The sequence below is a fragment of the Neomonachus schauinslandi genome, chromosome 4 (assembly GCF_002201575.2).
Source record: "Neomonachus schauinslandi chromosome 4, ASM220157v2, whole genome shotgun sequence".
NCBI lineage: Eukaryota > Metazoa > Chordata > Mammalia > Carnivora > Phocidae > Neomonachus > Neomonachus schauinslandi.
Genome location: NC_058406.1, coordinates 178,129,638 through 178,385,549, shown reverse-complemented (window position 1 = coordinate 178,385,549; position 255,912 = coordinate 178,129,638). Strand labels below are relative to the sequence as shown.

At 43.3% G+C, this 255,912-nt stretch overlaps 4 protein-coding genes and 1 pseudogene across 8 annotated transcripts in view; 4 read left to right on the top strand and 1 right to left on the bottom strand.

The window, feature by feature from the left end:
• Window positions 1-64,172, top strand: part of KCNQ3 (potassium voltage-gated channel subfamily Q member 3) — a 297,016-nt gene extending 232,844 nt beyond the window's left edge. The window contains exons 2-15 of the mRNA XM_021688465.1: window positions 16,048-16,138; window positions 17,511-17,637; window positions 21,484-21,656; window positions 25,938-26,093; window positions 27,331-27,441; window positions 29,010-29,105; window positions 30,390-30,484; window positions 37,016-37,042; window positions 53,005-53,207; window positions 54,085-54,187; window positions 56,724-56,855; window positions 59,524-59,622; window positions 61,299-61,383; window positions 63,026-64,172. Coding sequence (XP_021544140.1) covers window positions 16,048-16,138; window positions 17,511-17,637; window positions 21,484-21,656; window positions 25,938-26,093; window positions 27,331-27,441; window positions 29,010-29,105; window positions 30,390-30,484; window positions 37,016-37,042; window positions 53,005-53,207; window positions 54,085-54,187; window positions 56,724-56,855; window positions 59,524-59,622; window positions 61,299-61,383; window positions 63,026-63,760 — 2,233 coding nt within the window. The 3' untranslated portion in view covers window positions 63,761-64,172. The remainder of the gene's footprint in view (window positions 1-16,047; window positions 16,139-17,510; window positions 17,638-21,483; window positions 21,657-25,937; window positions 26,094-27,330; window positions 27,442-29,009; window positions 29,106-30,389; window positions 30,485-37,015; window positions 37,043-53,004; window positions 53,208-54,084; window positions 54,188-56,723; window positions 56,856-59,523; window positions 59,623-61,298; window positions 61,384-63,025) is intronic.
• Window positions 64,173-85,495: 21,323 nt separating this feature from the next.
• On the top strand, window positions 85,496-119,071 carry HHLA1 (HERV-H LTR-associating 1). Its single transcript, XM_021688714.1, has 15 exons — window positions 85,496-85,574; window positions 86,661-86,720; window positions 90,475-90,531; window positions 91,613-91,696; window positions 92,593-92,673; window positions 92,778-92,861; window positions 98,012-98,095; window positions 100,012-100,068; window positions 100,173-100,265; window positions 102,709-102,954; window positions 109,042-109,110; window positions 109,430-109,504; window positions 114,563-114,719; window positions 117,658-117,740; window positions 119,028-119,071. Exons 1-15 carry the CDS (start codon window positions 85,496-85,498, stop codon window positions 119,069-119,071), a joined length of 1,353 nt encoding a protein of 450 aa, XP_021544389.1.
• A 7,598-nt stretch (window positions 119,072-126,669) lies between these two features.
• OC90 (otoconin 90) lies at window positions 126,670-156,362 on the top strand. Its single transcript, XM_021688713.2, has 13 exons — window positions 126,670-126,715; window positions 131,959-132,024; window positions 133,351-133,407; window positions 135,653-135,827; window positions 138,306-138,418; window positions 140,494-140,622; window positions 140,784-140,825; window positions 142,049-142,099; window positions 145,788-145,841; window positions 150,225-150,341; window positions 151,445-151,616; window positions 154,280-154,386; window positions 155,923-156,362. Exons 1-13 carry the CDS (start codon window positions 126,670-126,672, stop codon window positions 156,360-156,362), a joined length of 1,569 nt encoding a protein of 522 aa, XP_021544388.2.
• A 3,813-nt stretch (window positions 156,363-160,175) lies between these two features.
• EFR3A (EFR3 homolog A) lies at window positions 160,176-232,042 on the bottom strand. 5 transcript variants are annotated; one of them, XM_044914678.1, is made up of 23 exons: window positions 231,971-232,042; window positions 227,846-227,973; window positions 226,566-226,716; window positions 224,205-224,326; window positions 219,596-219,745; window positions 218,889-219,026; window positions 212,620-212,698; window positions 207,552-207,687; window positions 200,082-200,249; window positions 195,372-195,486; window positions 194,379-194,430; window positions 191,834-192,006; window positions 191,296-191,371; window positions 186,868-187,029; window positions 186,063-186,194; window positions 184,834-184,901; window positions 183,757-183,884; window positions 176,335-176,426; window positions 171,881-171,929; window positions 170,423-170,425; window positions 167,599-167,702; window positions 167,039-167,088; window positions 160,176-162,692 (listed from the first exon to the last, which is right to left on the bottom strand). In XM_044914678.1, exons 2-23 carry the CDS (start codon window positions 227,950-227,952, stop codon window positions 162,587-162,589), a joined length of 2,361 nt encoding a protein of 786 aa, XP_044770613.1. In that variant the 5' UTR covers window positions 227,953-227,973; window positions 231,971-232,042; the 3' UTR covers window positions 160,176-162,586. The 5 variants fall into 5 exon arrangements, with proteins under 5 accessions (XP_044770613.1, XP_044770612.1, XP_021544481.1 ...); XM_044914677.1 differs by lacking the exon at window positions 170,423-170,425 and adding an exon at window positions 182,762-182,812 and having other exon boundaries at window positions 231,971-232,041; XM_021688806.2 differs by lacking the exon at window positions 170,423-170,425 and having other exon boundaries at window positions 160,176-162,508; window positions 162,601-162,692; window positions 231,971-232,041.
• Window positions 195,674-195,902, top strand: LOC110578747 (annotated as a pseudogene).
• Window positions 232,043-255,912: the final 23,870 nt, after the last annotated feature.

The window sequence follows — 255,912 nt, the reverse complement described above, 5'->3', positions numbered from 1 at the left end:
TATCTATCTATCTATCTATCTATCTATCTATCTATCTATCTATCTATGTATCTATCTATCATCTATCTATCTCTATCATCTCTATCTCTATCTCCATCTCCCTGTCTGTCTCTCTCTATTACTGAATTTGAAGAAGCAAGCAGCCATCATGAATCCCTACAGCCATAGGAAATAAATTCTGCTCACAACCCAAAGGAGCTTGGCAACAGGTCCTTCCCCAGTCAAGCCTCTGGTGAGAACCCAGCTCTGGCCAACACTTCAATTCCAGCCTTAAGCAGAAGAACTAGCTAACCTGAGCCCAGGCTGTTGAATCACAAAAACTGTGAGATGATAAATGTATGTTTTTTAAGCTGCTAAATTTGTAATAACTTGTTGGAAAATTCATACAAATAGTGAGGCTATAGATACTAAGTAACTTGTCCAATGCCCCTTACTAGAAAGTGTTAGAGCTGTGATTCAGAGCCCTCTCTTTCTGACTGCAGAGATGGCCTTCCCACGGCAGCTGCCCACTGCAGGCTCATGTGCTTCTCTGACTCAGACCAGCTGGGACCAGATTCACTTCCATACAGTCTGACTCCAAAGCCCAGAGTGTTAGCTGGTGATCTATTCTTTCCAGAAAGTGGTTCTCACCCCTGACTGCACAGTACTGTCACCTGGGGGAAGGTTAAAAACCGGGCTAGCATAGGGCTCACTCAGAGCAATTAAATTAGGAGATTCATGGGTTGGGAGCAGTCACTGGCTTTTGGGAATTTTAAGATCCATAGGTGATTTTAATTTGCAACTTTACAAACTCCTGTTCCAGGACACAGGATGCTTAGAAAATCCATTTCAGCACTACATCTGGGGAGAAGGTCCTTGCTAAAACATAATTTTCAGGATAAGGTATGCTCATAACTGGCATCATAGTTTTCTACTGACACAAACATTTTTTTCTATATCCAGCTCTTCTTGCCTAAGGAGGGCAAGGCCCCATTCAGCCTGTGCTTAGCTGCTACCAGCCATTTTCCCCATGTACTCTGATAAATGCTGCTAGACAAGAAAAAGAAAAGATATAGAGGGGTGATGTGAGTTCAGGGAATGAGGAGGATACCTCACAAAGAGGTCAGAAAGTTACTGATGAATGAGAGAGGCAAGGGCCAATGAACATGAAACCCCACTGCCTGTCATCATCAATGAAGATGAGGCCTGATAGCATCACTCCCAGTGTGTCTAGAAGTCTCAGACACCCACAAGTGTTCTCTCTTCCTACACAGGTAAATGGTTCCCAAGAAATGGCCTGCCTGCTTCCTGCCCATCACCACTCCCCCATAATTGAACCCCAGGGGCCTATTCTAAGCCATACTCTGTCTTGTCCACCTCCTCTCCAGTAGCCTGAAGGCCAGAACACAACCTGCTGCACCTTCTAGACCCTGATGCAAGTAAAAATCACAAACATGTTCTAGATCCAAAAGGTGTCTTAGGAGAGAGAGGTGTGGAATGAATGTGAGTTGAAGGCCAGCTGTGTACCAGGCACTGCACTAGAATTTTGCATGCATGCTCTCATTGATTCTCTCAGTCTACCTCTAATAGTTGCTCTAAGCTCTTTGACCCACTTTGCAGATGAGGAAATTGAGGCTCAGAGTCCACTTGCCCAAGATCTCCCAGGTAGTTGGTGGCAAAGACTTGAAATCAGATTTCCTGATTCTTGTATTCCTTTCCCCTCCCATCTCTCTTTTCCTGCATAGAAAAACATAGCAACTAGTGCCTTTTTTTCAGGGCACCCCCAGATAAATATTGTACTCCAATTTACAGTATGGCACTGGTCCTAAGTGCTGGGAACAGTAGAGCCAGGTGAATCCAAGCTTGGCATAATTCTTAACACCCATGGCTAGTAAGTGATCTTCTGTTTTTCCTCTCAAAGCCCCAAGATGCTATGCAGTTTTGAAATTATAGCTAATAGCTGGTAACCCCTGAGAACTTATTAGGGTGCTCTTGACCATCCTCTGTCCCTGCAGAGGGACACTTTAATGCTGATCACTTTCCACTGGAATAATTGGTTTCCTTATAATGCCATAAATATCTTGAAGGCAGACCTGAATCTTGGGTTACCTCGGTACCTTGACAAGGGGCTCAGTACAAAGTAATTACTCAGTAAACATGTATTGAATCAAGGACTGAGTGAGCGAATATAAAATCCAGGAGCATTTAAAGATAAATGCAGAGTCCAAGGAGGGAAGGGAATTGCTAAAACAATCAGCCATGATGACCGTTGTTTCCAGAGCACAGCTGGGCAGACAGATGTGTCTCCACCATGCTAATGCTAACATGGGGCACACTTTTTTTTTTTTTAATCTCTCATTTTGGAAACTTGAAACCACTAAGTGTTTCCATTCTAATGAGATTTCCAAAAGGAGAGGGGAAAAAAATCTAGAATAATCGGGGCTGTATCATGCTGGGGGAAAAACAGCATGGAACCCAGATCTGACTTTGTGTCTATGTGTTTGGCTCTCAAAAGGAACAGTGGAGCCATTTGTAGGAAGGTGCTAATGAGATAAGAAAATATAAGATGTTTACACCTTTTGGTTTGGGTCTGAAAGCACCATTTTTTTCATGTGAATGTGAAAAGTCTCCAGGGCATGGTGAGAAAAGTAAGTAATACACCAATTACACATTGGCATTTTTCCCACTGTCTTCAGCCTGAAGGCAGTTGAAAAGGCTGGAGTCTGATTCGGCCATCATGGAGGCGGAGAAGGTGAATGACTTCTTGGGATAATTTCCAAGCTGCTGGGAAAACTTGCTCCTTTTCTCCTAAAACCTTTGTCCCTCAGCTGGAGGTCCCTTAAGAGGTACCTTGTATTTTGGTGCAGGGCTTTATTCTCTTTTAAAATGCAAATCCCAGGTGCCATTTTATTCCTTTTAAACTAGCAAGTCCATTAGCAAAATGGTAATAACCATCGCTGGTAAAACTGGGTGAAAATAAGGTCCTTATATGTTCCTGGGGACAGTGTAAAGTCATGTATCCTTTTAGAATAATCCGGAAGAATGTATCAAGGTTCCATACAAATGTTCAAAGTCCGGATATACTGGAGATTTTTTCTAGGGAATTGATCCTCAATGAGGAAAAACTATATGCACAAAGATATTTACTCTAGCTTTATTTATAATAACACAGAACTGGAAGCAATATAAACCTAAATATCTAGCAATAAGATACTAGTTATATATATTTCAGTGCATTGATGTCATTGAATGCTGCTCTTTCATTAACCATGATTGTTTTGAATATTTCATAGCTAAGTGGAAGAATATTTATGCTTTAATAAGATAAAATGTAGAACATAATGTTGTGACAAAGCAATATGTAAAAATTGTATATGCCTGTGTCCTTGGGCTGGAGAGGGGACAGCGGGGGGGTGGGGGAGAAAAGAGTTGATTTGTTAGGCTTAGAATGAAATATGATGATTCTTTTATTTCAGTCTGCATCGTTCGCTTCAGAATGTCTTCTGTGAATTGAGTCTTTTAAACTCAAGAGGACTGGAAATGTCCAGGATGAGGGATCTGATTGTAGGCAAGGTGACCAGAAACCGATGAGAGGTGGGAAAATGTTGTTGGGTTGTTGATGGAGAGCTGGAAGCCCCTGGGAGCAGAGATGACAGGGGAAGGAAAGGGGTGTCCTAGAGCACACGCTCTGGACTGTAGACTCTGGACTACATGCTCCAGGTCTTCTCAGAAGGTCCTTATGCCCAGATGGAAGACACGTGAGGCAGGACTAGAGAAACAATGTTGGCGTCTACTGTGAGCCTAGGACAGATATGCCCCTCTCCTTCTGGAAGGAAGGAAGGGGAGAGGGGAACCATGCAGACTGTTTGCCATTCCCCCATCACCTTCTCCCCTTCCACCCTCATAGACCAAAGACTCTCTCCAGGCAGGCTTGAGGAAGGGGAGCTGGGGAGCCTCTACTGGACCTTTCTAGCCCTCTTGGTGAGAGAGCAGTGACCCTACACTGCAACATCTATAGGTGCAGCTACTCTAGACAGTTTCTGCTCTGGCCTCCCTTGAAGCCGGTGCTGTGCCCAGTACCTGCAGTCACAACCACATTACCATTGAGCACACCTGGAACCTCCCACCTACCTGAGTGTGCCTCCAGGGACTTTGCAGCCTTCATCATCAGTCTGTGCTGCAGTCCTGCAAGTTGGACATTGGTGTTACCAATGCACAAATGAGGGAGCTAAGAGAGATGAAATAACTTTGCCCGGGTCACAAAAACTTGAACAGGAAGGGCTGGGGATCTAAGGCAGTCTCTGATGGTCAAGTGCATGCTCTCCCCACTACTGCCTTTAGTGCTTCATTCATATAGGTGCTTCAGAAATGCACATATAAGAGCTCTGCACCCCCATTCTGTTTCATGGTTGGGGGAGGGAGGGTCCTCACAGTACCCAGCAACTCTCTGACACCAGCCGGTGACCTACAGTTTAACTCAATTCTGACACCATCTACCTGAAGACAGCATCAGATTCCATAGTTGAAGGGCTCAGTCCTATAAGACCACCTCCCGGCCCATTTTAGGCACCAATCAAAAATCCAGCTTGTCATCTGTGCTCATGGCTATATAGATTGGAGATTCCAATGACCCCCTCCTTGGGTTCCATTAATTTGCCAGATCAGTTCATAGAAACAGAAACATTTGACTAGATTACCAGCTTATTATAAGAGGATAAAATTTAGGAACAGCCATGGGGAAGAGATGCACAGGGTGAGATATGGGAAAGCCACAGAGTTTCTGTGCCCCCTCCAGGCACACTGCTGCTCCTCCCATGTTGGCCAACCCAGAAGCTCTCCGAACCTAGTCCTTTGGCGTTGTTATGGAGACTTCATTACATAGGCATGATTGATTAAATCATTGGTCATCTGTGATTGAACTCAATTTCCAGCCCTTCTGCCCTACCCAGAGGTTGGGTGTAGGGACTGAAAGTTCCAACCCTCTAACCACGCAGTTCATTCTCCTGGCCACCAGCCCCCACCCATAGATGGGTCCAAAAATCATCTCATTCAACAAAAGACACCTTGATTGCTCTCATCACTTAGGAAATTAAAAGGGGTTTGGGAGCTCTGTGCCAGAAACTAGGACGAAGACCACATGTATTTTTTATCCTCAATCACAATATCACAGCATAGTAGGTGCTCTGCAGGTGTTTGTTAAATTAAACATCTTCTTGAGGTTGTTCAGTATCATTCCTATGGCAGCTTGGATGTCTCCAGAAGGATGGATTCAGACCTCAAAAATACCACCCACAGTGTGAAACAAAGACTGTTTTGTTCACAAAACTGATTGGACTTTTAGTTGAGGCTTATGGATTTTTAATCATGCCTTTGTTTTTCCCACCCTATAATGTCATGCAGACTCCCGCAACAAAGCAAAGTAACCCCCTGCTGTTTCTCTTCTGATTTCTCAAGGTTTACTTTCTTATCTCTTTTGATGGTGAGCACCACCCAGCCCCATCCAGCTCTCTGATACTATGCGTCCTATGATAAGGTCTTGAAGAAATTATGAAAAAGTCAATAAAAATGGTCTTGGTAAAGTGGCGCAAGTGGAAATGTAGCTTTGCATTTTCTCCAACATTCTAGGATCTGCTTTCCTAAATGGGCATAAAAGAAATACTGTATTTTTTTTCCCCTGGGGATGCACTGTGCATGCAGGAAAGCTTTGTAAGATGATAGGATCTAATCAGCATGGTTGAAAGCTGTGAGAGAAAATGAGTGGGGTCTGCACTTCAGGCATGGGAAGGGGTTTGCAAGTGACTGATGTTCACTGGTGTTCACTCTTCACCCGCAAAGGGATCACAGCACCCTGGCACAGGTTCACAGTGGCATTTTATTAGCCTCATTGTATTAATGAGGAAACTGAGGTTTTCAAAGGCAAGACAATGTGACCAAGTACATATGGCTGGAAATGTAATCCAGAATCCAAACACAGCTTAGCCTACCTCCTAAGACCTTTTTCTTTCTAATGAACCAAGTTGTTCAGATGACGCTAGACTGTGTGCATATGGTGGGTGGGGAGTGATGGAAATGAGGCTGGGAAGGAGGCTTGCCCTCCCAGGAGGGATTAGAAGGGAGGCAGTGGAGGGCCATAGGAGTGCTGTCAGGAGACCACCAGAGTGATCAGAGGGAAAAACGATGTGGCTTGACAAGGGCATTGGTCATAGAAACAGAGAAGTAGACCAGATGTCTGATAGTACATCAGAGGAAGAATGGGTATAATTTGCTGAAGGAGTGGGAGAGTGAGAAGGGCACTCTGCACTCTGGCTGCAGATCCCCAGGGCACCTGCACACCTTACCCCAGTGAGTACTCATCACAGCTCTGTGGGAAGCCCTTTGCATCCTCATCTCTAAGTCTTCAAATAAAAGAGCTGAGGCTCAGAAAGTTGGAGCATCTTGCTGAAAGTTCTACAGCTCACAAGAGGAATCCAGATCCAAACCCAGGTCATTATAAACAGGGGTGCCTGTTAGTTTCAAGTCCAAAAAAGGATTAAAGCCTGGCAGACTTCAGAACATGGATGCGATTCCCAAATCTCAGCTCCTGACTCCAGCACTCTGCTAGCTTAGGTGAGCCCCAGGAAGTCTCATTCCATGAAAATATGGGAGCTTTAGTTCCAGCAAAATGTGTGGAGAGTCAGACAAACTCAGAGTTATAACATCGCCAATAAAACTAGGAGGTCTTGGACCAAATAAACCATGGACCCAGACTTGAATTGGTGTGCCCCACGAGTGCTGGGGACAGAGGATCTACCTCCAGCCCTTCCGACACACCTGAGTCATGTGTTAGCACCTTGTCCTGGTCAAAGGGTTTCCGAGGACTTGGTTATAAGGCAATGTTACCTACCTCTGTTTCATCAATTCTGAGTGCATATTTTCCCCCATTTTAACATCTCTGAAATGAGGATGTGAAGTACAATCAGTGGCTGTCATAATTTATTTGGCAGCTTCCTCTTTTTCTTTTTAGTAGTTTATACAATTACGTGTCTTACAATTAATAGTGTCACTTGGTAGTTACCCAAAGATGGCATGTGTTTGAAAAATTCCAAATATATTGTATTAATGACAGTTTCTTCCCATTGAGAACTTACAAATTCCCCAGGCTTTGTGTTTTACAGAATAATAGAAAATAACCATCATATTAATAATAATTGCTAACATTTATTAAGCAAGGCCTAACATTTTATTATCCCATTTTACAGATGGAGAAAGTGAGGCACTTCAGTCCTCACAGCAACTCTGTGAGGTTGAATAATTATCCCCATAATGAATTCAAGGGATTGGAGGGCCCGATAGGTTAAGTTACTTACCAATGTCACACAACGGTAAGTAGTGTAGTAAAAATTTAAACTCATTCCATGCCTGATTCCCAAATGTATGCTCCCAATTATAAATATTTGGTAAATGGGCAAATTGGAAGGAAACTGCTAATTACTGAGTGTCCATGCCTGCCTTTCAGCATTTTATATGTTACGTCATTGAACTCTCGTAGGTAACTAGCACTTCATTCCCTGTAGATGAGGAGCCAGAAGCACAGTGGTAAGGGGAACCCGAGACCCTGACGTGTCCGGCTCCAGGGCCCAGACTGTTCCCCGACAGGAGGTCCTCATGACATTTGGTCAGGTCATGGAGAAGTTTGCCTTGTAGCCCAAAGTCATGCAGTTAGTACCATCCACAGAAATGCTCCTGGGACAGCAATAGTGAGTTCAAACAGGGCTGTTGCCTTGTTTAAAAACCACTAATAAGGGGCGACTGGGTGGCTCCAGGCAGTTAAGCATTGGACTCTTGTTTTTTTGCTCAGGTCATGATCTCAGGGTTGTGGGATCAAGCCCTGCATCAGGCTCCACACTCAGCTTGGAGTCTGGTTGTCCCTCTCCCTCCCCCTCTGCTCCTCCATACATGCATGCTCCCTCTCTCTCTCTCTCTCTCAAATAAATGAATACATCTTTAAAAAAAAAAAAAACATTAATAAGAGGGACACTCAAGAAAAACGCATGGTAGCATACCAAAAAACTTACATAGATGTTTCTAGAGGCAGATTCACCATGAAACTAATGAAGCTTAAGCAGTGGCCTTGTATGAGTTTTTATTCAGTATAAGTATTTATTATTTGTATTCTTTCCCCTAAATTTTTTTCTTTTTCTCCATAAACCTGCATATGTTCTTATTGTATTCCTCTAATCGTGTGAAGTAATCTGGTATCGAACTCAACAAAGGTGTTTTTAAGATTAAATTCCTTTTTGGGGTACCTGGGTGGCTCAGTCGTTAAGCGTCTGCCTTTGGCTCAGGTCATGGTCCCAGGGTCCTGGGATCGAGCCCCGCATCCGGCTCCCTGCTCAGGGGGAAGCCTGCTTCTCCCCCTCCCACTCCCCCTGCTTGTGTTCCCTCTCTCGCTGTGTCTCTCTCTGTCAAATAAATAAATAAATAAAATCTTAAAAAAAAAAAAAAAGATTAAATCCCTTTTAAGTTTTAAAATATTTTTTCTGCCTCATGTTAGATGTGGAATGTATCTTCAGATGATCCTGGTGGGGTTAAATTGCTCTTGGCTCTTAGTGTAGGTCAGGAGTTGGGGAACTTTCTCTTAAAGGGCCGGATAGTAAGTATTTTAGGCTTGTAGGCCAGACAGCCTCTCCTGCAGCTATTCACTACAAAAGCAGCCACCAATAATATATAAACAAGTAAGTGTGGCTGTGGTATAAAAAAAGAAATTATTTACAAAAATAGGCAGCCAGCTGTATTTGGCCCGAGGGCTGTAGTTTGCTAACTCCTGGTTTAAATGGTCAAAACCGGCATCTACTACATTACACACGAATGGATTTATAGGTTGGTGTGGATAGGGTATAGACAGATATAGATATAGATTTGTGTGCGGTTATTTATGTATGATATTTTTGCCTCATTTCAAGAATATGGAAGTTTTTAAAGACAAAGTTTTTCTTTTCCCTATGTATTATTAATGTCAATTTTTCTACTCTTCTCTGTGAGCATAAGAGGAGAAGGAAGGTGGGTAAGAAAGCAGCACCTGCTGAATGCCTGATGTTTGCCAGAATTCTAGGCGTTTCACATAATGTGATTCTCTTCTAACCCCATGCCCATCCCATGAGGCAGATTTAGAGAGTCCCTTTATTCTGCAGTTAATGGGAATTAGTGAAAATCTACTTGAAGAGAATCTGCTGGAAATGGGACCAAACCTCATACCAAACAGCAAAGAAAATATCTCATTAGTACTTTATCACAAAAAAATATTAAAATACAAAAATGTGTTTATTGTATCTCATGATTAACAAAATAGAGGTTATAATTGCAACTATGCTCTAATTTTTAGAATGAACAAAGACTGAATCGAGTGTTAATTTGAGGGTATATTTTCTATGCCCAAATTATATGATATTACAATATGACTTTACATTTTATCTTCTCAGCATTTGGGGGGAAGGATTGTATGAGACTTTTAATCCTTTGAAGTATCAATTGATTTGTCTTTCATTGTTGGAGTAAGATTGTCACTTGTTAATGGCTTTGCTGTATTTAGAACATCTCTCCATCATCATGTCCATCAACTTCATGAAATTTTGCATCTTCTGTAAGTTTTGCCTTTTCACTCTGCAAATAGTTCACATTGTACTACTGGGTGATATACCTGATGGAGAGGCAGGGACGGACCCTCATAGCCATGCACACCAGGTTATAAACTGCTGTGAAATCATCAAGGATGTTTGCATGGAGACTTTATTAGAGAAACGGGTTTTGGTTATGGGGATTTTTGCTGCCCTGTGCAGTCTCTCTTAACCATAAAGACTGGGATAAAGAATAAGATAACAAAAACCCCTTGCATTATAGATGAGAAACTGAGGCTCTGAAAAATAAACCTATCCAAAGTCATCTAGTTTCTAGGTGGCCAAGATCCAGATCCTGCTTCATCAGTATCAGTTGTCTATTACTACATAACAAACTACCACAAAATTTAGCAGCTTAACACAACACACATGTATCATCTCAGTTCCTGTGGGGCAGGTATCCAGGCATGGCTTACCTGAGACTTCTGCTTGGGGTTTCTCACAAAGACCACACAATGAAGGTGTCAACCAGGGCTGAGGTCTCATGAGAAGGTGTGACTGGTGAAGGATCCTCTTCCAAGCTCCCTTTTGTGGGTGTTCCAAGCTCCCTGGGGGCTGTTGGTTTGAGGGTCTCTGTTCCTTACTGGCCATAGGCTGAAGGTCACCCTCAGTTCCACATGGGCCTCTCCTCCAGGTCAGCTTCTGTCATCAAAGCCAGCAGGAGAGAGAATCTACCAGCAAGATAGCAGTCACTGTGATTCAAAGAGGCTGTTGGACTGATTCGTAGGAAATAAGGAAATCCCTGGCACATAGTGGGTGCTTTACGTTTGGGGCATTTCTGTTGAGGGTCAGTAGGATTTTGATATAGACTGAGGGGTTGTATTTCCTGCTCAAGAGCAAGAACCAAGGGTGCTGACTGAGGATCAGGACCTGTGGGCTTACTGTGGCGCCAGCAACACCTGCTCTGTTAGAGGATTCGGTTCTGCCTCCTCCTGGCCAGGGAGAGCGTTTCTACATATCTCCACTCAATGGCACACAGACAGGGATCCCAAGGAGGAGAATCCAGTGGTCAGCTCCTGCCTTCTCCGAAAGCTGCCTGTGAGCAGCTGTAATTGGAGCAGGAACCAGCTGGGATCTTGGGGAACTACCCAGAAAGGGAACTGAGAGTCTCTCTTCCCAACCTGGGAGTCCAGAGGAGAAGGGATGGGCTTGTCCTGCCGAGGCTGAACTGCGAGCCGGCAGCCCCCTCCCCGGTCTCCGGCTGGCTGTGCCCTGCCTGTTCCCGCAGTGTCTCCCTGCGGGCCCCGTGGCCACTCTTGGCACTAACCCCTACTCCTGTTGTGACCCCACCACCTGAGCCTGGAGGCTCGGTTCCTCATCTGTAAAATGGGGATGTAAATATAATGATGACTGAGACCCCACCCCACAGGAGTACATGAGAAAATGATGCACAAATGATTAGATAAATTCTAGAGTTTTCACCGCCTGTTTGTCGCACCCCGAGGGGAGCTGGTAGGTAATCCTTGGCTGTTAGGCACTCATTCCCAGCGGGACCAGCTTTGTTCCTGTAAGGAAGTCCAGGCCTGGCTGAGAAGAAGCTGCAGGGAATCCCGGGTGCCACTGTGCAGAGCTGTGACCCAGCAGAGGTTTGGTGTCAAGGGGCTTGGACATTACACTTGAGACTCCAAGTACAGCTGCGAAGCAGCCTCCCTCCCACCCTCCACAACCCCAGCCTGGGGGGAGGATGCAGAGGTTTCGGGTGGAAGCACATAGGAGGTGGTGTGTGATTTAAGGGCGTGTCTGAGACCCTTGACCCTGACTGACCTCGTTCACTAAGATAGCCAGGACCCCGCAGATAGGAGGACAGTTGTTGGCTCTCCCCCAGACTCACATCCGCCACAGACCCTGGCCATCCTGCAGGCGCTGGGAGGAGGAAGAGTGTGGGCAAGGAGCAGAGGGAGGAAGGAGAGGGGAAAGGAGGAGAAGTCAGGGAAAGTCGAGTGAAGGAGACAGGGACGGCTGCAGAGCAGGAATCTAAGTGACATGGCTAAAATCAACAACACAAGACACAACAGGTGTTGGTGAGGATGCAGAGAAAGGGGAACCCTCCTCCACTGTTGGTGGGAATGCAAGCTGGTGCAGCCACTCTGGAAAACAGTATGGAGGTTCCTCAAGAAGTTAAAAATAGAGCCACCCTATGATCCAGCATTCACGCTGTTGGGTATTTGCCCAAAGAATACAAAAACACTAATTCAAACATGCACCCCTATGTGTATTGCAGCATTATTTACAATAGCCAAACTATGGCAACAGCCCGTGCCCATCGATAGATGAATAAAGAAGATATGGTCTATATATACAACGGAATATTTCTCAGCCATAAGAAGAATGAAATCTTGCCATTTGCAACGACATGGGTGGAGCTAGCGAGTATAATGCTAAGCGAAATAAATCAGGCAGAGAAAGACAAATACTATATGATTTCACTCATATGTAAATTTTTTTTTAAAGATTTTATTTATTTGAGAGAGAGAGAATGAGATAGAGAGCATGAGAAGGGGGAGGGTCAGAGAGAAAGGCAGACTCCCTGCTGAGCAGGGAGCCCGACGCGGGACTCGATCCCGGGACTCCAGGATCATGACCCGAGCCGAAGGCAGTCGCTCAACCAACTGAGCCACCCAGGCGCCCCACTCATATGTAAATTTAAGAAACAAAACAAAAGGGGGAATAAAAGAAAGAGACCCCAAAAAAAGCGCAGAGTCTAAATTCTAGAGGACAAACTGATGGTTATCTAAGGGGAGGTGGGTGGGGTAATGGGGGAAATAGGAGATGGGGATTAGGAGTGCATTGTCCTGATGACCACCGGGTGATGTATGGAAGTGTTGAATCACCATATTGTACACCTGAAATTAATGTCACACTGTATGTTAACTGCACTGGAATTAAAATTAAAAACTTTAAGAAAGTGACAGAGGAAGTAAAAGAATCATTGGTGAAGCACGGGGGAGTGAGAGAGCCAAAAACAGTAGGAGGAGGGAAGACCCTGTCTCCCACACACATCTGGCTTCCATGGTGAGACTGGTCATTTGGTCTGTGTGTCTGAGATCAAGTGCCTATCGTAAGAGTAAATTGAAAAGTGTGAAGGACCAAAGAGCATTTTCCCCTTCCCTGATTAAGGAGGGCTCCTTGATGCTCTTAGCTTTATCAATTAAGGGTTGTTTTCCAGTTTCAGAAAGTAAATTCCCTGAGGTTGCTGGTGCTTTGAATTCCTTGAGGTATGAGAAAATGCGGAGCTCTGCCAGGCATTTGCTGTCCCCTGCTGGCTAAAGCCTGGTTCTGCACACCCTGCTGCTGGGAGTCAGGTTGCAACTGCATTTCATGATTCCTTTTGCTGGCTCTAAAATCATAGACTGTGGATCACCACATCAAAAACCAATGATGTGTTGTATGGTGACTAATATAACATAATAAAATTTAAAAAAATAATGAAAAATAAGTAAATAAAATAAAATCATAGACTGTAAAAGCTGAAAGAAACTTAGATCTCCAGCCCAACCCTCTTCCCTAAGCTTTAGACTTGAATTTTGATCAACCTGCTGGATATTTCCACTTGAACCTCAAACTCAGCAGGTCCACAACATAGTTAAGACAGTATGTTTTAATTAATACACAATGCAAGCGAATGATTACAAAATGACAATGGGTTATGATCAGCACTGGAATAGAAATGCAGTGGGGTGCTCTGTGACCCCAGCGGAGAGGTCACACTGGAGAACACGTAGAGAGCAGCCAAGGTCATGGAAGTCTCCGGAGGCAAAACAAGACTTGTGCTGTTAAGACAGAATGTTAAGGCTGTTAAGGAGAATGGGGGGTGGAGGGAGGTTGGGAGAAGTGGGCAGAGAAGAGCATCGAGACAGGCACAAATAGGCTCAGAGAGTTGGAGGAAATGCTCTCATTCAGGACTGCTGGCCTACGAGTGGGGAAGCAGCGGAAGATAAGGTTGTGAGGACGGCAAGTCCAGATCATCAAAGGCCCGCATCCCTTGCTAAAGGAGAAGATTGAACTGGGTTCTGTGTCCATAAACCTTCGCACTCTCTGCATGTGCGCATGTGATTCACGATGCCTCGGGGGCCATACTCCAGGTCAACACACATAAATTGGGGAATGTCCTGGATAAACTGAGACATAGCAGTCAACTCTTGCTAAGCCTCAAATATACTTCCAACCCCTTGGCCACAGCCTCTTGGAGGCTTTCAATCTTGGACCCTGAAAGCATGCGGTGAACACTCAGATCATAACCTCTGTAATTATCTGTCCTGTGTTTCCGCCACTGCACTAGGAGGTCCTTGAAAATGAGGGCTAGATTTTATTCATGTTTGTATCCTTAAAACCAGTGCTGTGCCTGGGACACAGGAGGCACTCAATACATTGATATTAAATCAGAATAAAATAATAGCTAACATTTAGTGAAGGCACTCCTCTAGGAACCTGACACAGACTATATCATTGAATAATGGAGGTCGTGGGTACTTTTATTGGGTTCGTTTTCTAGATAAGGAAGCCAAGACACCAAGAGGTTGTGTAACTTGCCCAAGATGACACAGCATAAGAGGCAGAAGGGAATTCTAATCTAGGGCTTATTTCCAGAGCCTATGAAGGAATAAAATCCAGTCTTGACAGAACTGGAGTGTGGATTTGCAGAATCATCCAAGAGCCCGTTCCCCAGCAGGCCCAGCCAGTGATGAGTGTGTGAATGGGACAGCACCAGGCATCATTTGCATGATCCTGTACAGTTGACCAAACCACTCCCCATCCGTTGTCTCCTGTGGTCCTCACAATAGCCATGATCTCCAGGTGGATCCATTATTCCCATTCTATGAATGTGATCATTGAGGTCCCCAAGGTCAGTGAGCTACTCAAGATCACATAGAAAGTACTAGAGCCTCCCTTTGAGCCTGTGTCTTTGGACTCCACACTCTGGTCTTTTTAACTGACAACACAATTATCCAGATGGTAATGAATCCATCTGATGAATTTTTTTCATCTCTAAAATGGGAGTTCATGTCTACCCTGGGAGGTGGGTGTAAGGATGAGCTGATAGATGTAAAGTAGTGAGGGGTAGATGCTCACTAACGGGTGGTGTGGGAGTTGATGTTGTTATCATCATCATCATCATGAGATTTGGGGTTCGGGGTAGGCAGATTCCAGGCATGGGTCCCAAGCCGTAAACTGAAGTAAAATGGCCCCAGAGGAGGGAGTTGAAAATCTGGTTTAGGTTCCTAGACAAGGTTGGAAATATAGATTCAGGTCTGCAGATCAGAAGGCTTATTGATCAGAAAATGTGATTAAGATCACCAAGGGTCAGAGCCAGGACTTGGGTCCCCAGGTAAGACCAGGAGCAGACATTTCCAAACCTTACATTGTGGTCCTTACCATCATGGCATGAGATAGCTTTCTATTTGGCTGGACTGTGAGTTCATAAGGACAAATCCAGCTTATTTATCATGGAGTTCCAGTTCTGTGTCCCCAGTGCCTGCCATATAAAAATTGAAGGAATGAATGAATGATCGAGTAAACGAATGCACCAATGGGTCCCCACTTACACAAGCAAGCCCACAGTGCATGGATTGGAACCCAGCAGGGTGGGGAGCCAGATCACATAGAGCAGAAGAACCTGGAGTGTGTAGTACCAAGTGTCACCCATGGACCCTAGGGAGCCTGGTGCTGAGCACTGAACCAGAGACACTTCACCAAGAGGGAGGGAGAGCCATTTTTCTTTGCCGATATGATGAAGCATGTGCACACATGAACACACATGTGCTACATGCTCTCCCTCTCCCCACCCTCCCCGCCAACTGAATTTACGCAGATAATAATCTCAAAGGATTGTTTGCAGTTTGCTCCTGCCTGAGACAGGGGCATGAACCCGATGACCTCTCCGTGACTTTTCCAGGAGCAGCATTCTGCATCCTTCTCTGTGGCGGGTCCTGTTCTTTCTAGTAGGAAGTACATTTTGCAATTTCAGAAACAATTCTGAAGGGCCTCAGATGAAAGAGGTCATTTCCTTCAGTAACCAGGGACTCTAAAAAGAGTAATACTAAGCCGTTATAAGAACGTTTCATATGTTTGAAAACCATTGTCCTATACGTGCAGGACACACTCTTCATTCATTTATATTCCTGTTGCTTTACCAAAGCTTGTGGGAACTTTTCGTCTGAAAGGTGTCTGCAGCCACCCAGCTCATTCCATTAACTAGCTGGTTAAGTAAAAGTATGCACATTGCTTACCCTTCCTCGGATCTGTTTTCTTTAGCTGGAATAATAATTCCTACCTGCCCCATCGGTTTGTGATGAGGTTACGTGGTAAAACAGATCAAGCACATGCCAACGTCTCAGGGAAGTTGTCACTTCATCCTGGTTGACACCATCCTCTGGAGCTAGCCGGGACTAGATGCTTCCTCCTTCCTTCCCTCCAGGTTCCTCATTGTCCTGGGATGCTTGATTCTGGCCGTGCTGACCACGTTCAGGGAGTACGAGACTGTTTCGGGAGACTGGCTGCTATTACTGGTGAGACTGTGCACCCCCCCCCCCCGGGGGGGGCGATTCTGGGGTAGACGCCTCTGGTTGGACTCTCACAGTTGAGAGCAAGGAGGCTGCCCTTGGGCACAACTGGTTTTGGCTTCCTGGCCAAGTCCAGTCCCAAGAGAAAGCAATGACTGGATCAGTTGGGCAGGTATGCATGGGCACAGGTGGAAGGGAATGGTATTTGTTATTCTAGACTAGAGACAGGGGTGCACAAACAAGGTCAAAGCAAAAACCAAGGCACATTAGTTATATGATAAATGGCGGCTTCTCAGTCCTCTGAAAGTTAACACAAAGGCATGCTCTGTTCTAAAACCTGCCTCTGCTTTTTCTCCTTAAAACCCTGAGGATCTCTGACTCTCTTCAAGGCCAAGTACCAAATCCCACTTCTACATTAAACTCTACATCCTTGCTCCTGGGACCTCTGCCTGTTTTATCTCTCCTTTCCCTCATCTATACAGGCAAGGGGTGCCAGCCCCCCAATTAGGGTCTACAAAATAGCAGAACCTTCACCTCTCACTGAGCATGCCATCCATGATGCCGGAGTCAGGGGATTCCTTCTGAAGGCAGGTGTTTCCAGTTCACACAGTCTCACGCTAAGATCTTAGCAGGTGAATCCTGAGAAGCCATCTAGCTCCAGGAACTAGGTTTCAGGGATTATCACGGAGCAGCAACTCCCCAAGGGTCCCAGGAGGTCACCAAGGGCGGGGGGGGGCAGAGGTGTCTGCCTGACCAACAAGAGAGGCAGGAGGGAAGGAGGAAACCCGGGGTCCAGGGAGACAGCACAGCCTGGTGCTCTGAGCCTGATTACCAGCGTGGGAGTCCCTCTTTGCCACGTCCTAGTCTGGAGGATTTTGTGTACCTACTCCTTGCCTTGGTTTCTCGAAACATAAAATGAGAATAATATCATAAAACACTTGAAGCAGAGCCTGGCCCAGGAGCCCTGCTTAGTAACTGTTGACCGTAAGTAGCAATTCCCGGGGCCAGGCAACTGGGTGGGATTAGCAGACTGTGTTTCATTGATAACTTCTCTTTTCAATTTAACTGCACTTGGAGGCTTTTCGTACATGAAAATAGACTTTTTTTTTTTTTAAAGGGATCCATTGGAACCAAAACAGAGAGGAAAAAACAAGGAATCCCTTTGCAAGGCTGCTCTTAGGGACAGTTAGCACATTAGCACGGACACGGGGGCTGTCCAGAAGTGCCCGGAGGTGATAACGTGTTCTTCTTCCCCCTCCACCACCAAAACAGCAACAGCAACGGAAACCCCGCTCTTCAGAACCTCAGAGCAGAAATCTGTACTCCCAGACAACTGGGTCCCGGTTGATCCGTGTCTCTCCATATGTTCTTAATGCAGGAAACATTTGCTATTTTCATCTTTGGAGCCGAGTTTGCTTTGAGGATCTGGGCTGCCGGATGTTGCTGCCGCTATAAAGGCTGGCGGGGAAGGCTCAAGTTTGCCAGGAAGCCCCTGTGCATGCTCGGTAGGTAAGCCCTGACCCCGAGTCAGGGGGCGCCCCGGTCCCCCTGCTTCTGGTGCGCCATTTCCCCGAGGAAATGTGGCTTTATGGAAGCCCGCGCAGCCTCTGACCCTACCTCGGTGAGGAAGAGCCGCTCCAGTGTTCCGGACGCAGAATTCCTTCTTCCGTGGCTTGCCCTCCTGATGGCTCTACAGGACTGTGATTCTTAATGAGCGTGGTGGGGGGCACTCTTGGCATTTGGGCTGTGAAGGAGCAGGCCACTGTAGGACGCTGAGCATCCCCAGTCCCTAGACTGGAAGCCTCCAGGCATTGTGACAACCAAAACTGCCTGCACCCTTCCAGACTGGGTGCTTGTGGGCATGGGAGGGGTGACACCACTGCTGGTTGAGAATTACTTCTATGGGCCCACGTTGTGCCCATTTTACAGAGGGGGACACTGAGGTTCACAGTGCTGAGTCACTTCCTATTCACACAGGTAGTAAGCTGCAGATTCCATCCTAATAACACCAGGTCTGGAAGAATCTAGCACCTGTGCCCTCCGTCCCTCCCACGTTGCTGGGTGTTGACCCCCAAGTTGCTTTGGGGAGATGTCTCTGACACCCTTCCCTTTGGGTGCAGGCATTAGATAGCAGAGAAGGTGGACACTTCCACTTACCCCTGTTGGTGCAGCATGAACCCATATGTTTCCATCTGAAGATCCCACTAAAATCATAGAGCGACAGTGACGGGCAGGAGTTGGAACCTCAAATTCCTAGTGATGATTAAAGTTACAGGATCACAGGGCCTTGAAAGGCTCTCCAAAGGCACTTAGTGCAACACGCCGGCCTGCCTGATATTCCCTTCCCCTTCATAGCAGCCTGCAAGTGGTCACCTGCTTGCATATCTCCAGTTCCGGGGCGCTCACCACCTTCCAACGTATTTATTCCATCTGAAGTCTCTGACTCTCTTCAGATACTAGAGTTCAGTCGTTCTGTTCTTCCTCTCCACTCCAGCAGTGGGAAAGTGTGCTCAGTGGCTCTGGCTGTTCCTTGTACCACAGGTTCTCAGCATCGTTCTTGCTCTTCTCTGAGCATTCTCACCGCCCTTTTAAAAAGTGACCCCCAGGACTGAACACAGCCCTTTGGATGCAGATGGCCAGCCCAGGGAAGGAGAGCTGGAGCCCTCCTCTGTCCTACGTGCCGCACTTCTCTCTGGGCAACCAGGGGGGCCCTGCCTTGCTTGCAGTTTGCTTGGCACAGTGACTGTACCACTTGACTGCCTGTTGAACTCGCTCTTCCTTCTTCCCATCTCCTTCTGAGGTTGGACACCTGAGGGTTTTGTGTATCACTCAGCACGTTTAATGCAAGGAGAGGCTATGTGGGTGTGAGTGTGCAAGTGCACACGATTTTGGAGGATTTTGTAGTTACTGATTTCTTCTCATATTTTTCAACCTTCTGTCTTTCTTTGTCCTCCTTCCCTGTCTGCCCCTGTCTCAGTCCATTCAGGCAACTATAACAGTGCCACAGACTGCGGGCTTATAAACAAGAGAAATGTATTTCTCACAGTTCCAGAGACCAGAAGTCCAAGATCAAGGTGCCAGGTTCCGGTCGAGTCCCTCTTCTAGGTCACAGGCTGCCCATTTCTTGGTCTGCTTGCTGTGTCCTCACGCCGGGGAAGGGGCCACGGAGCTCTCTGGAAACTCTGTTATTAAGGACCTGATCCCATTCGTGAAGGCTTCACCCTCATGACCTCATTACCTCCCAGAGGCTCCGCCTCCTAAGCCCATCCCATTGGGGGCCAGGATCTCAGCAGCTGAATTTTGGGTGGACACAAACATTCAGCCCATAGCAACCCCAGCTTGCCTTCCCCTTCTTCTTCTGTCTTCCTTTCGAGTCTTTTGCAAGGTGTTAGGTGGACTTCTTCTCCTCTGGAGAGTCCTGTCCAGTGCTGACCAGAAGTCCTGCACACCTGCTCCTGTGTGCAAGCCTGCATGCGTTGGCAGGGGGTGGGGGAGGTGACTTTATACCCAAATTCAGAGGTTCTCACCCAGTTCGAGAACATCCTAGTACTGTATGGAGCCTGGACGCTTCCAGGAAAAGAACATTCCCCATGGAACAGTCTTCACTATTCCAAAAGGGGCTGATTTGACCAAGCTCTGGATCACGCTTCACTGCCAACCTCCCCTGGAGAGCTGAGGCCAGCCCTCAGCATCACCATCCTGGCTGGCTTCCTTTCTGGGATGCCTGTGTTTTCTGCTCTCCTCCTCTCGACTTCTCCCATAACATAGCCTTGTGAGAATTGTTGCTTTCCTCTGCATGTTTGACATGAGGGTGGTTATCCGTCAGGGCACATCATGGCCTTCATATTCAAGGCAGCCCCAGACGCTGCCATTTCGGGTGTGAGTGCATCCATCTGGGCCAGAATCTCCCATTCTCTCTGAGCATCATAGACTCAACTCACATTTACCCCATATCCAGGTTTTGTTTCCTCTTGCTTTCTGCAAACATTAAAAGTGGGTAACTTTGCACAGATAAACTGAGAGGCCTGGCCAAGGGTAGACATATTGGTATCCAGATGTTTGACACTGAGCTTTTCCCCAAAGTTAGGCACATCTGGGAGACACCTTGAAAGGGCAGACGTACCCAGGTGTGAATTGAGGGGCCTGTTCCAAGCGGGAAGACCGACACATACAGAGGTATGGAGGTCTGAGAGAGCCCTGTGCTCAGCAAAGAGCACCAGATTCTGAAAGGCTCACAGGTCAGAGGGTTTTCAGGTGCTTGGACTTTACCCAGTGGATAAACATCTCTTCCAGTGTGTTCCTTAGAACCTGATGCTCTTGCAAAAAAAAAAAAAAAATAGTCCTATAGCCAAAATCTTTGGGGAAAGGCTCTGCTTCGTGTGTGTAATTGAGAGCCACAGTGCATATTAGCATTTTGAAGGTTCTAGAAGTCCTACAGTAGCAAAACGTGCTTCATCAATTTTTCCCCAAATTTACTTGGCTACGGGGTCCCTTTTACCTGTGGACCCTCTGTAGTGTGGTGGGGAGATGGTTGGTATGGGTGTTGGGGGCCACTGAAGGGAATAGGGATGGACCAGGGCATACTCCTCTGTCTTTGGCTATTGGCTTCAGGAGCCAGCTTGGCCCTTCCAGAAGCCCCTCATCCCCTCTGCCTTCTCTGCTTTCAGTCACAGCTGTGGTGGACGTTTTCACGTCACCTCTGTGGAGACCAGCCTCCCACTTCATGGGTGGGCTTCATGTTTTACTGCAGTCTAGCTCAGGGCCTTCCCTGAAGCTGAGGGAGACCACCAGGCCATGCAGCTCAGAAGTGTGGGGCCATCAGCAACCCCAGGGGTGACCGTCCACCACCAGGGGACGGGAGCCAACGGACAGAGGTCCCAGCTCCCATCTTCCAGAGCGACCACCTTGGGAGGCTGCTTATAACTCCCCTTACCTTGCCTCTCTCCTTTCCTGTGTCCCTCTCCCCTCTCTCATGCCTCCTGAGATGATCTCCCTGTGCATCACCCACGGCCAAGGCCCTGACTCGGTGCTGCTTTTAGGAGAAACCTGCCTTCAACCACGTCTGAGCTTCAGGCTTCCCCTCCACGACCGGGGCATATCCCTGACCCCTCTGGGCCTGCGAGTGACCCTGTCACCCTGGGGACCTCGGGGAATCCCTTCCCTGGGATGGAGAATTAGGGCTGGAGCCTGACAGGCCCGCATCCAGTCCCCACTCGGCGATGTCCATCCGGCCCTGTAGCCTTGGGAAGACACCCATGCTCAGGCTCTGTGTCCAGTGCCTGTGGTGTTTCCTTCGCGTTCGCCTGACCTTCTTTTCCTTCTCCCCGCCACCCCTCTGTCCTCGTTCCCAGACATCTTCGTGCTGATCGCCTCTGTGCCGGTGGTTGCCGTGGGAAACCAGGGCAATGTGCTGGCCACCTCCCTGCGCAGCCTGCGCTTCCTGCAGATCCTGCGCATGCTGCGGATGGACCGCAGGGGCGGCACGTGGAAGCTCCTGGGCTCGGCCATCTGCGCCCACAGCAAAGTAAGTGCCACGGAGAACCTTCTCCCCCACCTGTGCCTTTCGGGGCATCCCCCTCCCTCACGGCATCCCCAGAGGGTGGTCGCTCGGCCACCGCTGGTGAGGATGATGAAGAGGAGGAGGAGGAAGAGGAGAGGCACCAGCAGGGGTGCCACAGCGAGCACGAGCAGGCAGAGCTGGGTCCAAGTCCTCGGCTCCACCAAGTGCCGACGACCGTGGCCAAGTCTCTCAGCTCTCCCTGAGCCTCGGTTTCCTATTTCTAACCTCGGGAGAATAATGGCTCTGCCTCCAGGTGGTTGAGGGGGTCAGGTGAGCCAACGTAAGGCAGCTCGGGATGGGAGGGAAAGGTTCCGGACTCACCCAGACTCGTGGGAGTCCAAACTCCATTGGTGTGACGCTGGGGGTTTTCTGTAACCTCAGTGGGTCTTGGCTCCTGCATTTATGCGGACGATAATGCGCTCACTTCCTAGAGTGAAAAGACTTAGAACGGGCTCTATTTTTATGAGCTGCCTCAGTAGTTAAAATGAGGATCCTTCTGGCTGCTCGCATGAGAAGAGGTACATTTGAGTGCCTGGTAAATAGTAGGCACTCATTAATGGTAGTGTTTATTATTCCAGATATGCTTTTCTTCACAAATAGTACAAATACCTAAATAAAATGAAGTACAAATGAAAGGCGCCCGGAGTCCACCTCACGATGCCGCACGTTTTAAACCGTCTGTGCTGCCTCTGACCCCAGACTCGGTGAGGTCAGAGCTTTCTTTCGAGGGTTTTCCACCTGACCTTCCACTCTTATCAGAGGACATGCTAGCAACACCTAACGTTTCATCCATGGGTCTGAGCTGATTCACGGCTCCCGTAGAAATCAGGGCTGAAAATGGCTGGTTTCGATTCTCGTCCTGTGTTCCCTCCGATCCGGAATAGAAAACAGTTGCCTACCTACCGGGTAATTCCCGGGAAGAGATATGTCCACGCCACCACCAGACCCTACAACTGAGGTCAGGTGGGCAGAACTTGAGACAAAATGACATCTCTGTTGTAGGAGACCAAAGGCAGAAAAGCAACTGCTGGTCAGGCTCCACCTGCCATTCTTCCCCCTCACATGTCCCCCTGCTTAGCCTGGTGCTTTTCCAGAGCTGCCCAGTGGCTGCCCGGCCAGCCTTCACTTCTGGGGCCTGCAGTGTGGTGAGGAGGTGAGCACACGCCTGGGTTGGAGTCCCGCTTCCCCATTTAGTAACTATAAGAGCTTAGCCCAGTTCCTCCTCTAAGCCTGGTAACGGGCACTTAGCACTTTACTTCCTCAACCATTCGTTCCAAACTTGTGGCCTCTGGGCCGTGTTCCATGATCGACTCCTCAGGAAGGCCCATGCAGCACAAGGTTAGAGTTCCAAAGTTAGGATAAGGCCAGGCTGTGCTACCAGAACAAAGAGGCCCCAGAGACTCTTGGCACCCAAAAAAGGTCGATGTCTTCTCCGATGTCGGACGTGGGCTAGGTGGCCCTCATCTGTGTTGAAGATGAGCATTGAGTCACCGAGGCAGCAAAAAGGGGCCGGGAGCACCCTGCAGAATGGATTTAAGGAACAGGCAGGAAGTTGCTGCCGAATTTCCCCCACATTGGCTCCACCCCAGCCCCCTAGCACCCCCAGCCCCGGTCCGACTTCAGGGCGGCTCAGGCATGTGCAGGATTCTGTGGGTATCGAGGAACAGCCACGGGCTCTGCCACAGAGTTACTGGCAAAAAATCGTGTAAAGTCGGAATTACCTTGAATAGCCTTTTAAATGACTGCAAAACACAGAACTGGGACACATTTTCACTCCTCGTTAATGACCATTATGCTACTTCTTAATCCAACACAACCAGTTTTCCTGTGCACTCATGCACAGACAACAATTTCCATAGCTAAGCACCAGATGAAACTTTTGCCTTGCATTCAGGGGACAGAGGGAATGAAAGAGCATAGGAATGCTAGAAACCGCACTCAACAAGGCGAGAGGCTCGTGCCCAGACAGCCGCAGGGGAAGGACTTACCCAATTCGCCTTTGTCTTCTCCAAGCCTGGGCAGGGCAGACACTCACTGAAGGGAGTGGCTGGCTGGATTGCCTGCACCATCAAAACTAACCTCTCTGGGCTGTAAAGTCAATTCACACAAGTGTATATGACGCTGTGGGGGAAGCCAGACCTAAGCAGTGGGCACAGTAAGTATTAGAGATTTCGAGAAAGCTTACTCAGGAAATAGTGAAAGCGTAAAGGAACTAGAGCTGAACTCGATCTCATGGAGCAATGGAAAACTTCCGTAATGGAGTTGATGCACGTCTCAAGATGACCCGCTGGTCTTCTGTTCATCCCACGGGGAAAGGCAGTGCAGGGACAGAGGCCAATGTGAGCAAAGGCACGGAGAGAGGCAGGAAGCAAGCCCGAGATTCTCCGGACCCAGAGGTTGGCTGCCTGGCTGCTGACGGTCAGATAAAGTATATTGATAAGAACAACTTTGTTCCCTGGGATGACTTAGGAGGAGGGTCAGGCCTCATCTCCAGACTGTGTTTGCCAATAACCTTGACTTTCTTCTGCCAAACATACCATGCTGAACTTTGAAATTGGAATAGAATGAGAGAAATAGAAAGAGCCTTAGGGATTGTCTGGGTCAGGGTGTTTGAAACCTCGGTGATTTGCAGATCTTTGCCATATCCCTGCACCATCCTTACTATTCCTTAGCATTGTTCTCTAAATCAACTCGCTCTTGTGCACCTACTCACATGTCCTAGTCTATCATGTGATAATATCCACGAAATAAAAGATGTTATGCTCATTTTAATTTATGCTGATTTTTAATATCGCTTAAATCAGTATGTGACTCTTTAACATAAAAACTGCCTGCCTTCCTTCCATCAGGAGTACACAGGTCACTTTTAAGAACTGTGATCCAATACCTTCATTTTGAAAATAAAGAAACTGAAGCTGGGGAGGGGGTCCGTTTGCCCAGGGTCACAGAGGAAATCAGTGGCCGGGCTGGGTTCGCTATGCCACGCTAGCTCCCCCTGCTGTCAGTTTCCTGGTAGTGCTGAGCTTTTTCCTGGATCTGCTCAGCCCTGCTTGGAATCAAGTCTCCTGAGTCCTGTGCCTTGACTCAGAGGCGGATGCCCATTTCACCTGCCTTCCTGCCTCCCTGTGAAGCCTCTTGAGCTGTGATATCAAGGTCATCCGAAGACAGAAATCTTCCTCTCCTCGAGCCATACACTCGTTCTGTTAATGATGGAAATAAGGACCATATTATTATCACAAAGACAAGAAACAACTAGTGTTGGTGAGGATGTGGATAAAAGGGACCCCCATGCTCTGTTGGTGGGAATGTAAATTGGTGCAGCCACTGTGGAAAACAGTAGGGAGAGTCCTCAGAAATTGAAACCAAAATAAAATAAAATAAAATAAAATAAAATAAAATAAAGCACTGAAACCAGAAATACTGTATGATCCAATAATTCCAATACTGGGTTTACGCAAAGAAAACGGAAACACTAATTTAAAAAAACACATGCACTCCTATGTTTATTGCAGCATTATTTACAGTAGCCAAGATACGGAGGCCACCTAAGTGCCTATCGATAGACAAATAGATAAGGAAATGTGGTGTGCATACACAATGGAATATTACACAGGCATAAAAAAGGATGAGATCCTGCCATTTGTGAGAACATGGATGGACCTAGAGGATATTATGCTAAGTGAAATCAGTCAGACAGAAATGCAAATACCATATGATTTCACTCATTAGTGGAATCTAAAAACAACAACAACCAGCAAATGAACAAACAAACAAAAGGCAGAAACAGACCTATAAATACAGAGAACAAGCTAATGGTTCCCAGAGGGAAGGGGGTGGAGGGTTGGACAAAATGGGTGAAAGGGAGTGGGAAATGCATGTTTCCAGTTATGGAATGAATAAGTTATGGGAATAAAAGACACAGCAGAAAGAATATGGTCAGTGCTATGGCACTGTATGGGGACAGATGGTGGCTACACTTGTGAGCACAGCATAATGTATAAACTTGTTGAATCACTATGTTGTCCACCTGAAACTAATGTAACATTGTGTGTCAACTATTCTCAAATTTAAAAAAAAAGAAGAAGAAGAAGAAGGTAAGTCTCAGAGGTAAGGCTCAGAGGTGAATAACTTGCCCACAGTCGTGGATCTGGTAAACCTGGACCCCAACCCTGGCGCGTCTGCCTCCAGCATCCATCCGCAGACTTCCCAGTGACCACTTCCCTTGTCCACTGCTTGCTTTCCCAGGAGCTCATCACTGCCTGGTACATTGGGTTCCTGACGCTCATCCTTTCTTCATTTCTTGTCTACTTGGTTGAGAAAGATGTGCCAGAGGTTGATGCACAAGGAGAAGAGGTGAAGGAGGAATTTGAGACCTATGCAGATGCCCTTTGGTGGGGCCTGGTGAGTCACCATCTTGAAGGCCCCCCAAGGGGACTGACTGTTAGAGAGAGGTGGAGGGCATGGCAGGGGAGGGCTCAGGTGGGCAGCTGCATTTGTAGGCACAGGCCAGAGCTCCCTCTGCAGGGAATGCACCTGGAATGGGCTTTTCCTTAGTGCTTACAAGAAGTCAGGGCTGGGCACAGTCTGGTCTCATCATCTCTCAGGGACCTTACTTCATTAGTTGTAGGCTGTTATCAGCTAAGCCATGCATGTGCAGACAGACACAGTCGCAGATGCACACACGTGCACTCAGACCTTCAAACACACCCAGAGACCCACAGCTCATCCCACAGGAACACATGGTACTAAAGCTAGCATTTTTTTTTTTTTTAAGAGAGAGAGAGCATGAGCGGAGAGGCGCAGAGGGAGGAGAGAGAGAATCCTTAAGCAGACTCCCTACTGAGCACGGAGCCCGATGCGAGGCTCAATCTCACGACCCTGAGATCATGACCTGAGCTGAAATCAAGAGTAGGACGCTTAACCAACTGAGCCACCCAGGCGCCCCAAACTAACATTTTTTGAAGGCTTACTTTGCTCCAGAGCATTGTTCGAAACACCTCACATTTATTGACATTTTAAATTCAAAGAACTCCTATTTTTAGCCCCTTTTTTAAGACTGGGAAACTGAGGCAAGAAGTGGTTAAGTAGGTCATTAATCCAAGGAAGATCTCTGAGCCAGTTAGTGGTTGACCTGGGATTTGAACTCAGGCAGTTGGGCTCCAGAGGCCACACGCTGGACTGCTCTGCTGTCCTGTCCTGTGCATTCACGTGTGCACAGTAACCTACACTTGTAAACACACCAAGGACTGTACAACGTGCAGCAGCACAGACATGTGCACAGGTGGGAGACATGCACACATATGCACACAATACATGTAAGTACACGCATCAGTATGCGTGCATTGGAAACATAGCAGTACACAAAATCACAAGCATGTAAATATGCCAAGAATGCACATTCACATGTTTGCAATGATTGAAAAATTTGTCAGCTGATCGACTCTATGTAGGAAATCCTTAACTTAGAAACTGGCGTGGTTGCAAGGCGCCCGTATAATTTACTCGGCACCTGGTACCTTTTCTCCCGTGGGAATCACGTCCCCAAGCAGTACGAAAGACTTACAGGTGGAGCTCGGCTGATGTGTCCCTGACTTCCCTCACCCTGCAAAGACCCACGTCCGACCTCTTCTCTCTCCAGATCACACTGGCCACCATCGGCTATGGAGACAAGACGCCCAAAACGTGGGAAGGCCGCCTGATTGCGGCCACCTTCTCCTTAATTGGTGTCTCCTTTTTTGCCCTCCCAGCCGTAAGTACTTCAACGTTCTCCCTAGTGTGACAGGTGGGACCCCTCCCTGTCCCCCGGACCCAGCTGCACCTTTCAGGCTCATTTTCCACCCTATTGTACCCTTAGCTCCACAGGTTTGGCTGCTCCAAATCCCAGTCTCAAGGCTGCCTTCTTTAAGCTGACTTAACACCCCCCCCCTGCCCCGGGCATAACTCTATAAAGGCATTTCTGATCCCATGCTGCATTCCCCTCGGCCCCCCACCCCCAGACTGTGAGCTCCCTGGGGGTTGTTGGGATTATGTCTCCCCAGCACCTTGCATACGGCGGGTCCTTCATCTACATGAGCTCCCTTCCCTTGTTCTACCGTTTCATTTACTGGCTTATGTTAAAAAAAAAAAAAAAAATGCATCGCCCTCAAGAGTGAGTACTTGACCCATGATAGAATAACCTCCCCAAAGCCCAGTGCCCATAAGTATAATACAACAATCACAGAAAGCATTTGTTGGACTTACTGTGTGCTAGACTCGTGCCAAATGCTTTACCTACATCTCATTCAATCTCATTTAATGACATCATGGTGAGTTTGGTGAGTTTTTAATCACCATTGTCCAGACGAGAACACTGAGGCTCAGGTCAATCAGGTTTCCACGATCACAAGGTTATTGGGTTGTGGGCTCTTAATAATGAAGCTGGAAAGAACCTTCTTTTTTTTTTTTTTAATTTTATTTATTTATTTGACAGAGAGAGACACAGCGAGAGAGAGGGAACACAAGCAGGGGGAGTGGGGGAGGGAGAAGCAGGCTTCCCACTGAGCAGAAAGCCCGATGTGGGGCTTGATCCCAAGACCCTGAGACCATGACCTGAGCCGAAGGCAGACGCTCAACGACTGAGCCACCCAGGCGCCCCTGGAAAGAACCTTCTTATGGAGCAAGCCCGCTTCCACCCCCTTCATCCCCCAGAGCTAGCCTTAGTGATATTCTTCCTCCACTGTCGCCTACCTTGTCTGTTTTTCCTAAGCTCGATGACCTAGGGCATGTGGCCTTTGTGAATCTCAGTTTCCTCATCTGGAACAGGTCAGGGGCTGTGGGGGTGCTGCATGGTCTCGAAGTTCTCTCCCAACTTGAAAAGGGAGAGCTTCTATCCAGGTAATCCGCATGGAAGTCTGACCTGGAAATCAAAACAGGTCACAATTCTGGGAGAGTCCAGTAAGAGTCTTAAGTGACCAGTTAAGCGGCTAAAATATTTTTACATTCCATTAGCATTACTGGGCATCTGTTCTGTGTCATACTTCTTACCAAATGGCTCCGATAGATGGTTTCAGGTTTTGCTTAACAAAATTATGAGGAAGGTACTATTAGCCCAGTTCCCTGGAAGTTGAGGTGCAGGAGATAAGAGGCTTGCCCAGGCTCTCCCCTCTGGAAAGTGGCAGAGTCAGGAACTGAAGCCAGGCCTTCCTGACATCAAGCCTCCACGTAACCCAGCGACCTACTCCCTGGAAGAGAATAAAGGAGTCTTTGTGGCCCTGGGAGTCGGGGTGGGGCCCCCAGAGAGGCCAGCGGGGCTGACCCAGGCCTGACTTCTCCCTCTAGGGCATCCTGGGGTCAGGACTAGCACTCAAGGTACAGGAACAACACCGGCAGAAGCACTTTGAGAAAAGGAGGAAGCCGGCCGCTGAACTCATTCAGGTCTGTCTGCCAGGGGAGGAACCGGATCGGGCGGGAGCTCCCGTGGGGCTGTGTGTGCTTGTACAGCAGTGGGTGTGCCCGGGCTGGGGTTGGGATCCCGGGCCATGCTTGCTTGTACACGGCTATGGGTGTTCCCATGGTGATCTTTCGACCTGTCCTCGTGGCATGAACATGACGACCATCCCAACTCTCTCCCATCCAGATTCTAAGCCAAGTGAGAAAGAGACACAGGACTCTAACAGGGACCAAGCAAGCCATCAGCTGTTTTACTAACAGTGTTGGAGTGGAGAATGTGACTTGGGTCTGAGTCCATACGAGGCTTCTCCTCCTTCCACTTCCCACCTTGTCCTGACCTAGGGACTCACAAGGAAGAACCAGGCTAGAGTCCAGGTGCTTAGCCAGTCAGCTACAAGATGTGGCCCCTCATATCAGCCAGGGACAGAGAACCCATAAGCCAAGAGAGGAGGAGACACCTTGCATGTGCTCAGTATTGGACAGTTGGCCCATTTATCCTGCCCAGTAGACCATCACGCACCAGTGGGTGTTGGACGCCCAGCAGCTCCATAATTCCCGCAGTGTGGGCTGGAAGTGGGGAGGATAGTGCGAGCTGGGGAGAAAGGCAGAAGTGTTCTTGTTCATCGTTTTGTGGGCTGTTGAGAGCACAGAGAAGAGGAGGGTGGAGTACCTTGACTTCAGCTGCGCGGGACCACCCGCCATGAGTTTGCGTCCGGTGTACTGAGGGTCTCTGTGTGTCTGTGGGTCTGACGCTGGATGGTACATGATGTTATCCTACATAATGTAGTGCCATGGCCAGTCCCTGTCTCTGAGGGTATGCTCTATTATCCCCCAAACCCCAGACCATCACAGTAGTCCTGAAGTTCTAGCACATTCGAATCAAACGTCATCTCTGGGGCCGTCTCTTGCACCCAAAGTTGCACAAAAGACAATGTTTATCCTCCTAGCTATTTAAGATGTCTCAGGGAAACTTGCATCAGGAGTAACCCCTGCTCCTTCCGGGGATTTTATACCCAGCACCCTCTTCTCCCTACTGCATTTCTCCACACTCCCACAGTACCAGTTAGGGCTCCAAGATGATGGGTCAAAGAAGGATTCCTTCCCAAAGGAGCTACAAAAGCCAGGAAACCTGGCTTCTCTGCATATCACCTCGATGCATATTTAAACTCTTAGGAGTCAGGAGCTTCCCAAGTGTTTTCATGCTGAGGGATTCTGTGAGAGTGTTGCAGTTCTATCTGGTGGTTCCAGCCCCTCTTTTCTCCTCCTCAGGCTGCCTGGAGGTATTATGCTACCAACCCCAACAGGATTGATCTCGTGGCGACATGGAGGTTCTATGAATCGGTCGTCTCTTTTCCGTTCTTCAGGCAAGTGGCAACCCGTCTGAATGCTCCGGGTGTGACTGGCCGTCCCTTCCGTGGGTCCGTGTTTGTGCCTGTGGATTCATAGTTTCTTGGAGAACAGCGTATGGTTCCCAGTGTATGCCACCTGTTAGAATCACCGGGGAGCTTCAGTAATCCCACTGTGCAGGCCACACCCCGGGCTAATTAAATCAGAACCCGTAAGAGTGGGGTCCAAGCATCTGTACCGTTTTAAGCTCCCCAGGTGACCCCACGAGGGGTTGCCAGGTAGACAGTGTGGAGTGGCTGACAAGGGAAGGTCCGATCATCGTTTGAGCAGGGCCGATGTCTGAGGAAGTGGCGAGCCAGCGCAGTGGGCCTCACGAGCAGTCCCGGATGCTCCCCGCCCCTGGCCATGGCCTGTACCCGCAGACTCTTCTGGATACTGGGAACAGGCAGGCAGAAGAAGCAGCAGAAGGAATCCTCCAATAACCCAGAGATGTTGTTTTGTATTCTTAGAGGTGGAGATTAAATCAAAGGCCTCAGGGGCACCTGGGTGGCTCAGTCAGTTAAGCGTCTGACTCTTGATTTCGGCTCAGGTCATGATCTCAGGGTCGTGGGATCGAGTCCTGCATTGGGCTCTGTGCTCAGCGGGGAGTCTGCTTGTCCCTCTGCCCCTCCCCTGGCTTGTGCTCTCTCTCTCTCAAATAAATAAATAAAATCTAAATAGATAAATAATTTAATTAGTTAGTTAATTGCCTCAGGAAAAAAAATAAGAATCTCTGCCCACAGCCAGCACCTGTGAAAGGGAAAAGGGAAGTTAATATTCACTGGACATCCAGTACGTCCACGGGATCCAAGTTCACACTTCGTTCACTCCTCACAGGCACCCTGTAAGAGAGCCCAGAGGCTCTCAAACGCTAAGGTGCATTAAAATCAGCAGAGGGCTGTGGAAATGCAGGTCGTGCACCTGCCTTCAGCCGCTTCAGTGACGTGGGCGGAGTAAAGCATCTTGGACAGACAGGGCTAGGCTGACAGAGTGGCTCCTGCTCGCTCCTGGAGACAGGTGGAGAGGTCGGGTCACCAGGCTCCTCTCACAGCGGGGCGAGCTGGGGTTCAGAAACTTCGGGCATTTTGGCCAATGTCTGCCACATCAAGAGGCCCCCAAAGCCCTTGGCCTTTTCACTACTTGGGCTACTAAAACAGCCTGTGCCTCACGCCTCCCCAGGTTTTTATTTGTTTGTTTTTAGATTTTATTTACTTATTTGAGAGAGAGAGTGAGTGAGAGAGAGAGGGAACACAAGCAGGGGCAGAGGCAGAGGGAGAAGCAGGCTTCCCGCCGAGCAGGGAGCCCGATGCGGGGCTCGATCCCTGGACCCTGAGATCATGACCTGAGCCCAAGGCAGAGGCTTAACGACTGAGCCACCCAGGCGCCCCCTCTCTAGGTTTTAGACACTGCAGTCCTGAGCTGGGACGTAGAGTGTGTGGATGGAATGTGGAACCGCCGTACCTCCTGGGTTGGGAGGAAGAGTAGAGGGTCACTCAGTCTCACATCAGGAGCTGGGCCGGCTCGGAAGTGTGTGTCTTCCACACCCCTTTGGTTTCATGGACCATAGCGTGACCCAACACTAGCCGAATGGCCCCTCCATCCCGATCCCGCTCTCCCACTCATCTATCATGGGACCTACACCCAGGCCCTTCACCCCCATCACCAGATTGTGGCACAGATTCAAGGAGACTCAAGAGATCGGGGTTCCACTGGCTCATTTCCCTGCATTAAACCTTCCAATGGATGACCAAGACAAAGAGAATAAAATCCACAACCAGACCATGAGTGACAGGGCCCTGAGAGCTTGGGCCCCTGCTTGCCTCTCCCTTCTGGATCCTCCAGTGGCCGGTGCTGCTTCTTACTCAGGACGTCCCATCCACCAACTGCAGGTGATATGCGAAGGAATCTGACCTTGATCCCGAGGGCAAAGAGAAGCTGTTTGAGCCCGAGTATGACACGATCAGATCCGTGTGTCAGGAAGATGACAGGAAGGGTATGGAGGTGGATGGGAGAGGCTCAAGATCCTAGGTGAGGAGATCAGCTAACAAAGGCTTGCAGCATTCAGGGTGAGAGCAAGCCAGGGCTTAGACCAAAGTAGAAGCTTGAGAAGGGTGGTGCAGAGAGGACCAGAAAGGGAATAAGCAGGTGGGGGGGGTGTCAGGGAGTAATGACTGGCAGAAGACTTAGGGAGAAAGAAGAATCGAGGCTTCCATAAATGAGTGATGGAGTTTGGGTTTATGGACTGCATCTCCTCACCTGCAGTTAGACTCACTGGCTCAGAAGATGGTCTCTGTGGTTCCCTTTGATTCTAAAGTTCTGTTTTGCCATCATCATTTCTGGTTAGGGATGACATCAGTCTTCTTTTGGGTCACAAGAGTCTTCGAAGGGGCAGGGGGACTCCCTTGAAAAGGACAGAGTGACCTTGGACTCGGAAGCAAGAACAGGTGCAACCCCTGTGAGTGCATAACCGAGATGATTTCCGCTTGCTGTGCAGCCCAAAGTCTTGGCAAGAGGCCCATTCTTTTGGGGTGATATATTATAAATAAAGCATTGTCCTGGCTGTCAGACACTTGGAGGAATACATTGTACTGCAGACAGCTGCTGTGATACGGGAATGGCTTTTAAACTGAGAGAGAACATTCCTTTCTTCCTTCCTTCCTTTCTTTCTTTCTTTCTTTCTTTCTTTCTTTCTTTCTTTCTTTCTTTCTTTTTCTTTCTTTCTTTTCTTTCTTTCTTCTTTCCTTCAAGGACAAAAGTATAAAGTCAATAGAGAGGTTCACTTAGCAACCATTCTGAAACAAGTCAGTCCCTTGGGAAAAGAATGTCCCTGAATTTCAACCCACTCAATACGTTTCATGGTAAAGCTGTCCTCACCTGCCTCCTACAGACTGTCTTTTGTTCATGTTTTCCTAAAAAAAAAAATAACAACCTTATTATGTTTCACTTACTCTAAAAAGTACTTTTGAAAGTGAACAATTCAGTGGTTTTTAGTATATTCACAAAGTTGGGTCTTGATCACTACTATCTAATTCCAGAACATTTTATTGCCCCAGAAAGAAACCCTGTCCCCATTAGGAGTTACTCCTGGCTCCCCCTTCCCTGAACCCCTGCAACTTCTAATCTATTTTCTATCTCTATTTTATCTATTCTGGACTTTTCATATAAAAATGAAATCTTATAGTATATGGTCATTTAGGTATGGTTTCTTTCACTTAGCATGTTTTCAGATTTCATCCGGGTTGTCTTGTGTATCAGAACTTGATTTCTTTTTATGGATGAGTAATACCTATTATAGATGCCCTGTTTTGTTTATCCATTCAGCAGGTGATGCACATCTGGGGAGGTTTCCACTTTTGGGCTATTATGCTGATGTCCACATTGTGTGGACACAAATTTTCAGTTCTCTTGGGTTTATACCTAGGAGTGGAATGGGTAACTCTATGTTTAATTTTTTGAGGAAGTGCCAGACTGGTTTTCCATGGTGGTGGCATCTTCTGACATTCCTCCCACAGACTTTGCAGGATGAAGTTGTGTAGCCCATCCCAAGGAGTGGTCCCAAAACAGGGTTTCCAGCTCAGTGCAGTCCTTCATGAATTCACAAGGATATATATGTTTAGGGCTAGTGGTGATGGATACCTTTTTTATTTTTATTTTGTTACTACTTAAAATTATTTAAGACCACCTGTTGCTTTCCATCAACAGGGAATGTGCATACCACTTGGTTCCCTAAATGTTGTGGTAGAATTATCTAAGGCACATCTGTGTTGTCTGATATGGTACCACTAGCCAGATGTGGCTTTTGAGCATCTGACTACTACTAGTACCACTGAGGAATTACATTTTAGATTTTATTTAATTTTAACTTAGTCATATGTGACTAGTGGCTACCATACTGGACAAGCATTAGATAGTAGAACTAAAATGGAGGCAAGACTTAGGCCCAAGAGGTAGAAGTTACTTGACCAAGAAGACCCAGTTCATTTTTTGTATAACCTTTTTATGACCAGTATCAAGATTATTGAAGGGCTCAGCAATGGAGAAGGAGATATATGTAGCAACCCTCCTCCATGGCCAAGTAACATGGATCTGCTTTAAGAGATGCTCATTTTATCTTTAGAAGCCCTGGAAGAGAAGAAGAAGAGGTAACTCCATTTTCATAACCCAAATATTATCAGTGAAGAATCAGAGCATCAGTGAGATTAATTAGCTCACCTAATGTCACCCCTGACGGAACAAACATGAAAACAAGGTCTTACACCAAAGCCCATTGTAACTCTGGGAAGAAATAGTTTTTTAGGGAGAAAATTGTGTAAAATTAAGATAAGACAAGGGTTACTGGGATAATCATACCCATTTCTGAAGATTCTCGTCATGAAGGTCAAATTGAATAGAATGTAAGGAAGCACCTGGCCCAGAGCAGGTGTTCAGTCTCTGCTTGTTGAACCTGGGCTGGAAGGAAGTATTGGTGTTATAGCAGGAAGGAAAGACACTAGGCACCCAAATATAGTCCTGAGAAACCACTGTTAGTGAACGACAATAGGGCTTAAACACTCTGTCTGGAATGTAGTTACAAATATTTTATTTATTTACCCCATTCATTCATCAAGTATTTACTGAACCTCTCTTACATGCAAGGCACTGTATTTGGCACTGGGGGCATAACAGTGAACTGTGCTGATCCTGTGACAAGGTTGATGGAGACACAGACAGGGAAGTGCCCACTGGATGTTTATCACTTGGAGTTTCTTGGAGCTTTGCCTGGAGCAATCTCCATGGAGCAATGGGCATAGAAGCTTACAAAGACCAAAGAGAGATGTGGAAATGAACACGTGGGGACAGCAAGTGCAGGTGCCAGATGGAGTGGAATGTGGGGCCAGGACTCTTGCCATGATGGAAAGGGTCTAGAGGAGAGGGATGGATGTGAATGCAGTGGTGAGGGGAGAGACTGGAGGAGAGAGCAGGGCAGAGGGATGGGTTCTGGAGCACGAGTGGAGGATCAGGGGTGTGGACCCTGCATCCGTGTGCACAGAAGGGAAGCAGAGTGGGCAGGGCCAAGTGTTCGAGGTTGCCGACTTGGTGGGGGGACACGGGGTAGATCTGTCTCCGTAAGAAGTGAGTCAAGTTCATAGCCTGGGAGGGAAGGGAGAGGTGGGAAGTGCAATGATAGAGAAGGCATGGAATCCTTGTCTTGGAGAATGAGAAAGGAATGGCAGGGGGGGGCTCTATTCTTTAACACTGCTCTCCATGGCGCCCCTGTGCAGGTCCTGCCCTCCACCCCTCCACCTTTTCCCTCTCCTCTCAGTGCTTTCCCTACTTCCAGAGTCAGACAGCCAGAGAATTCTAGAAAGGCAGAGTGTTTTCTGTGCACATGCTTCAGATAGAGAGATAGGCCCAGAGATGTATGACCCATCCAAGGCCACCTGAGATTAGAGAGGGAGCTGACCCATGAACTTGAACCCCCCAGCTGGCCCCTCTGCTTCTCTACCATGATACCTCTTATTCGCTCCCCATTTCTCCTACCCCCAGACCCCAGTAAGAAGCCACTTATTCATTCAGCATTTATTGTGCATTTCCCCCATGCCAGGCAGGGTATGGGATGCTGAATTTCAGAGCTGAAGGCAACAGAGGCTCTGCTCTAAGCAGCTCATAGACTACTGTGTGATTGTACAAGAGTGTGTTCAGAGTCCAGTCCCACGTGTTAAGAGATTAGCTCAGCCTAGACCCTGGGGATTTGGATAAGAAACTCCAGGACAGGTCCCTCCAGCTGGAACTTGAAGGATGAGCAACACTATCCCGGGCAAAGCCTGGGCAAAGGCTCAGTGTCTGGAATTTGTGCATACCCACTCGTGGTTAGGAGGGTAAGCTCTGGAACCAGATCACCTGGGTTCGAATCCTGACTCTGTTACTTCCTGACTGTGAGAACTTGAGCAATGTTCTTAACCTCTCTGTGCCTCACTTTGTCATCAGGAAAATGGGAATGATATTAATCCTTCCCTCATAGAGTTGTTATGAGGATTAAGTGAGTTAATCCTTCTAAAGAACCAAAAATAGTATCTGCCTAATAATTATTGCCCAATAAATATTAGCAATAATGGGGATGATGTCGACTATGATGACATGGTGGTGACAGAGTGACGGGGGGTGTGGCGCTAAGTGATGAAATTCCTGGTTTTCTGGTCTGTCCCCACTGCTAAACAAATCCCTTGAACCCCGCACGAGGCCTGGGCCAGAGCAGGAGCTCGGCAACCATCCTCTGGGTGAGTAAATGAATGAATGACCTGGAAGAACCCTAAGAGCTTAGGGCCAAGCCTTTGTGGTGGGGCCTGGGGTCTGGCCGGAAAAAGTCGGCTCATTCACTGGTTCCCCTGCAGACTCACCATCTCACCCTAGAGCGCCACTGTGTGCCTTCATCTTCATCAAGGGACGCTTTGGGGCCCATTGTGGGGAGAGGCGAAGCTGTTCATGCAATTTATACTTTCTCTATGTTTTTCTTTCTCATTCCCTCTTAGGAAAGACCAGCTGGAGGCAGCATCCAGGTACGTTTCTGATCGTGAACTCCCTTCTTCCCACCACCATGTCGGGACAGAGGGGCCAGTTCTGTATGGTGTAGGGACCCTAAGCAGCATGCTGGTCATGAGCTTGAGTTTGGCGCTCACTGCTGTTGCTGACTACCTTATTCCTCTGCCATTTTATGTTAATTTACTCAAGGACAACTCAATTGTGATCATAGCTACAGCCACTTGGTGAGCAGGAGCACCTGGAGTTCCGTGCCTGGAGTCCTTACATATATTGTCTCACTTGGTCCTCAAAGCCACAGTGTAAGACCATCCCTAGTACCCCCCATTTGTGGATTGAGATTGAGGCTCAGAGCGTCTGAGTTATCCCCCTTGCGTCACAGAGCTACCAAGTGACAAGACCAATATTCCAACTCAAGTCTGAATATGAAGACCACCTTATTTCATTATATATTGCTTCCTTTCCTTCTCGGGTTCACAGATGGCTCCTCAAAAAGTGAATCAAGACGATCCTTCATGATCCCCAGTAAACCCCACCTCACTCCAGGCTGCTGCAGAGGCAGGGCGGGCTTCTGGATTCTGAGCACTTCTGTGTCCCTCCCTTCCCTCTCCCTCTCAAGATGTCACCATATCAGGGGGACTCTGGCCTCTGCTCGGGATTGTAAAGAAAAACCATCTCTCACCAAATATATATTTATAACTATAAATATAGATTTAGTTTAATCCCTTATATTGAGAAACTACTTGTGAGGCATTGCAATCTGTCTCCTGGACACTAGGCTCCACCGCTGTCCTTCTAGAGCTGACAGAATTCAGGCGGAGGGGGTGGCAGGACACTGGGCCACATTATAAGGGAACAATTTGAGGACAGTGGCCTTTGGGAAGCCTGGTCTAATCCTCTTGAATGGGATCCATGATGCCCCATCCCATCTGTAATCCCTCTTGAAAAAAACAGTTAAAGACACACCAGTTAATTCACATGCAGAAGCACAGTTCAGACTTTCTGCCTCCTTTGTGTGTGTCTTGAAATGGATGGAATGTTTCTTGCCTGGACCCAGTTTGGACTGTAGGGGCGTTTGGGGATCATAGAAGGGGGCTGAATGACTGACAATGACAACATCAGGGGACTTTTGTCATCAGAGAACCTGCAACAGCTCACAGAGGCAGAGCAGGAAGACACCTCAGATAGCCTCCCCTAGATACACCTGTCGAAGCCGAGGTGCCCTTCATAGAAGAGGGCAGGTTCATCCCAAATCCTGAACCCGTGAGCACCAGGGTTACACAGTCCAGGTCTCAGGACTCCCAGAGGGGTACTTTGTCCTCTCTTTCTCTCATGACCAACAGGGTTTTTAATCATGCAGGTGTTGACACTCTAAGTGAACTACCATATCTACCTGAGAGCCTTTTCTATGCAGACATGAACAAAATTCAGCCAAATTGGAATGTACATGCAAAAGACCACGTGTACACTGGCTCATGCACTCCCGCCTTAATTGGAGCCTGGGGAGATGCATTCTGAGGCTTTGCCGGGGATGCTGCTCCCGTTATCACAAAGGGGCTGTCTGGAATCTCAGCAAGTTCCTCACGCCCCTCTCAAGAACTCTCTGCTCTGCCAGGGGTGCAGAGGGAAAACACATTTCATGATTTCTCAGGGTAAGAGTTGCCAGCCATTTGCTGGCTCATCCTCCCCCCTCCCAGGAAGAAGAACAAGGTCAGTTACGTAAGCCATGCGGTCTCCCTCGTCCAGGCTCTGGCGCGGTATTTTGGGTTTGTTCTTCAAACAGGTTGGTTGATGGATTGGCAGGTGAGACACCAGGTGTGATTTTAGCTGCAAAGCTGGGAGGTGGGGCGTGAGACCTGGTGAACGTTCTGGAGGAACCGTCGACCCAGGCATCATCAGTTCCTTTATCCAGGAGGGCAGGGAGCAAGGCGAGAGAATGATGAGCAGTGTACACGTGTGTTAGATGAATCCTTGCAGATGGACATTTTCCACCTTTGTATTAACTTCTTCAACAGCTTGCCAGATAACTGGTGTTTTGGTCTTATTTATTATTTTTTTTAAATAGCCAGAATCAGATTGGAGTTCATCTCACTGCCCCCTCCAAGCGTAGGTGGTCTACCCCGGTGTTCAAGTATCAGACTGAGGAAAGTGTTCTATTCTCTGTGACTTAACATATCTCAGTTCTCTGTGGCTGGGGAGTTGGCTTTGATCATTTTAGGCTTCTCAGGATCTATGATTCTGAGGCTAATCAGAAGGAACAGAACCAGCTTCTCTTGTGCCCTTACCAGGATCTGAGTACTTTTCCTAGGTTGTCTTAATTAATTCTTATAAAAACAGAGGCAGCTGACATACACACACCCTCATCCATTCTTACCCGTCATGGTGCCCTGAGGTAGGACTCAGTACTTCCCTATAAAGCCTTTGTTCTGTGTATAGTCAAAACTTTAAATTCTCTCTTCCTCTCTAGACCATGAGCTAACACTGTACCTGAAGTATAGAGTGTACCCCCCTTCATAAATGACTTAATGAAGGAGGTTCTGTACCATCATTTTACTTGTGTGAGATTGAGCTCAAGCATTTAGTTAACTTATACATTCACCAAGCACGGAAGTAGCCAAGGTGGGGATTTCAATTTCAGGTCTATCTGACTGGACCGGATCCTATCGGGCTGAGTCCCAAGCAGCACAGGTAATTACCATGCCCTCCTTGTCCTCAGGGGTAGAGAGAGAGCTCGGTTAGTCTGAAGACCTATGAACTTGGCACTTGTTCTCTTGACCAGGAACTCTTAGATCACATCTTCATACAGCTCATTCCTTTACTTTGTTCGGAACTCTGCCTAATGTCACCTGCTGAGAGAGACCCTCTTTGACCCTCTGCCCACGCCCCATCAGTCTCTGTGTCCTTGATCTTACTTCATTTTCATTGTTAGCATTGATGATTATCCAATATGTTATGTATTTGTTTTTTGTCTGCCTTCTGTACTAGGTAAAATGCCTCTGAGGGGCTGGGCTCTGTTTTGTTCACTGAGTTATCTCCAGCACCTAAAACTGTGCCTGGAACACAGCCTAACACTTGGTTAGCTTTCAGTAGATATTAACTTACTGACAAAGTGGTGGGTGAGCATGTGGATGGATGGGTGGATGGACAAACTCTTATTCTACAAATGTCATAAACCCATAAACCTTTTCCATAAACTTTGGACTAAGAGAGAGATTAATGGCTCACATAACCCCCACCTGAGAGGGTGAGATCCCCGGAAAACAAGGAATGGGATTCTTCTGGGATTTCTCTTTTCCTCTCTTGTCTCCACTCTCCTTTCCAGTTTCACTCTCTCACTGACTTTCTGCATACTCATGAAGGTGTGGAGGCAAGCAGCCCCATGATCATGTATTTTTCCCTCCTTCTCTATCTGTCCTTCACCCAACACCAATTTGGGAAACCCCAGGGAAGCCCTTAGATTGGCCCAATTTGGGTCACATACTCATGCCTTGGACAATGTGTATGGCTCAGAGAGTAAGAGGCCATGACTAGACAAACTCTGGGTCCTGTGTCCACCTGTTAGAGTGAGCAGTGTGCGTTCAAGATGCCATGAGGGCCAGCCCCCATTAGAATCACTTGGTTGAAGTTGGAGGAATCAGTTCCCTAGTCGAATAGGGTCCCTTTCCCCCAGAGAACAGGGGTTGAAAACATAAAGCAGGCAAAAATGACAGCTACCCATGACAGGCATAAATCCCACCTGAAATTTTTCAGATGCCCAAAAATAATGCTGCATTAAAGAACATCAACAATAAAGCAAACTGAGGCTCATTTAATCCATAGATTATACCAGAAAAGGCTGAAAGTTTATGGTAGGGACATCATTTTAAACCTCATTCACAACTCTTCAGTAGACATGCAGCAGAGCCAATAATTAGAGGCATTTGTTTGAGAGAAAATAGTGTTTTTGTGCATTTTCAAAACAGGTAACTGTTGACAATAACGGCTTGCTTGAGCCGTATTGTTTACTTTGTATTTTCAAACAATTCCATCTTAACAGCAGCATCTGGGACTCTTCTGCTCTGTATCCATCTTGGGAGAGGGAAGATGTTCATCCCAGGCCTCTTCTTTATCTCCTATCTTGTTGTTATGTGCTCCCCTTTAGTAGAGGATCATTCTTTGGGTCAAAGAATTTAAGTATAATAACAATAATTTATAAAGAATGCTTCCTATTTGCCAGGCATAATTCTAAACACATCTAGCCGTCATAGCCACCCTGATGGGGAAGATACTACTTTGAATCCCTATTTTACAGATGAGAAAACTGAGGTTCAAAGAGATAAGTGATTTGCACAGGATCCTGCAACTAGACAGTGGCAAGAACAAAAGTTGATCTGGTTGGGTTACCACCATGGTGTGTGGGTCCAGCACCCTACTGGTCATCATAGTGGTCAGGGACAGTTAGATAACCTGCAGATGTCCCCTTTTGCTTGTTTGGTTTTCTTCTACTTTCCCTTGGCTCACTGTAGCTGGAGTCCCTGCCATGAGAGGAGGCTGTGGAGGGAGGGAAAGGCACAGAGCCAGGATCTCCGACAGAGTGAAGAAGCATTTGGTCAGACACTATAATTCACACTTTACCTTCTCCCTGTGACACTGGCCACCTGAAATTGATCTCACAGGGTGACGGATGATGTTGGCAATAAATCTCCTTCTGTGCCCTAGAATCAGCGCCTGTTAAAGGTGTGCAGGAATTTAGAGATTAATCCAATCCCCCAGTTTTACTGATGAGAAAATTGTTGCCCAGAGCAAAATAAGAGTCTTGGACACAATTCCATAGCTATTAATGTTCTGTCTTGCCAAGCAGACCCTGCAACACTGGTCCAGCCTGCAGAGTAGCTGAGATGTAGGGGTAAGATTTGGACCAATTTCGTTTAAATTCAGGGTGATTGATCCTCAAGATGTCCTGAGGGCTTAGTCTCAATTTTCCTTTTGGAGTATAGGGAGTGCCTATTTATAGCACCACTTTCTCTCTGAATTATGAGCTAACTGAGAAATAGGAGTCAGAAACAGATCAAAATATAGGCCACATTTGCTGTGTGAGGCAGGATTGGCTCTGGGAGCAACAGTAAGTACCCTAACACTTCCCACTAAGTTTGGCCTTAGGACCAGCACACAGAGCAAACACTCTCCCAGCCAGATACCTGGTGCCATGGGGCACTGAGAGCCAGAGAGAGTCCATGTGTGTCCTTGAAGACAGAACTGACCTTTAATATGGAAGCTCACCCAATCAAGAAGATGGGTCAATAAAACATGTTAATCAGATAATTCACCTCCTCCGGTGGGGAAAAGCCAGTTGAGGGCTGGAGGTTTCTTCTCAATTCTTCTAAAAGTATGGAAATTCCATTTTTATGACTTGGCAAAAGTATGTAAAAAGATGGTCCTCCCTTACCTTTCATGTAGCCTCCCATCGACTCACGACACACCGTTCCTTAGCACACAAAGCTGTGTCGCAGCTCTCCGGCGTGGTTCCATCATGCACCCACTATGCCCTCATTATGTGCTGCCTTAGTTTCCTCAGGGCTGCCATAACAAATTACGACAAACTGGGTGACTCAAATCAACAGAAATTCATTCTTTCCCTGTTCTGGAGGCTGGACGTCTGAAATCAAGCTGTTGTCAGAGCCATATCCCTCCAGTGGTTGTAGGGAAGAACACTTCCTTGCCTCCTCCTGGCTTCTGGTAGTTGCTGATAATCCTTGGCATTCCTTGGCCTTGTGGACCCATCGCTCCATTATCTGCCTCCATTTTCACATGGTCTTCTTCCCTCTGTGTGCGTCTGTGTCTCTTTACCCAAGCCTCCCTCTCCTTTCTCTTATAAGGACAGCAGTGATTGGATTAAGAGCTCACCCTACTCCAGTATGAGCACATCTCAACTTGATTACATCCACAAAGGCTCTATTTCCAAATAAGGTCACATTCACAGCTATCAGGTCAGGGCTTGAGCATATTTTTTGGGAAACACATTTTAATTTTCCACATTTGCCAACAGCAAGCATGATTGGTTTGCATATAGGGACACTGAGCAGATCCAGGATACATGATTTTGAGAGGGACGTTTATGAGAGTTCCATTTCAGTATCTCCTACACAGATGAAGACCCGGGGGCTCAGCAAGGTGAAAGAACTCACACAAATCTCAGCCCAAATTGCACAAATAAGATTGGATCCTACATCTGCCTGGCTCCCTCCAGAACTGTGGTCCTCTCTCCTGTTTAACCATGGACTAAAAATAACCAGTTGGTAGAATTAGGAGGTAGTCATAGCAACAGGAGCTGAGAACAGACTCCAGAAGTAGACCATTAGACCTCAATGCGTGACTGCCCTACTTACTAGCTGAGTGTTCTTGGGTGACTCAAGCAGCCTCTCCTGTCCTCATGTCCTCATCTGTGAAATGGGGATGACAATAGAAACAACCTTCTAGGCTGGTTGGAATGATACCTGTGGCCCTAGTACATAGTAAATTCTCATTAGAGATTAGTGCTGGTCAATTGGTATGTTCTTCATACATGAGATTTGGATTCATGGAGAAAGTAATTCTTCTAGGATGGAAAGTAATGTATTTCTCCTCACTCACATTAGTGTGTGTCTGCATGTCCTCTGAGCACCAGCTGTAAATGGCCTGGAATAAGACTCAGAGATTCCCAGATTCGCTGGATCAGAGGAATTTTAAGTAGGCCATTGGCTCAGCTAACTTTGCAAATCTGTTCAGAGGAAGGAGAACCAGATTAACACATCAGAGTTATTTCCAAGTCATGAAGCTGTTTCTGTAGCCCAGCAGCCAATCCAGTCACGATCCTGCCTCCTCGTCCCTGCTTTATCTGCCCTGTCTTTCCTCAACCCAGACAGTCCCTTAGAAACCACCACTTACCTGGGTTAGGTGCCTTGTTGCTAGAAGGCAGAGGTCGGACTAGGGGAGCACTAAGCAACTTCAGGATCTGTGTGCTGAGTCTGTGGTCAGGGCAGCAGAATTGGGCCCATGTTATGTTGCTACATTAGACACTAAGAGTTATGGGTCACTTTTAAGAATTTTGACTGCATGCTCTTAGACACATTGCCAAACCTCCGTGCCTCAGTTTCCCCACAATATAATAGTTATGGTGAGACCACCTACTGCCTGGGGCTGTTGTAAGACTTAGATGCTTAGAACAGAGCCTTACTCATGACAAGTACTACACAGGGTTTGCTTTAATCATGATCACTATTATTTTTGTTGGCACCCACACTTCTGGGTTTTCTACAAAAGCCTAGTCCACAGTCTATTCTACATAACGCAGGTCTGGCTTAGGAGTCACATCAACATAGGTCTGAATCCTAGCTTTGCAATACTTTTCTCCTCCCTCTCACCCTCCCTCTTTCTTTCCTTCCTTCCTTCCTTTCCTTAAGAGCCCTGCTTTGTGTCAGACCTTGGAGATTCCCAGAAAATTGGACCTCATAATCTGGTGGGAGACAGATGTGTCAATGGAAGAACAGTGGAGTGTGGAGGGTGCTGGTTTGGGAATATTACTGACACAGGGGTAGAGAGAACAAAAAAAGAAGGGAACTCTGAGTTCTGCCGATAGCAGCAGATTGGGAAAGGATCCACAGAGGCACTTTGCTTTAGTCTGTCAAGGACTGAGTAGCTTTTCACCAGGCTAAGGGAGGGAGTAAGACCCTAATTTTGTCCCTTCCTCCTTCATGCTTTTGGCCTTCAAACTAACAGTTTGAAGTGATCTTTCCACAGGCTATCTTTTCTATCTGAGAAATCCCTAGGAATGCCAACGCAATAAAGAAGAATAGCATGCAGATGCCCCAAGGAAAATGCACAAAATGCCTAAATAAATTCATCTGCATTTCTGGATAGGGAAATTTATTTTGTAGCTAGAAACAAAGGATATGAGTTATTTGGTTCTCCCAGCTCTACTGTAAACAATGTGAGAGCTAGCTAGAGAAATCATCATTGTCTTCCTCAACATTGATGCCATTAATGGAGGGCCTGTCAAGTTCCGGCCCCTGACGCCTGCTGTATCTTCATTGTCATCTAATCCCCAGTTAAGATTTCCCACTTGATTAAAAAGAAACAGTTGAGATAGCAATTTGCATTCATAGTCTTTTCTCAGAGACGATGGACTCTGAAAAACAAACTGAGGGTTCTAGAGGGGAGGGGGGTGGGAGGTTGGGTTAGCCTGGTGGTGGGTATTGAGGAGGGCACATTCTGCATGGAGCACTGGGTGTTATGCACAAACAATGAATCATGGAACACGTCATCTAAAACTAATGATGTAATGTATGGGGATTAACATAAGAATAAAAAAAAAAGGCAAAAAAATAAAAAATAAATTAAAAAAAAATAGTCTTTTCTCAGAAAGAAAAAATAGGACACCAAAACCTCAAAGGCTTGGCACATGGATGGTGACAGTTTGACAGGTGTTTATTTTGGGGGTTTTTCTTGTTGTTTGTTTGTTTTCTTTATCTCTTTGCCTTCTCGGTCTTTCCTGGGGCAGACTGTGGCGCTAAAGGAAGCTTCTAAAAGAGGGCTGTATGTCTTTTATAAGGCCCCACTCTTTCTATCTGGAAAGATGGAAGGATGAAAGCATGAAGGAGAGTAGAAACAAACTTAAGGCTTTAGCCCCTATAGGTGGGATTGACTGCTTTGTGCTGGTCACTCAGCCTGTGCCCATGGGGCTCTCACAACAAATAACTCAAGACAGATTGACCTCTTCTTCCAAAAGACTCTTCTCTTGGTTGCAGTGACACTGTACTCTTGTTGTGTCCACCATCCATTCATCCCTCACCCACCCATCCAACCATCCATCCATCCTCTTAGTCAGTGATTATTTGTGAAGACCCTCCTGTGTCCCAGATACCATTGTAGGGATTATAGCTACAGATAAGAAAGACAAGGTCTGTAAGTGTTTCCTTGACGGGATGCGTCTCAGTCTTCCTTCCTAACATGTCCCAAGCTGAATTTTGTTTGTCTGTTTGTTTTTTAATTTAAGTTTCACTAGCTTTTCCTGGACACACATGCCCAACAAAGGTGGCATGAGGAGGGTAGAGAATATAGTCAGGTTGGTCCCAAGGGAAGTTGTTCACTAAGCGCAGTTTGCCTTTGACATTCTTTCACTTACCTGCTGGGTTTTCTCCCTTCCCACTTCTCTATGGCATCCCAGCCTAGTTGAGAACCACTCCCTACTACTACCATCTTATTCCATATCCTGAAAGGGAGGGTGGAGCATGAATTACATTTAAAAGTACCACTCCTAGGTCTCTCTTTGTACCTTATTGAGCGCTTTTATGAGTTTTTAATGTGCAAAAAATGGGCGTAGAGCTGAATTTGAAATTAGAGACAAAAGAGAGTTTAATTGAATTGGGAGTGAGAAAAATCTACACTGGAGCAAGAAAGGACTCGACCTAAAGGGGGTGTATTAGAAGGAGACATGGGAGTGTACAGGGGGGTCAGAATCCAGGAGGATGGCTGAGCCACTGAGCAATTCCCAGTGGAGAGTGTCTAAATTACTTTTTAATTTAATTTTTTTAATTTTACTTTTCTGGAAAAAAAACATTTACATGGTTTATAAATCAAAATAATGTAGAGCCATACAGTGAAATGTGGTCCAACTTGTGTCCCCCCGAACTCTTTTCCCACCTCCCCACCCCCCCAACCACAGGTTTTTTTTGTTTTTTTTTTTTTAATTTCTAGGGTAGCTTTCTTTCCAGTTTCCTTATGCAGATACAAAGCAAAATTAACTTATATATTTTTTTCACTTTTCTAACATATTTTAGTAGTGATATCTAATATTCAATTTAAGTTATTTGAGCTGTGAGGCAAATTCTCATAATTTAGTAAAATCTGCATCACACGACAGTCTTGCACAAAGTGTGTATCTGCGTGGTTGCGTATGTGTCATGGAAAGGGGCTGCCAAATTCAAGTTTTGGTTTCCTCTCCAAACCCCATTTTTTGGTCCCATCACGCTCAACTGAAGCAAGGGCATCGCCACCCACCCACTTTTGTGTAGTTAGAAACCTAGCAGTGTTGGGGCGCCTGGGTGGCTCAGTCGGTTAAGCGGCTGCCTTCGGCTCAGGTCATGATCCCAAGGTCCTGGAATCGAGCCCCGCATCGGGCTCCCTGCTCAGCGGGAAGCCTGCTTCTCCCTCTCCCACTCCCCCTACTTGTGTTCCCTCTCTCCTGTCTCTCTCTCTGTCAGATAAATAAATAAAATCTTTAAAAAAAAGAAACCTAGCAGTGCTTCCTTATCCATCTCTTTCCCTCACAACCCACATGGAGTCCATCAGGGAAGACTATTGTGGTTCTACTCTAAAATACAAGTCAAAGTTCTAGTCTGCTCCCACCGTGACCACCCTGGTCCAAACCACCAGCACGTCTTCACTAGAAAACTTCAGTGACTTCTCACTAGTCTCTTTTGGTCCTCATTCCCCTCCAATCCACAACCAAGCAGCCATCGCATTCTTTTTTTTTTTTTTTTTTTACCATTTTGATTATGGTAACATACACATAACAGAAAAATTATCAGCTTAACCACTTTCAAGTATATAGTGTTAATATATATTCAAGTATATATTCAAGTTCAAGTAAATATTCACATTATTGTGCAACCAATCTTCAGAATGTCTTGGTCTGGTAAAACTGAAACTTTGTACCCATTAAAAACACTCCTCGTTTTCTGCTCCCCCCAGCCCCTGGCAAACACTATTCTACTTGCAGTCTCTATGAACTTGACTACCCCAGATACCTCATATAAGCGGAATCATATACTATTTGTCTTTTTGTTACTGGCTTATTTCACTTTACATAATGTTTTCAAGATGAATTGCATCATGGGTCTAAATTTCCTTCCTTTTTAAGGCTGAGTAATATTCCGTGGTGTGGATGGACCACATTTTGTTTATCCATTCATTCTTTAATGGACTTTCATTGTGAATAGCGTTGCTTTGAACATGGGTGTTCTTTTTAAAATGCAAAGTTGGAATACTCTCTCCTTTTTAAAGAGTTTTTAAAACTCTTACTGGCCTCCAGTTGCCCTTAAAATCAAACAGAAATTTCTATTTTCTATTCTTAATTCTGAATCCTATTTTTAGAATCCCTACTGATCTGGCCTCTGACCTCACCTTGTTCCACTCTGCCCTTCATTCATACTGTTCTGGTCATGTACTCCCTTCTGTTACACAAACCCAGCATGTGATTCTTCTGCCCAGGGAGTGCTTGCCCCTTTCCTTTGAAGTCTGGCTTCTTTTCACCCTTCAGGTCTTAGCTTTCCCATCTGGACCTGGCTACTGAGACTGGCCACTTAATGGGGTCTTTCCATCCACCCAAGAGGCCTTTCCTTACAACTCCATCAAAGTCAGCCTCCTGTTACACTCCATAACAGCACTCTCTTTGTTTCCTGGCCAGATTTCTAGCAATCTATGCATCTGTTTGCTTATTGTATGTCTTCTTGACCTCATCATAAGCTCACTGGAGGCTGAAAACCATGTCTGTTTCAGTCACCACTCTATCCTCAGCAAGTTACCAAGAGCCTAGCATTTACAAGGTGTAGAACACATTCTTGTTGAATAAATAAATAACATCAGCTCTACTTTACAGGTGGAAAAACTACATCAGAAAGAGCTAATGACTTAACCAAGTTGAAATATTAACTACAGAGCAGAGGTTTGAATGCAGGTCTCTTGCTCCAAAGTCCACTCTTTCCACCACACAGCACTCCCTCTCTCAGCTGAGGTTGGAAGATCACATATTGTATTCCTTCATTCATTCAACATCCAAATAATACTTTCAGTGCTTACAGCGTGCCAGGTGCTGTGTTAGATGCTGGATAATTGACCAAAGTATGGTTTGCGGAAAAATAGCTTACCTTTTAGTTTCTCAGACTCAACAACATGGGTATTTGGGGTGGGATCATTATTTGTTGTCAGGGGCTGCCTTGTGTGTTTGTAGGATGTCCAGCAGCATCCCTGGCCTTGAGCCACCGGAGGCCAAGAGCACCTGCCAAGTTATGTCAATCAAACATGACTCCAGACATTGCCAGATGTCCACTGGGGGGGGGGGGGGAGGCACATAATTGTCCCTTGCTGAGAACCACTGCTTTGATGCGAGAGAGTCCCAGTAAGTCAAAGATTTCATTATGGTGGCCAAGTGCCATGGTTGTGAAATGCCTACAGAAAACACAGTGAATGGATAGGTAATTGGGCTGCGAGGGGAAGTGAGCCTTGGGGCTGATGCTTGGACCAAGTTTCATATGAAAAGTCAGAGTCGTTTAGATAAAAGAAGGGGATGAAGGCTTTCCTGGGTACAGGTCATGACATACGCAAAGGCGTGGAAGTGTGAGTGTCAAGGAACTGAGTAGAGTTGAGCGTACCTGGGGTGACCCGAGACAGGAGCCCGGGGCAAGGGCTGTCTCTGCCAGGGCAAATTTTTACTTCTTGATTTTATTTTTCTCCAGTCTATTTCCAGTTTTACAATTTATGTTTGAAAATTGTTTGTCTGCACTTGATAAATCAGGGGCCCCGGCTATCCAAGAAAATCTGATGTCAGCTCCAAGGAAGGCTTTGCTTGCAAGACCTGTGGAACCCTCTAAGCACAAGGCCTCATTGATGTGCTAGAAATCCGTACAGAGAAGGGCAGAGATGGGTTTGAGTTTCAGGGGTGAACTTTGGCATCTGATTATCCTTTGGAGTCTTGGATTTCTAGCAACGCAATTAAGAAGTAAGCTGATCACCCACTTTGCTGGAGGAAGAATTCCATAAGTCTCTTAGGTGTGATGCCTGGGAGTAATTCAGATCTGAGGTTTCTGACTTGTTCCTGATGCCTCTGGGTTCCTAACATGCTTGGAATCTCTCTCTCATAAACCGTTATCTGCGACCATGGCGTGTCACGTAAACATAGCTGAAGCAGTTCAGACCCTTAGAGGTTGCAATGAAGCATTGAAATGCCAAACAGACAAATCCTAAATCCCAGCACAGATAGAACCAAGAGGGCCCTGTCCTTAACTTCCTAACTCTCTGCCGGTTATGCTGAGATTTCCAGCCAGAACAGAGCAGCTGCCATTACGTTTGTCTTGCTTAGTTGATCATGGAATGAAGCTCCGCGTATACTTATCTCCTGCTGAGGTCAAGTTCAGTGGCAATGGTGAGTGTGTGCGACTGGCATTAGGAAGCACTGTAAAATAATATATAAATCCCCAGAACTTATCTTCAGTTTATAAAAAAAAAAAACAAACCACTTATTTCGTGGCTCAGGAAATTTTATCCATCCTTAACACACATGTCATTAGCCCTCTTCCTGCTTCTGCAGGAAGAGGATTATTTACCAAGATAATGGTGACAGCCAGCATGTCCTGAAGGCTTCTCCAGTCCTCATTCCAGAAGTGGGCTGAGTGTTTTCCGCACACTCCCTCATTTAACCCTCAGAGAGCCGCGTGCAGCGAGGGCTGTCCTCACTGCGCATGTGAGGAGCTGGGGCCAGAGAGAGTTACTTCTGTGTCCCGGCTCACATGTTCCTTGGGACCTTATGCTTCAGGGCTGGGATTGCCCCAAAGGTCATGATTTTCACTGCCACCCTGAACTTGGGGATGTGCTGAGGAAGGGCGGGTCGTGGGCTCAAAGATAACCAGGCCGAGTCTTTGCTTTGCTGGGACTGCACATTCCAGGGGCGGGGGGGGGGGACTGGAGGGGGGGACAGACGTGGAAATATGGTCTGCGCCAGTGTGTATGAGTGTGACAGAGAAAACTGCAGCATGTCGTTGGAGCACATGGGGAGTCCCTGATTTCCAGGGATGGGGGTGGCGCTCGGGCCGTTTTAAAGGTAGATAGCAGTGAGGTGGGCTGAGAAGGCAGGGCGCATGGCAGCTGGAGGAACTGGGCGTGCCACGGCATGCAGGTGGAGACTCGGGGCAGGCAGAGGCTTGGTGCAGATGGAAGGCCAGATCCTCTTGGTGATCTAGCAAGACACAGGAGGCAGGGGCCAAAAAGAAGCAGACCTGAGGAGAGACTGTCTTAAAGTCCCCCTTGTCCTGAGCTCATGGGTAGGAAAGCCTTCCCTCTGTCAGTCGACGTCCTGCCTTGTCCAGGACTTCTAGCCCATGGACCCTGATATAGTTCTCTGTCCTAACAGTCATTCATCTCGAACTGGTCAGGAAAGCCACTCTGAAAATTTTTGTCTTTGGCGCGGGGAGGATAGAGCCATCCGAGTACTAGAGTTTCCCGGAATGTACTCTGGTCAGGTCATTAGTGTAACGATGCTGGGTGAGAGAGAACAGTCCAGAGGGAGCCGGGAGTAACGGCTGCCCGTCCATATGTTCATTCATTCATTTATTAACCAAATACGTCCTAGTGCTTTCTCTGTGCCAGACTGAAGGCAGGAAACGCTGCAGCTGTTATCACATGTAATGCTCCCCAGACCTCTACGCAGCAGGTGCTCTTAGGCCCACTTACCGTTCAGGACCTGGTGCTCAGAGGGCGTGGGGCACCTGCTCTGCAGGGGGAGTGTTCCACCCTCCTCCACGGCCCCTGCACCCGTGACCTCCCCACTGCACCTCGCCAGAGACACCAACAGCTTCTGGCAGGAAACACATGGCTGCAATCACTCGACACAGTCCTTAGAAAGACTAAATTAGCTCGGGCCAAGGCAGAGCTGCGTCAACAGCCCATATTTATTCCACAAGCACATGGTGCACCTACTGTGTGCCGAACCCTGTGTGGGGGGTAATGAGAGGAAGCCCCCGAGTCGAGTCTCTCGATGTGTGAAAACTCGCCATGTGGCTTTTCTCTGGTATGTACCCCACAGAGAGGGCCTTGTTCCTCCTGCCCACTAGGGAGAGGGTGCAGGTTGAGAAATAGAGGGAAGAGGTTAATATTTATAGAGCACATACTGCATGCCAGGCTCTATGCCAAATCCTTGGCAAACATCCTCTCCTTGCAACCGGGTGAAGCAGAGAGTGGGCACCCCTATTTTAAAGATGAGGTACCTGAGGCTCAGAAAGTGCACAGATTTGCCCAAGGTCACCTGCATGGCCAGGGGTGGGGCTGGACACAAGTTTTGCACCAGGGCTACTTTATGTTGGACTTATTAATTTTTTTGTGTGTGTGTGCCAAGAACACTTTTGGCCCTGTGATGAAGTCCAGAGACCTTTTCTCAGAATCACAATCTTGAATTCATATGTAAAATGCATACGGTTGCAAAAGAAACTGATTGTATTGATAACTATCAAAATATTGAAACATTTGAGATGCAGTCATATATGGGCTTCTCCGTGATGGATTTAAGGACAAGACCCGTGGCCGGTCGGAATACTACCATCATTTGGAAACAGCTATGAGCACAGCAATCCCCGGAGATAACAGGATCTAAAATGCCCTGGGATTTCTGTTGTGGAAGGCACAGGATAAGACCAGGGCATTGAGGGTATTACTAGGGTTTATTATCTACATTCATCATTGAAAGATACGCTCATTTCTGTTAGAGGTTAGTAAATTAAAGATGCAACGTTTTTCCCATCCAAGCTCAGGGACCACCTCCCCCTCCAAGTTCTAACCATCCGGGTTAGGGTGCCTGCTTTCTGTAATTTATGTCATTCGAGTCTGCCCAGAGCTGCTCCCTGGGCACCATGAAGTGGTACAAAGGAAGTTACTGAAGAGACGGGACGGGGGAAGGCATGAAGCTCAGCCACCTGCCACTGGGAGCTAGGCATTTGCTGTCCTCTCGGCCATTTGAGCTCCATGTCAACATTTGAGAAAAGGGAAGTGCAGAGAAGTTAAGAAACGTGCCCACGGTGTCATGGCTAGGAAGCTGCCAAGCCCTGTCCCAGTCCAAGCTGCTAAATCAATTTTAGCGCCGAGGGCTCACCTCCCCCCATCACACGCAGAGGTCAATGTGTGAGTCTTTATGGAGAGGGACGGGTAATTACAAAAGCCTGCACTCAAGGAGGAAAATTGTTCACTTTTGCTTATTTTGTAGCCAAAAGCTGGGTCTCTTGGATCGGGTTCGCCTTTCTAATCCTCGTGGTAGCAATACTAAAGGAAAGCTATTTACCCCTCTGAATGTAGATGCCATAGAAGAAAGTCCTTCTAAAGAACCAAAGCCTGTGGGCTTAAACAATAAAGAACGTTTCCGCACCGCCTTCCGCATGAAAGCCTACGCTTTCTGGCAGAGCTCCGAAGGTGAGGCCTTTCTCGTCCCTCGCTCTGTCCCCTCCACTCCTCCCTCTGCCTCGCTCTCCCCTTCCTCCCCTCCCTTCTTCCCCGATAGAAGACCTGCCCCATCTGTAGAGCAGCCCATCCCCACCTTCCTGAACCAGGTTCGTGCTTCATCTCATGCACGCCCGCTGGGCTGGGGACATCTGTGACACGTCCCCACAGCTCGGGGAGTGGGGGGCTCCCATGTTAGCTGTTCTCCGGGCCGGGATCGTCACACTCATCTGCGCAGATGCCTCCAGGGAGCCTTGGGACTCACAGCCTTGGCTCCTAAGGGTGGCCACATGGAGGTGCACTTCCATGGAGGTCAACAGAGAGGGCCAGGTGCAGGGTGATCTGGAGACCCAGGGGCCTCAGCACCCCCAGGGGGAGGGAAGAATCATAGAAAAGAGCCCTGTGGGGGCAGTGGGAGCAATTCCTCTGTGTGTCTCTTTTACTTGTGACAAGGGAGGACAGGGAGGGCTCAGAAAGTGACCCCACAAGGTCACCAAAGTAGTGACTGACAGCAAGAATCTGGACTCGGGTGTCCAACGGTAACACCCACGTGGATGCCCTTTGCTGCCTCAGAGAGACCACTCAGGAACCCCAAAACTCATGTCCCCGCCTTGCTGGCCTTCTCCCCAGTCAACAGTCCTGAACCACAGGCAACTCTGACTCATGTCTGGAGAATAGAAGGACCTGCTAAGAAGGCCTGAACGGCGTCACAACTGGAGAACACCACATGGTTTCATGGCGTGGGAGCGAAGACTCTGGCGGTTGAGCCTCGAAGGCTCTGACCGAATGGGGTCCCCAAGCCTTTCCAAGTGCTATGGCCTGCTGTTTGATCTGTGTGTCTCCCTCCCAGATGCTGGGACAGGTGATCCCATGGCGGAAGACAGGGCCTACGGGAATGACTTCCTCATCGAAGAGATGATCCCCACCCTGAAGGCCGCCATCCGAGCCGTCAGGTGAGGCCCCCTCCTCCCCCACTGAGGGCCCACGCAGACCCCAGTTCAGCCCCCACAGGATATTGGCTTTGGGAAGGTGGGCAGGAAGCCCCGTCAGGAAACTCCTGAGTCAGGTCCCAGAGTATGTCATTACTCGAACGGGCATGCTGCCTGAAGAAAAATGATTTCTACATTAGCAAGGCATCATGGGTAACTCTTGCTCGCTGGTTTATAATAATGCTCCCACGGGGTCCTGACACTATTTCCGATTGCCATGCTCTTGTTTGGCTTTGGCCACCATTTATTTTACAAGTCTGGTGTGGGGGGTATATTGATGTGGTGTTTTCTTCCTTTATAGGTTTCTTACCCAAAATAGCTCTTCCTATCTGTCTCCATCCATCTAGCTCTTTTTAATTAGCATTTTCAACAAGATAGTCAATTATAGAATTGTGTGTGTGTGTGTGTGTGTGTGTGTGTGTGTATCAGACAAGACTATAATCTACCCTGGCTATTTTTGTTTTACTTCAGAATTCCACTAGAAAATAAAAATAGGCTTACTAACAGAAAACTTGGATCAGGAGAGAGGCTTATAAGCACTCTACAACAGTGGCAGTGAATTCTAGAAACTAAGCTGGATTCTCCAAGAACTAGTTGTGATATTTTTAGCAAGGTTCGTAGTCCAATCAGTCAGGGACGCACAATAGGTTTATAAGATGTGAACCTCAGCAGAGCCGTTGACCTGGTTTCTCATGACACCACACATGCAATGTGACAGAATTATGGCAGGATTAAAGCATTACCTCTTAGATTCATAACTTCTTCAAAGATCTTATTCAGAGAAATAGCGAATGAGGGGCGCCTGGGTAGCTCAGTCGGTTAAGTGTCAGACTCTTGATTTTGGCTCAGGTCATGATCTCAAGGTCGTGGGATCGAACCCCTCATTGGGCTCCATGCTCAGCAGGGAGTCCACTTGAGGTTCTCTCTCTCCCTGTCCCTCTGCCCCTCCCCTTGTTTGTCACACTCTCCCCTGCCACCCCCCCAAATAATAAATAAATAAAATATTAAAAAAAAAAAAGAAAGAAAGAAAGAAAAAGAAAAGGGAGGTCTCTGCTGGGATGATCCATGGTCTGGCTTCTGCCCTGGTCTTTTTAGAATTTTTTATTGACACCTTAGTTCAGGGGTTGGCAAACTTTTTCTGTAAAGAGCCAGATAGTAAGTATTTCAGGCTTTGTGGTCCACAGGTCTCTGTTCGAGTTCTTAGCTCCAACTCTGTGGCACATAGCAGCCACAGACAGCACGTCCATGAAGGGGGGTGGGTGTGTTCCAACATCACTTCCCTTTCAAAAACAGGCAGTAGGCCAGATTTGTGCTACTGATACCTACCTCAGAGGGAGCTGCGTCAAGGGCAGGCTTATAAAATGGCACCCAGTTGGAAAGGACGGCACATGAATTAGATGGCATAATCAATAAGCCAAAATAGTGTTGAGATGCTAGACCTGGGCTGTGACAAACAAAATGAACTCTGAATGCACTACGGCAAGAGACCCTCACAAGTAGAAGGGAGGGCCTGGGGTAGGCTGTGTTTCCCAGCGCTGGCCTATGATTAGGGATTTTAACTGACACCACGCTCAATGGGGGTTGACCCCGTGATGGGGTTTTCAAGGAATATTAGCCATCTGGGGTGCCTTTATTGATTACCAGGAAGATGGAGGCGAGGCTTTGGCATCTATGAGTTCTGGGTGCCCCCCTTTATTTTTTTTATTTTTTTTTTTTTTAAAGATTTTATTTATTTATTTGACAGAGAGAGAATGAGAGAGCACATGAGAGGGGGGAGGGTCAGAGGGAGAAGCAGACTCCCCGCCAAGCAGGGAGCCCGATGCGGGACTCGATCCAGGGACTCCAGGATCATGACCTGAGCCGAAGGCAGTCGCTTAACCAACTGAGCCACCCAGGCGCCCCTGGGTGCCCCCCTTTATTAAGAAGCTGAGAAAACTCAGGGAACAGAAGCTAGTTTCTCTTTTCTAGGCACTCACAAGCCAAATAACTAAAGAGTCTTTTGAGGAAGAACTATGTCAGCTGTCCTCAAATAGAAAGCAGTGTGACACAGTGATTAAGAGCGTGGGCCTTGTCAGCATACAAACCTGGGTTTGAGGACAGCTCTGACATTATTAGCCAGGTGGCCCTGGGAAGATCTGGAGCTCTCTGGGCCACAGTCTTATCATCTACAAGTTGATCTGTTAGCGGATTGTTCATAAAGCACTTAGCTCCATGTCTGACCTGTAATGAATGCCCAATAAGTATTAGCTCTTATTGTTACTATGATTTTATTAGTATTCAAATGATTGAAGGGAGGGAGTCATGAAGAAGAGGTACCAACCAGCCTAACTCTGTGTGGTTCAGAGGGGTGGAACAGGACCACGGGTTGAAACTTCCCCTCCCCCATTAAGTCATTTTCTCTTTGGTTCTTTGCTCTGCCTGCTTCTGAGTTTGCTAGGCTTGAATAGGCTTCCTTTACTCCCTACTCATGAAGCACACATGTCTTTACTTCGCCTTGCAGAATTCTACAATTCCGTCTCTATAAAAAAAAATTTAAGGAGACTTTGAGGCCTTACGACGTGAAGGATGTGATTGAGCAGTATTCTGCAGGACATCTCGACATGCTTTCCAGGATAAAGTACCTTCAGACCAGGTAAGACAGTTGCATCTGGAGGAACTCTGCTCTCCTGACCACGAAGGAACTGAAGCTTGAGGAATCTAGCTAGAGTTCAGGGTAAAAGCCATTCAGAAATGGTCCAGAGTGCTGGGGAGCAAGTTTAAGAACAAAAACGTTCATCAAGCATTGTGGCTGTGAAGGCCAACAGGCAACAAACAGGCTGTGAAGAAGCTCTATGACATTGACCTTAGCCAAGGTCAACACCTTGATCAGTCCTCATGGAGAAAAGGCATATGTTTGACTAGCCCCTGACTATGATGCTTTGAATGTTGCCAATCAGATAGAGCTGATGATCAACTGAGTCCAAATATCCGATTCTAAATATAAATTTTTCACCATATTAAAAAAATGTTCATCGGGTATTATTTATAATAGTGAAAATATGGAAACAGCATCAATACCCACCTAATAATTGCCACCATTTTTGTTGAGCACCTGGGTGCTCTACATATGTATGTCTAATCCTTTATAACCTCATGAGGTATTGCATTGTGGATGTCCTCTTACAGATGACAAAACCCAAGCACAAGGAGCAGTGGACTTACCCAAAATTAATCAGTGGCAGAGTTGGAAGTCACACCAGATCCAATTGGCTGCCCAACTCCTGTTCTGTCTGATGCACCATATTCCACTTCCTCAATTATATAAATAGCGATTAAGAAAAAAATGTTCCTAATCTCATTAAAAAGTTATGCAGCCATCAAATGACAATGTATATAATGAGGGGCATCTGGGTGGCTCATTCAGTTCAGCATCTGACTCTTGATTTCGGCTTAGGTCATGATCTCAAGGTCGTGGGATCAAGCCCTGTGTCAGGCTCTACACTGAACATGGAGCCTGCTTAAGATTCTCTCCCTCGCCCTCTGCTTCTCCCCCACTTCCTTCACACTCTCTCTCTCTCTAAAAAAAATGTATACAATGAGATAAAAAAAACCTATGTGATCATTGAATATATATATGCACAATATGATTAATAATACAGTCAGACATTTATATACATAATTACACCTGTATATATCCATATACTTGAATGTATACAAATGATTATGTTCCTATATAGTTTCTGCATCAATCTTGTGATATTAATAATATATACATACAGTAGGATTACAAAAACATATGCACATGTGTTTACTTAGAAATATACACATGCACTCCCATATAAGGAACCTGCAGAAAAGGAGTAGGTCTTCCCCCAAGGGATTGCCGTGGCTATACTGAAGTGATGAGTCCATGTGTGATTTTTTTTTCCACTTTCTAAATTGATGAAATCTTTAATGAATTGTAAAAATTTCCTTTTAAAACAAAAAACCATTTTAAAAAACCAAAGGGCAATATGGGGTCAAGACACAAAACTGACATCGGGAAACCACAGCCCTACATGGGGTTCATCCTCTGGCCTGTGTGAGATTTCAAGTGGACACAAGTCAAGTCCTATCTGGACCTTGGTTTCCTCCTCTGAATCATGTTTCCCTGCCGGGGTGTCCTGCAGAGTGAACAGGACCATCAGATTGAATGAGTAGGAAGTTAACCATGATGTTGGGTCGGAGGAACACTTATTTGTGACCTTGACTTATCCATAAATGGAATATCAACTGCAGCCGGGCACAGTGGCAGGCACACAGTCGGTGTTCAAAGCCAGCTCCACAAATGGATATGCAAATGAGTTCTGAGCCTAACATGCTGTTATTGATGCAAATATGGCTCTCTTAGCAGTGGAGGGAGCGTGATGTCTAGGACATACTCGATCAAAATTATTGGCCCATCTTAATGCTCACAAAGTGGACCTTCCTGCTGTCGTTGCTTTCAGTGTTTATTAGGCACATGTATTTCAAAGAGTCATGGCTGGAGGTTGACCACCTGGATAGCGAATTGCATATCCCCAGCCATGCTGATAGGGTGGTGGGCCCAAGAGAAAGGAAGGGTGATTGAATATATGGTGGTGTTAGTGGAGGAACAACCAGGTCTGCAGAGAAACAGAGTGACCCATGGCTACTTTTGAGTGCATGGTCTTAGTGGTCCTGGGCCTGTAATGAGCCTTCAAGGTTGCCCCTCACCCCGCCCAGTCCTGCAGGGCAGTGGGGACATCTGTCTCCGGTTGTGCTCAGGGCAAAATGGATGGCGAGCCGGCGCCTCATGCAGAAATGGAAGCAAGGTGCAGGAGTGGGTGCAGAGCCATCCCCTCAATGGCCAGCAAGCCTGAAGAGCAGCAGAGATCTGCACAGCTGAAATGAAGCCTTGGGTTGTACAAGAAAACTGCCTAATTAGATGTTTGGGGAAAGAATAAAAATGCTGGAACACCAGATAGGCTTGCGGCACATGTGACATTTCCTATAAGAACCAACAAGATGTGACCCTCATCCTGTCTCTGGTTTAGCTGCCTCTCTCCCCTGGGATGGGGAGATATGCTCGTTACTACTGCACAATAATAATAATAATAATAATAATAATAATATATGGAGATTATAAATTCTCTGTCTCCTTCACTCCCTCTTTCTCCCTCCTCCTCTCCCCGCCCCCCTTTCCCTTCTCTTATATTATTTCAAACCCTGCCTGGCTAAAGAGAGAAGAGAAGGAATTGCTCTCGTCTCTTTACCTGTAAAGCTCTTTGTAATGTAATCCCCTCCTTGTGTGTCTCTTTCAGAATAGACATGATTTTCACCCCTGGACCTCCATCTACCCCAAAACATAAGAAGTCTCAGAGAGGGGCAGCGTTCACCTACCCATCCCAGCAGTCTCCCAGGTGGGGCGTGGGGACGTGGAATGAGGCTGCATGGCCCGTCCCTATTCCCATATCTCAGCTCGCTTCCTTTATGGTTGGGGGCGGCAGGGTGGGAGGGTGGGGGGAGGTTACCATTCTTCTCAATAAAATGAAGAAAAGAGCTTGAAGATTATTCCAGTTTGGGGATATTTGCAAGGTTTCTGTACTAAAGACTTATTGCCCCTCTTCCCAGATCATGTGAGTTGCACTCCTACTGTGGTTACTGAAAATAAACATAACCCTCAATGTGTTATAAAAGAAGAGGAGCCCCACGAGTTTATTGGAACATAGAGAATAACTCGTGTGAGCAGAGTTGAGGCCATTTGGCCTTTCCTGCATCATTAGCTCTGCACTGTCCGAACCCCCTCACAGAGAAGGAAATCAGGTGTCAGGCCTCCGGCAGCATGGTCACAGGCAGAGAACTCTGTCCCTCACCGGGGCAGTCTTGCTCTCCCCACATAGTGTTTGGAAATGTTCCTTGTACAGGCCCCGATGAACCAGGAGCAGTCCTGGAGAAAGTCCACTGCCCAAATTTATACCTTCTTTATTCCCAGAGGTCTTCAGGGCAGGGAGCATGGATGAGTAAAGGGAGTCAGGCTTAAGAAAGAACTCCCACGAACCTTATAGCAATAAGGTTGCATACTATAAACGAAGCAAGGGCATAAGTGGGATGATGTGAAGGCATCTGACCTTCAGCCTCAGTACGGGAGATGGAATAGGAGTGGTGGACCCTGGGGGTCCTGGAGGCCATGTGTGCCAACTAAAGGAGATCATCGTCCCTCTGCTCTGCTGCTGCTAATTTTAGGAATTGATATCTTCTGGTTCCAGAGAGTCTACTTTTTCAAGAAAAACTGAATATCCAGATGTCATATGAAATTCCTTATTTTTGAAATGTTTTTAAAACTCTGTGCAAGCTAAGGAAAGCACTGGTGGGCTGGAATGAGTGCACGGTCCATGTCTGCTTTAATTCAAGAGCGCTCAGCCGGAGACAGGCCAGGGACGGAGCAGGAGTCAGGAGGCTCTGAAAGAGAAAACCAACTACCCCCAAAGTGCCTGACATGATGGTTTTGAGCAATAGCCAGGCTCCCTGCAGGTTCTCTTCTACTTTGAACATAACCTGCACCACCAAGGAACCATCTCAATCCCATTCCCCACCAGCAGCCTCTTTTGCACCATTTTCCAGATCCTGCATCTATTTCCCTGCCTTAACCAAATGAAACAAATGAGATATACCCACCTTACAGAACTTCAGAGATTAGCCAACCCCCAGCCCCACCCAGCCTACCCCCACACAGAGTAGAAGCTCTCTCTTCTTCTCTCTAAGAAGCAGTCTAAGGAATGTGATTTAAAGGCCCCGAACCCTCTAGACACAGTGAGGTGCTTTATTAACTTTGGCCCAAAGCCTCCTAAAAACAGCTTAATATTTGGCTTCAACTATCGCTGCAGAGAAGAGTAAGTAAGACCCCAGTGCTGAAGGCAGGAGAACGCTACCCTTTCCTGACTTGCTCGTGCCTCCAGAGCTGAGTGGGCCTCTTCCAGACCACATAAGCGTGAGCATGGGGATGATAGATCCAGGGACCATGGCCCCCTCCGCTGAGACGGCCTGACGAAGCACAAATAGGTACGACGATCTTACAGACTCACTGGCTCTTTCCTAGGAATGAACCATATGTAGCCAGAGCATCCACATCTGAAACTGAAGACCAAAGCATGATGGGGAAGTTCGTGAAAGTCGAAAGACAGGTAGGTCTCTCCTTTCCCTCACCGAAAAAACAAGCCATAGAACATTTGCATTCAAAAGTCATTTTTTTTTCCCCTAGGGAGATAACAGAGTTGAGTCTCTACCACTCAGAAAAAGGATGTGGAAATTACATCCCGAGTTAGCACGTACTTGCGACCACATGCAAGTTCATTCATTGTCCTGAGCCTCAGTGTCCTCATCTGTAAAATAGGGATTCGAATACCTCATAAGGTGGCTATGAGGATTGAATGAGTTGGCACCCGTGAATCATGTGGAATAGCTTCTGACACACAACAGACACTCGATAGATATAGCTGCTCTTCGCACGTGCCTCGAGGTGCTGCTCCCTGAAGAAATGTTAGTCTCCTTCACCACACTTTCTGTGTCCCTAGTCCTCCATGCCTCAGAGTCCAGGTCAGTGGGTGGCCCACACGAAGGGGCCTGGAGCAGGGCAGGCTCTGGGTGGCTTCGGTCAGGGCAGAAAGAGAAGCTGTTCCCACCCAGCACCCCATGGAGCTCACGTGTCACTTCCTCCGTTGAAGGGGCTTCTGTGAGAGCAGAGCCCATTCCGCTGTGCACCGGACGGATGGCTCCGTCAGTTTCCACGAGGATCCCTACCAGGCCTCTTATTTTATTCATGACCCCACATTGGTCTGTGCGAGAGAGGCAAGAGGAAATTTGAAGGATTGCTCTTTCTTGGCATATCAAGAATATCATTTTTCATTTTTAAATTTTAATTTGTAATCTCAGCCCTTCCATTTCCCAGCTCTGTGACCTTTGACAAACTATTTTCTCTCTCTGCCTCGGTTTCCTCACCTGTAAAAGAGAGATAATCATAGTCTTCATCTCCCAGGGCTAGTGGGCAATGAAATGAGTCAACATCTTTAAGGGACATCAAGCAGAGCCAGGTACTTACTAAGTGCTCTTAAGTATTAATTACTGTTCAGGCTTGAATACTGTCCCAACCTCTACGTGGTACTGTGCTACCTGGCCTGACCTAGAAGAGGAGGTGCTCTCCCTGCCTGCAGTGCCTTCTGGGGAGTAGTGAATTGTCGTGGAGGGAACACCACACACGCACTCGTGCACACACACACACATGCACACGCACTTGTGTGTATGCGCTCACAAAGATTAAGTCAGCTCCCAGGTTTTGCAGGTTGGAGCAGATACTGCTTACCCAAGTGCAGCTCCCACTCCAGGGCCCCTAGCTAGGACCTCCAGTTCTAAGAGGCACAGTTCCTGCTCCCCTCTGCCCTTGTGTCTAGGAGGCTTACACAGCCCGTGGGAGGGACGGACACTAACCACCCGCAGGCTTCTGTGTAAGCGACTATTTGCAAATTAAGAACTCCCACTCCTTGACCCAAATGGCAGCAGCAAAGCCACCTCCTCCTGGGGTACCACTTGTCTTCAGACCCCTTCTCGGGTCCCAACTTCCGCTTCCCAGAAAGCCCTTTTGCCAGGTTGTTTCTACATTAGCACGAATCCATGTGCAGGGCTCCAAGTTAGGAAGCATGAAATAATCCGTTGTTGTTAAGATGATGATTTGCAGGAACCCTCCTGCTTTCCAGTGGTATTTCCTCCGGAGTGGAAAGAGCCACCCCCACCCTGGAAAAGCAGTGACGCCCACTTCCTTGTATCTCCCAGGTTCACGACATGGGGAAGAAACTGGACTTCCTGGTGGATATGCACCTGCAGCACATGGAAAGGCTGCAGGTGCACGTCACGGAATACTACCTGACCAAGGGGACCTCCTCGCCCGCAGAGGTGGAGAAGCTAGAGGACAACAGAGATTCGGATCTAAAAACCATCATCTGCAACTATTCCGAGACGGGCCCCCCCGAGGCCCCTTACAGCTTCCACCAGCTGCCCCTCGACAAAGTCGGCCCCTATGGGTTTTTTGCCCACGACCCAGTGAACCTGCCCCGAGGAGGACCCAGTTCTGGAAAGGTTCAAGCAACGCTTTCCACCTCAGCAGCGACATACGCGGAAAGGCCCACTGTCCTGCCGATCTTGACTCTTCTCGACTCCCGAGTGAGCTACCACTCCCAGGCTGAACTGCACGGCCCCTGCTCGGACCGGGTCTCCCCCCGTCAGAGACGGAGCATCACGCGGGACAGTGACACGCCTCTGTCCCTGATGTCGGTCAATCATGAGGAGCTGGAGCGGTCTCCAAGTGGCTTCAGCATCTCCCAAGACAGAGACGATTACATGTTTGGCCCGAGTGGGGGGTCGAGCTGGATGAGGGAGAAACGTTACCTCGCCGAGGGTGAGACAGACACGGATACGGACCCCTTCACCCCCAGTGGCTCCATACCTCTGTCATCCACAGGGGACGGGATTTCTGATTCAATATGGACCCCTCCCAACAAGCCCATCTAGAAGGGGTCGTGGGCTGAGTCCTCCTTGTAATGTAGACAGACTTTGTATAGGTCACTTGCTCTCACACCTGACACTTGACCGTGAGATCACCAGTGGCTGCATCAAACACATGCATGTGTGTGGCGGCCCCCCACCCGGGCAGGGGCTTTTCATGGCCTTCCTCCTCCCCAGGTCACCACAGTGAAGCCGCTTCCTTTTAAGCATGGTTTGCATGACTTTACAATATATAAATGGTACCGCTAATCTCTTCTAGGATACACATTTATCTGCTGTTCTTACTTTAAATCATGATTGGACCAGGACGGGGAGAAATTATTGATGAGCTGTGCTATCTGTCCGTTTGGTTGGCTGCTTTGGGTTTTGGTTTGGTAAGCAGGGAATGTAGTTGAAGTTCTTTCTCGAACCACTGCCCCTTTGTGTAAAAAAGACCAGTAATTATTCTAGAGTAAGCAAATAGTTTGTGAACAAAAATGCATTACGTATCAAAGAGGTGGTCAACTGAGCTAAAACACTAGGAAAGGAACAAGACGGTCATCACCTATCCAAAACCACGAATTTTTTTGAATTGTTTTTTTTTTTTCCGGGAAAAACTCTCAAAGCCATCTAAAAGCTCTCGAGGGGACCTCACTTGGTCTGCCATTATCTGTATCCTGCCTGTTCCCTCATCCCTGGTAATCCCAAGTGTAGCATTTCGAGGGAGTTATGACTTGGAGGGGAGAAAATACACACACAACTTCAAAGAGTTTCCAATTTATGTAGCCAAAGATAATGAAATTTATCAGAAGTAGGGTGCCCCTCTGGGCAGGAGCTAAGATCAGTGCCTTCAAGATGACATTTCAATTCACATTCTTCCCCATGGCATTTGTACAAAATATCCATCTCAAATGAAAATTAGAAACCAGAAATTATCTGGTCCAAGTTCTCCTTTGTAAAAATGAGAAACCTTTGGCTCAGGTAGAGACAAGCCCGGGGTCACGTCATCGTCCCCTGGAGAGCTGGGACCCAGTCAGCTGACTCGCTCCATGCCCTGGTCTCCTCCTACTACACCACTCTGCCCTTTATAGAGTGGGACCCAAAAATTGTGCCAAGATACCTGGACTCTGTTGTACACAATTTATCCAGCAGGAGGGGGCTGTTTGCTTTTACTGCAAAACATGCTTGCTAGATGCATTGCATTTGGGATCTAGGGGAATAAAACGAGCACTTCAAGCAAGCAAACTTCAACATTTATTAATATGCAAATGGGAAAAATTTTCAGAACCATCCAGTTTTACTCCTCCAGATTTTTTAAACCACACGTAGCCATAAGATTAACCCAAGTGTAAGCAGAGCCCCTGGAGAGCACTGCCCTAGTGAGTAAGTATTAATATTAAGCACAAGCCATCCTCTGGCCTCTTTTGAGGTGTCACTACTTTCTGAAACACTTCGATGGAAAAGGTTTCTGTTAGGCTTGGGCCAGATTAGCTAAATTACAGCACCACACTATCACTGTCTCGCTCTTATCCCACATCTAAGCACTGGTTGTGGACGGTCGCCATGGTGACCATCAAGATGATCAAAAGGGCCTGACAGTCTACACACAAATGCCGCTGATGTTCTCCTCACAGTCTTGTCAAGCAGTGGTAGCTGGGACAGACATCTGGTTTGTGGTTTCATCATGACGTGATGCAGGAACCTTATACTTTGTTGGAGGGAAGAACTAGTTTCTCAGATCTTGGTTCCTTTCAACCCACAAGTCAACAGGTACTGTGCAAAAGGCTCAGAGTATAATAGTATTGAAGGTGTGGTCCCTGACTTTAGAAATGCACTACCAAAGCCTGCCGTCTCTGGCCCAGGGCAAGCATCGTGAGAGGTAGATGGCATTTTACATGGAGAATCTCACAAATAGAGAGGTGTTGGCATTGAAGTCTAAGGTGGGAAATACACAAGAATGATCACACAATTCAGACCTGAACCCTCCTCCCCTATGGTTTGCCATTTGACCCTCTTGCAATCTGAAGGGCAAAAGGAATGGATCATATGCATGAAAGTGCCATTGGAGTTAATGACCTAAGAAATCCTATGCCGCTTCCTTAGGGCTTGATTCTTGCTTCTGACCCGCCGAGAATCTTTTACTACAAGTGATTGAGCTACCTATCATCTAATATGTTACTATGTTTTCTTTATGTACGTGAGTTATTTGAGACAAAAAAAAAACGGAGAATGAATCAAACTCTCCACATATGCACCAATTATTTTTACCTACCTTATTAATATTCTTGCAGAACTGACTGGCCTCAGTATCTTACCAACAGATACATTTGCCAGGAACTCAGTGGAGTTCTCAGGTGGACAAGTGAGACTTTCTCATCCTCAAGCTAAAAATAGTTACCATGGATCGAAAGTTAGAGGACTGCCTTAGGTTCTTTGAAAAACCTACAAAGGATAAGAGCTTGTATTATTTCTTAAACCATAGGAGGGCAGTCTAGCCTCCCCTGCTGGATCATAAGGCCAGGATGACAGGGATTGACTGGGTTTATGTCGATTACCATCATGTCTCCAACATGTAGTAAGCTGCCATTATCAATGCAGACAAAGACAAAATACGTGATCATGAATAACTAAATGATAAGACTTTTTAAGAGCTGTTCTTTCCCATCTAAGAAAAAAGAGAAAAATGACCTTCTGGAATATTCTGCTTTGATACCCCTTTAAAAGGAAAAAAAAAAAAAAAAAGGCCATTCCAGAAAAGCAAGCCAAAACTGTTCAAGTTGCCTGCTCACAGACAACATCATCACCTGGCTGGCATTGATGAAGCAGGAATTCAAGGTGTGGGATTGAACTTAAGTTATGGGGAAAAACAACATGTGCCTCCACAAAGATCTTTCTGTCGGACAAAAGAACAACATGATGGAAAAATCCAACAGAACTGGTTAATAATGTGGCCCAAGATCATCCTACTTCAGGTATACCAGTGGTCCTGAAGCTGGCCGAGGAAACTACAGTAGTTTTAGCAGAATCCCATGAAATCGTGACAAATTAATTCCATTGTAAAAACTAGGAATGATTTCCTCAAGTAGAAGTGTAAGCCCATTATAGGTGTTCTGTCTCTGTGTGTCACAATATGATATAGGAGAACTTTAAGGGGTCATTTTTTAGGAGGATCAAAATGAATGAGATAAAGCTATCTTCCAAATGTTAGGTGAGAGGTGATCGTGTCGGGCTGAGAAGAAAGTACTTGAGATCAAGTGTGCGTTTTGACAGTAAAACACTAGCACACAGCAAACATGAAAAGTTTAAGAAAAAGAACTGTGGGAGGAAAAGAAAAAAACATCAAATTGAGAAAGTTCTATTCACTGACTATACTTTTTCTGGGAACTGAAAGCTTGGACTTAGTAGATATAACAATGATATAATGAAGCTTTAATTTCAATAAAGGCATCTAGAAAACCCTCAAGATATACCATAGTTCAAGATGAGTTTATTTGTCAATAATGACTGCATTATGCCTTGCCTGTTTTGTGCAGGGCAGTTCCTAGACACTGTAAGTTGAAAGAATAATTACTTGTAGGAAATCCTAATACAATAGGATCTACTCAGAATTTATAAGACCATTCTTCTAAATCCATACCACTCTACTGAGAATGTAATAAAAACATTCATTTGTTTGTTTACAAGATTTACTAAGCACCACTGTCTGCTAGGCACTGTGTAACATACTGGAAATTCAGAGTTAAGAAAACCACAGTTCCTGCCACCAAAAAGCTAGGAATCTGGTGGCCTCAAATATTGGAGGTCCCTTCAAACTATGTCTACCAGGAATGGAAAGTATCTGATTTTATCCCTGAAGACAACTCTACAGATAGGAGCTCTTCCTCACTTAGAATCAATGGGAGATTGAGCATGGAGAAAAGTGAGAGAAAGAATTCTCCATCAAAATGGTAATGACCCCATCAGCTCAGGAAAGACTGAGTTGTTGAATGAGGACTTTGAGTTTGGGTTCAATGCTTTGGGCTCCAAATACACTGTGTACAAAGGAGTTTCTAGAGTATCTGAGAAGGTCCTTGGGAAAAAAACTAGCTTTCTCCTCCTCTCCAAATCCCTATAATGATTGAGTCCAGACAAGAAGCTGGGCTACTTCCATTTCATTGTGTTGACCAAGAGAGGCTTATGGTACAAGCCAAGACACTTCTATTTCAAGAGAAAGGTGTCACTCTGCCTGTGGGACACTGCTAATAAAATTCTCCTGGAGCAAGAGAAGAAATGTGTTCAGTGGTCTAAGAAGTTAACTGCACTTTGGACAGTACTGACAAGCACACCCCTGGCTTCCCCCAGAAGATGCCACACAGCTGGCCTTTGTTTTCTGTGAATATGCTCCCAAGGCACTTAGGACCATACGGATTTTCTTTGCTTTCTGAACCTCAGGCATTCTTAGGAATTTGCCTCATGTCCTCACTCATCCTTGAAGGCTCGCTTATTTGGGGATGAAATTTTTAAATTTTAATTTTAATTAAATTTAATTAAAATTTTAAATTTTAAATTAAATTAAATTTTAAAAGACTAGAAGTCCTTTCTTTGTATCCAAACCATCCAACATTCCGTTGTTACTGATATTACGCTATTCAAAACTGAGCCAACAGTCCCCTCAACAAGTCCCCTAACCTGATGCCCAGGTGAGAACATGCTAGGGACCAGGCTATCTCCATAGCTTTAGTGGTTTGGGAAACCAGCAGTAGGAATCTCAGAGATAGGAAGGATATAGATATGACCTGGATGAAAATTTGAGTTTTAGGACTCTCACAAGTGTTTGACTCTTGGTCTGTTTTGATTTTCAAATGGGACAATTGGTATATGTAAAGACCGCAGTACAGTGGTGGCTGGAGACTGTCACACGTATTCTTTTTTAATACTGTGTGTGGAGTCCACTGCCTCAGTCCTCAGTATTACTTATGAACTCCAAATTTACCCCCAGAAAATCTTTTTCTTGGAAAAAGAGTAGTGGAAATGCCATACCGATTCAGGCACTTTTATGGGGGCTTTTTCTCAAAAAGTCCATCTCTATAAATGAAACAAGGAATGGCAGGAATGTTGGAATGAAGGTGGCAGGGCTGTTGGATTGCAGTGGCTGGGTTGTGGCAGTTCCACTGGACCCACAATACTGCATGTTGCACCATTCTCTCAAAGGATGATCTGTAGGAGGTGAAGTCAAGTAGCAGGAACCATTAAATATGAAGGAACTAGTGGTTGCGATGAGCAAAGTTAAGTATGCCATGATGTCTGTTAGACAACACCCTAGCAATGAATGGAGAACTTCCAGAAGAAAGAGTTCAAGCTCGCTCAAACTCTCCCCAGGGGAATTTGTTCCCAGCTTCTAACAACCTCAGCTTTGTTATCCCTGTAGGAAAATTGTGACTAGTGGCTTGCTTCATTGTCACAGATGCAGGGAGATACAATTTTATAGATTCCTAGATGCTCAGAGCAAGAACAAACCTTGATCACCAAGAACAACCACCTTTCTTCTTAGATCAGGAAGCAGAGGTTCAGCATAAAGGGAATCACACTAGTCACCCAGTGGCTGAAGGGGTGATTGGGTGGCAGAGTGACTCAAGAACCCAGGTCTCCTAACTCCTGGTCCAGATATTGGAGATCAAAAACTGACAGTCACATAGCAACTGAGAAGAAAACATTGTGGGTTGGCCCAGGAGATGGAGAACTTCCTGGCCCACTAGACAAACTGCTAAACCAGACACATCTCTGGAATATGATTGATCTCATGCCTTTAAAGGCAATGTTCCTTCTCCCCAAATCCTGCTGACCTCCAAAGGCCTGGCACAAACCACTGCTTCCCTGTGCAGGTGAAAAAAGGAATGAAGAACAACCTCATGGCCATGCAGGCATTCCCCTCCACTTCTCTGACCTCTGCTACTTTGTCCCCTCCTTGTCCCACCAAGCCTGGACTGGTTCAGCAATTTGGCCCATCACTTAAACTCATTCAGCTCCAGAGCCATGCCTCAGGTGGTATCCTCATCTATAAGCCAATCCTTTTGCAGGATTTTGCCTTGAAAAAAAAGTTAGTGGGTTTGATTTTAGGAAATAGGATGTGATTTCTTTGGGGATCAATATGACCCCAAGGCGTTAGTTCTACTAAGGTGTCCATTCATGGTGGAATCCCTGGGTCTCATGCCTTGTTTCTCCTGCTTTGTCCAAGAGAATGCCCATCTTTGCTGGGTCACAAGTGGTACTCGTGGGTTGTCACCTAAAACTACAGAAAAGCAGACAGGATTCAACTTAAGACATCTTGTGTAACTGGGAAATTATTTTAGAAAGTAAACTGGCCTCCCTGTTGGCTCAAATGAGGATTAACATGGTTTCCACTTATGCTGTGCTGTGCTTGGGACAGATTTGCCAGAATTTGGCAAGGCTCCCCAATAGCCCTTGCTAAACCCCTAGAAGGATGTTCAGGTCTTCGGAATCAGACTGAACCAGAAACTCCTAAGGCAAAGTCAGAAAGGTGGCAGTAATTTTAGACTATCAGTCTACCTGTCTTCTTAGCCTCTAAATAGCCCCATTCTGGGGAAATAAGTCAAACATGGGCTCTATATAAGAATAACCTGAGTGTGACTTATAATTAAGCAGTCAAAAGCCTGGCTTAGTGCTTAGGAATATATGTGTAATTCCTCTTAGATGTGTCAAATTGACTACAACCTGATGCCTGAGAGGAGTGAAAAATGGGAACATGTTTTCTTCCAATGTCTCACTCTGCCCACAAGACAGGTCCGGGAAAGGGAGAGAAACTTACCCTAAGCTGTCTTTGTGAGTTGCATGTGATGTGATGGTTCTCTCTCTTGGACTTCCCCTGGTCCTCACCACAACCCCTTGTGGGCGGTGTTAATGTCTCCATCGTAGAGTTGAAGAAACTGAACCTGAGGGGGGAAATACCTTGCCAAAGGCCACACACTATAGAAGTAGAGCTGCGATTGTAACCAAAGCTCATACACCTTCAAAGATTATTCTCCACCTATCTCATCTCCCAGGCCAATGGAAATGCTCCCACATCATGCCCTGTGGTCGTCCCCCATACCTTGCCCTCCTATGCCCAGTGGACTTTATAGTAAAACAGTCAGACCCATCGGTTCCCCGGAGAGAACCAATGTCAGCTGCTCCACTCAGGTAATCAGTGGGTCCTACCTGTTCCTTTGAGTAGGTTCACAATTCAGCTGTCAGTGGCAGAAAATAATGCTGCATAAATTTTTCACTTTGTTCATAGTGGAATCCATTAGTTCTTGGAGTTTGGCGTGGCTGCAGATAATCCCACAAGCGCCCCTTGTTCTCTGCCCTACACCCCCACCCCCCACCCCGAGGATCTCCTGTCATTGATTTATCCAAACAAATTCAAATGTCCTTCCTGACTTTGGTCTTCTGTCCTGAGGCTGGACCCTTATTTCAGACCTTGGAAATTCTGCAGAGATTGGTGAGTCTGCAGAAACATTCTTAGGAGGCCAAACGCTCACAACAGTTGTGTTTCTCTTACTCAATATTAAAAAGATCACAGTTCCCCAGTGAGAAGTCAACCTGATCTGGTAATTAGGCCCCATTTCCCCTCTGAACACTTTTCCAAGGGAAGGGAGAGCAGCTCCACCTTCCATGTTCCTGGGAGGGTTAAGAATGCACGTGGGGAGGACTACGTCCAAGATTGGTGGCAGCCATGTTCCAAGCATCAGAGATCTTACTGTTGGAGACAGAAGGCAGGCTCTGCCCCATCTTAAAAATCACCTTAGAAAGATGGGCCTACTTCATCAGATCTGTCAATCATTTCCTATTTTAAAGAGAAAAATGCTCTCTACATTGCTTTCAATGGGATATGGCTATTCTTCTTTTTCTTTCTTTCTTTTTTTTTTTTTCTAATGTAGCAGTGATGGAAAACACCAATCTCTGCAGAGCAGATTGAGGTTTCCAGTGACAAGAATCCATTGTATTTGATTTGGGATTGTATTTTCTTTAACCCCCTTTAACGGCATAGAATTCTGGTGCCTTGCTCCCTGAATTTGTCTCCATGCTACAAGTAGGCTTTCTTCACATTCTGGCTTACACGGGAACACGACTATTCCACAAGTGGCCTTTAGTGCTCTTTATAGTATGATTTCCTGTAATTTTTAAACTGTATGTGTAATTTCTATTCTGGCTCTGTCCAATATTTGAACAACTTTACTAGGTTGATTTCCATATATATTATGCAAACACTTCTTACCTGATTTTTTATGTTCTATCTTAAAACAAATACTGCACCACTTATTAATAAATAGACATTTCAATGATCATGGGGCAGAGTGATGTTTGCTTCATTGACAACATGGAGTGACAAGGCAGTCTGTTACCAGTTGTGGGAGGGAGTGAAAGAGGAGACGTGAGCATATTAGTAAATGTGAGAAAAGAAGCAATTGAGTGGGAGAGGAGGGAGAGAATAAAGACACAAGAAAGAAACTGTGATTGATGGAGTAAAGAGTGAAACTCATTATCATGAAAAGTACATGATATGGATTGCATTCTTCCTCAGAAACAGCCCCTATACAGGTTGGAAGTACAGCATTTAGTAAAATATTATCCAATCATCGCAGTTTTAAGACATGATTACTCCCACTTTATAGATGAGGGACTTGAAGCCCAGAAACAAAAAGAGACCTGGCCAGGGTCAGACACTAATAAGGGGAAGAGTCACAATTGGAACCCAGGACCACCAACTTCCAACCCCAAGCCTCATGCTACTGCCTTTGTAGAAGCTTCACCTCCTAAACCATGTGGGAGGAAGAACAAATGAGTGGCTCAGAGAGACGGTGAGGGAGGAAGTCAGGAAAGCTCACATCAGATTGCCTCTCTCTAGTGTCAGTAAGTCGGAAGGGATGTTTTCTCATGAGGAAGGAGTTGGCGTGGGAAACCCTGGGGGGTTACTAAATCTTTTGATGCCTTGGTTCATCATCTGGAAGGTGGAGAATTTGAGTTGATGTCTGTAGAGAAGTCAGCAAAGGATCTAAAACAGCAAATGTTCAGTGAGTGACAGTTTTTGACTCTATCCTGTGTCCACATGCCAGATTGCCTTAATTTGCGTTTCCAAAAGAATAGAGACAAGATGGTGGTTGCAGGGAGTTTATTTTGGAAAGTAATCCCAGAAAACACAACTGAGAGAATGGGGAGAGTGGAACAGGGAGGAAGACAAGCCAATAAAGAATGAGCTAATCCCATGGGTAACTGGGCTCAAATTCCACCAGGAACCTCATGAGAACCTGTGTAAAATGTACCAAAAGGTCGTTCTACCTTGGGACAGGAATCCAGGGCATTCATACACTGACCCCCATTCTTCCTTGGTTGAGGGTTGTTCCCAGGGTGCTAAATCCCCTACGCTGTCAGGTTTCCCTGTGCTACAGCAGAGCAATCCCCAAAATGCCAAAACCCTAAAGCAGAGGAGCAGAGACACATGGCCAGTGGAGCTGCCAGTGACTGCAGCCTGTCTAGCACAACACAGCAGGTGAACTCAGAGGTGGGCAGAGGACACACAGGGTAGAAGTGACAGAAGCATCCAGTGCACAAGCCCACTTAAAAACACTACATACACAAAAGCAAGCTAGGTTGCCACAATTCAATCTGTAAATCAAAGGACAAAGTTGGCCAACATTGGGCAAGCTGTTCATGGTGCCCATGAACGTGACTCATTGTTAACATGGTACCTGTAGCCTCCAGGAACCAGGGAAGGTCATCATCCAGCTCCAAGGTCCACATCTGTCATCAGAAAAGCCTGTGGCTGACTTTGCAGTTATGAGAAGAGCCTCCACTCTGCAATGACATACTCCTATCCCAACAAAACTTACCCACCTCCGGTCTCATGCAACTGTATGACAAAGAGCATGAAAATTATATCCCTGAGAAAATCTCTTTCCATCTGTACAAATGAAGCAATGGCCCATTCATAGCCCAGCATCCCAGATACTCCTGGGAGCCAGGTATCATTCCTACTAATGTCAGCTCCCAACAATGAGCTTGGCCATCAAATTGTTGTGGGACCCAGTGGCTTCCCCTCACTGAAGCCGTGTAAGGTATCCCCCCTGAGAAAAGTCCAATTGTCTTTGGATCCTGCCTGCACATCAAGTATGAAAACATTCCCAGCAGTTCATCATCTGGTTCTGGGCAGGTCAGTGTCAGGCCAGTGAAGGGCAAGGGAATTAGCAGAGGGAACAGGAGTCAGAGATGAAATTAGAGAAGCAGCAAGTCAGGTTGTGAATGGCCTCCTGGGCCATTATAAGGACATTTGCTTTCACTCAGAGTCAGATGGGAAGTCACTGCAAGGCTTTGAGTAGAGGGGCGACTAGACCTGATTTATGCTAAAAAGAGATTTTCTGGCCGCTATATTGAGAATCCACTAACAGAAGAAAGGGCAGAAGCAAGGAGGTTAATCAGAGGCCACACCGCATTAGTAATAATCCAGGTGAGAGCCGAGAGTAGCTTGGACCAGAGCGGCAGTGCCAGAAGTGGTGAGAATGTTTAGAATCTGGATATATTTGAAATCAAAAAGGCAAGGTCTGCTGATGAATTTAATATGAGGTGTGAGAGAAGCAGAAGAATCCAGGGTGATTATAAAATTCTTTATTGAGTACCTGGAAGAATGAAGGTATCATTAACTGAGATAGGAGTAGATTGGGGAAGGGGCCGGTTTTGTAATAAGGACATGAATTTATTTTGCTTTTTTAAGCAGGCTCCACACCCAGCATGGAGCCCAGTGAGGGGCTTGAACTCACGACCCTGAGTTCAAGACCTGAACTGAGATCAAGAGTCGGATGCTTAACCAACTAAGCCACCCAGGTGCCCCGAATTTGGCTTTTTACATGTTAAATTTGAGATGCATGTGGGGCATCTAGTGGAAATATTTTATACATGGTTGAGTGTGTAGTGAAAGAGATTCTTAGGGGCTGAAGCTGCATCTCTGTATCTGTCATCTATTGATTAATCGATCAATCAATCGATTCAACAACATGTAGATGGCATGAGACAAGATGACATCCCCAAGTGAGCAAGTGTAGAGAGAAGAAAGAAGATATCCAAGGACTTGTACCCTGTAATGTCCAGCAGTCAGGGAGATGAGGGGGACCCAGCCAGGGGGGCTGAGCAGAGCAGTTGATGAGAGAGAAGAAAACAAGGAGGGTGTGATGCTGGGGATGCCGAGTGCAGACCTGGTCTCGAGGAGCAAGGGGTCGACTTGTGGCACCAAGTGCTACTGAGAAGTTGAGTGAGAGGAGGAGTTGGCCTTGTGGAGGTCATGGTGACCTTGACAAGGTCAGTCCTGCTGGGATGCTGGTCTCATGCCCAATGGGAGTGGCCTTGAGAGAGAGGAGGTGAACGGGGGCTTCGAGTAGAGACATCCCACAGTGACCATTTCAGGAGTGCAGTTCCATGTGTCCATGGAACACCATTGGGCAGCCATCATCCCATCCACCTCCAGAACTCTTTTCATCTTGTAAAATGGAAACTCTGTCCCCATTAAACACTAACCCCCCATTCCCCCTCCCGCAGTCCAGCAACCCCTATTCTGCTTTTTGTCACTATGATTTTGACTAGTCTAGGGACCTCATGTAAGTGGAATCATGCAATATTTGTCTTTTTGTACTGCATTTTTAAGAATCCGAAAATGAGGCTCAGAGAGGTTAAGCAGCTGACCAAGGCCACAGAGCTTTCCAATCACAGAAGCCAGACCACGGCTATGGCATTTTTTCCCCCACCTCACCCAGAAGTTTCATTGTAAGCACAACAGGCATGTCTCACAGGAATCAGCCAAAAGTGGGGAAATGCGATCTTTCTAGGCAGATAATGGTAACAATGATCAAATGTTTGCCAGCAACCAGGTGTTGTAAGCTCTTTCCTTGTGACCATTCAATCCCGATAACCTTCTGCGGAGGCTACTGTCGTGATCTCCGTTTCACAGATGAAAACAGTGACTTGGAGGTAACTGATGTCCCCAAACTGAAATGTACAAGCCTCGAGAGCAGGAGTTCTCCACCTGCTTATTCAGAGCTGGGTCCCGACACCCCGAACAGGTGAAACAAGTCTCCTATGTTACTCTTGTATGTTTGGCCTCGTCCCTCTCCAACAACACCCCCACCTCTCGGCACCTCCTGAGAGCGTTCCAGCCAGCCTGAACCATCTGCCTTTTCTGCTTGCTCCGAGGCTGTGCTAACGTCCGCGGTCTCTGTGCAGCTTCTGCCTCCGGCCACCACAGCAGCAGTACCTGGGGGCTCGTCACAAATGGCCCCGGTCAGACCAGACCTTGAAACTCTGGGACCACACCCAGCAATCTGGATTTTAACAAGCCCTCCAGAAGATTCTTTTCTTTTTTAAGATTTTATTTCTTTGTTTGTTTGTTTTAGAGATGGGTAGGGGGACGTGTAGAGGGAGAGGGACAAGCAGACTCCACGCTGAGCAAGGGCCCAATGCGGGGCTCGATCCCACAACCCTGAGATCATGACCTGAGCTGAAATCAAGAGTCGGGACACTTAACCGACTGAGCCACCCAGGCGCCCCCTCCAAAAGATTCTAATACACATCAAAGTCTGCGAAATCACTACTCTCCCCCACTCTTTAGCTCTGAAATATTTATCCTGCATGTGTCATTTAAAATCATGGCCCTTCAGGAAGCTTTCCTTGACATACTTTAGATCAAGTGTGGTGGCCCTCTCCAGAGCTGTCACACTCCTGTGTGTCCCTGCTCATGCTGCATTGTAATCATCCATGACTCATAGACAGTGAGCTCTCTGGGGGCAAGGACAGAGAACTGTCCACTCCCGTGTCCATAGTCCTTAGCATGACACCTGCCTTGAGGAGGAGCTCAAGGAACATTGAGTGAAAAAGAGAAACCCAATGAGTCCCTTCCAGCATCTACATTCCAGGAATCATTTAAGATGCAGACTGAATAGGGCAGAGTAATAAATAAAAGGTGATAGGCCCAGAAAATAAAAAGGGCTATTAATAGGAGTTCTCTGAGAGCCAAATGAAAAACCAAGGGCAGAAAACAAACATTCATGCACTCAGTTTGTCATGTGTCTGTCAGACTCCAGGGTGGGGGCTGAGGGTGCAGGACACTTGAAGTACAGGGGGACCTGCCCTGAAGGTGTGTACAACCTCCTGAGGGGGACAGACAAGCAAACAGATCACCCCCGTACAGCAGGCTAGGACGAATATGAATGCAATACCCTTAATGGGATAGGAGGGTATCCGAGAAAGCTTCCTGGTAAAGGGGATATTTGAGGTGAAGATAAAGAGGATGAGGTGAGGCTCAATCCCAGAACCCCAAGATTGCCCAGCAAGAAGTCAGCTTGTCCTTCACTCTCTTCCTCTGCCCCTCCCTCCCCCCTGCTCTTGCTCTCTCTCTCTCAAATAAATAAAATCTTTGGGGAAAAAAAGAAGAAAAAAGAGAAGAGGAAAAAAAGGATGAGGTGAAGCTTGGGGTGTGGGTAGATGCAAGGAGCAAGTAGCAGCCGAAGGCCTATTTTAAAAGCATGAATTAGATCATGTCTCTCTTTTGCTTAAACCCTCCCACAGCTGTTTCCAACAGCTAAATTAAATCCCAATCCCTCACCCTGGCCCACAGGGCTTCCTAATTCTCTACTAACATCTCATGCTGCTTTCTCCCTTGCTCATAGCCTACCAGCAAGAGGAAGGCCCACGGGAAGGGGAGTGGCAAGGACGTGGTTTGAGTAAGAAGCCCAAGCTGTCTGGTGTTGATGGAGAAGAACGTGTGAGTTCAGGGGTGACAGAGATAGGAGGGGGAGGGGGCCGGTGTCTGATCGTGGGGAACTCTGCATGGGTCAGACTAGCACACCCAGGCTTCATCTGAGAGGGGATGAGATGCCAGTGAAGGGGGTTGTGACATGGTCAGTTTTGTGGTCTGGGAAAATCACTTCGGTTTTCGACAGCGGCATTATCCAACATGGTAGCCACCAGTCATGGTGGCTATTGAGCCTTTAAATAAGACTAGTCCAAATTGAGAGAGGCTGTAAGTACAAAATACACACCAGCTTTTGAAGACTTAGTACAGAAAAATCTTATTAATGATCGTTAATATTGATTTTAATGTTGAGATACTATTTTAGAGATATTGTGTTAACTAAAATACATTCTTAAAATTAATTTCACCTGATTCATTTTTACTTTATAAATGTGGCTATTAGAAGATTTTAGATATTATTTTTATTTTTCAACAGAGAGAGAGACAGCGAGAGAGGGAACGCAAGCAGGGGGAGTGGGAGAAGCAGGCTTCCCGCCGAGCAGGGAGCCCAATGTGGAACTTGATCCCAGGACCCTGGGATCGTGACCTGAGCCGAAGGCAGATGCTTAATGACTGAGTCACCCAGGTGCCCCTAGAAGATTTTAAATTGCATGTGTCGTTTGCATTATATTTCTAATGGACAGAAATAGGGAGGATGGATCAAAAAGGAGAAAGAACAGTTAGGAGATTTTATCAAATGTCTAGCTGAATAATAATTGATTTATTCACTCCTTCGATGAATATTTATGTCAAGCATTGCACTAGATCCTGGAACATCGTGGTGAATATGAAAGAGGAGGGCCCTGAGCCCATGAATCTGACATCTCTGGCAGGGAATCAGACCATAATCAAGCCAATAAATAAACAGAATAATTAGAATGTATAATGACAAGCAGAGTAATTACAAGAGCATCCTTTGGTGACACACACTCCATTGTAGGCAGTATTTACACTGATAACTGAAGGCTAGGAAGGGGCCAGGCCTTAGAGAAGGCAGGGGAAGGGCATTCCAATTAGAGGGAACAGCAAGGGAGAAGTATCTGGGGCTGTCACTCCAAGGCTATGAACAAGGGAAAAAGTACTGTGAGATGCAGCTCAAGACTTAGGAAGAGGGGAGCCATGTGAGCCCTTGTGGGCCAGGGCAAAGAGGTGGAATTTTATTCCAGGTACTGGGGAAAGCTATGGGAGAATTTTAAGCAAGATTGTGACCTGATCCGATTCATGCTTTAGAAAGATTTCTCTGATCACATATTTGTTATTCTGTGGATATGAAATGTCCAGGAAGGGCCAATCTACAGGAATGAAAAGTAGATAGTTGCCTGCAGCTGGGGTAGAGGTAGGAGGATTAACCATACATGGGCACAAAGAATCTTACTGGCGTGACAAATATGTTCTAAAACTAGATTGTGGTGATGTTAGGCAACTTGTTAAATTACCTAGAAGCCATTGAATTGTACACTGAAAATGGGTGGATTTAATAGTATGCAAATTGTGCCTCAGCAAAGTTGTTTAAAACAAGATCTCTCTGGCTGATAGAAGGCAAATTTGTTCAGGGAAGCAAGGGTTGGTACAACAGGGTGACAACTTAACAGAAGAGCCAGCAGTCTAGACAAGAAAAATCAACCTTGAACTTGGGTGGTAAGAGTGGGAGGAATCTGACTCTGCAGGTGCTTCCGGGCCTGAGGTCAGCAAACATTTCCTGTAAAGGGCCAGACACTCAATATTTCATGCTGGGTGGGCCATCCGTCTCTGCCACAACTCCTCAACTCTGTCCCTTTTAGCACAAACGCAGCCTCGGACAGCACGTAAATGAGTAAGTGTCGCAATGTGCCAATAAAACTTCATTTGTGGACACCAAAATGTGAATTTCCTATCGTTTTTACAGGTCACGAAATACTGTTCTTTTTATTTTTTTTCAACCAATTTAAAAATGTAAAACTATTTTAGGCCTTATAAAAACACGGAGGGGGTGAGGCTTGCCTGCCCTGCTCCGGGCACCTGCTAAAATTGACCAACAGGACCGAGCCATTTCTTCAGAAGACTTGCACTGGCCTGCATGCCAGGTGATGCCTGGCTAACAGACCTTTACAACAGGAAGGGAAAATCATCACCTAGTGATCCTGTTCTGCTCCTTCAGTACACGTAATTACTGTCAGAAGAGGCTTCCCATCCCACGCTGAATCAGTGCATTGTCGTTCTGCTCACGGAGTCTATTCAGCCCTTAGTAAAGGCATTTTTTTCCGATGGGGTTGATCCTGTTTCACCGCCCTGAGTTCTTGGTAGGATTTTTTTTTCTTTTTTTTTTTTTTCTTTTTTTTTTTTTTCTGAAGGATTTAAAGCAAAGTTATCAAGCTTTTCCCCACCCCCATCCTCTGTGTCTTTCACTAAGAACTCATATAAACCCCACAGCTCTGACTTAGCTGTTAATCTTTCTGACTGCTTAAATTCTTTGAAGTCATTTATCCTGCTCAGGAGACAGGTAAGTCATATATTGTAGATACTTTAAAACCCTTTGGTTTCCTCTCTTCCCCAAAGCATGAAACCAGATAAGGGATGCCTCTGCTCTCATTCCCCAGCTCTGGGTTCCTGGTTGCTGAATGACAGAAGTTTCTATCACCCACTATCTACATTGCACTTAAACTAAGACTCCACCCCTTGATCACTGTCTTTTTCTGGTTTTTTTTCCCTTAAGCTGTTGATTAGAATCTTAATGCAGTCATCTGCTGGGATGGCCTGTCCTCACATCGATGATAAAGGAAACATCATCTTTAATCCAAAAAAATTGGAATGAGGATAAAAGTATGCCCTAAAAACTGTCTGATAGCAAAGCAAGAGCTAAAAATTATCCTTTCTTAGTCAGTGGCCAGCCAATCACAGACTTGGGTGGCAAAACAGATGGGGGTTTCACTCCTGGGTTTTCGGCTGCGTTCTGTTGGGCCAGTCGCTTGTCTGAGCCTTGGTTTCCTCAAACATATCAGACAGTCAACAAATATTAGATTCTTCACTTCTTTTTCTGCATTAACTCTTCTTAAAGAGTTTCTGCATTAACTCTTCTTGCAGAGGCAGTAGCTCGCCTTCTGGGGTTGTCTCCTGGGCCTTAGAGCCGACTGCCTGCCCAAGTGTGAAGCCAGGTGCACTCAGCAGTTTAAGGACCTTGGGCAAGTTGTCTGGCACCCCCCAAGCCTCTGGGTCCTCCGCAGAAGAGGGAGCTGATCCTTGTGTGGAAGATTGCCGAGTGAATGGATCATAAGATACTGAGAACCATGAGGCTCTCCCTGTGGCTGACCCAAATGAGGTGGGACTTCTGTGTGAGTTTTTACCTCACCATGGAACATGGCATTTATTCTGTATCTGATTGGGCATCTTTTGGCTGCAAGTACAGTGGGGAAGGTAGGTTTACTTGGCCAGCCAAACAAACCCTGGTGGATCTGTGATCTTTGTTAATTGGAAGCAACACAATGTTTAATTAAGGCTCCAGCAGGTTTGTTCCCTCCATTCACATTTCGAGCTCCAGGGCTAGTGCCAATAAAATGCAGACATATTATAAATTCACTTGACAAGACTCTTGGGCAGATTCTTGGCTCAGGCATAACAGCACTTCTCATCCCTACTCCCAGGAGCGTGACTGGATTTCTAACCCCTTCCGCCCACCAAAACACTTTGAAATGATCAATTCTGTTTGTTTACAACATCAAGCCTTTCGTGGCACTTAGGGGTGGTATTTAGAAGGAGCAGGTGGTAGAGTGGAACACGGTGAAAAAGGAAACAGACTTTCTTTCATGTCTGAGAGACTTTGGTTCAAAAGAGTGCTCCCACTTAGGAGTCGTCGGACCACGAGCAGGTGATTCCACCTCTGATTCCTGGGTCCTGCTCTCATATGATGGGAATATCATTGTCTTTCCCAAGAGATGCTTGAGAAGGTAAAATACCAGACATGATGCCCCAGAATTGAGGTTCCATAAGTTACACTGTTGGAGAGGAAACAAATGTTTTCTCTATCCTCTAGGTTCATGGACTGGGGCCATGCAAATTGAACTGACAAATGACATATTAACAAGAGAAAAGGTTTATGTCATATGCATATTATGGGCCTCCCAGAAATGAAATGAAAAGATCTGGTCAGGCCCTGAGGCTTACCTATCATTTTAACAGAAGGATGATAAATTTGTGGGGAAGTGACAAGGAGAGGAAAAGGGTTTTGAGCTCCCAGGGTCCTAAATTGTGGGAAGGTAAAGATCTGGGGAAACAAATGGAAGATAGGGATTATTTTGGTGTAAGATAGGGTTTGTGTGTGCAGGCCCCTTTTGGTGTGACTTTCCAGGGAGAGGGGATTTATGACAGTCCTCATTGTCAGAAGTTTCTGGTCTTGGGGCACCTGGGTGGCTCAGGCAGTTAAGCATCTGCCTTTGGCTCAGGTCATGATCTCAGGGTCCTGGGATCGAGCCCCATGTAGGGCACCCTGCTCAGCGGGGAGCCTGCTTCTCCCTCTCCCTCTCCTGCTCCCCCTGCTTGAACGTTTCTCACCCTCTTTCTCTCTCAAATAAAAAAATAAAATCTTAAAAAAAAAATTCTTGTCTTAATCAGATAAGAGAAGCTCTGGGAAGGCTTGTTTCTGCATCTGTTCATTCTCATTGGCCTTCGGTGGCATATTCGGGGGCAGCATATTCTGATCCTTGTCAGCACATTAGTATTGTTGTCAAATTGTCATACGACTAGCTTTTCTGCCAATGTCACTGAAGAAAACAATGATTCATGAATAATTATCCAATAAGAGCCACGGGGAATGCACTGAAATGATAACTTAGTTTGAGGGTAAATTTTTGGACATCTGATCCAGTCTTTGTAAGATATAACTTTAAGGACTGTATTTCTGTCGGAATGAGGAATCCAGTCTGTCTTGCTTGCTACTGGAGTGCCAATGTCTTTTAAGTACCATAACTTTTACTGGTTAAACATATACATGGCACTTGTTCTGTGGCAGACACTGTTTACTATGTTTTAGTCCTCAGGATAGTGTTGGGTAGAAACTGAGGCACAGAGAGGCTCAGTGACTTGCACAGCTATCGAAAGGCAGGGCCAGGAAGCAAACCCAGGCAGTCGGGCTCCAGGGTCGTGCTGGTAATGCCCTGCACTCCACAACTGTTTTTGAGTGAATGAAGGTCAAGTGCCTTAATCCAGACAGCACCAGTCAATGGCCAACTCAAGGTTAAAATCAAGTGTCTCTGACTTAACCCCAGACCCTCCCCCTGCCCTAGAGTGGCCCACGGTGGCCTAGCTCCCCCGGGGGCATCAAGAGAGGCCTGACCTCCTTAGTTTGGCTGAAAGGCAAAATCCAGCCAGTTCTGCTTGTGTAAGCTGCGGGGTGGACAGAGCCTCCCCGGCCCCACGAACCACTGTATGCGGCCTACATCTCTCTCCATCTTCTCACTGCTCTTTCTGGGGTCCAATGGGGCTAAAAGCAAAAGGCAGCAATGTGGAAATGCTAGAACAAGGAGAGAGAGCTATCTGAAGGCTAGAGGGTGTGACACTCACAGTTCTCAGCTCACGTGTTCAATCCACAAATTCTGTTTAGTGCAGCAGAGACCTCCCTGAGCAATACTCCTGGCTCAGTGCCACATCCAGCCTGCGGTAAAAGCAAGTTCTCTTTAATAAAACTCTCCCACTTTCCAAACTAGGGTAGTTCCAAATACCACCTGAGATATATGAAAAAAATTATCCATTGTTTATCTCAAATTCAAATGTAACTAGGTGTCCTGTATTTTCATTTGCTTGATTTGGAAAACCCACTCCAAACACATAGCTTATTGAGCCAATTGAGCTGATTGAGCTGATTGAGCCAGTCTTGGCCAATGGTCAAAAATAAAAAACTAGACAGAAGGAAAAAGACATTTTTCTCCAAGAAAAAAAAAATCAATAAAAAATGCATTCTTAAGGTAACAAATATTAGCGTGTTTATTCGTCGTAAATGGAAGACAGTGGTTAACACAGTGAAGCAGGAGTCAAAAAAGGGAAATGTATCCATTATATAGATACAGATAATTATTTTTCAACTATATATTTGTACCTGTTCACACCTCTGCTATGATGTGGGGCCCCAGGATGGAGATGGAGGAGTGGGAGAGGGAGGAAGAGAAAAGAGAAAAAGACAAGAGAATGAAAAAGGAATTAAGATTCCTAAGTATCTACCCTAGTCCAGAGATTGCACTAAGGGCCATATTTCTTGATCTCGTTTAATCTTCATGAAATATCTTCAAGGTGGCTATGACTCTGTCCAGTTCACACACAAGGCTCAGAAAGGTGAGGTGATGTTTCCATAGCAGTTGAGGTGCCAGAGGAAAGAATCCTCACGTAGTTTGCCATGTTGCCTGCCCACCTCACCCCCGTACCCTTTTGTTGGAGAGTGTGCTAAGTCCTGGACTCAGCAGCCTGTCTGTCTCTCTCTCTCATCCCCATTGTAAATCTCGCTATGGAGAATATAGCTCAGTTGGCCTTGAGTGTGAATTAATCGCTCGTGTGTCCATCTCCTCTAAGTTATAGATCAGCCTGAGGAAAGGGGCATGTCTGATGTGTCCCTGTGTCACCAGCCAGCACACAATGACTGGTATACGTGTTGAACACCTACTATGTGCCTGACACTGGGTAAAATGCTTTGGACTCATTAGCTTAAATCCTCACAAAGACCCAGTGAGCTAGGTTTCTTATCCCCATTTTGCAGATGAGGAAAGCAGATTCAGAGAGTAAACATATTTATGAGAGTAAGAGGACTACAAGAAAGCCCTAATCTCTCGCCCCCTGGTAAGGACTCTTTCTGTCCAGGGTGACATTTAGAAGAAATGCCATTCTAGTATCTACCCATAATTCAAAAGCAATTTAAATGTTTACGAGGATATTTCAAGAAAATTCCAAAGGTGGTTCCATCCTAAACGGACAGCAGAACTTCTTCAAATACATTTTGCTACAAAGATGCTCAGTTCCTGGGACATTTTCCCAACCCCAGGGCACTTTCTCTTGACTTTTCTCCTTCTCTCCAAGGTCTATTCCATTCTCTACCAATGGCAAATTTCTGCTCTCTTCAAAGCAAGTCTGTGCAGTCTGTATATTAAATGGGCATTACATAAATATCTACGCATGCAGATATTGTAATTACTAAGTGATAACCTCACTTGCATTGGGCAGCATTCTGTGTGGTGTCTGGTACACAGAAAGCACTCAATAACTTTTCACCATTATTATTATTAGTCTCAGCTTTGCAGCTTCAACTATCATGCTGATTCTGTATAGCAAATGCCTGGCACACAGTGCTGAAGACAAGGAAGGAATGTGAACACTCCCATGCATTCGTATATTATTTTCCTATTTATAAGCAGCAGTGATGCTGTATTTAGAGGGTATTTCCCAGCTAAACAGCCAGAAAACCCATGGAAGAGACATTGATTGTTTGTGACTATGCATGCATCCCGCTCCCAGATTCTCATATTTCTGCAGTTATGCAGGGCCATGGGAGTAATTCTGGTATGAGCTATAAACAAAAGTGAGCATGGCACTTCCTGCCAGAGCATATGAGTTGGTGCATAATCCTCCAGCTCTGTCCCTTCAACAACCATAATGAACCAATGACTAAGGAGCCCACAGGGACCAGACAGAGAACTACAAGGCAGTGAAGTTCCATTAATCTGGTCCCTGAGTGACTGTGTGGAGCAGAGTTCCCCATCAATTTGCAGCAAGTATTGATATAAACAAGAAATCAACTTCTGTTGTTGAATTAAGCCAATGAGATGATGGAGTTAATTTGTTACCTCAGCATAACCTAACCTATCCTAACTATTGAAAGCCTTCTACAGATTGTATTTCTAATGACTCAAGGATATTCTGCATCCATGTGCCTAGTAATATAACCTGTTTCCTCCAAGGGCTTGTTTGCTTCCTTCCAGGTGGGCCAGAGTTTCACAGACATGCCAGGCTTCCTGGTACCCTGTCCTCCAGTGAGGCTATGCGTGGGTCTTACGTGTGTTCTGTCCCTTTGGAACACAGGTAGGTCCACTCAGATTTCAAAAAGTGCCTGTTCTATATGATGAGTTTGGGTTTTCATTAGGCTTTGGAGAATGGCAGCAGCCAATGTCTCAGGCCAGAATCCTAAATGACTTTGACCAAAATGGCAATGATGAATTCCCCATTTCTGGTTTTATCCTCTGACTTTGTGAACTTGAGTCCCATTTCTGCAACAGAATTATATTCACATCCACTGTTACGACTCTTGTCCAAACCTGTCTTCTCTTTTCTGGGCCACTAAGAGAGCTTTCGAAATCAGCCCCTGCTTCTCCTCTTGCCTCTCCATGACCTATTCTCCCCTCACCAGCCTGGGTGATCTCCCAGGCTTCTCCCTCATTCCACCTACCCCAAATTATGCAGTGACTTCCTACTTCTCTTTGGATACTATCCCAAGTCCTTCACATGCTATACAAGACCCTGTCCACCTTGCCATCAGTATTTCCTACAATACCCTGCCTCGTCGATTCTTTGTGCTGTATCACTGTTGGCCTTTGCTCAGTTCTTTAAAGTAATAATTATGCCCACCTCAGCCCCTGGGCACATACTCTCATCTACACTCTGAATACCCCCTCAGCCAGTTACACCCTATTCAAATACTGTTCATGTTCCAGATCTCAGCCACACATCACCTCCCAGAAAGCTTTCAGACCACTGAGATGAATCAGGCCCCCTGTTACGCACCCTAAAAGTGCCCTTCAAAGTATTCAACATTGTTTGCAATAATATCCTGAGTCTTCTTTTCCTTCATGTCTGCCTTCCTGACTAGACTGTAAGCTCCATAAGGATGGAATCTATGCCCACTTGTTCATCATAGTATCCCCAGCACCTAACACACTCATGCTTATTAAAGTCCAGCTACCAAACAACACTGTCAGTCATTAGTGTTGTTACAGTTGATCAATAAATATTCAGTGACTAAATTGAATGAACAAACTACATGTGGGATTTTGAGCAAGACATGTCACCATTTCAGATCATAATTTTCTCATCTTTAAAATGAGTATTTTGAAATATTTTATGATGTCAAATTTGGGTTATAATTCTCTGATGAATGCCCTCTTATTTTAGTGTCTGCTGTTAAAGGAGAAGCCAAGAAGGAAAAGGTCATGACCCTCCTTCCCACAACAGGTAAAGGGGCAGGTGCTCCTGCCCAGCTCATTCTGTCTTGGACAAACTCTTCGGCTTCTCTCGGTCTCACTTTTTCTTTTTTTTTTTTAATTTAATTTTATTATATTATGTTAGTCACCATACTATGCATCATTAGTTTTTGATGTAGTGATCCATGATTCATTGTTTTCGTATAACACCCAGTGCTCCAAGCAGTACATGCCTTCCTTAATACCTGTCACTGGGCTAACCCATCCCCCCAGCCCCCTCCCCTCTAAAACCCTCAGTTTGTTTCTCAGAGTCCATAGTCTCTCATGGTTCATCTCTCCCTCCGATTTCGCCCCCTTCATTTTTCCCTTCCTTCTCCTAATGTTGCGTCTATAGCTCAAGCTCTGTCATAGGAATAGTTCCTGGGAGTTGCTCTTGCTTTATGGTTCATGGCACACCTGGATTCTCATGATCTTATTAAATCCACAAAGATCATGATATTCTATGAACCATGGAAGATTTCATAATGGGAGGTATTGTCATGTGCCATCATCACCTTTGCAATAATTTCATCTTTCTTTGTCTTTTCTTTTTACTTCTTGATGTTATGAAATTGGCTATACAGCAAGACAGTGAATGCATTGTAACATAAGGAACACGTAGGATGCAGGGGCCTGGTTGCTTTTCCTAACTTGTTGGTAAACAAGCAGGATAATGGGGGGTGGGTTGGGGAGATTACTCTTCATTTTTAAATGTTTTTTAATAGAGGGAGCACATGAGACAGAGAGCGAGCAGTGAGGAGAGGCAGAGGGAGAGAGAAAGAGAATCTTTAGCAGGCTCCAAGACCAGCACAGAGCCCGACTTGAAGCCCAACACAGGGCTCGATCTCACACCCCCAAGATCATGACCTGAGCTGAAATCAGGAGTTGGATGCTCAACCAACTGAGCCACTCAGGCACCCCTAATTTTTATTTATTTTTAATTAGTACACTCATGCGGTTCAAAATGCAGAAGGTACAAAAGTGTATAAGGTTAAAATGGTCCCCAGCCAAACTCTTCCCATCCCCAGAGGACAATAGTTGTACCAATTTCTTGTGTATAAGCAGTGTAATTTTCTTTTTTAAAAAATAGATTTTATTTATTTATTCATGAGAGAGAGAGAGAGGCAGAGGCAGAGGGAGAAGCAGGCTCCCCGCAGAGCAAGAAGCCCGATCTGGGACTGGATCTCAGGACCCCAGGATCACGACCCGAGAGGAAGGCAGACACTTAACTGACTGAGCCACCCAGGCGTCTCCAAGCAGCGTAATTTTCGATCAATATTCAGTCAATATTTCCCCTATTTGAGCCTTTTTCCTCCTCTTTAAATGGGAAAAATTTCTGTTCCACAGGTAATCATAAAGGGTGAAAGGTGATTAAAATAGTAAGCATGAAAAAGTATGAAAAGTAGCAACACCTTCTATCTTATACTACTATGGTGGTCTTTTTATACAAAAAGAGACCAATAGTTTTATATTCTCCGTCTGGCAATTTATTTGAAAACTGCTTCTGTATGGCATCCCATTCAGAAATTTCTGCTTCAGCGCTGTTCAGTTCACACTTCAAATATAGTTAGCAAAATCCACCCACAGGTTTGCAATTATAAAAAGGATTGGTGGAAATGATGTTTCCTTGGTGGAAGGAGGGGTGTCCAAAGACAGTTCTTGGTTAGGAAGATTGCACAGGGCCCACCAACCTGGTTTCACAGGCTCAGGAATCCTGCAAGCCCCATAGCCTAGAGCACCCCTGTAGCCTGGAGCTCGGGAGCCCACATGACCCCAATCCCTCACCTGCACGGAGGTCTCTCCTTCCTGGCCTGGTCACAGGCGAAGTCAGTGTCCACCACAAATGTCACTGGGGATGCATCATGTAGACCGCTCAGGTGGAGGGCCACTCAGAGCACCAGATGGGAGAGCAAGCTGGATGCCAGCTTTGGGCCTGCCTGATGGCAAACGTCTGTCTCAGAGTTCCTGCTGTGGTCACATAACCCACCTCCTCCAGTAACCATGTGTCGGGAAGGAGAACCACAGACCCCACCTACCTCTGATCCCAAAGCTCCAGTATTTAATCAAGAAGTATACCTGCTGGAAGGTCAAACTGGCTTAAGCAGACAGAAGTTAACTGGATCGAAGTTCCCACAAGCTGCTTGAAAAGCCGGGAACACCCTAAACATCCGTCCACAGATGAATGGATAAAGAAAATGTGGTACATACATATTATGAAATACCATTCAGCCTTAAAAAGGAAGATAATTGGGATACCTAGGTGGCTCAGTCGGTTAAGCATCTGCCTTCAGCTCAGGTCATGATCTCAGGGTCCTGGGATCAAGTCCCGCATCAGGCTCCCTGCTCAGCGGGGAGCCTGCTTCTCCCTCTGCTTGCCGCTCCCCCTGCTTGTGCTCTCTCTCTCTCTGACAAAATAAATAAATAAAATCTAAAAAAAAAGGAAGATAATCTTGCCATACACAAGGCATGAATGGAGCTGGAGGACATTAAGCTGAGTGCAACAAGCCAGCCACAGAAGGATGAACACTACATGACACCACTTCTAGGATGTATCCAAAATAGTCAAACTCTTAGAAGCAGAGAGTAGAAAGGTGGTTACCAGGGACTCCGGGGAGGGGAAACAGGGCCACCAGCTAGATATGGGATGTAGGTACATCACTTCGCTTTCCAGGGCCTTAATTTCCTCACCCTTCTAAGGGAATGCTGGACAAGGTGACTTGGAAGGCTGTTATAAATTGTGAGGCTGTGCTTTCACAATCCTATTTCATTCATGAGAACTTTTATTTCAGTGTCTGGAAACAGAGACGTTAAAAAGGAAAAAGAGGCTCCTGTCCTCGGTGTGGCAGGTAACTAGGCCAGCCTTGACTCCTGACTTGCTCTGGAACTCTGGAACACATTTTTCAGCCTGTCTCTGCCTTGGTTTTTCCATCTGTCAAATGGACACCTGGTACCCTGGTATGTAACAGGAAACAGAACCATGGCAACGAGAATAGCAACAAATGCAGGATGCTCATAATGCCACCTAGTCCAAAACAGCTGAGCTTTCTGTCACCTCCGCTGGGAGACCCTCCCCTCCCCGCCAGACCAGGCCAAGCGCCCTGACAGAGGAGCTCAAGCATCCCACCGTGTCCTGTCTACCACGCCTCATATGCAGCTACACATGCGGGTCCTTTCTCCTGCCCGAGGCACAGACTGTAAGCCCCACAGAGGTGGAGACTTGCCCCTTTCCTTCGACCTCTTTAGACCCAACACCCAGCATGATTGCTTGGCCCTCAGTGAGTGTTTGTTGAATGAATAAAGACTGAATGTATGCTTTAAGCATTTCAGGATTTCCCATGACGTTTTCTTTGATAGCACGACCCCACTGAGTGAGCAGGTGACCTGATATTTCCGAACGGCCACTGCTCTGCAGCTTTTAGGAAGCAGGTTCTGGGCTCTCTTGTTCAGGCAAGTTTCTTGTCCACTCTGAGTCTCGGTTTCCTGATCCGGTAAAGGCATCGATGGGATAGATTAGACACCCTGCCTGGTGATCTAAACCCGCCTGTTTATTAAAATGTCGATTTCTAGGCCAAGGTCAGTCCAAGGAGACTACAGTGTCAGGAGAGGATTCTTCCTTTTCATAGGCCCAGTGATTCTGACCTTCACTAGCCCAAGGCCACTGCATAGAGACCCCCAGGGTTTCTCCAGCAACTTGAGGCTGGGGTTGCAGGTTCCTGTGTCTCCCCTGAAGCCTTTTCTCTCCCCAGCTCCTGGCCTTGGAGAAGAGAGGAGGGGAAATGGGGTGGCTTTTCTGGATACCACAGGTGAGTCCCCTCCTCCCTTAGGGCCCTGTGGGTGGCCCCAGCTGCCAAAGGAGCTCCCCCACTTCTCCAGACCCCCACTCTCAGTCCCCACAACCCAGTGTAGCATCTCACCAGTCTTCAGATTGTGTGATGCACAGAACTCTCTGAGCGTTAAGTAAGCGTTGAAAAAGACCATGTTAGTAAAAAATGTAAAGAGGAGCATTAACCACTATTTCTACCTGTCAACTGCTGTGCTGGATGTTCAGGGAATAGCTAGGAGATGGGGGGATTTTAACCTAGCAGGGTCTCTCCACTCGGCTACCTGCTACCAATATCTGGGAGAGTGATTGATTGGTTGATTGATTTTGGTGGGGACGTCTGGGCCACATCCCAGACGTATTCAACCTGAATCTGTGAGAATGGAGCCCAAGCATGAGAATTGCAGAATTTTATTTTATTTATTTTTTTTAAATATTTTTATTTATTCATTTGAGACACAGAGATACAGAGAGAGAGAGAGAGCATGAGGAGGGGAGAGGCAGAGGGAGAGGGAGAAGCCGGCTCCCTGCTGAGCCAGGAGCCTGATGTGGGGCTTGATCCCAGGACCCTGGGATCATGACCTGAGCCGAAGGCAGACGCTTAACCATCTGGGCCACCCAGGCGCCCCCAGAATTGCAGAATTTTAAAAAACCTTTTTCCTAGGGATGCCAGTGCCCAGTGAGGGCATTGTCTGTTAGATAATGTAGTCATTTCCAAATGCAGTGCTGTTGAGGACTCGAGGCCTTTTCCTTGGGCTTCCCATTGTACGTGAACATTTCCCACCCATCCCTACTGTCTCCAAACGCAGAGATAAATTATTCACTAAGTAAGTGTTCCTGTCCTTCACGTGGACTTCTCTTATCTAACTTGTCATGATGTATGCCATCGGCTGTCACCTCCTGAGCGCAGGCACTGCCTTTTATCTTTGAATTCCTTGCACCCAGCTGTGGGTATGAGTTCAGTAAATGTCCAAAGAGGAAGCATGTCTGCCTCAATGTCAGAAACAGGGAACTTCCGTTGTGAGAAAAGCCTGCCAGTGACATTATCCGCGAATCTTTTCCAGAGCTGCCTGCAAGGTCGGTCGATCTGTCTGCCCTGAACCTGACAGAGCTGGTGAATGGAATGCTGAATAGAGCTTATTTAAAAGGTACCTTTTTTTTAAAATTTAAATTCAATTAGCCAACTTACAGTACATCATGAGTTTCAGGTGTAGTGTTCAAGAAATTATCAGTTGGGTATAACACCCAGTGCTCATCATATCACGTGCCCTCCTTAATGCCCATCACCCAGTTACTCCATCCCCCCGCCCACCTCCCCTCTAGCAACCCTCAGTTTGTAAAAAGCACAATCCAGGCCCACTTCTGCCTTGTACCTGCTTCACTTCTGCAACATGGGCAAGACAGGGCACTTCTCTGCGCCCCAGCTTCTCCGTGTTCAGATGGAGAATGCAGTGTCCTGCCTGACACCTGATGAGATTGAAAATATCCAAATGAAGTCAGAGGCTCACCAGCATTTGGAGAGCAAGCTGCATTCCAGACATGACCTATGTGCAGGCATTTCTGATCACAACTACACTGTGGGAGAATTGTCAGGGCTTAGGGACAGATCAGGAAATAGTCAAGTGACATGTACGTATGCAGTTTTTGGTTTGCTTTTAAGTGATTTTATGTATTATTTCCAATGTGTGCTATTTTATTATTTGTTTTTGTTATTTACTTTTATTATTTGTTCATTGTATTTTTTTTTTTAAAGATTTTATTTATTTATTTGACAGAGAGAGGCAGGGAGAGAGGGAATACAAACAAGGGGAGCAGCAGAGGGAGAAGCAGGCCTCCCGCGGAGCAGGGAGCCCGATGCGGGGCTCGATCCCAGGACCCTGGGATCATGACCCGAGCTGAAGGCAGACGCTTAACGACTGAGCCACCCAGGCGCCACCTTGTTCATTGTATTTTTAATTTCTATTATCTGTTTATTAATTGATGGTATTATGATTGTCAGGAGGCATTTGTCTGATGGCTTCTTTTATTTTAATATCCTTGGCAGATACCAAGTTCTTCTCCTTGCTAAGCATCACTTCCTACAGCTCCTTTGCCTTCCACAAGTTTTCTGTGGCCATTTACAACAGTAAGTGCTGCCGGGCTCTTCTTGGTGGTGTTGATGATGACGGGTGGGCCGGCAGGGCCAGGCTTGGTGTTGGGACCGCCCTGTGGATCGTTGTCTCTTCACAGTTTCCAACCTGAAGACTGTGGACACCACCAGATTCCCCACCCGGTACTGCTACTGTCTGAACAACAGGACCAATGACTTATCAGGTAGGTGGAGCTACCCGCCAGGCTTGCGGCCTTCCTGATTTTGCTTGTCCCCTTTCAGATAAGTTTGACTCAATTTTTTTTCTCCTTAGAGTGAAATAAGAAAAGACAGTGGTATCTATAATGCTTAGCTGTGTACACATTCACTGTCACAGAAAGTTCTTTTCTTGGTTTTTATCTTAGACAAATAGTTACGTCTGAACAAAGGGGCAAGAACAAAATGTTCATGCAGTGTTATTTTAACAGAAAACTCTGAGAACAAGGTAAATACCCATCATTAGGAAAATGGTTAAATAGTCTAAACTTTGGGAAGCAGCCACAGGCCATGCATAAGTGAATGGATGTGGCCGGATTTGGCCCATGTCTGGAAACATTTCCATGCCATTATTAATTAGAAAAGCAGAGTTACAAAATAATGTGTAGAATACACTGTCCTTGGTGAAGAGATACATCTCTGGACACGTGTAGGTGTTTACCTCTGAAAGAAGATCATGATGCGTGCTTTGCAGTACACGAGGGTATCCCCAGATCTTATTGTCAATGCTAGGATACTCCTGTATTACTTTTATAGTTAAAAATTAAAATTGTTTGATGTTCCTTCTATTTAGAGAATCCTGAAAAGTAAAACTGAACGTGAGTATCTCACCACTAATCCTCCCGTTCAGTGGTTCTTAACTGAGCACATACCGTTAGCCAAACTCTCTTCTAAGTGTGGGGGCACCACACTGGGCAAAGTGGATACACACACTCTGCTCTCTTGGGCTAGATTCTATAGGAAGGGACAGAGAGTCAAAAATGCCTGGTATGTTGGCTACTAACACGACCATGAGAACAATAAAGCAGGGGAAAGGGTGAAGAGGGAAGTGGTGGCAGGTACAGCTGCTGTATATAGTGGGGGTCAGGGAAGTCTTCTCTCATGAGGCAGGAAGTGGAGAGACAGCCCTGTGGTACCCAGGGACAGAGTGTTCCAGACAAAAGCCCAGGCAGCAGGGTAAGGATGAGAGAGGCCAGCATGGCTGGAGCAGGTGAGCCAGGGCAGATGGTCATGGGAAATGAGCTCAGAGCTGGGGGGGCAAAGCAGGGAGGGTGTTGAGGATCAAGTAGAAGTTTATAGTCCACAGCCAGGATTTTGATTTTCACACTGAATAAGAAGGAAGCCAAGGTGATTGTCCACACAGAGGAGTGATATGATCTAACTTACATTTTAAGAGGATCTCTTTGGCTTTTCATTAAAAAAAAAAAAAAAAAAAAATGGATTGTAAGAGAAGTAAGGCCTGAAAGTGGAAAAGCCTCCTGGTCTTTTTCTCATTTGACCCAACCTTAAAAATATTTTCCAGGCTGCAAACTGCAAACATTTGTAGTGACTACATAACCTGTAACAGTCAGCATTTTCTTAGCCATATACTGTTGACTTTTGGGTGGATTCTAGGTTTTTCTTAACATAAAAAAATCCTGTATTGGACACCTTGGTGCATAAAACTTTTTCCCCTTTTCCAGATTACTCTCAAAGGATAGATTCCTTGAAGTGGAATTTCTGGAACAAATATTGTGAACATTTTAAAGAGAGTAATTAGTAATGTTTAATGAGTACTGTGTGCCAGGCCCTGCAGCAAGTACCTCACAGCCATTATCTTGTTTAACTGGCCCTTCAAATCTTCTCAACAAATTACCCGTGGGAGGACAAATGTTGTCCATTACCACAGTTTCCTCAGCCTCTCATTAGCCCCTGCTGGGGGCCCAGTTTAGTGTGGGCACTGTGTCCCTGCCCTGATTGTAAAAAGTGGAGTCACATCTGCAGGGAAAGAGTTTCTAATTCCCCTCGGTGAGCCAAAGCATATTTCCGCACACTTGAAACGATTATTTGAAAAGAGTTGATCCATAGGTCATCACCACTGATAAAATCGCACGCTGCTCCTCCGGTAAGCCACAGGAATTTTTTTATGAGGTTTCCAATGGACACATCACAATGTGCTGGTGTCCACTCCCCTCAGATCATTGCCATGAGAGGCTCAATGCAGGCTAGCATCTTGCCATTGCTCGGTCCCTGGGGGAAGATGTCTTTGTGGGTACTCTTCAGACCTGGATCATTTTCACTTGAATATTCTCAACTCTGACTTAAAGCCCCCCTTGGGAGGGTTATTTGCATATTTTTTCTTTTTCTGAATGAAAATAGCTTAATTTTTCTTGATTTTAAAAAATAACGTATTACGATGTCAAAATGCCATACAACAGGGACAGTATAATAAAAAATATCTGAAATCCCAACATCCATAGGTAATCACATCACCCAAGGCAGTCTAAGCCACCTCTCTAATCTACCCACCTAAGCCATCTGTCAACTAGTTATCTAACCTACCTGTCTACCATCCCACCTACCCCATCCATCTGCCCATCTATCTACCCATCCCAGTCTGTATTCTCTATATTATTTAAAATACAAACCAGGCTATTATGACAAAGGGCCCCAAAATAAGGTGCCTGGCAGAGGGTGGAAGGTAATAGTTTTCGTATGTGACCATCTTGGTAAACATACCAGGGCTGCTCTAGTTGACGGTTTAGGGAGCCCAGGCTCCTTCTAGGTTGTTGTTCTGCCTCCCATAATGCATTGCCCTTGTTCTCATAATCCAGGATGATTTGCCACCTCATCTGCATTCCAGCCACATGGAAGAGGAGAAAGGAACTGATGATATTCCCACTCACTATATAAACACAGTCTGGAAACCTTCCACATGGCTTCTTCTCACACTTTATCACCCAGAATTTAGTCATATGGCTGCACCCAACTGCAAACAGGCTCAAAAATGTAATTTTATGTTAAACCACCATATGCCCAACTGAAATTTCATGTTCTCTTATTAAAGGAAGGTGGGAGAAGAGTTATTGAGAGACAGCCAGCCATATCTACCACCTTTTCCATACAGCCTCACAATCCACCTTTAAACTAATCAGTACATCTTAAAAGCCATTCTAGTCCAGTGAATATAAATATGTCTCATCCTTCATATGAATTCATAGTATTCGTTGAAAGAATGTACCATAATATATTTAATTTGTCTCTTCTTGATGGAACCTTAGTTTATCCCCGGTGTTGTTATAATTATAAACAATGCTATGATGAATACCTGTGTATTTAGAGTACTTGGAGTACCTGCCTAATTACGCTGTAGGATACAGTCCTTGAAATGGAATTGTCTGACAGGGAAGCAATTTTGTGGTGATTCAAATAGCTAAAATTTCCTCTAAGACATCTTGCATAAGTTTACACTTCTACCGATAATGTTTGAGAGCACATGTTTTTCCACACCCTTGCGAACACAAAATACTACGACACATTCTTAAATCATTACCAGTTGGATAGGCAAAAAGGCTTTTCCCCCCTATTTTCTATGTATATATAAAAGTAGTCAGAAATCACTCATCTATAGGTATTGCTAGTAAATTAGATTCAAATTTTCATCAAAACAAAGAATGTCTCTGAGGTAATGATAGCTGGTTCTCTTCCAAGCCTCATAGAGAGATTGTAAAAGCCATTCTGAAGGGAGAGTTCACACAGTGTGTTGAGTAAGACGTTGCTTGGGCAGCAGTGGGAACATTGGGGAGAGTGGGAGCTTTCGCCCATTGTAGACCTCAGTTCAAATTCAAGCTCCACCACATCCTCTGGGACCTTGGGAAAGTTCCATCATCTCTCAGAAACTTGGGCACAACCTGGACTCCATCTTGGTGTCCTGACTCCAGAGCCATGGTGTTGGCTTCCGTGAGGTGTTAGTAGCAGATTACGGTTTACTGGTCTGCTTACGAGTCTCTCTCCCACTAATCTCAGCTTCTGCTGGGCAGAGATGGTGTCTCACACAATCCTTCGGTACCGAGCAGGTGTCTGGTGCCCTGCAAACACTCAATGAATGTTTATTAGATAAATGAATTAATGAACAAAAAAGACATTTGAGAAGTAGGAAGAAAATAGATGGAAGAAATAATGAAATAATACCCTTCCTCAGTTTCCACAGTGTGACCAAGGACAGACTGGTCTAAACAGACATGGAAAGGAGGACACCCAAGCTGACGTCACTTCTGCATGGCCAGGTGTCCACATCTGCATTGGTGTTCTACCACGCCTCTCCTCCCAGAGATTGACCATGTGTCCGCGCAGTATGATAAAATCGCACCATGGCTCTGGTTCACGTAGAGTGGTGTCCACCTCCTGTTGCCCTCGCATGCTGAACATTCCATTGGTTGTCCCATGACATATTCCTGCCTCTCTGGGCTCTGCATTTCCAGTCCTCTGTGTTCTATATTTTCAAATCAGCTTGCCCCCCCCGCCTGAGCTCATAATCCCATTGAGTAAAAGAAGTGTTTTTACAAAGCGCAAAAGGAGATTATCCAGATGACACCAGAAGCTTCTTCTTACTGTTTGGGGCTCCTAGAATTCATATCCTTGTTCTGTAAGCCAAAAACCTGTTGGATCCTGGAAAACCATGAATGAACAGCAGAGGAGGTAGCGGCTGTTTGCCTGGAGGTACATTGGGAGCTTTCCTTGGTCGATGGTGCCCACCCTGTCAAGCAATGGCCCTTATTCAGACTCTGCTCAGAGGGAGAGTTCACAAAGATTTGATAGCCTGAAATGTGAAATTCTCCCAATCTCCTCCCCTCAGCCTTCTTAACAAGGGAGACAGGAGCAGGGGTTCCTGGTTCTGTTTTGTCTAGTCTCTTTATAACCCATCACTAACGCTGACATCACATTTTGAAAATCCAAAACTATGTAAATTCAGGTTGCATCACTGTGAGGCTGCTTCCTGTCAGATGGACTTGGTATTCTAAAGCAATTAGAGGAGATAACAGGGGACAACAAATGAGAAAAACCATTATTCAGTAATGTGGCTCTTCACAGCCATTTGGAGTTGGCACAGAGGGATTTGGAGGGAGAGGGCAAGGGGAGGAGGAAGGGGACTATGATGGTGGATCCAGAAGTTTTCTCCCTGCCTGGAAATAAGACACCTTTATAATTAGTAATAGTTCTCTGTATGATCGTTAACATTCCTCAAAACACTGGACAAAATTAAACATGTAAAATCTACTCTGAAAAGTCCAAATACACGGTACATTTTTCCCTCAAGTTTCTGGATCAGAAATTTAAATTTCCTCAATCCTTCTTGCAGATTTCACAGCCCTACTGGTGGACGTCATTGGAAATTCTACCAGCTACCTCACAGAGATTTTTAAGTCGACTTCCATCCTCTCAGGTGTGTTCATCTTGAAAATGCATGGGAAATTGGAGATTTTACAAATTTGCAAAATCTAATAAAAAATCAAAATATTTGCAAAATGTAATCAAAATATAATCAAAACGAATTTGCACCTGCCATGGGTATATAATCAAAGCTAGTGGACCCCCCCACCGCCAAGCCTTGCCACAGGTGAGCTGCCAGGAACCTCTGTGTAAGTTTTTTTTAGACAATCAGTGCTGTCCAATTTCAGCCACTAGTATTTGAAGGCACCATCTTCCAATCAGAGCTATTCCTGGTATCTAAAAAGTTGGAGGAAGAATCCAGGGCTCAGAATTAGGGGAATCTAGGCAGAATCAAGAGAACAGCTTCTTCTAGATAGCTATACTCCCATTTTAAAGATGAGAAACTGAGATTTGGAGAGGTTGCCTATTTTGCTCAAGGTCAGTTCAGAATTTACTATCAGATCTATATGCAGCCCAAGCCCATGTCGGACATACTGTTGAGAAAGATCTGCCTCATTCACAAGGTGGCTTCATATAACCCCCAAGCAAGTTGCGTTCCCCCAGTGACCCACTTTGCAAAGCACAGATCTAGTCAATTGCCCACACATGGCCTCATCAGAAGGCCAGTGTGTGGCACCATGGAACAACTACTGTATTAGAAACAGGGAAGGGAGAAAGAGAAATAGTAGTACATATCATCAGCTGCCAGGGACTCTTCCAGGGGCTGTCCATGTATTCCCTCATTGGATCCTCACTATAACCTTGTGGAGTAATTACATATTTATCCCCATGTTACAGGTAAGGAAACCATGGTACAGAGAGGTCAAGTAACTTGCCCAAGGTTATTCTGCAGAAATGGCATTCTAACCCAGGTGATCTGATTCTAAAGTCCATGCTCTTGCTCACTATGCTAATATACATAATGATAGGGCCACATTCATAGTGATAATTATTATTATTATGACTATTTACTGAGTTCTTCTATCTTCCAGGCACCACACACATTATCTCATTGGGTCATCATAACCATCCTTTGAAGGACATGCCAGCAAATGTCCACATTGCTTTTGGCAGCATATTTTTAAAAAAAATTTTTTTTTGGCGGTGGGGAGAGAGAGAGCATGGTGCAAGCAGAGGGGGAAGGACAGAGGGAGAGGGAGAGAGAATCTCAAGTAGGCTCCATGCCCAGCATAGAGCTGGATGTGGAGCTCAATCTCATGACCCTGAGATAGATCATGACCTGAGCCAAAATCAAGAGTCGGAGGCTTAACCCAGCTTTGGGCAGCATCTTAAGGGACAAGTACACTTAGAAATTCATTCATTTTCAGACTTCTGCAGGTCTAACAGGGCATCTATACCATACATGATAAAACATAACCAGCAGCATCCAGGGCAGCATACCGTAATCAAACACACTCACATTCATTTAGCAACATGGCCCTTTACACTAAACAAAACAGATAAAGACTGTCAATAACCTCATATCTCTCAAGTCAGGTTGCCACCAAATAAGTTTTGGTACGAAACTCACACAAAACCTTCCATCTTACAGTGATTTCGGGATTTGGAAATCTCAAATGAGGAACTGTGGAATTCGAAGGTTTGCCATTTTAAAGATAGGTAAACTGAGTCCTAGAGACATCAAGCAGTTCACTCATAGCCACATAGCTAGTAAATGGCAGAGCTGATGTTGTAATACTGGCAGCTGACCCCAGAGGCTGTGCCCTTCGCCATTACATTATACTGTATCCCCCGCCACCACCCCCCCCAAAAAAACCCCAGAAAATCAGGACTGCCTTAAAAGGAAGGAGTTAGCCTTATTTTCCTGTAACATCCTGAGCTAGGGATTTCTAGCTTGATTTTCATTTCAACCAAAGACCTACAGCTTCAGACGCCTTGCTAAGTCTTGTGTACTGGTTTGTCTTACAGTGAGTCAAACGAACGAATCCGACTGCATCTTCATCTGTGTGATGACAGGAAAGTCAGGTGAATCATCAGCCATTCTTTGACAAGCTCTCTGAGCTGAGAATTAAACAGAACCCTCTAGCAGGTGAACCCAAGATTCGATCCTGTTTGTGTGGTTTTTGCAGGAAGGAATCTTTCTGACTTCTGGGAGATGGCGGAGAAATCTCCTGTCATCAACTACACATTCACCAGCAGCATGTCTGGTGTTCTGGGTGAGTGTAAACCCCCCACACTCCTACTATAGTCTCCAACTCAGCTAGCAAACTGAAGACCGAATGCTGCCCTCAGGTGTTTTATTTAGCTACACTGTGCTAAAATCAAAGGATTTCACCACTAGAGAAAATTAATCTCTGGATTCTCTTACAAGTGAAGATCTGGTAACTCAACTGGAGTTGAGTAGGCACTGTCTCCATCCCTCCCACTAGGAGAGACACATTCCTCCTCTTTTCCATAGACCTCTCTGCTCCCTATCGCCTGGCACTTTTTTCTCATATTAACTACTTGGCTTTTGTAGGTAATTGAATTAGTGACCCTGTTGTAGACATTGTCACCCTATAATACCCAGCCCCTACCCAATCATCCTCTACCCCTCTGCACACACTCCTACCCATCTGCTTGCCTTTTCCCTGGCACGAGTGGCATTTTTGGAACCACCTTTGAGCCCACTTTCGCCCCTACACTTAACTGTCAGTTTTAGCTGAATTAATTTCCAGAATCTGGCTGGTCCCCCAAGATTATCTGCTGCTGCTGTGATTAACTTTAGTTCCAGTCCTTGTCATCTATTTTTGACCTGAGATAGCCTCTGAACCAGTCTTCCTTGACCCAGTTTCATATGTCTTTAAAATATCAATCCATTGCTGTAAGAGCGATAGTCTTAAAATACAATTGGGTTTTGTCTCCTCACTGCAGGAGCAGAGGGTCAGGAGCCGAGGGTCCAAAGCCTTTAGCCTGGAGTATACATTGCTCTGTCAGCATGCCAAACCTCATCTACTCTCTTTCCTTGAATCTTCTGCTCAAATGACATTGAAGTTCCTGCCTCTTCTTGCAGATGGCATCTCTCTGCATGCCCATGACACTTTGCTCGCCTGGAACTCCTTCCCTACTTTTCCATATTTCAGAGCCCCAGTTTGTCTGTCAATCACCAGCTCAGCGGCTGCCTCCTCTTTCCTAAAAATCCCCCGATCAAAATATGTCTTCTGTCTTCTACCATTCTATAACACGACACTCGTCCGTCATTTGGACTCAGTGTTACTCCAGGCTGGAACACAGGTGACTTGCCATGTGTCTCCTCACTGAATGGTCTTTGAAGGCAGACACCGAAACTCTTTCAGCCCCACAGTCGTCTTCCCCCTGGTGTCTGCATGGTACCATGTGCATAGTAGGTTCTTCATCAGTGTTTCTTGGAGTAAAATGAAATTTACAATAAATCTCCAATTCCATTTCAGTGGGCTGCCTTGATTTGCGTTTATTGCAGTTATGTTTGTTTATCTTAGTTACGCTGAGGAAGGACCTCAACTTGCATCGAGTGAGGCTTCTTGATAAGGAGATGAAATGGGCATTTGGTGGATTCCCTTCACCTACTTGATTCTAAGGACAGATCCGAGGATTGAGTCAATTTCAATTCTTTAGAGAGTCCTCCCATGACCTTCCCAGGCCAGTCTCAATTGTAGCTCCCATTTGTGCTCCTTTATGAAGTACGAATGCTTGGGAAGAAAGAACATGTTTACAAGTGGACACGTATTTGTAAGGTTGATGTGTTTGATAGCCAGTCACCTGGCTGAGTGACGATTTGATTGGGAGGCACTTAGCCCTATGTCCAATTGATCTGGAAACAAGCACCAGGCCTGTGGTGCATGTGGGTATTACTGATCCCAGAAGTGAAGCAGGAGAGAAGAGATGAGGCTGCAAGACGACGACTTACTGTTGCACAGGATGTGCCCTGCACAGTGACCTGCCAAAGGGGCAAGTGGGGGCTGGAATCCACCTGTCTGCAGGCTGGCCTTAGGTTAACCCAGAAGAAGGGACCCATGGGCTCCTGGGAGCCTGTCATCCTAACATGCAGCCCCCACCACTAAAGGCTGCCCAAAGGGAGTTAGAAAGTCACATGAACACTTGAGCTTCTTCCTCCCTGTCTTCATGGAGCATCCAAGGGCACCGGCTAGATCTCCCTCCAAATTGAACCTTCCTGCTATCTCGGTGGGGACCCGTCTTTCAAGCAGCTTCTGCCCAGCAGCTTCTGATGCCCCCAAATTCCGCCTCTGATCTCTAGTCGCACGCACAGGACACATGGAGCAACCCTGTCCCCCTTCTAGGAAAAAGTGCCATCAAAGGGCTGAGGGCTGTGAGGTGGGTGAAGGACTCGGACGGATTCGGGTTCTGTCAGGAAACATGTCGAATGTCTGATACTTTGCGGTCTGACAGCTTTGCATTCTGTTCACAGTGCTTCTCTGCACAGTGTTTCTGGAAATTGATATTTGAGCTTCCTTTGCCATTCCAAAAGAAACGCTCCTCTTTGGTGACATATGGTATTGTTCCAAGTAAGATTTGAATCTCTGCGTTCAGTACGTTTGCTGTCCAACAGTCTTTCAGTGGCTTGACAATTTTGTGCTCAAAGTGTCAAGCATATAAAAGCTGCTGTTGACCGTCTCCCTGAATGTACAGCTCCCAGGGGCACGGCTGTGACTTCAAAGCTCACACCCACGAGCCAGCAGACACTACAGAGGACAAGCCGCCTGCACGGAGCTCAGAGCACCAGGGCACCTGCTCCTAGAACCTCTCCCTGGACAGACACAACATCCCCTGCAGATGGACAACAGGCTGTGAGCACAGACAGGCTTCCGGAGCTCCACGCCAGGGCCACGGCCATGGCCACGCAGGGCAGCGCCCCCCACACCCTCCCAGCCTTGGGTAAGAGACTTTCTCGCAGTTTCCCCTCCTGTCCTGTACTTCCCTCCTGTTCCCCCTAGGCTCACATAAATAAGTTAAATCCTTATCCCTTCTCCACTGACCCCTTTCTTCTTCAGCATCCCTGAAATAAGAGATCGACATGAGCCAGGGTGAGTTCATTACAGACAAACAAAGGCAGTGAGCATCATTGGCATAAGGCCCTGCCAACATTTATTTGTATGACTTTTTTATTTTGAAATAGTTTAGGACTCACAAGACATGGCATAAGACATCAGAGAGCTCCCTGATTCCCTTCGCCCAGCACCCCCCAATAAGACTGTCTTACATAAGTGAAGTGTACTGTATGTACCAAGATGTATTTTTATTTCGGCAAAGCATTTAGCAATGTCTCTCCTGAAATGAACACCATGTGGCGGAATGAGGGCAATATTTTATGGCAGGGTTAGATGAATTTGTAGTGGGCTGGATAATGATGCCAAGAGTATGTTAATGACTCGCGGGGGTCAGCCCGCGAGTTCCTCCTTCCCCACATCTTCATCATGCTCTTTGGAAATAAGATACAACGGAGACAACGCTTTCATTAAAAGCCAATACTGTCTCAATGAGTTATGACGAGGGACGAGAGTCATAGAATTCATTCATTCATTCATTCATTTATTCATTCACTTATCAAGACATGTATTTAATACCAGACTCCAGGCTAGCTGCTAAAGCACAGCTCTCTCAACGTTCCCTTTCGTTCCTGAGTGTGCAGACCAGGGAGGGAGACACGGGCAAGTCAACTGACAGTTACGGTCTAGCCTACAAAGAGCTATGGTCCTGGAGAGCCCAGCAAGGGGCTTCCTGGAGGAGGTGAGAACTGATGGGAGTCAGGCAGACAGGAAAACAAGAATGAGGAAAAGCAATCAACATCACTAACCAGAAAGTCGTTAGTACACTAGCTGGTATCGTGATACTTCCACATAATTAGAAAGTTTACCAGAATAATATGAAAAAAAAAAAAAAAGATGTGATTGCTAGTGGCAAGAAAAATCATAGAATACTTAGCTGTAAGCCTAGAAGGAAAAGTGCTGGGTTTTATATAAGAAAAACTATAGGGCACCTGGGTGGCTCAGTTGGTTAAGCGACTGCCTTTGGCTCAGGTCATGATCCTGGAGTCCCGGGATCGAGTCCCACATCAGGCTCCCTGCTCAGCAGGGAGTCTGCTTCTCCCTCTGACCCTCCTCCCTCTCATGCTCTCTCTCTCATTGTCTCTCTCGCAAATAAATAAAACCTTAAAAAAAAAAAAGTTAAAGAAAAACTATAAAACTTTAGTGAGAGTAATAAAGGCATATTTAAATCAATAAAGTGATATACCACATTCTGGATGAGAAATTTGAATATTTTAAAGATGGCAATCGTTCCCAACTTAACTTATAGATTTAAAATTTTCCAAGGGGGTTAGTTTTAAAAACTTGAGAAAAAATTATTTTCATGCCTACCATGGAAATGAATGAGAGAACCTATAGAATTGTTTAAAAGACCAGTGAGAGAAGATTGGTCTTTGTCACAACGCTGTGATACTGTATTACTGTTGTTAGCATTATGATCATCCCCATTTTAATGATGAAGCTAAAAAAAGTGAAGTCACTTGCCCCTAAAGTCACAACATGGGGCGAGGAGGGAGCAGTTTCCACCACCCCCCGCCCACCTGCCCCGGTCTTCTCACCTCAAACCCTGTAACCTTTTCACTGGGTCATGCAATGAGAAACCTGCTCTGAACTTTGAGAGAGCCCGCTATTTGGATGTCCAAGGAATTTGGAGGTTTCTTTCTTAAAATTAGTAGTTAGGAAAATAAAGTTCACTTTGGTCCATTTATTCCAGTTCAAGGTAGAGCTTAGGTCCCTGAGTTACCTGTTTTATGCATGCACATTACATTTGCCCTTTGATAACTTTTCAGTGTTTTGGTAATTTTATATCAGAATCAAAACGGTCAAGAATATAAGTGGCCTGTTACTGTCCCATGTGCAGCTACCAGGAGGGTAGCCAGGACCCCATGGGTGACAACCAGCAGTCAGGCGTGGACTCCCACACTACCTATGCCCCGGGCACCTGCAGGACCTCCCTGGGAAACACTGGCCTCCACACCATCATCTCCTTCAAAGGCCACCGCCACAAGGAGCCTGTCCAGGCCTCCAGCTAGGACAGCGGCCACACACAGCAGCTCCTCCCAGGGCCACCCAACCTCAGGTAAGAGAGGATGCTCGCTCCCACCTCCCCCATTTCTAAACTAAATTTAGCACTGTCTGTCTTTAAAACATTTTCTAAATTTTTGAAATATAATGCACAGAAAAGTAATAAAACCTAAGTTAGCATCATAATTAATAATCATAAAGTGAACTCTCTCTTCCTTTTCTTTACTCCAACCCTTTTCTTCCCACCTTGAATGAATGAATGAAAGAATGAGTGAATGAAAACTCCCTCTTTGCAGGAATCTTCCACACCCGTTCTCTTTTATGTGCCCAGTTTAGAAATTTCCGATTTCTTTTTCTTAATATATTTTTTAAAGATTTTATTTACTTTTTAGAGAGAGAGACAGACACAGAGAGCATGAGCAGGGGGAGCGCAGAGGGAGAAGCAGGCTCCCCAGTGAGTATGGAGTCTGACGCGGGGCTCCATCCCAGGACCCTGGGATTAGGACCTGAGCTGAAGGCAGATGCTTAACTGAGTCCCCCAGGCACCCTAGAAATTTCCAATTTCTTCTTTTCCCTTTTTCACTGTCCATGAAACAAGTGACCACTGGGAGCCAATACTGTTTCCTCCAGACTGCCTTTTTGGTGTAGTATTACTATGTATTAATGTTATTACATTAATTACATATACACGAAGTATATGCAATGTAATGTAGCATTCTTGTTAATCACATACAAAAATGATATGTGCATTAATATGTAATCATGTACTATCAGGAAAGCCTGAGTTATAAAAAGCAAGGAAAAAATTGTCAAACATGATCCCAATTCTGTTTCTATGTGTATTTACATGTGTGTAATAAACATACACAGAAAATAGAAAGTAAAATGAAGTAAGACTGAAAAGAGGTTCACAACATATTAACCTTGACTACATCTGGGAAGTAGATATGATTTTATTTTTCTTCACTCCACTGTCATGAATTTTCCATATTTTCTACGCATATAATCAAACAAAAAAGTTTTATTGCATTTGTTTTTAAAATCACTTCCTCCGGTACCTGCAGCTGGAGGCCCTTCTTCCAAGCTCACCAGAGTCGGTAGATCATAAGACTGCTTATTGTCCATTAACTTGACCTTCCTCCCTCTGGGCCATGCTCTCCTCAAGGGCCTGAGTCTTTAGTCTCCTGTTCCAGGAAACATAGCAGGCATTCAGGAAACGTTTGCGGAACCACCTAAATTTCTTAAGAAATAGAGGGTATAAATACAAAGTCTTAACTTTAGGCTCAAAATCAATTCACCAACAGATCTGGGAATGCAATTTTGACAGCTGTAATCAGGGAACGACTTCACATGATTGCATAGGAGAAATAAGAGCTAACACATTTGGGTTTGGCTAACAAGACCTCAGCAGACAGCACAGCCCTGAGGCTATGCGCTGTGGTCTTTCTTCCAGACACAGCAGGGTTGAAATCCTGACTCACCCGATGCTGTCTGTCCTTAGGCAGTTCTCTCTCTCTCTCTCTCTTTTTTTTTTTTTTACTTTTTCAAAACCCAGTTTTTTATTTATTTTGTTTTGGTTTTTTTGTTTTCTATTATACGTTAATCACCATACATTACATCATTAGTTTTTGATGTAGTGTTCCATGGTTCATTGTTTGCGTATAACACCCAGTGCTCCATGCAGAACGTGCCCTCTTTAATACCCATCACGGGGCTAACCCATCCCCCCACCCCCCTCCCCTCTAGAACCCTCAGTTTGTTTCTCAGTGTCCATAGTTTCTCATGGTTCGTCTCCCCCTCCGATTTCCCCCCCTTCATTCTTCCCCTCCTGCTATTTCTTCTTCTTTTTTTTTTTAACATATAATGTATTATTTGTTTCAGAGGTACAGGTCTGTGATTCAACAGTCTTACACAATTCACAGCGCTCACCATAGCACATACCCTCCCCAGTGTCTATCACCAGGCCACCCCATCCCTCCCACCCCTACCCCCACTTAGCAACCCTCAGTTTGTTTCCTGAGATTAAGAATTCCTCATATCAGTGAGGTCATATGATACATGTCTTTCTCTGATTGACTTATTTCGCTCAGCATAACACCCTCCAGTTCCATCCACATCGTTGCAAATGGCAAAATCTCATTCCTTTTGATGGCTGCCTAATATTCCGTTGTATATACATACCACATCTTCTTTATCCATTCATCTGTCGATGGACATCTTGGCTCTTTCCACAGTTTGGCTATTGTGGACATTGCTGCTATAAACATCGGGGTGCACGTACCCTTTCGGATCCCTACATTTGTATCTTTGGGGTAAATACCCAGTAGTGCAATTGCTGGTTCATATGGTAGCTCTATTTTAAACTTTTTGAGGAACCTCCATACTGTTTTCCAGGCAGTTCTCTTGATCTCTCTGAGTCCTGGCTTTTTCATCTTCAAAAATAGGGCAGGTGATACCTACTCTCAGAGTGGCTGTGAGGATTGAATCAGGTGGCTTCGATAAGGTGTTCAGCTCAGCACCTAGCACCTGGGAAACACTCAGACCATGGCAACGCCTACTAACCCGTCCCACCGCGCCCACAGTGCAGCATGGTGGCCAGCTCCCAGAGACACGCTTCGCAAGGGCAGTGGCAAACAGGACACTACCCGAGGAGAGCATGTGTCTGCTTTTGCCCTAGGTCCCTTTCCGCTCTAAGCATCTGTCATTATGCAGTCATTTAGTTAAACTGTAAATAGCAACCACAGACAAGTAAACTCTGTGTTTTGGTTGTGGTTAAAGCTGCTCAGTTTCTAGAACGACATAGAAACACACCCAGGTAGCAAGCATCAGCTGACACCTTCTGTGTACAGGAGGCTTAAGTCCTGTGCCCGAAGAGGAATCCAAAAAAGATGTCGATCCCCTCCCCCCTCCGAAGAAAATGGCAAGATTGCCCTGCAGAGGGATCCTGACCACAGTCGTCTTACATGTGTGATGCTGCCCAGCTCAGGTGTGAACGCAGTGGTCCGCTTGGAGCAGAAGCGGGGTCTAATGTGACGCTGCCACATACATGGCCCTAGCAGGGGAGCATAAGTAACAAGCAGCTGGCTTCCTCCTCCACCTCACCCCTCCACGTCATCCCCAAGAGTCCAGCCATCCAGCCATAGCAAACACCTACCTTGCACTTGTCTGGGGCTTTGCTTATGCTCTTTGCTCTGCCTGGAAGGCCCGTTCTCCTCGCTAACCGCTGTGTTTCTTGTGTCTCAGAGAAGATGTCATCTGTCCCCAGCCTCCATCCTTTGCTCACGTGCAGGTCAGCCTCACCCCTTTTCTCCCACTTCACCACACAAGTGAAACGACCTGTCACATCTCCCTCTCCCTCACCCTATAAGGAGGCTGCTTTGCTGGTTTTGCCAGGGGCCAGGAGCCTGACAGCAAAGGATCGTGTCCTGAAGTGGTCCTTAAACCAGGACTTTATGAACGTGATCAAAAGAATTGCTGAGATGAGCCCATGTTCTATCATGAAGATGACAATTTATAAGGGTGAGAATGGAGTGAGTGTGTTCACTGACTCAGATGAGTGAAAAGCATCATTTTCTTCACCCAGGAGCAGCCATGCTCACACCCTGCCTGCGACACGCCAAGCCTCTCCCATGCATTTCGTCATTTCATGCTAGTGTTAGCTGGTTTCCAGTTGCATCTGACACAATGTATCACAGCTACCCCTGGGACTTGCCCATTTCCTACACTACCCTGGACGAGCCTCCACTGCAGGTTCTATCTCTTACTCAGTTCTGCATCCTCACCTCCCTGCCGGGTACCTGGCTTAATAACCACCAGTGGTTGACTAGAGCAGGACTGGTGGCATGGGGCTTCTTCTCCCCATCGGGCACCCCAAGAAAAAACCCAGGCTCAACCCTCCCTCACTTGATCCCAGGAACTTCCACTCATGGCACACAGACCCCGAGTCCAACCAAGGCACCGGCCCCGAAATATCCACAGACAGGTAAGACCATGCAGCTGGGAAGAGAAACCTGATACCACATTGATTTGGGGTTGGGGCTCGGTGGGGGACAGGGGTACCAGTAGGCTGACTAAGCTGGGCATTGTGCTTCATTGGTTCGAGCAGGAAAAGAGGTAAGAGAACTAGTTTACAAGGCTTGCTGGGTTGTTAAATTTGCATAAAGCTCTCCCTCTTTCTTGGCTACAATTCCCTATAGATTTTTAGAATGTTTTATCCTTAAGATGCTCTTATTCCTTAGTCGTGTGTATCACCCAAGACCGGTTCGTGCTGATTGTTGCATGGCCATTCTTGCCCCTTGCAGGTGACCTTCCTGCGGCATGGCCATTTACCCCTGCAGAAGAGCCAGCCCCGGTCCCAGGACCCCACCAAGTCTCAAGTACGTACTGGCAGCCTGCTAATCTGTTGCTCCTGTTTGTTTGGAATGAGGTTGTGTCATTCAATAAAAAGAGTTTTGTTTGATAAATACAGATTCAGACTGCTGGGATTAAATCCTAGCTCTACCATTTACCGGGGAGGGCGTCTCTGGCACTTGGCTTTGGGAATTCAGCTTCCTCGACTGGGAAGCAAGAATAATAACAATTATTGTGGGCACTAAAACTGTCTTTATTCCCCATGGCCTTGTATTGAGTAAGATAACGTGTGTGGAAGTGATTTGGAACTACAGAGCTCCACATAACAATTCAATCAACTTTTATCGAGTGAACACCTATTGAGCAAGGCACTGTGTGCTTTGCAAACAGAGGCTGTTCTTTTCACGAGCCTGATGTCAGCAAAGGCAGCAGAAGGAGGAACGGATGACTCCAAAATTCAACCCCCATTCGCTGGGTGCAGTTTACTTTTGTTGCATTTTATTTATTATTTTTAAAGATTGTATTTATTTATTTGAAAGAGAAAGAGAGCACACATGCGCATGAGCCGGGGAGAGGGGTGGAGGGAGAGGGAGAAGCAGACTCCCCGCCGAGCAGGGAGCCCATCGCAGGGCTTGATCCCAGGACCCCGGGATCACGACCTGAGCCAGAGGCAGACGCTTAACCGACTGAGCCACCCAGGCGCCCCTACTTCTGTTGCATTTTAAAGGACACCCTGCCTTCCCCATCCCTGACACTTAATTTCTATGGAATTCTAGAGGAAACCATGTCCTGGGTTTATGGCTGGGTTTTCGAGACTCCTCACAGAGGCTCAGCGCTTCAGTTTCTGGAGTTCATGCTACATTATTCTTCTTTTCTGTTCCAGAAGACAGAAATTGATACAAAATGAGTCCTTCAAAGCTGGTTGAATCCTCAGGTCCCTCCCACTCCTGGATGCCTTTCTATGCTCATTTCCTGAATGTTCCTGGACTATCCAGGCATATGTCAGCAGGGCATTATTAAATTCCTGGAGACTACACAGTCTCTTTTTTCATACACTGAAGATCTGCCTCAGCCCCCACTCCCAACCTGCAGTGAATGGGCCTTTCAGACACAAAGCCATGATTATACTGCTGAAAGAAATTATAGCCATTTTTTCCCCCAGAGGTTCCAAAGAAACACACTGGTGGTACACATGGGGGCAGTTGTCAGACTGAGTTTTAGAAAACAAGTTGACTGTATAACTATCTGTATCTATATCTACTTATATAGCTCTATTATCTATTTATCTCTCTCTCTCTTTTCTGTCCATCCATCCATCCATCCGATGAGAAATATAAGTGTAAAATAAAGGGGTTTTGAGGACTTCTGGCAAATGATTCTTCCCATTCACAAAAAAAAAAATCATGCCACAAAGTCCTTTGAGACTGATTCACTCACCCACTCAGTGAATATTTATTGAGCTCCTACTGTTTCCCAGGCACTGTGCTAAGCCTATTCTTACTCTTTCTTTGCAATAATTCTGCAAGGTAATGTAATGTTATCTTCATTAAGCCATTTCAGTGAGCACTACATTTAAAAAGTAACTAAATTTTGAACGTACATTTGTCTAATTCCAAAGCCTGTGCTCATTCCACCCTTCATGTTATCTCTCCCAAGATTCTCCATTTGTACAAAATAATTGCAATTTGAGGAAGAAATTGGTAAGGTTCTTAAGAGAAAAAGAGGTGAGGGCGCCTGGGTGGCTCAGTCGTTAAGCGTCTGCCTTCGGCTCAGGTCATGGTCCCAGGGTCCTGGGATCGAGCCCCGCATCGGGCTCCCTGCTCCGCGGGAAGCCTGCTTCTCCCTCTCCCACTCCCCCTGCTTGTGTTCCCTCTCTTGCTGTCTCTCTCTGTCAAATAAATAAATAAAATCTTTAAAAAAAAAAAAAGAGAGAGAGAAAAAGAGGTGAATGCTATGTGCAGCCAGAGAGGAAGAGATTAGCTCCATCTGGAGGGATTGTTCAAGAGGTTTTCATCAATTAAGAAAGTGGCATCTGAACAGGGTTGTCTCTAAATATGCATCTCAGGCAGAGGCACAGCTTATGCAAAGGCACTGAGGCAGGAAAGGATGGATGTTTCCCAGGGCCTGGGAAACTCCTTGTGGCAGGAATTCTGGTGCTACAGGAAAGACTGATGAGGAACAAGGGGGCATAGGCTGGCAAGATGGGGTGGGGGGGGTGGATCCCCAGGGCCATGGAAGGAGTGTGGACCTTTTCTAAGACAAGTGGGAGTGACATGGCCAGATTTGTGGTGCAGAAAACTTTCTCTGGCTGCAGAGTGGAGACCAAAGAGGGGAAGATAGGAGTAGGAATACTGGCAAGGAGGCTGTTGTACTAACCAGAGCCAGAGATGATGGGGGCTAGAACTAGGAGTTAGCTGTGTGAGACTTGACTCAATAGGGACACTTGAGTGGTGTTCAGGAATCAAGAAATGTGATGGTGTGGAGTGATCACCAGGAGGTAACCAAACATCATGCCCAAGTTTGAACAACTGAGCAACAAAGTGCCATTTCCTGAGATGGAGAAGCATGGGAGAGGTTGGGAAGGGGAAGGGGGCATGGAAATCAAGCCTCAGGAATGTTAAGGATGTTCCAGTATAAAACATGCTAGTATGAGCTGCAGACTCAGGTCTTGCCAGAGTCACTGCCTACTGTATAACTGATCAAACTACAGAATCACTCAGACCCCCAGTATCCTCTTCTATAAAATAGGTATCTACATTACATGATTTTATGAGAATTAAACGAAGTCATGTACGTAAAAAACTGAGAAAAGTACCTGATAAGTAGCAGGTGTGTAATAAATGTTAAAGTAAAAAGTCATAGCATATTTACAAAAATTGACAAATATTCTGGAGGGTTTACTATTCAAAATACATTTCCTTCCTACATTTTTTTACTAAACCTTTCTCTAACATTATGAGCCCTCTCTTCACTTTAATAAATTTATAACTGATAGATGAATGGACAAAGAAGATGTAGTATATATATACAATGAAATATTACTCAGTCATCGAAAAGAATGAGGTCTTGCCATTTGCAATGATGTGGACAGAGCTAGAGAGTATAATGCTGAGCAAAATAAGTCAGTCCGAAAAAGACAAATACCATATGATTTCACTCATATGTGGAATTTAAGAAACAAAACAAAGGGGGAAAAAAAGAGACAAACCAAAAAACATACTCCTAACTATAGAGAATAAGCTGTTGGTTGCCAGAGGGGAGGTGGGTGGGGGCACGGATGAAACAGGTGATGGAGATGAAGAGTGTACTTGTGTTGATGAGCACTGGGTGATGTACAGAAGTGCTGAATCCCTACATGGTACACCTGAAACTAATGTCACGCTGTACGTTAACTACACTGGAATTAAAAATTTTAAAAATAATAATAACAAATATAAAAATAAATAAGTAAATCTAAAACTGCTAAATTATAATTTTCAAAAAGGTAAGAACATGACTCATAAAAATATGGAATGAACACATGCCAGAGATACTATTCAACCATTAATTAATGAATTAGTTAAGATCGGCTCAATGGAGAGTTTGAGGAACAGGGATTTTTATAGTTAGTGCTAGGAATTTGGAAATGAATTTACTAACTGATATCCTACAGCAAAAAATTCTTTTTTTTTTCACTAGACAAAAACCAATTGCACCTTTACCAGACAAAATTCATTTACATTGCTTACGGACAAGAATTACTTGCATTGCTCTCAGACAAGAGTCATTTACACTGCTATCAGTTAACCTCTTCAGAGTTGCAAAATCACCTACTCAATCAATCAAAGATACACACCATTATATAACCAGAAAATCCCCCACAGTGTCGGCTAGACAATACCCAGAACTTATTTCCAGGTTTTAGATCATTTTTATTGGTAGTAACTAGTGATTCTTTGTTGGAAGATCATTATCAACATCCTAATATAATCTTCAAATCACTAGAAGTTGTGCTCTGTAAGAGGAAGCCTCTTTTCCTTTTTTTTAAAGATTTATTTATTTGAGAGAGAGAGAGAGAGCAGGGGGAGGGGTAGAGGGAGAAATCCCAAGCAGACTCCCCACTGAACGGGGGTGGGGGCTCAATCTGAGGACCCTGAGATCATGACCTAAGCTGAAATCAAGAGTCCGCCGCTTAACTGACTGAGCCGCCCAGGCGCTCTGCCTCTTTTCCTCGTGTCTATGAGTTGTTGTATCTCTTGTGTCCGTGAGTGCCCAGCATGTAGTGAGTGCTCAATACATTTTGTTGAGGTGGGGCAGAGGGAGGCAGAGGGAGAGGGAGAGAGGGAATCCCAAGGAGGCTCCACACTGAGCAGGGCTTGATCCCAGACCCTGAGATCATGACCTGAATGGAAATTAAGTCAGACGTTCAACCAATGGAGCCACCCAGGCGTCCTGTTCAATACATTTTTAAATAAATCAGTAATAATAGCTATTATTTATTATTTATTCCATAGCAGGAACTTTGCTTTGTATACATTGTCTCCTTTAATCCTCCCAGTGATCGTCAGGCAACACACACCCATCCACTTGTACAGTCTGCACGCATGTACATACATATGTCTGCATACCCATGCAAAACGCACATATCCATGCGTGCACACACTCACACATATGCATGCACACATATGTCCACACGCACACACACACACACACACACCCTCCGTACCATCCAATTATTCTCCATTTCCCTATCAGCAAACCATCCCCTTGCATGATGATGAGTCCCCACATACTCTATCTCTTCCCCTGGAAATGCCTCCACCTGATCCACTTCTGTTTAATGTTTTAGATCCTTTTTTAATATTTGCTCTTGGTGAAACCATCTCTGATTTCCTCTGGGAACTGGACCCCACCTTTCTCCACCTGTCTCTCAGACTCTCACAGCAGCTTTCTCGGGCACTGATGAAACAACGCTGTCTACCTGTCAGTCTCAGAGCCACCTGAGATCAGGGGCAAGACTCTATTCACCAAGCACAGTACCTAACAGAGGGAAGATGCTTGCTAAATCCTTGTTGATGTCAGTGGTCTGGGATTGCATCTTCCAGGGTGTCCTCAGCTGATCCTCGAAGAGGGGGCCATCACCACTGCTCCCCTCACCCTGGCCATCCAGAAGATCAACCCTTGCCTGATGGAGCTGTGCCGCTTTTTCCAGCAATGCCTCTGCATGAGCCGGAAGAGAGAGGCCAGGACGGAGGCCATAAGGTAACCGGAACCAGGTGTCCCTTCCCACAGTCTGTATTTCGGGGCTGCCTCAAGGAATAGACTCTCCAGTGGGTCTTCTACTAGACCATCACCTCCTTGAGAGCCAGGATAGAACCTCATTCATCTCTGGGTCCCCAGAACCCAGTGCAGGGCCTGACACAGCAAGTGCGGCTGAGTCTAGTGGAGGTGAGCTGAGTTGGTGTGAACTGAGCCGAGCTGAGTCATACCTGTGGAGTGATCACACAGGACTTCCGGTGGTCCTGGAGCCCTCTTAGCCTCCGCCTGGTGAGATTTGCCAGAAGAGAATAATCAGAGGACATGTCCATCTAAATTCCAGCTTTTTCTAAATCCCTAGCAGTCATCTGCTGGCCAAATGAGAAGATTGTAAAACGAAATTTAGAAGGCAGACCCCGCTTCATATTAGAAGTTCTAGGCTTGGACGTTTTCCTGCCCTCGAGCATAGACATTCTACCCTTTCTTCTGGGGTTTAGTCTTGGCTATAAACCCAGAACCAAACAAATATGGATGACCACTTCTGCTCCAGTGGTCTGGGGCCACTCTCCCAGATCTTTAATGTTCCTTTCCAAGTCCTCTCGTGACCCTTCAGCTTCTCAAACCTCCATCATTCACTCTCTCTGAGCCCCCAGTCCAGGTTTGCAGCCTCTTTCCATTGCATCCTTATCTTGTATCCCTCAATCGATGTGAATGTTTCCTCCACCCAGAGAGGGAAATGAGCAAGATCCATAGACCCGAGGTGTGAGCAAGAGATGTGGATGCATTTCCCCACCACCAAAGCTCATCCTAAAGAAGAGAAAACTTTTGCAACTATGTTTTCTTACAGGATCAGCCCACTATCAGACCTTCCCCCAGCAGCTCTTCAAATCAACAATGAGTTGAGTCTCTCCTAGCCACTTGTTATGCACTTTGCTGAACCACGGGAATTAAGAGGTGAATCAGGCATAGACCCAGAAACTGAGGATTTCAAAGTTGGGTGGAAGAAATGGTCATAAACCCAAATTAAAATATGACTAGTAAGGGACAGAACCAAGTCATACCCAGAGGCAGGACCTATTCCTAGCATCCCTTTGGAGAAAAATCACATTTAAAAAGTCTATATTGCAAATACTGCAGAGAAGAGTTTTAAGTTAAAATTTAGAGAAATGAAGCATCTAGGAACCTGAGCTTATCCCTGCTTTTTCCCTGTGTGTTCACTTAATAGTGCACTGTTCTATGATCTCATACTAAACATTGAGTACAGGCTAAGAAGAACAGAGTGGAAGGCTGGCTTTGCGCAGTGTGTGTGTTGAATAACACAGCCCCTGTGATCAAAAAATCATTCTTGAGTGGGGAAGCTGGCCACGTAAAGAGAAATTGCAAAACAGTATGACGAGCATTGTAGCAGATCCCAATATGCACCGTGGGGCTCCAGGGCAACTAATAGGGCTTGATGGAGGAATAGAAGCTTCCTGGGCAGGAAATGGGAGAGGCCACTCCAGGCAAAACGAATAGCAAGCGCAAACATGGACAGCAAGAGGCAGCCCGGAACATCATAGATCCACTGAGATAGGCAATGTGGCTGCAGAAAAGGCAGAGGTCCCTTTTCAGGAAGGCCTTGCTCCTTCAAGCGTCTGGCGAGCTCTTGCAAACAGGTCTGGACTTTTCCCCTAGAGCACCAGCAGCTCTTCCCAGCTGTGCATTTCCTCCTTCATTCAGAACTGATTGAACCCATTCCCCAGGGTCGTTTGATATCCTGTCTGTTTCGGAAACTTTCTAAGCAGTTGGTTTGTGGTTGTTAGAAGAACATCTTGCCAAGCTTGCACACTTCAGGCTAGCTGAGGGAAGATTAGGGATTAGGTCGCAGAACTGGGCTCTCAAAGCTAGTAGGTAGCCTAGTGTACTGTATGGGGGATAGGGTGAAACCAAGCCGACTGGGTTTAAATTTAGGCTCTGGACTTACAAGCTCTGTAGGCTAGTCGTGTAACGTCTCTGAGCCTCAGTTTGTTCTTCTGCAAAATGGGTATAGCCCTATTAGAATGGCAGTGCGTTCTGGCGTGAAGTGGATTACTGGAGAAATAGCCACACTCTCTCCTGAGAGCAGTGAGTCCTCAGGCAAATCAGTCCATCTCTGTGCGCTGGTTTCCTTAAAGTCACAGCATCCTGGAAATGGACGGTGACGGAGCCTGGGGAGTCTTTACAGCCAGCTTTACTCGAGCAGTTAGTTGCTCCCCGGGGTGTGCTAGAATCACAGAGTGGTCGAGATGGGAGAGAAATGGGAAGATGTTTAGCCGGACCTCCTCATGTATCCAGCGAGGGAGGGACAGGGCGGTGAATCCCCGGAGTCCACAGGGAGCCCGTGGTACAGCCTGCACAGAAAGCTCTTCTTCCTAATAATGTGCTCGGTGCTCTCTCACTAAAGCCCTTCGAAGCCATCCCCGCAGCCCCAGCGAAGAGCAGGATATTATTTTGCAAGCATTTTCTGTCTTGTTAACTGTAAGAGCCCTGCATTCTTAGCCTACCTCACGTGAAAAACAAATAATCGGACATCATCATTTGCCGAGCACCTGTTACAAGCCTGGCCCTGTTCGGGAACTTGGCGCATGTTAGCTCACTTAGTCCTGGTGATAACCTGTGAGGGTAGATTCTAGCATTGCCTTTCGACTGCCTATGAAAAATCTAAGGCCCAGAGAAGTGAGCGCTCAGCCTGAAGTCACACATCCTAGTGAGGAATGAGGCCAGGACTAAAAATATATCTTTCTCACTCCAAAGTCTAAGCCTCTCCCCGCTCAGCCTCATCCTCTGCCTCTCCTCCCACACCCTGTAAAGTTGGAGAGGGGGTCCTTGCTGTGAGTAGTTGGCCGTGATGACTTTTTCAATGATGGTTGTCTTCCATTAGCCACAAGGCATGATGATTGCTTTCCACTCTAATTGGAATCTTTAGGTACTGTCTTGAATACTATTCCTGGTTTCTGAAGAATGCAACATACCTCTGTCAGAGGGTGAAAAGGGTGCCCCACTCCCACAGTAAGTATACACTTGACCATGTTGTAACTTGACAATAAATGCCTTCTATGAAAGGTTTCTAGAACTCACTGATTGTCCTGCCGTCGTTGGGGGCCAGTAAGAGTAGGTGCAGCTCATGTAGTCCTCGTTAATTCTAGACAAAAAGAGTGGAGGGTATTTCTGATCACTCTTCACCTAACAGTTCAATGTTTGCAGTTGGGTATAGGAAAAAAGAAAAAAAAAAGAAAAGCAGGAGTCAGCCCGACCAAGCCCTTTTGATCTTGGGCAAGTTTCTTATCCACCCTGACTCCCACATAAGCTAAAAATACAAATGAACAAAGAAAAATCAAATAGAAACACTTAAATTCCTGACCAAAGCAAAATGAGTACAAATAATCCAACAAAAAGCTTGTTCTTGTTTTTGTTTTTTTTTAAGGCTTTATTTTTAAGTCATCTCTATACCCAACGTGAGGCTCAAACTCACAACCCGAGTCATATGCTTGACCGACTGAGCCAGCCAGGTGCCCCCGAATAATGCAAGATAAAGAAGGCATCATGAGGTGCTAGCAGTAGGGAATATGGTACCCTCTTCTGGTCCTGATGGCATCAAAGCCTCATTTACTAGCAGAGAGGCCAGACGTGAACTTTGTTTTCTCTCCCACTCCTGCAGACTAAAGTGGCCGATCTGGCCTAGCTAGTCCCCAAGCTAATGCTCTGGCCGTCTACCTGGACTGTCCAGTCAAAGGACTCTGACCTTCTAAAAATCATGGAGCTACATGGAACTTACATTACTTTCATTCTGCAGCACAAAGCCCAAGCATTTGGAGGTGGAGGCGTGGGGGGCTCAGCAGTCAAAGACAGAAATCCCTTTGCCTGGTATGGGCAGAGGGAGCAGGGAATTTTACAAGCTACTTATGCTTAAATAGCTCTTCTTTTGTCCTTGGCACATTAAAATCTCCACGCAGACAACATATTACATCTCCTGAACAACACATTAATGAGGTTAGATTAGCTTTCTGCAAACTGGGGCGATCAGGTAGATAGAATTGGGTATCGGGAAACCATCACTGGGCAGTGAGTACAGAGCTGAAGGCTGTTCTCCTCTTGACTGGGTTGCTAACCGGGGGGGGTTCTTACCCACATCCTTCCTCCTCTCTGACATGGACTCCTGAGTCCCCTGTCCACTGCCCTGCCCTACCCTTGCCCTCCGGAGGAGCCTGGCCCATCGCTGATGCTGCCTGAGTTTATTCCCTGTAGCATTTCCTTCTTTCTCACTACCTTGAGTTCCTTCTTCTTTTTTCCTTCCAGCCTTAAAACAAAAATGCCTCCAGAATATCTGCCAGTCGGTGTGAGACCTTGAAAAAGCGATGGGATCTAAGGATACATTAGACGACATCTCTTCACCCAGGCCCCTGGCCCCAGTGGTCTGTCCTTGCAGATTTCACCAGGCTCCAGCCAGATCATCAATCAACCGAAAGAGGTTCTTTTTGGAAGTCACATTTCTTTCTTTCCTGTGAATCCTGGGAAGGTGGAAGACCAAGTATTAGAGGCTGCATTGAAACCTAAATCCATGTTCAAGAAACCCCCATGATGCTTGCAGCAATCCTGAGACTGGAGAGATGGGCTGAGGGGTGTCATACTAGCAGGAACAAACTAGTGCAGGCTCCAAGACTCTGACACAGTACCCAAAGTGACTTAAACTTGGTATTTTAGGAAGACAGCAAGATAAATAAGGAAAAGTGAAACCATACTGTGGAGAGATTCACATATGATTTCTCTATACCATTAACTCACACTCAGTTATGTCCAACTAATCAGACTTGAGGATTATAGGATCCAGATAATCTCCCAAGCCCCCTAAGTAGGAGGTGATGGGAACCTTCCCTCAGAAGAAACATAGAGAGTTTGTGGGTTTTTTGTTGTTGGTGTCTTGTCTTGATTCCTCCTCTGTGGGTCCCACTGTATTTGGGGGTCTCCAAGAGCATTCTCGGGTTCAGTGATTCGCTAATCGGACTCATGGAACTCTGAACAGCTGTTATACTCACATTTACTGCTTATTACAGCAAAAGGACAGAGATTAAGGTCAGCAAGGATAAAAGGGGCAGAGGGCAGGGCACCACCTCTGTCTGTCCTCTACAGTGAAGCTGCAGGGGCAGCACTGAATTCTTCCAGCAATGTCACGTGACAACACATATGGAGTATCGTCAACCAGGAAGGCTCATCTGAGCCATGGAGGCCAGGGTTTTGACTGGGGACCAGCATGTAGGTGTGAAGTGCCCACATAGCTGATCTCAGTTACTCAGTCTCCAGGCTCTCCAGAGGTCAAGGCGACATGGCGTCCCAAGGCCCCCACTATAAACCACACTGTTAGCTTAGACTCTAAGTCTGGCGTGGCCCAAAGCCCCAGGTGGACAGACACTTGTCAGGCAGGAGATTCCAAGGGTTCAGAGGTTAGCCCCCAGGTGCTGTTCAAGGGTTAGACTTTTCTTTGGCAGATGCAGGGTTCAAACGCCCTAGACCTGCTGAGTCAACCCTTTCCTGCGCACCCCCAGGCGAAGGTGTCCCCATTATCGGTTCAGGTTCCTTTTAACTTTGTCCAAGTCTGGGGCTGCCCAACACCCCTGTGAATGCCAACTCTCTCCTGAGCCGGTCTGCTCTTTCCATGGCCCTCGGTGGACCCCCTAGTTCCTCACTGCTGTGCCTGGAGCTCTGTCTCCACTTTCTCGTGTTAGTAGGCTGCCTGGCCATCAATCTCCCACCTTTGTGATCTATGCCCCTTGGTGAGAAAACTCACTTCCATTTACAGTCCAAGTTGAACCGATTTCCCCCCAATGGAAGACACTTGAGGGCTCTTGCTCTCACGCCCTGTGAACAACAAGGCTCTTGGAAAGATAGACCTTGAGCTTTGGAGAGAGAAGCAGCCAGACACTTCCCTCTCTGATCACACACAGATATATTTTTAATCTCCAGAACATTCCAGAGACCCTCAAAGTTATGCAAAGGTCAAGCTCATGAATACCTGTTGTCATGATTCTTGGGGGCCTGCAGCGGGCCCTCTAGTTTGCCAAGCTGAGGAGGACACAGTAAATCCACTAGGACAAAGAGACCCATATCTGGCTAGGAATCAAGAAAACAGCACCATTCATCAGGTGTGGTTAATCTAACTAGACCTTCTCTAATGGATAACATTGATATTAATGAAGGATCTTGGGTGGGAAAAGATCCCAGAGGTTCCCCAAAGAGTAATTTATCATCAGGGAAGGTGGGACAAATGACTTGGTCCCAGTACCCTGGCTGTTCACTTGTGGGGAAAGCCTTGGGGATAACGGCTGAGCATGGCTAACTTTGAAAAAGTCACGTGTGGAGGACCTCGGAGGCCCATGCAGGGATCTGACCTTGCCGCAAAGACAAAGGCTCAGAGGACCACACAGGACCAATTTTCTAGGGCCACACCATCTGTCACACCAGCAGCAGCAGTAGGAGGAAAACAGGACCCAAGAGCAAACTGACCAGAGCCTGGAGTTCACAGTCTGCTGGAGGTCAAGGGGAGGTTTGACCCCTCCTGAGCTGAATAAGTCCCGACTTGCAGAGTGCCTAGGGCAATGAGGAGGCCTCAGGGGTCGCTGCCACTCCAGAGTTCTTGGTGATTTGTGCATATGTGGCCATCAGTGGTTCACTGACAAGGTAAAAAAAGGTGGGGCAGTTACTGCATGCCTGCTGATGGAGGAGACTCTGCATTTACACCTGTAACATCACCAAACAGGACTCTCCCCAGAGGCAAAGACACAGGCGCATTCCTGTCTGTTTCATTCATGCTCAAAATACAAGCTAAACTGGAAGGAGCAAGGGAATCAGGGAGGGAGGAGGCAGGAATTTTGGCACCGAGCCATACAGCCTGTTGACCTAACAGGGGTCTTCCGTGCTGGTGGGTGAGGACCGGGGCGGCGTGGCCTCGCTCATCATCACCACTCACGAGACACTGAGCAATAACTAATGATCTATAAACAAAAGCTTCAACGCACAGGGGCAATTATTTGCAGAAGGCTGCTGGTGGATTCTGTAAAGGCTCAGCTCCCCCAGATTTAATCGTCGGATGAACCCCTGTGCTCCAGCAGGTGGGTGGTAGGTGAAGCACTCGGAGCGCTCGCAGCCGGCGAACCTTTCAGCCAGGGAGGACCCCATCCCTGCGAGCGCGGACAAACACCCCCACCTCGGCACCGGCTGTCCTGCTGAGGGTCGTGAGTATAGGATTAGCAGAGCAGCTAGGGGGTGCAGCTGCAGGGACGAGAGGACACAATCCCGTGAAAACACACGTGGCACCTAATGGTGCTCAGTAGACGTTCGCTCTCCTTCTTAAGATCTGGAAAGGAAACCTGAAATTCTGGAGGATCTAGGATCACCAGCCCCTCCACGCACCGCACCCGGCTCACCTTGTTCGCACAGTCCCAGTGGGGTCATCCCCACGAAATGCACACGGGAGCCAAGCCCGAGCAGCGACAGGTCAGCGTCCCACTGCTGAGTGGGCAGGGCTGGCACCCGATCCTCACGTGTCTGATTATCAAGCCCTGTCTCACCTGACCCCACAGCTGGGGCAGGAAACCCCTAAAGGAAAGAGGCATCGAATTCCCAGGCCTGAGGCCAGGAACATATAAGAAGAATCACCCCAGAGATCCTCTTGCTGAAGAATTAACTAGACCAGACAAAGCCAGCCCTTCTCCTTGTGGGAGAGCCCATGTGCCTTTCATCGGTCTTTCATCCCCCAGAGTTCCCCTGATGACCCCGAGACACAATCCCTGGGCCTCCAGGCCTTTGAGGTGAGGTGGGGGGTGGGGAACAGGGGAGCCATTGTTCTCTGATTAGAGCCTGGGTCTCCTCTGAGGCGCAAGATGGGCCTCTTAATATGGGGCCTCACCTGCTCCAAGTCATAGCATTATGATGTCCTCCTCCCCTCAGAGGCCTCCCACCTGCCAACCTGCACAAAAGGCGGTCCTCTCTGTGTGGGGAGGGGGAGGGGGTCACGTGACTAAGGGTCTTCCCTTGGGGTATAAAGGGCTCATTCACCATCTTGTTCAAAGCTGAGCATCGTTCATCCACCTGCTTCCAAGTGGGACCTTCACGGTAGGCACCCCCTTTCTCCTGATGGGTAGGGAGCCAAAGAGGGCAGGAGGGAGGGAAGGAGGGAGGGAGGGAGGGAAGGAGGGAGGGATGAAGGAAGGAAGCTACGGATGGCAGAAGAGAGGGAGGGAGGAGGGCACTCTCAGGGGGTGCCTGAGGCCTGGGTGCTAGCTAGTCCGGGATGGATGTATGAGGAGATGCGATGCCAAAGGGACATCACCTGTTCAATGTACCTGGGGAAAAATCCACTACATCACATCAGTGAGGGTCCTGCAAACCTGTGTGAGCCAATGTCTCTCCCTAGGGCACCTCGTATGAAAATACAGTAATCATCAGTTAATGGGCCAGCCTTCCCGAGCACTTACTACATGCCAGGCACGGTGCCCCCTTTAACCCTCATGACACCATGATGAAGAACCATCATCTGGGCATTTTACTGCCCAGGAAAATGAGTTCCAAATAGCTTTGGTACCTGGCTCAGGGTACTCAGTACGTAAAAGGCCAAGCCCACCCCGGGCCCGTCCGCTAGAAAGCCCTTTGGCTCTTAGGCACTTCCCACACTGCCTCGCAGTCACTCGTCAGGAGACAGCTTGCCCAGCCAGGACCCCAGATAGTGCCTGCAGACCAAGGCAAGGTGCGGGGGCCCTCATTTCCTCAAGGACAGTCAGGCTCACTGTTAGCCCCGGAGGCCTCCTTGGGTCAGTTAAGAGGAGGTGGTCCTTCCTGCAGGTGGACACAGCCCGACAGCCAAGGGCACCTGGCGTGGTCCACAGACGGCTGCTGGATTTCAGCAGCGGCCCGGTGCCCTCCCACCTGGAGACCCTAGTGTGCGTGCCCCGCTGGGCTTGTACCACCATTTCCGGCTGGCACACACACCTCCCTCTCGTGGCGCTCAGCTGGGGATTGTCAACTGCCGCGTCCCACCACACCCCAGCCAGGGGCTGGCCACTTGGAGGGGCCTCCCTAGCAAACATTACCAAAAATCATGAGAGTTGTACAGTGAATGATCGCTAGGCTGCTTGTTGGGGGTTTAACGCTCAGGATGGCCGTTTCGGGCGGGTACCATGCGTGGCCCGAAGACTTACATCGGACCGGCCGGCTCAGTCTGAGCACTGCGCCCGGGGCTGCCGTGGCCCTACTGGACCTCTCTGAGCCTCAGTTCCCCGCACGGAAAGCGAGAGGTGTGCCAGTGAGAGTCCTGACGAGGCAGTCTAAGGTGCATGCTTAGTGGTGCACCCGACATAAAGAATGACCCTGTAAATGCAAGGCAGTGTTTAAAGGCAGAAAGTCCTAGAGTGTATAAATTACATTGCTTTTAAGTGTGGTAAAATATACATACCATAAAATTTACCCTTTGAACTATTTTTAAGTGGGCAGTTCCATAGCATTAAGTATATTCATGTTGTGGTACCACCACCACCATCCAGCTCCAAAACCTCTCATCTTCCCAACTGAAGCTCTGTCCCCATTCAACAATGACCCCCATCCTCCCTCCCCGTAACCTACTTTAAACAAATACATCAGAGCTGAGTCACGACTTTGTCTGCAACAGGTCACTTTTGCTCATTTGCCTTCTAAGAAATACATGCTTGAAAATCCAATCAACATATTTGCAATTCTGACAAGCGTCACCCTAGCGTCTTCTGGACGCGTCAGGACAGCCCGGGGGACTGCCTCCCTGAAATGAGTGTCCCAGGAGCAAAAGAACAGCATCCACTGCATGAAACTGAGCACCCTCCTTCATTTCACCAGACAGAGGCTTCCGCTCAATCAGGGAATGGGGGCCTTTATTGTAACGGCTGGTCTTTCTGGAGCCTTTACTGCGTGCTAGAATCAGTGGCTGTAATTGGGAATGTCTCCAAGCCGCTTCTCTCCATCACGCACTGTGGTCAGTGCCCTGGGTGGAGGAGCTCATTCAGTCCTTACAACAGCCTCGGAAGCAGTACTGTTATAATGAGCTCTGGACATTTGGGAAGTGGGACACTCAGACCATAAATCGCCAGTCTCTAAGGCTCAGTGAACTCATTTGTAAAATGAGTTTGAACAAGATGGTTCTAGCGCCTTCTCGGAGCTCCGGCATCCTAGCATTCTCTCATGGCATGCTGGCGACAATAGCAAATAGGACTTAGTGAGTGCCAGGTGGTGACATGGGCATGACCTCAGTGGGTGTGACCCGCTGGAATGCCTTCAGCCGTTCACCCATGGAGTTGCCAGGGCAGCCACTCTCCATCTGGAGACGTCCCAGGGCTCACCCGGCATTTTCAGTCTGGTTTCATGGCCTTGATCAAGGGTCATTCGGATCCAAATCTCTGCAGAACAATCAGAGAGCCCGTCTAACCTTTAACATGAAACTGCTGTAGGAATTGATGTGGCTACCAAAGGTTAAAGCAGAGCATCATGCCCATCAGATAATAGCCAGAGTATGAGAAGATGATTGAGCCAAGTGAGAATCTCCGAGAACTCACGTTCTGCCCTCCGCACCCATTCAACAAACGTTTACTTTATGGCCACCAGAGGCTGGGCTAGGCCCTGGGGAAGGTTCACAGGGTAGTGATCCTACAACCTACAAATGTCTTCTCCTCTGAGACACTTTCCCCAATATCAATCCCTGCCCACAAGTCAGAGTGGCCCACCATGACCCTGGGACATTTGCCAGAACATGGGGCAGCATTTGCCTCTGGGAGAACAAACTACAGAAAGTGTTCCTTCTTCCAGGCTGATGCAGCCCTGCAGAGAACAAGCTTGGGAGTGGAGCACTGGTAACATTTCAGCCCTTACATGCCCCTCAGTGCCACACCTTTGCACAGTGCACAACATACACAACCGTATCCAGCAGCCCCGTGTGCCCCCTGGGGTAGCAGGATCACACTGTATTATCATTCACACTTGGTTCTCAAAACCTGCTTTACAGCAGAATATGCCCAAGTCAACCATCCATCTGACAGTCTTTATGGAGTTATATTCCCAGGGAGCTAAAATTTTATTCTAAAATCCCTCTGGTCTTTAATGTTTTTCCTTCTTTATTAAATACATGGTTGACCTGCTTGAGTGCACTAAGTGCCTACCGAAGTTAAATATTTGCTGAGCGGCTCAGAATGCAGGGCAGTGATGATTGAAAGGTGGTAGGTCCTTGGACCCTGCCCCCTTGCCCTGCCCCCCAGTCCCGAAAGCCATTATCTCTTGAACGCCTGGACTACAACGAAGTATTCAAATTGCTCTGAAGCTACAGGAAGGGAAGGATGATGGAGTTTGCTAGCAGGCAGCGCCACCATGCGGTCGCCAAATTTATTCCTGGGTCAAGTGATGGTAGGATAGTTCCAAAGTGAGACTGCTAAAGGTGTCTTCGGAAGGCTGCTGTAGCCCAATGTATGGGTTTTTTACAGTTCGGTCTACAAAAGGCAAACTATTGCACTCATTCAACTGCCTCTCAGTTCATTAGTCTGTGAACTACTCACACATAAGGAGTGCTTTTCCCTCACTGTGCATTCCCGCATCCTTGCAGTGTGCCCGAAACACAATAAATGACCGTGGGGAAAACGAATAACCAGATCTGTGTCCTCAAGGGGCACCTGGTTAAGTTTCCACTTTGCAGATGAATCTCGGAGAGAGAACGTGATCTCCTGAATGTCGTTAGTTAGTGCTGGTCAGTGGCAAAGCTGGGGCAGAAACCCTTTCAGGGCTTCTTCCTGTTTCTGCACTCCACCCTGGGATGAAGAGCTCTGGTGGTTCTTATTTCCCGGGATCTCTGAAAACATCCTCATCATATTCCGCTGACTTCTCTCCCAGGAGGCTGTTCCAGTTGATGCCTCGGCCCCGCAGCCTTTGCCCTCCCGCTATGATCCTGCTTCTCCTCCTAAGTATGCTGATGGCCCCGCATGGTGGTGAGTAATGATATTTTACACTGCATTTCTGGCTTGGTCCATAATTAATATGAACACTGGGGAGGACTGTCAAATGTCATCTGATTTGCTTATTACTACTTTTATCCCCTTGCCTAGGAGTGATGGAAATCAAACAGTAACGATAAGCTATGGGTTTAGTTCAGCTGATATTTTAAGCACCCTATCCAGGGCATGAAGCATGGGATGGGCGATGAGGTGGATGTCCAGGCAGAGCCAAAGGCACAAAAAGCACCACTGGGTGGCCTGTTGGCAACCATCCCTCCCCCTGATAGCGCATCCCCTCTTCCCTCTGCCCATGGACCTCTGTCCCGTGTTTCGCTGGTTTCCTCGGAGTGAGTGTGTCAGCCTTCTTGACATGCAGCAGCTCCCTTTCCCCTGTGCCGGTGTGTCTGGCGGAGAGGCAAACACTTCTACCCCACATCATAGTGTCCCCACCCCACCGAAGCCTGAAGACACCTGAGCGAGCTCCTTGGCAGGCAGGGTCGTCATTTTGAGTTTGCATGGAGTCTTGGCTACAAATCTGAGACTTCTCGCTCCTTCCTAATTTCTTTCTTGTGTGCACATTGGTGCAACTCTCAAACAGCCCAACTCACTTCTTTCCTTCCTACAGCTGCTCAGGCTCCATCGTGACTGATATCACCCACTTATCCAGACATTTTCTCCTTTCCTCCTCCTGTTCGGGTCCACACAGCACCAACACGCTGAGCCTCCTTCTACGGTTCCCTTCTGAGCATAATAGTGAGGGTGAGCCACAGTGAATCCACCAATATTGTTGACAATTTATCGTGACTCTGACCTGAGTTAGTGGATTTGCAGAGGTTTACATGTTCCCCAGAAGCCTGTGAGCAGAAATGACAGCACTTCACAGAAGACGCCAAGCCTTTTCTTCAGGCCCCAGTGCTCCCAAACACCGTCCCAGACCTTCCCTGCAGGACAGGTGGACACCCACTTGCAGGAGGTGCTGGTTTTCTCTTGATTATTGAGTTCCTCCATGGATGATGTTTTTCCTCGTCAAAACCATCTTGCTGTGATGTGGTTTCCCAGGGATAGCGTCACTGGGCTGGTGTGCCAGGGCTCCGCCTTCACCAAGACCTCAACTGTCTCCATCAAATTCCAACTGTGGTCTTGACTGGTCTCGTTTTTGATGATAAAACCGTGAAATAGTCTACAGCTTTTCAATTTCTTCCCTATTCTTTAAAATGAGATCTTGGGCACCTGGGTGGCTCAGTCGATGAAGTGTCTGCTTTCGTCTCAGGTCACGATCCCAGGCTCCTGGGATCGAGCCCCGCGCCTGGCTCCCTGCTCAGCAGGGAGCCTGCTTCTCCCTCTCCTCTCTGTTCGTTCTCTCTCTGTCTCTCTCTCTCAAATAAAGAAAATCTTTAAAATAAAATGAGATCTCACCCCCCCAAAGCCCATTCTTCTAATTTTTCAAACTTACTCTCTTCTCTAACTGACCTTTTCCTTTTCCAAAACAATAAATTTCCCTTTGATCGAAATTACCCCTTCAACAACCCCCAGACACCTTTTACACATCTCTTTAAATGTTTTATTTCTCTATAAGGCTGAGGCAATGGGCTCCTGTTATTATAAACTGTCACAAGCATTTAGGCATCTGTCCTGGGAGGTTTTATTCTCAGACACAAACAGCGAGAGTCCAAAAATTATAGCCATAGAAAGTTTAGGTGCAAACATATGCATGTCCATGAGGATTTAAATGTGCCATACCTGCAGCCCCAACTTTGCAGGGCTAAGTGTGTGACTCCCACAGAGATAACACTGCCCACCCAACAAACACACCACATCTTGGTCCAGGCACTACAGGGAGAAAGGGCTGTTTCTGAGGCAATGAGACAGCAACCAGGAAGGGGGAGAGATCAGACACTGTGCCAGTGAAGGTGGGGCATCCATGATCACTGCTGGATCTGAGGAGCCCTTGGCAAGGCCACCAGGGAGGAGTCCATCAGAAGAGTCCCATGTACCCCAGGACCTGGGTGGTCCACGGTGTTACACCCACTGAGCCAGTGCAAACCCTGCCTGGGCCTTCAGAGCACCCCGCTTGCAGAGCTGGAGTTCTGCCGGGCACCTTCTCGCAGCTGTGCCCCCGACTGCTGACTCAGATTTCAAGGCAAGGTTGGGCGTGTTGACAATGCGGAGGGTCTCTGTGCCCTACCAGGCCTCCCTCTGGGATGTTTCTCTGTCCCTGTGGCAGGAGTGGGAGCAGCCTCTTTGTTCGCCTCCCTAGCACACACCCAGGGCAGGGGCTGCCCTCCCTCCTCTCTTCACTGAGAGTTGGCTCATGACTTCGAAGGGCAGACGTTGGCCGGTGGGATGGTGGTCAGGTCTGTCAGGAGAGGGAGATCTCCTTGGACCTTCCACCTACACCACATGCTCCCTTCATTGGAGAGCTCTCCACCGGCCCACATCACACAGCGAAACTGGTTCTCACTCCCCGTTCTCTGCATGTCCATCTTCCAGAACCTCTGGGAACAGGGGCCAGACAAAGGTGGGTTTTGTGCATCCCTGGTTGATCTTCCGGGTAGAATACTTCATAATATGAAACACCACTCGTAACCACCAATAGACCGCATCTTTCCACTCTCTCGAGATGACATCTAATTTCGCTTAAACTTTACAAGGCTAGGACGCTATGATTCTAGTGGGCCATCACTCACTGGCTGAGAAATTGGCCATTTGATGGCGTAGTGCAACCACTGTGTGCACATTTGTTCATTAAAGAGCTATCTACTGAACGTGTGCTTTAATGTGTCAGCGTTCTGACCCTCAATACGTTCCTAATTTAGTGGGGGAAACGGTCACATAAACAGATCATTGCAACATAGGGTCATAAGTGCAGTGAGAGAAGGATGTCCCCACATTACGGGAGCCAGGGAAGGTATCCCTACGCCAGCCCATGTTGGGGTTTTGGTAGGACTTCTCGAACTTTGCATGGAATCCAAAAACGTAAGTCAGTAACGCAAAAGGGAGCAGGTCATGGCTCAGGGCACGGCACAAGCCAAGCCAGGATGGCAAGAAGTAGTTTGGTGTCTGGAAAATGATAAGCATCCCAGAAGCATGGGATTCAAAGAGGGAGATGGTTTGGCAGGGGCAGATGGAGGGAAGCCTTAGGTTCCAGGGCAGAAGAAGCTAGAGCTTCCTCCATGGGTCTCGACTTCACTGTTGATAAAGTGGCAATGGCAAAACGTGCCCCACAGCACTGGGCACAGCACTGGATTTGAGGGGATGCCTGCAAAACTGAGCCTGGAACGGGACGAATGCTAGCTTCCTTCCCCTAGAGCAGCACTCCCATGAAACCAGAACTCTCCCATCCCCAAGGACCTGCCTCCCCTCTGGATTTTATGAGCAAGCCAACTCAGTCCTCTGGGATCAGTAATTTCAAATCCAGGGTGCTTCTTTCGTTGCTAATGAAATGTGTGGGTGTCAACACCCTGAGAGTACGTAGGGGTGGGAGTAGGGGCATGCATCCTTGTTAGCTGTTTCTCAGTGAGCAGACCACCTCCACCTGCCAGGACACCAAGGAGATACCAGAGAAGTAATTATTGAGGACCAGGGGTTATTTCACAGTTGCTGCCTGAGTAGGCAGCAGATATTCTTAGCTGTTGGCTGGTATGCTAATTAAATCGTTTCTGAGGCAATTACACCAAATATGGAATGCACCAGAGCAATTACGTGGGCTCTGTGATAGGGCTCACCTGGAGCTGAAGGAAGTCGTGGGTCTCCCCACCTTCTGAACATCTGCAGGGCACTTCCCTGCGCAGCCCATGGCTCTTGGGCCAGTGGGAATGTCCCTCAGTGGGACCATCCCTCTGTGTTTAATGGTGAGAAATCTGGAGGACCAGAGAGGTTGCTCCTGCCCACAGCCACAGAGCACATCCAGCCGGGAGGGAGGCTGGTGCTGGGCGGACTTCGTCATGTGGACGGGCTAGGGTACGGTGCACAGGAGGGCGGCTGCCTCCCCCTCCAACCCATCCCTGGAGGGCCCGACAGCAGAGGGTCTGGGGGCTGCCTGGACCCAGGGCGAGCCCACAGGGTTTGTAGATTGGAAGACTGCTCTCCTGCAGACAAGCACCTGCTAAAGACGTCTGTGCCCCTGAGATAAGTCCATGGTGTTGATGAGGTGGATGAAGAGGTGAGGTCCAAGCAATGCAAACCATTTGTTAGTGTGGAGGGGACAGGGGGCAGTGAGTGGAAGAAGTTGGTAGTAATAGTCATAATAATGATGAATGGCTGGGGTAACATTTTCGTGTCCTCAGCACACCTCTCAGCGCTACTTAATCCACTCTTGACACACTTCTTTGATCCATGATGTCAGATCTTTTTTTTTTAAGATTTTATTTATTTATTTGAGAGAGTGCATGAGAGAGAGAGAAAGAGAGAGCATGAGCAGGGGGGAGGGGCAAAGGGAGAGGGAGAAGCAGACTCCCCATTGAGCGGGGAGCCCTACAAGGGGTTCGATCCCAGGACCCTAGGACCAAGACCTGAGCAGAAGGCAGACACTTAACACACTGAGCCACGCAGGCGCCCCCATGCGGTCAGATCTTGCAGGCTCAAGTTCATCTAATATCACACCATTGCTCCAGCCCCTCTGGATTCCCTGCAGACCCCCTGCTTCATACTGAGCGCTCAAGGCTCTGGGGACATAGCCCAGCCTAGTGACCAAGTATGGGAAAAGGCCAAGTCCCCCTCGCTCCCTGCCCAAATATTTCACACAATTCAAAACTTGCGTCCCCTCACCATGTCTCCACTGTGGATAAATGAAGGGTAGGGGGCTGAGTCTCAGCATGCATGGATCCCTAACAGCTGTTGATCATTTTGTGTGCTGATAGTGTGGGAAAGCCCTGTCCTTGATGATAAGCTCCCCGGGGGTTGGGGGGGCCTCTCCTTGTCCACACTTATTTCCGCCTATCTTTCATCTTAAGGCACTCCAAACAAACATACAATCTAAATTAAAATGGTTTGCTTCCTATGCAACAACAGGTTCAAGATGAGTTCCCAAATCTCTCTATCTTCCACCAGAAAGCTACTCTTAAGGCCAACCCATCTGAAACACTGCGACCACCTTATTTTCATCAGAGACCCAGCACACAGCAGGTTCTAGAAAAAAATACATAGAATTGAATTTACCTGCATCCCCTCCCCTCCTGGCTGCCCCTCCCAGCAAGTGGAAGTGCTCCTACTAACCCTCCTCTCCTCCTTGATTACAGGGGGCCATCCTCTGGACACGCCACACCTTCCACGGGAGCTGCCTCCGGGACTCTCAAAAAATATCAGTAAGGATTTTTAAACTTTTCTTAGGCGACCTCACCAGGTAGAAAGTTGTCTAGGATATTGGCAGGGAGAATGACCCCTTCTGAATATACCACTCACTGCTGGGGCTCTTGTAGGCAAAGCGATTCAAATAAGACTCAAAAGCCTCCCCCTCCGCAGTCTCCCCTGTGTCTGACCCACCTCTGCTCTCTCCTTGGAGACAAAATATTACAACTTCCATCAAATGAAGGTTAGCTGAAAAGGGAACAGGGGATGGAAATAAATGGGCTGATCGTGAGGGTTATATGGTCACAATATTTTAGCTTCAAATTGAGCTCTGAGCCTTCTAGAAGGTAAGACAAAAAGAGAAAGAAAAGGTATTCCAGAGCTCTACCGATAAGAAAAGAGGACCCATAATTGTTCCTTTGGGAAGGGGAGGTTTTCCCGGTGATAGATTGTGAAGATTTCTCAGGTGGGTTCCTAGCTGGGTACTGCTGAAGACCATGATGCATAGTGAACCAGCTGGTCACGTTGGCCCAGAATTTAAGACTCATTTCCCACCTTGCAGAGAGGTGAGCTGAGTCACCAAGTTCTTTGTGCATGAGCCCATGCAAACAAAGTGATCAGTCCCACCCAGACCCAGATGACCATCTGACCTCTCTCAAAATGCCATCACCCCCATGGGAAGGGCAATGCCCAGGCCAAAGAGAACCTCTAGTAGATGTTAAGACTCACAGGCCACACTTGGCACTTGGAAGGATCAAGGCCAGGAAGCCCCATGCGCCATCAGGCCATGCCAGTCATTCCTTTTCAAGGAGAGTAGCCCCGGGGGTGATCCCCACATCTCCCTGGAGCCCCCAGGGAGCAGCTCAGGTACAAGGGAATGGGACTCACATGAAGCAGCCACAGGACCTGCCATGGCCTAGAAGCTTCAGTCTGCATTAGAACTAGTATCTCTAGTAACAGTTCCATAGGTATAATTTCCGGGATGCCCAGAAAAAACGTGCTTCAGTTGCAAGAGTTATCACACTGAGGGAGCCCCCAGACAATGACTTCCCACCAGGTATTTATAGTTCACCCATGGTCCTTGCCAAGTCCAGATACACCTTATCATCCAGGGTCTTTTGTACCACGAGCAATGTTGCCTGGTAACACAGTTCCCGTCTCATCTTCTTGGGTCTCCATGGTAACCCGTGTTACTAGAAAGTTAGTCCAAGGTCAAATCTATCCTTAGAGAAAGAGAAAGGGTTTTGCTTACTCTTCACAGGGGTGGGGCAGGGCGAGGAGGCAGGGCAGGGGAAGGGGAGAAACCAGAGCTCTCTGATTTGTTTTCTCTACCTTCCACTTAGATATCACATCCTTCCCTGGGGTGTTTAAAAATGTCGAGAGTGTGGCCGACATTTTTGGTAAGTTAAATGCCAAGGTGCTTCTATCCACCAGGTGTCAGGGCATGGGGTGAGTGTGGGAAATCTAAGCAAACTACTGGGCCTGGGGCTCCCCTGCTCTCACCACCCCAGCAAGCTCTGAGCTGTGTGATCCAGAGAGCAGTGGTGTCTTTTACTGCAAGATGAGTCACCAAGCTGCCAGGCGCCTTCATAGTCCTTACTTCCTTAGTCCTGACCACACCACAACCTGGCCAGGAAGGGAAAGGCACCCCTGTTGCCCAGGGGATGGACTGAGGGGAGTTATGTGACATGCCAAGAAGGAGGGAGCTCTCTTCTGTGTCCAGAGCTGAGTGCCCTCCACCAAGGTTGTTGGATTTTCTCTCCCCAACTACTAAATATACATGATAAAACATACCTACATAAAGCCTAAGAATCCCAAAGATTGTCAAGTATTCCATTTCTCAATTAGGTATCTATCATGTGACCAGCGATTGCCAGGCACCATGATGGTTCCCATCATTGTTTTCTAGAAGTAGCCCCAGAATAAGGCTATCACAGGATTGACAGAAGCAAGGAGCGCTGAACTGCTCTTGGATTAGACCATGCTTGCCAGAGGACGGCACTGAAAATATGTAGGTGACTAAGTGTGGGTGCCCCGTATGTTTTTGAGTGAAAATGAATATTTATATAAACACACACAAGCCTTAGAGTGGCTTTTTCCTTCAGTCCAGAATTATTTCTTCATTTTTCTGATTAGGCTATGTGGAAACAAAACACGGGAAAGGAAGTTTGAATGGGGTAGGAAAAACTAGAATAGTCTGGGTGAAACTAGTCCTCGCAGACCACTCTTTGACCTCCCCAAGCTTCCCTGTGGGTGACCCCGTGCATTAGAATCAGGGCTGTGGGGTCACCCTGTTAGCACTTAACAGTCCTCTGATCAGAAAGGCGGAGGAAGGGGAGGGTGAGCATGCAGCTTAAAGTAAAAATCAAAAACAAAACAAAAACTGGAAATCGTTCTCTTGCCAATTTTGTTTACAGGAGCATTCTTGTTTAGGGCAAATCATTACCACTGGTTGATACGTCAGGCAGATCTCTGACCTTCAGTTTCTTTATCTGTGAAATAGAAGTGACAGAATAGCATCTGCCCTGCAGGATTAACATGAAGTTTATGCGGTGATGGACCAAGTGAATGCTTTCTAAAGTGTGACTCACTAGCAAGCTTAACCATTATTCTATTTTAAGCATCTAGCACAATTTCTGGCACATAGTAGGGGCCCCAAATTATTAGTGTCTATATCCCTTCTCTTCCTGCACTGGATTACAGTTCCCCAGTGCTGGGACTGTATCATTTGGGATCCATTCAGCAGACTCATAGTGACTTAAATAACAAAGACATTTAATTATCTCACCAAAGCTGAAAGCACCAGGATTGGTGCAGGAGCTTAGCACAGGTATCAGCGACCCAGCAGCTTCATTCTCTCCCTGCTGCTATAACTAAGCTTACTGGCTCTTCAACTTTAGACTTCAGGCCTCATGGTGGCAAAGTGGTTGCTGCAGTCCTGGCCAGCATATTCTTACCCATATTTAAGGAAGGAGAAAAGTGTAGATCAAAAGGATCTCTTTACATGCCTGCATTCTCTCTTTTTTTTAAGATTTTATTTATTTATTTGGCAGAGACAGACAGCGAGAGAGGGAACACAAGCAGGGGGAGTGGGAGAGGGAGAAGCAGGCTTCCCGTGGAGCAGGGAGCCCGATGCGGGGCTCGATCCCAGGACCCTGGGATCATGACCTGAGCCGAAGGCAGACGCTTAACGACTGAGACACCCAGGCGTCCCTACATGCCTGCATTCTTTATGATGAAAGAAATAATTCCCAGAAACCTCTAACAGACTTCCTCTTAAGTTTTTCTGGCCAGATCTGGATCACGTGCTCAGTCCCAGGCCACTCACTGTCATGGAACCTGGGATTAGCATGACCAGCTGAGAATGAGCAAGTGTCAAACGTCCACAGGGACTTAGGGAGGAGGCTCACCTCCCCTGAGTCCCTTTCAGCTTTGTTGGTAAGGGAGAAGGATTAAATGACTGTTTGTTAGGGGGACAACCAACAGGGGCCGTGGCTTATAAACCTACCTCCCTTCAATTGTTCAGAACAGTTGTGAGTATACAGTAGGGGCTTATTGGTTGCTGAGGTGTGGGAAGTCCCAGGCACAGGGGCTCCTTCCTTGACCCTGGTTCCCAGTCCCCTCCCCGCTGTCCTCTCCCCGCAGACTGCCTGGGCTCCCACTTCACCTGGCTGCAGGCTGTCTTCACCAGCTTCCCTGCGCTGCTCCAGTTCGTGAGTGGTATGAAGTGTGTGGCCAGTCTCTGCCCCCGGGACTTCGAGGACTACGGCTGTGCCTGCAGGTTTGAGATGGAGGGGCCGCCTGTGGACGAGTCTGACAGGTGAGCCACACCCACAGGTGAGCTGTCAGAGGCCTGGCTGGTACCTGGGCAGAGCACAGATGTGGAAAGCTTTCTTGTCTTGTCTTGATTCTCCTTACCTGTGGGGTGACTGGCTGCCTCGCCTTTAAACTGTCACGTATTCTGTGATTGTCTCACATCCTGGGGAGTTGTCAAGATCCTGTATGTGTCTGATATGCAGAATTTCCGTGTAGTGTTTCTCCAAGTTGGGTCTACAGGTATCAGAACCACCTGGATGCCTGCTAAAATGTAGATTCCAGGGACCCATCCCAGACCTACTGACTCAGACCACCTCTATCTAGCTAGACCCTGGAAGTCTGAATTTCAAACAAGCTCCCGGGCGACTCTTAAACATAAGAAAATTATTCTTTATTCAGACAGTCCTGGTCACCAGGGGTAAAGCAACGATGAAGGTTTCTGTTTAATTTTCCACAAACGTGCTCCAATAACATTTGAACACTGTGCTTAATATAAGCAGAATACTATCCCTGCCTCAAAGAGCTAAACAGCTAGCAGGAAATACAGAGAAGGTATGAGGAGTCGGTAAAGATATGTGCCCTCCCTGCACACAGGGAGGGAAATTAACACAAGATATCCACTTTTACACATCAGACTGGCAGTGAAATCTAAAATCTGAGAAGCATCGAGTGTCAGCAAGGATCTGATAAACAGATCCTGACACTGGGAGGGTCAGTTGGGAAAATTGGGTAGAATCTGTGTGCCAAGGCGTGTAACCTATGACCCTGTAATTCCGGCTCTCTGCTCCTTACGGATGGCGTGACCCCTGGGCGAGGGACGTCATTTCTTTGTGTTCCAGTTTCTTCCTCTGTAAAATGGGGGAAGTAATAATACCTTCTTTATAGAATTATTATTTAGGATTAAATGACCAAGTACACGGTACAGTGACTGGGGCTCTCCCTGGCTCATTGAGTTTACTTACTGAGAGTATTAGTGATTGGTTGCACCCGTAACAGGAATGGTAGGGCTATGGTAGGTAGTGATGCCAGCGGTGGTAACAGTACTAGCAGTACTAGTAATCGCAGTAACTGCAGCCACAGCAACAGCAACAGCACCAGTGGCAGGAAAGCAGGAAACGGAACCCACGTGTCTCCCCGTACTCCGGGATCCATGGCCCTACCTCACTGGCGTGGTACTTGTGCCCGGAGCCGGTGTGATGGAGCGTGCGCTCTCACAATCCTGGGAAGGACAGCCCATCGTCTGCCCTGGCATTTCTCCGTGAGGACGCCCTCTTTGGACGCCTTGCCCACGAGGCGCCAGGGTAACCTCCATGCTCCTCAAACACCGGCCACAGGGGACAGCGCATGCCCACGGCCTCCTGCTCCACCCGATGTCCTCTAAGGGGGGCCTGCACCGTGTTATGTCTTGGCACCCTCAGCATGCACCGCAGCACGGGGTAAATGAACTCACACTAGGCAGTGAACCCCCGATTGCTTTTCAAGGTAATTAGTTAATTAAATAAAAAGGGAGATATCCTTGATTGATCAGGGATAATGGCTTTGGAGTCAAGCGATAGATCTCTCCCCTTTCCACATCTCCAAGGGAAGGCGTAAGTTGCCTCTGGATAAGAAGGGTATTTCCCATCTTTGGGACCATGAGCAAACTGCCTCCCGGCACTCAGCTCGTTGACGTTCAGGAAGAGAGAGCAGGATCCTGAATGCAGCAGAGCGTCAGGATGGTTTCTGGGAATTTGTTACCTTTCGGGTCCTCCCTTACCACTTCCTCTAATTATTAGAATACCTTGTCAACCTGGAAGTCAAAGAAATGAAGCAGTAATTCACTGTCTGAATGATGAAACTGCTGATGGCCCCAAACTGGCAGGATAATGAGCCACGCCCAATTTCTATGACGGTACACAGTTCCAGTTGTTGGGGGTGTGGATTTCCAAACACCTGGAGGGCTGGCCATTTCCACCTTGAACCTGCACACCAGATTCAAAGAATAATTGCTATCATTTATTGAGTGCCTACCTCAGGGCAGGATCTATATAGATGTTTTCTTGAATCTCCAAAAATTCTTGAGTTAGGTAATTTGAGAACGTTAGTAGCTTGTCCAAGGCCATCACCTGTCTGTATATTTTTTCTCTTTTACACTGGTCTCCACTGACCTCATGTGTGCACTGCAAGAGCCTCCTGACTCCCATTTTAGCGTCAGCCTCGCTCTGTGATCAACTTTGACCTTGGCGAGTTATTGAGCACTATGCGTCTCAGTCCCCATGGGTGTAAATGCTCATAATGATAATAGCACCTGCTGTGTAGGTAAAATAACTCAAATAGTGTGTGTGTGTGTGTGTGTGTGTGTGTGTGTGTGTGTGTGTGTATGCATGAGAGCTCTATTTGAAACAGGTCACTGCCAGGAATCATCCAGAGACACAATACTCACAGACTCCCCTCTCTTCACCCTCCCCCACGCTCTCACCTTGACCTCCCCTACCTGCCCCAGCTGCTGCTTCCAGCACCGCAGGTGCTTTGAAGAGGCCGCTGAGATGGACTGTCTCCAAGACCCTGCCAAGCTCAGCACAGATGTCAACTGCGTCAGCAAGAGGATCACATGTGGTGAGCATCTCCAGGTGTCCCCGGGGGCTGGGCTGAGAAATGACAGGCAGTTCAAGAATCCCAGGCCTGGACCAGACCCAGGGCTCCAAGGGCCCCCCCCCATCATCACCACCATTGAGGACATCATCATCTATACTCCACGCCCCACGAGGGCTAGATCTCTGGCATCTGTACCTTGCAAGGAGTACATGCACAATAAATGCTTTTTTTTTTTTTTAAGATTTTATTTATTTATTTGACAGAGAGATAGACAGAAGAGCACAAGCAGAGGGAGTGGCAGAGAGGGAGAAGCAGGCTCTGCACTGAGCAGGGAACCCGATGTGGGACTCGATCCCAGGACCCTGAGATCATGACCCGAGCCGAAGGCAGACGCTTAACCATCTGAGCCACCCAGGCGCCCAATAAATGCTTTTTGAAATGAAAGAATAATTGATGGGCAGGTTATTTGATTTACAGTTTTATACTGTAGCAACCCTGGGAGCCTGGGGAGGCAGATGGTTTTCTACTGATACATTGTGTGATACGGGAGCAGTTACTCAACAAGTGGCAGCCTCTACATGGGGAGGAGAAAACCTGCTTCAGAGATTTGTCATAAAAACTAAACAATGCTTAAGTGTAAAACAGTGTTACACTTGTTAAATGGAAACAGTGCTAAATGTAGAACGGCTAACACAGGGACTGGCCTATGTGAAGAAGTCAGGGTTGGAAGTAGAAGAGAGGCAGGGATGGATGAATTAGGTTTGTGGTTGCTGCTGTTTCTAAGAATCAGACATGTGTTGATGCAAATCTCAGCTCTCCACCTTACTCACCAGGGATTTTATCTTGTGTCTCTGGGCAATGCTGGCAGAAGAATTAGAAGACACAAAGGCACAGAGAGAAGAGGTGCATGGCACCTTGGGGGTGCTCTATGAGAGCCGCCCTTTATGAGCACCTACTATGTGCCATAGGCTTTATACCCAGCAGATATAACTGTCCCAACAATCTTATGAGATGGGATCACTATTCCCAGTTTTCGGATAAGGACAGGAAAGCTCAGAGAAATTAAATAACTTGCCCAAAGTCACATAAGCTGCTAAGTGGTAGAGTCAGGATTTGAGCCCAGGTTCAACTGACCCCAAAGACCAGGTAGAGAGGACTGGCTGAAGTATGGTGCATCGGGAAAGAGGGGAGGAGATGCATGGGCATAAATCACTACACAGCGGACAGGGAACGCACCATTCATCCATCCATCCAGCCAGCCAGCCAGCCAGCCAGCAGATGCATACTGAACACCTACACCAAGTGCAAGACAATTGTCTAGATATTGGGGATATCCTGACCTTTTGAAATCTCCTCCTGGCTGCCAGACACTGAAAATATCAAAGTGCTAGAGTACGTTAAACAGTGACAAGAGCCATGGAGGGAAATAAAGCAGGGGAAAGGCATAGGGAGGGCTGGGCAGGGAAGCCTCCCCAAGGAGATGCCCACAGAGCAAAGACTGAGACGTGGGGGAGAAGCAAGCTGGCGGCTATCTGGAAGGTGCGTGCACCCCGAGGCTCAAGGTGCCCGGCATGCTTGGGAGACAGGCCAGTCAGTCAGAAAGGGGTGATGAGGGAGGAAAGAGAACAGGAACAGCAGCTTTTCCATAGATTGGGAAGTCGTCGCAGGGTTCTGAACCCCAAAAAAGACATGGTTTGCCCTGAGTCTTGAACACCTTGTTCTGGCTCCTCCATGAGAGCAGACAGGAGCGGGTGGGGGGGAAGGCCACTGAGATAACTCAGGCACGAGCTGATGGGGGCTAAGCCCAGGGTAGTGGCGTGGAGGTAGGGACATGCGGTCACACTCTAAACAGGTCAAAAGTAGAGCCAATAGGATGGCCCGATGGGTCAGGTGTGAGTGTGAGAAATGGAGCGGGCACCACTCCCAGGTTGGCCTTATGCTGCTGCAGCTCCCAGAGCCAAGGTGGATAACAGGAGGATGCCTGCAGGAGGAGTGGGGCCTCGGTGGGCAGATTGGGGCCAGTTTGGGAGCTTGCATTACCTCTCGGGATTCCAAATGAGATTTTCCAATCTGCTCTGCCCTTGCTCTGTGCACAGAGTCCGGGGACCCTTGTGAGCACCTGCTGTGTACCTGCAACAAGGCTGCCATAGAATGCTTAGCTCAGTCCAGGATCAACTCTTCCCTGAACCATCTGGACACTTCCTTCTGTCTGGCTCAGCCTCCAGGTGGGAAGAACCGGGCCCTGCATCAGCGGTGGGGTTGACCATCTGGGGCGGGAGCTGCTATGGGAGCAGTAGTTGCTGTTTCTTCAGAAGCCAGTCCAGCACCTTCTGACAGTCCCCAGACCCGCTGCTCTAAACAGGCTTTCCAATGTGTCTCTTTGCAGAGACAACCAGCACGGAAGAGCTGACGACGCTTCTGCCCAGAGGTAAGGTCTCCCAGGGAAGCTGCTTTTACTTGGGCCACGGGGGCCAGACTACAGAGGGAGCACCCCCTCCACGGGGCCAGCTGGAGTGACCCACGGCACTGGCTAGACCTCGGCCTTTCTCTGGCCAGGGGACACAATTACTTCTGATAAACCCAGTTCACACATCCAATAGCAAATGGCCCTCCTGCCAACACTGTTCTTTGTTACGTGGACAGGTGAGCATTTAATCCAGTTAAGAGGTAGACCCCAATTCTTTCTCTCTTGCTCTATGGTCAGGGCCCTGGTGTGCAGTGTGACCGGGACCAGGTCTAGTGATATGACAGAGAAAGGCCTCTCTCGGCTGGGTGAGCTCCTGGCCATTGAGGTCACCTGGGAGCAGATGAGCTGCCTCCCTCCTCTACCTTCCAGAACCTACGGCAGAAAGGGCAGCCTGGACCCAGATGGAGGCTCCTTGAAGGGGAGGCTGTTTTCTGTGTGCCTCCTTTCAAGACAGGGTGGGCTCTTAATATCTGTCTACTGAAATAAGCAAGTGATCATCCCTACTCTAAAACATGCATCTTATGGAAAATGCGAGAGTTCAGCTTCTGCCTGTTATTCCTTGCTCACCAGTGTTCGCACAATCTCTCAGTCCCAACGGAAAGTTCCAGGTACGCGTTGGCAGAGCACCCCTCCTTCCCTGGGGCTGAGGTCTCCTTCCCAGTGCTGCAGCCTTTGTTAAAAAGCTGATACCAGTGCGTCCACATGCATGAGTGTGCGTGTGCACAGGGCTGTGGGAGTGTGTACATGTGTGAGTAGGAGTGTGTGTATGTGTCCTATCTCTATGTATCTTCTGAGTCTGGCGCTCTTTTTTCTGTGCCATCTGGTTCCCTTTGGAACAGAGGTCTTCCCAAGTAGGGATGTCCTGTTCCACAGCCACAAACCCTCGGGGCCTGCAGACCTTTCATTGCCACAGCCTGGGTCTGCTAGTGTCACCTCCCTGGCCAGAAGCCGGAACTGGCTGGAGTCCCTCCTGAGCCAAGGTCCTGCTGGGCAGCCTGAGCCCCAGGAGATGTGCGAGGGGCAAGGGAAGCCTAAGACAGAACCAGCAGCCCTCTTCTGGCAACACTGCTCATAGCCCCCTTCCTCCCTTGGTCCAGCAGTCCCCGCTTGTCCTTTGGGACTCGTGGTACTTGGTTTAGACACTCGGTTCCATCAGTCACTGATTTGGGAGCTTTCTTTTTCAGTGGTTCCCGTGGAGCCCACGAACACCAGTGCAATGGCCCTTTCAGGAGAAGGTGAGCACAAGGCGGCCAGTGTGTAATCCAAATACCCACGTTTTGATCGTACCATCTGCCTACAGGCTGGAATTAGCTTCCCCAAAATGCCCCTTGCCCAGGTTTGCACTGAAACTGCCCCAAGATCATTCCAGAGACAATCTCAGTTCCTCCTGACCCCCCTCCGATCTCTCCCCTCTATGCTCTGCTTTCTCCCACACCCCTACTCCCACTTCAGTAGAATTGTCAGATGCAGGACATTCACCCTCAATCATCTGAAGTTTCTTTTCAATGAACAACAAATACTTTTTTTAGTATAAGTGTGTCCCAGAATTTGCATGGGATATACTTACACTAAAAGGTGATTGGTTGTTCATGTGAAATCTAAATTTAACCAGGCATCCTGTATTTTTATTTGCCAAATTTGGCAACCTTATGCCTCAGGGAGATCCCTCTGCACAACCACCTCCCCAGAAGTGTGTGTTATCGCTCTTCTTGGCTCCTGCTATGAGAACAGAAGCAGACGCTCTTGGTGCAGCTCCTTCCTGGCTGTCCTCCGTGTCCAAGGGCATCGCATTCCCGACAGCTCCCGGACAGCCTGTGCCTTGGACAGCAGGTCTAGAAAAAAGAAGAAATGGCACCTACTCCAAGCCGAAGCTTCACCATGTGCCCTGCCCACACAGCAACCATTCCCAGCAGGATTGACAGGGGCCACTTCCATCCTAAACTGAGGACAAATTTATCTCCCAACACATATGCACTCACACCCACGACCTAGCAGTGCCCACAAATGCCCTCCAGAAAAGGAGGCAGCCTGAATGCAGGCACAAACATCAGTTACGAAGGAAAAAGGTATAGGGCTCGTGATTGTTCTTACCATGCTGGAATGAAACAATTATGTTTTGGACTCAGGCAGCTTTGGGATGGAATCCTGGCTCTCCCACTTTTTAGCTGCAGGACTCTGGAAGCATGGTTCGACCTCTCAAAGCTTCAATTTCTTCATTTCGGACAGCAGGGATTGGCAATTTTTTTTTTCTGTACTGGGCCAGGGAGTAATAATTTGGGGCTTTGTGGGCCATACAGTCTCTGTCACAATGACCCAAGTTTGCCATTGTAGTGAGACAGCAGCCATAGACAATCCGTAACTGGGGGGGTGTGCCTGTGTTCATCTGCAGCTTCATTTACAAAAGCAGCTTGAGGTCTAGGCCATGGTGTACCAACCCCTGGAAAGGGATGGTTATATCTGTCCTTCAGGGTGGCAGGGGATTAAATGAGAGAGAACATGGGAAGATTCTGGACCAGCATCTTCTTCAGAAATTCTGGTGTGGTGGTAAAACACAACAATGCACTCTCGAGTCACATGCAGGACACTGGACAACTTGTTTAAAATATGTGATCTCATTTCTTGCTCCCACAATCCTGTGAAATCATTTCCATAACCTCCACACTGAGATGGTACATGGAGTTGGAGAAAGAAATGGCCAAGACTGGGAGCTGGGTGGCAGGGCTGGGGCTTGAGGCGTCCACCGCGTCTGTCTTTACCGCTAGACTGAACTCCCTCCCCCGTTGACTTGCTCCAGCAAGGGGGGACATGATGGCCCTTTCTCCCAGAGAGAGGTCTCTTCACCCAAACATAGGCCTGATGCTAATCTGACTCCTTGTCGCTGAATCAGGACCAATGTGTCAATTAATGTTCCTGATCAGACTGCCATGAGCTTTCTCTCCTGGGCCCCCCAGTCCAAAAGCTGTCTTGTTTGCAGGGGATCCCTGCCTGGCTTATGTGCTGAGTTGGGTGGACAATTGAAGTAGAGTGGTTTCTTTCCACAGTGGCTACTGGGACCAGTGCTGCCCACTGACCAGTCCCTCCAGGACAAGTAAGCAGGGCAGACTCCATAGGAGCACAGCACGGAATCCAGTGGAGACATGCCTTCTCAATACACATGTTCAGTTCTGATGACCACTCTTTGACAGGCTTGGAAGAAATACCAGTAGACCTATTTTTCAGATGATGGAGGACACGGAGGCTCTGGGAGGTTAAAAGTTACAAATGGTCCATCATGAGACCAGCTGGACTGGTCTTGAACCTGTCCTCGGGCTGCAAGACTGGTTTTGTCTCCATGATATGGTAGTGACTTATGGGGAACAGCCTTGCACCTGAAAACATCTAGGCAAGGATGTCATCAGAAGTGACCTAACCATTTACTTTGCTTGTGGTGATGGATAACCATGGATTCTTTATTAATAAGCATAAATCACTCATAATAACCATTTACCAATTACTAAGAATGAAGAGATAAACAAATGGATTCCTCGATTAAGAGGCAGGGACACCAGGGAGGACCTTGGTGGGCTGGCGTGTTCCTAAGCCCCTCCATATAGCCTCTGAATCCTCCCCCTGGTCCTAGGAGGCCCATTTGACAGATAAAGGGGGCACCCTAAGAAGCAGTTGTTTGCCTGGGGTAATAGGGCATAGGATTCTGTTAGTTCTGAACCTGAGCATTTTGCTTTGAAGAGAACCATCTGCTCGGTTTAGAACCTTTGAGGTTCTCTCTCTTTGCTGGAGCACTTTTGTATGTCCACATCATCAGTCAACCTCTGAGCCCGATTTCCACAGAATACCATCATAATCTTGATCTTTGACACATTGAATTTAAGGCAGGTCCTTCCTTCCCCAAGCCTGTTGGAGTTACCTTCGCTAGCTCTCTGTGGTATGGTCAGAAGAGAAGTAGCAGCCCAGCTCAGTGGTTAGGACTGTCAGCTACAGCCCTAGGTTTGCATTCTGCCACTTCCTAGCTCCATGACCTAGAACAAGTGACCTGTGTTCTCTGTGTGTCCCCTTTCTCAGCTCTGAATGAGGGTGAGGTGGTTGTTGAGTTGGTACAAACCAAGCGCTTAATGCTGTATCTGGCATGTAGTATGTCTTTGTCCGTTCTAGCTGCTACAACAAAATATCACAGACTGAGTCATCTGTGAACAACAAAATTTCTCTCTCATGGTTTCTAGAGGCTGGAAGTCCAAGCTCAAGACACCAGCATGGTCAAGTTGGGTGAGGCCCACTTCCTGGTTCATAGATAACCACCATCTTGCTGTGTCCCCACATGGTGGAAGGAGCCAGGGAGCTCTGTGGGGGCTCTTTCATAAGGGCATGAATTCCATTCATGAAGGCTCTACCCTCATGACCTAATCACCCTCCAAAAGCCCCCAAGACCATCCTACTGGGGATTAGGTTTCAACACATGAATTTTGGGGAAACACAGACATTCAGTCTACAGCATAGTAGGAGCCTAATAATGGTTAAACAATAACGGACTCGTTTTACCAAGAACCAGGGCTCAGCAGTCTTTTGGGAGCCACAGAGCAGGGAACTAGAATCCACAGTTCTGCTGCCTTGTTTCTCTTTGTTCAAAAATATATGATTAAAAAATTTTTTTTTTGTTTAAACTCCAGAGAAGTCTGCTTTCCTATGTATTTCAAAGATGCACCTGCTTCTAGCCCAGCAGGCAGCAGCTGCCTTTGCCAGCACGTCTGTGTCTGGGGACGGCAGCCTCTTTGTCTTAGCAGTGACCCTGCCATCACCAGCTCCCCTAGGAGGTGACGAGGCATGGAGCAATGTTGCCTCCTGTGCCCATGGGATGGGAACTGCTCCCGGATACCAAGGTGGGACAGGCTGGGGTCAACACTCACCCTGTCTCTCTTCTGTTGTGGGCAGAAGCGGGCCAAGACCAGAAAGACACGGAAGCCACTAGGACCACATCCCCTCCAGGTAAGCACACTCGGCTTCTCCAGCCTGCAGATAATGGCTGTCCCTATACGTTTATGAGCTCAAGTGTGTTCTAAAACACGGAAGAATCATTGAGACTAATTTACTTTTATGCTGTCCCCACCCCCAAAGTAGACAAACGAAGTTAAAAGGTAGATTCATTAGTAGGAAGAAATGGAACCCTACCTGATAAAGAGACACATTTAGAAAAATCGAGAAAACTGTGTTTTGTTTTCTATTTAAATCCCCTGTACTTCCATGTTATACAGATAGCCACTTTTACTATCTGAAGGTGCTCCCTTCTGACATCTCCCACCTGCCCGAACATATCCATGAATATAATTAAAATGCATTTGAGATCACTTGGCGCCACGGCTTTGTAGTCTGAGCTGTATCACTTAAAAAATGAGATGATATTCCCTGACATTAAATATCTTTCTTTCTTTTTTTTTTTAAAGATTTTATTTATTTATTAGAGACAGAGAGAGAGAGGCAGAGGGAGAAGCAGGCTTCCCGCGGAGCAGGGAGCTGGATGCGGGACTTGATCCCAGGACCCTGAGATCATGACCTGAGCCGAAGGCAGACGCTTAACCATCTGAGCCACCCAGGCGCCCTAAATATCTTTCTATAACATGATTTTTAGTAGTGGCTATACCATAGTTTCGGGTGTGGAATACCATAATGCATTTAACCAATTATTTCTAACATTTGTTCTTATCAATAATAGATATACACCTTATACCCATCCACTTCTGATTAATTTGTCACAGTAAATTCCTAGAAATTGAATTACTGAGGGTGTAATCATTATGTGTATCCATACAATATGTATGTATCCATATGTTGCCAAATTGCCCTAGAGGAAATTCGAAACAACTTACCCTCATACTTGTATCCCATGGCTGATGCTGCCTACTATTATTTAAAAGCAAGTGGACAAAAACCTCTACCAAGTTAATAGAAAAAACCCACAGTAGCTCATTTCTCCCCCTTCTCCTCTCTGATGAAAATGGAAAGTCGTGCTTTTTGTATCCGAGCTGGGCTGGCCTCTCACTCTGGGAGCTTTGGACCAGGCCTGGACAGAATTCCCATATCTTAACCGAATTTAGGGAGATGGGTCACCAGTGTCAGCGCTAAGGGCATTGAGACTTGGGCCAACTTTGCCCTCAGGTGCACAGTGACCTTCTCAGGCTGGGGGTGCGAGGGTAAGAGGAATCTGTTCCCCAAATGGGGCGGCCATTCAGGAAGAGTGATGAATGCTGCATGCCCTCATCTAAGGGGATGAGGTGGGGGGTCTCACATTTGATTAGCACCAAGAATCCAGAGAGTTCTTGCTCAGAGGGTGAGGGCTTCTAGGACACTCAGACTCAGCAGGGAGCACACACGGACTTCTGGGGCTCTTTCTGCTTGTCGAGTTTTCCGCCTGGAGTCTTCACCCCAGATCAGATGTGTCTTCACACTCACTGAGTGATTCTAATGGCTGGTCTTGACTCTTCCCTCCTTGCTAGGAATTTAGCTAGAAGGATTATTCAAACACCAAAACGGTATTATTAATACAGTTTTACAAATGGGGAAATCAAGACTGAGAGAGGCTAGTGATTTGCCCAACATCACATAGCTAGTATGTGGCTGAGCTAAAATGCACACTCAGATTTCCTTACCTCTAAAACTGGGTTCTACCCACTCCACTCCACTGACTAGGTGAGTTTACTCAAAAAGAAACGGAGCCAGGTGTTTGTTAAAGGTGGAAAGAAAGATTTTACTCAGGTTTCCGTAGCGGGGAAGAGAGACTCCAGGGTAACCATGTTCAACTCTGATCTGTATGGAGATGACTGGGCCTTTTAGAGGGAAAATGGGAGGGTGGACAATAAGCCGGAAGTCCGGCAGAATCAGGGGAGGGGAAAATTCCAAAAAGGGGATGGGAGCTGTTTTCTGAAAACTTTAGGCAAGGCAGGTGTTGGGTCAGTGTGGGTCTCAAGCTGTAAGTTCTTTGGGCTGCCTTGAGCTTTCTTGGGCAGGAAGTCAAGAGGAAGCGGGAGGCTGGGTCATCCCAGGGAAACCAGGCTGGGGTTGGTCTAAGTCTCCTAGTGTGGGGGCAAGGCGTTGATGAAATAGTTTGTGCCACGAGTTTGCAGTTCTCATAGGTCAAGTTTGAGGCCTGGTTGAGAAGAGGGCCCAGAGGAGCCTGTCTAAAGTCTGGTCAAGGAAAGAGTCTGTCAGCTCCCAGCAGTCTGGAGCATGGTGAAAATGAACCAGTTCATGGGTTTCTGTTGTGGGATTGGAGAGGGGGTGGGGCATGATGTTAATTAGACCCAGAGGACTGAGGGTGCAACAGGGCCACTAAAGCCCTGCTCCCACCCTCCAGGCAATAGAGCACTGAGCAAAGACATGGAAGCCCGGATGTATGAAGCAAACCAATATGGCAGGTTTGGGGAGAGACTGCCAATCAGGGGGCCCCTGAGATGCCCAGGCTTCTCGCAGCGCTCTGGGTTTGCAGACGGTGGGGCAGAGCCTACAAAGCTCCCTTTGTCTGGACCAGACTGGGTTGGAAGTGTCACTGCCTCTGGTCAAGAGAACAGGTGCGGCTGACACAGAGCGAAGGGAGACCTGGACGGCCTGGCACTTAATTCAGACTATGATGAGAAGGTCTTCCAGGATTCCCAGGAGTTCGAGGCGGGTTGTGCTTGCCTACGTTACTGAGCACCAGGAGTTAGCTTCATTTCTCCACCGTTCTTATCTCTTCACTTGTGAACACCATGCATGGCAGGCTCATGGTAGTAAATATGACATAGTCTGGGACAGTCCTGGTCGCAAGATGTCACGCAGCTGGTCCAGCGTGGGCTCCTGTCCAATGTAACGTTATCACAGAGTATGTGTTTGTTATATTTATGTTCCATTTATTTATTTAATATTTTAGCACAATACATTTCATTTATTTATTTTTGTTTCAAATTTTTATTTAAATTCTACTCAGTTAGCTTGTGTAATATTGGTTTCAGGAGTAGAATTCAGTGACTCATCACTTACATATAACACCCAGTGCTCATCACAAATGCCCTCCTTAGTACCCATCCCCCAACTAGCTCACCCCCCCACCCACCTCCTTCCATCAATCCTCAGTTTTCTTCTCTATAGTTAAGAGTCTCCTATGGTTTTCTCCCCTCCCTTTTCTTTTTCTTTCTTTTCCTTTCTCCTGTGTTCATCTGTTTTGTTTCTTAAATTCCACATGAGTGAAATCATACGGTATTTGTCTTTCTCTGGCTGACTTATTTCACTTAGCATAATACCCTCTAGTTCCGGGGCGCCTGGGTGGCTCAGTCGTTAAGCGGCTGCCTTCGGCTCAGGTCATGATCCCAGGGTCCTGGGATCGAGCCCCGCATCGGGCTCCCTGCTCAGCGGGAAGCCTGCTTCTCCCTCTCCCACTCCCCCTGCTTGTGTTCCTGCTCTCACTGTCTCTGTCTCTGTCAAATAAATAAATAAAATCTTAAAAAAAAAAAATACCCTCTAGTTCCATCCACGTCATTGCAAATGGCAAGATTTCATTCTTTTTTGTGGCTGAGTAATATCCCATTGTATTTATACCACATCTTCTTTATCCATTCATCAGCTGATGGACATTTAGGCTCTTTCCATAGTTTGGCTATCGTTGATAATGCTGCTGTGAACATTGAGGTGCATATACCCCTTTGAATCTGTATTTTTGTATCCTTTGATAGTGCAATTGCTGGGTTATAGGGTAGTTCTATTTTTAACATTTTGAGGAACCTCCATACTATTTTCCAGAGTGGCTGCACCAGCCTGCATCCCTACCAACAGTGTAAGAGGGTTCCCCTTTCTCTGTATCCTTGCCAACTTCTCTTGTTCCTGCCTTGTTAATTTTAGCCATTCTGATGGGTGTGAGGTGATATTGTGGTTTTGATTTGTATTTTCCTCATGATGAGTGATGTTGAGCATCTTTTCATTCCCTCGTGATGAGTGATGTTGAGCATCTTTTCATGTGTCTGTTGGCCATCTGGATGTCTTCTTTGGGAAAATGTCTATTCATGTCTTCTGCCCATTTCTTAACTGGATTGTTTTTTGAGTGTTGAGTTTGGTAAGTTCTTTATAGATTTTGGATATTAGCCCTTAATCAGATATGTCATTTGCAAATATCTTCTCCCATTCCATCGGCTACCGTTTAGTTTTGTTGATTGTTTCTTTCTCTGTATCACAGAGTATTTGGAAATTCTCATGTAACATCTGTGGATCTGCAAGCCCAGATTGAGGATGCTATCCTAACACTTTGTTCTTCTGAAATATCTGCATTTGGGGTTGTTCGTGTGTCCATCTGCAAACCTCCTCCTGAACTGCTTGTTGAATATGAGCCATAATGTTGTGCATTTTCAGGATCTGCAGAGATTGTTGTCTCGACAAAAGGAGTAACCATGGTCCCCGCCGGTTTAAAATCTTTGGGCTTAGCTGTGTCATCCATCAAAAGTGGCCTGGAGGAGACAACTGGAAAAGGTGAGTGGGAGCAGGCAGAGAAGCCTCTGTCCTCTCTCAGACTTGAGATCCTCTGGATGGGTTGGTAACAAAGGCCCTTAGGCCATGGTGTCATACCGTGACCTCTTCATGTCGGTGGGACTAGAGGGGACCACCCCTTGCCAGGTGAGGTCATGGGACACAGAGGGGACCCGACTTGCCTGTGGCCACTCAGCTGCTGAGCTGGGGAAAGGGGCCCGCTGGCCTAATGCTCCCATCCCTCTTGCTGGTGCCCAAGGGAAGAGCTTGGCATGGTGCACACCAGGTTGTTGCCAAGAAGGAAACACCTGGGCTTTCACTCCCTCCCCCTTCTCTCTCCTCTTCCCAGGGGCCCCACTAGTGGCCCTACACCTGCAAGGAGCTATGGCCACAGAGGAGGGCTTTGTTAGTACCAGGCCAGCCCTCCACAGCATGCACTGCAGAGTGATGGAAAAAGCAGCATTTGAGAGGGAGGCTGGGCTGGGAGCTCTTCGCAAGGGCCCTGGCTTCTTGGTTCCCCCCGCCAACCCCGCCACTGAACCTGTGATCATGGGGTCTGCACAGTGGACTGTAGCCAGGCTTGGCCAAAGTTGCGGGCAGAGAAGGAGGGGACAAGGGTGGAGAGGAGGGTGCAGGAGGGCGGAGGCAGGGGCAGAGAAAGAAAAATCAAGGGCTCTGAAGGCGAACCCAGGCAGAGTGTGCTAACCTGCTGGAGTCAGGAGGCCTAGGAGGACAGACAGGATGCCTCCAGGACGCTGGGCGCTGCCCGGGCCTCAGCGGGACATGGTCACTCTACTGAGCAATCACATGTGGCCGAAGAGCACCTCTGGTCCTGACCAGCCCCCCACCCTTCAGGGGGATTTAACCAGGAGTCTGGGCGGAGCTGTAGAGGCCTGGCAAGGAAGACTGGCTCTCTGAAAGCCAACTCATGCCAAACGGGATGCTAGACAGGGGGACTAGCCCGTAGCAGCTTTCCCAGCAGAAGGGCAATGGGAGGTGAGGACACAGCATTTCCTCGGATGTTCAGTACCCATCTGGATCACTGACTGCTGCTGTGAACTCTGTCCCGATGTCCCTGCTTTCCTGACAGCCCTGTTTCTCATCAGCCTGTGACAGGTTCACCTTCCTGCATCTGGGAAGTAGGGACAATGCATGGGTGATGCCTCAGCTCGGAGAGATGCTCTTCTGCCTGACATCCCGATGCCCAGAAGAATTTGAATCTTACGGCTGTTACTGTGGGCAAGAAGGACGAGGCGAGCCAAGGGATGCCCTGGACGGGTAGGGACATGTGAGGGTGGCAGGCCGGTGGTGCCGACGCTGCCCCTCGTGGAAGGTGATAATTCTCCTCTCCAGTGGGCATGGCTTCAGGCTTCACAGAGAGCACTGCCTGACTCAGGACGGCTGCTCACCATCATGGCCAGCTGAGGCTCAGACTTGTCCACGGTCACTCAGCGGTGAAGGGGTGGAGCCACACAGATCCTGACCTGTCTATGTGGTCTTTGGTCCAGGTCTTTGCCCTGCAGGGGGCCACATGAAAGTTAGCTTCTTAATAACTTTTTAAAAAAAGATTTATTTACTTATTTTTAGAGAGAGATTGAGAGAAAGAGAGAGAGAGAGCGAGCAGTGGGGAGGGACAGAGGGCAAGGGAGAGAGAGTCTTAAGCAGACTCCGTGCTGAGCATGGAGCCCGACACGGGGCTCAATCCCGTGACCCTGAGATCATGACCTGAGCCGAAACCCAGAGTTGGACACTTAACCAACTGAGCCACCCAGGTGCCCCAGCTTCTCAATAACTTTTAAGTATAACTGCTCAATTTTATATCTACCACTCTTGGAAAAATTTTCAGGGACCTCGTGCATTGGTGAATCCATTCATTTATGTATGCGTTCAACCCTCCTTTCTTGAGCTTTTGCTCTGTGCCAGGCACTATGCTGGGTGGTGGAGACACACAAATGGTTAAACCTGAAGGAAGCAGAGGGAAAGAAACTCCCAGCATCCCCAGAGGAGCTGCCTGGTGCAGGAGATGGGCACTTCAACCAAAAGACCACCAACATCATAAATGCGGCCGTCAAAACAGGGGGAACAGTGGAGGAGTCAACCTAGACATGAGCTGCAGGAATATTCCAAGAGTGGAGTTGATGAGGCGTAAAGCCTGGCCACATGTGGGGACTGTCCCAGCCCGTGGCCAGTGGGCTCTGCGCTCAAAAGGTGTAGGACCCTTGGGATGGTGGGGTTGCTGAAGGAAAATCCACAGCTGGAGTAGATACTGGAGACAGGGAGAAGACAAGGCTCAGTGTCGTTAATATGCAGCCTGAAGTGATGGCAGGCACATGGAGCACGTCACCTGCAGGTGTCTGGCTGGCTATGTCACTCCCCCAGCCACCCACCTCCCTCCCCTTTCTCCCCTCACCGCTCACGGCCATCTGGCCCTACCATCCGACCAAGCTCTGCAGGGCATCCGGTGGGGAGGAAGGTAGGGGCTCTGCTCCCAGGCCACCTTCAAAACTTACCTCCCACCGGGTGACACGGAAGATGTGTCTACTCGAGCAGAGTGTAGACCACACTGTGGAATCGTAAGCATGTCTACATGAGCAAGTTCAACAATGTGGGCTCCACTCTCCGAGACAGAGTACTCAGTGAGACAAAGCAAGCGGTAAGAGTCTAGGCAGAAGTCACTGTGTCCTGTTAAACCCCATGGAAAGAAACTGGGGTCGCTCCTGACCACTGGCCACATTTCACAAAAACATGAGATTTGATCGGGCAGGCAAGTAAGTTACAATATGGCTTCCCTGACCTCCATTGGGAATAAATTAAAACAAAGCCATCGCCTTGACCAAGGAAGAGTTACTCAAGTTGATCTCATCTTCTGCAAGGGTGTCTTCTCAAAACTATGTATACTTTACATTCTGGGCAATTTGAGTGACTTCTAATGGTATTTTGATCATAGGTGATTTCTGATTTATTCACTGACTTTAGATTTTAACTATGATATGAGCTTTCCACCACCACCTGCCCCAGGCAGGTGCACGCACCAAGAGTGTGTGGCTCAGCCATGAAGACAACTGAGTGGGACTGCCATTTGTAACTGACACAGACCTCCAGCCATTGGCCACTGTGCCAGGCACAGTGGTGGTGCTCCCCCCCATTGCTGGCAACATGGGAAGCTGATACTTGGCTCAGCACAGGCTCTACAGAAAGGCATCCAGCCATGACGGAGCCCTGCTCTGGCTGTGGCCTCTGACGCCATGTAAGAACTATTTGAGGATGGGGTGAGTGAGTGGTGATGGGAAGATTTTGGGAGAGTGGGAGCTCCTCTGGGCTGGAGCCGTCACAAGATTCCTCTGGATGTCCATGTGGCTGGGGGACCTGGAGACTGTGAGGCTTTATCAGGCCCTACTGGGGGGTTGTCTAGACACCAATTCATTCCCATATGGTTACTGAGGTCTTGCTCCATGCTGGACGCTTTGCCAGATGTTGTTCTTTATTTATGCTCAAGATCAATACTCTGCCCTCTTTCAAGGCTGGGGTCCAAAGGGGTGCCCTATGGATGTGAGATTAACTGTTCTATTAGGTAAAATGTTGGAGGGAGTGGGGTCACTGCTAGTCCTGATGGTACCTTTATGTAAACGAAAAATGGCACCCCTTCCTCAAGACTAGTTCCATCTGTTGGAAAATTACTGGCATAAATATACAAATGATTATCTTTGCAGAAAACAAAGTGATTATAAGAATACAAAAAAAGATTTTTTTGTAAATAATAATATATATACAGTGTGACTGACAGTTTTAGATGTGGCATCTTTGTGCAGTGCACAACCTAAACAACCATACATGGTGGTCCGATGTGCACTGGAAAGGAGGGCTTGGCTTCTCTGTAGGGATTGTGGGAGAAGCAGTCCTTGTAGGAATTCCTGACTCAGCTGGGTTTTCCTCGGTCTTAGGTGCTGTTTTTCCCACCACTGCTGCCTGGAGCAGGTGAGGAAACTGGGCTGCCTGCTTGAGAGGCTTCCTCGGTCACCAGTGGAGTGTGCGGACGGTACAGCCAAGTGTAAGTGCTGTGGGCCTGTTCAGTGAGCTATGCCTTCACTCAGGTCAGGCCTCCCGATGCTTTCCCAACCACGTTTTCGTCTATAATGTGATTTAATACTTTTCTTAACCGTGGGGCACACTTACTCCCTGATCCTGCTGAGGGCACGGAAGTTCAAGAGGCTAAGTCAGCTGCCGAAAGTCAGAGCTGGGTAGGAGCAGACCAGGAACAACAGAGCCCATGCTTATGGAGTGCCTGCCACGTGCCGGCCAAAGCTCTCAAGATGGACTAACAGAGTTAATCCTTCCAACCATCCTGTGCGAAGGCCCCCGAGTCCTCCCTTGACGGAGGAGGCGGCCGAGGCCGAGGTCACACTGTAGAAAGAAGTTGGTGGTGGGAGCAGGAGTGGGGCCTGGACTCTGCCCTCGCTCAGCAGCGCAGGGACCTCCCTGCCTCCTTGCGTGCAGGACCACGTGCACCTGTCACGTCCGGGAGCCCCGTGCCACTCCCGCACTCACTCACTCACTCATCTATCCCACACGCCTTTCCTGGGAACTAGGAAGGCACTGAACAGGCACGATCCCTGCCCCAAGTCCCCCACAGCCTGGAGGACAGACAGTCGGGCAGGTGACTGCTCTCATCCCGGGTGGAAGGTGCTCACCGGAGTGCAGAGGCTCCGGGAGCTGCGGAGGGGGTCTGAGCCCCCAGAGCAGGACGCGGCGGCGGGAGAACTGAGCAGAGTCAGAATGATGGTGAGGAGGGATCTTAGAAGAGGTTGTCAGGTTCCCAGATGGCCACGCTGGGTGTGGATGTTCCAACAGAAGTGAAAAGAGGAAAATCGTGGCATTTGGGGAACTCCTGGCAGTGTAAGAACAGAAAGTGGGGGTGGGGGACGGCTGCGGTGCCAGGTGAGGCGGGGAGTATAAGTATGCCCCAAATGGATATACTTATATGAACATATTGATCTGAAATTCACATTTAACCAGGCATCCCATATTTTATCTGGCAATGTTAAAATAGACTGCACCAGAACTACTTCCATCTGACAAAGGGGGAAGGTCTGGCCCAGAGAAGTAAGGAAGTAAGATATTTAACAGTTCTGTCCAAAAAATATTTTCCGAGTGCCAACTCAGGAAATAGGGGTCAAGGACTGACTTAGGTGCTTGAACACATGGGCTCTGCCAGCAAGGTTCTCCATGCAGCGAGAGGGAAAGGTAAACACAGACACAGTTGATTCATGCGCAGTGTCATTAACACACAACCTGCTGGGGCAGAAGGAGCCACAGGTGGGATCTGATGGGAGCCCACGGGGAGCTATTCCCTTTACCCTGGGGGCTCAGGGAAGCTTTTCTGGAGGAGGGGGTGCCAAGGGGAGTCTTGAACAACAGGTATGAGCTCACCAGGAGAAAGTGAGAATATTCCCAGCAGGGAGATCACGGATGCTGGACGTTGCGAGGCTCCAAGATGGTGGGTGGGGGGGCAGGGCTGAAGGGGCAGGCAGGCTGGCCACATGCCACCCTACGTCACACGTCTGCCACTCTGTTCTTGCCCTCTAAGGTGTGGGGCAGAGCCTGTGCGCGAAGCTGCTTTGTGCCTGTGACCAGACGGTGGCAGAGTGCGTGGCCTCTGCCTTCTTTAACCAAAGCCTCAAGTCATCGGGCGCACATGAGTGCCAGGGCCACCAGCTGTCCTGCGAGGACAGCATGCCCGGGGGCCCTGCGGCTTCCTCCCCTGGCTCCAGCTCTGAGGAGGACAGCGAGGAGGCCATGTCCCACACAGAGGGCCGCAGAAGAACCAGAAGATTTCTGGGGAAGTCACTGGGTCCTGTGGGGACTAGGCGACAACATGGCCCCAGAGAGACCCCTGGAGAAAGCAACAAGCGCCCCCCCACAATAGGTTCCTCCCATTGCTGTCCTCTCTTTGCGCCTCCATCTCTGTCCTCCCGTCCTCAGCACAGGCTCAAAGGGAAAAGAGCTGGCGAGCCCCTTGCATTGTGATGCTTGTCAGCTCGCATGGGAATGTGTTCTATACTTCCTTCAGTGCACCCTGGGAGCTCAATAAAAACTCCAATCAGTGTTCGTTTTGGTCTTGTTTTGAAGAAATGCTGTAGATACTAGTGCATGAGTAAATGCCAAACGTAAGATGACAGCGCCATGGAGCCAAAAATTATCTCCACTCCCTCATCACTCAAAGCTACTTTACCTTCTATTAGAGAAAAAAGGGGGGTATATATCTAATCAATCTTAGGGGATTACCTGTGGGACACCAGTAACCCGAGGATATGTGCCAAGGACTAAAACGACAGCTTTTCTGGTATGTGCCCCTAAAAACACACCTGCCATTCAAGTTATTCTGAGTGTCCATATGCCACGGCCACCACCACCACGAAGAAGGTCCCAAAACTTCCAGCCACTGGAATAAACCGTATTAAAAAAAAAAAAAAAAAGTCGAGGACCCAACTTTTTTTTTTTTTTAAATACGGTTTATTCCAGTGGCTGGAAGTTTTGGGGGTTTAAATGCCCATGCTGACAGAGGCAGATTAATATCACGGTAATTGTAGAAACTTGAAATTATATCCATCCTTCTATCACTCACCAACCCTTTAGAGATTCTCCCGTGTTACCAGGCAGAAGGTAGTGTGTTACGAGAACCTCCCTCCATATTCGATAGGAACACGAAGTCCTTGGTTCACATCACATCCTTGGTTCTCAATCCCCATAAATCACGTGTCTGGTAGTGAGATGGTAAGAGTCCCTGCCTGCTCCTCAGACAGGAAAGCAGAACCGCTAGAGTTCAGTGTTGCTGACCTTCTCATGGTAGGAAAATATTCTGAAGTTGGCAACAAGTTAAGAAATTAAAAGGTAGTGGTGCCAAGCCAAGAGCAGACATCCTTCCTTCCTTGCCTTCCAAGGGATTCATGTGATGAGCACCTTTTTTTTTTTTTTAAAGACTTTTTATTTGAGATAGACAGCGAGAGAGAGCGAGCAGGTGGGGAGGGAGAGGGAGAAGCAGACTCCCCGCTGAGCAGGGAACCCGATGCGGGACTCCATCCCAAGACCCTGGGATCATGACCTCAGCCGAAGGCAGACGCTTAACCAATTGAGCCACCTAGGCGTCCCGTGATGAGCACCTTTTGGTGAATCCAACACATTGGTACCTTTTTCACCTGGTGACCTTAACTAACCACCAAAGCTGGGTTCTCCCAGAAGTGACCCCTCTGACAAGAACTCGAGAGCAAGTTTAGTTGGCAAGTGAGGGAAAGCCTGCGTGGAGGCCGAAGAAATAGGGCAGGAAAGGTAGCCAGTGAAGGATGCGTTACCAAGCCAGTTACAACTAGAATACCCTACACACCGAGAGAGGAGAGAGGTGGGGACATCAGCCTCTGTCACATCAGCCTTTACTCCCGGGGAGGGTGACATCTCCTTCTGGCCTGCTGCACACGGGAACAAAGCAGGCTCCATGGCAGAGAAAGCCTTCAGGTGCTTCAGTCAGCCAGCGGGCATCCAGTGGCAGAGGGGGCACTGGCTGCAACTAGCACATGGCTGGCTGGCTCCTCCCTCCTTCAGCCCGAAGCGAGGTCCCAACGGTCCACTCCCACCGGCAGTCCCAGTCGTGAGTTCAAGCCCCGAGCCGAGATCAAGATTTGGCCGCTTAATGGACTGAGCCACCCGGGCGCCTGAAACACATCATCTTTATACAGAACAGTAAGGCCTGCCCTTGGCTCCCAAGGGTGGGCATCCCTACCTTCCTAGAGTCTGTTTGCTAGAATACATTGAGAAGATAGTCCAGAATAAAGGCTGTTGGTGTCTGCATGCTCACATGACATGCACAGACACATGAATTGTCTGGCAACAATGGTCTCAGCTAGTATTCCACTGAGAAAACTGAAGGTTTCCAATGGGAATGCCCTCATCTTCCTGCTGCCAAAGCTACAAAATTACCTGCAGTCTCTCTCTTCCGTCTTGTTACAATGAAGTTAAGTGTTCCTTATTCAGATCAAAGGTCAATCCCTCCAACTAGGCTCTGTGTATAATGAATGCTCTATTGCCTTCTCGGGTTGGATTCCTTTAAGTAATTCCTTTTTCTTTTTTAGAGACAGAAAGCGCACGCGGGTTACGGGGGAGCGGAGGGGACAGAGGGAAAGGGAGAATCTTAAGCAGGCTCTACGCCCAGATGCAGAGCTTGATCTCATGACCTGAGCTGAAATCAAGAGTCGACACTTAAATGATGGAGCCACCCAGGCATCCCAATATTTCCTTCTTTAACCAATTTATTCTCTTCTTCTGTATCAATCTTATCAGCATGGAAACATGTCCTAAAATCTCCCATCTTTAAAAATCCCTCGACTCATTAAGCAAGATGGGGGAAGTCTGGAAATTGTCAATCTGATGCTCCTAGCTTTAGTCTCGTCCTTAAATGCCAAACTAGATGGTGCTCTGCTGGACACTGTTGACCTGACTCAACATCATCCAACACCTACCTCTTACTCCACACACTGCTGTGTGAACCAGCTGCACATGGGCTTCGACCTGCCTTGTTCAGAGAGGTGGGATCTGACAACGTCTGCCTTCGAACTTCCCTTCTTCGTGCGTTGACACAAGACTTCTCTGAGGAGGAAGCATGGGGCACCCTGGGAAACTACTCAGCTCTCAAGCACACACAATCCTGAAATGGGGGGAGGGTTGCTGCCAACAGGCCACCCACGTCCAGCAGGACGGACCTCCAGTCACCTACAGTGATGGACAATTCCCACAAAAATCCTCTTAATGAGCCTTTTCTCCTTGCAATTCACAGTTTCAGGCCCTGGCGGGGTCTGCTGGGATCGCAGCCCAGAACAACCCCTGCGTGCCGGCCTCTGTCTTAGCACAAGTTCTCTTAAAGCAGAGCCTGCGGCTCAAAGAGCAGTTAACTGGCAAATTTTATAGCAGGAGTAGGAGGCGGCGCCTGAAGTTCTACCTTGGCTCTACTTTTTCACTCATGTGAACTTGGTGCTTGAAATCAGTATCTATCAGAACAGCTGACAGGGTCCAACCAGTTAAGGCTGGAAAGAAAGCATGCGACACAGCACGTAACATGGACGCTCCTTCTACACCGCGGCTTCCTGGAGGTGGAATAAGCAAACCAGGGTGGCACAGGGAACCAGAGCCACTATTCTTTTTCTTAGATCCTTTGTGTAAGTTATACAAGGAGAGAGGGTTGAGATGCAAACATTAAAACTGAAGCAGAGAAGGCAACTGCACTTTCCCAGTTCACACTACGCGCTCTGCCTTCACCACATCTCGCCGTGACCAGCAGTTATGGTTCTGATTCTCCTTCCATGGAAGTGAGGATGCATCCACCTGGCAACCTGATTTTTTACCCAAGCTCTTCATTTTTAACTAAAGCAAAATATTAAATAAACTTAATATAGTAAATGTAATAATTATAAATATCCATGTATCCAGAAGTAATTTGATTTTGTTTTATTGCTTATATATGAATTGCAAAGTGAATTTTTACATTTCAAAAAAAACTCACCTTGTTACATTTATTACATATATTGGCATGAATAAGACAAATGAGTTCCATGTTCAGATAGGAGGAAGAGAAATGTTAATTGCTGGTAAAGTGTGGTATTATTCTAAAAGATAATGAGTTCAGAAGCATTAAGGGGTGTTTGTGTTGTGTGCACGGGCGTGTGTGTGTGTATTCAGGTGAATTCCAATGACAGTCGAACTCTTTATAAGCACAAAGTCAACACAAATATAAGGAATGTTTATATGTTAGCTATTCAGTGTAAAGGAAAAAAACAAAGCAAGTGTATGCAGCAAAAAGAGAATGATTAACAGTTTATTAAGAGTTTTAAATATCTACAAAAATATAGCCATATGGTGAACTTCAACAAATCCTAAACTTTCTGTCTCCAAACTGGCTAGAATACGGAACACACACCCATTACCTGGCAGGATGTCCTGCAATCTCCTGGAAAGGACAAACCAAAGAAAAGACCCATTTTTTGGGAATCATTATTAACAAGACCAGTTCAGTTATCTAGGACATATAGAAGTCTACTGTGATTTAAAAACAACAACAAGAAAAAAAACCCTGCAAACCCCACATCAACAGTTTACAAACAGACCAAGAGAAAGGTGTGATCAACATTAATTCAAATGGTTTTCCTTTACATGCAATACATGCATTTCTTGTACCACAGAGAAACATGAAATTCTGTAAAGTTTGTTTGCATGAGTCCAATTGAATATAGATCTCCTTTACTTATACTCATCAATTATATATATTTTTCATACAAAAGCACACAGTGTTAATCTATAAAATGACATCCAAGTGGATGATGATTGTTTTTTTGCATGTCCCCCTGCTGAGATTTTGTTAAATGCACAAAAATTAATACAGTTCTTTAAAAATACAGAAGAAAAAAAGGGAAATAAAAAACAGAAAACTTGGCCTATTATATGACGACACATTTTACCCACTCAAGAGGCAAAGTTACAGTGACAGCTACAAGAAGGCCATTCAACGCCTGCACTATCATTCTGAAACAAGGTCTTGCTTACCTACATTTAACACACTGCCCAGGAGGGCTGAGTATCATTTTATGGGTTTAAATGACTAGGCTATTTTGCAAGATGTTTCAAGATGCTGTACTTCATTTATTAAAAAAATCTGGGGTATGCTTGTTCTTTTGTTACTTCCTGACCTTTCTGTTTCTTGTACAGGTGCCTAATAATCATAATAATCATAAACTCAAACCTGCCATTCTCACTGTAGGTTTTCAAACAAAAACAAAAGATAAAAACTGAATTAGTGTTATTGCTAAGAATTTGTTTCTAGTGCAGTTTTGATTGTTGCTGTGGTCATAAAATAAAATTCAATGAAAATCTTTAAAAAAAAACTGAATTAGTTTTTGAGCTACAATTTTTGATATGTATATTGTTCTTTGTAAAAAGAAACTGAATCTGAAAAGGCAATACAATTATAAAGAGGTTATTCTATAAAAATGTCCTACGAGAATTTTATAAGACTTGCAAAGAAAGTCATTCATTTTTGCTGTGTGATGGAATTCACTAAAATGTACATAATTTTAAGAAAACACTACAGGTCTCTGAGCACATGTGTAGAGTACACATGTAACCTTGGTAACTTAAATCAACAGAAGCTCACAATGACGATCCTTAGCACACTTGATTGCTAAAGCCATAGGCACTCTTTTCAAATGTAATACACCAAATCCTCAACAAATGTATACAACTGAACAGTTCAAATCTTACAAATTAAAAGTCCATTTGGAGAATTTTCTGACTATGAAGATTTTAAACAATGCATAATATAAAAATGTAAGTAATGTGCTTTTGAAAGAACTCAAAATGTACATACTCTTCACAGGTGAACTAGTAGCTGTTTTAAAAGTCTTTTTTTCCTACACTAAATATAGATCTGATTTCATTAATGGAGCCACAGCAAAATACTACTATAATGTCAAAGTATAGTTTGTAAACGAATACATCTTATGATGTAAAAAAATATTGCACAGTTTGGTATGCCAAGAGTAAGCTCTAAGCTTGTCTCAAGTAGAATGGTCAAACTCTTGGCAGAAAACACAGTATTACAAGAACTAGACACTTTTAAGTATGGCGATTTTAGGGTTGGTCATATTCTGGGACTATTACTCAACAGATGTCTTATTACCATAAACAAGTTGAGGAATGCCTATCACATGTTGTTATAGATCACAACATCTAAAACGTGGGGACAATAAGCCACAGAACAGTTTTGCAGCCCCAAGATTAGCAATATATTTGTATGTATTTGCTTTTGCAGATAAACAAACACAAAAGCAATTCTATTTCTAAGCAGTTGTGCAGATGTTTAAGAAATACAGTAGACACTTCATACATCTTCAACCCTCTGGAGGCATAATATGTTTTAAAATTACATGTTTGTGAAAAGTTTAAAATATACTGCTTAACTGTGGAATGGGAGATCGATACATGTCCAACTTCAAAAGCCAACAGGAACTGCAAAAGAAATCCATCTTCTAAAGTATTCTAAATCATGGATGGCTCCACCATTTCTAATGTGGTGTGTGCCAAGCGTTTGGTTGAAGAGAAGTCTCACTGTTATTCTCAAGCATTATGTTAATACACATTAAGTAAACCCTGAAAACTCAGCGTGGCCTTCATTTTTCGGCTTTAGATCCTACGCTGAGGTCTTCATGAGCCACTCAGTACACACACAGATCTGGAAACTTCATCTCATAGACTGGGATGGACTGGTACTGGGCATGCCCAGAAGTAATGGTCAGTGTTCCTGATGGACTGGGAGGAGGGCTGTAAGAGAGAACAAGCACGGTCAACAGGTTCACTGGAAAGCTGTTCATTTCACAGAACACTCTCCTAACTGCATGCAAACAGCTGAGTGAGACACCCAGCGTCGCTGCTGGCTAGCTACAAGGCTATGTGGGGCAAAAGATCACAGTGCTATCAAGCTGTTCTTAAGTCTGAACCAGACATTTTCTTTTGAGTATGTGTGTGTGTAATTTTTTATAATAGGATTACACTATACCATTCTGGTAAGCTTGCTCTGCTTCACTAGCAGAAAAATCTTTCATATGTACACATATTGTCCTTTTTGCTGACAGTATGGTATTTCATTATGTGGATACACTGTAAGGGTATCTGATCTAATCCAGTGGATAAATGCAGTATTTATTTATTCCATTTTCCAGTATTATAAATAATATTCAGAGGTCTACTCTTATACACACATCATTTTATCCTGATTGTCTCTAGGTTTACAGTCTTACAAACACAATTTCTTAATCAAAGCATACTCAAATTTGACTTTGATATATATTGCCAGAATACTAGGAATTTATACATTCAACACTGGAGTATATTTGTTCTCTTTTTCTTCTTTTTTTTTTAAGTCTTTGCCAATCTGGCAGGCAAAAGGGGATTCATTCCTATTTTTATTTTTAATTTTTGGGTTACTACTAGTGCTACATATCACAAAGATATCTACAAAAGATTAAGTACCCATTTTGTTTCTTTTAAAACAAATTGTCTATTTGAGTCCACTGCCTATATTTGTACTCAGATGTTTTTCTCTTATCAATATGGGAAACTAATTTTTTTGTATGATATTAATGCGTTTCCACAATTGTACTATTTGAGTCTCAACCCTGTGTTTTGGGTTTTGTTTTGCCAAATGCTTAAAAATCTTACCAAAAAACCACTTATGATATCTTCTGACTAAAACTATAGATTCATCTGCAGAGAACTGGTGTCTTTAAGATACTAATTTTCTATTCAAAGCAAGGTGTGAGTTTTCATTTATGACGTATTCCTATGCATATTTCAGAGATTTATAGTTATTTTATATAAGTCATATTTAGTTCTTTCAGTCTGTTAGTGTTTTATAGTTATGAATCTATGGGAATACATTTTCATTACCATTCATATAGTAATGACTTTAATGTATGCACAAATATTAACTTCATATTAACTGTCTAACTGTAAACTGTTCTTAAGCTATTCAGTTGTTTCTATTTTCCTAATATATTATTCTATTTCTGGCAACTAATAATTATTTTGCAATCACCATTCCAATAGTTGTAATATCCCCCCCTTTTTTACTGAGGGATAATTTTCAGAGTGAAATGCACAGGTTTTAAGTATACTGTTTGACAAGAATTGACAAACATATACACTCATGTGATCATACCCCAATAAAGATAATGAACATGTTCGTCATTCAAAAAAAGTTCCTTCGGTCCCTAGTCAATTTCTCCCTACTCCCATATCCCCACACCCAACAACCATGTTCTGATCGCTATTGCTGACGATTAGTGTTGCTTGTTCCTGAATTTCATACAGTCTATACATACAGCCTGTAAGAATGGTCCATACAAGCTACACTCTTTTATGTCTGGTTTCTTTTGCTCAAGATGTTTTTTTAATGAAAAAAAAAAAATGTGTTCCTTTTTATTGAATAGTATTTCACTATATTAAGAATATCACTATTTGTCTATTGTCTATCCACTCTCCTATTGATGAACATTTGGTAATTATGAAAAATGCTGCTATGACATTCATGTACGTATCTTTCTGTGAATGTAAGTTTTCATTTCTCTGGGTAAATAAATACTGAGAAATGGGATTACAGGATTAAGAGCAGGTATATGTTTAACTTTGTAAGAAACTGCTAAAATTTTACAAAGTGTTTGTACATTTTATATTCCCGTGAGCACTGGTAGAGCGTTCTTCTATAATGTCCAATATACTGTTAGGCTCATCCTATGAAATTCTTTCATGCACTGTATCACTCTGTTCTTGCATTATGAGCTGGTTCTTTTTTAGTTTCCTCTTCTCTCCTAAAACATGTGTATATTTCCCTTTAAATTCTTTAATGTACGTGTGTGTATTTTTAGGTCCTTGTCTACTAATTCCAATAACTGGATCATCTGTGGGGCTGCTTACTCCCCTTACTGTATTTTCCTGCTTCTTTGGATTCCTTATCATTTTCTTTATTGCACTAAGACCAAAGGGAATGAAAGGACAATGGAGACTGAAGTGTAAGAGTTTGTTCGGTTTCTTTTCTTGAGAAAACAAACCCTTTCGTCTGTCTGGTGGTTAGAGTGTAGGCAAATGAACAAGAGGAAATATATCAAACAAGAACAAAAAGCTCTGTATCATGTAAGCTATCCAGAACTCCTCCTTCCTAACTAGGTGACCTTGGATGAGTTACCTAACTTCTATGTGCCTCTGTTTCTATACTTGCCAAGTAAAATTAATCACTACCCTTTTTAAAGGTCTGTTATAAACATTAAATGAAATAATGTACTTAGTATAGTGCCTAGAAAAGCAGAAGTGTTCAATAAATAATAACTATTAGTAGTAAGTGCTCAATAAATGCTATTAGTAGGCTTTAGAGTACCGATAAAAGAGAATTAGTCATAATCCTTATTCTAAAATATTCAATCCATATAGCCATGACGGTGTGATTAAATGTAACATGGTGGGTCCTAGCAACATTCCTTTTAAGAACAGTTATGGATTTGAATTTTTATTTTTCCACTCAGTAGCTGGATGACCTACAACAAGTTATTTCTCTAAAGCCTCAGTGTTTTTACCTAGAAAGCAAAAAAAAAATAGCATCTACCTATATTTTCAGGACTGTGGTGAGAATTAGCAAAAATAACAGATAGAAAACATGCAGAATAAGATCCATTATAAAATAGACCATAACTATTATAATTAACAGCACCAAGTAAGTAAATGCCCACAGCCATCAATTTTCTCTGAATCTAAGGTATATCACATATTGTGTATTATAGTCTGAATTTCTGTTCTGAAATTTTTTAAATGAGTAATTCTTAGCTTAGTGGGGGTGGCAGGCTTGGTGGGGAAATGCTTAGAATAAGAGGTGTACTGATGAAAACATGCCTTGCACAGGACAGCCGAAAAAAGAATGAACTAAAAAAGCAAGTGGGGGCGCCTGGGTGGCTCAGTTGGTTAAGCGACTGCCTTCAGCTCAGGTCATGATCCCAGGGTCCTGGGATCGAGTCCCGCATCGGGCTCCCTGCTCTGCGGGAAGCCTGCTTCTCCCTCTCCCACTCCCCCTGCTTGTGTTCCCTCTCTTGCTGTGTCTCTGTCAAATAAATTTAAAAAAAGGGCACCTGGGTGGCTCAGTCGTTAAGCATCTGCCTTCAGCTCAGGTCATGATCCCCGGGTCCCGGGATCGAGTCCCGCATCGGGCTCCCTGCTAGGCGGGAAGCCTGCTTCTCCCTCTCCCACTCCCCCTGCTTGTGTTCCCTCTCTCGCTGTGTCTCTCTCTGTCAAATAAATAAATAAAATCTTTAAAAAGAAAAAAAAAAAAGCAAGTGGACGACAACGTGTACCTGTCTCTCCTATTTATAGAATCCTGTGCTTGAAGCAAAACAGACTTAGCTCATCAGGTTAAAAATATAAAACATACAGCTGATGTATAAAAAAAACTCCAAAAGCACAGCTTTGAACTATGCCTCCTCCACTGTGCCACCTCAGACAAAGGCCAGCGTCCACACTGAGGTCACAGAAGGACGTGCATAAACACTTTCCCTAGAGGGAACCTGCTGTTGTCTCTCCCTCGGTCTTGTGCTTCCCTACTTCAGCACCAACAGACGCAAGCATGTAACCACGTGTCCAAGTATGTTAGATGCCGTATGTTTGGGACATAAAGTTACAAAAGGACTGCAATGGGATATGACTGAAGAAAGTTTAATGATTAAGTGAGCCATCTGCATAGGGAGAATCAGTCTTGCCCTGGAAAGAACCATGAGGTTGAACCATATAAAACTGCATTTTTTTGCAAATGAAAATGGTTAAATATGAGAAATTACCTGGTTAAACATATCATTAGAATGTGAGTCTTCTAAATTACCCAGATTTCCTTATCGGACCACGTGGAAGGAAGGAATGATCTAAAAAGGAAAGCTAGGAGACACTCAGAAACGATGCTATCAAGGTCTGTCCAAACAGAATAACCACCAAGACAGAGGCACCTCTGTGATCTTGTGTTTGCCCTAACTGAAAACCACTATTACTTCAACATGATCAGCCACAAATCGACATGGGGGTTTAACAATTTCCATTTTGTTGTTATTCTATCACTGTTGTAGTAATAAAATCTTTACCGTATGGTGAGTTCCAGTATTTGAGCAAGTCTATCATGAAGCAAATTTGCCTACAAGGAGAAAAAAAAACGTTTAAGAATGGATTTATTTCCCAAATATCCATCTGTACTAATGCAAATGCAATTTAAAGGACAAAGCATAAGTGCAACCACGAAGCTGATGGTACAGAGCGCTTCCATGTTTTGGCTTCCTCTGTCCCATCCCCTGGAACTTAATGTCAAGTTTCTCTTCCACTTCCTAGCTCACTGGGAGAAACAAACCAAGAGACACATAAAACCAAATACCCATAGCCAAGTCCCTGAAACCCACTACACAAGAAGTACCACAGCAGCAATGATCCTCAACATTCAGTCCGGGAGCTGCCTTCTCCATCGACTTGTACTACACACACAGATCACCGAGGCCTCCCAGCCAGGCCACCAGGGTTTTCAGTCCCCACCTGATACATTCCCGTGTGTTCTGTGGATCTGCACGAAGCGTGGAACCTACCAACTAATGACCAAGAAGATGTCCACAAAATCAAACTCTTCCCACATCCCCTTTACTATTTGTTCACTTACTTTGGATTCACACTGTGCTGCTATTTCTTCAAAAGGTGCTTTCTGGAATTTCTCTATCACAAGACGCCTCTTTTCCTTCTCCTGTTCTTCCGTTCCACTGGTATCTATATAAATGTTTACAAAGACCCATTAAAGGGATTACAGATTTTCACAGAACCTTGCCATGACCATAAAAGCAAACACTCTATAAATCAAAAATAAAGGTAATTTATAGGACTAGTTTTAAAAGGAAAAAAGCAAAAGACTGAACATCCCTGAAATGTCTATAAGGCTAGAGAGCAGATATACAAAACATTTTTTTAATCTAAGGGTTAAAGCTACATAGTACAAGATCCTTTCTCAAAGACCACCTTTGTCTCTCTTCCCAAAAAAGCAGGAGAATGACAACTTCCTGCAAGCCAAACAACCTCAAGAACCCACCTGAAAGATGATTCTTGTATGAATACTCATACCTTGGTACATGAGATACTAAATTAAAAGTCTGCTGAACTTGATACTGAATGGTACAGCGGAAATACAGAGCAGCCATTTGGAACGTATTGTTTCAGACTTTTGCATTTATTTCCAGTTTGAAAAGACATGTTTTATCTTAAAATGATGTGTGGCCTGACCAAGTTTGTGAGACAGTAAAATAAATAAATGCCTGTTACATCTGCTTAAGAATATGGAAATAGGCCTGATTTATGGCTTGTTAATGGTCTACCGCAACCCCCCAGCAATTCTTCAGGCTGTTTTGTTTTTTTTCCTGGTCAAGAATTTCACAGGATGAAATACACGGTGTTCTACGTTCTTTAACCCAGGCTGCTTTTCAGGTAGACAAACTGTAGGTTACAATTAGCTAGTTTTAAAAAGTGGAAATAGAAATAGCAGGTAGAAAGGAAACAGGCTATTACAGATTTTTCCTTTGAAACTGTGGCAGGTTAAAATAATTGAAGAATTTATACACTTCTGAATGACTAACAGAGAATTATGATCACCTCTCTGTTGTTCACTAGAACAGGGTAAGCAGCTCAAATGGCCAGAGGCCAGGCGGGACACATAAATGTTTACATTAGGTCAGGTAAAAGCAGTAGGAAATAAGGGAACGTGGGCAAGATGAGGTAGATACACCCTGGTCTTATGTCAATTTCTGAAGATACTTCAAACTAAATTTGGCCTGTAAGCAGCAAGTCTGTTTGCCATGCATTAGGCAGTTCTCAAGCTTTTTGGTTTCAAGAGTCCTTTCCTTTACATCCTTGAAAGTTATGAAAAAACCAAATCGTTATATCCATTGATACTTTCCATATTACAACATAAAACTGAGGAACTTTAAAAACATTTAATTCCTTTAAAAATAATTCATTTTAAAATTATGACACCATTATATGTTAACATAAATAACATTTCTTTAATGAAAAAATGACCATACTTTCCAAAGTGAAAAAACTCAGTGAGGAGAATGGCATTGCTTTGTATTTCTACAAATCTCTTTAATGTCTTGGCCTAATAGAAGGCAGCTGGATTCTATCTGCAAATGCATCCAAACCACTGCAGTGTGTTATTCTGGTTGAAGTATATAAAGAGATATGTACTGGGGGAAAGAGTATTTTAATAGCCTTTCACAGAACTGTGGGTATTTTTTTCTTGGACATTACAACACAATTTGAAAAGTGGTAGTTTTGTTAAAAGTTAGCTGCAATACGAAATTTGAAATCTTACTAATAAATTTTTTGTAACTGGTTATGGTAAAATCCATTGGTCTATTTTACACTTTGAATAATCTTTATTTATGCATGATTTTGTAACATCATGCAATAGTCATGTGGAATACTGATCCAGTGATTTATGCAGGTCCTCTAAATGTAGACATGTTTCATTATACAAGATTTTTAAAATCATATTTGGTAGTTACTACCACTGATCTCATTAGAAGCGTCTAAATATTTGGGTGCTGTCAAACTCACAATAGCAGACAAAAGTCAAAATTTTATTTTGTTCAAAGTGCAAATTTTATCATTAGAAGCAAATATCATTAGAAGTGAGGATGGTTTTGTTTTTCCTCTTAAAGTCACAGCTTCGTTTCATTTATTTTCCAGAAAATGCCTACCAAATACCATAGGTTTTCTGTCAGTCTTTTTTTCTTTCTTTTTGAAATAAAAATGGTGTTCCTTATAAAAATCGACCAGTTCAGGGGCACCTGGGTGGCTCATTCGGTTAAGCAGCCCACTCTTGATTTCGGCTCAGGTCATGATCTCAGGGTCATGGGACTGAGACCCGTGTTGGGCTCCGTGCTTGGCAGGGAGTCTGCTTGAGATTCTCTCTCCCTCCCTCCCTCTGCCCCTCCCCCCACCGACTTGTGCACTCTCTAAATCTTTAAAAAAAAATCAACTAGTTCAGCTTGCAAATCAAGGCAATCAAAGAAGTGCTTTATGTGTACTTCCCAAAGATACGTACCCATGGGTTGAGATTTAATAAAATAATTTACAGTAAGAGCATTCCTAAATAAAATCTCATTTTAAAGTAACTGTGTGTGTGTGGTACTAAAGAATATGATCACTGCTAGACTAGTGTGATGCTACGGTCTCCTTCATTCCTGTTATCTGACGTAGTACAAAGGCTAACAGTGTAAAGACACTGTTAGATGAAAATATTTTTTGCTTGAAGGATCCCTTGAAAGAGCCACCACAGGCTACTGAGGGATCCACAGACACACTGTGAGAACCACTGTCCTAGACTGTAAATTTCTCAACATGTCCTATCCTGTTGTTACTGTTATTTTTAAGTAGGCTCCATGCCCAACATGAGGCTTAAACTCACAACCCTGAGATTGAGTCACACGCTCTACCAACTGAGCCAGCCACGCACCCAATGACATGTCCTATTAATCTTTAAATGTCTCAAAATATATTGCATATAATGGATGTTCAAAATTGCTTACTGAATTCAATTAATTTTATTTTGGTAAATTTGACATTGTATTACAATAATTCAAAAATCCTCTAATGGATTAAGCCAAAAAAGGTCAGATTTTACTTCATGGATGATGGGTGCTAGAGCACTCCACTTTCCTTGATACTAATTTTTTTCTTCTAACAGCTCTGAAAAGATGAGAGCCCATTTCCACCCTATATTGCTTTACCAGTTAGAAAAACTGAGAACAAGGTATCATTAGCCTAGCAGTAATTTATATCAATACTTAATTGAAAGAACCGTTTTAAAATTTTAAAAAAGAGGCAAATCATATAAAACTTATTTCCATAAGGGACAAAGGAGAAAAAAAATCAGAGTAATATTTTATGCAAAGTAAAAAGATTACAGTCAGTCAAATGTGGGTACAAAATCTGGCATCAGCATTTACTTGCTATGTGATCTCAGAAGAGTTTGGTAATTTCTCTGCACCGATAAAACAGCAAGAGTTAACATGGTCCCCTCTCTTTTTTTTTTTTTTTTTTTAAAGATTTTATTTATTTATTTGAGAGAGAGAATGAGAGAGAGAGAGCACATGAGAGGGGGGAGGGTCAGAGGGAGAAGCAGACTCCCTGCTGAGCAGGGAGCCTGATGCGGGACTTGATCCCGGGACTCCAGGATCATGACCTGAGCCGAAGGCAGTCGCTTAACGAACTGAGCCCACCCAGGTGCCCTAACATGGTCCCCTCTCATGCCTACCTGCTAACAATCTCAGCCAGCTCCTTTCTCCTACCCCATTAGAAACACGGCTCTAATCACACTACTGTGTGCCTGTTAGGTTACTCAATTTATTCAGAATTTTCATCCCCCCATGTCCTACAAAAGGAAGCATGCTATTTCTCCTAAGAAGTTCGAGCAGCCTGCAGGTTGGCTACCAAATAAGTGTGGCATTAAAATATACTGACGTGCTTTCTTAATTCTAGGACAGTCACTGTACAGAGCAGAACTACCTCTGATAAGACAGGACAAGTATAAAAGTCTAAAAAACAGCTGGGGGGCGCCTGGGTGGTTCAGTTGTTAAGCATCTGCCTTCGGCTCAGGTCATGATCCCGGGGTCCTGGGATCGAGCCCCACATCGGGCTCCCTGCTCAGTGGGAAGCCTGCTTCTCCCTCTCCCACTCCCCCTGCTTGTGTTCCCTCTCTCGCTATATCTCTGTCAAATAAATAAGTAAAAAATCTTTAAGAAAAATAAATAAAAAATAAAAAACATAGCTGAATAAATCAATTACAGATCCACACACAAATGCCATGCTGCTTCTGTTTATTCTGGCACCTCATCAAGTACTAAGACAGAGATAAGCTAGCAAATCATTAGGAGAGTTAACAAAAATCTCACCAATTGCTTTCTTCAATGCTTCAAAGGTGATTTCTTCAGTGTTACTAACCTAGAGAAAAGTGATTTTAAGTAAAATAAAGAGTTAAGAAAGGTCAATATAAATAACACCTTCACCTAGTTACAAGTCATCTAAGAACTTTTATAGTTGTTTTTCTTCTCTGTGCTGGCTGGATTTGTGATTATCCTCCACAGTATCCCATAATCTCCCCTTCCTCCTCAGTACCAGTGGCCTACTGCAGGGATTAATGCTAGGCTGGCAGGATCAGCATCCTGTAGGCAACCCAACCACCACTGAGTTACAGAACTCCATCTCCACTCACGGGGTGTGCAACAGGCCTGAGGCCCACTGACTGAACTAGGCTTCCCTAAGTGAACAGTGCTTTGAGAGAGTCAAGGCAGAGAAAATAACGTCAATACAGTTCAGTTATGTAATACATGAAAACTAAGTATACTCTACACCCTCTATAATTTTGGTGCCATATACAGTTTACAAATAAAAAATACACTGAAAACTTTAAATGGTTTAGAAGCAAGAATCACCACTACTTTGGGAAGTGTTCAAATGAGTACAATTAACATCTTAAAACATTCATATTCTGGGTCTTCTAAGGTCAACCACCTACACTTATTTTCCAGAAATACCTTTTAATAAGAAGCTCCCCCCATTTCTTGCTTTGAGATATATAAAAGGCATGAAATCAATTGCCTTATGATAAAAAATCAGTAATACTTTTTACGGCACCAGCACATTTTCAGGGGGAGCAATACACCCAGTTACTATAGTATCTCTGAATAGAAGTTATGAAATGATACCTGAGTACTTGCCTGGGCCTCTGGTCATCCCTAATTTTAGCTCATGAGCTTCTTTTGCTAAGTCTAAGGCAGCAAGACTAACGAAAGCAAGACTTCATGCTTTGCACCTTAGCTTCTCTGTAATACAAAGGCTTTAGCTGGAAATCAAGCAGCAAGCGTTCCACTACCTCAGTTTTTCTACTGAGGGTTCATATTTCTAGTTGAAGTCAGATTAAACTTGGGAATCTTCAGTTGCTTTGTTCTAGATATTTGGAGCAGATATACAGGATTAGGCTCTGGCTCATTAATTATTTGTACCTAGCAGCAGTCTAGTACCTCAATGAAAAAAACCCACTGTCGTTCTTAAAACTGGTTAGGAGTTTTAGACTTTTGAGAAGCAACTACAGTACAGGGAAAAGAACACACAGAAGAACTACGAGGCCAGCCTCCTTGTTACATATAACTTAATTATTACCTATTTGATCCCTGGTAAGTGAAAAGTTAAAGTCCTTTATTCCAAGAACTCTTCTCTATTGGTTCTTGTTTTCCCTAATTCAGATGATCATGATACAGTCACTCTGCCCCTCTCCTTTCTTGTTTTTAACCTCCTTTCTCGGACTCCCTTTTAGTTACTTCTTGGACCTGCCCATCCTGCTCTGGAACAGGCTACTGCTCTCCTGTCCCCTACCTTATCTCCAGCCTGGCTACTGCAGGTCCTCCTTACCCAAACTGTAGACTAGTAAAAGGATCTACTAGGTGGCCTCTCTACCTCCGGTCCCTTCTTTTCAGTTCAGCCTAGCCACGCTTCTGAGATTCCTTTCATGAAAGCAGAGCCGTGATAAGGACACTGCCCAAATTTCAGTGTTTCCCTACTTCCTACCAAATCACACACAAAGCCCTCAGGCAGGTGACAAAACCTTCTATAATTTGGCTTCAATCTTGTTTCCCACTCTTTCCTTTTGTGAATCCTATTTAAAAAGGAAAAAAAGACCAACTGCTTTATATTAGTGTTCAACGATTCATATTTTTCATACAGTGTAGCTACTAAATACAAGCCACCTATTTCATTTGGTGCCCAACCAAACTACGGTCTATTTGCCTCTCTAGAACACCAGTTGTGTGTTCTGGAGAAATGGTGCAAAGGCACCAGGCTCGAGGAGTTTCAACACTCCTTTTACTCTTGATGACTTTTGCCTTATTCATGATCTACAGCTCTAACCTAGACTGTACAACACCCTTGAGCCTCCATAAAATGTGTTTGTCTTCTTCCAATCAGACTAGTTGTTATGTTACTTCCGCTGATATCTTACTAATTTTATAGCACCTAGCAGAGCAGCTTCCGACTCATATTATACTAGACTTGTTTTGTTAGCACACATGCAAGTTTCTTTATTCGTTTATGGGAAAAGGCAGGAGTGTGTAAAACAAAGATCTGTTATTTATCCTAGAATAAATGACAATTCTTTTTAGCCAACCAGTGACTTAATTTTGTACAAAGAAAAATTCAATATGCACTGAAAATGTAATATGTATAGCCTCCCATTCATTCCCCCAAATAATTAAGCACTATTACCTTTTAGAAAGAAGAACTGAGTGGTGATTATTCATTAGACTACAGTAACAATTTAAGTTATATCTATGGAAAACATAAGTTTGCTATGATCTCATCTAAACATTCTGACTTTAAAAAAATATGTAAGCTCTAAAAGCAGATATTGGATATATCTGAGGATTAACTGGGATTATGTATATAAAATTTCAAATAATTTTTATCAAATACAAGAGTACTGTTTTTTAAATGAGTAATTCTCTTATTTGACTGTTAGCAAATATACTTATTCATAGTTTGATATTTTGTTACACCATTAATTGGTGAGCACTTAATTGACATTTATTTCTCCTTTCCATGCTATGAAATTAATTAGTTCTAGTCTAGAGGGTAATGTTATTTTGTCTTCTGGTTTTTGAACAGTCATTCCTAATACACAAAATCAGATTCCATAATGGTAAATGAGTTTGAAACACCAATGTGCTCAGGTAAATCTTATAAGAAACTGTACTTAACTTTTCAAATGCTCGGTGTGCAGCATATTTGACTTAGGACTTATAGCAAAGAAAAAACAGGGTCTTTAACAAGTTAACAAATGTATTAATGGACTTTTAATTGCAAAATGTATGTTTAAGAATCTTCTTCCTATAGTTAAGTCTTTATACAATGCAAATATTTTCTTTAGTTCTTTTTGCCCCTGCATGATAAAATGTTTTTATCAAAATAGATGGATTTCTTTGCAACACCTTGAAGTGTTGCAAAGGTTATATGTGTATATATATATATATATTTTTAAATAAAAATGGTTAACAAAAGGAGAATGGGGTACCACTCAATAAAATTTACTGCACTCTTGATAAAGTGTATAAACTAAGGCTTTAGATTAATTTTCCCCCAAAAGGTAACAGCAACAAATTCATAATCATTAAAATACAGAGCTAGCACAATACCCTCCTGACCAGTAAAAAAGTATATACATTAAGATGGCTTTCAAGAGGTGAATTTAAACAGGAAGATGATTTTTCTTGAGCTTTAAACTGGCAAGAAACTACACCCACTGTATTTCAAAATGAACACTAACTGCCTCTTAACTACTCTTGACACTCTGCTGATAATGTCTTAATGAAACTGATTGGTTCTACTTAATGGGGAGTGGAACACCATAAAAGATGTAAGCTAATTGGCTGGAACTGGCCACCAAAAAGTTCAATTCCTGAAGACTGACAGGGATTGGGGAGGTGGGGGGGAGGGGGGGAAGCGCTGTGACAGCATGAATTCAGGCAAATTCCTTCCCCTTTTCTTAGATGGATAATCTCTTAATTATTTATACTGTACCATGAGAAATAATGAAAAACCTAGGAAGGCAAATGACAGATAAACTCCAAGGAGGAGGCTGACATCCTGGTATTTCAGCATTTTTACTTGACCATCAAAAAATTCTCTGGTGATTTGTGCAGAGTAAGTCTTAGACAATACTGGCTGTTTTCTTCTTCCTAAAACTCAGGATACACTTTTGTGTTCTATTGAAACAGGAGGAGAGCATCAAATCTCTGACCTTTCAAATAAGTCACAGTCCTTAGAGAGTACACAGGGCACTGATACAGTGTAGCCTACATTAAATCCATTATAGTTACTATCAAAGGATAAAAAATTTTCCCTCCCAGATGAGGCTTTGAAACCTTCCACATAGTACTTGCCTTCAGATGAGATTGTACAGTTCCCTTTATTCTCATAATTTGTTTCATAAATCTTTAAAAATAAATAGAATTTGGAGCACCTCCCAATTTAATAACAGGCCTTCATAACATTTCTGATAAAAACTTAGTTCTGTTTCACAGTTCCTTTTATTACACTAAATTACAATGTAAAGCCTAATGACCTCATAATACACAATGTTAAGTTTATGTATCTTTACTGAGAGCTGACATGAGTTTAGTAAAATAAAAAATAAGCTCAAGGCTAAATCAGATTAATGTCTACTAATAGCACTGTCGATATGGGGATAATTTAGAGTTATATTTGCTCCTGTTTGAAAGTATGGAGGGGCAAAAAGTTATTTTAAATTGATACCTATCTCAAGAAAGTACTCTGCCATACACTTTCAGCAACTTACCACATCATCAGAAGGAATGCTGTTGGGTAAAATATCCACCTGAATGGATACGGTGTCCACAATACTTTTTCTTCTAGAAAGTCGATCTTCATCTAAAATCAAAATGGTTTTTTCCCCCATTACTTGCTAGTTAGAAATGGTATATCATTTAAAAACTCTACCTATTTCAGATTTCAAAAAATCTCAGAAAATAAACAGTTGTCTTTTTTGCTCTTTCTAAATGTATGAAGCATTGTGTTCTCAGATTTTTAAATTTTATCAAGCAGATTAAAAAAAATAAAACTGATGGGGTGAACTAAAGTTAACAGTTTTATTTTCCAAAAAGGGGCATTCAGAGCAGCAACATTACCATTACCCTAACAGTTTAATAGAAAACAAAAGTCAACACTAAAAGGAGGAATTACATAATCTAAATTGAATACATTCATTTTTACTGAACACTCACAATATTGCCCTTATATCTCTCATTTCTCCCCTGAAAGCTGTGCACTAACTATGGATCTAGCTCAGGAACCCATGTCTGCAAGTGTTTACCATGCACCACATTTGTGGACTGAAAGGATCTGCTGCTTCAGTCAATAGCTCCTTCGCCACCCTTTCCAGCCATTCAACTCCACCGGCTCCTCACCTATCCGGAAAAACTTACCCTTCACTTCAGTGCTCTAGATAATCTACTTTCTCCCCACTTTTGCAAACATGCTTGGTCTGAACCAACTGCTGTAATCTGTCACCACCTACTCTTAACCCCTGAAGTTATAATCCTGCCCTTAACCACTCTTCTCAAAAGAGTGTCTTCCCACCCAGTAAGTTCAACAGCTATCCCTAGGCCCATTTTAGCTTAATCATTTCGTGGAAATTTGAATTTTTTTTATTATAATCTCCCCCCCACACATTTTTTTCTACTTCGATTTTCTCCTTCGGCATTCAATAAATCTATAAAGTGATTAGACACCATGTTAGGTGTTAGGGACAGACTGCTGAATGTAGTCCATACCAGCTTACAGTCTAACAGATAAGACTCAAAATAAACAAATAGTTACAGAAATAATGAAGCACAATGGAGAAGGACAGGGTGCAAGGAGAACAACTAACAGTTATGGTTTCATCCAAAAAAATGAAGCCACTTTATGTATTCCAATACATAGAATTAGAGGTTTATTCAACCACAGTTGAACTGGACAAGTATATTTTCTCTTCTGAGCTCCAGTTCAGTATTTCCAATTTCCTATTAGTCAATTATATTCGACATGTTCTAAACCCAATTTTAACATCTCTAATAAACCATCTTTATGTCACACTGCCCTATTTATTTTCAAGAGGGCCATCATTAAAATTCTGCATCTTTTTTGCCTGAATTCTTAGGATAGCTTCCTACCTGATCTCTCCCTTTTATACTGCTAATAGTGTTATTTTGAAAGTAAATCATTTTTAGTCTTAATTATAATTTTAAAACAAATACAGCCCACACACTGATACAGAGCTTCCCAAGCTTTTACAGTTGGGTTTAGAACATGTCAGAGTAAAATGGAAGAGGCTGCTCACACTGTAGGCTCTGACTGCCCCAGCCACAACCCATTTACTAGAAGGGCTAAGGAGATCAATATCCAGACACATCTGAAATGTTCCCAAAAGCAGCTGGGAAGCTCAGGTCTAGAATCTATGTCTGACAGCACAGTCACTTCATAATCTGGCAACACCCCATCTCTCTAATCCTATTTTATACATACTGTGATTTTCTTCTACGGAAAGAGTCAAGAATAAAGAACCACAAGAAGGCCAGCACAGATGAAGAAACTGGTTTCTTACTGACCACTTCTACTCCATGGTAGCCTTCCATGGTGGTAATTGAAGCTGGTGATCAAATATGGTTGTTCACCCTCTTTCTAGGCAGCAAGTAGGACTGCAATTCCAGCTTCTCTGTGGTTTAGAGGGATTATGTAACTAGTTCTGGCCAATAAGAACAAGCAGCATTCTAGAGAGCAGCTGCTCCATCAGCTTGGATTCCAGATATGGATGCTATGAAGTTATGCACAGTTAATTTGAGCAACAAATCTTTACTGCTTTAAACCACTAAGAACCTATGATTATTATCATAACTTAACTTAGCCAGGGTTAAACCCTGGCACTACTAATCTTTTGGGCCAGATAATTCTTGTGGTGGGGGGGGGTTTCTGTGTATTGCAGAATGTTTAGCTTCTACCCACTAGCAACCAGTAGGGCTACCCCACCTCTCCTTGCCCCACAGTGGTGATAACTAAAAATGTCTCCAGGATAGACAAGTATTTCCTGGCATGGGCAAAATCACCCTCAGATGAGAATCACCGACCCAGTCCATCCTCACCAGTAATAGCCCCTTCTACAATATTCCCTATATGCCACCATCATATCATAAGTTTCTTAAAACACTAACCACATCACTCCACAAAGCCACCCACTTCTTGATGAATTAAAAAGCCATTCTGGGGTCTCTGGTCAGATCTACCAACAGTAACTTCAACTGCTCCCTAATTTATCTAATGTTCAAGTAAAATGTGCTATTTTCCCATCTCTGAGCGTGCTTTGGCCTCCTGCCTTCCATGCTTTCCTAGAAACAGAAACCCCTACTGGAAACACTTTATTTCTTGTCCTTCTTTACATCCTCCCACTATACAAATTCTCACATCTTCTAAGGCCTAAATGAATATTACATCACTTCCTTAAAATTTTAAATATTACTCCATTTATTTTTACTTATCCCTCTTTCTTTCAGATACAAAAACTTACTATCACAGTTATGATTGATCTTCCCCATCACCATTCCATCAACAGCACCCTTCAAACATTTCTTGGGCCTTGTACTAAGACATGTAACTTAATGCCTTATCTCGGTTATCACAGCAGGAATTCAGTGACAAACTCTGCTTTGCACCTACCACACAGGATTCACTCGGGTTCTGCTGTAAGAAGGCTGTAGGTACAGATGAATACATACTCAACTGTGACACATCAATACAGATTGCGCTGCTACAGTTTTCAGACTGAAAATACCCCATCTCCTGCTTGTGGCTATGACTACGACCTAGACACTGTATTGTTTTTTCTTCACGATCACGTGCTTTGATATAAATTACCAAACATAATGACATCAATAGGACTGCTACAAAGTAGTATGTGGTCATCACTGCTGACTTGCTTTTACCTTCTAAGCTGGTCAGCTGTCAAGGCCTCATCAGAACTCAAAATGAGGAATAGCAGCCTGTTTCTCACAAAAAACCCCATAAAGGATTTCTAGGCTAACATACAAAGGCTGATGGGGAGCACAGTAAAGTCAGCTTTAAGTCGAAGATAAAAATAAAAAGGGAAGAGAGGCGTGAGGGCAGGGAAGGAATCACTGGATGGCAAAAACCAATGAGAACATAGTCCAGAGGGAGTTGATTTAAGATTAAAAAATTTTAAAGGGAAGAAAATAAAACGTAATGGGAAACTCTAATGTTATGTTCTCAGAACTTTATTCCTTTGACCTATACAATCACGTGCTTACAGGTGACTGCAGAAAAGCCCAGGTACAACTCTAATCAGATATCATGGATATCTACACGAAAGTAAGGTTTCTAAAACAGAGCTTACGGAGATAATGCCCCTGGTCCCTGTGGGCCACCTGCGTCTGTTCCTGACCTGCTCTTCCAAGCTTACTGAAAGCAGCCTCACTGCAGCCTCCACGGACTACACCATCCTGCTGTCTAGAGAACGTCCCTGTCACCATCTCAGTGTCTGATATAGTGATATACTGGTCTCTGGGAAGACCGCTGCTTTCCATCCTCAAGATGGGCTGGGGTCGTCCCAGACACTGTTTGCTGTGCCCTCGTCACTTTCCCATCCCTCCTCCTGCTCTGCTTCCTGTGTCTGCTATTCATTCACAATGGTGACCATCGTCTCTCCTTATTGTTTCTAACTAGGACTTGGGAGTTTAGAAGCAATTCTTAGACAGAGCTATGCTCACTACAACCTCTGAACTCCCACACAAAACCCATCTGTGACTCTTAACTGCCTACAGGGCACATGGTTGCTCACTGTCAAAGATACTCAGCAAGAGGCTGATTCCCTAAACTAGCCACTTCTTCCTATTCATTTCTGTGAATAAAAACTCCATTCTGTCATCCAAGATCCAAAACAACGTATAGACAGTTACATCTAAAATGTGCATCTTTTTCTTTCTTCAATTAAACCCAGTCATATCACCCAACTCTCCAAAAAAAAAACAAAACAAAAGCAATTGAAGCAGCAAATACACTCCACTCTTACCCTCAGTGGTGTGCCATCCATCCACCCAAGCATCCAAGGCAGAAACCAAGACAAATCTTTGGCTTTCTCCTTGTCCCCTCATACCAATCAACTGCTTATAAATTCTTTCTTGTAGGTTTTTCTAGAACCACCCACTTCTCTGTATTCTCACTTAGTGCAGGCCATGGTCCTCTCTCCTGGAAATTACTGACGAGCATTCTAAATGGGTGCTCCATCTCCACTATGCTGTAATACCACCAGAGTAATACTTGTACAATGCCTAACCCTGTTTAAAATCACTCATTGACTCCCCACTGCTTGCAGAATAGTGCAAAATATGCAACCTGTGTTTACAATTCCCAACCCTACTCCTCTGATTCAGTCCAAGTACGCTAACTTCATACTAATTCCCTGAAGAATCATGTTCTTGCCTATGTCCATTCTTTCATACATGCCATCACACTTCTGAAGAAAACACTTGCCTAACACCTGCTTCAGGTTCAGCCCAGGAATTGTTCCCTTTGGAAGACATCCCTGGCCCACCAAACCTGGACCACCAAATGCTCTCCTAGCTGCTGCCTGGGACCCCAAACTTCTCTGATCATAGCCCTGAAGGTCTGCTGTAACTGTCCAGTTATTTGTCCTGTTCGAGACAAATTGTATAATGAATTAGCTTCTTTGCTATGCATCTGGAATAAAACTGGTAAAACGCCATCATGGGGGAACTGAGAAAATAGTCACGCAAATCATCTTCTGTGCTTTGTGGTCCAGATGAAGAACCCAGTTGAGAAAGACTATCAATTCTGTGAAAGTAGGGACTTCTACTACCTATTTTCTTCGTTTTTGCTTCTGTTTGCATAGAAGCTGGAACTGTAAATACTCATAAACATTTAACTATACAAGTTTACTACAGCCACTGACACTTCTGATTGATCTAGCTCATTGATCTATTACGGTACCCCCTCATGGAGGAGTACTTAGAACACGCCTAGACCTACACTATTCACTCAAGTTCTAGGTGGATTTGAGATTAAAGAAAAATGCTATAACCACCTTATATTTAGGGCCCACTTACTATATGTCAGTCACCAACAGTTCAATAACTTTTAGGCAGACCATTTCTTCTTTCTTTAGAACCAACTACCATTATATTTTAATCATGTGTCCGCCTTCTCCACCAGATTTTAATCCTTAACATCTTTCTACCCTCAAAACCACACCAATTTTTGGTATATAGTAGGCAGTCAGTCAAGGTTTATGGAATACGTGAAAGAAACAATCTGGATCAGTAGGGATGACTGAACAATCTTTATGTACATGGGAAACAGTAGTGTTACCTACTGAAATTATTTAATTTCCACCTCATTATTCTCATTTGTAAACAAAGATAATACTACCTACTTCATCAAACCTTTAAGGATTAAATGAGAAAATGAATACAAGTGCTTATCTCAGTGACTGGAACAGAGTTAATGCACACTAAATGGCTGCTAATATTTTCATGATGATAGGTATATGCATGATACACAGCAAACTAAGTATGTTTTGCTTTTTATTTTGATATATTCTTCTTAAATCCCTGATTTTTTTAAATGAATATCTGATGGTTACACAGCAAAAAAAATTTTTAATAACCAATTGATTATACCATAAAGCATCACTGCATCTTCAAACTCTGCATTAAGGCAGAGCGTACATGCCATAAACTGGTTCTAAACTATCAAAGTTTTTATAAATCAGAAAAACCTTATTCACACTGAGGGATTTCTATGCAGTTACATAAATTAAATATATACTGAAATATTCAGAATTCTTCCAGTCAATGATAGAGAGGCATTAAGAATGAGAATACATCTATTGGGGGGGGGTGGGGGGAGGGAGAGAGCAAACCATCTGTTAAAAAAAACAAGTACCATAATTTTCATTAAAAATTGTTACTTGTTAAGAGTCCCATCTGTTAAAAGAGTTAAAGGAACAGGGTAAAAGGAAACAACAAAGGTGAAAATATACTATGGTTACTGGGAAGGTAAAGGGAAATAACCACTGAACTTACTACTACATAAAATATACGGGCCACTGGCTCCATTTCTAAAAGGCAAATTTTATTAAGCTATTTTCCTAGAGGACAGGTGAGGGAAGGGCAGGCCAAACTGACACTTGGATTTACCTTTGTGCTTGTGCCTGGGTTTATGAGGTTTTTTGCCTGAAGGAAAGAGAGCTAAATCCAAATTATAAGAATGAAATATTTTTAAGGTCTTTTTTAAAAAATGTTTTAAATTACAAAACTGTACCACTGTTATATCCCCAAGGAATTCATGAGGTATAGAACTTTCATAGTGTAGAATGTAAAAGAAAATGCAAAAGCATTCATTAACATCTCAGAGGATTACGAACTATCACTGTAATAAATGTGTATGTTTTGGATCCACATTATAAAAAAGATAGCTATTTACAAAGATTGTGCTATTTTTAGTGATTAATCCAGAAAACTGCCTAAGTCAAACAATTCTCATATAGAACAAAGGTGTCCCCAAAGCAAGAAGTAGTTCTTCTGCCAAATTTAATACTTATATGATCATCAAATGACAATGAAGGCGCAGAACAGACACACTTTGATTTTAGTTGTTAAACACTAAATGCAAGACACCATGCAGTTTAGCCTTAAAAACAACAGAATTACTTGAGGCAATGAAGAGAACGGAAAGAAATACATGGTGCACAGAGGAAAACACATACTTAACTTAAAAGGTCTGAAGCCTTTTTTTACAAAGCAGTCAGCGCTTCCAATGACAGCAGTTACCCGACTCATTCAGCTCAGCAGTCACAAATCACTCATTAAACAATTTACATATATTTCCATAAGCCAAACACAATATGGGTTAATGAAGAAAGATACCCATGGGCTCCTCTGTTTGAAGTACAATAATATGTTAAGTATAATACTAACAATCACTTAAAGACTCCGTTTGTTCATGATAAAATCATAAGAGATTTACTAAAAGGTTTTCAAGAGCAAAATTTAAGTGAAAGTAAAACCTAAGCATTTGAAAAACTGTGGTAAAGTAAGTATACAAACAATGAATTTTCATTGCTAACTGTGTTAATGGAAAAATTACCGAAACATAATCACCAGAGTTAGAGTTCCAATTACCCTCCTCTTACCTGTGACTTGTGGTACATACGGTACTGACAACCTCTCAACACTATAGCCGCTTCCGCCTAGTGACTCTGCAATCTTGTTGGTCAAAAAGTATAAATTTTTGTCATGCTTCTCTAAAGATTTTGGAAGCCTGTCGGGTTGATCATAACAAAAGTCATTCAGCATTATTTAAATTACTGAGCAAAAATAAGTTAACATGCAGGCATGCTAGATCCAAACCTAAATATAAATATAAACACAACTTAAACTGTAATTAGTGATAGAAAAATCAGTGTATTTTTGGTGACCAATCTGACTATAAAAACACATGGTATGTGGTCCCATATGTTAAGCATTCTGCTGTGAATCCTTCTCCAATAACGTTCCAATGGGGAAGTCAGCCTTAATTATTCTGTGGGTATTCACACATTAAATGATGAAGAGGACTAAATTCAGCTTTAACCTTCACGCTAATTAAAACTCTGAGAGAAGAAAAATCAAACTGTAGCTCAGCGATTGCTAATGAAACACCTATCAGCCAGCAAAGTGATAGGAAGCACCTGGCCAATCACATAAAAAGGTCCACTTTCTTCTCAAACTGTCTGACATTATTTTATGCTGATGCTTCCAATATTACACTGCTTTTACAGCTCCAAAGTCTGAATAAAGTATTGTTCACATATATGTTCTTATTTTAAGAGCAAGGGAGAAGGAAGGGTATAACACTGATTTTTCTTAATACACTCTCTGTCCCACAATTTTGTGAGTACTGTTAGCTATGAGTGCTGAAAGTCTTGAATAGGATACTGTATTCTCTTAAGGAAATGCTTATTTATATATGAGAACATGCTATATTTGAGATATACCTCCATACTAAAAAGAGGTAAGATATATTATTTTCATCAAAGATTGACTCTGTGTGCATGAGTCTACACTTATACTGTACAAGAACTTTTATAGCAAGGGAAAGAAGTCAGATGCATTAAATGACAGAAATACGAAATACACGAAAATAGCCTAACAGTTTACTCCTTTGTAATCATCACTGAAAGGTTTCTCAAGTCAGTGCCCTTTCCTTAAAATGTAAAGAATTAACATACATGCACTTATCTCTGAAAATATGCTCTGGTAGAAAATAAGGGGCTTCCATAGTTCGAATTTCAATAACCTGAAAAATATCCAAAAACAAAAGAAAAAAATCAAAAACCTCACTCCTCAGGACCTGGCTCTGAAAATTTGGAAAACCAAAAACACTGAAATTAAACATTTGGAAAGATACCAGCACTTTATTTTGGAATTTAAGCTATGTTTAGAGCACACAAACAGGGTTCATTTTATTTTCACATTTATTATTTTAAAAATCCAGAAGGTAACAAAACTAACAATAAAATAATACATGTAATAAAAAAACAATGATGTACCACATCTGATTGAACCTACGACAAAAGGATAAGAACACCTCGAGTGCCACTGTGTTGGAAACCCCTTGACAAAGCCCAAGGCCGTGGGCACTCTCACTCTTCTGTAGCACGTGCCTGAGGTCTCAACGTACTTCTGAGGTCAGGCTCCTCTGCACCGTGAGCAACTTAGAGAGGGGGGCACTCTGCTTTTGTAGCATTTGTATCTCTAAGGGCAGGCATCAGGTAGTCAACCACTTGTCTAACGAATGAATGAGTTTTATTTCTTAGAATGCACTAAAAGCCTGCATTTTAGCATGGACTGAGAGATGTGCTTCCAATTTCAGAAAAATGAGGCTCTCCTTGACCAGTATCTTTAAAGAATAAAAATTACATTGGACTTCCTCTGCCAGGTAAGTTAGAGGCTCTGAAACTCATATTAAATTGCGTAAGTAGCTATTTAATGACTTATTGCTGACAAAAGCTGAATATAGTTGAATGACAAAATCTCTAACAAATGTTTTCCTTCAACCTTGAGACCTGGCTCAAGTAGACTGATTTAAAACAATAACTAAAATCGTATAAAACAGTATAACTAAAAATAATTTAGATACTAAGATTCATAATGGCTTAAAAGGAAAACATATATTAGAATTCACATGACATTCTAGAAGAAAACCATGCATTCTACTTGACCACTATACAAAAAAATTCTATTAAAGCAATAGGCATCAAGGAAAAGTATAAACACTAGCTGTAGTTTTAGTTTAGTTTCAGTTAAGTCACTACTGAAAAAGTGATGCATACTTTTACAGCATAATCTTTATAATCTGATACTCAAATCATCAAAATTAAAAATAATCAGCAGTCCAGAGGAAAATCAGCCATTTTTATATAAAAATCAAGTCGAAGGACTTTTCCAAACATCCTACCTTGCTAACATGTTGGCAAAATGCAGGGACAGCTATCATCTGACTTACAAAGTTGAGGTACGCTGCAACCAGCGCCATGATCCCACAGCGATGGAACATGGGCAAATTATCCTCATTGATAATCGCACTGTCCTTTAATAAAAAACAAACACAGCTTGTGACAGATAAAGGTCTTATGCTCCATTAGTGTTTTCTCTATGATTATACGGAAAAACCGCAGGTCGTTTGGAGTGATGACAAAACTGTTACCTTTTAAGAAGTTGTTTTTTAAAGAATTCTGAAAGGAGAATAAATGTCCATTTACAGGAGAGTTCAATCTCTCGAATAGCTCTTTCTTAGGAAAGTCTTTTGGGGGGTGGAGGGGATACACAAATACACACATACGTGTGTGTGTGTGTATATATATGCGCACACGTACCCATATGTATCTTACACTAAAATATATCTGATACATATTCCCATCACACTGTCCTTTGCACACTCCAACGAGACAGCTACATATGTAATGACTATGTAACGACCCTCTTCCCCACTAGACTTAAGACTATGGGTGGAGGGGCCATGCTGCCCCCCTTCACAGTATTCCCAAGTTTCTGAGTAAATGTGGCACACAGCGGATGCTCACTCAATATTTGTTAAAAGAATGAGTATGACCATAACTTGGAGTATTTTTTGTTTAAAACTAGAAACCTCCCTTTTAAAATTCATGTCCTTGGATAAAGGCAACAGCAACACCACTTTAAAGATGGTGTCTAGTTCATTAAAAAAAAAAAGTTTTCTTCACTGAAAGATTATGAAAGCATACCTGTAAAGCAATGGCTAATCGAATGAGATCAATAACCACGTCTTCATTGGCCAATTCAATAGTTATAAGAGCAAGAGAAGTATAAAGTAGCTCATAGTTTTTCTGAACATTGTCTTCCTCTTTACAGCCCAAATATATGTGGCGATACAGTTGCTGCCCATTCTGAGAAGGGAAGCGACAGAGGAAAAAGATGATTTTGCTTAAAAGTAGTACAGGCAGATTTCATATGCATATAACCTCCTAAAAGGTGGTCTTATCACCTAACACGGAAGAGAAACTTAAGCTAATAACCAGAGAGTCAAACTGTATTACAATTATCAACATCAACAAGTATGCTGATATACAACTACCAGCTAAGACAGAGTTTAAGCATGAACCAGAAATAAAAACAGCAGCTAAGAAAGAGTACCAGTGTAAACAATGAGATGCTTTTAGTGATAATCTGAAAACACAAAAGCAAGTTATAGACTGATTCGGGAAAAGGCTGAAATGGCTGACAGAGTTACGGGAGATACTTCTGCAATACAGCCTTGGCAATGATTAAAAAAAAAAGAAAAGAAAAAAAAACATTTGGCTAAGGGGAAATATACTCAGGCTTTCTTGCCTCTGGAGGCAATCTCCTGTGAGGTGGGTTAGGAGCTGTCCAAGGAAGAGCATCTGCAGGTTCCACTACACTTTGGCGTGGAGTGACCAAAGGCAAGCCAAGGGAAGAGGTTACAGAAACACTCCAGGGACTGCAAAAGGTTTCCCCCTAAACCAAACTAATCTCAATATGTTAATACAGAATGGAAAAGCTTTTCCTATCTAAAGCATTCCTGAATATAGGTTCAGCTGCTAAGTGAGAGCTGACAGAAATTTGAGTGTGTTCTCCATTTAAAGTCACTATGTGACTATGTGGTTAATTACTATGTGGTAATTAACTCAACCTGTTGCATTGGTTTTCAACACTAATTGTAAACTACAATCATTGAGAAAGTGGAATGACCACCATGCTTCTACCCTCCCCACTGCCCACCCCCAATATGATTTAGCTGGTTAGTGGAGATGCCCAAATATTTTTGAAGCCCAAAGCTCCCCAAGGTGATTCTTTTTTTTTCCCCCCAAGATTTTATTTATTTATTTGACAGAGAGAGACAGCGAGAGAGGGACCATAAGCAGGGGGAGTGGGAGAGGGAGAAGCAGGCTTCCCGTTGAGCAGGGAGCCCGATGCGGGGCTCAATCCCAGGACTCTGGGATCATGACCTGAGCCGAAGGCAGACACTTAATGACTGAGCCACCCAGGCGCCCCACCCCAGGTGATTCTAATATTCAGCCAGGGTTAAGACTAGGGGCCTATTCACTCATATGTGGAGGGACTTTAGCTTAACACCCCAGGCCTATTTCTCAGCGGGTTCATCTGACTGTTCATTTTAGGGGAAAGGACTGAACAAGACCAACACAGTCTTCTGAATCCAGATTCTGCTTCTCTCAAATGGTTCTATGCTTGGGTGTGCAACAACAGTCTATATATTGGGCCCTCTCCAACTCTATTCTTGAATCCTATGGTTCCTAAACATCATTAACATTAAAGCTTGCACACATGGGAGTTTTAATGTCAGGTTCCTTAAGTAATTCAAGTTGATATTATACCTACTATGTACCCATCAGGTTAGACAACATTAAAATCTAACATTATGTAACTATAATAATACAGTGTAAGTTGGTGTGATGACTTCACAAAGTGGTCTGGAATTGTCTAATAAACCTAAAGAACCCATTACTTGGCAATGCCTCTCCTATAGGCCTTAGAGAAATGGGAGTTACATGCGGTACACTACATGTACAAGAATGTTCACAGCAGCCCTGTCTGCAACAATTCAAATGTCCCCAACAGGAGAACAGATAACTTGTGGTATATTCCTGTTATGCAACACCATACAGCTACACATATGAATGAATTTTACCAAAGTAGAGCTAAATGAAAGAAAACATAAAAGAACATGTAACAAGTGGTTCCTTTCACTCAAAATACAAAAACTGACAAAACTACACTGTATTGTTCAGGAATCGATAGATGTACACTTAGGTGGCAACCTGCAAAGAAAACGAAGCAAGGAGTCCATTTGCATAAAAGCACGGGGACTGCTACCCACTGTGGACGACACGGAGCTGTGGACAGGCTGGGCATGTGGGAGGCCTACACTGTTGTTCACTTCATTAAATAATGCCAGTGCATTTTTTATTTCGTAGTAATTGGTACCTTTTTTGCTAAGTGATTCCCTGAATTGCTGAAACCATTAACAAGAGCTCTTTCATCTGGTGACAGTCTGCCAGGATTATAGCTTTAGGAGAGGAGCCCTGCCTGGTGAGACACTAGATACTGAGTGGCAGTGGCTTTTCCTTGTGTCTGCAAGTACAGCTTCATTAGGAAAGAAGCTGTGAAGGAGCACCTCCCAAGGGTAAACTGTGAAGGCCTCCTGCCCCAGGACAGTCTTTCAAACATCGACCCAATGTCTACGACGTCCCTAAAACATTCAGGTGGAGCAGTTTTAGGCTGGATAGTAATATCCAAAGGGCAGTCCATCATCCCCTGACTACAGAATGCCAACTTTTTTTTCTTTAGGTCTTTGTTGAAATTTCCATAAGGTGCCAGATAAAGCTGCCTAAGAAAACCGAACAGCATTTTGACTGATAGGATAAATTGGAAGGTAAATGAAAAAGGGTGTCCAATTGTAAAAATAAAATTTGATTTACAAAAAAAGTGAACAGATTGAACCAAAAGAAAAATATACTAAAAAGAAGTGGTTTATACTAACAGTAACAAATGCTTAGCCAGTTATTTTAAATTATAAAATCGAAGGATAACTAATTCAGAGAACAACTTTAAGAATTCAAAATTTAGGGCGCCTGGGTGGCTCAGTTGGTTAAGCGACTGCCTTCGGCTCAGGTCATGATCCTGGAGTCCCGGGATCGAGTCCCGCATCGGGCTCCCTGCTCGGCAGGGAGTCTGCTTCTCCCTCTGACCCTCCTCCCTCTCATGCTCTCTGTCTCTCATTCTCTCTCTCTCAAATAAATAAATAAAATCTTAAAAAAAAAATTAAAAAAAATTAAAAAAAAAATTCAAAATTTAACATGGAATAATAGTCCAATCTTTCGGTTCAACTGGACCCTTTCAAAATTAGTTGGCTAGCGAAATTAAGGAAAGAGAAGGATTATTTCTATCACTGTCATACCAGATAAAATAAAATGAATCCAGTCCCCAAATTCAGGATTTCTTACTATCATTATATGAAGTCAAAACCTGAAAGTTATCAGTGAGTTTTCAAAATTCATTCTATTAATCATGATTAAAAGTTCTTCCCTTATGAGAAACGGTTTCTTTCATTAACTGGATAATATAAGGAAATACTGAAAAAAGCAAAAGTTGGAAAGAGCTAATGCCTTTGCCCTACTTATTAACCACTTTTTTCATACACAATAGAGCCAAATTTAAAGAATTACTCTATTCACATTAATTTAGTAACTGTTATTTTAGAAATCATTTTTCAAATGAAGTTTTTAAACTGTGGGGACATTGACTTGAAACACAGCAATCAACAGTAATAGAGACAGCAAAATAAAAGATGGTGACAGGGACAAAGCACACTGTAGTAATGAGCCAAAGAAGCACATGGATTACAGATCTCTGCACCTGTCTTCCTATGGGCTCTCTGTCTGTTGTTCCCTGCCACCTCTACACACCAAGGCTCACTTATCCACCAAGACTGGGATATCTCGAGGCCAGATGGCATGTGTGTCGTGGATACTACTGTATCTCTCAGTGTTGAGCTCAGAAGCTGGCAAATACTAAGTGCTCAAGCTTTGGATAAAGAATACACAGAAAGATTATTCAATATGCTACATAAATTTAGGTGTCACGATTTTCTAAATTCAGCCACTTGCCAACAGACGTACAAAATTCAACCGATCATAATGAAAATCTGGTTACATATTACGTTTAAGGGCAGAGATCCTGCCTACCTCATCCTTATATCCCAAATAATGACAGAACAATGCCAAATACAAAGTAAAAACATAAAACCCTCATTATATTTATTTATTCAATGGTGATAAGTATTTTCAAAAACCTGAAGCCATTAAAACATTAAAGTGGAATAAGTGTGTGTGCCTGGGGTGGAGAGGCGTGTAGGACAGAAATTACAGGGAGACACTTTTACTCAAATGCAGAATTCAGAACTACTGCAGCACCACCAATGCTTAAACAGGCTGGAAGAGACACCATCAAGAAGGTTGCGGTAATGTGGGAAGGCTAAAGATGGCGACTTGAGATTTCCAACTCCACAAAATTCAATGGCTTCCTTTTAAAGTCAGAGGATCAATATAAAACTACCTAACAATTCGAACAGCTATAACTTATATCATGCATTATTTTTAAGAAAACAATCTTACCTTTTTCATGAAACTTGTGTCTTGTCTACAAATTTTTTCTCTTTTTATCTTTAGGTCAGCTACATCTGGTATTATTCTAGAGACAACATATAATTCTTAATGAATAGCACATTTAATCATAGTATCATGTCTTCTTAGGCAAATCATAGTTATACTTAGGAGTTTGAACTATTTAACACATTTCAGTGAACATTTGAAATAAGCCTATACGCAATGACACTACTGAATTACCAAGCTCAATTAAGGGGAATTCATAAATTCATCTTGACTCCTGTCATTCCTAAGTTTAAAGCAAAACCAAAATAAAATTCACGTTACTAGTAACTACTAGTAGATGAGATCTCCGAAAGTACATTAAATGACCTTCAAATATTTGCTATCTTAAATATAATAATTAAATTGTCTAATACCAATTAAATAAAACTTTGAATTAATAAAACTTAAAAATCTTAGATTAAAAAAAATCACAATACTTGACTACATTAATGTGGGAACTTAAAAACATTATCACTAAGCCTATTTCAAAATGGCCCAATACCTGATCCCTCGAAGTTTTGCCCTATTGTCATGGCGATCCATGAGATTATGCATTACTTCCAAGACTAATTGTCTCAGTTCATAGTCTTCCATGAGGGATGGTGATAACAAAGGATCCAGAAAAGATCCAGGCAGTGCAGTAACAATTGTCTTTGCTTTGTATCCAGAGGTTACCTGATTATAGGGAGGAAAAACAAAGAAACAAAAAAAACCTGTCATGAGTCCTTCTTTGGTAAAATTCTCAAACCGTTTTATAAAAACCATAAGCTTAGGGAAACAGCAAGTATGAACATAAGCCTGAATGAAAAACAAAAAGGAAATTTATAAGGTAATGAGGATTTTGTGGCACCTGGGTGATGCTGCCAGGTTAAGTGTCCGACTCTTGGTTTCCTCTCAGGTCATGATCTCAGGGTCATGAGATCGAGCCCCATGTGAGGCTCTGTGCTCAGTGTGGAATCTGCTTAAGATTCTCCCTCCCTGTCCTTCTCCTTCTGCCCCTCCCCACAGTGCTCTCCCTCTAAAATAAATCTTTTAAAAAATGTAGTAACAATTTTAATGAATTTTCAAAAAATCATAATAAAGAGAATAAAATTAATAAAAGCACATCTTTACTATGTGCCAGGCACAAGTCTAAGTACTGTATGAATATTAACTTCCTCTTCACCACATCTTTATGAGGCGGGCATCAGTGTGCATCCCCATTTTGTAACAGAAAAGAGGCTCAGAGAGATCAAGAATCTGGGGGATAGGTAGTCAGTACTAAATGGACACAAGGTATTAGGTAGCAAATAGTACAGTACAGGTAAGACCTGAAAATTTTAAAAATTGTCAAATTATTCTTTTATTTTAAAGTAAGCAGTTTAGGTTAACAGGGATACATTTTTATTTTGGAAAGCTGTATTTTATTCATTACTTGATCTGACATTTCTGAATGTATCCCTATCCTCTAAATTTAAACGTTTTAAAGAGCATATACTTAAATGCTATTAAGCATTTTAACTATACCACATAGACATGCATTCAGGTGAGTCTGGTGCAATTAGAATTAGAGACAAGATGATTTATTCAGGGTATTTGTTTAATTAAAAGGCTTAGAAACAAAAGAACTTTCATGTGGGGAGTCTCTATTTATAGTCAGGATTACAAGCGAATATGGGTATTTACATTTGGGCACTTATTACAGCATGGAGGTGATTTTATAAGTGAACAAGGAAATTGGTTAGGACCATTGCCACCCGCCTAGAAGAGTTAAAAATATACCCAAGTCTCACACCACATGCAAAAATAAACTTCAAATATCTAGCTATGGAAAGCCAAATTCTAAATACTTTTGTAAAAAAATATAAGCAAAATGTGCTCGTAAGAGTAGGCAAAAGTTGTTAAAACAAGACACAAAATACATATGAAAGGATTGATAAATCTGGCTATATTAGATTTAAAACTTCAGTATAGCAAGTACCATAACCAGAATTAAGAATGAAACACAAAATCCTAGGTATGAAATATTTATTTAAAAAAAAAGGGGGGGGGTGGCGCCTGGGTGGCTCAGTCGTTTAGCGTCTGCCTTCAGCTCAGGTCATGATCCCAGGGTCCTGGGATCGAGCCCCGCATCGGGCTCCCTGCTCCTCGGGAGGCCTGCTTCTCCCTCTGCCTGCTGCTCCCCCTGCTTGTGCTCTCTCTCTCTCTGTGTCAAATAAATAAATAAAATCTTTAAAAAAAAAAAAGGGGGGGGTTGCCTAGGTGGCTCAGCTGGTTAAGCATCTGCCTTCAGCTCAGGTCATGGTCTTGGGGTCCTGCGGTTGGGCCCCGCATTGGGCTCCCCACTCATCAGGGAGCCTGCTTCTCCCTCTGCCCTCCACCTACCCCCCCATGCTCTGCTTGCTCACTCTCTGTCATGCTCTCCCTCCCTCTCTCTCAAATAAAATCTTTTTTAAGGGATCATGTACAATCAAGATTTCCTAAAACAAATTTTAAAGTTTTTTAAAGATGCAGAAAGGACACACATTCCAAATAATCAGCTCCTACTTTATTCTTGGCATTATACTAGATATAGTTAAATCAAAGATGAATATAATTACTATAAAATAACCAGAGGACTTCACATTTTAGGTACGCTTTTCCCTTTTGTCTATTTATAGCTGAATTATTTTCCAAATGAGAAGTCATTATTTGGTCAGTGTATGGAGGAAATAGATGATTTGTAGAAAGAACATGGTTTCACATCCAAGTTCTAGTCTTCAGCTTATTAACCTTGGTGAACCTCTTCCACTCCTTCCACTCCAAGTCTCTGAGCCCAGGCATCTTTGTGTATTAAACACAATACTTTCTATCCTCTGTATATGTCATCTTATGAAGATCAAATAAGATGACAGAAGTGAGAAATAAACAGTAAAAGAATAAAATAAAATATTTAAGTATATAAGCCATAGGAAAAAACTAACCATAAATAGTTTCTTACAGTGTAAGGAAAAACAGATAATGTGAAGCTATTCTTTCAACCTCTTCAATAATGTAAGTGTATTCTTCACTTATCTTAAATGGCTTACCATAAGTAAAGATCTCAGCAACATTATCTGAATCCGCCTGGTTCCCAAATCCCTAAGATATACAAAATACTGGCATTATCTTATTAATAGAGTAATTAACATTAACATTATTTCATTTACTTATATTACTACTTGATTTTAAAACTCTATTCATTTTGATTAAATAGACTGTTTCCATACTAGCTGAAGTCATGGCTCACTTTATACTCATCAATTTCATATCAATTAAAAAGTTGTATGTAAAAAAACAAAAATTCGAACAAAAAAATTAAAAAGCTATTGGCTTTTTAATTCAATCATATGCACACACAGTGAAACAACCCCAATTTAAAGACACTGTAAGAATATATTTACCATGAACATAACTGACAAACATAGTATCTATTTAACATTTATCAATAAGCAGATACAGACAATTAAAAAACAAGCTAGCAAATGGAAAAGGGTTATTTAATTAGTGTCAAAGAAATATAAATCAAGTAAGACTATCATTTCTTTATGAAATTAAAAACACACAAAAATATTTCCAAACTAAAGCTTTAGCATGTTGTAAAATCAAATCAAACTATAAAATGAGGGAGCCAAAGCATATAATCTTTAAAATCACTCTCAGTTCTAGCATTCTAGGAATAAGTCAACATTCTGGCAAAACTGACATTCATTTTTAAAATTTTTATAGGAAACTTGAAGATTTACCCTACATTATGTGTGTATATAGACAATGTCCAGGCTAAGTAAACCTTCAACCTAGTCAATATAAGACATAGAAAATTTGAGAATTTATAATTATACTGAAAACTGATTCTAAATCAGGAAATGTTGATAGAATTGCTTAGCAATGTAGTGCCAAAAAAACAATGATTTCCATAGGATTTCTATTACCAATGATTAAAAAAAATAAAACATACTCTATATAACCTTAAGATGAAATTTAACCCAAGATTACAATTAAAATTTACAGTTGGAGAACACAGGAAAACTACATATGCATACCCTAGTTGACTGATATCCAAAGTATGGGTGGATGTTCCAAAAACAGGTACTCTCCCCATAATGAACATCATGATTTCTGACCTCTGATAATCTGGTAGGTTACTTCCAAAAAATCCTATGAAAATATTAAGATAAAGTTAAGATAAATTTTACAAATTGGAAAGGTTATTTTTCCATAATACTCAATCATAACATATTTTTAACCTAAGCTTTCAATATGTGGTAAAATGATGTCTTTAAGTTATATATGTAACTCTAAAGTCCTTTTCTGTCCTCCCTTCTTGCTGCTTACTGTGCCGGCCATGTGTTCCCCTGTGCCCCTCATAGCCACGCCTGGCAGAACTGAAGAAATCAAGGACTTTCTGCTCACGGCCAGGTGAAAGGATGCCATACCCGGCAAGATCCAGAGAAGTAAGGATAACGTGAAGTTTAAAGTTCAATGCAGCAGATACCTTTATATCTCAGTCATCACAGACAGAGAAACTAAAGCAGTCCCTGCCCCCAGGTTTGGCAGTGAAGGAGCTGAAATGAACCTGGCACACTGATTTGAACTGTATTATAATTTAAAAAATTCAAAAAACAAAACTCCAAAGATATTCTAATTTCTTTTATTCAAAGTCATTTACTCATGTATAGTAGAAGACGTACACAATAGACTAATACTTAGATAAAACAATAAATGTCTAAAAATCTTTTGCATATGGTTTATAGTGGCAAACCATCAATTTGAGTTGGACTTTTAGAAAAATGAAAAAAAAAAACCAAAAACACCTCTGGAAGTATTTTTGATGAAACTCTGTTCACATATTGTGAGCCTAAATTCTTGTTCTGGTAAGGAAGTCAGTAATTAGGCCATATTTTGGTAAAGAGGTCAATAATTATGTCACTACTTTGGCTTCAATTGCTGAAATATTGTAGAATGTCATTACAATGAGCCAGGTTTACAGTCTAAGCCAGTGGGTTAATTCAATATATATTATTCAACTAGTGCAAAAAACCCCCACAAAACCTTATTTACTTGTCATTTTTCTCATATACTCTTAGTTCTTGTGGATATTTTAAATTTAACTGCTGTAGCCTTTGATGGTTTACTTTCTAGTCTAGAAGACTTAAAACATTTAATTATCACTTATTCAAACTTTATTGTTTCTTTGAAAGATCAGAACAGGTATTGAATCATGCTGGTTTTGTTCATTTCTCAAAATGCAATATAATCATTACAAAAACCTTCTCATTTTTAGTATTTCTTTAAGAATAAATTAGTTTTTCAATTTAACTCTTAAGCTTCTATGATTGGAATTAATAATCTGTGCAAACTCAAATTGTTCTACTTATCATCTGATTGGATTTGGGGATGAAAGTCATTTCCCATTATCACACACTTCAGCAATCAAAAATCTCATGATCTTAACATTACGCAATCCAAGTAAAGCATACGATTCTAACACTTCAGAAGCACTATCTATGGGGTTAAGAAACTACTTTGTATTTGGATCCTCAAAATAACCGTATGAGTCTAGATACTATTTCTTATTAACCTCAGTTGCTTCTTGTGGAAATGTGGATTAGAGAGGTTAATAGTTCAAACCAAAAGACTACACAGCTAACAGTTAGGCCTGAGGTGAAGGCTATTCATTTCCAAAGCCTATGTTATTATTACCCTCTCCTTCCTCCTTGTAAGGTACTTTCAACTTTGCAAGAACCCAATTAGGTATGTTGGTAATCACCATGCACAACTTGACACTGATTTTCTGTTCCAAGCAAGCCAGTCACTGCCACAAGGGCATAAGTTTCCAACATAATCCACTGTGAGGAGAGTCCTGAAAGGAATTAATTCTCTATACCTACTGTTTGTACTTGAACCACTGAGGGTAAGTGCTGAGGAGCCCCCCCCCACCCCTGACTGGAAAGAAGGAAAGAACATTGCAGGGAGCTATGTTCTTGATTACTGTTAAAAAGGAATTTGTACAATAGCCTTGTATTGTCAAGTGCCAAAGGCACGCAGCCCTGCTCCAACAGCAATATCCACACGAGCTGGTAACTACCAGAGTACTGAGAATTTCTAAAAGAAAATACTGAGGAAATGAGAAGTGTGATTAAATAAAAATCTTACTGTGCCACACTGCATTTCTTTTCTCTCATGGTTTCATTTTCACATGTTATTTTGAAAGTGTTATGTCACAGAACTATTGCTTGAGCCTATTATATCTATGTTTTATAATAAAATACTTAAAAAAATAAATATTCTAGAGTGAAAGAGTAACCATGAATTAATTAGAAATCATGAAAGCAATTTAAATTAATTCTGTGAAAACAAGAATAGCTGATTTATCTTAAATATCACAAAAAATCCATAAATTATCCAAATAAATTTAAGAGTCACCAAAAGTTAGGTTTACCATTCACAGATCTAATGTTTTAAGGAATATCTAAAATGTCTCTGCTATACTGAGATTCCATGGTAATATTGGACTTCCATTATGTTTTGTCTTTTTACTGGGCACCAAGCAGATCAACCACATGCGTCCACAAGGGGAGAGCCATATGCATCACAAAATCCTAGTATGGGGCCTGCTGTATATACAGCATTCAGCACATATGTAAGTGCTGAATGCTGAAGCATCATGCATATATGTATATCCACAGAACTTTAGAAAGAAAATAAAAAAGAGAAACTTTGTATTACATATTCCAGAGGACTATTATAAATAAGTAGCCTACACACAGGAAAATTACCCAGATAAAAGACATATATTGGGTTTCAAAATAAATTTACGTATGACTCTATTTTTAGCAGAAACTATTAGCAACCATTAGAAATTAGGTACTAAGCCCCAGGGTTACAGCTCTATTTTGAAATATGGTAGCAATCATGTAGTTCCATTAAAACATGATTTGGGATATTCTAAAGTTATCAGGAGGGGAAGGTTAAAGTAGAATAGGAGTTTGCTTACTTTAATTTGTATTTAATTTGTATTTTACTTTAATACAGTCACATCACTTTATTTCCACCCCCCCCCAAAATTCTCATGGCTTTTTTTTTAAAGGAAGTTCTTTACCCTTTTACTGTACTTTAACCATGTTTTTAAGAAAAAAACATATGAAATTAAAGCCCAAGGTAGCGGTCCCCACAACTTGGTTCCTAATGCCATTCCCCAGTAAAAGAAACCACAGCACTTTGAGAAATGACAGATTCCATGGCTGGGACAGGAAATACCAAATGAGCCTGAAACAACTTAAACCAGTAAGGCTGCGCTGAAAAGAAATAGGAGGATGTTACAAAGACATAGAAGATGGGAGTTCCCACTGGCCAAATCTGGGACAATTTCAGCACCAAAATATAATAATAAATACAGAATGAATGATGAAGCATGAAAATATAAATCCATAAGCTCATACCAATAATAAAGATATAAATACCTGCATTCCTACATACATACAGGGAAGAAAAAGGGACTCCTGCTCACCGCAGAACACAGAGTGCCACCTGACAGCTGCGGAGGGAGTGCCGAGTTCGAAAACCATCCATTTGCAACATTATGGTAAAGACAGGTTCAGGTTAGAATTATGAATGGTTACTAAATTCAGGGGGAGGTTTGGGTGAAGAGCAGAACATCCACATGGTCTAAAAGCATATCCTCAGAGACTGTTTACTGTTTGCAAGGATAAAAACTGAAACCGTACAACAGAGAAACAGAACACTTTGAGCAAAACTCCCATCACCAATGAGAAGCAAAAGTTCACTGTGTACCTCTTGGTATGCAATACTCTGAGAAGAACTTTATCACTTATGTAGTATCCAGACAGGAATGAGCAACCAGACAAACCCAAAGGAGAAAATTTTTTAGAAGGGGGTGGTATGCTCTTAAAAACTCCCATATCAGAACTGAAATGTTCCAGACTAAAGGAACTCAAGAAATATTACAACTAAATGCAATTTATGATCCTAGACTGAATCCTGGATGTAAGGAAAAACATGCTCTAAAGGACATGATTAGGGGTGCCTGGGTGGCTCAGTCGTTAAGTGTCTGCCTTCAGCTCAGGTCATGATCCCAGGGTCCTGGGATCGAGCCCCACATTGGGCTCCCTGCTCAGCGGGAAGCCTGCTTCTCCCTCTCCCACTCCCCTTGCTTGTGTTCCTGCTCTCGCTCTCTGTCAAATAAATAAATAAATAAAATCTTAAAAAGAAAATAAAGGACATGATTAGATCAAATGACAAAACTGAAATATGGAAGTCTGATTAACGTATATGCCAATGTTAAATTCACTGATGTTGATAACTGTATTCTGGTTATATAAGAATCTTATTCTTTGGAAAAAGTCTCTGTGGTAAAGGACCATGATGCATATGCACTTAATCTCTAGTGGTTTAGGGAAAAAACGAGGATACATGTATATACTTATATATGCACATATATGTACACACACACATACATACATGTACACACAGAGAAATGGAGAGAGGGAGGAGAAGAGGGGACAACATAAATGATAAAATAAATGGCATAAAATATTAAAAGATGAATCTGGGTGAAGGGTATACAGTGTTCTTTGTCCTATTCTTATGTGTGTTTCAGAATATCAAGTTTTTTAAAAGTCTAAGCTATCATTCACCTTTGACTAATGTACTATACGAGACAAGTAACTTTCAGCAAGAGCTTTTTTAATCACTGTTTTACATAATAGTTTGGAAAAGTGAAATGTACTCACCTATTGTTTGGATGATAGCATTCTGCACAATCTTCTCATCATTGTCTTTGGAACTTGAGTTTAAGTTAGTACTGCCTACAGATCCCCCCTGTAAGTCATTTGCTTCAAATTCAACACTGAGACGCAGATGCTTTAGGAGAGTATTAAAGACTTCCAGCACTGTGGGTCCTGTAAACAAACACTAATGTGAGTTTTTCCAATATTATATACTCAAAAACAATTCTCACATTTCTCAGAGATTTTTGGATATTTCCAAAATAGAAAAAAAGTAAATGAGAAAGGGCGCCTGGGTGGCTCAGTTGGTTAAGCGACTGCCTTCGGCTCAGGTCATGATCCTGGAGTCCCTGGATCGAGTCCCGCATCGGGCTCCCTGCTCGGCGGGGAGTCTGCTTCTCCCTCTGACCCTCCTCCCTCTCATGCTCTCTGTATCTCATTCTCTCTGTCTCAAATAAATAAATAAAATCTTTAAAAAAAAAAAAAAAAAAAAAAAAAAAAAAAAAAAAAAAAAGTAAATGAGAAATACCTAAATAAAGTCTCCTAGTTACTCCAGCATTTACTGGGCATCTCTGAGCAACTGACTGAACCTCCAGTACAAACCACACAAAATGTGTATACGCATATAAAAAACTTTCCATCTATATAATCTTGTCTACTCAAAATAACATGTATTAGGACAATATTTAACTTGATTGTTGGGTCAGAACCCACAGAATTAGGATACCATAGCTCACTGTAGTGTCGAAAATTTATTTTGCATCTTTTGAAGATGAAGAAGGGATAATTTGCCTCTGTTATGAGAAAGAAACTAGCCGATTTATCAGATTCAGATAAATGAGATTTGCTTTCTGCTTTTAGTTCTATAAATACTGTGCACATGTTTGTCACTGCATCTATCACACTATAGTTTAATCAGTGTTTTTTATTTCTGCCTCCAACTCTTAGTTGCAATCTTCTCCACGACAGGCAGCCATGGTCAAATACTTCTTCAAATGTACAGAGCTTAGTACATAGTACTTCATACATAACAGACGTAAGTGTGTTAATTCAACATAGTATCTGTTTTAATATTTCAAATTAAGTAACTTTTCAGGGGCAACTGGGTGGCTCAGTCAAGATCCTGGGGTCCTGGGATCGAGCCCCGCATCAGGCACCCTGCTCAGCGAGAAGCCTGCTTCTCCCTCTCCCACTCCCCCTGCTTGTGTTCCCTCCCTCCCTGTTTGTCAAATAAAATAAAACCTTAAAAAAAAAATTAAGTAACTTTTCAGTTAAACAAATGCTTCCATCTCTTTGAGATAAATTATCAGTAATAAAAAGTCCATATCCAAAATGCCCACTCCTATTTGACACTGAATGAGCAATAGAGTATTTCAGTAGCTAATGTATTTCCATTTTGATTTTGAAGCAAAGAAACCATAACCAGATTTTTCTCCTAAATTTACTAATTCTATCATGGCCCCTTCCATTCTTCTAATGACATGCAGGTGAAAAATTGACCTCTGATCTGTCCCTTCTCTTTGTTAGCCATAGAGTCAGTCAGTGATCTAACCCTGTTTACTTCCCATTCCTGTGCTGCCATCCAAGGTCAAATTCTTTCCCTTGTGCCTACAATGCTGGCAAGCACCTGTTATTTCTGAAGTGGCCTACGTTTTAAAGCCAGATGAATTACTTATCCTACAGCACATCTTTGATAAAGATTACATTAAACCTCTAAGGACTAGCAATCAACTGTAGAATTACATCCCTGATTTGGCTGCAACTTTAACTTTAAAGCAATTTCTCGGACTTCCTCCACACTACCACACATTCTAGCCAAATGGGCTACTTAATATTTTGCTCTTACCAAACCATTTTCCATCCCTGGTTTTCTGAAGAAATGTGAACAAACCTGCCTTGAATTACAGCATTAGGTAAAGTTGTCTAACTTCAAGTAAACCATATGTTTCTTCTATCTATATCCTCCCAAATGTCTAGCGCATAATTGGTATTCAAAATTCTTTTTCATATTATTTTTTAAATTTAAATCAATTAACACATAGTGTATTATTAGTTTCAGTGATTCATCAGTTGTACATAATACCCAGTGTTCATTATGTCATGTGCCTCCTTCATGCCCATCACCTAATTACCCTATCCTCCCACCCGCCTCCCCTCTCCCCTCAGTTTGTTTCCTATGATTGAGAGTCTCTTATGGTTTGTCTCCATCTCTGATTTCATCTTGTTTTATTGTCCCTCCCTTCCCCTATGCTCCTGTTTTGTTTCTTAAATTCCACAAGTGAAATCATAATTGTCTTTCTCTGATTGAGAAATACTCCCTAGTTCCACCCATGTCCTAACAAATGGCAAGATTTTGTTTTTTTGATGGCTGAGTAATATTCCTGTGTGTGTGTGTGAGTGTGTGTGTGTGCGCGTGTGTGTGTGTATGTATATATACATATACCATCTCTTCTATAGCCATTCATCTGTCGATGGACATCTGGGCTTTTTCCATAGTTTGGCTACTGTGGACATTGCTGCTATAAACATTGGGGTGCAGGTGCCCCTTCAGATTACTGCATTTGTATCTTTGGGGTAAATACCTAGTAGTACAATTACTGGGTCATGGGGTAGCTCTATTTTTAACTTTTTGAGGAACCTCCGTACTGTTTTCCAGAGTGGCTGCACCAGCTTGTATTCCCACTAGCAGTTTAAGATGGTTCCCTTGCAGGGTGCATTCTCACCAACATCCTCGTTGTTTCCTGAGTTGTTAATTTTAGCCATTCTGACTGTATGAAGTGGTAGCTCACTGTGGTTTTGATTTTAATTTCCCTGATGCCCAGTGACGTTGAACATTATTTCATGTGTCTATTGGCCATTTATATGTATGTCTTCTTTGGAGAAATGGCTGTTCTTGTCTTCTGCCCATTTTTTGATTGGATTATTTGTTCTTTGGGTGTTGAGTGTGAAAAGGTCTTTATAGATTTTGGATACTAGCCCTTTATCTGATATGTCATTTGCAAATATCTTTTCCCATTCTGTAGGTTGTCTTTAGGTTTTGTTGACTGTTTCCTTTGCTGTGCGAAAGTTTTTTATCTTGATGAAGTCACAATAGTTCATTTTTGCCTTTGTTTGCCTTGCCTTTGGAGATGTGTCTAGCAAGAAGTCGCTGCGGCTAAGGTCACAGAGGTGCTGCCTGTGTTCTCCTGTAGAATTCTGATGGATTCCTGTCTCACATTTAGGTCTTTCATCCATTTTGAGTCTATTCTTGTGTATGGTGGAAGGAAATGGTCCAGTTTCATTCTTCTGCATGTGGCTGTCCAATTTTCCCAACACCATTTGTTGAAGAGACTTTTTTCCAGTGGACATTCTTTCCTGCTTTGTCGAAGATTAGTTGACCATAGAGTTGAGGGTCCATTTCTGGGCTCTCTATTCTGTTCCATTGATCTATGTGTCTGTTTTTGTGCCAGTACCGTACTGTCTTGATGATGACAGCTTTGTAATAGAGCTGGAAGTCGGAACTGTGATGCCGCCAGCTTTGCTTTTCTTTTTCAACATTCCTCTGGCTATTCGGGGTCTTTTCTGGTTCCATACAAATTTTAGGATGATTTGTTCCAGCTCTATTAAAAAAAAAAAAAAATTGATGGTATTTTGATAGGGATTGCATTGAATGTATAGATTCCTCTAGGAAGCATAGACATTTTAACAATATTTGTTCTTCCAAACCATGGAATGTTTTTCCATTTCTTTGCGTCTTCCTCAATTTCTTTCATGAGTGTTCTACAGGTTTCTGAGTCAAGATCTTTTGCCTCTTTGGTTAGGTTTATTCCTAGGTATCTCATGGTTTCTGGTGCAATTGTAAATGGGATCGATTCCTTAATTTCTCTTTCTTGTGGCTTATTGTTAGTATATAGAAATGCAATTGATTTCTGTGCATTGATGTTATAATTTACCACTCTGCTACATTCCTGCATGAGTTCTAGCACTTTTGGGGTGGAGTCTTTTCGGTTTTCCATATAGAGTCTCATGTCATCTAAGAATGAGAGTTTGACTTCTTTGCTGATTAGGATACATTTTATTTCTTTTTGTTGTCTGATTGCTGAAGCTAGGACTTCTAGTACTGCGTTAAACAACAGCGCTGAGAGTGGACATTCCTGTTGTGTTCCTGATCACAGGGAAAAAGCTCTGTTTTTCCCCACCGACAATGTTATTTGCATGGGCTTTTCATATATGGTTTTTATGATATTGAGGTATGTCCCACCATCCCTCTGTGGAGAGTTTTAATCAAGAAAGGATGCTGTACTTTGTCAAATGCTTTTTCTACATCTATTGAGAGAATCACATGGTTCTTGTCCTTCCTTTTATTAATGTGGTGTATCACATTGATTGATTTGTGGATGCTGAACCACACTTGCAGCCCAGGAATAAATCCCACTTGGTCATGGCAAATAATCCTTTTTGTGTACTGTTGGATCCTATCAGCTAGTCTCTTGGTGAGAACTTTGGCATCCATGTTCATCAGGGATATTAGTCTGTAATTCTCCTTTCTGGTGGGGTCTTTGTCTAGTTTTGGGATCAAGGTAATGCTAGCCTCACAAAAAGAGTTTGGAAGTTTTCCTTCCATTTCTATTTATTGTAACAACTTCAGAAAAATAGGTATTAATTCTTTTTTAAATGGTTGGTAGGATTCCCTGGGAAGCCATCCAGCCCTGGACTCTTGTTTGTTGGGAGATTTTTGATTACTGCTTCTATTCTTGCCGGTATGGGTCTGTTCAGGTTTTCTATTTCTTCCTGTTTCAGTTTTGGTAGTTTGTATGTTTCTAGGAATGCATCCATTTCTTCCAGATTGCCTAATTTGTTGGCATAAAGTTGGCTCATAATATATTCTTATATAAGTTTGTATTTCTTCAGTGTTGGTTGTGATCTCTCCTTTTTCATTCATAATTTTATTTATTTGGGGCCTTTCTCTTTTCTTTTTGGTAAGTCTGGCCAGAGCTTTATTGATCTTATTAATTCTTCAAAGAACCAGCTCCAAGTTTCATTGATCTGTTCTATTGTTCTTCTGGCTTCTATTTCATTGATTTCTGCTCTAATCTTTATTCTCTTTTCCTGCTGGGTTTAGGCTTGATTTGCTGTTTTTTCTCCAGCTCCTTTAGGTTTAAGGTTAGGCTGTATATTTGAGACCTTTCTTGTTTCTTGAGAAAGGCTTGTACTGCTATACACTTAGGACTGCCTTTGCTACATCCCAAAGGTTTTGAACAGTTGTGTTCTCATTTTCATTTATTTCCTTGAATTTTTTAAATTCTTCTTTAATTTTCTGGTTGACCCATCCATTCTTTAGTAAGATGCTCTTTAACCTCCATTTATTTGTGTTCCTTCCAAATTTGCCCTTGTGATTTAGTTCAAGCTTCAAAGCACTGTGGCCCGAAAATATGCAGGGAATGATCCCTATCTTTTGGTACCAGTTGAGACCTGATTTGTGACCCAGTATGTGATCTATTCTGGAGAATATTCTATGCACACTGGAGAAGAATGTAAATATTCTGTTGCTTTAGGATGGAATGCTCTAAATACATCTGTGAAGTCCATCTGGTCCAGTGTGTCATTCAGAGCCCTTATTTCCTTGTTGATCTTCTGCTTAATGATCTGTCCATTGCAGTGAGTGGGGTGGTAAAGTCCCCTACTATTACTGTATTATTATCAATGTGTTTCTTTAATTTTGTTATTAATTGGTTTATACAGTTGGCTGCTCCCACATTAGGGGCATAAATATTTACAATTGTTAGATCTTCTTGCTGGACAGGCCCTTTAATTATGATATAGTATCCTTCTTCATCTCTTATTACAATCTTTGGTTTAAAATCCAATTTGTCTGATATAAGAATTGCTACCCCAGCTTTCTTTTGATGTCCATCAGCATGATAAATGGTTTTCCACCCCGTCACTTTCAGTCTGGAGGTGTCTTTGGGTCTAAAATGAGTCTCTTGTAGACAGCATATGGATGGGTCTTGCTTTTTTATCCAATCTGATACCCCATGTCTTTGACTGGGGCATTTAACCCATTTATATTCAGAGTAACTATTGAAAAATATGAATTTAGTGCCATTGTATTACCTGTAAATCACTGTTTCTGTATACTGTCTCTGTTCCTTTCTGGTCTATGTTGCTTTGGGGCTCTGTCTTCGCTTAAAGGATCCCCTTTAATATTTCTTGCAGGGCTGGTTTAGTGATCACAAATTCTTTTAGTTTCTGTTTGTCCTGGAAGCTCTTTATCTCCTCTTCTATTCTGAATAACAACCTTGTGAGATAAAGTATTCTTGGCTGCAAATTTTTCTCATTTAGCACCTTGAATATATCTTGTTGGACCTTTCTGGCCTGTCAGGTCTCTGTGGATAGGTTTGCTGCCAACCTTATGTTTCTACCCTTCTAGGTTGAAGATCTCTTGTCCTAAGCTGCTTTCAGGATTTTCTCTGTCTCTGGAATTTGCAAGCTTTGCTATTAGATGTCGAGGTGTTAATCTATTTTTGATTTTGGGGGGGGGAGGTTCTCTGTGCCTCCTGGACTTAAATGCCTGTTTCCTTCTCCAGATTAGGGAATTTTCTCAGCTATAATTTGCTCTAATATACCTTCTGCCCCCCCCTTTTCTCTCTCTCTTTTGCCTCCTTCTTCTGGGATCCGATTTATTCTAATATTGTTTCACTTTATGGTATCACTTATCTCTGGAATTCTCCTCTAGTGATTCAAGAGTTGTTTACCTCTCTTTTTCTCAGCTTCTTTATTCTCCATCATTTTGTCTTCTATTTCACTAATTCTCTGTTCTGCCTCATTTATCCTAGCAGTTAGAGCGTCCATTTTTTATTACATCTCATTAATAGCCTTTTTGATTTCAGCTTGATTATAGTTCTTTTATGTCTCCAGAAAGGGATTCTCTAGTGTCTTCTATGCTTTTTTCAAGTCAGATAGTATCTTTACAATCCTTATTCTGAACTCTAGTTCCAACATCTTACTTATATCCATAATGTTTAGGTCCCTGGCAGTCAGTACTACCTCTTGGTCTCTTATTTGCATTGGGTTCTTCCGTCCTGTCATTCTTGCAAAAAGTGGTCCCTTTTCTATTTGTAGAACTGCAGCAATTCTTTTCTTAGATCTCCAGTTGAGTTTGCAGGTGTTCAGAATGATTCGACAGCTATCTAGCTGAATTCCAGGGACCAGATGAAACTAGGGTCCCCTTCTCCTCTGCCATCTTCCTCCTCCATCCAAAAATCTTCATTAGAAAAAAGGAGGAAGGGGAGACTGATATAGTGGAAAATGCTTAAGTGCACACTAAAGAAGTCTGAGAAATTCCAAGAGAAATTGTAGCACATTTAAAAACATTAAAGTATTTTTAAAGAGTTTTCCATACACTGCTGTATATACTGAAAAAAATTCTAGAGTAGATTAATGCATTAATTTTTCTGTTTAAGTTTTTTTGTTTTGTTTTGTTTTGCTGACACTCACCTATGGAACCTTTAGCAGCAATGGCAACAGCCTCTAACAGAACCTGGATGATACCAGCTCGAACCCGTGGAGAATCTTTTTTACGAGCATCAAGGTGTCCTAGGATCTCCTGAATTACATGGTGAGAATACTGAGCCTAAAAGAAGCAAAACAGTACACAAAGATGTATGAACAGTGTTATATATACTGGGTGGATTCTTAAGAAGGGAAAACCATGTGTCACTTAAACGTCTCACTACAGGAGACTGGTACTCCCATTACAGAACAATATGTAGCCATTAAAGACCATGCTTTTTAAGAATAAATAGGGAAAAAAAAAAAAAGAATAAATAGGGATACCAGAAAATATTTATAATACCCTGGATGAAAAAAGCAAGTTGCAAAAACTATGATTAAATTTAATCTGCTTTTTTAAAACAATATACAGGACTAGAATTATATACACCTAAATATTGACAGTGCCAGGATTCATGAGAAGTTTTTATTCTCGTCACACTTCTCTGTAATTTCAAAGAACATTTATATACTCTTATAATTTGATGATAGGACAAATGTTTAAAAATAAACAGATTATGATATTTACAGCACTTCTCTCTTACCCAAACTAGATATTATTTCTCATCATGGACACCTAACAATTCTAAACAGTTAAATCTCCCATCTCATCAAAAGCCACTCTCAAAATGAAAATGTTATCAGTGTATACCTGATTAAATTTAAATCAAGGTGATATCAGAAGATTTGCAATTTACAAAGGCAATTTTATCATAGATAATCTGATCAATCACACTGAATGATATTAGGACCTAAATCTAAAATAGGATAGCTAGACAATGTTTAACTACAATGAATATTTTCTCACTTCTTTTTTTTCTTAACAGAGTAGCAAAGTTTTGGTTTTTTAAACTAATAACTACACCCAGAAGTCATGAGTGATCTACCACCAGGTTATAAAAATCCAAAAACAAACAAAACAGGCTACGGCCCTGAATCTCCATGTCTGTGTTTGCCCTTGGGCCCCACTACTCTGTTTTCAGACTGGTTTACCTTTCTCTCCTTTGGAATGGGTAGTCTTATATTAAAAAGCAGTGTCCAGCACATACTGGCTACTCTGCTCAAAAGTGAAAAGAATTCCCCTCTACCTCTAACAGCATAACCAAATTCACTGTCAGGTATTTCTGGTATTTCTGTCAAAACACATGTACTTTTTTTAACAACCCAAGGTAAACATTTTCACCTTTACTTTCTGCAATGTTAAAACAGAGGAATTCCAGATAGACAGACACACACACAAAACTTGAAACCGAACTTCTTGGCCAGGAAACTGTATGCTTCTGATGTGTGAACCTCATGCAAATAGAATAGGGTCTTACAAACAGGATGGCAATTTGACTTATTGTCCAAATTAGGACACTTCAGAGAGTGAAAGTATTAATAATTACATAAAGTAGGGCTATCCTAAGCAAAGCACAGCACCTGTTCACAACAGCTCAAGAATTCCATCATGGATGAAAGGTGCATGGAGTGACAGGAACAAAACTGCAATGATGTTAATTATACTTTATGCTGAGTTTCTGACACAGGTTTACTAAGCTATCATGTACCTATAGTAAAACTCACCCTCACACTGAAGTTTAAAGCAATAGTAATGGATGCGTAGCTTTAAGAAGCAACATAATAGGGTAGTTAAGTGTGTCGGTAAGCCTTAGAGTCAGATTTGCCCAAATTCAAATTCGGGCTCCATCATTTAATAGTGTAATAGTATACAGCTAAAGAGATGGCTACTTAACCTTTCTGTACCTCAGTTTTCCTCATCTACAATATTTATAAAATAAAAAGTTATCTTATCTTGTAGGATTGTTATGGCACTTAAATGAGTTCATTTGTGTAAAGAATCTAAAATTGTGTCTACCACAGGAAACGTGCTCAATCTAGCCATTATTACTTACTCTTTAATTGGTGACTCCTCGGATAATATGTTACTACAAAATTAAACATAACAAAATGACAACAAAAGACATTTGATTCATAAGCAGGTGCCAGGCACTGTTCTACGCACTGTATGTGTATTATCACATTTTATCCATACCAACAGTTCCCGGAAGTAGCCTAACTCAATCACACTGTGCACTTCGCAGTGCAAATGAGGCAGGTTTTTAAGTAACTTGCCCAAGGTCATAGAATAATTCTAAGGGAGGGTCTAGCTGTGAATCCTAGACCAACGTCAGAGCCCAGATCTTAAATACACCTATTACCTTCAATTTAGCACAAAAGGTAAGCTTTAAATATTTTCCCTTTACCACAAATGCCCTATTATATTTGAAACTATCTGAAACTATGTCTATGTAACCCTTACGGATATAAATACTGGTAAGGCTAGCTGATGTTTTGCAGACAGGAAAAAATGTTACCTCAGAATGATTCCCATAAACAATTTTATGGTAAATAGCAATTAAAACAAGTTTATCAGAAGTTTTAATTGTATCAGGATAGTCTTATCAAACAGAAATTCCCATTCTACTGGGTACTACCATTAAACTTTTTTTATTCTTATGTTAATCCCCATACATTACATCATTAGTTTTAGATGAAGTGTTCCATGATTCATTGTTTGTGCATAACACCCAGTGCTCCATGCAGAATGTGCCCTCCTCAATACCCACCACCAGGCTAACCCATCCTCCTACCCCCCTCCCCTCCAGAACCCTGTTTGTTTTTCAGAGTCCATCGTCTCTCATGGTTCGTCTACCCCTCCGATTTCCCCCGCTTCATTCTTCCCCTCCCGCTACCTTCTTCTTCTTCTTTTTTTTTTTTCTTAACATATATTGCATTATTTGTTTCAGAGGTACAGATCTGAGATTCAACAGTCTTGCACAATTCACAGCACTTACCAGAGCACATACCCTCCCCAGTGTCTATCACCCAGTCACCCCATCCCTCCCACCCCACCCCCCACTCCAGCAACCCTCAGTTTGTTTCCTGTGATTAAGAATTCCTCATGTCAGTGAGATCATATGATACATGTCTTTCTCTGTTTGACTTATTTCACTCAACATAATACCCTCCAGTTCCATCCACGTCGTTGCAAATGGCAAAATCTCATTCCTTTTGATGGCTGCATAATATTCCACTGTATATATATATATATATATATATATATATATACCACATCTTCTTTATCTATTCATCTGTCGATGGACATCTTGCCTCTTTCCACAGTTTGGCTATTGTGGACATTGCTGCTATAAACATCGGGGTGCACGTACCCTTTCGGATCCCTACTTTTGTATCTTTGGGGTAAATACCCAGTAGTGCAATTTCTGGATCATATGGTAGCTCTATTTTCAACTTTTTGAGGAACCTCCATAGTTTTCCAGAGTGGCTGCAGCAGCTTGCATTCCCACCAACAGTGTAGGAGGGTTCCCCTTTCTCCGCATCCCCGCCAACATCTGTCATTTCCTGACTTGTTAATTTTAGCCATTCTGACTGGTGTGAGGTGGTATCTCATTGAGGTTTTGATTTGGATTTCCCTGATGCCGAGCGATATTGAGCACTTTTTCATGTTACCATTAAACTTCTGATCAATGGACTTCATAAAACGTATGCTGTACTTAAAGCTATTTGCAAAGAAATGCGGTGGACCAGCAGTTTCTTAACTTTTAATCAACAAGTATTTATTGATTCCTTAAGTTTCTTTGACTTTATTTACTTTATTAATTTACTTTGTGCAAAAAAGCAATTTCATTTAGTAACAAAATCTGAATGAGGAAGGCAATGAAGAAAGACAAGGCTACAAAAGACTAGGAGAACAGCCTTAATTATGCCCACAGATTGCCAGATCAACCTCTTACCTACTAAGTTAAAATTAAATTAAAAGAACTTAAAAGTTCTCATAAGAAGGAAAAAAACCTTGTAAGTATGTGAGAAGATGGATCTTGAGTAAACTACTACAGTAATCATTTTACAATATATCCAGTCATTGTATTTTTTATATTATCCTACCACATCCAAACCAGCTTTATAACTACTACTTATCTAAAACCCACATTATGGTACACAAATAACTTTAACTTACTGGTTGATTTACCCCCAAAATTTGTGGAACAGAATGACCAAAATTTAAATCCTGACTTCACTTTCTACCTGTGTGCCCTTCAGTGAGGTACCTAACCTCTCTAAAGATCAGTTTTCTGATCTGTAAAAGAATAGTAACAATATCTACTATATAAAATGAGGCGACTTAAAAGCAAGAAAGCAAATAGGTTATGTGCACAGTGCATAGTACATTCATTCAGCACTTGATAAAATGGTACTTCTATTTTAAAATATAAATGAACCATTCAATGCATGCATTAAAGTTTTCTTTTCAGAAACGAGAAAACTAGAACTCAGCGGGACTGAATAATTTGCCCAAGTTCACACAACCAGTAAACAGCACATCTAGGATGTGAATCCTAGTATGACCTACAGTAAAAGCCAGGTTTCTTTCTTACTCTACCTTATCTCCTTTGAATTGATGATGACTTTTTAGGGCATAAAAAAATGTAGACTTTGTTTAAAAAAAGGGGGGGGGGGACTTAAAATCCCACTTGAATTCAGAGCTACCTGGGTCTGTTCAGATTTCGAGGAGAACCAAGGTGTGTGTGGTCCTCTGCAGTACAGTTTCTCATCCTAAGATTCTATTATAGGTGAGAGGAGTTAATACATGTACTGTTTCATAGTAAAAACTCAATAAATGCTAGTTATTATCAGCTATATGCTGCTGTAATAAATTTCAATTCCAATACCAGTTTATCAGTGAAATATAAATATAATATAAATACACAATAAAAATATTCAAATAAATGAACAATAAATAGCATCATCATGAAGTCTTTTACTTCTTTTTATTAAATAACTTTTCATCTTGGCAAATAAGAAAATAAGTGGTAAATAAAAATGAGACAAAAAACAAAATTAAGAACATGCTGTGTATCTTACAGAGTTCTCTATATCTCTGATGACATGATTATCAATACAGAACCAAACTTAGTTATATAAATATGATAAATACTTAACCAATCCTTACCTGAATGGAATACATTATAATTTTAAAGCAGTGAACTGCAAATTCATTGGGATCCCATAGTTTGTGATGGTCTAAATGCCTGTAATTAACAAGAAAATCACTTTAAGAACTCCTTTTTTTATTCCACTTTCTTCCTCTAGAACCCTTAACAATATGTAAAATTGTACCCTAGAATGTAGCACAGAGAAGCAAAGGAATGAACAATATGTTAGAGAGCTTAAGAGCCATGAAGTAAAAAGGGAGAAGACCTAAAACACCTTTAGCAAGGGTTTCAGAAGAACAAAGATCAAATGAGAGCGAGCGCCATTTGAGGAGCCAATGACTGAGAATTTTTCTAATTAAAAACAACCAACCAAAGACCAAAACCCTAATCCTCAGGTTTAGAAATCCCATCAAGATAAAGAGATGGTTAGCAGGAGTCCAAGAGGAACAACAGCTCACCTCTAAAGGAAACAGAACTAGATTCACAGGTAACTCACCAAGAGCAACAACAGAAGGCAGAAAAGAACAGAATAATACCCTCAGGGTACTGCTCTATTAATTCAGCTTAGTATTATATACCGAGCAAAACTATCAATGTGGATAAAATAAAGACGTGCGATAAAGCAATTTCTGGAGCACTTATTTCAGGAAGAAAGAAATAAAAAAATGATTCCAGAATAAAGAACAGAAAGGCAAAAAGGAAAGCTGAGCAACGGAACTCAACAACATACACGTTAAAATACACACAAACACTGACTGAATAACATAATACCTAATTTGTGAAACTGAAAAACATACTAGCCGAAAGTAAACATTAAGACAAAATAATTCAACCTTGTATTCCTAAAGAAGAAAAAGAAAACATTAAACTTTACACCAAAAAAAAAAGGAACGTTAAACTTGAAATTTTATATAAAATGAATGTTACATTTCCTAAGAACTACACACAGAAGAATTATGCAAAAAAAGTTTGTGATTTTAAAAACTGACAGCAAACTAGAAATAAGAGAGAATTTTCTTAAACCAAGTTTTCTATTTAAAAAATAAAAAAAAACCTCAGCAAACACCATGCTCAGTGGTAAAATGGTATGGCAATCTTGAAAATTGGGGTCAAACCCCTGAACTCAAATGCCACTTAGTAACCGTCACTTTGGACAAATGATTTCACCTCTTGAATTTCAGTGTTCCTCTGTGTAAACTGGGGATGACACATTCCTTACAGGGCTGCTGGAATGACTAAACAAGAACTCATGTGAAAAATACCTCGCATAGTATATGGCACAGAACAGGTAATGAATGACAGCTTAATCTCAATCAGGTGTAGTATTTGTGGCCCTTTTCTACGTAATATGAATCATTTAAAATTATCACTTAAAACCGATGACTTAGCTCTGGCAGAATTTAAATTGTTTTGGTATCATAATTTCATTTTCTCCATTTATTTTGTCCTTATTTTAGTTCAGTTTTCAGGAAAGCATTGGCAAGTTTGGTTGAAAAATTCTTTTGGTTATAGCCTTTCAAGCCATTAGTCTATGTCCTGGCAGGTGTTTCTATATATTTAAATCTATAACTAAACGCACAGTGTTGCTTTAGGCTGTCTAGGACACAGAAGCAACACATCACTCCTGCCACTGGAGGGGAAAAAGCAAAGCAATGTTAAGGGTAATTCTGCTTGTTACCTTTGTAAGAAGAGCTCCAACCCACTGGCATGAGTAGCAGCCAGACTGCAATGAAACCAGGCAACAACTAGATACTATTTTTTCTAGAAGTTTAGTAGTAAGGGGAAAGGGAGAGGAAAAGAATTTCCAAATATAGGACCAGGGATTCTCAAATCATGTTTCTCAGACAACATGCAACAAAATCACCTTGGGATTTGGTTAAAAACAACAACAACCAGATTTCAGGGCTCTCTACTGTGCCCCAGTCCCAAGAACCGTGGGGCCAAAGATCTTACACATCCAGAGATTTGTAACTACAATTAACTTCTGAAAACCACTACCCTGGACTTATATACACAATTTACTACTCCTACTATCTTTGCAAAACAGGTGGGGAGTTTCACTTTGAGGGGTCACTGATGCACAACAAGGAAGAAAAAGTAGAGCGACAAAGTCAACTGGGTGAGATCTTTGAAAGCAAAAAAAAATAAAATAAAATAACTTAATTACTTCTAAAAACAGAACTGGTGCAAAATATATACAGTTCAAACAAAAATTATTTTAATTCTATGGTATGGATGCTAGTGGGGGATCTACTTAAGCACAGTCAGACTTAGGGGTCAGATGAAGAATAAAATTTTCACCCCTTAAGCGTCCGCCTTCAGCTCAGGTCATAATCCCAGGGTCCTGAGATAGAGTCCCACTTTGGGCTCTTTGCTCAGCGGAGAGCCGGCTTCTCCCTCTGCCTGCCACGCCCCCTGCTTGTGCTCACTCTCTCTCTCTCAATCTCTCCCTTTCTCTGGCAAATAAATAAAAATAAAATCTTAAAAAAATTTTTTTTCACCTTACTATTCCTTTCAGTAGAAAAACAATTTCACTGAGACTTTGAGAAAAAAGAAAATGCCTTATTTTTATAAAATATGCAAAATCATGGAGACACTGCATAAGGACAAGCAAAATTTTCAATAATTTATAAAACATGTGACTTCAAAAAAACTTTCCAGTTTCTTACTTTAAGCTACTTCTAGACAACCAAAGGTCAAACATAACAGTTCACTCTGTTGACTGTGGTAGAAACTTTAAGAAACATGAAGAGCTTTAATCTTTTATCACAGCTGTTAACATTCTACATCCAAATGTCTAATTTTGTCTCAAATGTCAAATTTTAATTTCAACAGGATTTTATAAGTGTTGAGGAGTAGCTTAGGTATAAAAATTTCCTTATGAAATCTTTACAGGTCCAGAATCAATCAATGCAAAGAACTTCAAAGTTTAGAACTATGGGCCATAGCCTTTCATTTGTAAAACAGGAGTGACAGTACCTTCCCCGTACAGGGTAACTGTACTGTGCAGACTGAATGAGATAAAGCTAGCAAAATCACCAAGCACAGTGTCTGACAATGTACAACATCAACTTTAATCTCAATCTTTATCTCTTTTTCCCTGCTACTCTGGCACCCCCAATTTTTGCCCCAGTATTCAACGAACACTGATGTTACGTCTGCTCTAAAAAGTCAGACTAAATTTTCTAGGTTCAAAACATTCAAAAAGGAATTGTGATAACTGAGTGACCATACCTTACTAAGATACATCTCTAACTAAATGTATGGTACTTTAAACCTAATCTATAAATTTCTCAAAAATTAAAATCTTGACCTGAACATATTCTGGTTAAAAAAAATCAGAACCATAATTTGTAAAACATGAAATAGGCAATCCTAATCCTAATAATCTAAAAAGAAATACCTTCAACTATATAAGAGTTAAAAATCTCTGCGTATAAAAATTGCCATAGGGACACCTGGGTGGCTCAGTCAGTTGAGCATCTAACTCTTGATCTCAACTCAGGTCTCGATGCCAGGGTTATGAGTTCAGGCCCTACGTAGGCTCCACGATGGGCATGGAGCCTACTTAAGAAAAAAAAAAGAGAAGAAAAGAAAGTAGAAAGAAAAAGCAAAACTATTTTACATAGGAAATGTATTATTAAAATCACATTTGCCTTCATGCTAATAATTTTTTTTTTCAATGCTAAATTAACTTTTTACGGTATATAAAAAAGTATGCAGTAAGAATAGTCTTTTCAATGACATATTAAGTAATTTTTTTAAGTAAAAATAAAAATGAAAACAGTGTAGCATACTTTGCAAAATTAGTATCTCACAGAAGTCTTCCTGTAGTAAGAAGGATTCATCTCCTAACAAAAGCATTTTATTTCTAGTTAATGAAAAAAGTAGCTCTTAAGTAGGAAAAATTGCCTTGGGAAATTACTTGCAAAAAATGCTTTAGTTCGACACTAAAGTAGGTTTTTTATTTCAATCATTATTTCATCTAGTAAAGAAAATAAATGATTTAGTAGAAATTTTGAATATCATATTTTTAATAAACAGTGAACACAACAGGAAACACTTTTCAGTTATTTAAGAATAGTACATAAATAATGTTTTCCTAAAAAAAAAAAAAAAAAAACTGCAGGTTTAAACTAAAGTAAAACCTCCTAAAGTAAGTCGTTTAGCACTAAAAGAAGCTATAAAATCCCCTTAAATTAAATTGTACCACTACTCTTCTACAAAGTTCCAAATGCACTTTGCTGAAGAAGCAGAAAATTGAACTTTATTTACCTCTTCAAGCATGGTAGCAGTTACTTCTGGTTCTTGCACCTTTTTGTCGAGAATTTTATTATATAGTAACCTCCTAACATACTGGCCCTGGCTCAAACCCCTCCTCAGACCTCATCTGATTAACTTTCTCAAAGGGCAGTTCTGACCATTTCATAGTTTTGAGCTAAGATCACCAATTCCTTACAGATTTAAATATAAAACTGTAAGATCTCTATGGTGTGGCTTGAACTACACCTTTCTCTCATCTTACACCAGCGCTTTAATTCTGACACTCCAGCCAATGGTGTCAACTAATCTCTGCTTCTCAAAGTCCACACTTCTCTGCCTCTGCTCATGCATCTCAACCAGCTAAAATCTACTTATCCACCTAACTATCAAAAAAGATCACCCCAATATCCCAAATTCGACTTCAATTCTTTGTTTTGAACTGCTATAGCTCTTTTGGCCTTTTCTCATAACCTATATATCGTATAATAATTATCGTGCATGTCAATTATCCATCGAAATTTTGCTGAGGACTAGGACAGTTTTATTCATGTATATATTCTCCAAAATATCTTACATAGAGAGGGTATTTAATATTAAATAGCTAACATATAATTAAATGTTTAATTAACAACTAACACATGATCAAGATTTAAGTCCATTAAGTTCTACATAGTAAAAAACATAGCCCACTTCAGGTTACCCAACTCAAGTAGAGTTAATTTAGTAGCTTCTTTCTTCCAGGATTGCTCTCTAGATTTTTAAGGCCTTATAGATTACCTCCCAGTTAATAAGAATATTAAGATAAAAACAGGAATTCTGAGATATTAAATCAGCAGGTCTGGACACTGAACAATACATCTGCCTTTAGTTATATATTACATAATTTTGTTTATTTCCTTACTAACACTTCAATAAGCCCACAGTCATTAAACAGTAGATCTCAATTTTGGGGGAGAGGCGGAATGGGGGGGGAATCATGGATCCCTTTGGAAACCTAATGATTCTCTGATTTTTAATATAATTTTGTGGCTTATAGACTCATATTAACTAAAGCTCAACTATGAACCCAAATATTTGCCTTAAATAAAGAATTCTGGGATACAGACTACTTTATATGCACTATAAAGACATTATTACAGTAGGGAAGGGAAAAGGATGAGGCAAATGATTAACAAAAACTAGTAAAAATGGCCAGAAATTACACAGAATTTTTTTTTTTTTAAAGATTTTATTTATTTATTTGACAGAGACACAGCGAGAGAGGGAACACAAGCAGGGGGAGTGGGAGAGGGAGAAGCAGGCTTCTTGCCAAGCAGAGAGCCCGATGTGGGGCTCGATCCCAGGACCCTGGGATCATGACCTGAGCCAAAGGCAGATGCTTAATGACTGAGCCACCCAGGCGCCCCTACACAGAATATTATACAGTAGATCTATCACCTGATGATTGAGTTAGAACACAAAAGCTTGACAACAAGGCTTAAGAGAGAATATCTCTGTGGAGAAACTCAAAGTTCACAAATGTATTTTCCCTGAGGGGAGACCAGATGTACAATGAGATATTAAATATTCCTGCTCTGACTAGTCACAGATGTAAGGTGAAATTTAGAGAAGTGAACGTGCACCAAGGCAGTCCAACCACAGGAGAAAGCAAGCCAAGAAACAGAAGCCAGGGACTACGAGGAAATGACCACAGAACTTACTAAAATGATACACATCACCCTTGGGCACTGTTTAATATTTTACTGTGCATACACATTTCAAGGTCTGAGAGTAGAAATTCACAATAAATGATGCACAGGATATCATGCACCAGACTGTATTTCATTTTTAAGGGGAAAAAGCTGGTGCAGTGGTTGAAAAGTGCTCAAACACAGGATGTCGGATCACTCCTATACTCTGCCCACAATGCTACACGTTCCACTAATAACACACTCATGCCAGCAAAAAGCGCCCTCTGTAAGGAAATGAACACAGCATCAATACAGCACAGTCACAAATAACCAGGAAAATACCAACTCCTTACGCAAAAACTGGTCTGACAGCATTATTCATGTTCCCAAAAGTTGCTCGACCCAGCAGTTCTCTGAAACAGTTTTCGGCCAGCACAGCGGGATTCTCTTCTTTGTCAGCGGCAGAAGGGGAAGGAGGAGGACCTGTGCGACTGGGAACAAAAAGGGAAATGAAGAAAGCTGCACGCAAGAACTCTAACACCAGTTCTAACAGCTAACAGAACAGACGTGACTCTGCAGAAATGTTAAAACGTTCTTCTTTTCTTCCAAAATACCTAAGAATAAGAAACAAACACAGTCTAACCTTTTGTTTAAAAAAGTGAATAGCAATTATCATTATTATTTTGGTTAGTTCTAACTGCCTAAGAAAAAGCATCCTGGATCTCTAAAGAGTAACATATGTTCAGCTGTAATTTCTGTTTCTCACACTTGCAACTTTCAGTATTAATTCAAACAGCAATTTGGATGCTCAGTAACAAGCAGCAAGTGTACATTTATTCTAAAAGAAATAAAATCCTAAATGTATGAGTAAGAATCTGTGGTCTACTAAGCCTAAAGATGAATAATTTTTTCAGAAAGGGCACATATTTAAACTCACTCAAGTTTACGAGACCACTATTTATATAATACTAAGGACAAAACTTGCTTATCCTGTCAAGCAAGCACACATACATATATACAAAAGTAACACACCCTCAACCCTAGTATCTTTATTCCATACCTGTCAACCTCTTCTATCTTTTGCATGTTAAACAACAGGGATGGAACAATTTTATCCATATGCTGGGGTTCCCAAATGGTAGCCCGAAGTTCATCATTAACTGTTTTGCGAACCACTCCTTGAATACCCCTGATTCCAGCAATTCGGATTCTATAAAAAAGAAAAAACTGAGTCATGAAAAAGGTTATATAAACAAGTCTGCCTGTTTAGCTAAGAGAATGGATGCCAAGTGAATATTATTATCTCAATCAACAAAATGAAAATAACACAACAAGTCTAAGAAATTAGAATCTCAAAAATCTAAGATAGAGGTATGGCAGTTCCAAAAGAGATTTACTTTATGTTTTTGTTTTTTAGATTTTAATGTAATTGCTACCCCCTTGATGCAGGGCTCAACCTCAGACCCCAAGATCAAGAGTTGCATGCTCTACTGACTGAGCCAGCCAGGTGCCCCAAGATTTACTCTGAATAACCATCTTTTTAAAATCAGCACTTAAAGTTTAAAGGGACTGTAAAGTATAATAATATCAAGTCTATGCATTATTTTTCAATAAAAAAGAATTTAATCAAAAGCATTAGGTTTTCCTAAGGGGATGATAATAGTTCAAACTGTTATGAACTAGAGTCTCCATTTCTTGCCTAGAAGTCTCAGAAGCTGAGTGAAAAAGAATTTCACTCTTCTTGAACACCCTTCAGTGCTTCCTCAGACTTTTTCACTGTTTCTCCCCCAAGGACCTCTCACTTCCCACAGTCCACATAGATGGAAGACTAAGCTGATTCCCATAAAGGTACTGTGACAAAGGAGAACTACCAAAATGGGAGCACAGATAACCTCAGCCATTTTTAAACATACACATCCATGTATACTAACATATGTACACATCATGTATATGTGTGACTAAAATCTATCCACATAGGGAGAGACCCTCTCTTGCCCTATTGTCCCATCACAACCCACAACTTCCTCAAGCTATTCGCTCTTCTGCACTCTTCTTTTTTAAAAAGTCTGTATGTTCAAGAATGAGAAGAAATATGATTAGAAAACAGCATATAAAAGCCGGGGAGGAAGAATCTCACAAGCAGAGCTAACCTGGTCACCCATTTGTCCCCAAACAACTTCCTCTGGCCCAATTTGATTGTTATTTACTTCTTTTTTTGCTTCTACCGGAACTATTCACCAGTAGAGGTTTGTTTAGCTTACCCAGCCAAGTCTTCTGAAAGTTACAGGTTTTGAAGAATGAAAGATATGGGGAAGGGGGTGACTATGCTTTACAAACCCATGAGGACATAACACAGGCACTGAGGAATGGCAGACGGAGAAAAGGGTAACAGGATACTGAACAGATAAGAAAGTGAACAGGAAACACAAAGACAGATTTTGCCTATTTCAAAGCTGTGTCTATAAATTTCGCTTTCTAAAACAAAGTCTCAAGAGACTCTTGTAGAGCTATCACAAGTGGGCAAGACTGGTATTACTATAATAGTGTCTGCTTTGTGTGCGTGCTGTTACTCCCTGGGTGATGAGAGGACCAAGCACAAAGTGGCAAAGAGCACATGGACAAAATGCTACAAGAAGGGGGGAACTATCTACAGCTACTACAGATCAACACCTGGCATCCAATTCAGATCTAGATCTGGCCTAACCAATATATTCTACCCATGCCCTTAAAGGAATTTTACAGTTTCTTCATCAGTAAAATAGAACTTGTCTTGACTAAAGCATAGGAATGTTGTAGGGATCTAAATGAGTTAATGAGCTAATTCAATTACAGTGTTTACCCAGTAAGATGTTAAATAAATTGGCACACAATTACCCACTGTTAGCTGCTCCTGCTATTGTTAATCATTATTATGCTGATGATGATTGCTACCATAACTGAAGGTTGCTTAGGAAATTAGAGCTTAAGATTATGATGTAGTACTTTATAGGTGGGAAGCATTTCTGCAGTGCAAATATGTTAAGAAAATCTTAAGTTTTCAGCCCCATTTCCTAGCACCCTGAATTCTATTTGATACAGTTTTGCTAAGAATAAAGGGAATGATAAGTAACTAAGTTAGAACCTAAAAAGGAGTATTAATATGCCTGAAGAAAACCAAAAGGACTTTCACTTAAAACAAAGCAGGGAAAAAAAAAAAATCAAATCCTAAATCTTAAAAGCGTTTTGGCTTACTCATTTGTTTCACAGTGATTCAAACAAAATGTCATTTTGGAATTTCAAATATATAATTCTGGAAAGACCAAGAATTAGGAAAAAGTTCCATAAGGCTTTTCATTTTTATTTAGAAAATTTCAAGTTTCTTCTTATAAATATTAGTGAAAAATGTTAGGTAAAAATATGTTCAAAAGACAAGATCTTTCACTAGGGGGCAGTACATACCTAAAAATAAGACACTTAATAATTTTTGAATTTTTTTTTTTAAGGTTTATTTATTTATTTGGGGGAGGTGGAGAATCCCCAAGCAGACTCCCCACTGAGCTTGGAGTCCGATGGAGGGCTCAACCCCAGGACCCTGAGATCATGACCTGGGCCAAAATCAAGAGTTGGCCACTTAACCGACTAAGCCACCCAGGTTCCCCTAAATTTTGAGCTTCTTAATGTATCCTTTCATAAATACTAGGATGTCACAAACACTTTTCACCTACACGGGTTTATATGTGAAACTCACTTCAACCAAAATTTGAGAAATGTCTGTATAGTTTACTAATCCTTATAATATTAAAGAAATACTACATTCTGCATATTTACCATATTTTAAAAGAAAACAAAATTGTCAAAATCTTTAAAAAAAAACTATACTTTCTTTAGGTAATCTTTATACCTTTTTGCCCCATTAGTAAGTTAACATCAGCCTTTGAGGACAGGGACAATCTTTTTAAGATTCATTTGAGAGAGAGAGAGCACACACACGTGCATGCAAGCCTGAAGAAGGGCAGAGGGAGAGGGAGAACCGCAAGCAGACTCCCTGCTGAGCACAGAGCCCCATGCGGCCAATCCCAGGACCCCGAGATCACAACCCGTGCCAAAATCAAGAGTCAGACACTCAACCAACTGAGCTACCCAGGGGCCCCAGAAGAGGGACAAATTTTATAAAACATTTTTTAAATGTTCCTTAGGGAGAAAAAAAAAAGATTTTAAACTGGAAAAAAGAGGAAATTAGCAAGACAGTTATAGTTATCTCCACCATTCTAAGGCTCTACACTCATAATAAAGGAGTAACAGCATAACTCTAAATGGCCAATACTAAGCTGAGGAAAAATTACACCTATGGCATGTCAGACAGTGTGTTTGTATCTGAAAACAACTAGTAAATCACTTCTCAGCTTTCTTTCTCCATGTTAAAATAACCTTTTACATTTGTTTTGGTTTTTATAAACCAAGCTACACTGTAGCTTGCACACTAAAAGCTACTTATATTTCTGCGCATTCCCTTATTTTAAAAGAAAACTAAAAATTACAAACATGCTAAATCTTGACTTTAAACTGCCTACAATAACTCTCTGAACTCAAGTTAGTTTCTTTCTTTTTAGTTGTAGTATCGTAAAATTCAAACTACTTTTTATTTACCAGATTCATTTTGATGTCAATTCTTAACTTTAAAGCTTCTCATTTCCACATAAATATCAACCTATAGACTGTGTTTGCAGGTAAGTATTTGATTCCAGATTACTAGGAAGTATCCAGAAGAAATGTTTAAAAATACCCCAGTTGTTATGATAAACTCAGGCTGACAATGATTCAGTAATATTCTTTCATTCATTCAACTTATGTATGTATTCATAAAAGTACTTAAAAGTACTTATTGAGAGCCTACTATGTGCTCAGCACTATTCAAAGTACTAGTGATACACCAGTCCTCAAAACAAGGACGTTGTCCTCCTGGAGTTCATATTCCATAGAGGAACAAGAAACAGAGATGAGAAGAAGATAACAGAGTAACTGGGGATGGGATGAGAGGCTGATATTCAATAAATAAAAGGTGACCAGTGGAAGACTCCCCTGAGAATGTGATATGTAAGCAGAGAGCTGAACAAGGTGAGGCAAAAAGCCCTGTGCATATCCGGGGAATCATTCTAGGCAGAAATCACTTAGTCCACAGGCCTTGAAGAACTGTGCCTGATGTGTTCAAGAACAGCAAGGAGACCATGTGGCTGGAAAGAGCAAAAAGAACAAGAAATGATAGGCCCACAGAATCTGACACTGGAGCAGAGGGAGCAGAAAGGGGCATTCCAGGTTACAGTAAAGACTAGGAATTTTAGTCTAAGTTGAGAAACCAGTCTCAGTTTGGCTACTTCAGCCAGTCCCTCTAAAGCAATAGAAAGACATATTTCAGGAAAAAAGTGTGTATTTTCCCATTTCCTTTGTTAATCGTTATGTAATATACCATATTATGTATTATGGTAATCAAAACACAGTACTCATCAATAAACCGCTCTATGACTCTAAGTCATAGAGTAAGGGCGTCTAGGTGGCTCAGTCGGTTATGCACCCAACTCTTGACCTCAGCACAGGTCTTGATCTCAGGGTCATGAGTTCAAGCCCTGGGTTGGGCTCCATGCTGGGTGTGGAGCCTACAATAATAATAACTCATAGAGTAAAATAATACATACTCTGTTCGTATTTCTGGATCACTATGACAGGAATGACACATGGCACTGAAGCGAGATACAAAAAAGTCATAACGTCTGTGATAGGATGGTGTATCTTCTTCAATATTTGCAAATTTGACAAACTAAAAAAAAAATATATAAACATGTTATCACCTTTTGGAAAGTTTGGAACACATTTCATCCATTATTTGTCACATTAACAAGAACTATCCAAATAAGCAGCAAATGAAACATATAAAATATCACAAACACTACATACATACAAAAGGAATTTTTTAATGAACTTGAGAAAATCAAGAATATAGCTTTATAAATATTAACTTTAACACTTTAATCCAGTTCCTTTTGAGTGTGCCCACTCTCTAGAAGGAAAGGTCTTACTCTAAATCTTCTCCATTTCCTAGACACTGACCGTACTTCAATGATAACCTCAAGCCCAAACCTGCAGAAAATTTTATTCCTTAATCATGGGCACCAAATCTTCTGACAGCTGTGACTTAACACACAAATGAGTAATATTTATACCAATAAGATGGGACATGGAAAGGAGACATAAATGGAAGGAAATGTACACTCAATAGAGAAGAAAAATACTGAGATGGTAAAATACATTCTACCTCCTTTCTAGATATAAAAAAGAGAGAAATATGTATGCATTTGGGAAGTTTTAAATACCCTACCTGTGTCACAGACCTGGCCCTAAGGCTCCTTAGGACATAATCTCTAAATGTCTTTCTCATTAGCTTTCCGTTCCCTCAGTGACGTGTTACTTCTGGTACAGCCTAACGGCATACTGTTACTTTACATGCAAATTTAAATATATAGAAACACCTGCCAGGATATATAGACTGATCGCTTGGAAGACTATAACCAAAAGAATTATTCAACCAAATTTACCAATACTTTCCTGAAAACTAAACTAAGGATAAAATAAATGTGAGAAAATGAAATTACGATACCAAAACAATTTAAATTAATTCCGCCAGAGCTAAGTCCTCAGTTTTAAATGATAATTTTATATGATTCATATTATCTAGAAAGGGGCCACAAATACTACACTTGGTTGAGATTAAACTGACACTCATTACCTATTGTGTGCCATACACTGTGCTAAGTGTTTTCACACAATTTAATCAGTCCAATGGCCCTGTATCATTATCCCCAGTTTACAGATAGGAACCCTGAAATTCAAGAGGTGAAATCATTTGTCCCAAGTGACAGTAAGTGGTGGAACTGGCGTAAGAGTGCAGGGATTTGACTCCAATTGTCACGATACCCATACTACGCACTGACCATGTGAAGTTTCAGAAAATATTAAACCAAGTATCTCTTTTTCATAAAAATAAATCTTAACCGACTGAGCCACGCGGGTGCCCTGTCAAAAACTAATGATGTACTATATGTTGGCTAACTGAACACACACACACACAAAAAAAAAAGACATGAAAAGTAAAACAGCCCAGGTAACAGTATATCTTTTGAAAGCATCAGTTTGTGGAAAAACAAACAAACAAACAAGACAGAGATATTGTGAAATCATGAAGAATTGAATCTTCCAGAATCCCAGAGAAAAAATTAAAACTCACATTCCGTTGCAAAAAATAAATAAATAAGTAAATAAACCTTAAATTGTATCAGGAAATGCTCAAAAATGTAAATGGAAAAAACACACACACAAAAGTCTACCTAAAATATGTTCCTCACTTTCCAATATATATTAAAAAAAGAAAAATATTAAAAGATTACTTCTGGATATTGGAATTACAGGTGTCTTGTTTACTCTTCCATGTTTTCTTGATTTTCCAAATGCACTACAAAAAGCATATTACTTTGAAATAAATCAGAAATGTTTTAAATGACCATTAAAATGTTAAATGTTCTGGAAAATTCTTAGAAGGAGAAACTTTATTCTCTTTTCACTTATTGAAAGTCACAAGTAAGAATACAGGCCAAGTGATCGTTTACAGAAGGAGCTCCTATTGCCTCTGAGTATGAAGAACTTACTTAATGGCCAACAGATTTTCCGATGCTCCTTATGAATGGTTAGTATCACAGATTTCACAAGAAGCAACAGAAAAAGCTAGAGACAGTGTTCTTTTTTTTTTTTTTTAAGATTTTATTTTTAAATAATCTCTATACCCCAAGTGGGGCTCAAACGCACAACCTCAAGATCCAGCTGCATGCTTTGCTGACTGAATGAGCCAGGCACCCCGAGAGAGGGTGTTCTAATCACCTACATCTGCATTGTCTGTCCACACGCCCTGAACAAAGCATTTGTTTTTATCGGGTAAAAACATTCTAAGAAGATACCAAGTCTAGATACACTAATTAACCTGAAAGTTAGAGAACAGTTTTACTCACAGAATTTGTTCCAAGAACTTGAAGCTTTGGTTCCCCTGATTCTAGCAGCTTTGCTACCATATGAAGAAAGCTTTCTACAAATGGCTTGATGCTCTGAGAATGGCAAGCCATAAGAAGCTGGTCCAATGCCTCCATAGCAATTAAAACATACCTAAGTGTAAGAGAAAAATAATGTCAAAGCATTTCTAGCTCTCCAAATTCTCTTAGGTGCTTTTTCATTGGAATAATTAAATGTAAATGCACAGAACAGAGAAAGGCAAATTTAGTAGTTCCTAAGTGAAATCTTACTTCTCACAAACACTAATGATCTCCGATTATATAATAACCCTCATGCTGAAGTATACAAAAACTATACTGTACTACCACCCCATTGTCTTCTCCTTTCCAAACTCTTCAAAGCTTCTTTAATATTAGCTTTGTGTATATTTTTCTTTGGAAACATGGACATTTTCTATTTTCCAGACTTCTAACCATCTATCTTTGTATCTGACCCAAAAGAGTTACTATAAGCAATGTGCCTAAGTTTCCAATATAATCTATTTGTATTTGTAAATATGAGTGTAAAAAACATTACCAGCAACAACAGAGTATCATAAGGAAACATCTCATAAATTTAACCTTACAATTCATCAGATTTTAAAGCTTATACTAAAAATTAAAATTGACTTTAGATAACTTTGTTTCAATAACCATAAGACTCACTAAAATGTTCTAAGAGCTAACAATATGGAAGTAGGGAAAACCAGTATCACTTGAAGAATGGAGTACTCTAAGAAATGAGGATCATAAAATGAATATGGAAAAGTACTGATAATCCACATTATCCAAGTTACTACTGTTCAAGCATAATGAATGGAGTAAGATGGCAGATTTTTATTTATAGGTAGGTATATAGCTAGTGCAGGTCCAAATCAGCATGCTTACGCTCTCTGGACCTTAATACTAAGCCTAACGTTCTTTTTCATCATTCTACTGATAAATACACTAAGGGAGTCAATTTCTACTATTTCCATTAAAGAAATATTAAAATACCAAAAATTAACGGATGCTTAGACTAAAGGCAACTCTGTTAACTCACATGTGTCTATTCTTAAAACACGACCATCAGAAAAGTAATAAAAGCTGCAAACATCTATACGGTATACATTTCCTTGTAAAATATTACGTTTTATCCTCCACATATCATCTTTGCATGACTAGATGACAAAACAATGTACAGAATGATTTAGCTTAGGAAGAATTTTCAGAGATACAGTATTAGCAGCAATTAGTTTCCTTACCCAGAACGATGTCTGACAACATCCCTGCTCAACCTCTCTGCTAAGTAAGAACCAATTCGATCCAGTTTCTCTGGAGCAGATACCGCATAAAATGTCAGTTTCTCCATGTCCGCTTTAACAAGGCCATCCTAAAAATAAGAAGAACAGCAAGATAAATAGGCTATCTGTATTTTCATAGTTATTTTTTATTTCTAAGCGTTGTTTGCTTCACATGTCCCCATTTGGGATTCGTGATTAATCCATTATTTATGCTGAACCTTTCTGGCTATAACCTCCTTACCGTAAATATTCATCATTCTAGATATAGAATTTTCAGAAAGTTAAAGAAATGCCCCCATTTAGGCAGAATACTTAAATATACCTTCACAAGCAATGAATTATTCTAACACCTTCCTAAATAGAGAAACAGCTCAACTAAATGCAATATGTAGGGAATGGGATGTATTTTAGTGAAAAGGTTTCAAACAAATTTATTTCAATTTTAAAATTTTAAACTATGTTGTTAAGCCTATTTTACTCCTTTACATATACAACAGTGAACATGTTAAAATGATTCCAAACTTGCCGACAGCATTATAAAGCCTTCTTTTAATTAATAAATGAGAAGGTATTAAGAACTGCATGAATCTGTTTAGCCAACATATTAAGAACAAGAGGCCCCCAGTGTGGGATTGGCAAACTTTCATTTGTCTCTGCCCCCTAAAAGGTGACAGGCCACAGGTCTGACGGTACTCCCCACCCTCAGACAACAAATCAGTTATCAGCCTAAACGTTTTGGTCATATATAGTCCAAATAACTAAATGCTTTTTAGGATTGTTAGAGGAGGTGGGAAGGGAGACGGAAAAATTATGTTAAGTGGTGAATCTACAACTAAAAATTTTATAAATCTACATTTTCAACTGTCCCCTCTACATTCTCTGGCTATTTTGTCCTTCCATTGCCAACCTACTTTTTACCTACTCGTTTTTCCTCAAACTTGCTACTTTGCCGCCTCTCTTCCCTCTCTGACATCAAATGAGCTCCTCTCCTCCTCAGAGAAGATGGAAGTCATCAGATTAGAATTTACTGGCAAAAACACCCCTGCTTTCTCAGTGCCCTCAGTGCCCTCCAGACCAGTGATTTTCAACCAGGGTGACTTCATTTCCCCAGGGTAATGTCTGGAGACATTCTGGATTGTCACAGCTGGGCGGTGGGTGTACTGGCATCTGGGGTAGAGGCCTGGGATGCTAATAAACATCCCACAATGCACAGGATAACCCAACAGCAAAGAACCAACTGGATCAAAAGGTCAACAGGACCTGAATGAAGAAACCCTGCCCCTGGAAAGTGAAAGCGCCCTATTTTTGGAGGACTTGTCTTGGAGAAATCAGTTTGCCTATGTTCTTGCTGTTTGCTTCACATGGCCCAGGATCTGGCTCCATCAAGTTAGCCTCTCTCTTTCCTGGTTTTTTAACCTCTCCCTCTGTATTAGTTCCTCTACATCATTACTTAAATATGACTGCCTCTCACCTATTTTTTTTAATCCCTTACTAATTTTATTGAGGAATTATTTATACACAATAAACTATAATTTGAACTATGACAGTTGTATATCTGTGAAACCACCACTAAAAAACAAGATACAAACATTTCCATCATTGCAAAAGATTCCTCATGCCCTTTGCAGTCCTTGTCTTCCTCTCCAGGCAATCACCACTCTGCTTTTCAGCATTATCAAAAGCAGCACACATCGATGGAATCATACAGTCTGTGCATGACTCCTCTCACTCAACTCACCTCTGCCTGGGGATGCTTCTCTAGCTCACCTGGGTAACTCCTACTCATCCTGCAGGTCTCAATGCCCTCCAAAAAGCCTTCAGTGCAACCTCCCAACATCCCTTCAGAACTTGGGTAAGAGGCTCCTCCTATATGTTCCTTTAGCTCACGGTACTTATCTCTATTATATTTTATCATACTGTTTTTCAAGTGCTAACCATGTGCCAGGCGCTGTCATTGACACTAGGGAAGAAAGGGTGAGCAAAGAATTGTATTAACTCATTTAATCCTCATGAGAACCTTATGAAATAGGAACTATTTATAATTTCCATTTCATGATGAGGAACTGAGGTACCTGCCCATGATCACAAGGCCAGTAATTATTAAAACATGGTTTGGTCCCCCTCACTAGATCACTCTTTGAAGGCCGGGACTATCACATGTAGACCTCTGTATACTGGGTAGTATGCCTGATCTATTTTGGCTATACTATGTGATTTTTTATTGTTGGTCAATAAATTAAAAATAACAAATAAGGTCAAATGGGTTATGATTGCCACATGTATGCAAGGTTTATGTAAATTTTTTAAAATCTTATTTTACAGATCTCCATTTGAAAATCTTATCTAAATACTAGGCAATCAATCAATCAATACCTGGCAAAAATATCCTTTCTATAACCATTCTCTCTACCTGTCATCACTCCCATGGTCACAAGTGTTCAAAACTCCCTCACTGCCTAGGAATTAAAGTAGATAAAGGAGAAGCTTTGTCTGTCATTCACATTCCTCCATAATCTGGCCTCCACCAATGATCAGAACACTCAGTCTATTAAATGACATGACTGGAATTTCAAATCAGAAATCATGGTCAACACGATTATCACCCAATACCCTCTACAATGAGGCTATATAAACCTTTATTTGAAGGTTCTTAATCTCAAATGTACCCCTTGCTTTCTCTTGCACCTGTTTGCCTTTTCTCTAGAGGCCCCTCACTTGCAACAAAGAGACTAATCTCACTTCTCCAGATGGCACACATCCTTCAAAGCTCAGCAAATCTCCTTTCCTCCGAGAATGCTTCCCAGAGATTGCCAACCCACAGTAAAATCTCTCTGCTTTAAAGGCAAAAACTTTACCACCTGTTTTACTTAAAATTTTGCTTACTGACTTATGCATTAGGATTTAATATTTAGTGTGCTGTTGCTTTATGTCAGTTAATGGATGGAAAGCTACTAAAGGCAGGTACCATATCTTCTGGCTTAATCAGCCACAAATTATCCAGGTATCTGGCAGCCAATAGTATGTAACAAATTAACCTCTTCTAAATGGCTGAATGTTTAAATCAAATTTGATTAAAAATAAATATTTCATATATCATGAAATATATAAATGTTAAGATAACCAAAAGGTTTCTATAATTGCCTATATTTTATTTATTTTTTTGGTAAACATTTTTTTTTTTTTTAATTTTTAAGTAATCTCTACACCCAACATGGGACTCGAGCCTACAACCCTGTGATCAAAAATCGCATGCTCTGTGGACTGAGCTAGCCAGGTGTCCCGGCTACATTTTAAAATAAAGCAATTAAACCCATCTAACATTTTTTTTGTTCATATCCACTTAACACTAGACTAAAGGAGTCTTGGAAAACTTAGGGACAGTGTCAAGCAAAATCAATCAAATCCAGTTGCTTTGAAAACAGTAATCTTCCATAATAAAGTAATGGTTATAAAAAATTCCCAAGCATTTAAGTAAAAAGAGAACTGCCTATTAGAATATTATTCCTTTACTTCTCACTTCTCTTCTGAAAATTGTGTGGCCAAACTATTTACTCTTCAGATCTTAGCTTAGATTTCATTTCCTTAAAGTCTCTGTTCTCCAGGCCCACATTAGGCGTCATTCCGACCCACTCCAGAAGTGCCCTGTGCGTCATCTCTCTATCATAGCATTCTTTCACACAATATTATAATAGCCGATTTCCTTGTCTGTGAGCTCAGCGAGAGCAGAAAACCATGTCTGTGTTCACAGTTGTATTCTTAGCATTTTGTCCAAATAATCTGGCACTAGCTCATAAATTTCTGAAAAGTATTACTTAAATATAGGAACTATCTAGATAAGAGAACACCATCTGTCCATCATTCCAAATGTTTTGCTAATCTATGAAAAGGATCTGAAAATTAGACAAGCAAGCATGGGTCATTTAAAAGTAAAAAAAAAAAAAAAAAGATAAAGATAAAAATAGTAGTGTACATGGTGAGATTTAGGGGTAGAAGTAGAGAAATGAAACTAGGGAAACCTTAGGGAGGTCAGCAGGGGGCAAGGATGGGTCAGCAAAGAGAAGGATCAGTAGATGCAGATCAAATTACTTTTGGATCTTCAGGGAATATGTTGTCCACCAGGCGTTTGTAGCGAGGACGCAGAGCAGAACAGCAGCAACACACTCCTGTTCAAAAAAGAATAAAATCACAAAGTACAAAGATTATTCATCCTGTAAAACTGACCTAGAAATTCAGGTTTCTGAATATTAATGAGTTATTTAAAATAAAAAGAAAAACCGCAAACTGGCGCCAATAGAAAACAGGAATGCGAATTCCATTACTGACTAAGAAATGAAAAAATGTCCTCTCCCCTCCCCAAAGACACTATAGGTCAAAGTGAATACATTAATGAATTATTCCAAAGTTCCAAATCGAATCATTTAGGGGCATGTGTGTGCGTGTGTGTACATACACACACAACCTACCAAATTCACCCTATAAAGGCAAATACATAATTTCTAACCCCTTTGCTTCCTATCTAATCTTGTCTCCTACCACCTTCTGCATCCTCCAGACCCACATTCCCACTGCCTGGCCCAATCCACTCACAGCCCCAGCCACAGTGGTCTTGGAGGACAGTCTGTTCCATTGTGGCTGGTGGAAACAATTAATACGTGTACTTACATAATGCATCATATGAGGAACTACACTAGAGGGGGAAACAACCTCAAGGGAAAGTCCAGGAATTTCAAAAATCCTCAAAGGCTGCTCTATATAGTTTCAGGTGTTGGTGTCTTGGAAAGAGCAATGGGCTGGCATGCAAAATATCTGGGTTCATTCCAATTCTTTCACTTAAGTGACTACATGGCCTTGGGTAAAGCACATCAGCTATCTGGAAAGAACCATGTAAGTGAGAGCGATTAGTTTTCTTGTCCTGCAAACTAATAACAGGAATGCTGGTCTGGAACCACTATAAAATTATTCCCATGATTTATGAAACTGGAGTATGTGTGTCTCTGTGGAAGTGTGCATTTGCATGTATTTAGAAACCAAAATATGATATGAAAGACTGCTTGAGCTAGAAATTAAAAGAACTCAGATCTAAGCAGACTACTATCTCACAGAGTAAGGTTATGCAAGAGACAACTTCTCCAGATCTCACTTTGCTCATGAAGTATGCACATTTATGCACGCATTCATATACCAAGTGTCAACCGATCACCCAGCACTGGCCAAAACAAGTAAGACTGAGTCCAGATTTGCAGTGAAGCAGAGTCAATAAAGTGATAAGAACAAGAGAGACTTAAGATTTGTACAGTACCTTTAGTGATCATAGAGCACTGTGCATATATAATAACATTTCTAGTAACCTAGTGAAGTATTACTACCATTACTTTACAGGAGTGGGAAGTGCAGCAGAACTGACCAAGTAACTTACTCAACAGCAATGTCTGGGTGAGAATCCAGTGTCTAATTCTGTAACCCCATGCTCTTCCCACAGCACCACAGGTACTAGTGGTCAAATCAGTCAACACCCAAGTATTTCATCTGTACCGATTATGTGCCTAAGACCATGCTAGATGCCACAGATACAAGAAAGTATAAGAGACAAGATCCCTGTCCTTGAGTTTATAAACTTATATATAAAAAAAATAGTGAGGGGCGCCTGGGTGGCTCAGTCGTTAAGTATCTGCCTTCGGCTCAGGTCATGATCCCAGGACCCTGGGATCGAGTCCCAAATCGGGCTCCCTGCTCAGCAGAAGGCCTGCTTATCCCTCTCCCACTCCCCCTGCTTGTGTTCCCTCTCTCGCTGTGTCTCTCTCTGTCAAATGAATAAATAAAATCTTTAAAAAAAAAAATAGTGAATTAATTTCAGCAATATATACTTGGCACTATGTGCTGATAATATAAAATGCTCTCTATTGTTCAGGATGTTTTCTACTTTAACAGAAGAAAAAAAATTCCAAAGAGTTCATTGAGGAATTTTTCAGATTAATGAACACCAAAACACCTGAACTTTTTTAGAATCCAAAAGTAAACACTGGTCCTATTACTAGAGGAAAAGAAGGGGGGGAGGAGAGAGAGGGAAAAGCCAAGTAAGCAAAAGTCGTATTTCTCTGTCTACTACAACCAGTATAAAAATACTTCAGATAAATATTAATACACTGAAATAAACTAAAATCAAATATGTACTGAGTGGTTATTATGCAGAGTACCAAGCTAGGTAATGGCAATGATGAAAAAAGCTTGCAACCTGATAAGAAGATTAAGATGAATACTCTGCTAACACTAATGCAAGGCCAAATATAGTACACTCAAATTGCTATCACGGCAAAGAGACCAGCAAGGGACTGAGAAACAAGTCTTAACTGCTTCAAGTTCCCTGTCAAAATGGTAAATTATGTTATTTTCAATAAGAAAAGATTCTTAATAGCTATTATGTTTCACTTACATTGACACTTTGGGATATCATACATTGCTTTTAAAGAGGTTTTAGAAAAGATATGAACTTGGAATACACACCATATGCAGCTCCTACTTTCAGAAAGCTTAGATCTACTGAGAGAAACAGGAGTGAAGAGGAAAATGACACACAGGCAGTATGCGGTTAAAGGGAGGGCGCTGGAGTCAGACAGGCCAGGGGTGACCGCAAGGTCTCTTGCTGTCCAGCTGGGTGGGCAGGTTACTTTATCTTACTACGCCCATGTTTCCTCATCAGTTAAATGGTATAATAATGCCTTCTTTGTACTTACTGGGAAAATTAAAAATGAAAAGAGTACAACATATAGCAAGCATTCAATAAAATAGTAGCTATAGTAATACAATAAAAGAAGTACTACAAGGGGTAAGCAGAAGGTGCTTGAGGGCCCTAGGGATAATTTTCCTGACAGTATGAAAACCTTTGCTGTAAACTAATCTTTAAAAATCACACCTAAAAACTAATGTAACATTGTATGCCAACTATACTTGAATAAAAAAAAAAACCCTCAACAAATTCTGTATATGGTTGACAATAAGTTTTCAGAAACAGTATCAGTACCAGTTTGGGGCGGGGCCGCGGGGGGGGGCAGTGAAATGTTACTTTCTGAGCACAACGTGTGCAGCATTATACTAAGTATTTTCCAACATTCCTCACTCCTACACCAACTCTCTGAAGTGGGTACCATCATCTCCCTCTGATAAATGGGGAACAGGCTTAGGGAGGCCATCTGTCCAATATCACGCAGCTGGTAAGGAGCACAGTGGAGCCGAGTCCAGCCCAGACTGGATGACTCCCCAGGGTAACTGCCATATGACATGCAAGCACAAGACAATTTTTAACCTAAACATTTTAGCTCTCCACAAACCATGACCAATGACCATGACTGCAGGAGTGAGTCTGACTCACAGACTAGGAATGCACTACCATGCAGGGAAGTAAATGATCACAGTGCGTTTCTCCAGAAAACCCAAAATGAAACAGGAACACCTTCTTGACTACTTATTATGAATGAAAAGCTACCAACTACAGAGAAGATAAATGCAACAAGAATTAAAATTTTTCAATTTACTGAGATTTCATATTGATGATAACATAAGGTTAAAATGACCGTGGCATCAGTAATCACGAAAGAAACACTATTAACTACTTTAGAGAAGAGAATACTGTACTTGTAAACATCACAAGAACAAGTAAAATGAAGTCACTGGACCTACTCAGCCACAGAAATGGGGTTGATTCCCTTGTCGAAGTCAATTCATAGGGCTTGTCGAGTTCTGCTGCAGGAACTTGAATGTAGTCTTTCATGTTGTAAGAGACTATTTTCTAGTCGATCTTCCTGCTTTTAGATCCTTTTCCTACTGCTCAGGAAGTGCCTAGTGCACTTCACTTGTAATTAATTAGCAGAGGGTACTAATGGACTGTAACTTATCTAACTGGTTGCTGACATCAAGTGTAAAGCTATCAAGAACTTGATAATATCCATATCAAATTCTGCTGCCAAGACCAAAGACCTTAAACAAGATACTACAAAAGTGCATGTTGCTAGTTTAATAAAAGCAGATTTTCACAGTTTAATAACATGGGAAAATAAAGCTACTTACACCTTTTTTCCTGAAAGCATTCCTTCAATTCCTCCCCATCCTTGCTTCTAATCCCTTCCAACAAACTCATTTGAGCCCCAGACCACCTTATTTTTGAGCCCTTCCCAACTTCCTCTTTCCAAAGGACTAAGCATATCACAGAATGCCTCAAGCAACTGGCAAGTCTGGGCAATCGATAGGAATTCTTCCATTACATTTAATTCTAGTACATAAGGAGAAGGGAGTCCACTATTCTCCTGGAGCGGGTGGAACTCAGAGCTTTGCTTATGATATGCCATTACAAACAAGTCCCAAGTGGGATAACTATAGAAAAATGGAACACGGGCACAGGTGGAAACAGAAAAATTGACCCCAAAAAAGTACCAAGCTACATATTATAGCAGTGTTCAGGCAGGCCCATGGAGCACTCTGATTAATGGGCTTTCTGAGTACTACACCTCCCTACCCACCTCTCAGGGTTAGGGGTACTAAATCCATATAGATATACACAGTGCCTACAATGTAAAAGTCATGTAACACATTTTTTAAGCAAATTTTGCATATTCCCAAATTACAATTTCTTCTTTAAAGACACCCCAAGACAATTTCTTCTCCTTGGCTCCCCTACCATCATTCTCATAGGGATTCACCAGTGTCTCCGGGTCCTCATCTCAGGCAGAAATGAGCTGTATTGACCTCTGGCAGCCTCCTTCTTCTTTGATGGTGAGGTGTTAAAATTAATTTCCAACCCACCCTGGCCCACAGAGGCATTCGTAGAAGGACTTGAGTAGCTGCACAGAAAACCTCATAGCTGAACTGAAAGTGAAATGAATCAGGCACATGAGCAAAGGTGCTGGGAAATCTGCTTAATGGACCAGTAGTCTAAGTGGTTGGCCCCCCGGGGAGTACTTCTAGTTTGTGATGACATTTGCTTTCCTATGCAGCTCTGTGAGTGTGGGGGGTTTGGATAATTAATAAAGACTCCTTTTCACATAAGCTACTTATATTTTCAATAAACTATATAATCTAATAAGTTAAATCTAACTGGAAATATTAAAGTCTCCATTATTAAACTATTAATGTTTCTATTATTAAACAACATAGCATTGGGCACTTGGGATAAAACTATCTTCTAAAACAAAACTAAGTTATACTAACACTGTCACTGGAGTTGAAGAATGCTTAGATCCTATTATGGGAACCAACTGTATGACTTTAAATTAGGTTTATTTTATGATCTGTAGAAGCAGAATATAATGGTATCTGTATCTTCTACACAGCAATTATATTATCTCAATTAATTCTTACAAGTAATATATTGGGAATTCACTGGACTATTTAGGGCTTACTAAATTTCATACTTTTAAATGGGAATGGCTATGATTACAGGATTTTGGTTCTTTATGCCTTCACTGTATATTTCTACAACTGTAACAATTCATTATACTTATTTATATACATGTCTGCCTTTACCACTAGAATATGAGTCCCTCCAACATAAAATCCATATATCTTATTCATTGTTGTGCATGTCTGGCATATAGCAGACATTTATTAAAATGTTTCTTCATTAAATGAAGACCCAAAGTTCACTGATAAATTAAACAAATTTAATATCTGCTCTGATATGTGCTATAAGAATAAAAGTGATCATCAAGAAAGTACACCTGTCCACCACAAAACACTAAATGCCAGAACAATAGAATTCCTCCAACAAACAGATGATGTCGACTGGTTCACTTTAAACAATTCATGTTTTATTTTTAGGCCTAGTGGAGGCCATCCGTAATCAAGGCGAAAAGGGACAGACTGTTTTTCTATTAGAAGATTTAAAAAATTTATCACTCCGACAACTATAGTTCTATGGTATCCTGAATCCTGGAAGAATGAGCATCACATTTATTTTCTCCAAGGTTAAAATTAAAAGTCAAGTTACTTATTCAATTAGTGTTAGAACAATACAATTAAATTCAGTAATGCTACAGTCCCACTCATACATATCCCTCCCAAGTACCAAAAGGTTAATATAGAAATATACATATACACATACACATATTTGTATATGCTATATATAAAGTCTATAATATGGATGTTATTCCTGCACTTCAACATGTATATAGCCACTGTGTGAAGAACCACAAGGATTAAAAAGGTAATGGTCTACTTAAAAAGACAAAGGTTTAAAAATTGATTTTGAACTAAGATTTGGACAGCATCTAAGGACAAGGGATATCCAATGTATAAGGGTCACCCATAAAAGTTCAAAAGAGAGAGAAAGCACCTCTAGCGCAAGTGAAGAAGGGTAATTAACAAGTGAAGAAAGGTTTTACGAAGGACACAAGATTTGAGAGCTCCCATGAAGAACGAATACACTGAATCATAAGGATAAACTCGGGACAGGAAAGGACAATTACAGTCAGATGGAACAATGCAAACATCACTATGGAGGATGACACGTGGAAAAAACCAAAATGCATTTTCTAATGGCCCACAGCTTAAAAAGGAAGGAACGTGGGAGGTGGCACAAAGGAAGCATCAAAAGGGTTTGGTGACTAATTAGATACGGGGTCAAAGAAACGGGAACAAAATAGTCTTATCTTCAGGGAAGTGTTCCTTTTAAGAGGATTTTAATCCATTAAAGGAATATTTTATTACACGATTCTTTCCACTTGTAATTCTATACCTTCTCTCCTTTCGTTCTCAATTTCACTATTTCTTCTTTATTCCCAGGCACATAAACTTTATGGAAAAGAAGGCAACAAAGGCAACAAATGGAACTAAAGCTTCAATTCTATTTTTAAAAAAGATGCTCTTTCCATTACGTTGCAATATTTGGCTGTACAACAAGCAATACGCAGACAAATCTCTGATATACTTTCAAAACTACACAGAGATACATACTGTCCACAGGAAAAAAAAGTTTTTTTCTGAGTCAACAAGTGATTGGTCTATACTCAACATCTGTTTACCCCCCATTATCACAATTTTTAAAGAAAAAATAAGTATTAGACATTCTCCTAATCAATTTAAAGATTTATACTTAGATTTAACTTTACAGTATACTATCATACTTAACTGAAAAAATTAAATATTACTCAGCAGAGTTACCAAAACAGAAACAATAAACATAGAATAATCCTGGCTTTTAGAAAATATAATCCTGCAAGATTCCATTTGAAAACCTTCTGGAATCATCATACAGAACTAAATTACCACAAATATTAAAATCAGAAAACACAATTCTCTATTCATTCCGTCTGACGTTGGCTTAAACAACAAATAAGAAAGGATCCAATGGATGACAGAAACTAGAGCTGCAACCAGGTAAGAAAAGTACTCTGTCTCTACCACGGTTAGGACGTAACATGTGGTTCATCCCCACTTCTAAGACCATATGTACCCCTGGATCCTGCATGCCACAGACCTTCTTCAAACGTGCTCAGGTGGCAGTCTTGGAGGAGTACAGCACTCCTGTGTCCCAATTTCCAGAGGTAAGTAATTAGATGAGGCAGAATTGAAAACTGAAATGGTATGTGATTCTCTTATTTAATACATAAAGTACTGACTAAATGTCTTCTATGATAATGTCAGTAGTACCGTTAAGAACTATAAAAAGAAGGGCACCTGGGTAGCACAGTCGGTTAAGTGTCCGACTCGATCTCAGCTCAGGTCTCGATCTCACGGTCATGAGTTCAAGCCCTGTGTTGGGGCTCGATGCTGGGCATGGAGACTACTTTTAAAAAATTATAAAAAGAATCATGTTTTCTGCATGTATAAATGTTCTAAAGAGAACAAGAAGTATGTGAGCAACAACCTTCCTCATCCAAACCATGGTACTATTATGCAGATATTTAGTATGCATAATTAACAAGTTTCAGGGCAGGGGAGAATTACAGAGTGGTTGAAGATATATTTAAAAATCATGATTAAGAGGGAGAAAAAGAGAGAAAGGGCAAAAGGTAAATCAGACTACTCAGAATTTATAATGGAACTGAGAAAGTAAAATACTAAGCACTGATGTGTTTTTAGAGTCTTATTTAAACCACAGTCAAAGACTCTAGGTGACCCCAAAACAACAGCAGCAGCAGCAGCAGCAACAAAACCTTAATTGTCAAAAGGAGATTGAATGCCCAACTAGGGGAATATGTGGTCAAGTCATTATGGGTTCTGACAGTTTTCATCTCTGGAGTATATTTCAACAAATCAATTGCTGGAGCTCTCCTACAAAAACTTATTTTCCACTTCTCAGAGCAAAGCTTGGTAAATATACAACAAAGCTAGCCAGAAAGTACAGGAGCATATTACTGTAAGGAGAAAAGGTATTCTTCAAAGATAAACAGAAATGGAGATCTATGTGTATCTAAAGAACTAATGGCAAGTTCCTTTAATTTGGAAGATGACAAAAGAAACTGCACTTACAACTTTCCTTTAGTTAGAATTTCTTGTAAAGAACCCTTAGCATGAACGAGTACTCACGAACACCATGGAACATTGGTTTTTATGCCTTTTTGAAAACTGTTTTTGTTCCATCAATGCTTACGCATAAGCAAATGGCCCAGGAATTCTCATCCATTTAGAAACCATTTTGAAAGGGCAAAAACTTTTTTGAAACAGCCAAAACCTTCTATAGTTCAAAAATAAGATTATAACAAATTAAAAATTCCACATAAAAACACGAAAATTCTCATTAAAAATAAAGATGCTACTAGTGTTTCTTGTAAGAGGATGCTGGAACATGGGAGTTAGAAATCAAAACACAGAAAGAGGCACGATGCTAACAGCACAAAGATAAGCCTACAGAGGCACTGAAGGACCTCTACAGAGAAGTGAAGGCAAGAACTCAATTTGCAAATCACTGATTCAGAGGCTTCTAAGGTCCTGGGTGCTTAGTACTTGAGTATCTTTAGATTGTCTGAAGATGCTATTAATAATTATGCCAGGACCAGTGGCAGAGATCTTGCCCATCCCAGGCAACCCAGGACCTACAGTTTTCCTACTTACTTACTCTCTTAGAGTGAGTACTGGGACATGTCTAAGGGCACCAACAAAGAAGTCAGATTTTTTATTATAGCTATAAAATGAGGAAAAGCAGCAACAATCCAGTCAAGAAAGATGAAGAGAACGGTAAAAGAAAAAAAGAAAAAGACTAGTAAATAAATAATAAGAGTAAAAAAAAAATAATAGTGTACCTAGTTTTAATTTTTCTCATATATGATAACTATGACCTTAATATATCAGTTATCAGTTGCAATAATTTTTGTATAAAGATCATTAACTGGGGCGCCTGGGTGGCTCAGTTGGTTAAGCGACTGCCTTCGGCTCAGGTCATGATCCTGGAGTCCCTGGATCGAGTCCCGCATCGGGCTCCCTGCTCGGCAGGGAGTCTGCTTCTCCCTCTGACCCTCCCCCCTCTCATGTGCTCTCTCTCATTCTCTCTCTCTCAAATAAATAAATAAAATCTTTAAAAAAAAAAAAAAGATCATTAACTGATAAATTCCCTAGACATTTATAATTAAATGTCTTATAAGATGCCTACTACAGTCAACTTACTAAGCTAGGCATTGTTGAGATGTGTTAATTCACAAAACTGGCTTCTAACATCAAGACTTTATAAATAAATGCAAGATTATAAGGAATCAAAGTTACAGAAAACAAGGATTCTTTCACTAAAAACAACAGACAGCCGCAAACAAAATCATAGCAAGTGATTGAATTCAACCTCAGTCTCTGGGTAGAATAATATATACCCAATTATGCTGTTTTTTTTCCACCATACTCTTAACACTATCACACCAAAAAACAATTACCACCATCCTCAATTTCCCTAACAAAGTCAATACTCACAAGTCTTCTACTGTGTCAATGTGTTTACTCTCTTCATGAGGTTACTTCATAAGAAATTCTATGTAAACAATGCTTCCACAGTACCATTAATGCTTTTCTTTATAAGCCATCTGAAGAACAGTGTCCTGGACTTGTTTTTTTTTGTTTTTTTTTTTTAATTGAATACTCTCTGGCCCCACCCAGGACTTTCTGAGTCAATTTCCAGAGATGGATACCAGAATTTCTATTTCTAAAAATCACCCGGTTTCCTACTATGACCCTCATGCACATCCAAATTTGAGAACCACTGCTCTAGAGAACCACTCCCCTGTATAATGATTTAAAGAAGCATATGACTTTTTCTTATTGTGTATTTGGGACATTGTCCTTATCTACGTTATGCAATGGACAAAAAGTTGTAATACAGGCTGCACCTTAAGATCATCTAACACACAGCAATAAATAAATCATATGAAGCACTAAATACAATGACAGAAATGATAAATTTGAGGGCATCTGGAAACCATTTCACAGAAAATGCTGCTGACATTATGAAGACCTATCACTGCCAACAACACGCTGGTGTCTGTGGCTGAGATCTCTAGAACTTCCTCATTACCCTGAAATGCTGCCACCATAGCTCCCTGCAGACTAGATTTTCTAAGTAACTCATATAAATGAATACTTGGCAGACCCATGCTAGAAATAAATCAGGGTGACATAAAGTGGCCTTTAAGATCCTAAGTATTGCAAGCAAAGGAAAACAAATGATTATGATCAGGCTTTGCAAATTTTTTGTAACACTAACAAGACCTTTGAAATTTTCCCATAAAAGACTGCTCCTGCATGCATCTCTGTATTTCATGCCACTGTGTCCTTCAAATTATCATAGTCCTCAAGAATTATTTTACATGAAACAGGTAGAGAAATAGCTATACAGTTTGTAAAAATGATTCTATTCTCCTGTCCCCACCTCTTCTAGAGAAGACTTCTGTTTTAAGAAAGAATGACTTTTTACTGGTGAGTCTGGATGAAGGAACTGAGCATGCCCTAACCCCAATCTTTATCCTTTGCACTTCCTTACACAATGCCCAGAACATAGTGAGTGCTCAATACCTATCTGTTGAATGAATGAACAAATGAACTCTTCAGGGTTTTTCAGATCTGCATTCTGCACGTCACTCTTTCTGCTTCTATATGATAAGTATATTTAGATCAGAAGCCGGTCTCTTTGTGGCCACAATGGGGTTACCAAGAAGTTCGGAGTCAGGATGTTCTCCTTGAAGAAGGCTAAGTATGTTTGCTCTGCCAACCTGGGATGTCCCTTAGACACACTGTTGAAAAGTCTAGATCTGGAGGACAGGTAGCCCTTGACAAAAATCAAGTCACATTCTCCGACCCAGCTTTATTAGAAACAAAGCTAATATTTTGACTGACATTAAACTGATTTTTATATTTCTCTCAGTTGGTTCCAAACTCAGAAGGTGACAAGGGTGTACTGCAACCCTCTTAAGTAAATCAACACCTATGCCTCAGAAATACATCTGATTGGGAAAACTGGTATACCCAATCACATCTATGCTTTTGGCAATGCTGCTTTTAATAAGAGGCCTGCCATGCCCTAGGCTAAATGCAGAGCATACAAATCCAGGCCAGTCTCTGGCCTTCGGCAGCTCACGATCTGGTGGTGGAAGATAATCACAGAGAGAACTGTTAAGTCTGTGTGGTAACAGCTATGGCGCACCAGGATGCTCTGGGAGAAGAGGTGCACAACACCTAACTTTCCTGCAAGAAGTGATGACTAAGTCTTTAAGAAAAACTAGGAATTAGGCCAAGACAAGAGGATTATCATTCCAGGTGGAAGGAGCCACATATGTTAAAGCTATGAGGTTTCAACAAGAGTGTGGTTTTAATTTGCAAACATGCATAAAGTTCTCTAAACTTAGAGAAGGCTAGACAAACCTGCAGGAAGCAGACCTGGAAACCAACTGAATGTAGATGGTAAGAAGAGGGAGGAGTCATAATAACTAGGACACGGGACAGTTTGGAGAAATGCTTGGATGGTGCTGTCACTGATCAACAAGGAACAGAGGAAGATACATTTTGGGGTGGGAGAAGGGTATCAAAAAGGAGAGAAAGAATTCTGTTTTGCAAATGTTCAATGAGGTAGCAACCTAAAACAGGAGATCCCATAGTAGGCAAGTGAAATATAAATTTAAGAACCAAAAACATATGAGTGATAGCAAAGCAGCTAGCTGGGAATCACCAAAGACAAACGGGAGGGAGTTAGGGAGAACCCTAGGGAAAGTAAACATGTAAGGGATGATCAGCAGAGGAGGAAGTAGAAGAGAAGAAAACTAAAGAAACAGGAAGAAAACTATTAAAGAACAGTATTAGAGGAGCGCCTGGGTGGCTCAGTGGTTAAAGTGTCCAACTGTTGATTTTGGCTCAAGGTCATGATCTCAAGGCCCTGCGATCAAGCCCCACGCTCAGCAGGGAGTCTGCGTGAGATTCTCTCTCCCTCTCCCTCTGCCCCACCCCGTGTGCACGTGCTGTCTAATAAATAATCTTAAAAAAAAAGTGTTAGAAACACAAAGGAGTTTTCCAAATCTTGTACCTTCTACAAAAGTACCAGTTACATAGATAAAAGAAATAAGGACTTCAAACAATTCTCCAAAAAAAGTAAGATCATTTAAAAAACAAACAAAACCCTCAGATTTAATGGTAATGTGAATTAAAATTTCATGATTAAATATTTTGATCAAAAATAAATCACAGCAGTGATAGTTTCAGAATATCCAGACTGAAAATCACTGTTCAAGAGACTCTAACTTGATATGGGGAAAAAAAGAGACTGATCACATAGTTTATGATTATAGGTTCTTATTAAAAATGACAAATAATACAAAACATCCCTCATAAAGATCTAGTAATATTTCACTACTGTTTTAATCAGTTTTTAGTAAGATACAAATCTTTTACCTAAAATATAGAACTAGATTATATTCTAAAATTTTGAGTAAATAATGACGGATAAAATAATTGACTAGAATGAGATAATCACAAAACAGAAGAAAATTTCTAGAAGAAGAAAATTTTACATCTGTGGAATCCCTACCCTTCACTTGGCACTTGGTGTTGAATGTATAACAAAAGCAGAGATTTCTTCTAATAAGATCAAGAATTGGTCACTGGTCTTATTCTAATAACAGATATAGTTTAACAGAAGTTCCGTATTTGGGGGGTTTTTCCAAGACAGACATTCAAAGAACTTTTTAACTATCTCATATGACTGGTCAACCAATCAAATTAGGCTTATAAGGTGTCTTCTACATGTAAGGTGTCAGAAATGCAAGAGGTGTATATTCAGGAAGTTCTCAATCTGGAAAGGTAAAATTCAAAACTTCTAGTTGTCGCACTGTATTTTTCATCATCAAAGACAATTTTAAGATTGTGGTTACAGAACTGTCAGTACTGTTTGGGAAGTTATGATGAACAGGAAGTTCTAAAAGGCTGGGAGTTGACAAGACTCGCAAAGCTTTGCAATATCACATCCATGTCTGTTCTCTCACTTACTATCTCATGTCGTGGCAGTTCGAGTTTCCTAAGAGGACGGCTATATCTTAACTCATCTACCTAACAGAGCTCCCTTTTCCCTTTTATTGAAATAATTAACAAATGAAAATTTGATTTCCAGTAAGTAGAGATCAAAAAGTACAAATCAATAAACACCAACCACTAATAAAATTATAAATTAACTAAATATTTGTGAGGTTGTTTTTTTTTTAAGATTTTCTATTTTTAAGTAATCTCTACACCTAACATGGGGCTCAAACTCACAACCCCAAGATCAAGAGTCACACACTCTATTGACTGAGCCAGCCAGGCACCCGAATTTGTGAGTTCTTAAAACATCTATTTTGGCTCCTAAGACAATGTCTCACTAAAAGTCATTTTATTTTGTATGAGTATATGCAGGACCACCTATAACCAAGTAATGTCATACTGATTTTGGTAACCATGTTTACTTCTATGTCTAGAGCCGCAATGGCACCAAGTAATCATCTAAAGTAAGAATATCAAACTTTTCATAGAAGAGTATTTTTCAACCTGGGATGTAAGAACATTGCCAGGGTCAGAAATTTCAAGTTGGGGAAACACAAACCTAGAAGGTTTCTAATCACTGCCACAAACCTCTGAAATTAGCTCATTTAACAATTCTATTGGCTGGATATAGAAAAGGCAATGTTCTCCATGTCACATCTTCAAAAGCATTAGTAAACTAACATATATGAAGAAGAGGGCAGGCTTCTCTTTCGTTGTTCCTTTCCCCAGCCAACCTACTCACCCCCCTGCCTCAGCCTGGCATTATTCATCAAGGAAGCTGTTGATGACCACCTGATGCTGGGCACGGCCCACTCTTCTCTGCCACCAAAACCACCACTATGTGTTTAAGGGACCTACTGATCCATTTCTCTTAGAGGTCTATAAACTCCTCAAGAACAGGTCTATGGTTGGCTCATTTCTTTTTCTTTTTTTTAAGATTTTATTTATTTATTTGACAGACAGAGAGAGAGAGCACAAGCCAAGAGCATGCGTGCACAGCACGGGGAGCTGCAGGCAGAGGAAGAAGAAGGCTCCCCGCTGAGCAAGGGGCCCAATGAGGGACTCAATCCCAGGTCCCTGGGACCATGACCTGAGTTGAAGGCAAACGCCTCACCAGCTGAGCCACACAAGCGCCCTGGTTGACATATTTTTCTGAAAGGCTCAGAGGGCAGAAGATTTTGAAAGGGTAAGGATTCAGAAATGTCTAGAAAGCAAGCCTACAGTGACAGACATTTTTCCTTTCTGTGAAAGCAAAATGAAATCTTGGAAATTTGGAGTCCTCTCTGATATATCAGAATCAAAAAATATTTTTTAGATTAAATCAGTTATACTCAAAGTATTACAAGAGAAAAAGAGCATTTGACCCCCACTTAAAATACATAAATATTGGGCGCCTGGGTGGCTCAGTTGGTTGAGCGACTGCCTTCGGCTCAGGTCATGATCCTGGAGTCCCGGAATCGAGTCCCGCATCGGGCTCCCTGCTCGGCAGGGAGTCTGCTTCTCCCTCTGACCCTCCTCCCTCTCATGCTGTCTCTCATTCTCTCTGTCTCAAATAAATAAATAAAATCTTTTAAAAAAAATACATAAATATTTAAAGTAGTTATCACAAAAAACTTACAGTTGTTTCTTCAGCTATACAGAAAGTAAATTTTGGCAGCAGGCAGGTATATAGCTTCAATAGAATTTTTAGTATTTGGTACCATGTGTATGCCATGATACTTCATTTTTCATTACTGTGTCACAATAAAGCTTTAACGCTTTGATTTCAAGATCATACAAAAAAAAAATAAGGTACTAACACATTTTTTCTCTCTTAAATTTCATCATTGTTGAAATGTGCTACCATAACATTAAAAAAAGCAGTATCACAGTTTGTTGATCTTAACTATATATATAGTATATATTTACAAAGAAGTTAAATAAACTTGAAATCACAGAAGAGACAAATTGGCCTTTTAAAATCAACATAATAGGGGCGCCTGGGTGGCTCAGTTGGTTGGGTGACTGCCTTCGGCTCAGGTCATGATCCTGGAGTCCCGGGATCAAGTCCCGCATCGGGCTCCCTGCTCGGCAGGGAGTCTGCTTCTCCCTCTGACCCTCCTTCCTCTCATGCTCTCTGTCTCTCATTCTCTCTCTCTCTCAAATAAATGAATAAAATCTTTACAAAATAAAAAAAATAAATAAATAAAATAAAATAAAATCAACATAATATATTCTGAAACTCTGTGACTAATATACTACAATCTGGTATCAATAAATTAAGCCTCTGAAACAGCATTAGGATATTTGAACTAATGCTCCATTCTGTACATTTCATGATTTTTAAAGCATGCATAATTTTTAAGCCATGCTGCATATCAACATTACACTGGTATTTTCACTGTATAGATTACTGTTCTCTGTTCTGTGCCTTATTAGCAAAATCTGGGCAAAGAGAGAGGATTTGCAGATTTTGTTTGTTTTAAAGTTCCTCTGGCCAAAGGGGTGCCTGGCTGGCTCAGTTGGTGGAGCATGCAACTCTTGATCTCAAGGTTTTCAGTTCAAGCCCCACACTGGGGGGGGAGAGATTACATAAAAATAAATAAATAAATAAAATCTTTAAAAAAATAAAAATATATAAATAAAGTTCCTTCTCCACAGAAAACAATTTATTCTTTAGAATTTTCCATTCAGATATTTGTAAAAGAATATTTGTATCCTTTTTATGTTTTTATGTTTTCTATTTAATGAACTTTGAAATCAAATAAAAATTTCTTCATAATCATTTCTATATAATTCGCTGCATGCTCTTCATCACATTTTAGTGGTCAGAAATGGGGTTCAATGAATTAACTGCCTGCAAAAGCTAAGTAGGTATTTTACTGCTAACTGAAGAGTGTTTTGCCCTACTTCATGGATTCTGCAAAAATGAACTACTGTGGGTTTGACTAACTGTAGATGGACTATGGAATGATATATTCAAAAGCTGCTAAACGCAATTCATAAGTTAACAAAAACCTTCCTTCCTTGAGTTAAAAAAAATGCTTAACACAGAATGTCACACAGTAAATTTTAAATATAAGGTTATTACTCAAATATTGAAAGGACATCATATAAAAAACAATGGCATCATGGGATGCCCACAAAGAACAGAACTTATGACAGAAGTAGGCAAAATTATTGATAATTCCCTGAGAGCTTCCCCAACAGGATCATCTACCAACTGCTGTCAAGACTCAAACCAGAGATAAAACTAAGTAATCTAAGATTTCTTCACTCAAAATGCACATGACATTCTGTCTTAAATGCAAACAAATATTAATGAATACCAATTATTTGAAAGGTACTATAAAAGGTACTGCAGAAGTATAAGAAAAGACCAGTATTTGCAGTGGAAATTACTACTTAAGAAGGACTCATATGTTTGAAAGGGTAAAAGAAAGACCCACATGGAAATAATATTAATAAAATGTAAGAGAAACAAGAAATTCCAATGAGAAAAGGTCTAAGATTGCTTCTTAGAGGATGAGAACAGTGAGCTTAGACAAGCATGCATGCAAAGTAAGTAGACGATTCCTTAGAGATCAGAAGGAAAGATTTTTGTGAGCTGAAATGATTAGGAAAAGTTTTTCATTGCAAAAGAGCTGAGCTATGAGCTGGTCTTTCAAGAACATTAAGAAAATGAACAGAGGTTAACAGGGTATTCCAGAAAGGCTGAGGAAAACAAAGGCTGTCCTGGCGTAGCAAAATGACTAACCCAGCTGATTCAGCCGTGGGGCCTCAGGAGGAAAAAACCACCAGAATGGTAAGTAGCAGTAGCTGTACAAATGCACATATTAATATATAGAGTTCTCTCTCCTTGAAATTTTAGAAGATTTTGGACACATGGATGAGAAGTTTCACTTTGTACACAATATGAACAACCTAAAATGTAGGAGCAGGGAAATGGCATTATGAAACTATGTAATTATGAGTTTTGTCTGTTGACTAGGTCAAAGGATTAAAAAAATCACTTAGTGAAAACTTTTAGTTACAGTCATAGCTAGGAGGGAAAATGCAAAATCAAGAACAAAGTAGGTAGATCTTTCTATTAAAATCTAGTTTAAGACAACTGTACCTAAAAAAGCATTTAATGTACTAAATACAGCACAAAGAAAAAAAGTTTAAAAAATATAATCAGATTTTCAGATTTATATTAAAATAACTTTAGTTTCTTCATTAGATGTAAATTAGTATCATTTCTGAGTATATAAAATTATTGATGGCAGGATCTGGAAATGATTCCTATGGTATAAAAAGCTAATCATCAAAAAAAAATTTTTTTTTAAAGCTAATATACTTTGGTAATAAATAACCTCTACACTGGTCCTTAGTTCTCATGAGAAACAATCTACTAAACATTCTTTTCATGGCCTATTCTTTTTATGGTATCTGAATAAGCAACTCTTAGCAGGATATACCAATGACAGTAAAGCACGTCAACAGGGACTTACAACAAAAGCTAAATGTCAAAAATGTTCACCGTGCTTCAGGCTTCAGATTTTTAATTACTCAAAGAAAGAACAAACCTACTAAATCTACCAATGACAATTTCAAAGTCTATCTCATTCACCTATGCTTGCTACCATTCCCACTTCCTTGTAAGTCTAAGGATACTGATTTTTTTTAAGATTTTATTTATTTAAGAGAGAGAGAGCACACACATGCGAGCGGGGGTGGGGGACAGAGGGACAGGGAGAGAGAACATCCCAAGCAGACTCTGCAGGGCTCCATCTCTGACCCTGAGATCATGACCAGAGGAGCAATCAAGAGTCAGACACCCAGCTGACTGAGCCACCCAGGCACCCCAAAGGACGCTGATTTCTAAGGAAAGCTGAAGATACAATGGTTTGTAGGACCCAGTTCTTCCCGCACTGCATACTGGCAAAGGTTAGTTGACCTTAGCTAGCTGATATAGGCTGCCATTTTTTCCTCATTTTCATGTTTTAATACTTTCTTTCTAAATTAACTTACCATGCAGGTAACAAGAAAGTCCACTGAAGTTTTTGGTTCAAACCTAGACTCACAAAAACAGCCTTTATGCCTCCTCAGAAGCTGTCTGAATGTGGCATTTCCAGTTTGTGAAAGTGGGAAAAAAAAAAAAATCTGACATTTTCCATATGCCTTTAAAACGGCTGTGAAATTTATAAGGCAAAACGAACACAGAAAGAATATGAGTATGAAATATTTCATTATATGTCAGAAATATATTGAGAATATAATGGAAAAGATAATATAGTATCCACAATTAGATAATTTATAAGATAGGTCAGTCAGAACATACCTACAAAAACCAAAATCACTTATTTTATAAAATACACATGATTTAATAGCCTATTTTAGCTATGTACACACATATTTATTTAAAGATTTAAAAAGTGGGACGCCTGGGTGGCTCAGTCAATTAAGCGTCTGCCTTCGACTCAGGTCATGATCCCAGGATCAGCGGGGAGCCTGCTTTTCCCTCTGCCTGCCACTCTCCCTGCTTGTGCTCTCTCTCTCTCTGACAAATAAATGAATAAAATGTTTAAAAATAAAGATTTAAAAAGTGAAGTCAGTTGTACTTTGCCAAAATAGGGATATCTCCAATTTATTTATGCTTTATTGCCAGGCTGGTCTTAGAGGCAAACCTGGGCAGTTTCCACCGTTTCAGCCTTACTTCCCAAATAAATCATAACATCTTTCACAATAAAAACTGTCAATACTCATAGCTCTCAAATCAAGCCCCAAACTTTTTCCTTCCTGTGTATTTGTTCATGCCATTCTATCTATATACAATAGCCTACCCTAAAAAAAAAAAAGTGGTATATTGATAATATGTGTTCAGTAGTGAAGAAATAGGCATTCCAATTACAAAAGAAACTAGCAGGTTCAACCATTTCAAACATAACTCATCACAGAGTTGATAAAGAAAGCATGAGACAAAAGGAACTTTAAAAAGAATTTACAACAAACTCTTAAAACAGAAAGACAGTAAAAAATGAAGGCTAACTCTGTGCCTAGAAAAGCAAGGCAATGGCTTAACAAGCAGGACAGTGGCAGAGTTCGGAGTTGTCAGGCTGTGGTACATTAATTTGTGGTAACAAAGTTGTCCGTTTACTGGTCAGGAATACTTGAGGATTAAAGAGAGCCGTGAAAAGTAAAGCTAACTTTTTAGAGCAATGAACAAATGCTGTGAGATGAATTGTGTTGCCCAAAAAGATATGCTGAAGTCCTAACCTGAGTACCTATGAATGTGACCCTTTGGAAACAGTTTTTGCACAGCGAATCAGGTTAAAACAAAGTCATACTGGATGAGGGTAGGCCCTTCATTAATGACTGGTATCCTTATAAAGAGAGAGACACATGGAGACCCACAGGAAAGGCCAGGAGAAGACAGGAAGAGACGAGTGCTGCTGCCACAAACTAAGATAAACTCAGGACTGCCAGCAACCACCGGAGCTAGACTAGAAAGGACAGACTCTTCAGAGCCTCAAGGGGAGCAGGGCCCTGCCCACACCTTGATTTCAAATTTGTAACTTCCCAGCACTGTGAGAATACTCTGCTGTCCTAAACCAACCAGTTTGTGCTACCTTGCAAAAGGTAGCCTTAGAAAAGGAATACAAGTAAAATTTCATATAGCCTGTAGACCAGTGAGTTCTAAAGTTACCAGATATGTACCATTCCTTTCAAGTCAATTCAAATGCCAAAATAACTTGAAGTCAGCCCCCAGAGAATTTAATTCATTCCTTGATATTCCAGTCATTCAAACTCATTCTTTCCCCAACCCAAAAGCATACAAAATGACAGATATGGAAAGAAAGAATTTTTGCTCAATTCTACCAGTTTTCTTCAGGTGCTAGGTATACTTAAGTTTAGATAAATGAATGTTTGGTCTTGGTAAAAGAAAAAGCAACAAAGCCATGAGTTTACATCAAGGTTTAATAGATAATCGTGGTTTTTAAAATGGAAACATTGTAACTAAAAAAACCTTTCACTTTCATGTCTCAAACACATCTATTAGCAGTTCAACAAATTCCTATGTTCAAGTCCTAAAACCCAGTGCCTAAGAATGGGACTTTATTTAGAGACCAGGTCTTGCAGAGGTAATTAAGTTAGGATCAAGTCATCAGAGTGGGCCCTAATCCTGTATGATTGGTACCTTGCAAAAGAGGTGAAATTCAGAGAAAGACATGCACACAGAGAGAACTCCACATGAACATGAAGGTGACTGTCTACAAGCCACGGAGAGAGGCCTGGAACACATCCTTCACTCAGAGCCCTCAGAAAGACCCTGTCAACGCTTTGATTTCAGACTTCTGACCATCTCCAGATCTGTGAGCCAATAAATTTGTTGTTTAGGCCACTCAGTTTGTGCTACTTTGTTACAGAAGCCCTAGGGAAACTAACACAACCTCAAATACTAAAGGCAAGTTGGTAAGACACAAATTCTGGTTTCACGAATATAGTGCAAAATATAGTGAAAACCAGAAGACCTAACCAAATGGGTAATTTACCCCAGGAATTCCCTGCTCTTATTCCTTATCAATCAGCCTGATTCTTTCAGAATGCATTCAACAAATATGTGAGCATCTACTATACTCCAACTTCATCTTCCTTTATGCTCACAACCTTATGAGGAATCAACATTTACAGGTTACACACCGGGAATCAGAAAGGTAAGAGTCCAAGGTCACACAACTAGAAATGCTGGATCCAGTTAAGAGCCTGCGCTCTTTAACAGTTTATGCACTGCACTGTCTTCCTGAGATGGCTTAAAAACAAAATAAACAAATAAATAAAACACCTGAACTGTTCTGTTTGTGGAGCCTAAAACCACATAGTCAAAATATTATGCAGCTGCCAAAAGACTATACTATTGATACCACGGTACAAAAATCAAGTCAAATGGCAGAGAATGAAGAAGTGACACCCAGCCTGAGAATGTGTCATATTACAAAACATCCCATTTCTAGAAATTATCTTCTTTTCCTACTTATAAGTTACTCTGAGCTCTAAAATACCCCTAAGAATAGAAGAATATGTATGAAAAAAGTGAGCTTTTGTTAAACGCTCTTCGAGTGCCTCCCCAAAAAGTTACTATAAATCCTCACCACATCAGACAATAAGCAAGAGTTGCATGGAGCACTGGACCACTGGGAAAAGGGGGAGGAACCCCAGCCGTTCAGAAACTGACAGCCAAATGACAACTGCTGCCTAGGATTCCTTAAAGCTTTCCTACTCACCGAGCACTGTGAGTTTCTGCTTGTAACAACACAACACTCTGGCCCAAGTGTCCCAAAACCAATAAGGAAACTAACTGAAGCAATTCTATGTAACCTTTCACCAAATTCTAGCAGCAAACCCATCCTGTAAGCAATTTCTGGTTTTGAAGCTATAGCCCACTATTCCTTTGTAACATAGGAATCCTCTGCTTTATCATAGTTTGAGCAGGCAGAGAAAAAAGTCCAGTGAATTCTCCCCTCAACTAATATGACTGTATTGTGATTATGGTAATCTGATACTGGATTTTTAATTTTTAAATTTAGGGGCTGAGCAAGATGGCGGAGAAGCAGGAGACCTGGATTTCATCTCCTCTCAGGAATTCAGCTGGATAGGGCTCAAACCATTCTGAACACCTACAAACCCAACAGGAGATTGAAAAAAGGAATAGCAACAACTCTCTGAACAGAAAAGCGACCACTTTCTGGAAGGTAGGACGTGCAGAGAAGTGAATCCGAGGCGATATTCGGAAGGATAGATGGCGGGGGAGGGGCCTCCCTTGGCCGCTTCTGGCAAGTGATAGAGCCGTGGAGCACAAAATCGGAACTTTTAGAAGTCGGCTCCGCTGAGGGACGTCACTCTGGTGGCTAAGCAGGGGGTGGAACCCTCGTGGGACAGTGTGGTCTCAGGACCCTCGGGGTCACAGAAAGACCGGGGGTGCCTGAGTGTGGCAGAGCTCCCAAGTAACAGAGCAGGGAAGCTGGCTGCAGAGACGGAGCCCAGGCACGGGCTCTCAGCTCGGGGTTGCCATAAACTGTGATCCGCGGCACAGTCGGGCCACTGCTCTTCCAGCAGGGACCCAACAAGCGGCAGATCCAGGGAGACTCCCCTTCCTCCCCTGGGAGGAGCGGCGCGAGAGCGCACCGCAGGGATCTGCTGGGATTGGAGACTCCACACGGGGTCGGGTGCCAGAGATAGAAACGCGTGGTCACAGGCTGGGTGAGCACGGAGTGTGGCCGGAGACCGGGGAGATGGGAGTGAGTGACGGCTTTTCTCTGGGGGCTCACTGAGGAGCAGGGCCCGAGTTCTCGGCTCCTCCGAGGCTGAGATTGGGAGGCCACCATTTTCACTCTCTGCCTCCAAAGCTGTACGGAAAGCTCGCAGGGAACAAAAGCTCCAGAGAGCAAACCCGAGCAGATTACTTAGCCCGGCGAGCAAGGGCAGGGCAATTCCGCCTCGGGCAAAGACATTTGGAAACCACGGCAACAGTGCCCTCCCCCAGAAGACCAGCGAGAACAGCCAGCCAAGACCAAGTTTACCGATCAATGAGAATGGCAGAACTCCAGCGCTAGGGGAATACTGCACAGAGAATTCATGGCTTTTTTACCATGATTTTTTAGTCTTTCAAGGTTCATTTTTTTTTAACTGTCTTTTTTTTTTTTTTTGAATTTTTCTTTTTCCCTTTTTCAACCAACCTATCAATCCCTTTTTTAAAAAATTTTTATTTTTTATTTTTAGAGTCATATTCTATCCCTTCATAGTAGTTACCTGTATTTTTGGCATATATATATAAGTTGTTCTCTCTTTAAAAAAATGAGATAGTTTCTTCTAACAGATCAAAATATACCCTAAATCTCTAGTGTATGGTTTTTTTCTACTCCCCTGCCTAATCACATTCTCTCCCTTTTTTCTTTTTTTTTTTTTAAATCCTCTTCTTTCTTTTTTCAAACAACTTCTTATCAATTCCGTTTATAAAATTTTTTATACTTTCCATCTTTACAGTCATATTCCATCCCTTCATCATATCAACCCTTATTTTTGTACATATATAAGTTTTTCTTTCTTTAAAATTTTGGGAGGCACTTTCTTCTAACAGACCAAAATACACCCAAAATCTAGTGTGTGGCACTGATCTATATACCAGCCTGATCATATTTGATCACATTCTATTTTTTGTTTTGTTTTGTTCTGTTTTTGTTTTTACCTTTATCTTTTTCTTTTTCTTTTTTTCTTTTCTTCTTTTTCTTTTTCTCTCCTTCCCTTTCTTTTCCCACTGCTTCAGGTCTTTTCTGATTTGTTTAGAGTATATTTTCTGGGACATTGTTACCCTGCTAGCATTTTATTCTCTCATTAATCTATTCTCCTCTGCACAAAATGACAAGACGGAAAAAATCACCTCAACAAAAAGAACAAGAGGTAGTACCGACTGCCAGGGACCTACTCAATATGGACATTAGTACGATGTCGGATCTAGAGTTCAGAATCATCACTTTAAAGATACTAGCTGGGCTTGAAAAAAACATGGAAGTTATTAGAGAAACCCTTTCTGGAGAAGTAAA

Coding starts and splice junctions, on each gene's coding strand:
- HHLA1 (XM_021688714.1), top strand. CDS start 85,496: ATGCCAGGCTTCCTGGTACCCTGTCCTCCAGTGAGGCTATGCGTGGGT. Junction 92,862..98,011: donor CAGGACCAATGACTTATCAG/GTAGGTGGAGCT, acceptor TCCTTCTTGCAG/ATTTCACAGCCCTACTGGTG. Junction 109,111..109,429: donor CCCGAAATATCCACAGACAG/GTAAGACCATGC, acceptor TGCCCCTTGCAG/GTGACCTTCCTGCGGCATGG.
- OC90 (XM_021688713.2), top strand. CDS start 126,670: ATGATCCTGCTTCTCCTCCTAAGTATGCTGATGGCCCCGCATGGTG. Junction 140,623..140,783: donor CTGTCTGGCTCAGCCTCCAG/GTGGGAAGAACC, acceptor GTCTCTTTGCAG/AGACAACCAGCACGGAAGAG. Junction 151,617..154,279: donor CCAAGGGATGCCCTGGACGG/GTAGGGACATGT, acceptor CCTCGGTCTTAG/GTGCTGTTTTTCCCACCACT.
- EFR3A (XM_044914677.1), bottom strand. CDS start 227,952: ATGGAGAAACTGACATTTTATGCGGTATCTGCTCCAGAGAAACTGGAT. Junction 219,746..224,204: donor GATCCAGAAATACGAACAGA/GTATGTATTATT, acceptor TCTTTTTTATAG/AATCCGAATTGCTGGAATCA. Junction 212,699..218,888: donor GCTGTCAGACCAGTTTTTGC/GTAAGGAGTTGG, acceptor TGTTAATTACAG/GCATTTAGACCATCACAAAC.